Source organism: Pan paniscus, chromosome 2, assembly GCF_029289425.2.
Source record: "Pan paniscus chromosome 2, NHGRI_mPanPan1-v2.0_pri, whole genome shotgun sequence".
NCBI lineage: Eukaryota > Metazoa > Chordata > Mammalia > Primates > Hominidae > Pan > Pan paniscus.
Window position 1 is genome coordinate 165,326,895 of NC_085926.1, and position 288,358 is coordinate 165,615,252.

The 288,358-nt window shown below is 36.4% G+C and overlaps 3 protein-coding genes across 11 annotated transcripts in view; all 3 read right to left on the reverse strand.

Moving 5' to 3' along the window:
• Positions 1–4,793: 4,793 nt before the first annotated feature.
• SERPINI2 (serpin family I member 2) lies at positions 4,794–40,800 on the reverse strand. Its single transcript, XM_008970942.4, has 10 exons — positions 40,686–40,800; positions 40,420–40,510; positions 38,273–38,529; positions 33,761–33,991; positions 32,185–32,379; positions 31,912–32,104; positions 20,016–20,113; positions 16,394–16,480; positions 13,483–13,572; positions 4,794–9,270 (listed from the first exon to the last, which is right to left on the reverse strand). Exons 2-10 carry the CDS (start codon positions 40,437–40,439, stop codon positions 9,194–9,196), a joined length of 1,248 nt encoding a protein of 415 aa, XP_008969190.2. The 5' UTR covers positions 40,440–40,510; positions 40,686–40,800; the 3' UTR covers positions 4,794–9,193.
• A 4,567-nt stretch (positions 40,801–45,367) lies between these two features.
• WDR49 (WD repeat domain 49) lies at positions 45,368–227,430 on the reverse strand. The gene is made up of 19 exons (XM_034957691.3): positions 227,300–227,430; positions 226,727–226,964; positions 194,191–194,631; positions 188,275–188,451; positions 187,242–187,416; positions 171,113–171,280; positions 168,936–169,084; positions 142,743–142,976; positions 126,871–127,035; positions 121,452–121,600; positions 103,643–103,773; positions 99,528–99,626; positions 97,767–97,931; positions 95,702–95,889; positions 94,458–94,655; positions 88,949–89,118; positions 71,958–72,067; positions 66,769–66,915; positions 45,368–45,686 (listed from the first exon to the last, which is right to left on the reverse strand). The coding sequence occupies exons 2-19, from the start codon at positions 226,889–226,891 to the stop codon at positions 45,568–45,570; spliced, it is 3,150 nt and encodes a 1,049-aa protein (XP_034813582.1). The 5' UTR covers positions 226,892–226,964; positions 227,300–227,430; the 3' UTR covers positions 45,368–45,567.
• Positions 227,431–257,042: 29,612 nt separating this feature from the next.
• PDCD10 (programmed cell death 10) overlaps positions 257,043–288,358 on the reverse strand; it is a 51,226-nt gene continuing 19,910 nt past the window's right edge. For 7 of the 9 annotated variants that reach the window (XM_034957695.2, XM_003817691.4, XM_055110655.2 and 4 more), the window contains 6 exons: positions 277,980–278,033; positions 270,150–270,267; positions 268,734–268,860; positions 260,742–260,820; positions 260,361–260,443; positions 257,043–257,526 (listed from right to left, as the gene is read on the reverse strand). In XM_034957695.2, coding sequence (XP_034813586.1) covers positions 257,445–257,526; positions 260,361–260,443; positions 260,742–260,820; positions 268,734–268,860; positions 270,150–270,267; positions 277,980–278,033 — 543 coding nt within the window. In that variant the 3' untranslated portion in view covers positions 257,043–257,444. The remainder of the gene's footprint in view (positions 257,527–260,360; positions 260,444–260,741; positions 260,821–268,733; positions 268,861–270,149; positions 270,268–277,979; positions 278,034–288,358) is intronic. The other 2 variants (XM_055110656.1, XM_055110657.2) reach the window with 1 other exon arrangement.

Sequence of the window (288,358 nt, forward strand, 5' to 3'; positions counted from 1 at the left end):
GCCTCCACTCCTTCACCCTATAATCCTTTTATCACCTCCCCTCCTCACACCCCGTCTGGCTTACACTTTCGTTCCCTGACTAGCCCTCCCCCACCTGCCCAGCAATTTACTCTTAAAAAGGTGGCTGGAGCTAAAGGCATAGTCAATACTCCTTTTTCTTTATCCCAAATCAGATAGCGTTTAGGCTCTTTTTCATCAAATATAAAAATCCAGCCCAGTTCATGGCTCGTTTGGCAGCAACCCTGAGACGCTTTACAGCCCTAGACTCTAAAAGGTCAAAAGGCCGTCTTATTCTCAATATACATCTTATTACCCAATCTGCTCCTGACATTAAATAAAACTCCAAAAATTAAATTCCGGCCCTCAAACCCCACAACAGGACTTAATTAACCTCGCCTTCAAGGTGTACAATAACAGAGTAGAGGCAGCCAAGTAGCAACATATTTCTGAGTTGCAATTCCTTGCCTCCACTGTGAGACAAACCCCAGCCACATCTCCAGCACACAAGAACTTCCAAACGCCTAAACCGCAGTGGCCAGGTGTTCCTCCAGAACCTCCTCCCCCAGGAGCTTGCTACAAGTGCCAGAAATCTGGCCACCAGGCCAAAGAATGCCCGCAGCCCAGGATTCCTCCTAAGCCGTGTCCCATCTGTGCAGGACCCCACTGGAAATCGGACTGTTCAACTCACCTGGCAGCCACTCCCAGAGCTCCTGGAACTCTGGCCCAAGGCTCTCTGCCTGACTCCTTCCCAGATCTTCTCGGCTTAGCGGCTGAAGACTGACGCCGCCCGATCACCTCAGAAGCCCCGTAGACCATCACGGACACCAAGCTTTAGGTAACTGTCACAGAGGAAGATAAGTCCATCCTCTTCTTAATCAATATGGAGGCTACTCACTCCACAATACCCTCTTTTCAAGGGCCTGTTTCCCTTACCTCCATAACTGTTGTGGGTATTGACAGCCAGGCTTCTAAACCTCTTAAACCTCCCCGACTCTGGTGTCAACTTAGACAATACTCTTTTAAGCACTCCTTTTTAATTATCCCCACCTGCCCAGTTCCCTTATTAGGCTGAGACACTTTAACTAAATTATCTGCTTCCCTGACTATTCCTGGAGTACAGCTACATCTCATTGCTGCCCTTCTTCCCAATCCAAAGCCTCCTTTGCGTCCTCCTCTTGTATCCCCCAACCTTAACCCACAAGTATAAGATACCTCTACTCCCTCCTAGGTGACCAATCATGCACCCCTTACCATCTCATTAAAACCTAATCCCCCTTACCCCGATTAATGCCAATATCCCATCCCACAGCATGCTTTGAAAGGATTAAAGCCTGTTATCACTTGCCTGCTACAGCATGGCCTTTTAAAGCCTATAAACTCTCCTTGCAATTCCCCCATTTTACCTGTCCTAAAACCAGACAAACCTTACAAGCTAGTTCAGAATCTATGCCTTATCAACCAAATTATTTTGCCTATCCATCCCATGGTGCCAAACCCATATACTCTCCTATCCTCAATACCTCCCTCCACAATCCATTATTCTGTTCTGGATCTCAAATATGCTTTCTTTACTATTCCTTTGCACCCTTCACCCCAGCCTCTCTTTGCTTTCACCTGGACTGACCCTGACACCCATCAAGCTCAGCAAATTACCTAGGCTGTAGTGCTGCAAAGCTTCACAGACAGCCCCCATTACTTTAGTCAAGCCCAAATTTCTTCCTCATCTGTTACCTATCTCGGCATAATTCTCAGAAAAACACATGTGCTCTCCCTGCTGATCATGTCTGGCTAAACTCCCAAACCCCAATCCCTTCTACAAAACAACAACTCCTTTCCTTCCTAGGCATGTGGATACTTTTGCCTTTGGATACCTGGTTTTGCCATCCTAACAAAACCATTATATAAACTCACAAAAGGAAACCTAGCTGACCCCATAGATCCTAAATCCTTTCCCCACTCCTCTTTCCATTCCTTGAAGACAGCTTTAGAGACTGCCCCCACCCTAGCTCTCCCTGACTCATCCCAACCCTTTTCACTACACACAGCCGAAGTGAAGGGCTGTGCAGTCGGAATTCTTACACAAGGACCAGGATTGCGTCCTGTAGCCTTTTTGTCCAAACAACTTGACCTTACTATTTTAGGCTGGCCATCATGTCTCTGTGCAGTGGCTGCTGCTGCCCTAATACTTTTAGAGGCCCTTAAAATCACAAACTATGCTCATCTCACTCTCTACAGCTCTCATAATTTCCAAAATCTATTTTATTCCTCACACCTGACACATATACTGTCTGCTTCCTGGCTCCTTCAGCTGTATTCACTCTTTGTTGAGTCTCCCACAATTACCATTGTTCCTGGCCTGGACTTCAATCCGACCTCCCACATTATTCCTGATACCACACCTGACCCTCATGACTGCATCTCTCTGATCCACCTGACGTTCAGCCCATTTCCCCACATTTCCTTCTTCCCTGTTTCTCAGCCTGATCACACTGGTTTACTGATGGCAGTTCCACCAGGCCTAATCGCCACACACCAGCAAAGGCAGGCTATGCTATAGTACAAGCCACTAGCCCGCCTCTTAGAACCTCTCATTTCCTTTCCATCATGGAAATCTATCCCCAAGGAAATAACTTCTCAGTGTTCCATCTGCTATTCTACTACTTCTGAGGGATTATTCAGGCCCCCTCCCTTCCCTACACATCAAGCTCAGGGATTTGCCCCCACCCAGGACTGGCAAATTAGCTTTACTCAACATGCCCCGAGTCAGGAAACTAAAATACCTCTTGGTCTAGGTAGACACTTTCACTGGATAGGTAGAGGCCTTTCCCACAGGGTCTAAGAAGGCCACCACGGTCATTTCTTCCCTTCTGTCAGACACAGTTACTCAGTTTGGCCTTCCTACCTCTATGCAGTCCGATAGTAGACCAGCCTTTATTAGTCAAATCAGCCAAGCAGTTTTTCAGGCTCTTGATATTCAGTGAAACCTTTATATCTCTTACAGTCCTCAGTCTTCAGGAAAGGTAGAATGGACTAATGGTCTTTTAAAAACACACCTCACCAAGCTCAGCCACCAACTTAAAAAGGACTGGACAATACTTTTACCTCTTTCTTTTCTCATAATTCATGCCTGTCCTTGGAATGCTACAGGGTACAGCCCATTTGAGCTCCTGTATGGACGCTCCTTTTTATTAAGCCCCAGTCTCATTCCAGACACCAGACCAACTTAGACTGTGCCCCAAAAAACTTGTCATCCCTACACTCTTCCATCTAGTCATACTCCTATTCACCGTTCTCGACTACTCATACATGCCCTGCTCTCGTTTACACTGCCGGTTTACACTGTTTCTCCAAGCCATCACAGCTGATATCTCCTGGTGCTATCCCCAAACCGCCACTCTTAACTCTTGAAATAAATAAATAATCTTTGCTGGCAGGACTATGCTGAACCTCCTTAGACACTCTCTAATCAGATGTCCTGGGCCTTCCCAATTCTTAGACCTTTAATACCAGTTTTTCTCCTTCTCTTATTCCATTTAGTTTTTCAATTCTTACAAAACCGTATCCAGGCTATCACCAATAATTCTAAATGACAAATGTTTCTTCTAACAGTCCCACAATGTCACCCCTTACCACAAAATCTTCCTTCAGCTTAATCTCTCCCACTCTAGGTTCCCACACCACCCCTAATCCCGCTCAAAGCAGCCCTGAGAAACATCGCCCATTATCTCTCCATACCATCCCCCAAAATTTTTGCCGCCCCAACCTTTTACCACTATTTCATTTTATTTTTCTTATTAATATAAGAAGACAGGAATGTCAGGCCTCTGAGGCCAAGCTAAGCCATCATATCCCCTGTGACCTGCACGTCCACATCCAGATGGCCGGTTCCTGCCTTAACTGATGACATTCCACCACAAAAGAAATGAAAATGGCCTGTTTCTGCCTTAACTGATAGCATTACCTTGTGAAATTCCTTCTCCTGGCTCATCCTGGCTCAAAAGCTCCCCTACTTAGCACCTTGTGACCCCTACTCCTGCCTGCCAGAGAACAACCCCCTCTTTTCCTTTACCTACCCAAATCCTATAAAACGGCCCCACCCCTATCTGCCTTCACTGACTCTCTTTTCGGACTCAGCCCACCTGCACCCAGGTGAAATAAACAGCTTTATTGCTCACACAAAGCCAGTTTAGTGGTCTCTTCACACAGACATGAGTGAAAGAATGTACTTTTGTTATTTTAAAATAACTGCTTATAGACAATAAAAACTCAAAAGACATTGTTTCAAAGATGTGTCTTTGAGGAGAAGCCCAAGGTTTGCCAAGATAGAACTTTGGAATAAAGACTTGAAATAGGATTAGTCCAACCAATCCTTCATTTTATAGGTGAGGGCATTGAAGCTCCAGAGAATTGATGTGACAAGCCAAAAATTATAATGTTGGACAGTGAAAAATATCTCATCTTTTAATTCCTTTACATCATCAGGGTGGTCACTTGAGGAATCAAAAGGAGAAAGAAACTAGATTATTGACATTTAGAATTTTAGGCTTCAGATTTAGAGATTATCATATGAGGAACCATGAAAATAAGGGGAGGAAGGAATCAAAAAATTAAGTGCTCTTGCAAGCAAACAAATTAAGTAGGTCCACACTTCTACCATATGCTTGTAATCAGACTCAGGCCAATCCATGGCTCAGGGGGTTGGTCCTTCATAGAGTATGCTTCAATGGTATAAGGCTACAAAATGAGGAAGTATCTTATTTCCAGAGGTCCAAGGCACAGACTTTTAATGAAACCTGCCTAAAGTTTTCTCTGTACGTTTGAAGGTTTCCATGTCATCATTACCCAATTCAGGAGATTTTATAAGCCTCTCCAAAGAAAGAAATTATTCCTTTTCTCAGGTCTTTGGCTTTTCAGTTGTACTGCGTGATGTGGCAGACTCTGAGATGAAGCAGGGATCCCTCCTACGGGCCTGCCACCCCCAAGGCATGGAAATAAAGGAAAATTTTGAGTTCCTTCCAGGGAAATTCCAGGCACCAACCTAGCCCTGAGAAGTAAATGGGCAACCTGATAAGCAAGAATGCTGTAATAGCTGAAAACAATAGCCAAGGAAGCTAGAGCCACAGAGTTTGCTTCTCTATAGAAATTAAAGGTAAAGTCTTCACATATGTCCCTGAGTTGTTTTTCAGAGACCTGGACCCCTCACCACATGGAAAAGCCATCTGCTGGCACATAGATCTCAGATAGGGTGGAATAGAGGACTAAATTCTGTCATTCTTTGTTCTAAATTTCTTCCTGAGGGCCCTGAAGGAAATTATGCTCACAGGCCAGAGCTCAACTCTCCTTTCAGCTGACCCACACTTTTAGACAAAGCCAAACCAATCACAAATCAGAAAATATTTGAATCCACCTGTGATCTGTGGGCCATGCCACCCTCCCCACTCATCTGATTTGAGATGTCCCACCTTTTTAGGCCAAACCAATGTATAGCCTCCATGTATTGATTTATAGCTTTGCCTGTAACCTCTGCCTCCCTGCCTTTAAAAACTTTTATGGTTAAGCCACTGGGTATTTCAGATCTTAAGCATGAGCTGCCTGATTCTCCTTGCTTGCCACCCTGTGATAAATGCCTCACTTTTTCTTCTTGCAAATCCCAATGTCATTGTTTGGCCTTGCTGTGCCAGGCAGGCAGACCCAAGTTCAGTCTGGTAACAACTCCTCTAGAATATGCCATGAATTATAGCTATGTGAAGTCAATAAAACCCAAAGTTTCCAAAAGAAATACTACTATTTTAATAATTATTTTGCCTCCATGAGGAATACAAATATTTCCTATATATGATGTACTGGACTTTTACAAGGGGTATTGACAGTAATTTTATCCTGTATTGATTATGGACTGTTGTGAATCCTACAGATTTCATATAGTTTAGCAAAGAAAATTATTTCATACTTATTTTCCTTCATAAATAGTGTATGTTTTGTAAATGTATTCCGTATACTTGTAACCTTTATGATGCAAACTTGTAATAACTACTGAGTTACTTACAACTGAAGGAAAAAATTAAATGTTTTAATTTTGGAAGTAGTTTGGAAAATGTATTTCCAGAACATGGTAGAAAATGGTGTTTTTATCTTGAATCCACACAATGAGCTTATGGAAGACACTCCCATTTTTAAGCCAAATGGAAGAAGAACATGAAATCAGAAAAATAAATTACCCAACTTCTGTATAATGCTTTCAGGATCCTCAGTCGGGAACTCGTGGCAGACTTTTAGCAAATCTTATTAAGGAAAACAAATACATTAGGAACACACTGTAAGAATATGTACTTAAAGTGAAACTTGGGTAGTGATCTTATTACATTATCTCAATTATTGAACCCCTCTTATTTTCTTCTTCTGCTTTATTAATGTCATCAGTTATTACCATTTGAAATTACCTTGTTTTTGTACTTGTTCACTGGTTTACTGCTACCAGTAAAATGTCAGCTCCAGGAAGACAAGGACCTTGTCAGATTTGCTCACTAATATATCCCTTGTGCTTAGAAAACTACCTGGAACATAGTGGAAGCTCAATTAATATTTGTAGAATGAATGAATGAATCCCCAGAGCATGACATTTAATGCATGAAAGAGGATCAGAAGAATTCAGCCAACCCAAGAGAAACAGGAATCTGGACCACAACTGAATAAAACTACTATCCTCTTAACTCATTATTCTTTCCTTCCTGAAACAAAGACTTATATTTTTAAAACAGATAGGTTGTGAGGAATTTATGCCACAAATGCATATTACTAACATATAGATTAGTATTTACTGTGTTATATCTAAGTATGCTCAAATTGAAAGTAGAGTAATGAACATTGCTTTCAATTATGTTATGATTTTTAAGCAATCACAATTCATTCTAAAGTTGGCTTCATAATGTCTTGAGTATTGCTGTAGGTTTTGCTGTAGATGGATACCTAGATTTTGAAAATTAAAATAGAAGGTGAAGGGCAGCAGAATATGCCACCCCAAAAGATGCCACTTTAGCATAAGGGTTATTTTGAGCTAAAGGCAACTGAGAAGAAGTAGATACAGGAAAAGTTATTTGCCTTGCCTAAAACAATTTGCCTAAAAACAGAATACAAATTCACAAAGTTATCCCTCCTCCTCTCTCTACCAAGTAGGACAGAATTTGATCACTGAACATGACTTAAGACCCTTATCATCCTGGAAATATCACCACAGGAATCTACACAACAAATTTTACAAAATAGCCTTTATCTATCATATATTTGCCTTCCTACAATTTACTGCCCTTATAAATCCAAGGTCTTTTTCCTTTGTCATTTCTTCAACCATGTATTGTTCTTTGTCGAAGATGCTATGTAAGCCAGAGTTCTAAGCCACTTCTTTGAGATTTACTCATTTTTTCCTGGGTATCTTCTATGTGTACATGTGGTATACATGTTAACAAATGTCTGTTTTTCTCTTGTGAATCTTTTGTTTTTTGAGACGAGGACTCACTCTGTTGTCCAGACTACAGTACAGTAGCATAATCATAGTTAACTGCAGCCTCAACCTCCTGGACTCACGTGATCCTCATGCCTTATCCTCTCGAGTAGCTGGGACCACAGGCATGCGCCACCACACCTGTCTATTATTTTTAATTTTTTTGTAGACCGGATATCACTATGTTGCCCAGGCTGGTCTTGAACCCCTGGCCTCAAGCGATCCTCCCACCTAAGCCTCTCAAAGTGCTGAGATTACAGATCTGAGCCACCACACCTGGCTATCCTGTCTTTTATTACAAGGGATACTAGCTCAAAGCTATGAGAAGTAGAGAGAAAATTACTTTTTCCTTCCCTGCAAAGGGAATATAACTCAGTAATTAAGGTCACAGACTTCTAGCTTGAGTAGTTCTGAGTTCAAATCTACCCACCATATTTATCAGTTGTGTGTCTTTGACTAATTTTATAACATTTTTCAATGTCACTCTCCAGTAGTTCTGAGTTCAAATCTACCCACCATATTTATCAGTTATGCATCTTTGACTAATTTTATAACATTTTGGAATGTCAGTCTCGAGTAGTTCTGAGTTGAAATCTACCCACCATATTTATCAGTTATGTGTCTTTGACTAATTTTATAACATTTTTGAATCTCAGTTTCTTTATCAGGAAGTTAGGTAATGCTGTTTCATAAAAATTTTAGTACATTTAACATAAGGTAAAAAGTGCTTACTTCAGTGAGCCCAACACAAAATTAGGGCTCATTGAGGTGCAGCCATTATCATTAAGCTCTCTGCCAAAATTGCCAAGACAAACAAACAAAAAGGAATTTTACATCATTAGCTTGAAAATGGAAAAACTGTGAAACATGCTATATGAAGTAATATTGGAATGTAGTTTTAGCTTTTGATATTTAGATGTGATGTTTCAGAGTATTCAAGGGAAGGGATCTGCATTTAATCTTTATAGTGCACAATCTTGACTCTAACACTTCCTTGGCTCAGTATTGTAAAATTGTAGAAGTTCAGCTTCCTGAGTCACACTAATTATGCTGCCACTTTCACCTATAAAAAGAGGAATGCTTTACAGAAGTGCTCAGCATTTCTATGTTGTGTACATTTTAAAACCATAAATCAGTAGAAAAAAAACTGGTATGTTTCAAAAGGTACTGAAACAACATAAATATTAAACGTAACATGTCAAATAACAAGTTAAGATTAGTGAAATACCCAAAGCTCCTCTATTGCAAGGAATACTGGATCTCTGTGTCTTGAGTGACACCCCAGAGAGGCATGTACCATGGCCATGGTCTCTTTATCTTATTTCCCCATGGCTAGAAAATGGTACTATGCCTGAATCTAATAGTCTAGTATTTTAGGGAATAATAAATTTGCTATCTAAGACAAGAATTTGGTATTTAAGATATTATAGGCAGGATTGTTCTAACATATGAATGGTAATATTTTACGTATGCTCAAGGTTTTTGATGCATATAGATTTTCTAAAACATACAGAAGGAACAGAAACAAATGCATACCTAATTTTACTTATTCATCAAGACAGATATCTATTACTACAGGCACAGTTTAAAACAGAAAAGACATAAGATATAGAGCAAATATTGTCAAGATGATGATATTTTGCCAATCAGCTATTTTTGAGAAATCATCTTTTATTCTGAGGCTGTGCTTTTCATTCACAGTGAATCTAAATCTCTTCCTTTTATCTCCTGGGTGTCAGGATTTGTCACTCTTCCCATAAACAAAATTGATTCTAGGGAAAAAAAACAAAAAAATATACTTTAGGAATTTCAGGAGAAAACAACTGACAATAATTAGTTTTTCTTAATATTTAACATGTTATTTGGTCTTTTTTCTCTGTAAGATAAATAGGCAGTGTCTAATAGCAAAGCCTTCTCCTTTGTCTCAAATTCATAATTATATCATTATTAATCATTTTCTGGTAATTTATGAGGTAAATTAACACCCACTACAGCTTGTCATGGAAAAAGCATTAATCCTGTTTTTCATAGAGGGAAACAAAAATAAAGTGACAGAGAGGTGTTCTTCTAAATATAGAGACCCAGTCCGGAGAACATAGCATAAGAAAACGGTGATGAGCGTGGTAGAGTTTTAAATTTAAGGCATTAGCAATCATCATTTTATGCATGTAATGTAAGCCTTCAGGGTTAAAAGTGCAACTTCCCAGTTCTCCTTTTTCAGCTCTGAATCAAAGCTTACTTTACCTCCAATGACAATATTTTTATATCTCTAGTATTTTCAAATACTGACCAAAGTGATATAGTATACAGCATAAATGCAAATACCTGTTTTCAACCATTCTGTGTTTGCAAGTGAAAAGGAACTAAGAACTGAAGGACAAAACAGAAAGAATGATGTACCAAAATCTATTCACCTTTCTTTTAAACTGGGTTAAGAGAAGTGGCCTAAATCAATCAATGTCAAATGTTGCCTTAAGTTCCTTATGCTCGGATGTCATAAAGGTTAATTTCAAAGGTGACAAATTTTGCATAATTTTAAAGCTAATAAAATGATATTTAAATGTATTTGAAATAATAGTGGGACGGCCCTTTTTTATTAACTCTACTATTCAGTCCAAAGACACACTCTTTGAAGAACAAATAACATGGAAATAGACATAAACTCCAGCAGATTATATTTTATTTTTTTGTTTTGTTTTGTTTTGTTTTCTGAGACGGAGTCTCGCTCTGTCACCCAGGCTGGAGTGCAGTGGCGGGATGTCCGCTCATTGCAAGCTCCGCCTCCCGGGTTCACGCCATTCTCCTGCCTCAGCCTCCCGAGTAGCTGGGACTATAGGTGCCCGCCACCACGCCTGGCTAATTTTTTGTATTTTTAGTAGAGACAGGGTTTCACCGTATTAGCTGGGATGGTCTCGATCTCCTGACCTCGTGATCCGCCCGCCTCAGCCTCTCAAAGTGCTGGGATTACAGGCGTGAGCCACCACGCCTGGCCCAGATTTTACTTTTTATTATGAATAATTATAGTCAACAATGTTTTGTTTCAAAATATTAAAATAATTCTGGAAAAAAGAAACCAAATACCCCAATATTTCAGATAGATAAAGATACATAAATACATCTCCTAGAATAGATATTACATTTAGTCACAACAGGAATAAGCAGCAACTCCTATATCCTCATAATACTAATGCCATAATGCTATGGCATTAAAATGCTCATCAGAATAATTTGTCTGGAAAAATTTTAAAGTAGCTTCTATAAACACTAACTTATAATTGAGGACAATATCTTAAAATTTTAAATACCTAGAAGGGTAGAATGTTACATAAAACCCATTAGTCCCAGCCTTTTCAATCTGTCTCTTTCTCCAGGAAGAATCACATTTTGAATTGAATCTTCATGCCATCATCAATCTACTCACTACTAAATTGGGCAGATTAATAAAATCTCCCTTGACATAATAGTGAAGAATTTAGAGGCAGACTGAAGCAAAAATGATTATTTTTTATCTTCATCCTTCCTTCCTAAATAGGTACCCCCATATTTAATCAATATATTTATACAACATCTTCATCAGATGGAAGCAACTTTTACCTCCTAATATTACAATACAATAGCATTACCAAGCTAATGGCGAGAAAAAAAATTCTTAATGGATATTCTGCAATCTACTTCTCCCCTCAACACACAACCCAAAAGAGTTCTAAACACAATAACTTTCATTATGTCTGGAGTCCTGTCAATTTCAAAATCATAATTCACTATTTTTTCAGGAATGGTACCTTTCATGAGAATCTTTCACAATTTTCTTCTCAAAGCCTATAAAGTTGGCCTACATCCCCAACCTTAAAAAGGTGCTTTATTGTCCTAGAAGTTTAGCTTAGTAAGGGCTTTAGAGGAATATACTGCAATATAAAATTCATCTGATAGGAAAATCCAAATAATGGATAGATTTTGCACAAAAGGATTGTTTGGATCAAAGAAAATTTCCAGGCTATGTAAAAATTGATTGTACTAAACCTAAAATCATTCATCCTCATACTTCAGAAATCATCAACAGAATACACTTCATGTATACCATGAAGCCATTTAATAGTTCACTATGGTGATGCTAAATCACTATCTTCATTAATCTCAATGATTTCTTGAGTTCATTTGTGAGAGAAAAATTGATAAATCACTAAATACGTATTGTCTTAAGATAACGGCCCTTTCTACATTTTATATGGCAACAATGGACAGTCCCTGATAAATGAGTGGCCATTTATTTTAAACAATACTTTAAAGGAGTAACCCTAGTTTAGAAAGTCTCACTACAATAAAGAACATAAAACAGTTCAAACTGTCATTAAGACCTGCTAGTTAAGCATTATCTAAATAATGCAAATAAACAGATAAGTGGGTTATTTTGGGTTTTGAATTTTTGCTGCTGTTTTACTGATAGCTGTTACTTGGCCTTTGCATATAACAAGTCATCAACCTGGAAAATAGAGTAAAACATAATTATTCTAAATGCCATTATTTACTTGTGCATTGATGCCCAATGTAGCTTTTTTCTTTCTGTCTCCATACTACATAATTATATATTAATTGTAAAAAATTAGAATTATCTAAAGGTTAGACAGACACATAGATCAAATGACATACTTAGAATACATTTGAACACTGACACAGCCATTACTAGAATTGAAGTTGTGTTAATGCAATCTCATCAATTCTAAAACTGTTTCATTGTTTTTAAGATATGACTTTCAGAAGGGTCGCTCAGCATTAGTTTCATGGAGCCAAAAAAGAGTGAAGTATCCCTTACTGGGCCAATAATATCAGTATCGCTAGTTCATCTAATAGATTCAGATTCTGCAATTAACTATGTCTCTTCTCCCTGTAAATGACTTTAAACTTTTTCACTTGCCTTTCTTCTTTTGTTCACTGCCTCATTCATATTTATTAATTTATTCATAATGAACACTTAGTATGTGCCAGGCACAGTGTTACAGGCTTCAAAAATTCCTTTATTTAACTCTATGAGATGAGTACTACTATGATGTTCAAATAAGATATAGGGAAAATGTGGCTTAGAAAGGACAAGCAACTTGTTTCACAACTGTTAGTGAATTCAGCTGGAAATTGAGCCCAACCCAATTTCACACCCTCTGTCTATAGAGAAACTGATATTATGTGCAAGGCATTTTGCCAAATATTGGCCTGAATACAGAGATGAGTAAAATATAATTTCTACTATCCTGTGGTTTGTAACTCTCACATGAGCATTATGACTGCTGAAGGATCCTAAACATAAACTTGACAATTTTCCCACTGTATTCACATTTCTGGCTTCTCTTACTCACAAGAGAAAGTGCTGAAGCATCCATCCAGACAATCTGAATTTCCCTGTGTTGACACTGTGCCCAGTGCTAATCCAATCCACTACTTCTACACTCCCTTTACCTAACTGCATCATCTTTCACCAGTTGCCCAAGTTGAAGATTTGAAATTACCTTTGACTCCTTCCTATCCCTCAGAACCTACATTAGTCACTTACTGTTTTGGTATCCACCTCTGAATTCTTTCACAACTCCACACCTCTCAGTTTCCATCCCCAATGTGGCATCATACACAGACAGTTGACCTTTATTCCCACTCTGACACTTTCTAGCTACGTAACCTGAGACAAACCATACAATCTTTCTCTGAGCTTTTGTTCTTTACTAGTCAAATATCTAATCTTCTGGAGTGGTTTTAGCTTTAGTGATGGTTATATGAAATGGCTACCACATATAGTAGCCATGATGGCAGCTATTATTACCACTGCCCTATTTTAGGCCTCTGTCATCTCTTAAAATACAATACCTGGTATATAAAATGCACTTAACAAATATCCATTGAAAGAACAAATGACTTCAGATATGTACATTGCAATTAGAAACTGGAACTAGTTCTGCTTAACATAGTCAGTTCCCCCAAATAATTCTCAAAAAAGGTACCTGTTGGGTTATGCTTCATAATAAACAGAAATGGATGATTTGCTATAAATTGGCTTTGAGCCAGACTCATGATCACAGGGATGTGTATGCCTATAAAATAGAGACAACAGTTATTTAGATGCTTGCATTAAAAGATCAGTAAAGAAAGTATATTCATAATACATTTTGTAGATAGGAAAAGTCATTTTGTGTAAGGAGTTAACATGTGGAAAAATAACCATTTTCTAAATACAGAGGAATTTGCAATAAATTACTGAAGAATAAATATTAGGTCACTCACAGAATAATTCTAACTTTATATTTATGCTCAATGAAGAAGCAAGCCAGATAGCAGATTCAATTTAGTGAAAGCAGTTGAAAAAATTTATCTTTTAAACAGTAATTTTCTGTTCACTTTTTATTTGCATTATATGATTTATTTCTACAATGTTTGTAATTCCTAATTCCTATTTAGGTATGTTTGCACTTCGGGATTGTGGTAATCACATCTGAGCTCAAATTAAATTTTTTTTTAACTTACTCTTTCAAAATTATTCTGTGAACTCAGAGCTTTTAGGATTTGTGCAGTGAATGTGTGTGAGATTTTTATTATGAGATTTGAAGCAGAAATTTGCTGCCTTAAAAATTACTTTCTATGATTATTTTTATTATGTTGCTCCATTACAGTATTTGTCAATATTTAGAATGGGAAAATATAAAAAGTTAGATATTTTTCCTATCTAGATTAAATGTTTTATGCTTAATTCAGATACTGTATTTCCCAATAATTGAATTATTTTGTACTGTTATTTTCAGACTCCAGGAAAAATAAAATCACTATGTATCATTAGAATTATAAAACAGTCAAATATAATCTTAGTATGATAACATGATTGGCACTCTCCTATCCAGAATATCAAGGGTATACCTAAATAACCAGTGAATATAGGCTCATGTCTGAATTATTACGATAAATCCAAAAGCAAGATCAGTTTTACTCCCATTCCCATTTACAGTGAATACTTGGACTTTTTTTGCTTTTGAGCAGTCCGTGAGTGGATTTCTGAAAGTCAAAATACCCAGGCTGACTATTCTGAGGAGTTTTACTTTGATTCATCTACCTTCTCTTAATGATTGTTACAGAATCCTAGAAAATTTTAGACTTAAAATGAGAGACAGTGGGCAATAACATAAAGAGCTCTGAACTTAAAGTCAGGGAACATGAGTTGCGTTCAAATTCTGCTGTCAATCAATAATATGGCCTCAGGTAAGCCACTTTACATTGCTGGGCCTGTTTCTTCACCAATATAATGAGATCAAACAATAATCTATAAGGAATCTCTCAGTACTGTTTGAAAGCAGCTGGAAAATTTGTCTACATGATCCAGCAATTTCATCCAAATATAACCTTTTGACTTCTTCAAAGATTAATATAGTTCATCCCCTACAATCCAAGTTCCTTGAGCACAGCAATGCAAAATCCTTCAGGAGATGACAAAATTGTAAGGGAGTCCAGTGTGTTTCATCCAGATGTCAAAATCCATTGGCCCAATGCAGCAATGCAAATTAATCAAAAAATTAATAAATGAATATCAATTTTTATATATTTATCAGTAAGACATTGAAATGATAAATAGCTTTTAAATATTGATTAAAATCCAAATAGTATGGGGAATTAAAATAGACTTACAAGGAATTCATTAAAGTTGCTTGTCCATTTATAACTATTTTAGGGCTTTTTTCTAATTATTTTTCAAGCATTATTTATATGCAGCACAGATGCTATTTAAAATGTCATTTGTTCAAGGAAATACGGCCTAGAAGAGTGGTTCTCTAACTAGAATGTACATACAAATTTCCTAGTGATCTTGCAAAATACAGACTCTGATTCAGTCGGTCTAGGGTTTGGATCTGAGATTTTGCATTTCTAACGAGTTCCCAAGTGGTGCTGTTGTTGGTCTATGCACTACATTTGTAATAAAAAAGGCAAGCTGCAAAGCACTATGGAGCACTGGTTCTTCCATGCACATTGATATCACTTAGGAAAACCTATGAAAATTTTGGAGTCTGGATTTCACTTCCAGAAATACTGATTTAATTATTTTGGGGTGTGGACTGGGCATAGGAGTTTTGTTTTGTTTTGTTTTGCTTTGTTTTGAGATGGAGTCTCGCTCTGTTGCCCAGGCTGGAGTGCAGTTGTGCGATCTAGGCTCACTACAAGCTCTGCCTCCTGGGTTCACGCCATTCTCCTGCCTCAGCCTCCCGAGTAGCTGGGACTACAGGCATCCGCCACCACGCCCGGCTAATTTTTTGTATTTTTAGTAGAGACGGGGTTTCACCGTGTTATCCAGGATGGTCTCAATCTCCTGACCTCGTGATCCACCCGCCTCGGCCTCCCAAAGTGCTGGGATTACAGGCGTGAGCCACCGCGCCCGGTTGACTGGGCATAGGAGTTTTTAAAGCTTCCCAGGTGATTTTTATGTGCAGGTTAAGTTTGAGAGCCACTGCCACAGAGATAATAACAAGAATCAAATTAGCAAAGTGGTGACTAACTTGGTGTAGTGAAAGAATGAAATAAAATACAATTATGTAAGGGTGAGCATTCCTAAAAAATAATGATTTTATATTTGAGCCCTAAAGTTTTATCCACAAGTCCTATCTGCTAATTCACAGGTAATCCAATTCGCAAGTAAGCAAATATCAGTAGATAGGTCTCAACTCCTAATCAAACCCCTTCCCTTCCTTTTTGTATCATGCTGTGACTGAAGAGAAATATGAACAGTGTATACAACCATTTCCTTTTTTTCCTCCTGAAGTGTATTAGACAGCAGAAGAGAAAAAGAAGAGTACAATACTTCAAAAGGGTCAGCACCATAATGTTCATCCTCTCCCCATGTTTCCTTCTAGCTTGGCCAGAAATCATTCACCCTACCAGTTGATGTTGCAGCTTCACTGCCATCTTCATTTATCTCAAAGAAAACTTTTTGCGTCACTTGGGAAACATACACTTCAGATGAATCTGGTTAAAAAAAATACACAAAAGTGTATTTAAGAGTTAAAATCAAAAGCCGTTACCTATTAGATCCCAATTAATTACATTTATTTATTTTATTTTATTTTATTTTTTTTTTTTTTGAGATGGAGTCTTGCTCTGTCACCCAGGCTGAAGTACACTGGCACGATCTCAGCTCACTGCAACCTCTGCCTCCCAGATTCAAACGATTCTACCATTCAGCCTCCCAAGTAGTTGGGATTATAGGCTCCTGCCACCACACCTGGCTAATTTTTGTATTTTTAGTAGAGATGGGGTTTCGGCATGTTGGCCAGGCTGGTCCCGAACTCCTGACCTCAGGTGATCCACCCGCCTTGGCCTCCCAAAGTTCTGGGATTACAGGTGTGAGCCACCATGCCCAGCATCATTAGATTTTCAAATGATCAAAGACAAGGAAACAAATAAATGAACTTTTTCCTATTTAGTCAATTTGCTACAGACAAAGGTGATTTATAGGTTGAGCTCTTCCAGAGATGACATATATACAGAGAGAGATCAAGTTTTTCTGTGATATAAAAGGTAAATGATGTAAGCCTCAAATCAGGTATCCAACTAAGTGAAATATTTGAAGGGACAGAGAGCTTTTCCTCCCTTAGCCATTGTCTATAGACAGAATGAAAGAGGCTTTCCAGATCTGAATTAATCCCACCCTGTATATTTAACCTCAAAGCCAAAGTGCCTTTTATATTCTGTATTTGGTTTTGATCTTAGTTTAAAATAAAATGTACTTGCCTTCAAATCTGGGGAAGCTATGAAATTCTAAGGAACTTCTGTGTCACCTGTTACAAAATCACTTCAGAGATACACTTTAAAACCTGTTAAAATTTTCAGCATAAGATCGTGCTTTACAACGTTTTGTTCTGGTGTGGATACGAGCTGAGATTGAATGCTCCTTTTTCTCCCCTTGGTGGAACTGATGTATATGTGAAGCATTTCTGGTAGAGTGACTTGCAAGTATAGTCTCCTCAAGAAGGAAGAAGTGAAACCCGGAGCCCAGAAGCCATGCCAAGCTGGCCTTGCAAGACAAGATAGATCTGACAATGTTCCTCAGAGGACAAAGGAAGCATGCTCTAGAAAACTGCCTGGCTCATAATTGGCTCGCAATAAATATTTGTAATATATAAGTCAATAATCAATAGGTCAATGCATCTGAGTATGTCTAGTGATAGAAACCTGTCAAGTGGAGAGAGATGGGCATCCACACTATTAGTGTGAATTAACTGAAATGCAAGAGAATGTTCTCTCAAGGTCCGGCAAATAAGCACCTTCTTCTCCCAGGATTGCCTGGAAGAAGACAAATAAACACAGAGGGAATGACCTAGTGGCCCACACCAAGAGGAAAGACCAAAAAGCAGGTTAGGAAGGAGTGAAGAATTTCACCCAGTTTAGCAATGGCACCAGCCCAAATGACTCCCTGGCTATTAGACTAATCCACTTAGTCTCCTTTGTTCCATCTCACTGCAGACAAAGCCCAGTCTTAGGAAAAGAACAGGCCCTGAAATATGATAGGTTAGAAGTAAGAATGTGGACTCTACAAACTCATTCATTATACCTTCATAATCATTATTTCTCTTAATTTTTAAATGAAAATTCTAAGTACATTGTTATTAAATTAAGAGAACAAGAAAACAATACATTTGCTAGATGTGCAAGTAATATTAATGTGATACTTTTCCCACTTGCTGTTTTATATTTAACTATGTGCCAAATGTTAAACTAGATGATTTACATACATTCTTTTATTTATTTCCCCAGTCACTATATTATCTCACTTAACAGATTAGAATGCTTACACTCAGAAAGGTTAAATATTTTACTACAGGTTACACAAGGAGTAGTAACTGAGTGAGAAGTCAAATATTTTTCTAACAGTTTCCAAAATAACTCTGTAAAAACATTTCATTCAAAACTTGTGAACTATATAAATATAAGGTAGTGTCCCTTTCACACAGATGTCCCATAAGACTAGTGTTGGGCTGCTTCATAGTAGCCTTTAGTGAATGTTTATTGTACAAATGATAAGTAGAGATAGCAGAGAATTTACTGTGCTCCTAGCTACCAGCAGGGGTATCAGCATTGGCTATGACTATTCTATTCTAGGCAATAAGACAGAACCAAAATGGTTAAAACAGCTCAAATAGGTAACTCAAGAGGGAAAGAACAGAAAATGCTGGACATTTATCCTTTCTGCACTGGGTTATTTTCTTGAATAAAGTCTTTTATGAAACATTTTGGAAGTATTTTCTTTAAAAATCTGCCTGTAACAGGAGATTTTTTAGAAGTCACAAATTGCTGGGAATTTGCAGAACAAGTGGCTGTTTGAAGTGTCTGAGGCATATTGAGTGATCTCCCTATGGCCAGAAAGAAGTTTAAGAAAAGGAAGTGCATGAAAAATAGTTTGGATTATTGAAGGTTGAAGAGGTGGTTGTGTCTCAGGGCACACTTACAGAGCATCCTGTTGCAGTATTTAATGTTGACCATCTCATACCTAGTGCTGACAAAATTGTCAGAGAAGTCAGATCTATCTGTCAGTGTGAGAATGAGTAGCTACACCATGTGTGAAGGTGATAATGAACATTTTGATATTTGTGACCTCATTCACCTCCTCCATCAGGAAAGTTTTTCATTCTGTTCATTTGCCCACATAATTGATGGGTGATGACTAAATTAACAACACGTTTCCAAAGCCCAGATAGCTATATAGAAATAAATACATAAAACATTTCTGCACTATTTCATGTTATGATTTACAACCCCATCAGACAGACAAGCTTAGGCCCATTTTTATAGAACAGAAGACTGAATTTAAAAGAGGGTAAGTAACTTGGGACAAATTGGCTCTCTTCATCCATTTTTTTAGCTAGTTATTTTTGAACTAGTGAGTACCACTGAGACTTGAAGAATTCAAAGACTATCTTGGCTTTGTTGTACAAGTGAACGTGTTAACCATGCAGGATTCCCCCGATGCGAGTTAGCATAAGAGCTCCATCTTCTCAGATATGTTGTCAGCCCAAAAGACTCTGTTGCTAAATCTGCAAGCTGTAGCGTTACAATTTCTTGATTGTGTTCATCATCCAGCAGCTTATGGATGACTATTTCATGTGTTCTCATATTAGTGAATTAACATTTGCAAATTGTTTTATAAGAGTTGTATTAGCTCTGCTTAGATGAGAGACTCAAAGTTGTAATTCCCATTATTCAGACGAGGAGATCCAAACAGGGCAGAAATAAAAACCCATATAATACTTTTACTTATGTAGTTTTATTAGAAGTATAGCCAGAGTGCTTATCTAACATTCTAAAATGCTTTTTGACTTTCATTAAGAAAAACTACTTAAACATAAAGTGCTTGTTTACAAACAGCTCAACATGACTATGACATTTACTCACTGTGCATATATTTATCAGAGCTGAATGCTCTTTCAGTTTTAAGCTCAGCTAGTTAATGTAGTCCTAACAAAACAAATTAACATCATAATATAAGAATTATTTATCATACTACCTGTTATTCCAGAAAGGTCGCAGCCACCACTAAATATCTCGGTTATGTTCAAAGAATACAAAACGTCTTTGAAGTCTACTTTTTGTTCTACTTTAAATCTGTTATTAAAAAAAAAGAAAAAGAAAAGTCTTGAAACACTGCACATTTTTGCTACCAATTTTTTAATGGATGACTTGGAGGATAATATATTGTAAAATCTTTTGTTTTTATTATCTCAATTACATTTTCTCACATTTCACACCATTTTCCCCAGCTCCAACAATCAGCTCTGGGTTGCCAATAACTTGCTTCCCAGATAAATGGTTGGAGGAAAGAGGGAACAGAAATTGCATTTTTTTTTTAAAGTAACAATTACCCAACAAAACTCGGTGAGAATTCTAAGTTCTATCTAAGGTCTCAATTGCTTGGCTTCTTTCTAACAAGTCTAAAATTTCCCTCTTATGTATTCAAGATTTTTACACCATCAAAGATGGTTCCTGGCAGATGCCCATGACATGATGAGCAGGGAACAGGAGTCCACAGTCCTTGGAGAAGATTGTTAGCTATTAAGGAAGAGAGAAGTATTTATAACCCATCATTCATCTCGCCCATTGTCACAGTCAATGAGATGTTCTTTAGTGTATGGACAGGCCTAATATCTTCTGAATAGGCCCTATAAAAGGATAAAGGAAGGGGAACCAGATTTCTTTCAAAGGAAATAAAAGACAAAAATTACAGGAGGTGGGGGGGGGGAAAAGGAGGTAGCCAGTGCTTCCAACACCGAGCCGTAAGTTAGGAGACTAGTGTCTGGCTCACCTGTCTGTGCCTTAATTTGCCTCACCTGTGAAAAGGGTACTTAACCAGATAATCCCAAAAGATTTTCTCAGCCACTGATCTTCCATGATTCCAAGTCAAAAGCAATCACTGAACCTCACTTTCCCATTTAAATAAAAGTGGGGGTGGGGGGAAGCTAGTACTTATTGACTTCATAGATGCTTAAAGCATTAATTTGCATTTTAAATACAGATCAGAAACTTGGTTTATGAAAGAAAAGACACATGTAATAATCTTAAACAGGGAGCTATATATATTTCCTACATCAGCAAAATTCCAGGCAATTCCCACTGAGGGGCTTTGTCTATGCCCTCTGGGCATTGACCCCTGTGCTCCCCAGTTAGAATGCATACGCTAGTGCTCAAGGATCCTTGTTCATTCAGCAGGTAGGCCCACATCTGGAGCTAGAAATTAGGTGGGGCAATCAGTCTAATTAGATCATTGTTTTAATTGGAAATACTGAATGAGCTTCTTAATTATAATTCTCCAAAGCAATAAACATGCTGTGGCAGAACTCTACTGGGACTAAATTATTTCTTGGTAAAATAATATGTTTTTTGGAAGATGGTAACTCATTCAGAACCCTATCTACCTGGGAATGGACACAACATGAACATTAAAATCAGCTGATAAAGAAAATAGCTCATTCTATGCCAACTGCTTTCACCTTCTTCCTTGTAACTTCCTACTAAGAAAGATAATATGCAGCATGATGGTTTGGGAGGTTGGCTTTTTTCCTGTTTTTATTACTACAGTCTTTAAACTGAATGGAGTATGGGCTTTTAAAGGGTGGAGAATATATGTTCTAATCTACCTATAAATGGGCTATAATAGTCCAATAATTTTAGGATAATGACAAAAATACTGCAAGACTTATTACAACTTCTAATAATGCCTAATTATCACTGGAGAGTCATTTAAGTAACAGTCCTGCTCATAATATAGTCCAATGAAACCTACAGCAATAGAAACACATTCAGCCATCTAATGAATGTATAATCTACAGCCAATTCCTAATTATCCATAATTATTGGAGCCATGAATAGCCAGGTGTGAAGAAGCACCGCCATGTGTTAGGTACTTAAGATAAATTACAGTTTTTAATCTTTACAAAAATCTAAGGAAGTCGGCATTATTATTTCTATTAACGTGTAAGAAAATAGAAGCCTGAGGAGGTTAATTTTCAGGGTCAAGGTTAAGGTAGGTTCCAGAGGTATGATTTAAACTCAGGTCTATTTGAAGTCAAAGCTAACGTGCTAACTGCCACTACTTTCTAATCAAAATGTAATTCAACACCACCATATTGGTCAATATATATAATGTCCCTCTTCCAAAGTTTATGAGTCTTCATATTTCTCCCAGTTGTGGTTCATTTTCCCTTTTCCTTAATCCTCCTCTAAAATTGTCAAAAGAACAGCAGGCAAAGGTAAAAGAATGAGCAGCAAAATGCTAGATAAACAATTAGCAACTAAATCATGAATGGAATTTTTAGCATATACAAATAATATCTATTTGTTTAAAAGAGAGTAATTCACTCCCAAATGTAACCATTGTGCTGAAACAGATCTCACACAGGGAAAAGCTGCAGAAAAATGAAAAACAATCCCAATTTTCGTTTTAAGAATGACCTACTTCTGGCCTCCAGGCCCTGTTGGGGAATGGTATTGGCCCTTCCTTTCCCCTTATCCCCAGAGTTCTTGTTTAATGAAAAAAAGTCTTGGATCAATTTCCCTCTGGGTTTGTGTTATCATCTGAAATCCCAGCTTTGGTACAGTGGGCTTGAATCATTCTTGGTGTATTAGGCTATTCTCACACTGCTATAAAGAAATACGAGTCTCAAAAAAAAAAAAAAAGAAAAAAGAAATACCTGAGACTGGGTAATTTATAAAGAAAAGAAGTTTAATTGGTTCACAGTTCCAAAGGCTGTACAGGGAGCATGATGCTGGCATTTGTTGGTTACTGGGGAGGTATCAGGAAACTTACAATCATGGCTGAAGGCAAAGAGGAATGGGCACATCTTACATGGCTGGAATAGGAGGAAGAGAAACAGGGGGCAGGGGCTACACGCTTTTGAACAACCAAATCTCGTGAGAACTCTACGATGAGCACAGCACTGAAGGCGGAAATTTGCCCCCATGATCCCATCACTTTCCACCAGGCCCCATCTCCAACACTGGGGATTGCAATTTGACATGAGATTTGGGTGGGGACATAAATCCAAACCATATCACTTGTACTGTTCAGAGCCGGAACCAACCAAACCAAATATTAGGGTTGCTCATGAGGAGAGAAATACAACACAATCTTTGACAATGGTGGCCCTAGATGGTTATGTGAGTACACAGTAAATTCTGGTCACTTTCCAATCAATTACCTGTGTGTGTGTGTGTGTGTGTGTGTGTGTGTGTGTGTGTGTGTGTAAAATAATTAAAATACTCTATTAATGTCACAGGCTGAATTTAAAATACTTTCACATATGAAACATCTGGATAATGTTTAATGTATGCCTAGTATTCCCATTTTTATCCATGTCCAATAGGTCAAAGTAAATGAACATTTTGTAATCACTACTGCAGCTGGTCACAACGTATCTATTCTCATATCCAGTCTCATTTTCCTTGCCTTCCTGCCACCCACACACAATTTACATTCACCCACTTATAGATCCAAGGCTGGCCAAGCCTAGAATTAATTTCTAGCCAGCAAAAAGATGATCATTTATGTCCTGTGTTAAGTGTTACATCTTTTGAAAAGTCTCCTTGGTACGGCTACTCCAGATCTCTCATCCTACTGCTCACCCTATCACTGACTGCTTGTTCTGTTCTGTGCTCCCTCTCTTGCTTACCCTACAGTCACCTGTTTTCAGACGTCTGGCTGACCTCTTCCAGTATTGGCTCAGCCATTAATTAGCTGTGTGACCACAGGCAAGGTATTTACCTGTCTCCATCTTGTCTGTAACCTTAACGTAAAACTAGACCTTCATCAAATTGATTGAGGAATTTAATGAGATATGATGGGGGGCCACCTATTACAATGTTGGCATTATAATATATGGCCACTGTTAGAATTAAATGAGTAATAATACAAATAATATTTAGCTATTATTGAGCACTAAAAATTGTATACACATTATCTCATGGAATCCTCACAACACTAAGAGGCATGTATTATCATTACTGCATTTAACAGTATAAGAAAAATCTTAGAAAAGTTATATAGTAAGAAAGTGCTTAAAGTTATATAGTAAGAAAGTGGCAGGCCTCTGGGTCTTCAATATTATTTTCAGTAATCTGGTTTCAACAATTGACAAAAGATACTGTGAGGTGCCACATCAGTCAATATTTTTAAAGAATGATATCTCTCACAAAGACTATGGCTATTATTAAGATAATACTATACTTTTGAATAGAACTGTAGTGCTTAACAAGTTTAAAGGCCGAGACTTCCAAAAATTCAGTGAGAACTATAAAGCCTCTCCCAAGGAAAATACATGCATAACCTTACATGCATAAACTTGCAAATAATTTCAGGGCTTCAAGGACCCTTGGAAGTATATCCTAGACCTCTCTAGAAGTCCATGGTGCCCAGGTAAGGACTACTACAAAAGAGCAAGAATTCACAGCCCTCTTATTTTCTAGTAAGTTGAGCCTGGAACCCCCAAACAACCTATTTCTTCTTAACCCATATCTAGTTAGTCACACATTTCAATAATTTCACCAGTTCCTTACTATTCCCAGTGAGGCTGCTCCCTTTAAACACTCTTTACTTAATGTCCAAGTTGTTGCAGTGGTTTTTTAACTGATCTTTTAGGCTTTAGTCTTTCCCTCTTTAACAAATCCAGGATATTACCACTACTCAGTTTAAAGCAACAAATGCTCATTGAATAGCTACTATTTTTTATATACATGCTTTTTGCTGCAGTCACAGAGAGGAAACATGCCTAGCTCTTCACCTCAAGTAGCTTATGGGTCAGAGGGGAAGATAAACAATTCATTTTAATATAACTGCTATGCAGAAATAAACACAAGGTACTAGAACTTTCCCAGTGGGGAGAAGGGAAGATGCTTGTATGATATTGCATGGAGAGATCAGAAAGGCTTTCTAAAACCCAAACTTAATTTTAAGGACAAATAGAAGTTTTATAGAAAAATAGGAACCGTTGGCAGGGGTGGGGGATAAATGAGGAAGAGGGAAAATTTTCAGACAAGTTATCCAGGGTGAACAATTCTGACTACTACATATATCTTTCTAAAACACTGACTTAATCATTTCATTGTCTTACTTGGACATATTCAACAATTCTTCATTGCATATAGGATTTATTCTTCAACTCTTTTAAAACCCAACTCAAGTCCTTCTTTCATGAAGCCTTTGTTTACAATTCATTTCCTGTGCACTCTCCCTTTTTGTGAACCTTCTAATGCTTACTGATTATACCATTCTTTTAGTACTTACTGTACATTGCTGTGTAGTCTTAGTGAATTTCTTTCTTTTTTTTTTTTTTTTTGAGACGGAATCTCACTCTGTTGCCCAGGCTGGAGTGCAGTGGCATGATCTGGGCTCTCTGCAAGCTCCGCCTCCCAGGTTCACGCCATTTTCCTGCCTCAGCCTCCCGAGTAGCTGGGACTACAGGTGCCTGCCACCACACCTGGCTAATTGTTTTTTTTGTTTGTTTGTTTTTAGTAGAGACGGGGTTTAACGGTGTGAGCCAGGATGGTCTCGATCTCCTGACCTCGTGATCTGCCCGCCTCGGCCTCCTAAAGTGCTGGGATTACAGACGTGAGCCACCGCGCCCGGCCGTCTTAGTGAATTTCTTGCACAAATCTTGTACTATTCCATTTTATCAATAGGTGGTAACCATCTTATCAATAAGGAACCTATTGCTTTACATCTGTCCCAGCCTCTTGCCCACAGTAGAATCCCAATCAATGTTTTTGAACAGGAAATACACTTTCTAATAAGTATCAAACTAATAAGGCTGTGACCCAATAGACACGAGAGCTAATCCTTCTCTGTCAATACTCATTGAATGGCAATCAATTTATCTTCTCAGTGCCTCAGTTTTCTTATCTGTGAAATGGGAGAATAACTAAGTCAGATGATACAATCACAACATTTGCTATTAAAATATAAATGCTAACACTTCACAAAGTTAAAAGTTACTTGTTTATTTACCTTATGTGTATTAAATTATCATTTTTGCCCATACACACAATTTTTATACTATATTTTCAGAATGATTCTTCTACAGAGAAGAATCTGGTGTATAGCAATTATGTTTTAGATTCTTCAACCAAAGGAAGTTTTATTACTAAAATATTTAAAGGATCTCATACTACATTTAGACAAAGTAATATGATTATTTTAGCTAACATTCAACTGCAGGATGATGTCCAAAATTATATATCTAGTATATTACAGATAATAAATAATGGGAAGCACTCGAGTATTTTGAGATGATATCTTATTGGCCTCAATTCTAAACTAGTTATACACAAAAGAGGGGAAGGAGAAGTATTTCTTAAGCAGTAACTATAATCTAAATAGTCACTCACATGCTCCTTTCTACTGTAGCTTAAATATAAACATTCTTATGGGTGTTTTTTTTTTTTGGCATATACTAACTTTGCTACCAAAGAGATATTTTGTTTTACAACAATATAGAATTTATTACAGTTGGAGTTATGGGTTGAATTGTGCATACCCCCTTTCCCAAATTCATGTGTTGAAGCCCTAACCCTCAGTATCTTTTAATGTCACCTTACTTGGAAATAGGAATGGGCCTTAATCCAATATGATTGGTGTCCTTATAAGATATGAGAACACCACACGAAGACAGATGGCTACATGACAACAGAAGAAATAATTGGAGTGCTTTATCTATAAGGAGAGGAAGACCAAGGACTTCCAGCCACTATCGGAAGGGAGGAAGAGGCAAGGAAGGATTCTCCTAACGGTCTCAGTGAGAGCATGTTGTGCTGACACCTTGATTTTGACATTTAGCCTCCAGACTGTGAGAGAATCAATTTCTGTTGTTCTAAGCCACCTACTCTGTTGTGTTGTGCTGTTATAGCAGCTCTAGGAAATTAATGAAGTTGATTAAGCTGTTCCAATTTTATCAAAATACTTAGTTATCAGTTTGAAAACCATTTCACATTTATTCAGATGTGAAAGAACCACAACATTCAGTAATAAAATATAAATCTGCCAGTCTACCCCAAACATTTATTGAGCCTACGTCGTTTCCTCTCTTCTCTACCAAATGCATATTTTAAACGGGTATTTTTCTGTTGTGAAGAAATTGTTCCTTTTGGCAGAAATGTATTTCAGAACTTTTAATCCATGATTTTGGTGCTCAGGAAACTTAATTCATAAACAGGTTCTGATAAGTTAAAATTGTTAATGAACTAAATATATAAGCAAATTGTTCCTTTAACAAATCAGAAGACATTAATTTACTAAAAAAAGAATGCATTTTACATGTAATGCTGTATTAGTGTGATTAAACAACAACAAATTTCTGTCCTCTGAATTTAGAAAAAAAAAATCTCACTTTTCCTTCTCTAGAGAGAAGTTTTGAAGTAAATGGCAAATGTCCTATTTTTCATGATGCTATATGTATGGAAAGGCGGGAAAGCTTCATCAGGGTCCTCAAAGAGAATAAATTAGAGTGACCGGAAAGTTGAATTCTGGTTTTTAAGATATTTAAAATTAAATAAAGAGAAATAATATAGAATTTCTTTCCTTGAAAATATTTGTGTAATTTAATTCAATAATACTCATTTAGCACATACTATATACCATGAAGCATGCTAGGAACAACAGAAACTAAAATGAGCAAGACCTAACCCGCTGTCCCAGAAATCACATTTTAATAGGACAGACAGGAATGTGAGCAAGAAATAAAAGTGCAATGTAATAAGTGCTATGATGTGAATTTTCCTGAAGTATTCTAGAAATATAGATAAGGAATGGTTCACTCTAACTAGGCATGTTTGAGTGCGATAACTTCAAGGGAAACCATGGAGGATTAATGGGAACTTATTGGTCAGACACCACAGAGAAGGGCCTGCCACACAGAAAAGAAAGGAGTGGAGTCTGAGAATTCAGAGAAGACAATGTTTCTAGTTTGGTATTGACTGGGCAGTGATCTTTTTAACAAAGAAAAAATAAAATAAAGCCGTCATTTATTTAGCACCTTCTAGTTGCCAGACTTTGTGCTATGAATAGAAGTATGTAATGAGATACTGTAACTGAAACTGCCAAGTTTTTAAATATCATTGGTGGCTGGAATTTGTATGGAAATGGGGAATACAACTGCCAATTATTGTTTTTGTTTCTATAAAAACAAAGATTCAAATTCAGCTTTTAAGGCAAATTGTTCTTTTGTTTAAGGAAAGCAATACAATGGGCTTTTTCATTTTGCAAGTAGAACCAGTGGGATGGAGATGGGGAAGTTTGAGATGACGAGGGCGTAAGCTATTTTATATGATATGAAAACATTGTTTTCACTGAAATCTCTTGGTATAGACGCTATTTTTTTTTTTTTTTTTTTTTTTTTTTTTTTTTTTTGGAGATAGGGTCTCGCTTTGCTGCCCAGGCTGGAGTGCAGTGGCAGGATCACAGCTCACTGAAGCCTCAAACGCATGGGCTCAAGTGATCCTCCTGCCTTATCCTCCATGGTAGCTGGGACTACAGGCACTCACCACCATGTTCAACTAATGTTTTTTTATTTTTTATTTTTTTTTTTATTTTCTAAAGACAGGGTCTTTCTTTGTTGCTCCTGCTGGTCTTGAACTCCTGGGCTCAAGAGATCCTCCTGCCTTGGCCTCCCAAAGTGCTGGGATTACAGGCATAAGCCACTACATCTGGCAACTATAGATTCTTGTCACAACTGGGAAGCTGGCCTTAGAGAGCATGGAAGAAAATCTGGGTCACCTTCTCTTTATACTGGGAAATGTTGGAGGACTCTGAATGCTGAATAGGAGGGAGGTGTAAAGATAACTCTTTTAGGTGAAGGTGGGTGCTAGCACCGTTGCAATGGTAGGCTAAGTATAACAACGGACAGAAGGAGACTATTTGGTACAAGAAATAGTCTACACTCAAGGAACTATCATAATTGGTACCTGGTTTTAAATTACTTGCTATGTTGTAAGTCCCTTTCACTATCACCAAGATTTCAGTAAAATTTGCTTAAACATTGAAGTTGTTCTTCTTGTATTAGTTTGCCAGGGCTGCCATAACAAAGTACTACAAACTGGGTATCTTAAATAACAAATAGATTGTCTCACAGTTGCAGAGGCTAGAGGTCTTAAATCAAGATGTCAGCAGTGTTGGATTCTTCAGAAGGCCGTGAGGGAAAAATTTGTTCTATGCCTCTCTTGTTGATTTGTAGATGGCCATTTTTTCCCTGTGTCTCTTCACATCATCTTCCCTCCATGCATATCTCTGTCTAAATTTTCCTTTTTAGAGGACAACAGTCATGTTGGATAAGAGCCTGGCCTAATGACCTAACTTTCATTACTCTGTAAAAATCTTGTCTCCAAATAAGGCAACATTCTGAGTTACTGGTTAGAACTTCACCATATGAATTTGGGTGGGGGGATGCAATTCAACCCATAACAGTTGTGCTTGGAAGAATTAAGAGAGAAGTCTGTGTCTACACTGTGGGGGTAGTATGGGAAGTGTGGAGTGCGGCCCTGGAGTGGAGATGCTGATAACAAGGCCAAACGTTCAAAGTTGTCTACACTGTGACAGCTTGGACAGATTTTTGGACTGTGAAACATTCCTCTAAGGATTCCTAAAAATGCTGTCAAAGGAAATTCTGGTGAAAGCCTGTATTTCTTCTTGTCAATTGAGGTTGGGGCTTATGCATTATTATTTAGACTGAAAAATCTAGCAATAAGTATCATTATCCACATTTTATATTGATAAAACCACAACTCAAAATGGTCAAGTGACTCTCCTGAGACCCCACTGGTGGTACATGTCACAGACAGTTTTCAAACTCAGTAATTTTTTTTTGTCTCCAAGAAAGTGATCATTTCAGAGCTAAGAGAAGTAAATTTGAAAATAAACAATTTAATTTCAAAAAATATTATTTCATTATTAGAAGGTAAACCATCTGTCATACACACCATTATACCCCAGTGTTTGGCATAGTAGGTGCTAAAAAAAATATTCTTTCAAAAAAAGAATAATATCAAGTAGAGATATTCAAATGGCTGGGAAATGAAAGAGAAGTTGGGGTTAGAGACTCAGATTTTAAAAACCAGAATAACAGGGATATTTCTGAGAGAGAGTAAGAGGAGGAAAATTCTGAAGATGAAACTCTGATAAACATTTTTGCTTGGGAACAGAAACAAAATAGAAGTAAGTCAAGGAGCAGGGAAAATTTCCAGAAAGAGAGAAAGAAATAAGTCAGTAGTGTCCTGGGGACTAAAGGAAGAAAGCTTTTCCAGAAAAAAAGGGATGGTTAATAACACTTTGATCAAGATCCCAGAGTTAGGATGAGAGAAGTAGAGGATACTTCTTTCTCCACGATATCAAAGAAGGTAAAGAAAGAGAAGATTAATAAAGATTTACATAAATTTTGAGGTGATTTCTATAAATAGAGAGGAGAAAGTTTACCTGATGATAGGTTTTCTTTAGGATATAGAAGACTGGCACACTTGTTGGAAGTAAGAGAAATCAACCTAGAGCAGTAAGTGAAGGAGAGAAGTAATGTCCTGGTATGGTGTAGGTAGGAGTAAAGAAGGTTCTCTAGAGTAAGGAAGGAGTGCTGAGCTCTAGTCTGGGTAAAGCCAGAGGTGACTCCTTTCCAGGTTTTTGCTCCAACAAAATCAACAGTTGAAGTAGTTGCAGTAGTTGAAGAACAGGAGTGGCTTTTTTTTTTTTTTTTTTTTTCTGATACTGGGTCTCACCCTGTTGCCAGGCTGGAGTGCAGTGGCGCAGTCTCAGCTCACTGCAAACCTCTACCTCCCAGGTTCAACTGATTCTCTTGCCTCAGCCTCCCAAGTAGCTGGGATTACAGGCACCTGCCACCATGCCCAGCTAATTCTGGTGTTTTTAGTAAAGACAGAATTTCACCACATTAGCCAGTCTGGACTCGAACTCCTGACCTCAGATGATCTGCCCGCCTCAGCCTCCCAAAGTGCTGGGATTACAGTCATGAGCCACCATGCCTGGCCAGGAGTGGCTTGTTGAGTGGACTCAGAATTGAGGATAGTTGAGAAGAGAATTAGGAAAGGGATAAAGGAGACAAAAACATTAAAAATGTTAATGAGACTATGACTGAAATAACTAATGACTAGATCCTGGCTGAGTGGAAAAGGAAGTAAAAACCAAGAGGTTTAAGAGACCAATGGCCAGAAACAGGGGAGCACAAAACAATTGGGGCTTGATGAGTTTGAAAGGAAATTTAGAAATAAAACGACAGTATATAATCTATTACACATAAATCTCTTTTTATAAGTTTGGGTAGAGTGTGAATTGAGTCATTTGGGCACACCTTTCTTTTTGAAGTTTCTCCTGTTCCTTAGGAGCATGATGTTAAAAATTTAGTTCATAATTATTGCTTCCTGAGATAACCCTTTGCAATTTCCATTTTGTACTAACTACCTAAAATTGACTATAGGATTCTGTTTGTAATTCAATGATTGTTAGAGCACTGTCCGTCAAAGTGATATAACATATCTTTCAATTGTGTAAAACATACCATTATAATTATTTTTTTCTTAATAAGAGATAAATATTAAAAATTCCAATCAGGAAAAAAGTGGAGAAAATTAGCATAATAAAAAGACAATAATTCCTTCTAATCCCAACACTCTAATTTTAAGACATATACTTATCTGTTACAGAGAAAACTAAGCACTTAAATTCAGTTCTTCTCATGGTAAAGCAATGCTAGCACAGGTAAGCCCTGCTTTAGTATCCAAAAGTAGAGTAAAATTTCCAAATACATTTGTATTTTCATTTGTGTCAATAGACTTTTCAAGTATTTGTTACCTTTCAGCTGACTGCTCAAATTCCTACGTGAGTGGAAACATAAGAACTCGTATAATAAAATAACATCACCAACCTAGGGAGGCTTATTTCTACTTCCTCTTCTTGCATCTCAGAGAGCCATTTTAGGATTTGTTGAGCAGTAATTAGTTTTTCCACTTCTTCTATATCCATACCTTCTGCAGGAAGTATGATAATTAAGCTAAATTCATCACCTTTATAAGACAATTCTAAAACTTGGTAGTTCACGGAAGATTCAGAAAAATAACCTGGAATAGACAAAATAAAATATCAAATATACTTGGCAATTCTCAAGACTATGATTAGGAACTGTGGTTTCTCACATTACCATATTTTGTTCTCAGAAGAGCCTTCATCATTGGAATTTTGACAGTTGAACCATTTTTCTTAGTAAAATTTATCAGCTGTGTGTCCTCTTTTCTGAATTTCTGTTTCCAATCTCCTTTGAAATAAATAGCATTCACCAGGACAAGCCGAGTCAGAGGGCCAAATTCTTCCCCTGAAAACATGTCTTTAATTTTTCCTAGGAAGTGGGTGGAGGAGGAGGTAAGAAGAAATGTGCAATAGTGATTCAGTGGAATTGCTTTGAATAGAATTAAAGCAAAAGTGTCTTTTGCAGATCAGTTTTGGATAGGGCATGTTATCATCTAAATATGGTAATTTTGAGAATAGACGGGATTGCTGTTAAATATTTCATGAAGAAACAGGTGCAAATGGAATTTCACTACGAAATTAGAAATATGAGACTGTTTTAGGCAAACTCAGATATACCTAGACTCTCCAATAAGATCATTTGTAACCATTGTATGTCAGACATAAAGAATAAAAATATTACTTCTTCCATATTTACTGGTATTATTCCATCTATTTCAAGGTCTTCTAAAATGTCAGTCATCATAAGTAAGTTAATGGTACACCCAAACTTGCCATTCTGACAGCTGTGTCCACTGACCATTGGAAAGGGAAAAGAATGGAGGATACTAGTATGATCCTTTTCCTCCAAATAACTGGTCTCCTATTTCTATGTCCAGTGAGTTTTTCCAAGTTATGAGAAATAGGCATGACTGGGTGCCATGGAGCTGTCTAGTGATGTCCTCATTTCCTACAGCTGTGAACATGGCTCACCACGCTTATCTCACACTTTCAACTTATGCTTCCCCATATAAGGCTTCCTATAAGGCATATGTCTTATAACATCACATTTTTCATAGCTGATTAAATAAAGAAACAAAGTACTATTAATTGAGGGCTTGGTATATGCTTGTCACTTCACATACATTATTATTAAAACTCCAAAGAATTCTGAAATGTTTTAATAATATCCTCATTTTAAATGGAGCATAGCTTATAACTTTCTAAGATTTCAACTCAGATTTGTATGAATTTGAATTTACTATATCCCTCTGTAGTCAACTATGAAATTTTTTGCTAGCTTGCATTTAAAGTGTAGACTACCATGTTGATGATAGAAATATTAACATTTATTATTAAATATTAACACATTCAACTAAAATATGTTAGTCATTTTCAGCATCTGTGGGAAAGAAGGCACTTGGGATTGACAGATTTAACTTCTACCTGGCCAAAGAGATTATTTCTGCTTTTATGCCTGAAAAATCTATGTTTTAACAAAAATTATTATTAAAATTATTTCATTAAAAATTCTATAAGCAGGTATCTCTCAAAAGAAAATAAAAGAATCAGTATTCTTTTCAAAGCAGCTTATAATTTCTTTCCAGTTTTACAATTTAATATTAATTTAAATAACTATGAAATGAAATAGGATATTTGATTCCTCTGATCCATACTGCAGTAGGAAAATATTCAGCCATTCTTTACTTTAGGATATTAAAAACCATGAATACAATGGCAAATAATAATTTTATGAAAATGGGAAACTTTACCATCTGTTTTTCTTTCTACCCAGGTACTTATCATCCCTGCACAAGCCTTTGCATCTTGAAAATCCACCAGTTTTATAGCACTCTGAAAAAATTCCTTGTTGCCATGGAGATACTGTTCTTTCACAGTGAATCCTTCTTGAAGGTAGAGGGCATTGGCAAGATTAAATGTAAATTCTTGTTTTTTCTCTGAGATGGCAGAGAAAAATGACTTCAGTACAAAAAATTCTTCCCCTAGAAAATAATTTTAATGTATATTGGCATATTGAACAACATAAAAACAACAGCTTTTCAGCTTTGCTATCTAAGTACTCTGATTCATATCACCGTTTTTTGCACCCTTAGGTATAACTAACAATCCCTTCAAAGTTAGTATAAATATTTTAAGGATGTATCTCCTGTAGAATATGCATTTTGTAGAGAAATCATCTTTTATATAGAAAAAAGAATGTCCATGCAAATTTGAAATTTGTCAAAAACAAGAATATGCATTTATAGAAGCTGAAGGAAAGTCCCTCTTGATAGTCACATTTAGCGCATTTTTAGTTATTGAAATTTATGTTTAGAATCTTATTCTTTGCATAACGTGAGCATGTGATACCCATGAAAAGGGAATGCTAATGAATGCTGATGGGGGCATGACAGTGATGAGCAATCCTTTTCAATATTACTTTTATTTCAGCTGAAGAAAAAATTGTTCTCTTATAAGCAACTGCACCTGTACAGGTTTTAAATTTTACAAGGCAACCTCTGTAATCATCTCTAGAGATGCGTAAGAATCAGAATTGCCTATTTCTACAAGTTCATGAATTTATATACTTTGGCTGTCGACATCAACAATAAAAATCTTTAACCATTTTAACTCTAACCACTAGCCAAAATAAGTCAGTCAGGGTCAACTAAAAGAATCACTTTCGGCCTATTATTTATTTTTGGACTGTTCTGACTGTAGTGTTGTCTGGAAGCTATATATGCGTATGAGAGAACTCTACCCTGATATTTGGTTCAATAGCTTCCTGTTCATTGCGAAAGTGTACCAACAGTTTTCATTTCCTTCTGGCTTAATCTTAGAACTCAATCATTAAGTCTTGTAACTCTATTTCAAATAGGTTCTTTCTGGGCCTTCATTATATTTTCAGTTAAATACTGCAAATGCCACTTTCATAACCTAAAATTGATATATTCAATTAATCTTTATTCAAGAAAACCGGGTATTACTAAGAGGGACTTACTACTAGATTTCTATTGGAAATAAGGAGGATGTGTGTGTGTGTGTGTACCTAAGCTTGTGTAAATACTTTTTTTTTTTAAATCAGAAAGCTAGCAGCCCATAGGGCATCTTTGTGCAAATAAAAATAGTTCCCTCTCTGGGGGCTGGGCAGCTCCATGGCCTCTCATCTTGTCCAGCTGGGTTACAGAGGCTACATTTCAGTCCCTACTTGCCTTTTTGGCCTGGTGTTCTCACAGCCTCACAGGAGGCTCTATGAAGTATACTGCATTATATTTCAAACTCCAGGATTCTCTGTTCACTGGTATATAGATACAGGTATAAACAATTACAGATATAAAAAAACTTACTTCCATATGATTAGATCTGAAGAATTTCAGTAATTCTTTATAACCCTGAAATTCCTTACATAAGGAAGGGAAGAAAGTTATGCCATTTTACTTATTTATATAATGATTTCAGATGTAACCATTTATTGCTGTCTGAAGCCTGAAACAAATATCTCAATAGCTGGGAGGCTACAGAAAAGGCTTTCTGAGTAAAGACATGAGAGCTTTTCCAAAAGAATTAATTAAGGTCAGAAATGAAGTGACAGAATCTGAAACTAATTTTCAGAAATCTGAAATACATGAACATCTTTAAAGGAATAAAAAAAGAGAGAAAGGGAGAAAAAGTAGTTCCAAATCATTTGTCAAAGCAAATAGATTTATGTCATGTACTTAAGGTCTAAGTCTATGTGACAAACAGCTGCCCTTTGATAACTTGTTGAACTCAGAAGTCAATGAAAAAAATGTCACTAAGTAGTACAAATTTGGAGAAGAATATAACATTATCTGCCCTATAAATTTTATTTGGTTTCTAGATTAATGACATTTTTAGCACAGATCAAAAATTATATATCTCCTAATAAGTAATGAGAACAAGTTTATTTCATTTTCTAAAATACAGCCATGGATAACCCACAGGTCATGGGTGAATGTGGCTCTTGATTTGATTGTACCAGACCTCCAGAAAATGTTCTAAAATTCAGTGCATGTTCTCTTCTGCTAGTAAAAGTCTAAAAGCCAATTTTGTGTGCATATGGGAGATCCAAAGATGAAAACAAACCTAGTCATAGAATTATAGATTATTTCAGCCAAAAGGTCCAAATAAATTACCTAACCTCAACTTTTCTTTTTACAGTGAGGAATCTGAGGCCCAGAGAGATTAAGAAGCTTCACAAGTGACATGACTTGTGCCAAATCACAAGGTCATTTAGTTGCAGAACTGGGACAGGAATTCATGCCCAGTTCTCTTTTCAAAACCCTGTGGAAAAAAGCAGCACATTGAATTTAGCCTTTGATTCGTCATCAGCATTATCAGAGGTAAAGCAAAAGGGAGTATTAACAGATGTTCAGCAAAATGGAGGAGGTAAATTCAGAGCAGATGTTTTGACAATGAAGTAAAGAAGGAGAACTGAGGACACTGAGAGCCTTACATAATATATGAGAATTAATATTCTTATTAATATATTAGTGAGAATATATTGCTCTTATATTCTTAATCCTCACTGAATTATTTTAGGAATTAGCACTGAACAAATTATTTAACCTTTCTTTGCCTCAGTTTTCTCAGGTTTATTACAAGGTTGTTTACTTAACAAAGTAATTATAAATATTAAATGAGAGAATATATATTAAGCACATGAAACAGTGGCTGATATCCTTTCTATATTTTTGATAGTGTGTTATTACTATTACTTTATCATGTTCACAATTCACACCTGTTAAAACTTCTGTGTTTCTCTATATCATGTATCCATTTAAAGTAATTTAAGTTTCCACAGACTCTAATTTATGTATCTTCACAAATATTGTATTACTTTTTCAAAGCTATAGCATGTGGTTTAAACGTTTCTGGGAGTGGTATATTGGGATTTGCTGAAATTAATCAAGACTAAATCTGGAATACATTGGCTTCAGTGTGCACTATTTGCAAAGAAAAATTCTTACAATTCACTTCACTATTACCAACGTCTTTTCTGTATAAAATTGTCTTTATTTAAAATGAAGCAAATAAAATCTTGTAAATAGTATTTTCAGGAAAGCAAATTTCTAAATACTGCTACTCTGTGATAAGAAAAATACACTGAAATTATAGTTGTAGCAACTAAATTCCCAAATCAAAAATCTGTATTTAGAACACAGTATCTCAGAGTAATCCAAAAGCTGAAAATTAAAACAACTATAGAAACTGAGAGCATGAGATAGCTAAGGAGATGAGCAACAACTTTTTTTTTTTTTTGGAGAAGGAGTCTGTTCTGTTGCCCTGGCTGGAGTGCAGTGGCACGATCTCAGCTCACTGCAACCTCGGCCTCTTGGGTTCAAGCACTTCTCCTGCCTTAGCCTCTAAAGTAACTGAGACTATAGGCACATGCCACCATGCCCTTCAAATTTTTGTATTTTTCCAGCCTGGTCTTGAACTCCTGACCTCAAGTGATCCACCCGCCTCAGCCTCCCAAAGGGCTGAGATTACAGGTGTGAGCCACCACACTAGCCAAGCAACAATTCTTTCAAATGGGATGCCAGCACAAAAGCACAGTATCCCAGTAAGAGGGATAGACACTATCTCAGACAGACCATGAGGAGACTCCAACAAAACAATCATCATTCACAAGCACAAAGGCCTCTGATTATTTAAATCCTTTTTTTTCCATTTTCCTTTTAAAACTAGTAACAAATAAGCTCTTAAAATGAACAAATTAATATTTTTTCTTGGTCTCGTTACAGATGAGGTGCATTTTTTTTAAGAGAAATGTTGGAAACAACCTACTGAAGAAAGGCTAAATAAGTAATGGTATTTCTATAAGAGGCAATAAGATACAGTAATTAAAAATCATATTTTGAATCAGTTCCATGACATGGGAAAATGATCACAACATAGTGATAGTGGAAGAATATGTATGTGTATAGATGTATATTTTATGAGTATGTACATACACAAACATGCACACCCAGTGTAATCTCAGGCAATTAAAACTGGCTAAAACAAACTAAAAGAAAATGTATAAATATTTACTTAATTTTACATTTTTATAGATGTCAATTTCTTAATAATTTTTGTAACCTTTTAAAGGAATTAATTATAAATGAATGAAAATTACATTTACAATTCTCCATTTTATTACAATTTTGTACTTTTCATTACATTTTCACTTATTAAAATTTCTTTATCCTGAACTTCTAATATTAAAAAATGAATGCGTCCATATCTTATCCAGTATAAGTAAGGAGATGTAAGAGTCTCACCAGCTGAGGTTTCCTGTTGTTTTAAAGTTTGTTTTATCTGCTGCTGTGCTTTTCCTTTGGCTCCCAGTTGTACCATCTCAAGAACCAAAGTTATTCCAAGGGGTGAAAATATAATGTTGTCCTTATGAGATAAGGAAACCTCTTGATAAAGATCCACTGCAAATTCGATATTTTTTTGAGCTGAGCATCTTGAGGCTTGACTTCCAAAAAACAGCAATAGAAGACTCCACAAGGAGATTGTGTCCATTTTGACTTCTCTGTATTGTTTAAATCAAAATATATTCATTTTCAAAAGAGTTTTCCACAGAGAGCTCAACAGAAAACTTTCTACCTGTTGTAGCTTTCTATCTTAATAGAACTTACTACCACAAGTGAACTCTATCCAATTAGATTTCTAAGTATCATCTATTCAGAAAAATAGTTCATGTGTTAATGGTATTTCTTACATATCTTCAAGAACCAGTAGAAAATATACTTGTAGTTTTGTAGCAAAAATCAAAAAAGACACTACAGTGTTGGAATGTTATCAATGGCAATGGTATCTCCAAATAGTTATACAATAGTTTTTTTCTATCTTTTCTCATGGTTAAGTGGGATAACTGTAACTCTGACATCAGGTAAACCTTCTGTGCTGTCTACTCTACAGTAATTTATAGATCAAGAGGAAGAAATGGAATAAAAACAGACTTACTCCAGTGTGGTTTTAGACCTATAATATTAGAAAATTAATGTATTCTAAAGCAACTGAGTAATCTGGCTAACTTTTTACAATTTTCCTCACGCTTTATTTTTTAGGACAAATTAACCCAAAGCCCTCTTCCTGCTTTTTCAAGAGAAGACAAATACAATGCAGAAAACCTGCAAAGTTTGAAACAAAATGGCAATCAAATATAAATGATACAATAAAGTACTATGCTCACTACCTGGGTGATGAGATCACTTATACCCCAAACCTTAGTGTCAGGCCATATACCCATGTAGCAAACCTGCACATGTACATTAATCTGTAATAAAACTTGAAATTATAAAAGAAAAAATATAAATAAAATGAAATATAATATCAAAGAATTGACAAAAATACTAACAAATGTAAGAGTAGCAGCAATTAAAAACCATAAACAATTCACAAGACTAATAATACCCTATTAAAGTGCTCTCCACTAAAATTGCAGGAAATTCAACCATTTGATTATATCTCAAGCAGAATTAGTTTTGTAATATTACCACATATTTGGTAGAATGTTGACTCCAAGGCCTCATAAATTTTAGTAACAATAATTTTACCTTATAAATAATACATGTTAGTAATCTTTAACAACTTATCCATCAGTAAGTTACTAGGAAGTAACCCTTAATTAGGGGTAAAGATGAAAGCCTTTAGAATAGTCTGTTGTCAGCCTTAAGTAGAGACTTACATTTCTAGAGTGTTTTGCAGATCATTAAGGGTACCATAAATGGTAGGAGTCCCTAAGAACAACTATATTTATATATAAAGATTACTAATAGTCAAATATTGTTCCAAATTAAACTATGGAGTCATTATTTATCCTTCAATGTATTTTGTTAAACTGTATTTGTTTAGATATATATTTGCAAAAGACAAAAGCCTCAAAAAACAATCCAAAGCAATTGTTAGAAAATGTGTTGGTAAACTTTAGATATAGACCTATATGCTATTAATATCAAGCAAATGTTTCATTAGGGATTAATTTAGCATATGAGCTTGTAAATGAGAGTGCAACAATAGTTAAAAACCAGTGAGTAAGAGAAGTTTTACATGCAAAATAAATGTCTATGTATCATTATCTTCTAATATATTCAATTTCTCAGAAGACTTCTGGCCAAAATATGTGTTTGTAGATATGTAGTCAAAATGTTATTAGTACCTTTATGTTATCAACTGGAAATACATTAGATATAGCTTTATGTATTTGGTTTATATTGGAATAATGAACAGTATTATTAAAAATGTAATTTTTTTCTTTGTGGTAGAATCTCAGTATTAGAGTTTCCTTCTCATTATTATTAATAATCTTAATAATTAAATTTGTATTATTTGAGCATCCACATCCATTTTTTCTAGAAAATTTCTAAGCACTTAATAAATTATAACCTCAGACAAATATTGGTTTTAAAAATTCACTTACCTCATCAGGTTTTGGATCATATCTTATCAGAAAGCACAAAGTAATGCTGAACTAAACAACCTGATGAATAGTCCTATAAGAACTGGATCTTCTGATTTGTAGTGAAATCATTCAAGGAGAATAAAAGCGATATGTTAATTAAATAAATTCAAATGATTTTTACACCAAAGTAAATTGAAATGCCATTCCATACTTTACTAAACACTCATAGGCAATGTTATTGCATACATACTTATTCAAAAGCTATTTATTTCTAAGGTACTTACCCCAAACTGACTTCTGATTATTCACTGGAATGTTACAACTAAAATACGCTTGCTGGAAAACTCTTGTACATAAACACCTGAGCGATCAAGGCCAACTCCATTTATCTTGAACACTGCTTGATTAATTCCTCTAGAACAAAAGCAGGTGTTCACTACATTTGTATTAAGAACTAACACAATCGGGTTAATGATCAACTGATGAAATGTGCAAGAATTGAGAAATAAAACAATTATAGAATTTTTTAAAATTATTAAGTTTATATTATTATTTTATCCATTATTTTGCTTCTTTTGAAAGTTGCACAGAATTTGAAAGGATGCGCTACTGGTTGTAAATTTGCTAGTAATTAGTTCTTTTTGTTTCTCACAGGACTCCTACATCAGATTACCAATGCACTTTGTCATAAATATTTCGGAATGCCTATGAGAAAAAGAATAAAGCTAAATCAAGTCCAGAATACAGAGACAAATTACTGCTGCATTTACAGAGTTCTCAACATTCATCAAATTATACAATAGTCAGAGGAGTTTCCTGTGGCTATAAGGTCCATTTGAATCCTTAAGAAAAAGAGTGGATATTGAAGAAATATGTTCTTTATTCTGAGCAAAAAGGCCAGCAAAAAAGATAATGGATTTGCCAAAATATATCACGACAATACTATTAGCCATAGGTAATTTGATGATAAAAATTGCTGTTACCTTTATGCGCTTTTAAAACTCTACATGATTTTCTTTGCAAAAAGGTCATTAATAAAAAATTGCATAATTTAATGGGTTTCATCTCATTTTTGTAGTTCAAATCAATCACCTCAATGGCAATCAGATATTAAGCACATTGTATTATTTATTTATACCCTTTGAGAAGAGAAAAAAAATTTAGTTCAGTTTTAATTAAATATCTGTTGATCCCCAAATTTAATACTATTTCTGATAAACTCATATAAAAGAAACAAAGTGAGTGTAGATAGCTTTAAATGGAATTCATTTTTAAAAACTTGTCAGAGGACCCTGTTAACATCTTTCCATGTCCTAACATGGCTATAACTTAAAAATAGGCCTGAGAATAGATCATTATAGGCCATAATCTACTAATTAACTAAAATTTTTTGATTTCCCATATAGGCATCTCCGAATGTTTTCTAGATCTGGAGTTTTATTCTAATATTACCTACTCTATCATAAGCACACTCTAATGTAGCTTTAACTTAACACAGAGACAATTTTCCAAAAAGAGTTGTGCAATACAAGAATACTATCATTCTACTTGCTTCACACTGCAATACATAAATATTAAGTCTGAATGTCAAGACTATCATTCAATCAATGCTTTTCTACCCATTTACTGACACCAGCAAACATATATCACCAGTACCCTTGGCTACCACATCATTATGTCTGTACACTGCTCAGATCACAATGTGATTTATCCAGAAATAGTCCATTACTTTTCCTACCAATGGCAGAGACCGTCACTCTGTCCTACTAAGACCATTTAATGAAATTGTTCTGTAAGGACCTTATATTAGAGCAGTTCAGGCAGAATGTTCATTTTCCTGTCTCTTGAGGAGTAAAAAGCAATAGCCATAAATTTATTCTCCCTGGTTTAACCTCTTTTAATACACAATGATGACAATACAATTGTCCATAAAATATTACCACAAATTTTTAAAATATTTTCCCAAACCGCTTTTTTCTACAATTCTATTTTGCTCCTAGAAAATCGGGGTGGGGGGAGAATTATTCATTAATGAGAGCCAAGGTGTCTTGGTAGAAGGTTGATCGCCATTACTGTCCGACTGTAAAGTATAAGCCTAGGAATATATATAAAAACCACAGCAAAGGGTTACAGTGATCATCTCATCATTTTTCTTATCCTTTTATAGTTTTTTCAAGTAAAAGTGCACTTAATTCCAAACTTTAAAAATGTATAAGCAAATGCCCTCATCAGTAAAGAACTTAAAAGTTAATTCTTCCATTTAAGCATGGACTCATTTCAGAAAAAAATTTTTTTTTTTGGTCAGGATTGTTCCTAAATTTTCAGTGATAATAGGAAAATGTTCTGACAAAAGAAAATGTTAAATTATATTTAGTGTAAATATAAGTAATACAAACAAGGTAGCCTATTGAAAATTATGACATATCGTATTTTAATGTGACCAATTCCTTTTACCATAGAAAAATGGATCATAAGTAATTGAATCTGAATGTTAATTTGAGAAACAGTTTATAATGCCTTCAGTTCTGTTAAGAGTTGACAGGTGAGATCCTGCTACCTGCCTAGAAAATTAGATGCTGTGAGTTACAAAAGAAGAGTAAGACACAGAAAAAAAGACATTGTCTTTTTTCTTCTTTTTGTGTTTTTTCTCCAAATTATTAGAAACAGTTACATTGAAAGTCTCATACCTTTAAAAGTTCTCTTCTCATTGAATATATTTATGAGACAGCTCTTCTTAATTCCTTTTACAGAAGAAGCCCTGATGTTAATTAAGTATGGAATTAGAGTTACAGCATAATACCATGCACATGTAGTAGGCTATAGAGAGAAGCTCTGTCTGTATGAACCAGACTATCGCAGGCTATCACATCAAACAAAGTTATCTTCAAGGGTAAAAAGTAAAGTATATCTAGCAAAAGAATTCCCAAATTAGGCTGGAAAAAATATGCCAGATTATGAATTTCCAACTTATGCCAGTGGGCTCATTTAGTATTGGCTTAATAAACCACTACATTTTATATAGCTTCACTTCAGAACGCTGAGGGTAGAAAAGGTGCATTCTATTTATATGTGAATACCTGGAACCTAAAATAATCTCTTATACATGCCTTCAATACTTACATGAGGGATGGATGGATCAGTGGGGAAAAGAGCCTTTGCAAATTATTTGGTACCCGCATTCTACTTTTATAACATCTTAACATTCCATTAAATTTCTGGGAATGTGGCTCAGATTTCACTCCATTGTACTATCACCAACCTATGATTCATAAATCATGTGCTCTGAGTTTGAAATGATGGATTACCCAATCAAACCTCCTACCCAGTGCAAAAAGTCTTTGCAATATCCCCGTGAGACAGTTACCCAGTGTCTGCTTGAACATCTCAAATAATCTTTTTGTTCAAAAGCAACTTTTTATATTTTAAAAAAATTTACCTTGAAATACTTTCAAATTTACATAAAAGTTGCAGATATAGTTCAAAGAACTGCTATCTCCACCTCCTCCTGTTTCCCCAATTGTTAGCATCTACCGCATGTGTGTGTTTCATCTATATATCTATCCTCCCAATAAACAAACAGATGTAAATATAGATATGTATATGTGTTACCTGTGTGTGCATATATATACATTTTATATATACATATAATTAGTATTTTCTGAATCATTTTATAGCAAGCTAAAAACATAATTTCTATCATACTTAAACATTCTATTATTATACTTTTCTAAAACAAGGACACTTCTTGTACATCATCACACCATCCAACAGACAAACACACACGCACACACACACAGAGACAAATATACTTTTCTCCTACAACCTTTCCTGCATGTAATTTTCATTCCATGAGGAGGAAAGGCGATATGAATAGAAGTCATAATGCCTAACTCAGAATACACTTAAATGTAGTTAGAATAGGCAGCTGTCTTCTGAAAATCTTTCCATCACCGCCTTTTCCACCAAACCAAAATATTTGCTCCACTGGTGCTGGAAAGTCTAGTGTTAGAATTCATTCCATTGGCTTTATACTAATAAGAAGCAAGTGAACAGAATGATGAATGGCAAATACCATGGTTTGGGAGTAAAACAGACCTGGGTTCCAAGCTCAACTCTGCCATTGATAATTGAGCACTCTCCTAATAGATTCGCATCTCATATTTTAGCTCTAAGCTAATATATTCATATGATTATTGTGTGGTTTAAACACAATGGACATTTGCAGTTGCTATACCAAGTGGTCCCCTACCTATTGCAAATTATTTTCCTTTACTACATGTGTTATTGAAAAATTCTTCTTAAACTTTAGCTGGTTTTGAAAGCACTCTTTAAAATATAAATATACAGTAAGTCATTATAGTTATGTAAATGAATTTACCAATTCTTTCTATAGGACACAATAAATAAAGCAGAATAATAATATTGCCTGGAAGATGATTATATTTGTAAATAAAAATGGGTCAACAAACAGAGGCAGTAAGTTAAAGAACCAGATATTTCCCACTTGACTTTCCACATAGAGTGGGTCCTTTATATAGCCCCAGGCCCTTTGATTTTTTTTCAAGACTATTACCTCTTCAATGTGCTATGGCATTTAATTTTAAAGTACAGTATAACAAACTATTGAAGTAGATCATATGCAGTAATTTTCCAATAAGTTTATAGAATGAATAAAACCAATAAGAATTAATAGGAAGTGGTGCTATTGACAAAGTCTAATCACCATTATGAGAATCATTTAAAAACTACTAGAAAGTGTAAAAAAGTGGAAACAGTTTTCTTATTCACATTTGTAGATATTTACTCTGTCAGTACTTTTCATATATTTCAATGCAGGTTTTACAATGAAAACTGATCAAAAATGTTTGTCTATAGGAACAACCAGAAGGGCAACTGGTTAGAACTTTGTTCTGGAATCATAAAGTTTTTATATAAAAATCCTTGAGAATAAATACCAAGATGTTGCTCCCACTTTAGTTCAATATTTATTTTATTAAGAATACAGAGAAATTGACAGATGATAGATAAAAGCAGTACTAAATTATCCCATGAAGAGAAAACTTCCTGAAGTTCAAATATAAAATAAAACAGAAGGCAGAATTCTTGATGCTTTTTCTGCATTTTATATCTGTACTTTATGTAACAGTGAAGGTTTATCTGTTGTAATTACTTCTTATTTTTCTTCACTTCACAACTTTTTTCTTGGCATAATTGCTTGGCTTTTCGTTCATGATCCAGAATTTCCTTGGGAAACAGGTTTTTCTCATCAAATACAGCTTTCAAAGCTACAAAATGATGAGGAAAATCACAAGTAAATTATATTTGTTAAGAGACCTATTTAAATGAAATAGTGGGGAGAAAATTCTCAAATTTTGCTTTTTCTAAAAATCTTTGTTTCTAAAACACAGAGTGTATTTGGAAAAATTTTCTCTAAGCTTCTGCTATTCTGTTTACTGCAATTTACATCTAAAAGTTAAATTTTGGTAGAGTTTGTTCTTTTAATGCATATATCTTAATAGAAATCCACCATTCTAAGGGTAGAGGATTATAGAAGTTCATGTTTTCCATTTTTGTTTTTTAATCTACTTAACAGCTATCAAGACATAAAGAGCCAAGAAAAAATTATTCTGTATTGAAATAAGACAATTAAAATAATCAAAACACAGTTTGACTGTCTGCATGAATAAACAAGCGCATCTATAATCACATCCATAGGGGTTTGCAGTTTTAGGAAAATAAAGAACCAAATTATTTCCATGAGTGGTTATATTGCACATCAGTGAGAAGTAGGAGGAAATTGTGCCATACATTCTAGAAAATAATTTTGGCATTTTGCATATTTTTATTATTTAAACAAATGCTTATTGAATGTCTATTATACACAATGTTCTGTGTTGAGGCATAAATGAGGCACAAATATGACTAAGTCACGACCTTTCTTCCAATTGGTGGAAACTAGAAGCAGTACCCAAATAACCAAAACATCATATACAATAAGATATCATTCCAAGAGAATATAAGCAATGCAAACTGTGTATAAACATGTAAAAGATATTATAACAATATATAAAGATTTTTTTAAAAGCTTTAAGAATTAGGTACTTATTTGAGGTAGGTCTTGAATTCCAGATAGGACTTTAATCGAGAATAAGAAACATGGAGGTGGGGAAGAATTGGCAAGGGTTGGATAGGAAGTGTCAACTGGAGGAAACAAGGTGAATAAAGAATGGAAAAATAGGCCGGGCATGGTGGCTCACACCTATAATCCCAGCACTTTGGGAGGCTGAGGCAGGTGAATTGCCTGAGGTCAGGAGTTCGAGACTAGCCTGGCCAATTTAGTGAAACCCCGTCTCTACCAAAAATACAAAAAAAATAAGCCAGGCATGGTGGCAGGCGCCTGTAATCCCAGCTACTCAGGAGGCCAGCTACTCGGGAGGCTGAGGTAGGAGAATTGCTTGAACCCGGGAGGCAGAGTTTGCAATGAGCCGAGATCAAGCCATCGCACTCCAGCCCAAGCAACAGAGAGAGACTGTGTCTAAAAAAAAAAAAAAAAAAAGGAAAAATAATAACTACTATTAGAATAACTCTGAATAATTCAGTACAATTTAAAAGAAGCATAAAATATGTGAAAGAAAGTAAAGTGGAATAAATTTGGAGCTGGACCTAGGAACACTTTAAACACCAACCAAAGCATATGAAATTAAAAAGTAAACATTGAATGACTTTACAGTATAGTGGCATCTTTATATATTTGAATTAAACACAAAACGAAACAAAAACTTTCCACTTCCAGTGTAAACTATACTGTAGAGAGGAAGTTATATAGACCCTGGCTACAAAAGTCAAGATCTTTCCTCTTCTTCTCATGGAAATTATATGAAAGCAACCAGGAAAATTACAGATAATAACTTTGCAAATAAATTCTACTTTAAGCAAAACTCAAAGAGAGATGTAATCTGCAGCTTACAAAATACAAAGAAGCAAAACAGCTGAGATAGGACAAAAGTTGCCCAAGAAAAAGTGAAAAGTATAGAGAGTATAAGAAGGCCAGCAGCAGCATCTTAGAATGTGCTGGGAAAAAAATAGTCACTGTGAGTTACAGGCTCACCATGAAGTACAAATGCTTTATCCCTTATATACATGGATGCTAAAAAGAGGTGAACATGGTTGGAAGCAGAAACTCTCTGGGACCTGGTTTGGATCGGTGAAATAGATGAGTCAGGGCTACCTGTATCACACACATGAGTCATTTTTTGCTAAAGCAGTCTGTCCCCATGGGTTGTAAAACTTGAAGGATACCCTGATCTCACATCCCAGCCTCTTACTCAAGGATTTACCACATATTTCAAGCAAAAAAAAAAAAAAAATTCCACCTCATTAAAGCTAATTAATTAAAAGAGGAATGTTTTAAAACGAACACAGCATGAACACAAACTTATATAAGCAAAAACTAAAACCAATCAAATTGAAGAAAGAGCAGCAAAACTAATCAATACATGAGCCACCACCAAAAAACATTGCCATTGCACAAACATTGTTACCAAGCATTTTGACAAAAATTAAATTTTAAAAATTAAAACAGCAGTTGCCTCTATGAAGGAAGATCACAGAGCAGAAGTGAAAAAACTAAGGGAGGAGATGAAGACACAAGAGGAAGTGATGAAATATGAGGTAGCAAAACTCAGAAAAAGAGGGAAAAAATCACAAGGGAGAACAGAGTTCCTGGAACATAGTAGGAAACCTAGAATATAGAAATGAGAAAAAATATATAATAAAATGAAAATTATAAACAGAATGAATTAGAAAAATAATAAATGTTGAAGACAGACAAAAAATAGATCAACAAACATATAATTAGAGTAGGTACTTGTATTAATTCGCTTTCACACTGCTGATAAAGACATACCCGAAACTGGGGGGAAAAAAAGCTTTAATTGGACTTACAGTTTCACATGGCCGGGGAGGTCTCAGAATCATGGCAGAAGGCAAAAAGTACTTCTTACATGGCAGCAGCAAGAGAGAAATGAGGAAGAAACAAACGTGGAAACCCTTGATAAACCCATCAGATCTCATGGAAGTTATTCACTATCACGAGAATAGCAGGAGAAAGACTGGCCCACATGATTCAATTACCTCCCCCTAGGTCCCTCCCACAGCACATGGGAATTCTGGGAGATACAATTCAAATTGAGATTTGAATGGGAATACAGCCAAACCATATCAGTACTTAAGAAAGAAAATCAAAGTATAACAAATATTTAAAGGCATCATTTAATAAAGGTCCTCAAATAAAAGTCAACCTGACATATGTTGAAAGGACACATTGTGTACTAGGAATAATTGACTTAGAATATTCAAAACCAAGTGATATCCCAGTAATGTTATTAGACTTTAGAGATAAAGAGGAAATCTTCTGGCAACCACACAAAATTATCAAGTCACCTAAAAAGGAGAAAAGTATCTTGCATTAGATATTTTATAGAAATGACCAACACCAGAAAAGAGTAGAGCATTGCCTACAAGATAATCAGGGAAAGAATATGTGAGCTAAGAATATTACATACATTCAAGTTGTCCTTCAAATCCAAAAACTATAAATGGTGTCAATATGCAAGAAATTTAGGGATTATTGTTCCCAAGAGTCCTCTTTGAGGAAATTTCAAAAAGCTAAACTGAGGCCAGGAGCGGTGACTTACGCCTGTAATCCCAACACTTTGGGAGGCCGAGGTGGGCGGATCACGAGGTCAGGAGATCCAGACCATCCTGGCTAACATGGTGAAACCCCGTCTCTACTAAAAAAAAAAAAAGGCTGAGGCAGGAGAATGGCGTGAACCCGGGAGGCAGAGCTTGCAGTGAGTTGAGATTGTGCCATTGCACTCCAGCCTGGGCAACAGAACGAGACTCCGTCTCAAAAAAAAAAAGCTAAACTGAGAAATGACCGAGAAAATTTTGAAAAAAATAACTTGCTGGTGATCACTGAATGTATTTAAGTGCAGAAGTAAAATGGAAACAATGTGGAGTTAAGGCTGACAAAAATAGAAGGTAAAGTCCATGTGCCTGACAATGTATAAATGATACAATTGACAAAAATTGTGAGGATAAAGGAGAAACCTTGTTTATGATAAATCAGAGACAAAGAATAACACTGAAAACTGACAAATCAACTAATAGCAGTATAAGCAAATTTAACAAAATAAAAGTAAGCATAAAGAAAATCATGTTATGGAATAAAATTGTGTGGTAGAAGGGGGGTAGGAGAAGGAGAAAACAAGTTCATTCTATCATTACTGAGCATAGATCTAAGAGTGTCTTAGAGAAATGAAGATCTAGAGCAATAAGATGAAAATGAATAAATCTGCAACTGGCATTAAGCAGAGATAAAATGAAAGACAGTATTTTCCATTTGCCTAATACCAGCAGTATGAGATAATGTGGATATCTGTACATCAGCAGCTGATCCTGTCCCATATGACTGCAGATTAGCACTTTAGAATCACAAGCAATTCAGAATGCCTTTGAGCCCTTCTGAAATATATTGTAAAAGCCAGAATGTTACTTCTGAAATTCTGTTTTATTGAGATTTGTCTCTCAACTAGACGACAAATTTTCATTGTAATTGACTGGGTTTCAAGGCCATTAACCCAATAGCTAACTGATAAGTCTGTAAGATATTAAGAGAGACGAACTCACTTGGATGACTCATTTTTAATTTTTTTTCTTTTTAGTTAACAAACAGATTATAAAAAGTACATATGCAGGGGTGGATCCCTGTTTCTTGGACCTGAAAGTTACAATTTTGGTAGCTCTCTTTAGAAAAACAGAATATAAAATTACAAATATAAATTTATTTATAAAAGTGGCTATTTAAGATAAAATAAATTTCAACAAATTACTAGTAATTTTTAGAGTTAGGTCCTTTTCTCCTGAGATCTCTTTTTAAAAAGATACCTGAAATGCTTACCTGGAAATGATTGTTGCTTGTAACCTTGCTTCTGCTCTTCATCTAGAACACTCTCAAACTCCTAGCAATTTCTAATACTCAAAGGGTCTTTATAGATGAGGCCCAGAAAACCTAACCTTCATTAGCTTCATTTGTAAATCTATATGTGGCAAAAATGATGTCATTAACTTAACATCTTTTAAATGCGTAATGGTAATCAATTCTTCTCACTATTCATAGTAACATCTGCTAAGTTAATGGCATAATGATTTTTTATGATGATGTGTTGAGTATGTAGTAGATCATAATACATGTAAGAAATAATCATTTATTGAACTTGCTTACAATTATTTTTAAAATGTCCTTAACCTTGCTGTGATGACTTTCTTGATGTATTAAGTTGCCTAGGGTAAAGTCCACAGTTATGAAGTCAAATATTAATATAAGTGTTGCTTTGAAGGGATTTTGCAAATGTAGTTCAAGTCCCTAATCAATGAACTTTAGATAAGGGAGATTATCCCGGATTATCTGGTGAGCCAGACTTAATCAGATAAAAGGCCTTAACACTGGGGCCTGTTGTGGGGTGAGGGGAGGGGGGAGGGATAGCATTAGGAGATATACCTAATGTAAATGACGAGTTAATGGGTGCAGCACACCAACATGGCACATGTATTCATATGTAACAAACCTGCACGTTGTACACATGTACCGTGGAACTTAAAGTATAATTATATATATATATATATATATATATATATGTGAAGAAATTCTACCAATGAAAGTTTCTGCCTGTGCCGAGCCTGCCATGATCTTTTCTTCTTGAGTTAGTGCTACATATTTTGAACTCGCTCACTCAGCCCAACAAACCCATAAGTCAACTTCTTGTAATAAATCTCAATATGAAGTCCTGCTGATTTTACTTCCCTGGTTCCCCTCTGACTGATACACTTTCCATGAAGTACACTATCACAGGATGATGGCAAAAAAAAAAAAAAGTGATGTGTTCTTTTTATAACAAACAGGCTGATTTGTCAAATTTCCTGTGGTTTGTGGCTGGAGATGGTGGAATACCACTGGTAAAAAAAAAAAAAAAAATTATGAACCAGAAATACCATTTGACTCAGCAATCCCATTACTGGGGTACATAAAGGACTATAAATCATTCTACTATAAAGACATATGCACACGTATGTTTATTGCAGCACTGTTCACAATAGCAAAGACTTGGAACCAACCCAAATGCCCATCAATGATAGACTGGTAAAGAAAATGTGGCACATTTACACCATGGAATACTATGCAGCCATAAAAAAGAATGAGTTCATGTCCTTTGCAGGGACATGGATGAAGCTGGAGGCCATCATTCTCAGCAAACTAACACAGGAACAGAAAACCAAACACCACATGTTCTCACTCATAAGTCGGAGTTGAACAATGAGAACACATGGACACAGGATGGAGAACATCACACACTGGGGTCTATCGGGTGGTGGGGGGGAAGGGGAGGGATAGCATTAGGACAAATACCTAATGCATGTGGGGCTTAAAACATAGATGATAGGTTGACAGGTGCAGCAAACCACCATGGCACATGGATACCTATGTAAAAAACCTTCACGTTCTACACATGTATCCTAGAACTCAAAGTAAATAAAAATAAAAATAAATAAATAAAAATAAAAGTTGAAAAAAAAGAAAATTTATGTCTACTTGAATACACAACTTAGACATATAATTCAGCATCTGGATGGCAAGGAAGCACAACAAGATTTAGGACAAAGCTGAAACCTAATGCAAGGAACCCAAGGAATCCAATAAAATGATCCAAGAGCTGAAATATTAAATAGCTATTTTAAGAACCCAACTGAACTTCTAGAACTTAAAAATGTACTACAAGGATTTTATGATACAATTAGAAGTTTTAACAGCTGAATAGACCAAGCTGAGGAAAAACCTCAGCACTCAAAGACTGGTTCTTCAAATCAACTCAGTCAGACAAAAATAGAATTTTTATAAAAGGAACAAAACCTCTGAAAACTATGAGATTATATAAAGAGACCAAATCTAGGACTCACTGATAATCCTGAGAGGAGAGAAAATAAGCAACTTGGAAAATATATTTGAGGATATAGTCCACAAATATTTCCCCAATGTTGCTAGAGTGGTTGACACACAAATCCAAGAAATACAAAGAACCCTGGAAAGATACTATAAAAGAGGGCCATCCCCAAGGCACATAGTTAGCAGATTCACCAAGGTCAATGCAAAAGAAAAAAAAAGGCAGTTAGAAAGAATGGTCAAGTCACATACAGAGAGACCACATCAGGCTAGCAGTAGACTTCTCAGAAGCATCCTTACAAGCCAAAAGAGATTGGAGACCTATTTTCAACATACTTAAAGAAGAAAAATTCCATCCAATAATTTCATATCCCTCCACACCAAGATTCATAAGTGAAAGAGAAATAAAATCTTTCTCAGACAAGCAAATGTTGAGGGAATTTATTTCAATGTGATCAGCCATAATTACAAGAGTCTCTTAAAGGCATCCTAAATATAGAACCAAAAGAGCAACACCTACTACCACAAAAACACACTTAAGTGCATAGCCCACAGTTCACTATAAAGCAACTATACAATCAAGTCTACATAACAACCAGCTAAGAACATAATGACAGGATCAAAATCTCACATACAAGTACTAACCCTGAATGTAAATGGGCTAAACACCTCACTTAAAAGACATAAGGCGGCATGCTGGTTACAAAAACAAGATCCAACCATCTGCTGTCTTCAAGAGACCCATCTCACATGTAACAATGCCTACAGCCTCACAGTAAAGAAATAGACAAAGTTGTCCCATTGAAACAGAAAACAAAAAAGAGCAGGGGTCCCTATTCTTAAGTCAGATAAAACAGATTTTAAACAAATAAAAATTAAGAAGGGCATATGCGTATAATCCAACAAGAAGATTTAACTATCCTAAATAGACACATACCAATCATTGGAGCATCGAGATTCATAAAACAAGTTCTTGGCCTATGAGAAAAATTTAGACAACCACACAATAATACTGACAGACTTCAATACCCCACTGACAACATTAAACAGATCTTCAAGGCAGAAAACTAACAAATAAACTCTAGGCTTAAACTCTACACTTGATCAATTGGACCTAATTGACAACTACAGAACACCCCATGGAACAACCAACAGAATATATATTCTTCTCATCTCCACACAGAACATATTCTAAGATCAACCACATGCTTTCTCACAAAACAATAAATGTCATTCATTTCAGAATTAGGAAAAACTATTCTAAAATTCACATTGGACCAAAAATAAAGAGCCCAAATAGCTGAAGGAATCCTAAGCAAAAAGAACAAAGCTAGAGGCATCACATTACCTGACTTCAAACTATACTATAAGGCCACAGTAACCAAAACAGCATGGTACTGACACAAAAACAAACACATACACCAATGGAAAAGAATAAAAATCTCAAAAATAAAGCTGTGTACCTACAACCATCTGATCTTCAATAAGGCCTACAAAAACAACCAATGGAAAAAGGACTCTGTGTTCAATAAATCATGCTGAGATAACTGGCTAACCATATGCAGACAATTGAAACTGGACCCTTATCTTTCAACATATACAAAAATTAACTAAGGATGAATTAAAGATTTAAATATAAGACCCCAAACTAGAAAAATTCTGGAAGAAAATCTAGGATATACCCTTCCTGACATCAGCCTTGGCAAAGAATTTTTGGCTAAGCCCCCAAAAGCAACGGTAACAAGAACAAAAGTTGATAAATGGAACCTAATTAAATAAAAAAGCTTCATCACAGCAAAACAAACCATCAACAGAGTAAACAGACAACGTACAGAATGGGAGAAAATATTCACAAACTATTCATCTGACAAAGATTTGACATCCAGCATCTATTAAAAGAAAAACTTAAATCAACAAGCATAAAACAACACTATCAAAAAATGGGCAAAGAACATGAATGGACACGTCCCAAAAGAAGACATACAAGTGGCCAAGAAACATACGAAACTTACTCATCATCACTAATCATCAGAGAAAAGCAAATCAAAACCACAATAAAATACCTTCTCTCACCAGTCAAAATGGCTATTATTAAGTCAAAAAACAACAGATTCTTGCAAGGCTGTGCAGAAAAGGGAAGGCTTATACACCATTGGTAGGAATGTAAATTAGTTCAGCCACTGTGGAAAGCTGTTTGGAGATTTCTCAAATAACTTAAAACAGAGCTACCACTTGACCCAGAAATCTCACTACTGGAAATACACCAAAAGGAAAATGCATTCATGTGTTATCACCATGCTATTCACAATAGCAAAGACATGTAATCAACTTAGGTACTCATCAATGATGGATTGGATAAAGAAAATGTGATACACACAAACACACACACACACACACACACACACACACCATGGAATACTATGCAACCATAAAAAATATGAAATCATGTCTTTTGCAGCAATACTGATGAAGCTGTAGGATACAATCCTAAGCAAATTAATGCAGGAACAGAAAGCCAAATACCACATGTTCTCACTTACAATTAAGGGTTAAACACTGAGCACACATGGATGTAAATATGATAAAAATAGTCACTATGGACTACTAGAACAGGGATGGAGTGAGGGGCATGGTTTGCAAAACTACCTATTGGGTACTACGCTCATTACCTGGGTGCAATATACCCATTTACCAAACCTGCACATGTGTTCCCTGTATCTAAAATAAAAGCTGAAATTTTTAAAAAGTAAAAAATAAATAAATAAATACACAGCTTATCTTAAAGCACCCTCAAGTTCCCATATGATCACAAGCTTAGGAACCTCAAGCCTCCAACTTCTTGCCTCCCTGGCCACATAACTTATTTAGAATCCTGGACAGTAGTTTGCTCAGATTAGTGAGAAACAGCCAGTGTCTAGATGAATCAGGTCACATTCCTCTTTAAATCCTCTGAAGGCTTCCCTTTATACTTAAACCAATTTTTTTGCCCAGGCAACATGGTCCCACATGACATGACCCCTGAGCCCCCTCTAATCTTATCTGATATCAGTCTCCTCACTCCATTCTAGCAATGGTGACCTCTTTTCTGTCCCTGGAACATGTCAATTTTGTTCTCAGTGGTTTTATAGAACAAAACCAAAATGGTTTTACAGAATGTCCCTGTGCTTGGGACATTCTGCCCCAACATCTTTGTAGAACTTTCTACCTTAGGATTTAGCTTAAATGTCAGAGAGACCTTCACTGATGTTCTTCCTAATGTCACCTTATTACATAATCTTGTTTTATTTTCTTCTTAGCTCTTATCAATATCATTCTCCAAACTTATAATCTTTAACTATTTATTTACTTACTGTTACCTATCTCTCTTCCTAGACAATAAATTCAGCAGCAGTAGACTTTGTTTGCCTTTGTATACCATATATCCCTAGCACCCAGCATTGTATCTGGCTCATGGGAAAGGGACTCAAAATGTATATTTGTTGAATATATGAGCACATGAATGAAGGAACTTTCAGGCATGCAAAGGGGTTGGCTCACTCCTCACCCTTTGGAATCCCTGCATTCCAGAGACCTGGGGACCCTATAATATTCATAAAAGGGTGATTCTCCATGTCACATATATACATATACATTCATTTAACCACAACCAAGTTCTTAAAAATTAACATCTAGTGTTATCAGTAACCACTTACATTCACTATTCCCTATCTGGGAAAATATGACATTTATACACTCATCACTTCACTTTATAGTTGGCTGCCTGACAAGGTTTATTATAATGATAGCCGAAAGCTGTTTTCACAGTGATGAAAAGGAAAGATGTGGTGGTCAGGAAAGTATCCAAAACATTTTTTCTATAATAAAATGATTCAAGGATCTTAACATAGAAGAATTGGTTTATATATTGTCTTCTGGTCTTTCCCTTGCCTGCTAATTGGCAACTAACTATATCAGCTGAACAACAGTGGCAAAACTCACAAAGATACCCTGGCAACAAAGGACTTGGAAGCTATGTAATGTAGTATGCAATGACTACCTGTCTATGAGTGTACAGCATTCTGAAAACTCCTTTCTAATTCACATTCTTCCTCTATTCTGTGTCCTATTTTGTGTCTTCTAGACAAATCCTTATTTATCAAACTTTTATGTGCATAAGAATCACCTGGAGGTCTCATTAAAATACAAATTCTCATGCAACAGATCTGGGGTGGGTCCTGAGATGCTGCATTTCTAAGGAGCTCCCCGGTGATGCTCATGCTGCTATCCCCTGCCCACATCTTGATGTCAAGGTTCTGATTTCTAAATCTAAGCTCTAGGTGAATATTGTCAAATGTCCTTTTATTTCAGCCACCATCCAGTAACAAACAGGCAACAAAGCAACGGGTTAGTGAGAAAGAGTGGTGATGATTAATCAAAATACTTTAATAGTTTTCACATGACTCTCAAATAATGGTTGCTTGGGACCTGTTGAACCTTTTAAATATGTTGTTCACATATTAATGACTTCTGTTTTATAGACCCAAAATTTTGGTGTGTGTGTGTTGTATTTGTGAATTTTGAGATAATTTAGTGTTATATAAATAAAAATGTAGAGCAATAGGAAGGATTTCTACTTTTTAAAATGCCCCTGAGTTTTCTGTTCATTCTGGATGTTTAGTATCCAAAAGGTCCTGAGGTGAGCCATGTGTAGCAATCTCTCATTTATCATATAGTCAATGCATGTATCTACAAATGCTTTCTTCCTGCATTTTAATTATTTGTTCAAGTAAGAACTTTTATATGATATCAAAGATTATTTTTCTTTACCGGTGCTAGATTTAAAATTATATTCTAAAACAAAGATTTTAATAAAAGCTTATGTGTATATTTTTGACCTGTAGCTTAAGGGCTAATGTGAAACATAGTGTGTTTCAATAAAACACTATGTATTGTCTCCAGCACACCCTTCTGGGTTGTTAGATTCTAGTTGAGTTCACTGTTTTTGAACTATTTTTGCCCCTCTTTTCAATTGCAAGCCACTGACGGATATGCAAACTTTGTTTTATCTGCTAGAGATTTAACTTCCTCTTCTCCTTGGAAACACCACTTTTGGGATCTACTTGCAAATTGGACTGGTCTGCTACCTTGCACAAATTGTCAACTCTCCAAACTTTTCAATCTTATGTGTTTTTTTTTCAACATTTAACTACAACTTTCCAAACTAACATTTTCAGTTTTTCTCCCTCCCACCTAAGGACATGACCAAGAATTAAAACCTGACATCCCAAATCCCTATACAGACTTTTGGTTGCCTTGCAGCTGTCCCTTTCTCCCAGAATCGTCGGGACTTCAAAACAGCTGACCTTTGCCACCACCTGGCAATATAAATTCAAGTGGTTTTGTAGGAGCAACATCAACAAGAACCCCTGAGAGACTATTTCTGAGACTCTGCTTTGCCCCATCCGGGAGCTTTAGAATCACTTTTAGGTTGTTCAGCAATGAGTGATATTCATTTTTCTTAAACACAAGGGGGATGAGACTGGCGATGCTGAACTTTACCCCAGTCCAGTGCTCCTGGAAAGTGAAGACATTTAAGAAATCTCTCTACCTTTTCATGTTCTAGAAACAGCTAACCACAAAGGACTCCTCTCCTCTCATATATTCCAAGACCCTCTCTTTCCTTCCTCATGAGTCCTATAAGAATCACAGATGACTTCCTCATCTACCTACCTCTACAAAAGCTCAGACCTCTTTTCTTTTCTTTGAGACGTTCCTGTTTAATGAACTTTCTCCGTATTGCAGTAGACTGAATAAAACCATCTCTTTAATTGTTTCATACATTTTGTCTTTCACAGAGCAACAGCTACAACAAAACAAGTCACCTGAGGTATCATTAATAGAGCATTTTCTCCACACTGTTTCAAGTTTTAAAGATTTTACAGATACAATGTGAATGGGTTCTGGGGAATTTATTGGCAAAACCTGACTCAGAGGCAGTTCTAAGTAGCTTCCAGGATTTTGAATAAGGCATATCAAAGAGGGGTTTCAAGCTGTTTAAGAACCAACTGGGAACAACTTGAAAGCTAAAGGGAAAGTGTGAAGAAAGATGTTTCAAGTTGAAAGGGAAAGAAACAGAATACAAAAGGACATAAAAAACCCAGCAGGTATGGCTAAAACGTCACCTGGGGATTTTAAAGTGTTTGAAAACTGTCCCAAGTTCCAAAGTGAGAGTTTAGGACATTGAAAGTGAGACTAGCAAAATGCCTCTCATTGTACAACTGCCAAAAACCTATGCACGAGGTAATTATGGAGATTGCAGCAAGGTGGAAAAAATGCAGTCTTTACGTAAGGTAGACTCTGCAATGATTGTGTGCAGGAGAAATATATTGGTAATTGAAGTTTTTTTTTTTTGAAGTGTTATCTTATAATAACAGTTTTTAAATTCATCAGTATCCTTCTGAAAAGGAGAGGAACAATTTTAAATGAAAATAATAAAAATAGGTAATACAGTAAAATGACTGGTTTTAGAAATAAGAGCAAGAATAAGCTACTAGGGAATTTGATTTGAATACTATTTGAACAGGGGAGGCTGAATTTTGAAATATTAATAGCATAAACACCTGAGTCAGTTTTTCAGCATTCCCATCTAGGCTCTACCTTTACTATCTATGTGAACTTAGGTCAATTATTTAAATTCTTTATGCCACAAATTCTTTATATAGAAAATGTGGGGAATAGTAAGTCCCACACTGTAGAACTATTTAGTGGAATAATAATACAGGACATTACCAATAAATAAAATGTATCGAAGTCTTACTGGGTATCACGCACTGTGCTAAGGGCTTCACAAGGGTTATATCATTTAATGTTCACAGAAACATTATGATGATAACTAAGATGAAGCCTATTTTCAGTTGAGGAAACTAAGGCACAGAATGTTTACTCGAATTGCTTAAGTTTACAAAGCTAGCAAGTAGTAGAACCTTGTTTTGAAACCAGTCTTATGCTTAAAATTTCATCTTTATACCTTTATCGTTTCCATGGCTTATTCTCTTTGTAAATTGTAATTCCCACCCCTACCCCAAAAGACATCCATTATCACCTCATAACTTATCGGGTATAAAACTGTAATTTTGAAGGTCCCAACATGACGTAGAAGGACCAGGAGTGGAGAACAAGCATGGAGAGGCAGATAAGATGAGACTATGTCCGTTATCAATGTATTGCCCAAGCTTTTTGATGCCTGCTCTGTGATGACAGAATCAAGCCTACAATATGTCTCCTTTGCTAGCTGTCATGATGTTGAGCTCTGTCACTAAAGGGTAATGGAGAGACACTGGAGGAGAAATGGATTTCTTTTCCAAGTTCCAGGTTCTCTGTGCTCCTCTCCCAAGAATCCTGCCCTGCAGTTTCTCCAGCACTAGGCTCTTATAGCATGACTTCTCCAGTACCAAGCTCTCACAGTGATTTTTCCAACACCAGACTCCTGCAATGCAGGTAAGTCTTCTCCAGAACCCAGAGCTAGCAGTTTCCCCTGTCAGCAGTATGCCATCTATCTGATACCACTCCATGAACGGTTTTCCATAATATCCTTGGCAAGCAAGAGGCCAACTGTGTGACTCTTCCCTGTGAACAGCCTTCCCTGTACCCTCTTAATGGTTCTGCAGTGAGTTCTGAGAAACAGCACCTCCCTGTGGATAGTTTCTCCTGGAACCCTGGTGGTGGTTTCTGGTAACTTCCACGTACAGCATCTCCGTGGGTTTGCCATTCAGTGAGGCATGGAAAACACTGCTCAGCCCTGGGATGGGTGGGACTCTTCCTTGGTCAATATATCTCAGGCATGAGAAGTAGTGGCTGCTCTTTCATTTTCCTATTCCTATATTCCTTAGAGTTCTGTTTACTTCTTACTAGTCAATTTTCTATAATACGCATGTATCAAATATAAAATTAGAACAAAAATATTGAACCTAATTTTTAAACATGTCTATCAACTATAGTTTCTTTTCAGTTATCACTTATTCTTTTTCCTTTCTATGATGGCTAGTTTCTCAGAAAGGTGTCAGCTTTCTTTAGTAGGTGTCCCATAGGCACCTCCATCTCAACATATCTTAGAAACTAATGTCATTTTCTAACTCTATCCCATCTTCGTCTGTATTTCCTCTCTCAATGATAGTCTTTTTACCTCAACATAGATATCCAAACTAGAAGACTGATCGGCATACATGTGTTCATCTCTTATTGGGCACATAATCCTTTAAATTCAAACTCCTTAATATCTCTCAAATTAGTTATTTCCTTTCTAGGTTTTCCTTATCGTCAAAATCATAATAGACATCATCTAGTGAATGGTTAGTGTGCTAGCTATTGTGCTATAATTAACCCACATAACTCCAAGAGGCAGGCATCATTATCCCAATTTTACAGATGAAAAATAAACTGAGACTGAATAGGGTGAATAATTTATTCAGATATAAACAAATAGTAGCGAAGTGATGATTCAAAAGCAGACAGCTGACTGCACACAGCAAGTTCCCATTACTATAATATTGCTGCCTTCAGTCTAGCCCCATTATAAGGCATCTACCGCAGTTTTCAGAACGCTTTCTAAAATGCAAATCTGGTCATGACACTTTCTTGTTTTAAACATTTCAACAGGAATTTTCTTTCTGGATAGGATTTAATAGGTAGTTTCAGGTTATCATTCTCACTGCACCAGATAGGAAAAAAAAAACAGATAAATTACAAATGATATGTTTAAAGCCATCAGAAGGCCGTGGAAGCAGTGATGACCAAAATAACTAAATTCCAGAGATGGTAGGGCCCTTCCTAGATGAGCTAAAATTGCCAAGAATTTTCTTCTTTCTGGGGATTTATTATGTTTTGGCATTGCTAAGAAACAGACCTGCATTCGACTGAGAGACTCTCTCATGGGAAAGTAAATTTGGAAGTGTTTTGATGGCTATGTGGGTTGGTGTGATGTATTGGAATCTAGAGAAATGTCACAGCTTTGGCCAGTCTTTCCCATAGGACATTCTCTGAGCCCTGGGGTGGTGTGGGAGACTGTGGATTGGACTGAAAATGCAGAGTAATGTTTTCTGCAGTTTTGCAGTACGTGGGAGACAATACCCCACTAAAAGGAGAAGCCTAAAGCAGACATTTGAAATCAGAAGTGCACTAAGCCTAACTAAATCTGTACCTCAGCATTGACCCGGCTCAAGTACTAATTAGATTAAGGTCATCAGTGTCTCATTCTGTCTGCCGAATTAAGGAAAAGAGTGAACCATTGCTGACAGAAAAGAATATTACTTTCAGTGTCTATAGATCTTTTAAATTTTCTGTCATATAATAAAAAATTACAGGACTTGCAGAGAAGCAGGAAAAATGAGACTAAAAACCAAGAGGAAAAAAATATATATTAGAAGCAGACCCAGGGATTATCCAGATTTTGGAGTTAGTCAACCAAGACTTTAAAAATTACCATTATAAACATGTTTCAAAAACAGAGGGAAAAGATGAACAAAATGGATGAGAAAAATTTAACTGAGAACTAGAATCTGTATAAAAGAGATTCAAGCGGCATTCTAAAACTGAAAGTATATAAATATGTGTGTATATATATAATTTCAGATATACATACATATATAATCTGAAACTGGGAACTGATTAGATGGGCTTAAAAGCAGACTGGTCAATATAAAATATACAAACTGAAGCCAACCTGAAGAAATAAAATGTTTTTCCATTTTATTTATTCCATTATTTAATTCCACTTATTAAAAGAGCATCAAAAACATTTGTGATATAATTAAACAGTCTAACATATGTGTAATTGCTATTCCATAACAGAAGAGAGCAGGAATGAGAATAAAACATAATTTGAAAAAAGATAATGGCTGAGAAGTATTCAAAATTGAAAAAAGATGCATTTGATAAATTTCTATGAACCCAAAGTAGCATAAATACACACACAAAAAAAACAGTACTTAGACTCATCACAGTAAAACATCTGAAAACCAAGGCTAAAGAGAAGTATTTTAAAAGCAGCCAGAATAAGATGCAACAGTAACATTAAGAGCGGGATTTTAAACAGGAACTATGGATGCAGAGAAATAGGTTAACTTTAAAAATTTGAAAAGAAAAACAACAACAACAACAAAACAACCCTGACATCTAGAGCTTTAAATCCAATGAAAAATCCTTTCAGAGTCAAAATGAAATAAATGCATTTTTCAGACATGTAAAAGCTGGGAAAATTATTCACAAGCAGGCCCATATTTTAAGAAATTCTGTAGAAAATTCTTCAGACTGAAGGAAAATGGTCTCAGATGAAAGTCTAGTGCCATAAGAAGGGATAAAGAGCACAAGGAAGAGCATTGTAACTTCTAGAACAATCACTTTAAGAATAATACAAATAAATATAAACATTGAAGAGGTAATATAGGATGTAAAATGATATAATTCAGAATGATTGATTAAAATATTTCAATAGCTCCCTATTTCTGATTAAATAAATGCCGAGTCCTTAGCATAGTTTACTAGATGCTCCATGGTCTGGCCCCCACCTACCTGTCTAGCCTCATTTTCTTCATGCTCCTTCTAGAACCCAGCCAGTGGGAACTACATGTAGCTCCCTTAGCACACCATATTATTCATACCACCTTAGAGCTGCTTATACCACTCCTCTACCAGAGTATCATCCCCCGCTATTTTTTTTTTTTTAAGCTGGCTCATAGCAACTTAACTTTTAACATCTAGCTCGGGTATACTCTGTTTTCCCTGAAAAGTCATCTCTGAATTTTCATGTGTTCCCATAGGATGCAGTACTTATCTCTACCATAGCCCTCGTTGTAGAATATAATTATTTGTCTACTTATCTATTTCCCCATTTCAATGTCAAGATCTCTGAAGGCTGGGTATCTACATATTATCTCTGCGTCTTTAGCATCCAGCACAAATGCTACTATATGTAATATCTATCCTAGGAAAAGCTAAATACAAAAATGAACAAACATTATTTCAGTATCTGCTTGTCAAAGACTCTATGATATCACAGAGTGTATATACAATCTGCTTCAGTCCTCCAGAACTTTATTTGTAAATGGTGCATCAATACCCCAAACTTAACACATTCCAAACACATTTGACTTTACCTCTACTAACGCGTGTAAAACTCAGTTAATGTCTCAATATCTGAAGTCATTCATTGTAGCCAACTTGGGTTCATTTTGACTTCTGCTCCTTCCTCAACTTTGATATGTCCTTCCTCACTATTTCTTTGTTTTCTCCCTCACCTTTGACCTCCTACTCATCCTTTAAGTCCCAGCTCAAATGTGACTGAATTCTTTCCCATGCTCCAGCCAGAATGAATCGAACTTTTTTCCTGGCATTTTCATGGAACCTCATTGGTGGTGTCATATGTCATCAATAATTTGCATCATTTTCTCTCGCAAGTAGTCATCAATAATTTGCATCTTTTTCTCTCACAAGTTGGTGAAGCTTTTAAAAGAAAATTATTTTCACTTGCAGAAAGGGCAAGTAAGAGGAAATATTTTCAAAACAGGGAAGTAAAGGAAGAAAAACTGAAGAAAGAAAATAAAAAACCAAAAGAAAGAAAACATCTTTTAAAAACTTTGGGGAAGTTACAGGAAATTTTAATAAGAAATCCAGGGGAAAAAATTCTCTTTGAGAATTTATTAGAGTCTTTTAGGTATTTTGGTTATTTCTGCCCAGCCATTAACCCCACCTCTTCGCCCACACATCTTCCCTGCCCATATGAAGAATTCATCTGTGGCTTCCTTCTGCCACAGATTATATAAAAGATTCTTCATAGAAGCAGGAACTCTCACCACTGAAGAGAGGTGTTTGCTGCTCTCATTATTTACCTGTCTCTTTTGCTTCTTTCCTCTCCAGCTTTTGCGTATTCTCTGTCTCCTCTTCATCTTGCCTCAATTCTGAATCCATTTTCTGTCTTGGTTTCCTCCCGTATGCATACCCTGTATCTGGACTATCTTTACAACTTTGTCCTATGTCTGGATCTTTTTTTACTGGTCATTCCTGTTTCATGCCTGTTTGTGGCTCACAAAGACAAGATAAGTACTTCCCATATTCATTCTTTTTTTTTTTTTTTTTTCAACAGGCTAGTGCAGTGGCACAATTTCGGCCTCCACCTTCTGAGTTCAAGAGATTCCCCTGCCTCAGCCTCCTGTGTAGCTGGGAAAACAGGCGCACGCTACCATGCCTGGCTAATTTTTTGTATTTTAGTAGAGACAGAGTTTCACCATGTTGGCCAGGATGGCCTCGATCTCCTGACCTCTTGATCCACCTGCTTCGGTCTCCCAGTGTGCTGGGATTACGGGCATGAGCCACCGCGCCCAGCCCCCATTTCATTCTTAAAGGTGAATCATCCTGGTGAAAAGTGATGGGATGACAGACTGAAATCCTTATCAGACACACTAAGAGTTATTTAGAGCTGTAGAGAAGTTTAAACCTTCCCTCTGGAGGTTGGGCAATTGAGCTTATTGAAGTAAACTGAAAATACGAAGATTAACAGGGAACAATATACAAATTTATTAATGTACACATATGCATGAAAACCCCACAAAATATGAGACTCAAAGAAGGGCCTGAGGGTTGGAGCTCAAATACCCTATTCACAGAGAAGAGGGAAATGGCAAATGGCAGGGTGGAGTGGGGAGGGTGAGAGGGGTAGCCAATTTTAGAGGAAGAGTAAATACTTTCTAGAGGAAATGAATGAGTCCAAGGAACAGAAAATAGCCTGGGACAAAGTTTCTCTGTGCCCTGGGGGAGGTGATGACAAGTTTTAAAAGGTGAGGGGTAGAACTGCACTGTGAACAAAGGTTGTCTTATTATGCAGGTAGTCTCTTAGGTTAAAAAAGAGTTATTTTAGAGCACCCTCCAGAGAAATAGGCAATAGCCTGTTTAGGTATGGTAATGACTTTTAATTTCTCCTCTGATAAATAACATTTCCTGGTTGTTTGATGAGATTCCTAGAGAGGGGGTTCAATACAGTTGCATTTCTTTAGGAAGAACCCTCCTCAGTCAGATAAGGGAATTTCAGAGAGAGTCCTCCCTGAACTTTGAAAGGAAAAGTGGGGTAGACAGCAGGAGAAGGTAAGAGAGAGACTGGTTCCAAGGCCTTTCAATCCACTTTGTTCAAAGCACTCAACATGCCAAAGTGGCATATTTTGGAGTATCATTTTCTGAGCCCCCAAAAAAGCCCTAAAGTTATGGCTTCGTTTTTAAGACAAATGAGTAGAAACCATAGATCGCCCTCACAAGAGCAAGCAAAGAGAAATTCTAAGAAAATGTTTTTTTTTAAAAAAAAAAACAAAACCTGATAATAATTAGACTGTAAACTATGGTAATGAAGTATGACAGCTGTACCTTGCCTATAAGTAGAATTTCAGCAACAACAAAAATGTTGACCAGCTGTTATCCCTTTCCATAAGAGACAAAGCAAAGAGGAGACTCTTAAACTTCCCTAACTGTGGACATAAGGAAACATCTTTCTACTGCAAACATTATTATTTCTCAAGGATGATGTTGAACCCCAGCTCAGAGGATTTTAGAAGTTTTGAAACCACAGATCTCAGACAGCTTCATTTAATTCTGATTTTTTCTGATTGTTACAAGTTGAAAACTTTAGCTTTTTATTAATTATTTTAAGTGAGCTTCCCTGCAGTGTCCATGTGCTTTCTGAGTGCTTCACTGAGAATCAGGTTGTGTTACCTGTTCTTTCACAGGACCTCTCTTTGCTGGAAGAATTTTTCTACAGAATTATTCCTCAAACTTTTAAGAACTCTGAAGACTATAATAGTCTGAAAAATAAAGAATTATTTTGTACATCTTGTTTCTATACCTTTAGAGATCATTCACTTATAGTTTCTAACTTAAGCTTTCTTGTCTTCTCATCACACCAGCCTACCACTGCAGCTGGAAGACTTTAAGACAATACATTTTAAGTCATCTCTATTTAGAGTGTTTCACATGAAAATAAAACAAGATTGCCAGACACTGTGTTCTAAAGTGGTCTTATGAAGGCTTCCTCCAGCATAAGTTTTGAAAATTAAGGTTATTTGGGGAGAGAGATTCTCATCCATGGAAGATTCATAGATACATGTTCATGGCATTCTAACTTCAGAAAAGGAACAAAATAAAAATATTCATTTCATATATCCCAGCCTGTTGGCTCTCCTATCTGAGAGCACACATCAGCAGCTGAACTATAAATCTTAACAGTCAAACCACACTTTGTTTCACTGCAAACTACAAGGCAAACACTTGTTATTTTCATGCTTTTCTACTCTATTTTTAAATGACTAAGTTTCCTGAAGAGGGATAATAGAGGTGTATGATGGCTGAGAACTTACTTTTAAAAAGTGACGGGGCCTCTGGAATTTGGGGACGCTCTTCCTCTGGTTCTCTCCTAAAGTATTTCTCAGGGTCTAGAAGGACAGCAGGTTTATTCACTTCAGGCAGCTCTTCCAGGGCTCCAATGTTTAATGACCTAAATGTACCTTCACAACAGCAGGTTTTAGAGGAAGACAGGGAGAAAAAGGGTACAATATCATTAACTCCTTGGAAAGAGCTAGCACATTTCCAAGTTAACTTTTATAAATTTAACCTTCCTGTTACTCAGTTGGTACAGCTGCAGTGATCTGCAAACCCTGTAAACACAGCTGTTCAAAATAAATCCATAGTGCTTTTTATTCAAAGGAACCAAAAGGAACTCAAGGCTTCCCATTCATTTTTTTTTATTTTGTATTTTTCTGCTATTTTCCCTTGAAAATGAATATTCTGCAGTTTTGGAAAAGCTCCAGTTTTTCTTTTATCTACAAGAAAATTGTATCTTTTGTGAAATGGAATCTATTTTTTTCAGTGTTTAGTTTAACAACACATCTAAAATTTTGAATTGGCAGGTACTTTTTAAATAATGTCATCAAGTAAACCAGAGCTGCGTTATTGTATTTATTATGCACACAATGAGATGATAGGAATCTATTTTAATCATGCTCTTAAAGGCAAAGTCTTGAACAAAGTGAAAGATATTTCTCTTTGCTTCATGTAATAATTGGATAATAGAATGGTAATCTATTTGGGATAAAATTTTATGTTTCTTTGTTAGTTCTGTGAAGGTAGGAACTGGGTTTTTGTCACGATGGTGACTCAGTACCTAAGAAAAGGACACTAATCCGTATTCAGCACCTGCTATGGAACAAGTCATGTTCTATGTCATTGGATTTCAAACTATAACAGGCATCAGAATCATCTGGAGGGCTTACTAAAACATAGACTGCTATGTGACCCCCTTGGCTTCTGACTAATGGAGGAAAGCAGGGATGAGGGTCTCATAATTTACATTTCTAATAAGTTCTAGTTGATGCTTACGATGCTAGGCCAGGGACCACTCTTTGAAAACTAATGTGCTATGTCAAATTAGAGAAGAAATCTTCACAACATGTAAGGTATCGTTGTGCCATTAAGACAGATGAGGAAACTGAGCCTTAGGATGCTTTAGTAATTTGTGTCTCAGTTCATATAACTGTTAAATAGCAGATCATGGACTTAAGTTGAAATATGTTTAATCCCAAAGGTTATGCTCCAAGGTATAACAATAACAACATTACTAATAAGATTGTATTGGTTGCTATAATATGCCAGGCAGTAGTCAAAGTGCTTTACATATCTATCTCGTGTAATCCTAACAAAAGCTCCGTGGAGTAGATTAGTTGATAAATGGGCATTGAATGTTAACAAATAATTATGCACCATTTTTACAGCAAAATTTCATCAGAAATTTAAAAATCAACATATCTGCTCTATGAAAGTGTGACATTCCCTTGGACATAAGTTGAAAAGATATTTGTAGTAAGTAACATATTTTCATTATAAAATAAAGCTTCAGGAAGGATTCTTATCTGTTTCTAAGCAATATACCTTAGTATAATAATGACTCCTTTGTTTTAGGTTACTGGTCTTATAATTGTTTTCTGGTCCGTCAACAACTAGACTAATGCATTGTTCTGTGTGGCTTCAGGATTTCTGACGAGCAAAAATAGTTTTTATTCATCTTCATTTCTTAAATACTTAAGGGAAAGAATAAAAATTCTGGTGCCATCTCTTTTTTTAGAACTGTATCAGGTACTTCACACATATTTTCTGACTAATATAGTAAGGATATTTGTCCCCTCTGAATCTCATGTGGAATTGTAATCCCCAGCATTGGAGATGGGGCCTGGTAGAAGATGACTGGATTATGGGCATATATTTTTCATGAATTGTTTGGTGCCATTCCCTTGGTGCTGTTTTTGCAATAGTGAGTGGGTTCTCTCAAGATCTGATGGTTTAAATGTGTGTGGCACCACCCCCAGCTTGCTCCTACTCTCACCATGTGATGTTGCCTGCTTCCCCTTCACCTTCCACCATCACTGTAAGGTTTCTGAGGCCCTCACCAGAAGGTGGGCAAATGTTGGTGCCATACCTGAACAGCCTGCAGAACCGTGATCCAATTAAACCCCTTTTCTTTATAAATTACCTAGTATCAGACATTTCTTTACTGCAATGTAAAAATGGCCTGACACAGAAAATTGGTAACAAGAGTGGGGCATTGCTATAAAGATACCTGAAAATGTGCAAGTGGCTTTGGAACGGACTAATGGGCAGACACTGGAAGAGTTAGGAGGACTCAGAAGACAGGAAGATGAGGGGAATTTTGGAAATTCTTAGAGACTGGTTAAATGGTAGCAGCCAAAGTCCTGATAGTGATGTGGACAGTGAAGTACAGGTTGACAAAGTCTCAGATGGAAATGAGGAACTTACTGGGAACTGGAGCAAAGGTCACCCATATTATGCCTTACCAAAGACCTTAGCTGCATTGTGTTCATGCTCTAGGCATCTGTGGAAGTTTGAACTTAACAGTGATAATTTAGGGTATCTAGCAGAAGAAATTTCTACACAGCAGAGCACTCAAGATGTTCCCTGGCTGCTTCTAATAGCCTAGCTTAGATATGGGAGCAAGAAATAAAGTTGGAAATTATATTTAAAGAAAAAGCAGAGTATAAATGTTTAGGAAATTTGCAGCCCAGCCATGTGGCAAACAAACAAATTTTAAAAAAAGCATTATCAAGAGAGAAATTCAAGCAGGCTGTGGAGCAACCACTTGCTAAAGAGATCTGTATAACTAAAAGAGAGCCAAGAGCTAATACCCAAGACAACAGGAAAAAGGCCTTGAAGGCCTTCTAGACAGCCCCTCCCATCACAGGCCCACAGGCATAGAAGGACTACACCACTGTTCTCCATATCCCTGCAGCTCCAGCTCCAGCTGTGGCTCAAAGGGCCCCAGATACAACTCAGGCAGCCACTCCAGAGTGTGTAAGCCATAGCTTTGGTGGCTTCCATGTGGTGTTAAGCCTGCAGGTACACAGAGTGCAAGAGTGAAGGAGGCTTGACAATCTCACCTCGATTTCAGAGGATGCAAGAGAAATCCTGGGTGCCCAGCAAGAAACCTGCAGCAGGGCATACCCCTCACAGAGAATATCTGCTAACACAGTGCTAGTGTTACTGGGGGGTCCTTGCTCCCAGAGCTCCCAAGATGGTGGCGGGCTGCTTCCAAAATGGTGGCGGGCTGCTTCCAAAATGGCGGCGGGCCACTTCCAAGATGGTGGTAAGCCTCGTGTTGTCTGATCTGGGGTTCTTGGCCTCATGTATTCCAAGGAATGGAATCCTGGGCCATGTGGTGAGTGTTATTGCTCTATTAGAAGCCGTGGATCATGGAAGAGAACCATGGAACCCAGTGACTAGTGTTCAGCTCAATTAGGACGAACCAGGGCACTTAGCCGTGCAGGAACAATGGCAAGCCTTTAGTCCGATCGGGAGCGCCAATGAGTGCCTTGCTGGATCAGGAGCACAGCAGACACCCTGCCAGATCCAGAGGGATAGAAGTCAGCGGTGGGTCTGTGAAGGTGGCCAGCAGCAGTGGTGGAGGGCGACTGAAAGCTCAGCCCGAGCCATAACAAACATGGACCAGAAGAGTGCAGTTGCAAGATTTAATAGAGTGAAAGCAGAGCTCCCATACAAAGGGAGGGGACCCAAAGGGGGTTGCCGTTGCCGGCTCGAATGCCTGGGTTTATATCCCGATGCTTGTCCCTCCCGCTGTGCTCTCAGGCAATAGATGATTGGCTATTTCTTTACCTCCTGTTTTTGCCTAATTAGCATTTTAGTGAGCTCTCTGATTGGTCAGGTGTGAGCTAAGTTGCAAGCCCCATGTTTAAAGGTGGAAGCGGCCACCTTCCCAGCTAGGCTTAGGGATTGTTAGTCGGCCTAGGAAATCCAGCTAGTCCTGTCTCTCACTAGTAGAGGGGAAATGTGGGGTTGGAGGTCTCATGCAGAGTCCCCACTGGGGCACTGCCTAGTGGAGCTCTGTAAAGAGGGCCACTGTTCTCCATACTTGAGAATGGTAGATTCACTGGCAGCTTGCATCCTGTGCCTGAAGAAGCTACAGGCACTCAACTCTAACCCCTGAGAACAACCACAAGGGCTGTACCCTGCAGAGACACAGGGGCAAATCTGTGCAAGACCTTGGCAGCCCACCCCTGGTGCCACTGTGCCCTGGATGTGGGCATGGAATCAAAGGAGATTATTTTGGAGCTTTAAGACGTAATGACTGCCTTGCTGAATTTCAGACTTGCCTGGAGCCTAGAGCCCCTTTCTTTTGGCCAGTTTCTCCTTTTAGAATGAAAATGTTTATCCAATGCCTATGCCCCCATTTTATCTTGAAAGTAAATGACTTTTTTATTTTACAGGCTTATAGGTGTAAGCAGCTTACCTTGTTTCAGATGAGAACTTTGAACTTTGTACTTTTAAGTTAACGCTGGAATGAGTTAAGACTTTGGAGGACTATTGGGAGGAATGGTTTTATTTTTCAATGGGAGAAGGACATGAGATTTGGAGGTGCCAGGGTTGGAATGATATAGCCTGGATATTTGTCCCTGCCCAAATCTCATGTTGAAATGTAATCCCCAGTGTTGGAGTTGGGGCCTGGTGAGAGGTGTTCAGGTCATGAGGGTGGATCCCTCACGGCTTGGTGCTCTCCTCATGGTAGTAAGTCCACAGAGATCTGGCTGTTGAAAGTGTGTAGCACCTCCCCCACTCCCTCTTGCTCCCGCTGTCACCCTGTGATGCGCTTGCTATTGCTTCACCTTCCACCAAGCAGATACCAACATTATGGTTCCTGTACGGCCTGCAGAACTGTGAGGCAATTGAACCTTTTTCTTTTTAAATAAATTATACAGTTTCTGGCTTTTTTTTATAGCAATGCAAGAGTGGTCCAATACACTGACTGAGACCTTACACTTTTTCCGCTAGTATTCTGTGGAGCCTTGCACAGGTGACTTAACGTCCTGTACCTCACTTTTCTCCTTTGTTAAATGGGGTTCACAGGACATTACATTCATGTTTATTAAGGAATAGGAACATTCCTGACACACAGAGTAGACATTTGTATTCACACTAATCTGTTAAATAATATTATAAAAATACATTAACAACAGTGACTACTTACTGAATGATTTTTTTATAACTTCACCATAATAAGGTTTTTGTGTTTCTTTCATGCAGGTACTCCTTTCCTTATATTTTATATCTAAATTTATATCTTCTGATGGTCCGACACTGGAAGAAAATATTTCATGATGAAATACATTATTAACCACAGGGATGGAGAAACTCTTTCTGGCTATGTGTATCTTTGACCAAAAAAAACAAAAACAAAAACAAAAAATCTACTCCTGTGAACCGAAGTAGTGATATTTGTTTATAATAATCAAGCCCTATCTTTTAACAAAATGCCTGCTATCCAGGTGATAATAGAAAAGAGTGAGAGCCGGAGTGTCCAAGAGTCTAATTAAGCAAAGCCCTGTCCCCATAGCAACAAGGTTAGAGAAAAAATTATTTAGAAGAAAATTTTACAGAAACACGTACATTATCCTTGCCTTATTAATAAATTATATAATGAGAAGTAAGCATCAATCCTTTGTGTCAAAGCTTATTTATTCAGTGTTAGGCGTGTATCTTTAGTTATGGTTATGGCATCCAAAATGCAAAGAAGTTCAGTATTTCTGAGGCTTTCTCATATGAATCTATAAGAAAATTTTAGCGTAACTTGAATTCACAGAAAGGATTTTTATCAATAAAACGTGGGAAATAAAATCATTACATAGCTGTATATAATCTTGTGAGAAAATAGAAAATGATCTCAAATCTATTTAAAATTCACTGTCATAGACTTCAACCTTAACAGCTACAAGTTATGTTTCCAAAAATTGTTATTAGTCTCTTCAGAGCACCAAGCCAGAAAACACATCCATCGTCTCAAAATCGTGGAGAGTCCTGGGGATCTTGACTCACCCTCTTCCTTCTGCCTCCCTTCCCTGCATCCCTCAGCCCTTTATAGTTAACCATTCTTCCACTCCCTAACTTTTATTCTTTTATCTTCTATGGATTTTGTAGCTATAAGACTCTGAGTTGTTTCCCATACTTTCGGCCTCAATTTTCCCCTCAATGTAATGGGACTCTTGCTGTGGATTTAAAGGAGATAAGATGGATGGAAGTTCAGAAATGTGCCTAATAAATAATAGCATTCAAGTAATGTTCATTTCCAGCTTTCTTTTTCCTCCACTCTATTTTTACTGTATCTCCCAATTTTAAAAGATTTTAAAATATCAATACAAGTAAAAAGTCTATGTATCTCTCTTAAACTTAATATCAAATGCTATTTGCATGGCTTTAAGTAGTAATGTATTAATTGCTTTCTCATATATAAACTTTTCCTTTTAGAGGTTTTAGATTTGCAGAAAAGTTAGTAGAGCTCCAGTATATCCCTCAGCCAATTTTCCCTATTATAACATCTTACACTACCATTTGTCACAATAAAGAAATCAATATTGGTACAGTACTATTAACTGAATTCCATATTTTATTAGAGTTTTACTAGTTTTTTCTTAATGTGATTTTTCTGTAACGTCAACATTATATTTTGTTGTCTAACTCCTTAGCCTCTGGCCTGTGACGATTTTTCTTGTTTATTATGATCTTGATAGTTTTAAGAAATACTTGTCGGATTTTTTTGGTAGAATATCCCTCAGTTTGGGTTTGTCTGATATTCTTCTCATGGTGAGACTGGGGTTATGAGTTGTTGAGAGGAAAGCAACAGAGGTGAACTGCTGCTCTTATCGCATCAAACCAAGGGTGCATGCTATCAAACTGACTTCCATGGTTGATGTTAACCTCAATTACCTGGCCACAGTTGTATGTGCCAAGTTTTTAGTAATGTTTACAATAGCTACTGTACAGTTACTTTTTCCCTTTTTCCATATGTTACTCTTTGGAAGCAAGTTTTCAAGCACAATGCACATTTAAGAGGGGATGGGGGGGTAGTTAATCATGATTTCCTTGAATCAGGAGAGGATTAACATAAATTACTTGGAATTACAGATTTTTTTTTCTTTTAGGAGAGCTTTGTCATTGGATAGGTGGGCAGTTTTTCCCCAATTGCCCTGGAATGACATCCCTCGCCATAAGTCATCTCATGTGAGTAAGAATTAGTATTTAGCCACTATTTAGGCTTTCAAGACAAGAAATAATGATATCCTTAGAGAGGTATTTTAAGATAGTAAGGGGATCTACAAAAATAAGAAGTTGGTGTTGGATACTGAAAGCATGGAGTGTGGTACAGTTAGGCCTTGCAGTTATTGGATTAAGAATACACCTTTTTCTAGAAAAGAATTATTCATGTAAACATGTGCAAAAGATTGAGGGGGCAGGGGCCATGGTAAAGAGGTTTCCCTTTAGAGTAGTTAACAATATATCTTGATTTTTTTTTCCAAAACACTCTAAACTCTTCCCTGTTTTCAGACCATATGCTTTCTGACTATCTCATCCTGTGGAATCTAAATCAAGTAGCTTTTATATAAAGCAAAACATTTTGCCCATTTCCACTAAAGAGTTTTATCCACAGAGGGAGAAAAGTAGTCAGATGGTAGGAGAGAATCTCTTGGAAATCACAACAAATTAAGTCAACAATCTATTGCTTCCTTTTCACAGACAGACATCTGACATTTGCAGGAGTGGTTACTCTGAAAATGCACAGGGAACTGGAAAAAGGCAAATATTCTCAAGAGGAGAAGTGATGGATGAAGATAAAGAAGCAGAATAATGTAATACCAGGCTTAAATAGAGTTTTAAAACATTTTGCAAAAATGCCTTAGTAGGTGATGCAGGAAGGCGATCTACTATGGGATCCACCAGCTTTGGCATCAATCCTATGAGGAGGAAAGGCTCTAACTAATCTCACTTCTCTTGGCTCTGGCTGTGGAAGGGAGGTATAATGACTGTGACAATCACTCAAGTACCCTCCTAGGCATAAAAAAGGAAGTGAAAAATGCTTAGAGTAGTGGCTTATACATAGCAGGTACTTGATAAAATATTTGATGGCTTGACTCAGAAACCAATAATTTGTCAATATTTTCACATGATGCTTGTTGGACAGGCAACACAGAACAGTGATAAAGTACTAACTCTGGAGCCTGAATGCCTGCATTTGTATCCCTAGTTCACCTCTTGGTTGGTTGACCTTGTGCAAATCAGTTAACTTCTCCGCCTCTGTTTTTCAAGTTGTGAAATGGGGATGACAATAGTAGCTATCTTCTAGGATTACAGTGAGAATTAAATGAGGTAAACACATAAAGACCTTAGAACAGGCCCTGAAATATAATCAGGGCTCAGTTGGTATTGGCTACTATCACTTTAAGCAAAAGCAAGACAATATTTTTCACTCAAAGCAGGGAGTTCTAACACCCCCCTACAGCAAGCTCCAATATTCTTCAGAACTATCAGAACGATCAGACAAAAAGTAAAAAGATGTGGCACTCCCCCAAATAATAATTTGCTGTTCTAGTATTTTTAAAGTTCAAATTCCAAAAATTGAATAGAGTATCATATGCTTTCATTTGTCATACATGGACATAGGATAGTTATTGCCAGATTGTTGGTGAAAGTAGACTGCCAATTCGTCAAGTATTTACATCACATAAAGCCTAATTTAAAATGGGATTTTAATATTTTGTGTATTTTTTCTTATAGCTATTTATCTATTTTCTAATTTAATTTCTCACATGAAATCTACTGACAGAATAATTAGGTAATCAATAGCATTTAAATAATATTAAATATCAGTTCCCTCCTAACAATAACATGGAATTTAAAACATCATAATTATTTTCCATGTTTAAGAAACATTAATTTGAGGTGTGCCTTCTGCCTTGTATAAACTTACTGGGAAACTAGTAGAATTTTTGTTTCATTTCTCATCTGAGTCTTTATACTTGTTTCTAATAATGAATCCCTTCCAGATAAGCAATTTTTTAAATGGTAACCAAAGGAAAATGTGTCAGATAATAAAAAATGGAGTAGATTATGCTCTTTGTTGCTCTAGAATAAGAATGAAGATCAATAAGTGAGAGTTCTACAGATGGATTTTACTTAACATTAGAGACATTAAGAATAGTTCAATAATAGAGAAGGGTATCTGTGAGATGTGAGTGTGTCATATAGGAACTATTCAAAAAGGCTGGGATGTGTTTCTCTTACAGATGCCATAGGAGTTAGTCTAGTAGACTTTGAATATCCCTTTAAAATTTATTATTGAATTATCAAAGGTTAATAAACCTGAAAAATGTTTACTTTCACAAATAATCAAAAACTTTAGTTTAAAGCAATAAGATATCATAGCGACAGTTTTAAGACAGCAATAACAACCATTTTTGGTTCGAAGGCAGGAAAGCAACCATTTGTATTGCTGCTGGAGGTAGAGCTGATATGTCCAGACAGCAAGATGACCTTTAGCAAGATGACCCAAAGGCCTTTATGCCTTTTGACTCAGCAATTCCACTCAAAGAATTTATTCTAATTATGAATTCAATAAGATATTCTAATATGTGCACATGAAGGTATTTAAAGGACTGTTTTCCCAGTTAAAATTTGTAAACAATCTACATATTTGAAATAAAGAAAATGGTTAAAAAGCTACAAGTCATTATAAATGTTGTTGTCCATGGATACTCATATTAACTAATATGAAAATGTGCTTACTGCATATTTTTGATTGATAAAACAGGTTATAAACTGTGTCTACTAAGTCCCCATTTTTATAAAATGTACATTTTTTCATTGTTGTAAGTATGCCTAAAACAAGGTCTTAAAAGTGAAATGCCTAATGTTAACAATGGCTTTACCACAGATATTTTCACCTTTTGCTTATTTGTACTTCCAAATTTTCCCGTAATAAAAATGTAGTATTTTTGGCCAGGCACAGTGGCTCACGCCTATAATCCCAGCACTTTGGGAGGCCGAGGCGGGCAGATCACGAGGTCAGGAGTTCAAGACCAGCCTGGCCAACATGATGAAACCCCATCTCTACTAAAAATACAAAAATGAGCTGGGCATGGTGGCATATGCCTGTAATCCCTGTATTAATTTTATAATAAGGAAATATTCTGAAACTGTATTTTCTGAATTATTCATTTTATCTATAATTTTCCTAGGTTAGATAATTTTACATGAGTCCAAAAAACGAATATTCCTATAAACTAGGAAAAATATATGTCCACTGTAGTTTTTTTTACTATTTTATCCCTTCACTTATTTATTTTTTTAGAAGTTTTTTAAAGCTAGTATGAGTTTTGCAGACTCTAGGAAAAGGATAAATCTATTTCTCCATATCAACTGTTAACTTAGAATTAGGCCTTTCTATTAATCTCTTAAATTCTATATTCATCTCCCCAGGACTTAAATTGAAGATAATTCTTTACCATCTACCTACTTCTCACAAATAGTATTATAAAATACTTTCAGCCCTGTGAAAAGCCAGGTATGTTTGTATAAGCCAGAAGATAATATACACCCCAATTTTTTAACCTGGAGAGACTCTTAGGTGTTAAAATGAGAAAATAGCTTTAAGACACTTAATTTTTTCTTCATGTTTCTTGTTTCTTCTATTTTCTTTAGACTTTTTCTATTTTCCTTCATCTTTCTTCCTGTGCACCACCCCCCGTCTAAACATACCCCCACCTGCATATATACATCAAGTGTACTTTTTCTCCTGTAGTCTAAATTCTTTCACATTTTTATTTTTCTTTCATATTTTTTCATATGGATGAGAGCTAGCATGATTCTTTCCTTGAATTTACCAATCTGACTAGGTAAAGGGGCACATTCTTCAGAACAATATTTCTTTAAAATAAAATGATTTATAATATTTTCCGTGCTAGATGGAAAGCACAAAGGACATTCTACAGCTGACAATTTTATTGTGTTTGTATAATTTCTGCAAAGGATTCCTGATCATATTCCTGGGAGAACTGAAGGATGTACATGATAATCAATTCTGAGGATATGTTTTTAACCCTTTTTTTATTAGTTTAATTCCTAAATGACATTTTTCTATACTATCTCATTATTACAAAGTCTTAAAATTATATCAATCTAGTCTCATCTGAATTAGATTAAGACAGAAATTTTAAAGATCACAAGTACTTTTTGATGCGTTATTTTTTCATTTTACAAAATGCTGTACAGTAGAAATAACTTTGCCTCTCACCCCCAGAAGTCTACCGACGCCTATATAATCTTATAATCAACATGAGAAGATCAGTTTGCTGTACTCCTATTTAATCTGGTAGACAACAAAGCTCCAGTTTTAAGAGAAGTCTGTGAACTATAAAACCTATATATTGGTGAGTGACTGAGCTACCTCCCAGGGAAACCATGTTTTTTTCCACGGATCTGTGAAACCCATGGATCAGATCACCTCGTGAGCCCACACCACCAGGGCCTTGGGTTCCAAGCACAGAACTGTGCAGATTCTTGGTGAACGCTTGGGTTGCAGCCAGTGGCAGCATGCTGGAGACTGCCTAAGACAACCAAGTACCCAGAGGGAGGGGCAGTCACCATCACTGTGGCTCCAATCAGCCGTTTTCCCCTGTCAGTGTTGGGGAGACTGGGCAGTTTGGCCTGGGAGGAATTCCCCACAATGCAGCACAGTGGCTGTGGCAGATTGTGGCCAACTGCTTCTTTAGGTGGGACCCGGATCCATCCCTCCTCTTTGGGTGGGGCCTCCCTGTGGTAACTTCAGTGACTCCAGCCAGGGGTTTATAGGCAGAACTCTGATCTCTCTGGAATGGAGCCCCTGGGGGAAACAGTGGCCGTGGTCTCTGGTTCAGTAGACTTAGCCTTTCCTTCTGCTGGCTCTGAGGAATCAAGGCAGTCCAGACGAGTGGAATTCCCGCCAGCGCAGCACACCCATTCCACCAAGGGACAGATAGAGTGCTTCGTTAAGAGGGTCCCTGATTCTGTGCCTCCTGAGTAGGTGAGACCTCCAAACAGGGGTCACCAGAAACCTCATACAGGAGAGCTCCCACTGGCATCAGGTCAGTGCACCTCCAGGATGGATCTCCCAGGGGAAGGAGCAGGCAGCCATCTTTGCTATTCTGCAGCCTCCACTGGTGATACCTCCAGGTGCATGAGGACCCAGGTAAATAGAGCCTAGAGTGGACCCCCAGCAAACTGCAGAAGAGGAGCTCTACAGAAGAGGGGCCTTACTGTTAAAAGAAAAACAAACAGAAAGCAACAACATCAACAAAAAGTACCCCACAAAATCTCATCCAAAGGTCAGGAGCCTCAAAGATTGAAGGTAGATAAACCCACAAAGATGAGAAAAAAATCCACACAAAAACACTGAAAATTCAAAAAGCTGGGGTGCCTCTTCTATTCCAAATGATTGTAACACCTCTCCAGAAATGGCACAGAACTGGGCTGAGGCAGAGATGGATGAATTGACAGAAGTAGGCTTCAGAAGGTGGGTAATAAACTTCACTGAGGTAAAAGAGTATGTTCTAACACAATGCAAAGAAGCTAAGAACCACGATAAAACATTACAGGAGCTGTTAGCCAGAATAACTAGTTTAGAAAGTAACAAAGATGACCTGAAAGAGCTGAAAAACACAAGAGAACTTCACAATGCAATCACAAGTGTCAATAGCTGAATAGTCCACACGGAGGACAGAATCTCAGAGCTTGATGACTATCTTGCTGAAATAAGACAGGCAGACAAGATTAGAGAAAGAAGAATGAAAAAGAACAAATGAAGCCTCCGAGAACTATGAGATTATATAACCAAACCTATGACTGATTGGGGTACCTACAAGAGATGGAGAGAATGGAAACAAGTTGGAAAACATACTTCAGGATATCATCCAGGAGAACTTTCTCAACCTAGCAAGACAGGCCAACATTCAAATTCAAGAAATCCAGAGAACCCCAGTAAGATACTACATGAAAAGATCAACCCCAAGACACATAATTCTCAGACTTTCCAAGGTTAACATGAAGGAAAAAAATTAAAGGGCAGCCAGAGAGAAAGGCCAAGTCAATTACAAAGGGAAGCCCATCAGACTGACAGCGGGCCTCTCAGCAGAAACTCTACAAACCAGAAGAGATTGGGGGGAGGGGGCCAATATTCAACATTCTTAAAGAAAAGAATTTCCAATCCAGAATTCCATATCAAGCCAAACTAAGCTTAATAAGCAAAGGAGAAATAAGATTGTTTTCAGACAAGAAAATGCTGCGGGAATTCATCACCACTAAGCCTGCCTTGCAAGAGCTCCTGAAGGAAGCACTGAATATGAAAAGGAAAAACCGTTATCAGTCAATACAAAAACACCCTGAAGTACACAGACCAATGACACCATGAAGAAACTACATTAACAAGTCTGCAAAATAACCAGCCAGCATAATGGAGACAAAATCAAATTCACACATAACAATATCAACCTTAAATATAAATGGGCTAAATGCCCCAATTAAAAGACACAGAATGGCAAATGGCATAAAGAGTAAAGACCCATTGGTGTGCTGTCTTCAAAAGATGTGTCTCACATGCCAGACACACATAGGCTCAAAATAAAGGAATGGAGGAAATTTTACCAAGCAAATGGAAAGCAGAAAAAATGCAGGGGTTGCAATCCTAGTTTCTGACAAAACAGACTTTAAACTAACAAAGATCAAAAAAGACAAAAAAAGGCATTACATAATGGTAAAGTGTTCAATTCAACAAGAAGAGCTAACTATGCTAAATATATATGCACCCAATACAGGAGAACCCAGATTCATAAAACAAGTTCTTAGAGACCTGCAAAGAGACTTAGACTCCCACACAATCATAGTGGGAAACTTTAACACCCAACTGTCAATATTAGACAGATATCGAGACAGAAAGTGTAAAAGATATTCAGGGCTTGAACTCAGCTCTATATCAAGTGGACCTGATAGAGATTTACAGAAATCTCCACCCAAAAACAACAGAATATACTTTCTTCTTGGTGCCACATGGCACTTCCTCTAAAATTGATCACATAATTGGAAGTAAAACACTCCTCAGCAAATGCAAAAGAACTGAAATCATAACAGCCTCTCAGACCACAGCACAATTTAATTAGAACTCAATATTAAGAAACTCACTAAACACCACACAACTACATAGAAGTTGAACATCCTGCTCTTGAATGACTCCTGGGTAAGTAATGAAATTAAGACAGAAATTAAGAAGTTCCTTGAAACTAATGAGAAGAAAGAGGCCATGTACCAAAATCCCTGGGACACAGCTAATGCAGTGTTAAGAGAAAAATTTACAGCACTAAATGCCCACATCAAAAAGCTAGAAAGATCTCAAATCAACATCCTGACATCACAACTAATGAACTAGAGAACCAAGAGCAAACAGACCCCTAAGCTAGCAGAAGACAAGAAATAACCAAGGTCAGAGCAGAACTGAAGGAGATGCAGAGACACACACACACACACACACACACACACACACACACACACCCTTCAAAATATCAACAAATCCCTAAACTGGCTTTTTGAAAAAAATTAAGAAAATAGATAGATTGCTAGCTGAATTAATAAAGAAGAAAAGACAGAAGAATCAAATAGACACAATAATAAAAGATAAAGGGGATATCACCACTGGCCCCACAGAAATACAACCATCAAAGAATACTATAAACACCTCTGTGCAAATAAACTAAGAAATCTAGAAGAAATGGATAAATTCCTGGACACAAACACCCTCCCAAGACTGAACCAGGAAGAAGTTGAATCCCTGAAGAGGCCAGTAATGAGTTTTGAAATTGAGGTAGTAATAAATAGCCTACAAACCAAAAAAGCCAAGGACCAGAGTGATTCACAGCTGAATTCTACCAGAGATACAAAAAGGAGCTGGTACCATTTCTTCTGAAACTATTCCAAAAAATTGAAAAGGAGTGACTCTTCCCTCACTCATTTTATGAGCTCAGTATCATCCTGATACCAAAACCTGGTCAAGACAAAACAAAACAACGAAAAAAGAACTTCAGCCAATATCCCTGATGAACATCGATGCAAAAATCCTCAATAAAATACTTGCAAACCAAATTCTGCAGCACATCAAAAAGCGTATCCACCACAATCAAGTTGGCTTCATCCCCAGGATTCAAGGCTGACTCAACGTAGGTAAATCAATAAATGTAATTCATCACATAAACAAAACTAAGAACAAAAACCACATGATTACTTCAATAGGTACAGAAAATGCCTGCTATACAATTCAATATTTCTTCATGTTAAAAACTCTGAATAAAATATATATTGAAGGAACGTATCTCAAAATAATAAGAGTCACTTATGCCAAACTCATAGCCAATATCATACTGAATGGGCAAAAGCTGGAGGCATTCCCCTTGAAAACCGGCACAAGACAAAGATGCCCTTTCTCACCGCTCCTATTCAGGGTAGTATTGGAAGTTCTGGCCAGGGCAATCAGGCAAGAGAAAGAAATAAAGCGTATTCAAATAGGAAGAAAGGAAGTCAAACTCTCTCTGTTTGCAGGTGACATGATACTATATCTAGAAAACCATATTGACTCAGCCCAAAAGCTTCTTAAGCTGATAACTTCAGCGAAGACTCAGGATACAAAAACAATGTGCAAAAATCACAAGCACTCCTATACAAAAATAACAGATAAGCAGAGGGCCAAATCATAGATGAATTCCCATTAACAATCGCTACAGAGAATAAAATATCTAGGAATACAGCTATCAAGGAAAGTGAAGAACCCTCTTCAAGGAGAACTACAAACCATTGCTCAAGGAAATCAGAGAGGACACAAACAAATGGAAAAACATTTCATGATCATGAACAGAAAGAATCAATATCATGAAAATCGCCATACTGCCCAAAGTAATTTATAGATTCAATGCTATTCCCATCAAACTACTCTTGAAATTTTTTTTATTATACTTTAAGTTTTAGGGTACATGTGCACAACGTGCAGGTTAGTTACATACGTATACAAGTGCCATGTTGTTGTGCTGCACCCAGTAACTCATCATTTAACATTAGGTATATCTCCAAATGCTATCCCTCCACCCTCCCCCGACCCCACAACAGGCCCCAGTGTGTGATGTTCCCCTTCCTGTGTCCATGTGTTCTCATTGTTCAATTCCCACCTATGAGTGAGAACATGTGGTGGTTGGTTTTTTTGTCCTTGCAATAGTTTGCTGAGAATGATGGTTTCCAGCTTCATCCATGTCCCTACAAAGGACATGAACTCATCATTTCTTATGGCTGCATAGTATTCCATGGTGTATATATGCCACATTTTCTTAATCAAGTCTATCATTGTTGGACATTTGGGTTGGTTCCAAGTCGTCATTATTGTGAATAGTGCCACAATAAACATACGTGTGCATGTGTCTTTATAGCAGCATGATATATGATCCTTTGGGTACACACCCAGTAATGGGATGGCTGGGTCAAATGGTATTTCTAGTTCTAGATCCCTGAGGAATCGCCACACTGACTTCCACAATGGTTGAAGGAGCCAAAATTGACAAATGGGATCTAATTAAACTAACGAGCTTCTGCACAGCAAAAGAAACTACCATCAGAGTGAACAGGCAACCTACAGAATGGGAGAAAATTTTTGCAATCTACTAATCTGACAAAGGGCTAATATCCAGAATCTACAATGAACTCAAACAAATTTACAAGAAAAAAACAAACAACCCCATCCAAAAGTGGGCAAAGGATATGAACAGACACTTCTCAAAAGAAGACATTTATGCAGCCAAGAAACACATGAAAAAATGCTCATCATCACTGGCCATCAGAGAAATGCAAATCAAAACCATAATGAGATACCATCTCAAACCAGTTAGAATGGTGAGCATTAAAAAGTCAGGAAACAACAGGTGCTGGAGAGGATGTGGGTAAATAGGAACACTTTTACACTGTTGGTGGGACTGTAAACTAGTACTCTTGACATTCTTGACAGAATTAGAAAAAAACTATTTTAAAATTCATATGGAACCAAAAAAGAGCCTGTATAGCCAAAACAATGCTAACCAAAAAGAACAAAGCTGGAGGCATCAGGCTACCCAACTTCAAACTGTACTACACGGCTACAGTAACCAAAACAGCATAGTACTGGTACAAAAACAGACACAGAGACCCATGGAACAGAATAGAGAACTAAGAAATAAGACCACACATCTACAACCATCTAATCTTCAACAAAGCTGATGAAAACAAGCAATGAAGAAAGGATTCCCTATTTAATAAATGGTGCTAGGAGAACTGGCTAGCCATATGCAGGAAATTGAAACCCGTCTCCTTCCTTACATCTTATACAAAAATTAACTCAAAATGGATTAAAGACTTAATTGTAAAACCCAAAGCTGTAAAAACCCTAGAAGAAAATCTAGGCAATGTGATTCAGGATATAGGTACAGGCAAAGATTTCAAGATGAAAACATCAAAAGTAATTACAATGAAACTAAAAATTGACAAATGAGATATTTTTTTTTCTGTTTTTAACCTTTACTTTTCTTTTCTTTTTTTTATTATTATTATACTTTAAGTTTTAGGGTACATGTGCACAATGTGCAGGTTAGTTACATATGTATACATGTGCCATGCTTGTGTGCTGCATCCATTAACTCGTCATCTAGCATTAGTTATATCTCCTAATGCTATCCCTCCCCCCTCCCCCAACCCCACAACAGTCCCCAGAGTGTGATGTTCCCCTTCCTGTGTCCATGTGTTCTCATTGTTCAATTCCCACCTATGAGTGAGAACATGCAGTGTTTGGTTTTTGTCCTTGCAATAGTTTGCTGAGAATGATGATTTCCAGTTTCATCCATGTCCCTGCAAAGGACATGAACTCATCATTTTTTATGGCTGCATAGTATTCCATGGTGTATATGTGCCACATTTTCTTAATCCAGTCTATCATTGTTGGACATTTGGGTTGGTTCCAAGTCTTTGCTATTGTGAATAGTGCCACAATAAACATACGTGTGCATGTGTCTTTATAGCAGCATGATTTATAGTCCTTTGGGTATATACCCAGTAATGGGATGGCTGGGTCAAATGGTATTTCTAGTTCTAGATCCCTGAGGAATCGCCACACTGACTTCCACAATGGTTGAACTAGTTTACAGTCCCACCAACAGTGTAAAAGTGTTCCTATTTCTCCACATCCTCTCCAGCTCCTGTTGTTTCCTGACTTTTTAATGATTGCCATTCTAACTGGTGTGAGATGGTATCTAATTGTGATTTTGATTTGCATTTCTCTGATGGCCAGTGATGATGAGCATTTTTTCATGTGTCTTTTGGTTGCATAAATGACTTCTTTTGAGAAGTGTCTGTTCATATCCTTTGCCCACTTTTTGATGGGGTTGTTTGTTTTTTTCTTGTAAATTTGTTTGAGTTCACTGTAGATTCTGAATATTAGCCCTTTGTCAGATGAGTAGGTTGCAAAAATTTTCTCCCATTTTGTAGGTTGCCTGTTCACTCTGATGGTAGTTTCTTTTGCTGTGCAGAAGCTCTTTAGTTTAATTAGATCCCATTTGTCAACTTTGGCTTTTGTTGCCAAATGAGATATTAAACTAAAAAGCTTCTGCACAGCAAAAGAAACTGTCATCAGAGTGAACAGACAACTTACAGAATGGGTGAAAATATTTGCAACTTATCCATCAGACAAAGAGCTAGTATTCAGAGTCCACAGGGAACTTAAACAAATTTACAAGAAAAAAAACCCATTAAAAAGTGGGCAAAGACATAAACTGACACTTCTCAAAAGAAGACATTTATGCAACCAACAAACAAATGAAAAAAGGCTCAACATCACTGATCATTAGAGAAATGCAAATCAAAACCACAGTGAGATACCATCTCATGCCAGTCACAATAGCAATTACTAAAAAGTCAAGAAATAACAGATGCTGGTGAGGCTGCAGAGAGATACAAATGCTTTTGCACTGTTGATGGGAATGTAAATTAGTTCACTCATGGTCTAAGATGGTGTGGTGATTCCTCAAAGACCTAGAACCAGAAATACTATTTAAACTACCATTTGACCCAGCAATCTCATTACTGGGTATATACCCAAAGGAATATAAATCATTCTGTTATAAAGATACAAGCACACATATGTTCATTACAGCACTATTCACAATAGCCAATAAATGGAATCAACCCAAATGCCCATCAATGATAGACTGGATAAAGAAAATGATGTTACATATACACCATGGAATACTATACAGCCACAAAAGGAATGAGATAATGTCCTCTGCAGGGACATGGATGGAGCTGGAAGCCATTATCCTCAGCAAACTAACTCAGGAACAGAAAACAAAACATCACATGTTCTCACTCAAAAGTGGGAGCTGAACAATGAGAACACATGGACACAAGGTGGGGAACAACACACACTGGAACCTGTCCAGGGGTGGGGGATGGGGGAGGGGGAGCATCATGAAAAATTGCTACTGCATGCTGGGTTTAATACTTAGGTAATAGGTCAATAGGTGCAGCAAACCTCCATGGCATACATTTACCTATGTAACAAAGCTGTACATCCTACACATGTACCCCAGAAATTAAAATAAATTTTTAAAAACCCTATATATCAGCACTGATTTTCATAATACAAAGTTTCCAGGAACAATAGAAAATAAAATTAACTGAAAATGAAGTCAGGAAAGAAGAGTTCAAACTGCCAATGTTTGAATCTAGGAAAAGATTGGTATAAAAAAGTGTTTAGGATGGGAGTGATGGCTCACGTCTGTAATCCCAGCACTTTGGGAGGGTGAAGTGGAAGGATCACTTCAACCTAGGAGTTCCAGACCTGCCTGAGCAACATGACGAAACCTCATCTATAAAGAAAAAAATGTGTGTGTGTGTGCAAACTGGGTGTGGTGGCATGCCTGTAGTCCGAGCTACTTGGGAGGCTGAGGTGGGAGGATTGATTGAGCCAGGGAAGTTGATGCTGCAGTGAGCTGTGGTCGCACCACTGCATTTCAGCTGGACAACAAAGCAAGACAGCCTCAAAAAAAATGTTTAAAGGATAACTGAGTTTGTCATAAGGAATGGGAAATTAGTATCTTGGCTGAAATACTCTTAAACAGGAATCTGTAATACTTGCTTTCACTCTGCTATGCATGTGATGGAAAGAAAAAATATGATCTGTCTGTGTTACCCTAAGGTAACTTTATTTCTTCATCTGTAAGATTGAGTAGGGTAGGTGGGTGGGGACATTTTATCCTATGTAAAGTCTTTCCATTCCCAGCATTCTATGATTGTACAGGATTGCTCATGCTAGATTTCTAAACTGAAAATATCCTTCTGCCTAAATGTAAAATGCCACTTGACATTTCTGCAAGCCATAATTCAAGGAAATGGAAGAACAAATACCAAAGTAATTTAGCATAACAGAATGCTAAAGGGGAATTTTTTTCTTCTATCTATGTGTCAGCGGAGGTTCAAAAAGTTTGAAAGCAAAGTAATTTATTGAGATGTTTAATACAAAAGTATTTCTACATGCCAAAATGAGGTGGTTAGACTCTGTGTGAAGAGTCATTTTGCCAAGAAGGTAGCTCCAAAACTGATCTTGTGACACTTAAGCCAACCATCACTTTAAGATATAAACAAAGGATGCAGAAACTACAAGGGATGATTGCATCAGAGAGAGTCTTATGTGTGAATTGAGACCCACTCCATTGGAGGGGAGGAAAGCTTTTCTCTTTTTCATTTCTAGCCTCTATTCACATAGCCCAAATAGCTTAAGGTAGTCCTCTAGGGTAACGATGAGAGGGACACAGCAGACCTGTGTCTCACTAACACCTGAAGAAGTCTACAGGCAAAAAGCTGTACCTGGAGTTGCAGGGAGCAGTGGGGAAACAGTGGAAAAGTTGGTATTGCAAAATGTTTGAGTTTCCTACAGGCCAAGCAGAAGTTAAACCAGGAGTTGTGCAAGAGGGGAGGCTTGGCAATGTGCAGGACTGTAACAGAAAACACTGTGATGTGTATTACAAGGGTCATGAGCTGGAGGAGGTGAGCCATAAGAAACTAGTCAAAGAGTTCATGAGTTTGGAAATGTGCAATGCAGAGATCCCTCAGTGGGGTCATCAAAGAACCCTCAACTATACCCCCAGAAAAAAGAGAATGCTTTGCACATCTGTCAAGCCTCAAGAACAGCAATGCTACCTTTTTCCTTCTTCCCATCCTCAGTGAAAGGAAAACTGTGACTACTGAGTTAAAGGGAAGAAGAAAAGACAGTTCTCTCTGGTGTTTCACCTGTTTAACATAGAATGTTACAGAAGCAATGAATTAAAGCATGATGGGAGTTTTATAGAATGACTATTTTCTTGTCAGCTCTGAGTAAACCCCATTTCTTTTCTCACATTGAACAAATAATAAACCAAAAGCGCCAAAATATTTTTATTATTCTCCAAGTAATAAGCTCAGATATCTATCTCTACAAGAATAAAATAGCCATTTAGCATGAAAGTTAAGTTATGAGAGCATGGTTTAGCAAAAGTATAGAAAACAAAAGAACTAAACTCCTTAACATGAGAGCATAAATGAAATATAAATATGGAATCTAGCAGAGCGATGTGAAGAGAAGAACATCTGAGCAACATAGAGGGACGAGAAGCCTTAAGGAAGTGAAGTCTAACTTCAAAGTTAAGCTCTTTGAACTTTTGTCACATAAACCGCTGTGCACTTTATCAAAACCAGGAGTAAAATCTGATACACATTCTAAGACAGATAGATAGATAGATAGATAGATAGATAGATAGATAGATAGATAGATAGATAGTTTTTGAAGAAAGGGGCAAATTTTCACAATTAGATTGATGATGGAGTAGCAGTAAAAGACTAGATGGCACTTAATACATATCAAGAATCAATGTAGTCAAGAAATAAGAACCAAATATGGCCCCGATAATATAAGTCACTCATTCATACACACCTACCAATCCCCCAAATTTTGGAGAAATCTTGAGGTAGTCATTGAACATTCCACAGAGGACAGAAGGAAATTTGGACCAATCTTATCTATGTCTTATCTAGACTTCAGTTGACATCTGGCTAATGTTCAAAATTACTTACTTGTACGTTGAGTCATCTTTGTTTTTCTTATTAAGTAGAGAATGTTCTGTTGGGTCTAAACAAGATTCCTCCTTAGAAAATAAGGAAATTTCCTTTTGAATCTCACTTTCCACTAAATTAGTATCTCTTTTAGGAAGGAAAAGGCAGTTTTCAATATGCCAGTGCTTTGCCTGAAAAAAACGAAAACATCTGTTTTATTTTTATGAAATTTATTTTCTTCAAACATTTACATGTGTTTACCATGTGCTGGATTACTAATTAAAGTCCTGGGGTGGGACACACAAGAAGATGAAAAAGACATGACTCCGGTCCACAAGAAGCTTACAGTTTTACAGGGGAAATGAAAGACTTTCATGTAACTTTAATAAAGGTAGAAAATGAGATATGTCATAAGAAACAAAAATTCTCTGAAGAGATAATAATGAACTACAAAAATTTTTTTACCATTCCCATTTTAAAATTCTGAATAGCCAGATGTATATTTACTAAAAACGAAACAAAACTTTTGTTAAAGAATTGCCACACTTATTTATTCCCTCAACTACTTTATTTGCGTGTTACCTCCTTAAATGTTTTCAAAAGCCAATTCAGTTATTAAATATTGTTTTCTAAAAATTATGTGTGTTATATAATAGTTTTCACAGATTTGGCTACACTTCTTAAAATGCATTCATCTAGCAAAAGTTCCCCATTAACAATCTATTTTATGTTTTAAATACAGAGCCAATTTTCTCATCTTATATCAATACACTTCATGCACACAGAATGTTCCAGAGAATGCAGCCTGTGAGATATGAGGGGAACCGTAGGCATCCTGCAGATATTTGGCTGGTGTGCAAATTGATCAGACTTGTCATAAGTGTTTGCAGAATAAAATGCCTACAGGGCCAGTCAAATAATATCAATGAATGAATTGAACCTAATACAAGAAAATAAATGGGTAATAAATAGTAAATAAAACTCACCCTCAGTTTTTAAGGCAATAAAAAAATTCAGAGACTACACTGAATTAAAGAGAACCCATTTTACATAAAAGCCATAGTTACTCTTAAGGAATGACATACATTCTTTTTTTTTTTTTTCACTTTAAGTTCTGGGATACATGTGCTGAACATTCAGGCTTGTTACATAGGTATACATGTGCCATGGTGGTTTGCTGCACCTATCAACCCATCATCTAAGTTTTAAGCTCCACATGCATTAGGTATTTATCTTAATGCTCTACCTCCCCTTTCCCCCACCCCCCGACAGGCCCCGGTGAGGGATGTTCCTCTCCCTGTGTCCATGTGTTCTAATTGTTCAACTCTCACTTATGAGTGAGAACATGTGGTGTTTGGTTTTCTGTTCCTGTGTTAGTTTGCTGAGGATGATGGTTTCCAGCTTCATCCATGTCCTTGCAAAGACAAGAACTCATCCTGTTTTATGGCTGCATAGTATTCCATCGTTTATATGTGCCACATTTTCTTTTTCTGGTCTATCATTGATGGGTATTTGGGTTGGTTCCAAGTCTTTGCTATTGTAAATAGTGCTGCAAAAAACATACATGTGCATGTGTATTTAATAGTAGAATGATTTATAATCCGCTGAGTATATATTCAGTAATGGGATTCCTGAATCAAATGGTATTTCTGGTTCTAGATCCTTGAGGAGTTGCCACACTGTCTTCCACAATGGTTGAACTAATTTGCACTCCCACCAACAGTGTAAAAGCATTCCTATTTCTCCACATCCTCACCAGCATCTGCTGTTTCCAGACTTTTTAATGATTGCCATTCTAACTGATGTGGGATGGTATCTCATTATGGTTTTGATATGCATTTCTCTAATGACCAGTGATGATGAGCTTTTTTTCAGTGTTTCTTGGCCACATAAATACCTTCTTTTGAGAAGTGTCTGTTCATATCCTTCACTCACGTTTCGATGGGGTTGTTTGGTTTCTTTCTTGTACATTTGTTTAAGTTCCTCATAGATTCTGGATATTAGACCTTTGTCAGATTGATTGATTGATTGATTGCAAAAATTTTCTCCCATTCTGTAGGTTGCCTGTTCACCCTGATGATATTTTCTTTTGCTGTGCAGAAGCTTTTTAGTTTAATTAGATTGCATTTGTCAACTTCAGCTTTTGCTGCAATTGCTTTTGGTATTTTAGTCATGATGTCTTTGCCCATGCCTATGTCCTGTATGGTTTTTACCTAGGTTTTCTTCTAGGGTTTTTATAGTTTTAGGTTTTACATTTAAGTCTTTAATCCATTTTGAGTTAATTTTTGTATAAGGTGTAAGAAAGGGGTCCAGTTTCTGTATTCTGCTTATGGCTAGCCAGTTTTCCCAGCACCATTTATTAAATAGGGAATAATTTCCCCATTGTTTGTTTATGTAAGGTTTGTCGAAGATCAGATGCTTGTAGGTGTGTGGTATTATTTATGAGGCCTCTGTTCTATTCCATTGGTCTCTTTATCTGTTTTGGTACCAGTACCATGCTGTTTTGGTTACTGTAGCCTTGCAGTATAGTTTGATGTCAGGTAGCATGATGTCTCCAGCTTTGTTCTTTTTGCTTAGGATTGTCTTGGCAACATGGGCTCTTTTTCGGTTCCATATAAAATTTAAAGTAGTTTTTTCTAGTTCTGTGAAGAAAGCCAATGATAGCTTGATGGGAATAGCATTGAATCTATAAATTACTTTGGGCAGTATGGCCATTTTCATGATATTGATTCTTCCTGTTCATGAGCATGGAGTGTTTTTCCATTTGTTTATGTCCTCCCTGATTTCCTTGAGCAACGATTTGTAGTTCTCCTTGAAGAGGTCCTTCATGTCCCTTGTAAGTTGTATTCCTAGGTATTTGATTTTCTTTGTAGCAATTGTGAATGGGAATTCGCTCATGATTGGGCTCTCTGCTTGTCTATTATTGGTGTACAGGAATGCTTGTGATTTTTGCACATTAATTTTGTATCCTGAGACTTTGCTGAAGTTCTTTATCAACTTAAGGCGTTTTTGGGCTGAGACGATGGGGTTTTCTAAATATACAATCATGTTGTATGCAAACAGAGACAATTTGACTTCCTCTCTGCCTATTTGAATACCCTTTATTTCTTTCTCTTGCCTGATTGCTCTTTTTTTAAGAGAAATGAGAAACTTGGATCTTTACACGAAATCTACTATTGTTTAAATGTGGGCAACTAAATCAAATTTTAATTATTCACTGGATGAAGAGACACAATCAAAGTCACTGGACATCAAATCAATCAGATGAGGAGAGTTGCCAGTACATAAATTCTGCCTAGCACAACAGTAGTTAGTGCACAAAGTGGGGCACTGAAGAATTTCAAGCATCATTTGAATTTCTTCTTATCCCACAATCACCTGTCAGCTTCGTGGGATAAACATGCATTTATGAATAAATCCTATTCACTCCTATTTCTCCAACTCTAGAAATAGACATACCATACAACTTACTTTTAAAAATCTAACCTGAAAACCAGCCTAAGGTCAATAGCTATGTTATAAAAGTGATTCTAATTTTTGTTTTTTTTTAAACAAACAAACAAACAAACAAAAGTCCCTTCTCTCCTCTCTCTTTCCTTTCCCTCTTTTCCATTCCCTTTCCCCTCCTTTCTGTTTCTTCTTCCCCACACTCTTTGCTCTACATCTTGGGACTAATGGCACTTATATTCAAGACAGCTTGATAAAAGTCAATCCTTTAAAAAATTAAAATTAAAAAAAAGAAGTAGTGCAAGCAGAAGGAACTAGAAAACCGTTTTCCCCAGCTTTGCTAGCCTTCAATTTGTAAAACTGACCCAGCTCTGATGACTCTTCTCCTGTCTTGAACAGAAGGGAAAAAATAAAATTATTCTCATGAGGGCTTTTTGCATCTGAAGTCCTTCAAAAAAGCAAGACTTCACAGAAACAACAAATAGTATCAATAATACAAAAATAAGCAGTTTTACAAGCACACATTTCTGAATTAAAATAAAATTTAGCTACAGATTATGTTTGGTGGGTGAACTTTATATGGCACCTACACCTAGAATGGTGTTATTTCTTGGTTCGACCCCGGATGTCTAAGGAACTTCTTAGGTCACCCACTTGCTGACGTTTCGTTTCTTTACCTGTTGTTCAAACCTCCACCTCATCTTGCCACAGCCTCTGTCAGCAATGCATTGGCTTCTTCAGTGGCCTGAAGCAGGCTTCCACCCTCTTTCCTGTCCAGACTGCCAGCCATGTCCCACCCTGTCTCACTGATCACATGCCTATATGAGTTCCCACTTAGCCGCTTTTTTTCCTGACTGAGAAAAGTCTAGTGCTTGTCTTATTTACAAAATACAAGAGATTGCTACAGCTCCTGAGTGTTACATTGAGACTGTCGTCTAGCCAATGTGGGTCCACCTCCCAGATGATTTTCTGATTTACCAACACCCTCTGCATCCTAAAGGGGTGCTTAGAATTCTTTCCACACAGGTTGGCCTCATCAAACTGACTTTACAAATACAGCAACAACAAACCTTGTCTTCCAACACTAAAAGAATTGCCTACTCTCCTGGCATAAGATTGGCACCTGAGGCTCCTAAATAGAACCAAATCAGCTGGCCAAACAGATATTGAGGCTTCACCTTAAACTTATACCAGGTTTGAATAGTACTGGTTGAAACCAATGAAACATATTTTGTCCACAAAAGCACAAATGGAACAGGAAAAGTTCCCAAGAAAGCAGAACGAAAAAATAACAGAAAATATGAGACTAAATATTTCCTTTCTTTCATGACTCCCACTTCCATTTCATTTCATAGGCAGGAGCAAGTCAGATCTTGAGAAAGGGGTTAAAAATGTGAGCTCTGAAGTGACCCAACTTGAGTTAAAAACAAAACTCTACCACGATTAGCTTCTGTGAGCTCAGGTGATTTATTCAAACTCTCTGTGCCTCTGTTTCCTTATCTGTAAAATGGGAATTGTGAGAGCTGCTCCCTCCTGAGTTGAGCAATTGTGAAGATTAAATGAGTTAATTCTTGAAAAACATCTTAGAACAGTACCCCACGTACACAAGAAAAACTCAGCAAATGTTAACTATTATTATTTGGCAGCAGTAAACCAGATAATGAATAGGATGATTGGTTTTTTTTTCTAAAATTTTCTGCATTTGATTATTACGTTCTTAGTTAACAGTCATAATCACCTGTCTTTTTAGTTACATGATCATTTTATCCACGTTGAACTTTTACTAAATTTTGAAATTGAAGGAATTTATTCTAGAGGAGAATTTTTTCTCAGAAATCCTAGAATATTTTGAGCTGCACAGAGCCCCCATCTTTCCATGTCTCTGGTGTCTTCCACTTGATGGAACTGTCTTGGTTAATGGAAAACAGGGCAAGAGTCGCCTGGAGCTACTGCTTCGGAAATGTTGTCAGTGCTTTCATGACTAATGAACATTAAACAGCTGATGAGATTCAAATAGAAATCAGCCCAAGTTAATACTAAATGTCAAATAAATACTAGAATAATAAAGAAGCAATATTTCTACCTGACCAAAGATCCAAACAGGAGCATTGCAGACACCAGTCACACAAATACTGCAGTCTGCAGAGGAGGAGATAATCAGTAACTGACCACCTGGCTCACACATCTCTAAGGAACTTATTCGGTCCTCATGAGGTTGGAATGATCTTATCAGAGTTGGGGCCTTGGTGATTTTGTTCTTACTGGAGTTAAGACAGTACTCCTGAATGAAAAGAAATACCAGAACTCTAAAAAATTCAAATATGAAATGATTACAATGACACAACACTTTTAAAAAAAGGCCGATTTTCAAACTTGGGAACAATAACCTATGATCCAAATGCAAAAGAAAAGTTCATGATAAAAGAGGCTAGAAAATGAAATTACATTAAAAAAAGGTTTCTAACTTATCTGATGACTTGGGAAATAAAAAAAAGGAACTAGTGGGGAAGGAGGAAGGAAAAAAAATATAAATAGTAAAGCCAATTATTTGATAGAGATGAACTTTACCACATACAGGTGGTCACATATACAACTTTTAAATATTATTAGAAAATTGAGCAGGTAATCAGTGATAAAAAAGAAAAAATCCCAAACTAACTCAGGGTAACAATAATGTTAAATGAAGGAATAGTCCTCTAGTATTTAAACTACATTTACAATCTCATTGCAGATAAGGTGTAGCCTCACCCCAGGCAACCTAGTGAGACCCTGTCTCTACAAAAAGTAAAATAAAATAAAATAAAATAAAATAAAATAAAATAAAATAAAATAATTAGCTGGGCATAGTGGAACACGCCTGTAGTCCTAGCTACTCAGGAGGCTGAGGTGGGAGGATGGCTGGAACCAGGAGTTTGAAGTTGCAGAGAGCTATAATCATGCCACTGCACTCCAGTCTAGGTGACAGAGGGAGATCCTGTCTCAAAATAAATAAATAAATAAGCAAATAAATAAATAAATACATTAAAAATAAGGTGTACCCTAATTATTTACATGCAAATAATGCTGCAGTGCCTTACTAACAATATTGCATTTCTAAATTGGATGACTTACTTAACAGAAGGTTGTCAATACTGAGAAAAACATGATTTTGCTCATTAATTATTTAAAAGAAGTCTCTGCATGAAACTTGTAAATGTTTTATTTAAAACACTTAGACTACACATTTTTTCCTTTGTTTAGGAGACAGACAAGGCTTGATTCATAGTTACCTGCAACAAAGGGTCACCAAAAATCTTAAAGGTAATGTGATAATGTTTTTCAATTTACCTCTATATTCCAGATTTTCAACCATCCATCAAGATCTCCTGTGGTAAGGTATCGATTCATCTTATCAGTAGACATAATAATCGATCCAACTCCACTATGAGCCAAAAATTCAGCCAGAAGTTGCTTCTTATATGTATCCCAAAATCTGACATAACCAGATCCTCCACATGATACCAGGTTAGCTCCTCCTAACATGTAAGGGAAAAATCTAACTAGAAAACTGAACAACAAATGCCAGAAATAACTTCTTCAGTGGCTTTCCCTGTGGAAACCATGTGATGTTGAAGAGGTGAGTAGCTCTGAGATCAATTCCCAGCACCACTTTAATTTTCTCAAATATAAAATGGAGGTAACACTATGATAACCTCACTGGTTTGTGTTGAGTATTAAATGAGATAGGATATTGAAGTGTTCCATTACGTTTAGTTCCCTTTTCTTCATTCATTATTCTGATGTTTTGGGGGTATTTAAAAGTTAGATAGAATTGTTTCTTCAGATAAAACATGAAATATTAATTCCAACATTATGATAATATTCTCATTATATAAAATTAATCTTCCCTAATAACCCACTGGACATATACAATGAAGTAAAAGTCCATATGCACAGATTTGGATGGAATATGTAGTGATAACAGAATAGCTATTGACTTCTCCATTTGGTAGCATGCTTAGAATTCTATTTATGAGCTTTCTTTAAATGTTTTCATCAATAATTCATTGTAAACCCTTATAAAACCCCTTTTTGGTGAATGAGCCTAGAACTAACCTTTTCATTTTCCATTTTTATAGGTTTTGTTGAAGCACTTTACCTAAGTTATTCTTTTGTGGCAAGGTTCCTATTATTTGATAAATCTGTAGATGACTTCCAGTTTGCTTCACAAATGTACTGCCAATAAACAATCATATCTATTTAAGGTAGAAATAATAACATGTAGCTGCCTCAGTGAGAACAATCTGGGAATACTGATAACATTAAAATTAGTATTGAGGAAATGAGAGTAATTTCAGGATAATAATTCATATTGTGAGTATAAGCAAGTTCTAGAAAATGGAAAGTTTTAGAATCTAATTGTTTCAAAGTTTATTCCAAACATCCCAGAATGTTTTTAAACTATACCTTTATTGATTCTTAATGATTAAAAATTTTATATGAAAATTATACAGATTTTCATCTGTAAATTAAATATGGGAAACAATAAACATAATTCAGATATGTTCATTTCCTTTTCAAATACATAATACATATATGTCTAGTTCCTAATGTTAAGAAAAATATACCCTGAAGATACGATTGTTATTTTAGATGAAAGGTAAAAAAATATACATTATTCTCCAAGGCAGATTTTCATTTTGGAAAGATGCGGGCTGCATCAACAGCATGCTAATATTGCCACTGACAACAAGGAAAAAATTAAGCAAATGGTTATTTCACTTACATAATATCATATAATTACAGTAAATCATAAAATAGCATCAATGTTAGTATACATCTCTGGAGAAGATATAACCAAAACTTAAAAAAAAAAAAAAAAAAAGATGAGAACAGAGAAGAGAGCAGGCAGCTCTTGTCCTGGGATTAGCAATTCTTTCAAATTCTGTTACTGTTCTTAACATCCATGCTCCTCATTATTCTCTTCCAGCCTATTTTGATTAGGTGCTTATATAGTCAGTCTCAGACTCAACTTTTCTGCTATATGTGGACTTAAGCTTTGACTTCGGCATACATCTTGCTGTGCCCCTACCATATTAAAACCTCTTTATGACAGGTCTGGGACAACAATTCTGATTGTTGCCCATATCCAATAATTTGTCAGAATTTTTCCCATCTTGATCTTGACATATACAACACTGGATAAATTAGTAGTGGGATGTAGTCTGGCTCCTGCTCTTGAATCCATCCTCCTCAATTCCAACTTCCTTTGCCATGGTCTGCGACCTCACTTGACACACTACTGACTGGTTAGCTACATGCAGTCAAATTCTACAAGATCTAGTAGAAATAGATTGGATTTTCTTTATTGCTCCCTTTCCAACTATATGTAAAATGTAAATATATATTTTACCTGTCACTGCAGTGTTTTTTCTTGCTTTAAGGAAGCAAAGTCTCATAACAGCATTTTTGCCCTCAGTGTCAATCTCAAAGTTGCAGACTCCCGTGGTAGAATGGTCTGCCACGGGGTGGGAGGGTTGGCTTCTCCCAGCACTGAGAAGTTTTTGAGGTTTTGTATCTGTGAGGGAGACAAAGCCAAGTATATTAATGAAGAAAAATATCTGCTTTTCAAACTAATGCCTATGAAATAGCAGGCCCACATCTATCACTATATCCAGTGACTCCAAGTCTCACAATAGACTTCCAGTCAACATCTATCAAGCCTTCTGCTATTTCTCAACCCCAACTTGAAGAATTGTTTGACATTATTTTTGTTTTTCATGTTCCATACACCCTTGCTCTGTTTTCACTTGATATGAATTAAGTAAGAACTTAATATTGGCATCAGTGCTAACATCTTAGGGATCCTAATATGCCCAGGACAAACGTAATTCCAATACTGTGGCATTTTCAACTTATTAATCATTAAAATTAATCTTGGAAATATAATGAACATGAGTTCTAAAGACTATTTATGTTTAATTAAATGAGCCTTTTTAACAATACTATTTGTTAGTGAGTTACTCTGGAGAAAACATTTCTAAGCATACTTCAATTATCTAATGACATCATCTCCAGGCCACACTAGTAAACACTGGGGATATCCGTCTCAGAATCTATGAACAGTCTGCCCATAGTTATGAAAAATCTATACAGACGTATTTTCAAAATTCCAAAATAAGAAATCTATTGCAATGCCTTTCATGTCTTTTAGAAATTTGATATTTATTCACTTTTCTCGTTAATTATCTCTCTGTGTATTGTAAAGCCCAGTGTAGAGGAAGAGGCAGAATTCCAACCTCCTCATGGCAAGTTCAGATGAATCTTAAAATGATTAGCTCTTAGTACATAAAGCAGGTCAGAGCTTTGTGTTTGCAACCAAGTATCCCCTAAATCTCTTCAGTTTGTTTTCCTACTCTTAAGAAAATAGCTTCTCAGCTTTTCACCCAAAAAGAAAACTGCATCTGATGACCAGTCCATTCCTAAAGTTCAATTCAGCCTCTATGAGTTCATTCAGTTGAGACAACAGAACCTCACTGGGCCATGAAGAATGACATTTTCATTACCAAAATAAATTAGTCTAAAGAAAAACCTTTAGTATCTAAGGAAACTGAAATAAAATGTGAAAGGCAATTGTCAAGACATTTTACTTAAGTATAAAATATTCATGTGCTCTGCTAAACTCCCATAAAATACAATATACTCCCATCTAATGTTCCTCATGGGCTTCTAAAGCAAGGAATAATTTAAGATTTCCAGGTGGCATAATATTTATTACAAGCTCTAGATTGAGTCTGAACAGCCTATCGAGTGAACATGAATTTCCATTTTTTTACCAAAGGGTACCTAACGTTCACTCTTAGGTAATTTGGCAAGGTTTATTGAAAAAAAATAAACTAAATAAAAATGAGAGTCTTGCTCCCTGCTGTCGGTAGTTCAGAAATACTGATGTAGCATAAAGAGAAGAAATGGCATGCCATGGAGAATGTGCTAAGCCAAGTAAATCTCGAGGTTCTCTTTAGCTACTTTGGCAAGACAATGATATCCTGAATCCTTCATGCTTATAGCCAATCATCTATAATTTAGGATCGAGTCACATCAGGCACATGCATGAACATCCAGGCCTACTGTGATTTGACTAGCCATGTTATTTTCGTTTCAAACTCACACTTACCTAATTTTGACTTTAGCAACCTCTGGTAATCAGGGTGAAGAACATGGTGAGCATTCTCTGTGCTATTGTTCCATAGAACAATTTCTCCATCATAACTCCCTACACAAGACAGGATGGAGAATATAAATTGCCAGGAGATTAAGATAGAAAATATGAGCAACAGCAATCAGAAGAGGTTATTAGCAACATATCTTACACAGAATATGGCACATAGTGGGCACTCTATATTTTTAGAAACATGAATAATAATAATTGGTATTTGTTTAACTCTAGAGCTTACAATCCCCACAGTATAATCTGAGCATGGGTGTGTAGAAATTACTGCTGTTTCCTTTTATTTTATGGTAATAAAGCATTCAGAACAGATGCTTTGCAAATAAAAAACTGGAGCTTGAGTCTTGGTTCTCCCACTTACTGTGTGACCTTGGGCATGTTATTTAACTCTGCTTGATGCTGCAATTTTCTCATCTATAAAAAAGAGTTAATAATTTTATTTATCTCATAGGGTTATTGTAGAGAATGAAAGTATTTACAATAGCACTGAGCATATTGTAAGTACTGGAAAAAATGTTAATTACCATCCTACTTTTTATTATTGGGTAAAAGCAAGTAAATCAAGTCCTCCTATGTTTCTGTTTCCTACGTCCCTTCTTGTGTGTGTATGTGTGTGGGTGGGTGTGTGTGTCTTCTCTTCATACTTTCCTTCCTATATTGAATATTGAATATTGTCTTTATTGAATATTGTCTTCTCCAATCCTGAAGTTTTTCCTACAGAAAGTCCTTCAGTACTGCTCTTCACAGAGAACAGAGAAAAGCCCAAATAGCCCAAAAGCCCAAAGTGAGGTGAAGTCTGCGCAACCATGTCCTGTGGAGGAACAAAGCAGCAATGCCCAGACCATTGTTCTCAGTGGCTCAGTGAGGACAGCTACCCACTGAGCAGAGTGTCTATGGTAAGGAGAGCAGAAGAGTCTGGGTGGGATGTACAAATGGTGACTTTTTTGGGATTAGGGGAGAGGAGAGAGAAATGCACACTAAACTCTGTATTGTCCTAGAAAGAGCAATCTCTTTGGGAGGCCGAGGTGGGCAGATCAGGAGGTCAGGAGTTCGAGACCAGCCTGGCCAACATGGTGAAACCCCGTCTCTACTAAAGATACAAAAAAAAAACTTAGCTGGGTGTGGTGGCATGTGCCTGTAATCCCAGCTACTAGGGAGGCTGAGGCAGCAGAATCACTTGAACCCTGGAGGCAGAGGTTGCAGTGAGCCGAGATTACACCATTGCACTCCAGCCTGGGCGACAGAGCGAGACTCCACTCCATCCAAAAAAAAAGAAAAAGAAAGCACAATCTGTGAAGCTCACAAATTGAACCAGGGGGATGGAGTTCAGCTGTCCATAGAAATATCCATCTTCTCCTATGCTTTACTAGCAGTGACTGACCAAATATTTCCACATAGGATTGATGGGAGGAGAATGAGTGAAGAGATTGTCTACCCACCAATACAACGGTATTTACTAATACTTTCACAATAACAACCACATCGTTTTACACTTCAGTGCCCATCACATTTCAGGATGTGATCCTCCCTGCAGGGGTGGCCTTCCAGTGGCTATAAAGCTAATTTACCTACAGAGTTGGCCTTACTAGAAAGTAATTTCATTAGTCCTGAAAACAGGGGAACTTTAAATATAGATAGATCAGTAAACTTCATATTGTAACACTTCATAGATACCCTGGATCTTTTCCTGTAAGTTTTCATTCCTCTTAATTGATGACATTTTTGGTTCTATAAAAAAAATTCAGCTGTCAAAATATGGACTTGAAAATTTCATGGTGCAATCTGTCTCTATAAATTGCATTCTTTGGCCAGAAATGATACAACAATTTTTCATTCTCTTTAATATGCCACATCAAAGCATGCCTATGAATCATTTTAAGAGCTTGGATTTGTAGACATTTTGTGAGGACAGACTTTTATCAATATTATCTGGGCTAAATTATGCCAAAGAGTTAATATGTTCACATTATGAAACATCTAAGTGCCACCAACGTGTGATTCGTACCTGACAGCCCTAAAGCTGCTCCTGGAAAATGGACAATACAAATAAAAGCTAATATTTATGGATGAGCTTATTGTGTGCTGAGCACTGTGTTAAATGCTTGCACAGATAATCTGAACTATAAACCAAAATATAGATATATTATTATCAGCCAGACAAAATTATGATTTAGAGTTTAAATAACTTGCTCATTATCAAGTTGTGGCAATTGGTAGAGCCGTGAGGGGAAATCAGACAGCCAGGCACAGGAGCTGATGATCAGAACTACCAATATATTTCCCTAGAAATAAGGATAAAGAAGAGCAAGTGCTGCTTCTTCAAAAATCTATTCATGCTCAAAGGAAACAATCAACAAAGCAAAGAGACAACCTACAAAATGGGAGAAGATAGTTGCAAACTTTACATCTGATAGTATAAGGGGTTAATATCCAAAATATATAACAAAATCAAACAACTCTGCAACAAAGAAAACCTGATTTAAAAATGGACAAAAGACCTGAATAAACATTTCTCAAAAGAAGACATAAAAATGGCCAACAGACATACAAAAAAAGTCCAACAACTCTGCAACAAAGAAAACCTGATTTAAAAAATGGACAAAAGACCTGAATAAACATTTCTCAAAAGAAGACACACAAATGGCCAACAGACAAATGAAAAAATTTTCAACATCACTGATTATCAGGGAAATACAAATCAAAACAACCTAAGTGAGTGAGACATCACTTCACTCCAGTCAGAATGGCTCCTATCGAAAAATCAAAAGATAAAAGTAATGGCGAAGATATGGGGCAGAGGAAACACTTACATATGGCTGGTGGGAATGTAAATTAGTATAGCCTTTATGGAAAATGATATGGAGGAATTGAAAATAGAACTACCATATGATCCAGAAATTCCACTACTGGGTAAGGAAATGAAATCAGCATGTGGAAGAGATATCTGCACCGCACCCTTATGTTTTTTGCAGCATTATTCACAAAAGCCAAGATATAAAATCAACTTAAATGTCCATCAATGAATAAATGAATAAAGAAAATGTGGTATATATACACACTGGAATAGTATTCAGCCATAAAAAGAATAAAAGCTTGTCATTTGCAGCAACATGAATGAACCTGTTGGACATTATGTTAGGTGAAATAAGCCAGGCATATAAAGACAAATATCACATCATATCACTCAGTTGTGGAATCTAAAAAGTTATTCTCATAAAAGCAGAGTAGAACAGTGGATACCAGAGGATGGGGAGGGAAGACAGGAGGGGTGAGAGATTAGTCAATGGGTAAAAAGCTAGTTATATGGGAGGAATGAGTTTTGGTGTTCTATTGCATAGTAGGATGACTAGAGTTAACAATAATGTATTGTATACTTCAAAATAGCTAGAAAAAAGATTTTTTAATGTTCTCATCACTAAGATATGATATATGTGTAAGGCTATTAATATGCTAATTACCATGATTTGATCATTGCACAATTTATACATGTATTGAAACATCATGTTGTGCTTCATAAATATGTACAATTATTAATATTATGTGTCAATCATAAGTTTAAAAAGAAATATATGGCCGGACACAGTGGCTCATGCCTGTAATCCCAGCACTTTGGGAGGCTGATGCAGGTGAATTGCTTGAGCTCAGGAGTTTGAGATCAGCCTGGACAACATGGCAAAAACCCATCTCTACTAAAAATACAAAAAATTGGCCAGGCATGGTGGGGCATGCCTGTGGTCCCAGCTACTCAGGAGGCTGAGGTGGGAGGATCACTTGAACCTGGCAGGTGGAGGTTACAATCAGCTGAGATCTGGCCACTGCACTCTAGCCTGGGCAACAAGTGAGACCCCATCTCAAAATACATACATATATATATATATATATATATACACACACACACACGTATATATACACACACACATATATACACACACACACACATATACATATATATATATATATATAAAACAACTGAGAAAAAGCTTTTCTAAAGGTGAGTGAGCCAAAACAAACCAAAACAAACCAAACTTCACCAATGATTGTCAAGTGAAAGTTCAATTTACCCGTAACAAGAGTTTGTGGAGGTAAAAACTCAGCACACAAGATGTCATCATGGTGCTGTATGCCTCCTTTCCATTCTTCAGGCTGGATGAAAAACTGATTGAAGTTTTGGGGTCGAAACACAGTAATAGACCTAGCAAAAAGGATATAGAATTTAGCTGTGGATCTAAAATTGAGGTAGATATTGAGTAGCCACTATCCACTTGAATGATGTGATCCGAGACTTTTAAAAGACTATGCTGCCTAAAATTTATCCCCACTTGACATCCATAATACTGAGTTTCCCACACTAAACATTTTTATTACCTCATTAAATTATCTGGTAAATTATAAATTTTTGACAATAGAAGGTTAATTATCCTTTCATAATCGTTAACAACAAACCATGTAACAATTTATCAGATTAATTATCCATCACCACGACCCTAAAGCAAAGTTTCCCCACATGGGTATTATGAAATCACCGAGTCTTATAGCAATAACAATTAAAAGAGGTGCAGGCCTATGAACAAATAATGTTTTGTACTTCAAACAAAGTCTATAAGGTTTTTTTTTCATCAAATTTTCTCAGGATATTTAGCACTCCTTGTGGCATTTTCAAGACTTACCTGATCACAGAATCCATTCTCTTGGAGTCTACAGCATCTTGAAGAACTACAATTTGTGGAACATTCTTGGAAAATGCCACCCCAAAGAAGTAGGACATAGGACAGATACATTTTGAACAGAAAGAAGAGTATTAGAGAGGTCAGTATCTTCTGGCACTGCTGATAAATTTGAGGACAGGACAGGATGGGCAAAGAATGAAATGCCTGTGCCTGGTGGGGAAGGGAGGAGTATAAAGATTCCATTGTTGGGGCATTAATACCACCCTGTTTTCACTTGATGATCCGAGCTCTGGCCATCAGCCTATACTAAGCCTCTTGTTCCTTCTAGAGCCATCTAGATCTCAAGTGAGCATTTGCAACCAAAGTTATGGGGTCTTTCACCATCATTCTCTCTTCACCTTCCTGAAATCTTTTATTCCCACCACTCTAAAGGTCTCTTAGTTGTCCTACCAGTGTTACTCCTCAGCCTCAGAGTTTCCAGTATGTCCTGCTTCTCTTCCTGCCTCCTGATCTTTCTTTCCCCACTCTTTATTTTCTATTCCCTTCTTTCTCTCACCCTTTTTAACATGTGGTATATATACACAATGGAACATTCCTTATCTTCATTCCTCCCTTTCTCTCTATCCACTCAAACTGGCTTAGAGATTTCATATATCACCATGAGTTCCAATGTCACTGCTATACAAATGGCTCTTAAATTCTCTTCATTCATAATCTTTGCTAGAAATAGTTTCCATTTGCCAGTTGACAGTTCCGTATAATGCTTCCATCTGCAAAAGATCTCAACATGTCAAAAATCCAAATTTGACATCTTCCCTCCATACCAGCCCTCTGTCTCCAATTCCCAAATATGGTTAATAGACCAACATTCCAGCCTCTTTGGGTGTCTTTCTCTTCCCTAGTCAAATCAAATACTTAGATTATATCTCTGCAATATGTTACATATTCGTTTCTTACTATTTTACTTCAAACAGTCAATGACAGCTTCCTAGTTCTGTGCTAACTACCTCATGGTTGAATTATTGTAACAGCGTACTGACAAATTTTACTGCTTCTAGTCTACCAATCTCTGGCACATTCTTCATCTGGCTACTAGATTAATTATTCTACTCTGGGGCATTTTCATTTATTCTATAAGAATTTCTTATTTGCCCTGTGGAAGTCACTTTGTTTATAGTGATGCAGGGTACAGAGCTGTCGGCATAAAATGACTAAAATTCAAGGTAAAATGTGGTAAGTGCTAAGGCATTACTGATCAACTGCCATGAAAGGCCAGCATAGAAATCAAAGAAGGCTGAGTTGAACACTGATATTTGAACTGGACCATAAAATATGGGTAGGATTTGCAAGATGAAAACACTCTGGATGGAGAAAACAACATGATAAAAGATAAGGCTAATGCCCCATTAGAAAGCCTTTGCTAGTTTTTTCGTTTTGTATATGATAAAATTCAAATGTGGAGCTCTGTTATTTAAGACCCAATAATACATAGATCTAATCTATGTTTTCAGAATTATTTCCCTCTATTCTTCTATCCTTGCTTTTCAGTTATATGTGAATATCCAATTAAGTATTTGAGAGAGGCACTGGAAGCCATTGAGTAAATATGGTACACCTTCTTAAGTGTTAATTTTGCTCAAAAAGTTTGAGGAAGAATAATTTTCTATTAAAATAAAGATAGATGAATTAATGCAAGAGAACGCAAAGTTTGCCTGAATTTCAAAAAAAGAATTCAAAGTTTTAAATTTATTTTTTGCTTGCAGTAGCTGTTTTGAATTGTTAGGAGCTAAGTTTCTGAAGTACACCTTCTTGTCCAACCCAAACAATATTCTTAGTCTTCTCTAGGTACCTCTTATATTTCTGTCGGTTTTGTTTTCATTCATGGTATACTTTTTCATGCCTCTATGAATTTCTTTTTACACACAGACCCACATCTACCTATTCACACACCAACTCTCTAAGGCCCATCTTATTCAGGTAGAATTCCTTAATAACTAGGATTAAAAGAAATAGTTCCTCTTCTGACCTCTTAACATCATTCACATTTAACTTGTAACATTTAGTGTTATACAGTTTCAGCTCCTTGGCTAAATTATAAATTCTGAAACCATGCATCTTGTCTTAATCTGTAATCTTACAGTAGCAAGCATAGTGACCTATACATATTGAGTGTTCAATAAATATCTGTCACATAAATGAAGAAAAAAATTATCTGCTTAAATGTCACCTCCTCAGGCAAGCCTTCCCTGACCACCCTATCTGAAGACTCTCTGAGTCTCTCATCTCTCACTCTATTTCATTTTTTATAACACTTACTACTGTATGACACTGTGATCTATATTTACTTGTTTATGTTCTATCTCTCCTATTATAAAGTAAGTTCTAGAAGAGCAAAGACTTTGTTTTTTTCCTTCTACAGCAGCAGTGTCTAGAATAATACCTACCACATGATAGGCATTTAACAAATATTTCCCGAATCAATGTGTGAATTATTCTATGTTTTAAATAATCAGATCCTTTGAATGGAGCAACAGGTTGCTGCAAATTCCATGAGACAGGTGAAAAACTGGTGCTTTCTCAAAAGCACCACCTCCTGGCTGGAGGCCAACAAACTCAGGACATTACAGCAACTCATGACAGAACAACCCTGCTCCAAGGAAGGAGAAAACAACAGCTAATCCCACTGCCTGTAACATCCTGGCTAACCAGTGGTCCTGAGTCTGTCCATGTGACAACTTCACTGTTAGCATAATGAGCATTCAAGAAAGCCAGCACACTAAATATATCTACAAGGACTCTCACAGAAGCTACTTCACTCTCCTGACACCTCCACCAGAGCAGGTGCTGGTACCTATGGCTGAAACACCTAAAGATGAATCACATCAGAGGACTCTTTGCAGACACTCCCCAGCACCAGCCCAAAGGCTGGTAGTCCCACTGGGTGACTAGACCCAGAAGAGCAGTAACAATCACTCCAGTCTGGCTCGTAGGAAGCCCCATCCCTAGGGGAAGGGGAAGGGACAGTGCACCACAGCAAGGGACCACCCCACCCCATGGGACAAAAGAGTCTGAACAGCAGCCCTTGAATTCCAGATTTTTTCACTGAAATAGTCTACCTGAATGAGAAGGAATCAGAAAAGTAATTCTGGTAATATGACAAATCAAGATTCTGTAACACCCCCAAAAGACCACACTGGCTCCCCAGCAATGAATCCAAACCAAGAAGAAACCTCTGAATTGTCAAATAAACAATTCAGAAGGCAGATTATTAAGCTACTCCAGGATATACCAGAGAAAACTGAAAAGCAATGAAAAGAAATTTTTAAAAATACAGGATATGGATGAAAAAATGGTCCAGATAAATAGATATCATAAAGAAAAAAACAATCACAACTTCTGAAAATGAAAGACACACTTAAAGATATACAAAATGCACTGGAAAGTTTCAACAATAGAATCAAACAAGTAGAAGAAAGAACTTCAGAGCTCAAAGACAAGGATTTCAAATCAACCCAATCAGAAAAAGAAAAAATAATTTCTAAAAAAAATGAATAAAGACTCCAAGAAATTTGAGATTATATTAAATGGCCAAACCTAAGAATAATTAGTGTTCCTGAGGAAGAAGATAAATCTAAAAGTTTAGAAAATTCCTTAGAAGGAATAATTGAGGAAAACTTCCATGACTTTTCTAGAGAGCTAGACATCCAAATACAAGAAGCTCAAAGAACACCTGGGAAATTCATCACAAAAAGATCATCGCCCAGGCACATAATCATCAGGTTATCTAAAGTCAAACAAAGGAAAGAATCTTGAGGGCTAAGAAGCAAAAGCATCAGCTAATCTATAAAGGAAAACCTCTCAGATTAACAGTACATTTCTCAGCAGAAACCCTACAAGCCAGAAGGGACTGGGGTCCTATCTTTAGCCTCCTCAAACAAAGTAATTGCCAGCCAAGAATTTTGTATCCAGCAAAACTAAGCTTCATAAATGAAGGAGAAAGTCTTTTTCAGACAAAAAAATGCTGAGAGTTAACAACTAACAAGCCAGCACTACAATAAAGGCTAGAAGGAGTTCTAAATCTTGAAACAAAACCTCAAAATTCACCAAAGCAGAACCTCCTTAAAGCACAAATCTCACAGAGCCTATGAAACAATAACACAGTGGAAAAACAACAACAACAACAATGTATTCAGGCAAAAACTAGCACAATAAATAAAACAGTACCTCACGTCTCAATACTAACATTGAATGTAAAAGGCCTAAATGCTCTGCTTAAAGGATACAGAATGCCAGAATGGATAAAAATCCACCAGTCAAGTATCTGCTATCTGCAAGAGACTCACCTAACATATAAGGACTCATAAACTTAAGGTAAAGGGGTGGAAAAAGATATTCCATGCAAACAGACATGAAAAGCAAGCAGGAGTAGCTATTCTTATATCAGACAAAACAGACTCTGAGGCAACAACAGTTAAAAAAGACAAACAAGAGCTTGCAGTGAGCCAAGATCACACCACTGCACTCCAGCCTGGGCAACAGAGTGTGACCCCATGTCAAAAAAAAAAAGACAAACAAGAACATTATATGATGATTTAAAAAATCAGTCCAACAGGAAAATATCACAATCCTAAATACATATGCGCCCAACATGAGAGCTCCCAAATTTATGAAACAATTATTAGTAGACATAAGAAATGAGATAGATGGCAACACAGTAACTGGGGGACTTCAGTACTGCACTGACACGAGTAAACAGGTTGTCAAGACAGAAAGTCAACAAAGAAACAATCGAATTAAACTATACCCTAGAACAAATGGACTTAACAGATATTTACAGAACATCCTACCCAATAACTGCTGAATATACATCCTTTTCATCAGCACATGGAACATTCTCCAAGATACAACATAAAATAGGTGACAAAACAAGTTTCAATAAATTTTAGAAAATTGAAGTTATATCAAGTACCCTCTCAAACTACAGTGGAATAAAATTGGAAATTAGCTCCAAAAGGAACCCTCAAAACTATACAAATACATGAAAATTAAGTAATCTGCTCCTCAATGATCTTTGGGTCAACAATGAAATCAAGATGGAACTTTAAAAATTCTTTGAACTGAACAATAATAGCGACACAACTTTTCAAAACCTCTGGGATACAGCAAAACTGGTGCTAGGGTAGAAAGTTCATAGCATTAAATACCTATATCAAAAAGTCTGAAAGAGCACAAATAGACAATATAAAGTCATACATCAAGGAACTAGAGAAACAAGAAAAAAACAAACCCAAACCCAGCAGAAGAAAAAATATAACAAGGATCACAGCAAAAATAAATGAAATGGAAACAACAACAAAAAAATGCAAAAGATAAATGCAACATAAAGCTGGTTCTTTGAAAAGATAAACAAAATTGGTAGACCATTAGTGCAATTAACCAAGAATAGAAGAGAGAAGATCCATATAAGCTCAATTAGAAATGAAATGGGAGATATTACAACTGATACCACAGAAATATGAAAGATCATTCAAGGCAACTATGAACACCTTTATGCATACAAACTGGACAATCTAGAGGATTTGGATGCATTTCTGGAAATACACAATGCCCCTTGATTAAATCGGGAAGAAATAGAAACTCTGAACAGACCAATAACAAGTAGTGAGATTAAGTAATAAAAAAAAATTGCCAACAAAAAAAGTCCAGGACTGGATGGATTCATAGCTGAATTCTATCAGACATTCAAAGACTAATTGGTACCAATCTTACTGAAACTATTCCAAAAGATAGAGAAAGAGGATATCTTCCCTAAATCATTCTATGGAGCCAGTATCACCCTGATACCAAAAACAGGAAAGGACATAATAAAAAAAGAAAACTGCAGACCAATGACCCTGTCGAACATAGATGAGAAAATCCTGAACAAAATACTAGCCAACTAAATCCAACAGCATTTCAAAAAGATAATCCAACATGATCAAGTGGGTTTCATACCAGGGATGCAGAGATGGTTTAACACACACAAGTTAATAAATGTAATACATCACATAAACAGAATTAAAAATAAATATCATATGATTATCTCAATAGATGCAGAAAAGACATTTGACAAAATCCAGCATCACTTTATGATTAAAACCCTCAGCAAAATCAGCATAGAATGAACATACTTCAAAGTAATAAAAGCCATCTATGACAAACCCACAGCCAACATTATGTTGAATGGGGAAAAGTTGAAAGCATTAACCCTGAGAATTGAAACAAGACAAAAATGCCCACTTTCACCACGTCTATTCAACATAGTACTGGAAGTCCTACCAGAGCAATCAGACAAGAGAAAGAAATAAAAGGCATCCAAATCAGTAAAGAGGAAGTCAAACTGTTGCTGTTTCCCAATGATATGATTGTATACCTAGAAAACCCTAATGACTTCTCTAGAAAACCCCAATGACTCCTTCAAATGCTCCTAGATCAGATAAATGAATTCAGTAAAGCTTCAGAATACAAAATCAATATATAGAAATTGGTAAAACTGCTATACACCAACAACAACCAAGCTGAGAACCAAATCAAGAACTCAACCTCTTTTAAGACAGCTGCAAAAAAAAAAAAGTAAATAAAGTACTTAGGAATATACCTGACCAAGGAGGTGAAAGATCTCTACAAGGAAAACTATAAAACACTGCTGAAAGAAGTCATACCTGACACAAACAAATGGAAACACATCCCATGCTCACAGATGAATAGAATCAATATTGCAAAAATGATCTTACTTTCAAAAGCAACCACAAATTCAAGCAATTCCCATGAAAATACCATCATCATTCTTCACAGAATTAGAAAAAACAAACCTAAAATTCATATTGAACCTAAAAAGAGCCCACACAGCCAAAGTAAGAGTAAGCAAAAAGAACAAATCTGGAAGCATCACATTACTTTATTTCAACCTATACTACAAGGCTATAGTTACCAAAACAGGATGGTACATAGAGCAGTGGGACATAGACATAAAAAGGCAAATAGACCAGAGGGACAAAATAGAGAACCCAGAAATAAAACCAAATACTTAAAGCCAACTAATCTTTGACAAAGCAAACAAAAGCATAAAGTGGGTAAAGGACATCCTATTCAACAAATGGTGCTAGGATAATTGGCAAGCCACATGTAGAATGAAGCTGGATCCTTGCCTCTTAACTTACACAAAAATCAATGCAAGATGGATCAAATACTTAAATCTAAGACCTGAAACCATAAAAATTCTAGAAGAACATGGGAAAAACTCTTGTAGACATTGACTTAGGCAAAGAGTTCATGACCAAGAACCCAAAATCAAATGCAACAAAACAAAAATAAATAAATAGATGGGACCTAATTAAACTAAACAGCTTCTGCACAGCAAAAGACATTATCAGCAGAGTAAACAGATAATCCACAGAGTGGGAGAAAATCTTCGCAAACCATGCATTCAACAAAGAATTAATTTCCAGAATCTACAAGAACTCAAACAAATCAGCAAGAAAAAAAAATTACAAATAATCCCACCAAATATAGTCAAAGGACATAAATAGAAAATTTTTAAAAGAACATATACAAATGGCCAACAAACATATGAAAAAATGCTCAACATCACTCATTATCAGGGAAATGCAAATCAAGACAGCAATGAGATACCACCTTACTCCTGCAAGAATGGTCATAATCAAAAAGCAAAATATAATACATGTTGGCATGGACGTGGTGAAAAGGCAGCCCTTTTAAACTGCTGGTGGTAATGTAAACTAGAACAATACTATGGAAAACAGTATGGAAACTTCTTAAAGAACTAAAACTAGATATACCATTTGATCCAGCAATCCCACTATGGGATATCTCCCCAGACAAAAAGAAGTCATTATATGAAAAAGACATATGCACACGCATGTTTATAGCAGCACAATTCATAACTGCAAAAATATGGAACCAGCCCAAATGCCCATCAATCAATAAGTGGATAAAGAAAATGTACCATATATATTATATATTATATATTTTATATATATATGCCACTTTATCCATATATATATATATATGCACCCTGGAATACCACTGAAATAATGACATTCATAGCAACCAGGATGGAGTTAGAGACCATTATTCTAAGTGAAGTAACTCAGGAATGGAAAAATCAAACATTGTATGTCCTCACTTATAAGTGGAAGCTAAGCTATGAGGATACAAAGGCATGATAATGCTATAATGGACTTTGGGTACTTGCGGGGAAGGGTGGAAGGGGAGTGAGGGATAAAAGACTGCACAATGGGAACAGTGAACACTGCTTGTGTGATGGGTACACCAAAATCTCAGAAATCACCACTAAATAACTTTTCCTTGCAACCAAACACCACCTGTACCCCCAAAACTATTGAAATAAAAAATAAAAAGCAAATAAATAAATAATTGTAATATTAATAGTTATATTATTTTAATAATATTAAAAAGGCTTCACAAGATAAGGTAACACAAATAAGGTAATTTGAAGTTCCGAAATTGCAGTTTAATCTCATAGTAACTTTATGTGTATGTATTTTTGATTTTCTCTTTTCCTACTGGTAAGTTTGGTTGAAAGATTACCCTTTGAGGAGGGAGACAGTGAGGTGGCAGTGGGAGAGAGAAGGTCAATCTTACATATTTTGCATTATCTCTCAGCCAAAATTCAACATCTAATGTCTTTTTGCCAAGATACTCATATTAAATTGACATACTAGGTATAGTCAGAGAATTAACACCAAAAGCACAAAATCTTTCTTATTACATGACATAAAAAATAGTCTTTCTGATATTTGACCTTGTGTGTCAAAATGTTGAAAAACTAGTTAGCTACCACTTTCCCCTCAAAACCTAACCTGAAACTTTCATTTGAAATGACAGTTGTCCTTAAAATAATTTGAGAATCTACACTGCAGCTCTTACTTTCTCTATTTCAAAGATAACTGTTTTTAAGTTTATACTTTTGCCACGTAAAATTAAAGTTCAGAATGAGCCAATTTTAAGGCCATTTTAGGAGTCTGAGAGACTTGTTTTCCTGGCATTGAAGGAGTTTACTAGTTCCATTACACACTCCACATTTGCCACCCTGAGAGTATCACAACTACTGCTACTGAATGATTGTGTCATCTTGTGAAAATGAATCACGTCTCTAATTTAGAATTTAGATATGACAACCAATTATGTGAGAACAAAATTAGTTTACCTGTCAAGTGCAAAAAAAAAAAAAAAGAAAGAAAAATATTTAAAACCACCTTTTTTCTAGGATGAATGAGCTAGGCAAATAACTTTTTAACCCAAACTTATCATGTAAAAATTGTCATGGAGAGAACACAAGAATTCAATTAACTACTTGTTCCCTCAGAAGTTAATTGTTGTTAGTCCTATTGTCATGTCTTGTTAATGCCTGTTCTTCAATTTATTGCTTTTTAGGCTTAAAAAGGGTATCTCAAAGGCAGAGAATTAGTTTGATATAATTCAGCTTATTTTTAGTCTTTTTCCTATTTTCCCAAAATTTGTAGAGTCAAATTTTGAATACTAGAATAAATATAAATTATATGTAAGAATTATTTGTGAATTTCAAAAATACCTGCCCCCTCTTTCCCTCCAATATGGCTATTCTAAAATAAATTGCAACATTGGAATATTCCATTCTGATTCTTATCCTAATAATGGAAACCAATTGAGTCATATAGAGTTATAGTTTCTTAGTAAGGCAATTATTAAGAATGTAATATCTTGTGATATATGTTTTATTTTTGAGTAACTTCAAATCTTTAGTCTCATTTCACTTAAAAATACTTTTAAAAATCAAATTATATCAATAGCTATTTATTGAGTTCCTACTTTCTACAGTGCTCTATGAAGGATGCTAGTATAAATAAAATTGTCAGAATCATTTAAAATTATATGAAAGATTCTGTTTTTTTATGAATAGAAAAAAAATCTTTTATGTGATAAATGGCAGCTACATACAACCCACATCTAACGTCATGTTTAATATTGAAAGATAGAATACTTCTCATTAAGATCATGACCAAGAAAAAGATGTTCACTCTCACCAGCCCTATTTAATATTGTGCAAAAATCTTTACAATTTCAAAGAAGCAAGGAAAGGAAACAACAGATACTGAAATTGAAAAGGAAGAAATGAAACTGTCCCTATTCTAGGAGACAAGATTTTCTTTTCTTTTTTTTTTTTTACATTTAAAATATTTATTTGCTTACCAAAAAACCCAAGATATAAAAGGCTAATTATAAAAAATGACACCAGTGAACAGTTTTTACCCAAGCTAACCAAAAACAGAATAATATTAACAGTGCAAAGAAATGAAAAGAAACTTCAGTTTACATTTTGAATTAAGATGTCAACGAAATAAAACAGCAAATTCATCAGCCTTGCTGTTCATTTACATGGCTTTAACATTTGAAGAAAATACAAAAAGCCTTTTCAACTTTGATAATCACTTTTGACTCTTTGGAGTTGACTGAGAAAGGAAACTACATCAAAACTTCCATATGTTAATACAGATTAAATGCATAATTTGAAAATGTGATAATTTTTTAGAGAACACACAAGCCAAGTTGTTACCATTCCATCTGAGTACTTTGATAAAACAACTTACAGACTTACTTGTAGGGTCCATTTTCATTTCCAAGCATGGCATAAAATATTTTAAATGGGACAGTTCTTTTGGTACATTTTACACAAAATTTCTTTCATAGATTTTTAGGCCTAAAATTAAAGAATTATACAGGATGACACTAAGGGGGCAATTTACTGAAATAACTGACATTCTCCACCGACAGCTCAAGACTGGATTCAGATTCCTCGGCACTTGTACAGTTTGATTTCTGTGAGCAATTAGATAATGGCACATAGATTATCATAGTCATGTTAGTTAAAAACATCTCTGCCCACATTTATGGTTTGACTTAAAATGAAGAAATATGAAGATATTTTCTTTCGTCACAAGGGGTAATCACTATATGAGTGGATTGCTGCAACTCTCCTGCAATGGGCAGAGATATTTCATCAATACCACCATCTCAACAGTTTGTCGCTAACTCTTAAGTAGTCTATTTTATTATAATGTATGAATATCAATCATATCTACACACTATAAAAATGTTAATTGAGCTCAGGTATGATACCAGCATCTTATCTTTACAGGCTCACAGGGAAAAGATGTAACTAAAGTTGCAATGATAATTATTTTATTTTATTTTAATTATTATTATACTTTAAGTTCCATGGTACATGTGCACAACGTGCAGGTTTGTTACATATGTATACATGTGCCATGTTGGTGTGCTGCACCCATTAACTCATCATTTACATTAGGTATATCTCCTAATGCTATCCCTCCCCTCTCCCTCCACCCCACAACAGGCCCCAGTGTGTGATGTTCCCCACCCTGTGTCCAAGTGTTCTCATTGTTCAATTCCCACCTATGAGTGAGAACATGCAGTGTTTGGTTTTCCGTCCTTGCAATAGTTTGCTCAGAATGATGGTTTCTAGCTTCATCCATGTCCCTACAAAGGACATGAACTCATCCTTTTTTATGGCTGCATAATATTGCATGGTGTATATGTGCCACATTTTCTTAATCCAGTCTATCATTGTTGGACATTTGGGTTGGTTCCAAGTCTTTGCTATTGTGAATAGTGCCACAATAAACATATGTGTGCATGTGTCTTTATAGCAGCATGATTTATAATCCACTGGGTATATGCCCAGTAATGGGATGGCTGGGTCAAATGGGATTTCTAGTTCTAGATCCTTGAGGAATCGCCACACTGTCTTCCACAATGGTTGAACTAGTTTACAGGCCCACCAACAGTGTAAAAGTGTTCCTATTTCTCCACATCCTCTCCGGCACCTGTTGTTTCCTGACTTTTTAACGATAGCCATTCTAACTGGTGTGAGATGGTATCTCATTGTGGTTTTGATTTGCATTTCTCCGATGGACAGCAATGATGAGCATTTTTTCATGTGTCTGTTGGCTGCATAAATGTCTTCTTTTGCGAAGTGTCTATTCATATCCTTCACCCACTTTTTCCTGGGGTTATTTGATTTTTTCTTGTAAATTTGTTTAAGTTCTTCGTAGATTCTGGATATTAGCCCTTTGTCAGATGGGTAGATTGTAAAAATTTTCTCCCATTCTGTAGGTTGCCTGTTCACTCTGATGGTAGTTTCTTTTGCTATGCAGAAGCTCTTTAGTTTAATTAGATCCCATTTGTCAATTTTGGCTTTTGTTGCCATTGCTTTTGGTGTTGTAGTCATGAAGTCCTTGCCCACGCCTATGTCCTGAATGGTATTGCCCAGGTTTTCTTCTAGGATGTTTACGGTTTTAGGTCTAACATTTAAGTCTTTAATCCATCTTGAATTAATTTTTGTATAAGGTGTAAGGAAGGGATCCAGTTCCAGCTTTCTACATATGGCTAGCCAGTTTTCCCAGCACCATTTATTAAATAGGAAATCCTTTCCCCATTTCATGTTTTTGTCAGGTTTGACAAAGATCAGATGGTTGTAGATGTGTGGTATTATTTCTGAGGGCTCTATTCTGTCCCATTGGTCAATATCTCTGTTTTGGTACCAGTACCATGCTGCTTTGGTTACTGTAGCCTTGTAGTATAGTTTGAAGTCAGGTAGTGTGATGCCTCCAGCTTTGTTCTTTTGGCTTAGGATTGTCTTGGCAATGCAGGCTCTTTTTTAGTTCCATATGAACTTTAAAGTAGTTTTTTCCAATTCTGTGAAGAAAGTCATTGGTAGCTTGCTGGCGAGGGCATTGAATCTGTAAATTACCTTGGGCAGTATGGCCATTTTCACAATATTGAATCTTCCTATCCATGAGCATGGAATGTTCTTCCATTTGTTTGTGTCCTCTTTTATTTTGTTGAGCAGTGGTTTGTAGTTCTCCTTGAAGAGGTCCTTCACATCCCTTGTAAGTTGGATTCCTAGGTATTTTATTCTCTTTGAAGCAATTGTGAATGGGAGTTCACTCGAAAGATTCTCTTTTTCTTATGTGTGCATGTCTAGACTTTTAAGGAGATAAAACCTTCATAAACAAATTTCTCACAAAAGAAAGCAATAAATATATACGGTGATGGATATGTTAATTAGTTTGATTTAATCATTTCAAGATGTATACAAATATCAAGACATCACCTTGTATACTGTAAATATATACAATTTTTATTTGTCAATTATTCCTGGATAAAGCTAGAGGGAAAAACACAGAGATTTCTCCTTTATAGAAAAGAGAAAATTAAAATCAGGGGAACTAGGAGGCCTTTTTTTTTTTTTTGAGAGAGAGAGAGAGAGAGAGCTTTAAATATATTACAAAATCATAGATTTTGGAGGCAGGATAAAATCTTAAATTCTTAATTTATTTAATTTTACTAGAACTATACATATTATATGCCTACTTTGAACAAATGCAAAGTTAACTGATTATCTAGTCATTTAATTTTAGCAACATAAATATGGCCACAGATTCAACCAGGTATTTGTGAATTGACTCTATGCCAATTCACAACTTAGTTTCTAAGTATATTTTGCTTAAAATAATGAGAAACACATTTCTATACTTCTAAATTTGGGACTTCTTTTTACTGACAGAAAAATTCTCTAGATATGAATGACTGTATTCCCAAATAGCTAACATGTGCTCTCTAGTTCATTTTGCTTAGACCCAAACATTCATATTTACCATATTCTGCCTTTTATGTATGGACCTGCCTGCCATCCATAAACAAGTGGATGCCTTTGAAACAGGAATCATGATTCTTTACATTCAGTCTACTGTAGTTTCTAACTCAGGGCTTTCAACCTAGGTGCAATTAAAAAATATATATGGGAAGGAAAGGGGAAAAAAAGAGAGTAAGCTATATATCTGAGTTGTTGTTAAGTTGCTACCACATGCTTTTTTGTGTGTTTCTTCATATGTACTGATTCATTAGCTTCAATTAAAATGACAAAATATTCAATTAATCATTTAATTTAAAATATATAATTGCTGTCTCATGGTGTGATGACTCCATTTGCAATTAGTCCTACCCAGGAGTGGTAGAAAGAGTATTGACTTTGGCACAGAATTCTAACTCAGCGGCCTACTAACTTTGTCACCTTGGCCGAGCTACCCAACCTCTTCAAACTTCGGTAGCCTCCCTTGTAAAATAAGGTTGCTAATACTTAGACTTCTGATTCATTGTAAAGAGAGAATATAATAGATTTTCATATCTATGCTGCTTGCCTCTCACTAAGAATGTGACTGTGAGTAATTAATCTCTCTAATCCTTAGTTTCCCTGTCTATTCAACTAACATTTATTAAGTCACTCAACAAATATCACCAAGTATCTAGTAAGCTCCAGGAATGCACACATACACAAATATCCCTATTAAAGAAAATGTAAGAAACTAGAGAGCAAAAAGACAAAATGGGGACATTTTGTCTCTATACTGAGGGTTAAGAGAAATGTCCTGGCAGAGAAGATATCTGAACGAGTCTTCAAATAGGAATAAATGTTAGCCAAATGAAAAAAGTTTGAGAGGGATTTCTAGATAAGAGGAGAGAATAAAGGCATAAGGGTGTGAAACAGTACGGCTTGTATATGAACACCCTAAGCAAGCTGCTATTTGATAGAGTTTAGAATATACAGAAAATGGGAGAAAATGAAACTAGAAAATAAAAGAATATGTCCAGGTCAGAGGGAGCTTAGACACTCTGAAAAGTTTTAAGCAAGCACATAACATAGACACTGAAAGGTTTTAAGCAAGGACATAACATAGAATTCATTGGAGAAAGAAATCCCTGTAGCTAAAGTGAGCAGAATCTATTTAAGAAGTGAGAGGTGGGCATTAGGAGGACAAAGGACAAGTTAGAAGGCTGTGGCATTCATCCAAGTGGAAATTATGCTCTGAATTATACTAATACTGTTGTACAATTTATAGGAGCAGGTTTAAGAAATGTTTAGGGCATAAAACAGATATGACTTAGTGACTTCTTGTTGTGTGTGAAGAGGGAGAACCAGAGTGGATGACTGGGTCTCTGGCAATTAATTGAAGTTCCAAACAAAAGAGAAAAAGCACGTTTTGGAAAGGAGATAAATAATTATTTCAGTTGAGAACATGTTGAATTTGAGATTGCAGTCAGACACGTACAGCAAGCAAATGGATAACTGAGCTTAGAGAGATAAGACCTGAAGACAGATATTTGAGTTATCTATAAAATATTGCCTACCTTCCGAGATGATGCTAAGGATTAAATTAGATAACATGTATAAAGTGGCTAATGCTACACAGCACTGTAAATAAAATAAATCAGATGGCATATTTAAGTACTTTACTCAAAAATGTAATTACCATTCCATCCTGCACATTATTATTGAACCAATCTCTGTATTTGGATAAAATCTGAAGTAAAAGTTACAACTTAACCTAATGGACTCTAAAACAAGGTATTGAAGAAAGCTTAGTAAGACGACTGTCAATCTTCCAGTTATTTCTTCCCTAATCACTAAACTATTAAGGAGTTGGCTTAATGGTCCATCCTCCTGTAACTATAACTGAACAGTTTCCTGCCCTCTTGCCTCTTTTGTTAAATGCCTCCTGGTAAAAAGAATCCTGTCTTAGATCCTGTAAAATCTATCTTAACATAAAGCCTCTGATTTAGAATATATAATTTTTAAATCCACCAATATAAAGTGAAATAATATAACAGAATGTATTAATTCAATTTTCAATTTCAACTAAGGTATCCAAGTCCTGACAACCTTGAGGATAACGGAAAACATGAAGGAAGATGGAAAAAGTGATAATTTTTCCTACTCTCATACCAGTTTTTCCAAAGCTTCTTCCCCAAATTATAGAAAGTACCACCCACCAACATAGATAGAATAATAGATGTTCCTTTAAGCCACTTTTAGGTGACTCTTCATCTAATCTTTCTAATTTTCCCTTGTAAGCAATCAAAAAAATCTTACAGTTGATGCTAATTCCTAACTATGGATATCTAAAAATAAATTAAGGAAATGGCATTGCCAAGTTTTGACTTGAATTGATTATTTTAAAAAATTCCTTTTTGTTATGTTTAAAACTTAAATTGGATCAGCTGGACACCACACATGGTAGAGAGCTAAACTTATTCATTGCCATTTTCTAAGTATAGAGATCATTAGATCATAGACTGTGGAGTGGTTGTGGGTTGATAATGGATCATGAATCCTTTCAGAGATGTGAAGTCTTGTCCTTCACAGATGAGGATGATTGAATTAGTTCTTAATATCAAGTAGAATAATCTGGCTATACTTACTTTCTTATTGTCAAATTACTCCTAAAAATAGGGCAGTGTGTGGCACTGTTTGCTGGTCTGCATTTGCACATTTGCATTAGAAAAAACTCTTCCCTGTGATTGATAAAAATCCCCAAATATATACTGCTGGTTTTCTAGGTATAAAGTCTGATTTAATCCGAGCTTCAAAGCATTAAGGTCATAATTCTATAGTGAATAACGTTGGATGACTACCTATTAGAGCAATATTTTGTAAACTGATGAATTAAAGGACAATATATTTTCAAAACATATCACACTTTAATTTTCCTACTGCTTCTACAGTGCCACAGAACTGTTTATGATCCTTAGTTCTGTCAGGAAAAAAAAAGGAAGGAAAAGTAATTTTCCTTCTAATGAAATGGAAGAAATGCTCCTCGAGAAGAGTAAGTGCCTTTCGAAAGACATTTTCTGCACTGATAGAAAGGAGGAGCTATCACAGGACTCAGTTGGCTATTTCCCTCTTGTGTTGCAATTGAAAATAAGTCATGAGAAAAGAAGTAATGAGTTTCCTTTACAGTTGAAGGAATGTAATTTACAAGTTAAGAATTGATTGACTATAAAATTTGGGAAACTTTTGGAACCTAGGAAGTGGTAATACATCCCCATCTGAAATGGTTAAAGAAAGAAAAATTTCCAAAGCCAGAAGAAAACCTAACAATTCTCAAAGCCACTCAAGCTATGCGGTCTTCTAATATTTTATTCACTAAGCATTCAGTCAATTCCAACTAGGGTATCACTCACCTAGGTCACCAGCAAGTTTTAATGACACAGAGTCAACCAAGATTTTTATGTTCTTTTTTCTTTTAGATTTTGATTAAAATAAAAACATTCTCCTTTTTACCTTCCTATAGTTTTCCATGAGGCATAATCATACCTCTCCCAGCCTGTAACCAGTATTTTCTTCTTAAGAATGAGGATTTGTGAAATATCCACAGCTCCATCTTGCCCAACATTTAGTGTATGGTGACAATATCCATTGAAGTCCCATATCTTTAAAAGAAAAATTAAAACCACTTTGAGACAGGAAGGTAAACTTTTTATATTCTGAACCAGGATTAATTCATTTAGGATATGTAATCATTAAAGAAAATCAACTCATCATTGAATTTTGCCACTATATTACTCTTGTAATATTGTGAAATATCTAGTTGGTCTTCATCCCCATTTCTCAGCACAATAACTTTTAAAATCCTCAGACTCTTTCTCTAATGATAAGACAGTATTTAGTATGCTAATGACATGCCTCCAGGCTGGGGAGCCCTAAATAGCTTCAGGGTGGAGGCTGTTCTCAAGAAACGCCAAGGCATAATTAGAAGGTGGAAATTTCAGCCCCACCCCGAAATCCCTAGGGAGCAGAGAGAAGTTTAAAGTTGAGTTCATCTCCAGTGGTCAGTGATGGAGTCAATCAACCCTGTGTAATGGAGCCTCCATAAAAACCCAAAAGTATGGGAGTTGAAGAGATTCTAGACAGCTGAACATACGTGGAGGTTGCTGGTGGGTGAAAAGCCCACAATGGAAGGGCTGTGTCCACATGCCTTGCATTATGCATCTCTTCCATCTGTCTGTTCATCTGTATCCTTTGTAATATAATTTATAATTAATGAATACATGTAAGTCAAGTGTTTCCCTGAGTTCCGTAAGCCACTCTAGCAAATTAATCAGATCCAAGGAGAGGGTCACAAGAATGCTGATTTACAGCCCGTCAGTCAGAAGCACAAGTTACAACATATGCTTGTGACTGGCATCTAAAGGAAGAAGCAGACTTGTGGGACTGAGCCCTCAACCTAGAGGATCTGACTCTATCTCCAAGTAGACAGTGTCAGAATAGAATTGAATTGGAGGACACCCAACTGGTGTCCTCTGTAAAATCTACCACAGAATTGGTGTGTGGGAAAAATCCCTACACACATTTTGGTGGCCAGAGGTGTGTATTGCGTTCATTGTGATGGTAGGAGAAACTGACTTTTTTTCCTATATAAAGTCACCCATCACTTAATAACAGGATACATTCTGAGAAATGCATCACTGGGTGATTTTATCATTGTGCCAGTATCATACAGTGTACTTATACAAACCTAAATGATACAGTCTACTACACACCTAGACTATATGGTATAGCCTATTGCTCCTAGGCTACAAAACTGTACAGCATGTTACTGTACTGAATACTGTCAACAATTGTAACACAATGGTAAGTATTTGTGTATCTAAACATAGAAAATGTACAGTAGAAATATGGCATTATAATCTTAAGGGACCACCATCGTATATGCAGTCCGTTGTTAACTGAAATGTTGCTAGACAGTTTATGACTCTACTTGTAACTCTATCAATCTATTCTAATAATAGTTCTTCAAATACTGTAAGTTAATATGTATACTAAATGGAGAGACAATAAAAAATCATGAAGAAAACCATTTTGGAATCTGTTGACATCCTGAAGTTTTCACTATGTCTAAATTTCTGCTTCCTTATCTGTGATACAGGAACTTTACTCCTCAGGGATGCTTGGAGGATTAAACAGCTGATAAAGAACCTGAAACAGTCATCATTTACTAGATTTCTCATCCTCTACCGATAAAACCTCCTGTTGATGGTGGGTGCCAGACCCAGTCCTCAAGAGGGCACAAGCAGTTCTGGTTTACCTACTCAGACAGTGGAGTGAAAACTTAAGCCCAATAGGCATACTTTACGAGAGAGCATCATTAGATTAGTAGCAGTTAAAACTAAGCCCTACTATGAAACCTTGTTGGCACATCATGCATAGAGGTCACATTGGTGCTATCGAAATTAAAATGCAGGCCAGGCACCGTGGCTCATGCCTGTAATTACAGCTTTTTGGGAGGCTGAGGCAGGCAGATCACTTCAGGTCAGGAGTTTGAGACCAGCCTGGTCAACATGGTGAAACCCTGTCTCCACTAAAATTACAAAAATTAGGCAGAGCCGGATTCAGTGGCTCATGACTGTAATCCCAACACTTTGGGAGGCTGAGGCAGGCGGATCACAAGGTCAGGAGTTTGACACCAGCCTGGCCAATATGGTGAAACCCCATCTCTACTAAAAATATAAAAATTAGCCAGGCATGGTGGCACGCACCTGTAGTCCCAGCTACTCGGGAGGCTGAAGCAGGAGAATAGCTTGAACCCAGAAGGTGGAGGTTGCAGTGAGCTGAGATCATGCCACTGCACTCTAGCCTGAGTGACAGAGTGAGACTCCATCTCAAACAAACAAACAAACAAAAAAATTAGCCGAGCATGGTGGTGCACACCTGTAACCACAGCTACTCGGAAGGCTAAGAGAGGAGAATCACTTGAACCTGAGAGGCAGCGGTTGCAGTGAGACAGGATCATCCCACTGCACTCCAGCCTGGGCAACAGAGCAAGACTCTGTCTCAAAACATTATTATTATTATTAAAAGGCATATACCCTTTAAAAATTTAGCTTCTAGAAAGTCACCTCACAGATGATTAAAAATTGGCTTAAAATTTGGCTTAAAAATTCAGCTTCTAGAAAATCATCCACAGATACATTCATATATGTAAAATGACATATTTTCAAGCATATTCTTGCAGCATTGTTAAAAAGCAAAAGATTTGAATCAATGCAATTGCTCATTAGTAAGTAAGAAATTGAACAATCAGAATAAGGACTATCTATGCAGTAGCATATAATGTAGCCATAAAGAAGAATGAGTCATCTCCATTTTCCTAGACTCTGCCAAAACTCAACTGCCTATGGAAGCTTGAGCAAGTTGCCTTAACTCCTTGGGCTTCAGTTTCCCCTACTAAAAATACAAAAAATTAGCTGGGCGTGGTGGCAGGCGCCTGTAGTCCCAGCTACTCGGGAGGCTGAGGCAGGAGAATGGTGTGAACCTGGGAGGCAGAGCTTGCAGTGAGCCGAGATCGTGCCACTGCACTGCAGCCTGGGCAACAGAGCGAGACTCCGTCTCAAAAAAAAAAAAAAAAATCAGGATAAGAGTACCAACCTTATAGATATACATATATGTGTGTGTGAAATGCTCAGAATAGTGCCTGGTTCATAGTAAGCATGGAATAAATGTTAGCTAACATTATTATTATTGTATCCATTTATATGAGTCAATATCCAAGACAGAAAAATGCAAATGCAGAACAGCATGTATAGTAGGCTGCCATCAAGAAACAAATGGCCAGGCACAGTGGCACGTGTTTGTAATCCCAGCTACTCAGGAGGAGGCTGAGGCAGTAGGATCATTTGAACCTAGGAGTTTGAAACCAACCCAGGAACACAGTGAGACCCTGTCTCTAAAAACAAACAAACAAGAATGACTGAACGAAAATAAACAAACAATGGTGTTTGTGGCTAGAAAGGTGCACAAGAAAACAGTAACAGTGGTAGCCTCAGAGAAGGAGCTGGAAACAGGGATGATATATTTTCACTATATATCCATTTCATATTTCAAAAATTTTATTTTATGCACACATTAATTATTCAAAACATTAATTAATTTAAAAATAGACCGTTCAAAGCCATAATGAATGAGTTAATAATTTTAAGTCTTTGATTATGTAGGTACTGAATTTGGATTCTAAATTTATAAATTAGATTGGAAAATGTCATTCATTCTTGTTTCTTCATAGAATATGGTCAGAGAAACTCAACCCTGATTTATGTATCCTACACAGAAGTTGCCAGACTTCAGAATTCTGTTGTGCTCTTGTGATAAATATAAATGCACCTTCAGAAGCAGTTATTATACTACTAAATTCACATTAACTTCTAAGATGTCAAAGCTTCAGTTGAGACTTGAGGTGCACAGATACTCTTCATCCATGTCGCTATGTTTTCCTCTAAACATGGCTCTTACCAAGTCCACCTTAAATAATTTCCACAAGTAGGTATTGCAAAGATCTGAATGTCCCCAGGTCCGACTAAGTCCCTTAGCTGGGAATATTTTAGCAGAATCTACAAGGTAAGCCTTACCCTAGATTCTATACCCAGTTACTTTCCAAGATAGAGGTAAATAGAACCTAATCCGTTCACTCCAATGTTGAGTGCAATCTCACACCCCAGGACTGGTAAGCGAGATACTGGCTTTTACTATTTGCCTGAACCACTGTCTAATACTCCAGGTCCAGTTATTTCCCTTTTATTTCACCTCAATTATTGGGATTATGGTTGTCCTGGTACCTTCACACATCTTATCAGCTCTCCCGTAAACTAGATTACTTTACTTAAACCCAAATCTCCAGTCCATACCTTATTCCATTAACCTTCTCATAGGCCAACTTCTACTGATTTCCAGAGATTCCCTTTTCAACCCACCATAGCACCTTCCTCACACTAATGACTGCCAGCCTGTAATCTCCCTGAATACCTAAACTTCTAGGATGTTCTACCTACATATCCAGGTAGCTTTCCATCACTCTCCCCTACAGCTTAACTGAGTGTATCATACACTACACCATGGAAGGTAGTCTAATACCCAGTTATAGCAGGTTTGAGAAACATTCAAAGTTTATTCAGGGAATTACCTTCTATTGCCTCAAAATGGCACAAGCCATTTCCAATCAAAGACTCATTACTCTTGGGGCTGAGGGGAGCAGAGAAGATTCACTGGTGGGTATGACTTCAGATATCAAGTATCTAGTTTTTCATGAAAAGTTGACCATTTTGAAAAGGAAATTAGCAACTTCCTCCCAGAAGAAATATATGATAATTATAGAATAAGAAACTTAGAAATATAAAATCATGTAAGTTTAGAATGGATAAGATTATGATTATTCTTTCTACTGTCTGAATTTCACATAACAAAAATTAAAATTACAAAATAGGTTTACTTTTAAATATTTATTTCTTGAAAAATTTGCATCTATGCCATTTTTTAAAGTTTAGTTAAGTGTTCCTGATTTCTCATTTAATCAACTTTTAAAAAGAAAACTAGAGACATTAGCCAAAGCACATGAAATTATCAAGGCATCGTATTCCCCAAAGTAGTCCCTATTCACTACACTGAAAAAGGGGCTTTCTGAAATGAGTAAGCCAAGTTATATTTTCATTCTAAATAATTTATTCAGAAAAATTATTTATTCATTTTTCCACAGAGGTTTATTTTCCTAGCAGCTTTATTAGATGGTTGGAGTTATTTCACTCTTACCATGTCTCATTTCTCTTCTTGCAATACCAAAAAGGCAAAAAATGAGAATATCTATAGCCATGTCTTCTGGCATAGTATTTTAGTCTCCTCATATCTGGATAGAAAAGCATCATTGTGTTCGCACCTTTACAGTCCCATCTGTGCTGCCAGTCAAAAGCCGAGTCTCATTTGCATCAAGGGCCATAGTGCTGATTTCTGCGTTGCCGTGGCAACCAGTAAACTGTTTGATTTTCTGCCCAGTGTCTATCATCCAGAAGGAAACAGTAGACCCTGTATCAGAGCTGATTACCTAAGAGAAAATAACATTTTAAAGAAATTAAATATAGTCTCAGAATCAACCATTTATATTTCAATAAACATATCCAGCCTGTGCATTTCTAGTCCAAAGATCCCCCAACAGAGACATTTTTGTAATGGACTTTCTTTCTATTAAGCTGATAACATTTCAATTTCGACTAGACCTGAGGTAATGAAGTCGTGATCCTCTTTATCAGAGAAGATAGGAATCTGCTTTCCTTACTCACCATTCAGCTTTAGTGTCTAGAGGCCATTCCGAAATCAAATTCTGAAAATAAACTTACGAATCTTTCCCATTTAGATGAGAAAGCTGATTTTACTAGTCATGGTGCTCTGACACTATTTACTATATGAAAAGAAACATTTTATAATATAGCAGCTTTCATTTAGCATTCAGAAAAGAAGCTCTACCAGCCATTATGGAAAATGTTAATTTCAACAAATTACTAGAGCTGTGCTTTTAATGCCATTAGTCCTTTGCTTTCTTTTTTCCCAAACTACTGTGTATATTTTTATAGCTAAACACAATTATTGATAGATTACTAAAAAAAAAAAAAGAGCACAGGTTAAATATAAATCTACATGCACACTTTGAAAGGAAGGCAACAAGACAAATGCTAGAAGGGAAAGGATTATACACAGCAGTTCAAAAATGAGAAATTTTATAGTGGCAAGTGGACTGCTAATTTCAGCTCAAGATATTTAAGAGATTCATAGGTTAAAACCACCTAGCTAATATGACTTTGGAAATCAAAATAATGAAAGAAACATAATAACTACATAAATGCATAGCTAGGAAGTTCTCTAAAGCAATATGTAGATTTTAAGGAAGCTTAAAGCATTTCTTTTTCTGTTTAGGTATTGCTTACCATTGTATAAATGTAAATGTATTAACAATATGTTAAATTTAAATGCTGCATTTTCATAATCAAATGGGTTGAAGTTTATCAAATGTATATTCAATACTGGCCATCATGCATACATTCATTCATTCATTCTACAGCCACATGCATAACATCCAGGCTCCATAATGGCAATGGAACTTCACTGGCAAAATCCTGCTCTCAAGGAATCTATTGTCTATGGTCTACACCTGTACATTAAAACCACCTGGGGAACTTTAAAAAGCATCACTGCATACCAGATCAGAAACTCTGATTCAATTGGCCAAGGAAATGGATCTTTAAAGAGCATCACAGGTGATTTAAATTTACAGCCTGACCTATGACCTGCTGGTCTAGATGAAGAAACAGACAAGAAACAGATAAATGCTAAAAAATGTTTCAAGTTTAGAGGAATCACCTTTGGGTACTGTGGAAGTACAGAGTGGAAAACCTGAAATCCACTTGCTGGAGTGGGGGATTAGGTTAGGGAGTGGAGGAGCAAGGGGCAAGTCAGGATTCACAAAGGAGGTGATAACTGGTCTGGAATTGAAGATGGAGACATGTATTTATTATGAGGTGTACCCCAAGCCCTTTCACTTGTTATCTCATTTGATCTTTATGAAAACTCTGTGAAATAATGTTACCAACATTATTTTACCAACGACAAAATTGAGTTTGTAATCAGCTAATAATGTCCCCAAACTTACAGGTTTGAATCCTTGACATAGACAGCCACATCATAAGGTCTTCCTCTATTCCTGCACAGTATTCCAGATAACTAACAGTTCACTTAGAAAAGTACTTGGAGAATATTCCAAGAATGAGAAACAATACAAAGTTTAATGAGCCTGAGTGCAGAGTATTTGAAGGGACAAATATGGTGGGATATCAAATGAGTAGGCAAGCTGAAGATGGAATTTTAGAAATCTCTGGTAAGCAGCTCCAAAGAATATTGAGTAATTATAAAGTCAGTTTTACTGGGAGAGGGCCCACAGCTTTCATCAATTATCATTGGGGGCCAATGATTAATCCAAAAGGCTAAAAACATTATTATTATTCTTAATAAGGAAAAGAGTAATACAGTGTTTTTTGTCAGTTGGCTTGTAAAGATACTTCTTGCAGCAATGTGGAGAACAAACTGGGGTTTTGGGAAGACCATTTGGAGGCTTCAGACTAGTCCAGGTAAGAGATTCTCAACTAACAAAATAGTTCTGGGGGTACAAAGGAGGGGAGCAATTGAAAGACAGGGCCATGATTTAGCAACATGTGTATCTCAACAAAGAACTGATAATGAGCATGGGATCCTTTTAGCCCTTTTTTTTCTGAAATTACAACTTCAATGAGACAATTTCTTAAATGAAGTAAACCTGTATTTATGCTACACATTTTCTCTCAGTGAAATCAAAATTACCTTAAATATTGAATTACCATTGTTAAACTACTGTGTAATTTCTAAGACCAAATGATCTGGATCTTTGAAATAATGTAACAACACATTAATTAGCATTCCATGTCATTAACTGTGTTTCTATTTGATTGTGTTTGTGCACTATACATGGTTGTTAGGAGCACTGGATCTGGAGTCAGGATGCCTAAGTTTGAATGTCAGCTGCCTCACTAACTATTGTTCTACCTCGGACATTAAGGGCAAGCACATTACTTACCTTTACGCTTCAACTTCCTCATCTGTAAACCAGAAATATTCAGAGTAACTATTTCAAACCATTGTTACGATGTTTAAACAAACTAATATTTTTAAAGCATTTACCACAGTGCATGGCATAGCCATAAATCACAAAAGTTAGGTAGTGTTACTATTCCATCTAAGCTTCATTTGCCTGACCTCTTACTTAGGCTTGTATCACTGTGCATATCCAAATCAATTTAAGAAAAATAGTATCTTGCTTTCCTCCAACTATGACAGTGAATGTAGACAATTAAATTTTAGAAACCTGATTTTAGGGCCGGGCGCGGCGGCTCACGCCTGTAATCGCAGCACTTTGGAAGGCCGAGGCGGGCAGATCACGAAGTCAGGAGATAGCGACCACGGTGAAACCCCGTCTCTACTAAAAATACAAAAAATTAGCCAGGCGTGGTAGCGGGAGCCTGTAGTCCCAGCTACTCAGGAGGCTGAGGCAGGAGAATGGCGTGAACCCGGGAGGCGGAGCTTGCAGTGAGCCGAGATCGCGCCACTGCACTCCAGCCTGGGCTACAGAGCGAGGTTCTGAATCAAAAAAAAAAAAAAAGAAAAAAAGAAAAAAAGAAAGAAATCTGATTTTAGATGCACATTGAAATTTTGAATTATACTTGTGAATTTCTCACAGAAGTGCTTAGGAAGTTGGATCACATTCATTACAGATAAAATCATGAAAGTGTAATTTTCCAAGCTTGTGTGAAAATTTTGATAGTAGTCTTTTAAGAAAAGGTTAAAGATTGTGCAGGATTTTATTATTTCTATTAAAAAACATTTTTGGATTGATTGATTTGTTTTTTATTATTTTAAATTGACGCATAATAACTACATAATTATGGGGTACCGTGTGATATTTCAATACACATACACGATGTATAATGATCAAACAGGGTAATTAGCATATCCATCACCTTAAACATGTATTATTTCTTTATGTTGAAACATTCAAAATCCACTCTTCTAGCTATCTGAAAATACACAAGAAGTTGTTGTTAACTATAGTCACCATATAGTGCTATAGAACACTAGAACTTATTCTTCTGATCTAGCTGTACTAAAAAGCATTTTCTGAGCAGCTATTATATGTTAGCCATTTCAGTACCAAAAGATGGTACTTTTTATTTCCCTAACAGAAATAAAAGAGCCATGTTCAAAGAAAAGACTTGATTACCTGTTCAGGGTGGGCATCACCCACATTACAAAGCATCTAATCATTCACCACTGTTATCTAACGTAGATACTCAATGAGGAATTAGTAATGTTCACTTTTTGCCATTTTATACTCTTTCCCCTGCCCACCTGACTGAGCCCCAACATACTATTCATCAGTTTTTGTCACCTTTCTCTGCTCATTTAACAATTTCTCATGAAATCTAAGTCAGTCATGACAACAGCATATAGCCAGTCTGATTTCATTTTATGGCAGTCGGCCTCACGGTGCAGTTTGCAGGAAAACAATGTGTTGAAACTGACTATGTCTCAAACATCCAACCAGTATTAACCAGAATCTACTCTCACTATAACACTATTGGAATACAAGAATAACAATATAGGGGAAAAGGCGTTCAAAGTTTAGTGAAAGAGGAGTGCATTTAACATTACTTGGCAGATGAAGAAAATGGATTCACTACACGACAATGGAACTATTTTTGGCAAGTTGTTTTCATCAGCAATAAAGCCCAGGAATAAGTCTTGGCGTCACATGTCTATGCCACCTTTTAATGATACCAAATCTCTTTAAGTTTGCAGTTTATTTCTGATTATCTCTTATCAGGCTAGACTTCAGCTGATGAGGACGGGGCCCTGACAGTCTGCAGAGTGAAAATGGTGCTAACAACCACACTCCAGGACACATGGGCCTCCTCAGTAGATCGTTGTTCTGATGGGAACAGTCTCTCTCTCATGTGCTTCAGTTAATAACTGTTTAGGAATATGTGTCTCCTTTTTGTTTCTCTCATCTGAAGCTGTCAGAGCTAATCAGACAATTCTAAAACATGTGAGGCTGTATTCATGTCACCTAATTGTCTTATTGCTATTCCAATAACAGTAGGCACTTTAGTTGTCTTTTATGTGCATTTCAAGTCCTGGGTCTAAGAAAAAAAAAACAGGAATCAAAAATTACAGCAGCAAATGCCACGAGCTAACAGAGTGTTGAGATACTTGATTCCATTGCTGTTTATAATTTTTTTTGTTAGTGTTGTTTATGGTCCTATAATATAAAATAGGTTACTTCCTTTATTTCCATTTTGTAGAAAATCTCTAGAAGTTACATTTCAGTGAATAGGGAGGTGAAGAGAATGATGATATCTCAGAGTACAAGTACAAATTATTCAAATATTTTAGGGCAGCCATTCTTTAGTTATAAACCTTGCTTAGTGGATTTTTTCTCTTCTTCAATTAATTGGTAATTTGCTCTTTCAAATTCATTATTTGAATGTACTGAATACCTGTAATATGCAAGGCCCTAGATCTAGACACTGGTGATCCAGCAGTGAATAAGTTCTGCTCTTGCATTTTGTCCAGGGAGAGAGGCAACAAGATCAGAAAAAAAAAAAAGCATATCTATCTATCTACACACACACACACACACACACACACATTTATATGTAAAATGCATGTGTATATATGTAATATAGTGTGTGTGTGTGTATATATATATATGATGTTTGGTGGTAACAAAGGTTATGGAGGAAAATATAGCTAAGAAGGAAGCAGAGGGCTTTTGTCATAGGTGCAAAATTGGGGAATCTGGGAAGGTCTCCCTGAGGAATCATTTGTAGAAAGACATAACTGAGATGAAGAAGTAAGCCAACCAGATACTTGGGTGAAAAGAGCTGCAAACAAAGGAAACAGCAGTGCAAAGGCCCTGAGGCACAGTGTCCTTGGCACATTCAAGGAATAGCAAGGAAGCCAGCAAGGCTTAAGCAGTGTGAGGGAAGGGAGGAGCCATTGCCTGTGGTCAGTGCACAGAGATTCAAAACAATCCAAAACTACCAAACTCCCATAAGAACTAGGGAACAAATTTCAAAAGTAGAAAAAAAAAACTTTCCTCTTTTTCACTAATATTAATTAGCATTTACCCTTGCTTTATTTCATGTATCTTTATGTATAAGATCATTTGTTCTTAACAAAAATTCTACAAGGGATGTATTATAATTAGTATTTTATAGATAAGAAAGCTGAAAACTTAGAGGAATTGAATCACCCACTCTGTGTAAAGTACTGAGAACTCTGCCTGACTCTGAAACTCCACCAATTCTCTTATTCTAAAAATCTACTTCTAAAAACAGTTGAGACTGTGATGATGAGAGAGGCTGAGGAAATGGTCCTCTCCTACGCTGGTTTAGTGTAGCTTTATGGAGAGCATTTGGCAATATTCGTCAAGATTACAGATGTAAATATTCTCTGCCCCAATAATTCTAACTATAGGAATTTATCCTATAGATATTTTCTCATCAGTGCAGAGTTCTAAGGACAAGGTGAAAAACTGCTACATTATTTGTAACAAAAACTGCTGGAACCAACCTAAATGCTCAAAGTTTGGAATATGCATGCAATGAAATACTATGCATCTGTGAAAATGGACAAGGTTACTCTTTAGGTAATGAGATAAAACTATCTTTAGGATGTATTGTTACATATAAAAGCAATGTACAAAGCAGTTCGTACATATAAAATGTTCTCATTTTTGTAAAAAAAGCCTATAAAATAATATATATTCTTAAATATTGAATTATTAAATATTACATATCTATTTCAAAGAATAAGTTTACCCTGCAACAACATGGGGGTTAGAGATGCCTACCTGCCACACAGTTAAAAATTCATGTATAATGTCGATCCCAAAAAAACTTAAGTACTCATATTCTACCGTTGACCGGAAGCCTTACTGATAACATAAACAGTTGATTAACACACATTTTGTATGTAAGAGTTACTACATACTGTATTCTTACAACAAAGTAAGCTAGAGAAAAGAAAATGTTATTAAGAAAATTATAAGAAAGAGAAAATATACTTACTATTTATTGAGTGGAAGTCAATTATCATAAGGGTCTTCATTCGTGTCGTCTTCACATTGAGAAGGCTGAGGAGGAGGAAGAGAAAGGGTTGGACTCACTGTCTCGGGGTGACAGAGACCAAAGAGGTGGAGGAGGTGGAAAGGGAGGCAGGAGGTCAGGAGAGGTGGGCACACTTGGTGTAACTTCACAGAAATATATTGTAATTTCTGTCGGACTTTTTGCTCTTTCTTTTCTCTAAAAATGTTTCCAAACAGTACCAATCCCTCTTCCAATATTTGCCTTAGTTTCAGTGCCCATATTGTAGAAAGGTCTATGCCATAAAATAAGTCAAAAGCAGTCTTGAATAATCAGAACGCTTCTGCCAGATTGTCTAATGTCCATTATTGTCCAACGTCCCTTTGTTTTCTGGCACTGCTTCTTCTATGTCTTCTTTCTCAGTCACCGGTTTGAAAGCACTCATCTTCATCAAGTCATCTTCTGTTCATTCCTCTGATTTAGTGTTTATCACATCTTGAATTTCCCCAAAATTCATATCTTGAAACCCTTCACCTCTTCCCCATTCCCACCTTTTTTGCCATGTTCACAGTCTCTTTCATGATTTCCTTGATTGGCTCTGTTGTAGATCCTGTGAAGTCATGTGCAACACGTGGACACAGTTTTCTTCAGCAGGAATTTATTGTTTCAGGTTTGAGGGCTCTCATGACTTTTTCTATAACAATGATGGCATCTTCAATGGTGTGAGCCTTCCAGGCTTTCATGACGTTCTCTCTACTCTGATTCTTTTCCATAGCATTGACGGTCCTTTTCATAAAGTACCAGTACCATGTGTAATGAGCCTTAAAGGCCCTCATGACCCCCCTTTCTAGAGGCTAATTTACAGATGTCGTGTTTGGGGGCAAGTAGATCACTTTGATGCCTTTAGTCTTGAAATCATAAGATTCTGTGGGGCCAGGGGCATTGTCTAATATCAAAAGAACTTTAAAAAGCAGTCTCTTACTGGTAAGGTGCTTCCTGACTTCAAGGACAAAGTATTGAAGGAACCAGTTCAGAAAAAACATTCTCATTGTCCAGGCCTTCATGTTGTACAGCCAAAAGAATAGCAGCTGATGTTTGTCTTTTCCATTTCAGGCTCAGAGGTTAGCAGCTTTATAGACAAGTGCTGTCCTGATCATAAACCTGGCTGCATTTGCACAAAATAACAGAGTTGGCCTATCCCTTCCTGCCTTAAATCCTGATGCTTGCTTCTCTTCTTTATTAATAAACATCCTTTGTGGCGTTTTTCTTTTCAGAACAAAGGCATTTTCATCTGCTTAAAAAATTTGTTCAGGCAGCAATCCTTTCTTCTCAATTATTTCCTTAATTGTGTCTGGGAACTCATTTGCAGCTTCTTGATTGGCAGAATCTGCTCCTCCTGTTATTTTGGTATTTTTTGTACCAAATTCTTTTCTAAAGTTATCAAACTATCCTTTGCTGGCATTAAATTCTCCAGCTTTAGATATTTCACCTTTCTTTTGCTTTAAATTATTGTATAATAACTGCTCATTCTCTTATCATATTAGTCTATAGGTATGCCTTTCTTATAGCAACCTGCACCCACATAAGACCTGTATTTTCAATACGAGGTAAAAAGGTATTTCACAAAAAAAGTATATGGTTTTTTCACCTGCTGGTGTAACTACGGCAGTGGTTTCATTAATTTCTTTTTCTTTTTTTATGGTGGTCCTAATGCTGGATTCATTTATATTGAAATGGCAAGCAACCACAGCTGCAGACCTCAACCTATGGTACATATCAAGCAAATCAACTTTTTCTTGCAATGCCATGAGTTTTCTCTGCTTCTTGGTAGTACTCACAGCATCCCTAGTGGCACTTCTTATGAGTTCCATGGTATTATTCAAAGTTTATGGTACTGCAATAAACAAGATAAGAAATATGCAAGCAGCTCAAGAGATCACATTTTACTGAGATGGGTAATTTAATGTAGAGAGCAACTGCTCATTTGGAGATAAGTATCACATGGCATTTTAAACAAATGCAACACTTGAGCTCACCACAACAGCAACAGGGGGTGGCTATGAAATCATTGCAGCAGTGCAGTATGTACTACAGTTAATTTTTTTTTTTTTTTTTTTTTTTTTTGAGACAAGAGTCTTGCTCTGTCACCCAGGTTGGAGTGCGGTGGTGCTATCTTAGCTCACTGTAACCTCTGGCTCCCAGGTTCAAGCAATTCTCTGCCTCAGCCTCCTGAGTAGCTGGGATTACAGGCACCCACCACCACGCCTGGCTAATTTTTTCGTATTTTTAGTAGAGACGGGGTTTCACCATGTTGGCCAGGCTGGTCTTGAACTCCTGACCTCGTGATCCGCCCTCCTTGGCCTCCCAAAGTGCTGGGATTACAGGCATGAGCCACTGCACCCAGCCTGTATTACAGTTAATTTTACACAGTTATGATTTAATACTATATCTTTTTGTTTACATTTCTCTTGACTGCAAGTCTGTGTTTGAATACGTAAGTTTTGATACATTTTAACTTTTTGTAATAGATTTGTGTATATTTTATTGTACTAACTAATAAAATAGGCTAGTACATACATATCTTTTATGCATTCATTCTATGTATAATATTTTCTTGATTTTTTTATATTTCTGGGCAATGTATCTGTATTTTTTTAAATTGTTGCAAATATCCAAAAAAAGTTCCAATATATTCATTTTTAAAAATCCATGTGGAGCTGGGCACAGTGCCTATGCCTGTAATCCCAGCTACTCAGGAAGCTGAGGCAGGACAGTCACCTGAGGCCAGGAGTTCAAGGCTGCAGCGAGCCATGATCATGCCACTACACTCCAGCCTGGACACAGCAAAAAAAAAAAAAAAAAAATCAGATACAAGTGCCCCCTCGCAGTTCAAACCAGTGATGTTGAAGGATCAACTGTCTATATAAAGAAAAATATATATTCACTTGTTTAAGAGTAGAATAGCCCTTAAACATTGTTTGTGGAAGTCGTAAAACTGGTTGTCTACAGGACAGGAAACTGAGTAGGCAGTGGCATGAAGATAAGAGAAAATATATGCCACATATCTTTTTGTTGTTTTGAATTTTTCAACATGTAAACATGTTATTTCTTCCAAACTAATCACATTAAATAAATGTGTATCTGTTCGTACATGTATGTGTGCATGTACATGTATGTTTTAGTATAACCTCTAAAACTAGGAACTTCTTATGTTTCCATCAAGTGACTACAGCACACAGCCTCAGAACTGACATATAACCAATTACAGCTTTAAGCTAGCAAAAAAAAAAAAAATCACAACTGTATTGACAGAATGGATGTCACTTGGTGCCCAGCAATGAGGCAGGAAAGGAGAAAATTTTCATTGTGTAAATCTGGTTCTGTTCAAAAAAGAAACTCATGGATTTTGCACTAAATGTAAGCCCTGAAAAGGTAGACTGTCTTGTACGATGGAGATAAATTTCCCTCAAGCCTGTCCTCTTTTCTCCAATTTTACAATTACCAAGGGAACCACCAACTGAATTGTTTGGATTCCCAAATACCCTCAATTTCCAAAAAATTTTGTGCAGAAAAGAGGACAAAAGATATGCTATCAAGAGAAAATTACACCTCATCCCTCATTTTTTAAATAATGGAAGGCTACATGTTTATTATAAATTTTGGATATGCATATGTATACATAGAGCTGTTTGGACTGCAATAATCTAAATTAAGATAAGGTAACTATAAATTGTAAATAAGGTTAAGGGTGGAAAAGTTTACTATAAAATTTTGAATATGATGGCATAGATAATAACTTTGTACAGATGCTATACATGTATACATAATGGAATTTTTTAACAGGAAAATTTTTTAGTGTTTACCTTTGGTATATTTTTATATTGTGTCACAGCAAAGAAACAAAAAGCTGCAATTAAATGATGATAAGGCCAGGTGCAGTGGCTCACGCCTGTAATCCCAGCACTTTGGGAAGCCAAGGCGGGTAGATCACGAGGTCAGGAGTTCGAGACCAGCCTGACCAACATGGTGAAACCCTGTCTCTACTAAAAACATGAAAAGTAGCCGGGCATGGTGGCACACACCTGTAATCCCAGCTACTCAGGAGGTTGAGGTAGGAACCCAGGAGGCGGAGGTTGCGGTGAGCCGAGATAGCACCACTTCACTCTAGCTTGGGAGACAGAGCGAGACTCCATCTCAAAAAAAAAAAAAAAAAAAAAAAGATGGTAAATATTTGCTTGTCAGTGAATGTTGAAGCAACCAAAGGTAAGGGCACCACTCTATGGCTGTGACCTGGACCAGCCCCCATTTTTAATAAATAATTTGGTAGTTTGTAGATAGATAGTGTAATAATCAAGCCTCAAGAAACAGCATCACTCCAGATAAAGTGAAGAGGGTCTAGTATTCAAATTTGCAAAGCCAGCATGCTTCTGGATTATGAAAAACCCCAAAGAGAATCTCAGGAGATCTCTCGGAATAAGCCAGGTGAGCACGGTCTGACCTATCTCTTCATGTAACCAAGTATGTGATTAATATATTAGAGGTTAGAAGCAGGATAAAAAAGTAAGATTCTAGGGGGCAATTTGTTTATCAAATTATCTGATATTGCATATCCTTTAGCCTAGAAATTTACTCCTAAGAATTTACCCTGAAGAGAGTCATATAGTCATAAATATAAGTGTATTTATCTACAAAAAAGTCATAATAGTGAAGTCTACATCAAGGGAAATGGATCAGTAAATTACGATACATATATAGAATGGGCTACTATGCTGCCTTTTAAAAATGATAAAGTAGTTCTACATTTAGCCTCAAGGAAATATATTCTAACATATTATTGAATAGAAAAGTATGTTACAGAGCCTTGTTTATGTAAAATAGTCTATGCAGAGAAAGATGTTTAGAATATGTTGATATCAGCAATAGTTTTGTATTTGAGCTTTACTGCATTGCTTTAATTTCTTACAATAATCATGTAACATTTTGCATGCAATTACCAAAAAAGTTATTTTGATAAGAAAAATTGTAAATACCATTTACTCTATTAAAATTTGATGACACCTAAATGTCTAGCTTGATTATAAATGTGTCCAAGGTTCCCAACAAACTGAAACATTATCTATTTTACAAAAATACATCAACCTACATCATTAGGATGAGAATCATAGTGATAACACAAGTATATTATCCATTCTAGTTTATATGTCTAGAAATACATGTTTTAAAGTTTCCTAAATTCATGAGTGTTTTTTTGTTTTGTTTTCTTGTAAAAAGCTTCATTTAAGAACTGAGTGCAAAGATGGTTCATTAGATCTGTCTCCAGGATATTGGATTGCTTTAATTCTTTCAAAATTGTACATTCCAGGGGACTCCTTCATCCAGTCCCAACTTGTTCTGCTGCTGGCTGGGAGGGCAAACTTTGCCAGGTGAAATAAAGTATATGATTTCCTTTAAAAGGCTTTGCATGGCTTAACACCACTTTCCCAGACTAGGATTCAAGGGTATCAAAAGACAGGAAGATAAATAAAAGTCACGGAAATGTCCCAAGCTGCTTTTATATAGGAATTATATTGGGTCCCCACTGGAGTCCAAATACAAGGAAATAATAAAGTGTAGGCAACATGTTGAAATAACAACAGAAGGGAAGGTTTTCATTAAATTCAAGCAAAGGGAAAATGTTCAAGAAAGACACCAAGCCAAATAACCAAAGATCAAGAGACCATGGGCTGAAAAAGCATTGCTTTCTGTTACACTTGGGATGGAAAATGGCAATAATTTATCATGCCTAGTAGTCGAGCATTCATTTTGTGCTCAGAACAGTGTTAGGAGCTGTGGGAAAATACAAAAATGGAACAAAAGGATCTTCCCCTCACACCAAAAACATAGGAAGAGAGAGAAATAAGTTTAGTTAAGTGTTTTACTGGGAAAACAACTAAAAAATGCGACCAATGCTCAGGAAGAGGAGAAGTAAGTGTGGGTTGAGATGGCTCTGGAGACTTCAGGGAGCTGAGGACCAAAGCTGAGTCTTGCCACTAAATGTTTACAAGACAAAACTGCAATGGCGAAGAAGAGAAGGAGGAGGATAAACAACTTTCCCACCTCAAGGGGCATTCCTGAGGAGAAGCAGAGGTAGGGAAAAACTGCAGTTCTGGGTACCCTCCCCTTTCTAATTCTTCCTAACATTTGTCATCACATGCCACATTGTTAAAATAAAGATTAAGGAATCTTAAGAAGTTAATAAGAAAAGGAGATGTCATAAAGCAGCAACATTCACCCTCTTTGGTATGGGGGACTTGAAAGACCCTTACAGGGCTGGCAGCATGGGAGACAAGAGGACACTTCCAAGATTTCAGTCCTAACAAGGCAATGCCAGGGAGGCACGTGCTATTTCCATTACTATTCCTACACCCCCACAGACACACACATTTTAAGAAGCTGGCAAACTAAAGCTCAGACAGGCTAAGCAGTCTGTCCAGTATTTGAATTCACATATTTCCAACCCAGCAGTTCTGAAAACTTTTGGTCTTGGGATTCCTTTGCATTCTTAAAAAGTATTGAAGAATCCAAATAGCTTTATGTGGAATACACACACACACACACACATAACACAAATAGATAGATCTGTATTTTTATACGTATTTACCATATTAGATATTTATAGGGAGACATTAAAACACAAGAATATAAGAGCACACATTCCCTTAGCCATAAGAACAATGCTGTTATCACACAACACACATCATGCAGCCTCTAGAAAACTCCACTGTACACTTTTGAGAGAGTGAAAGTTTAGAAAGCAAACAATAAATTAATATTATGATGAAAATAATTTTGACCTCCCAGATTCCCTGAGAGAATCTGAGTCTCCCAGAGGTCCAAGATCACACTGTGAAAAACATTGTTTTAATCTCAATTCTATGCTTTATGTTTCCAAGACCAGACAGTGATACATTCAACAAATGGCCGTCAATATGCTCCTAAGATCCCTTTACTGCTTTAACTCCCACGATGTCTGCGAAGTATTCCCAAACTTGCCGCACCAAAATAAACCCTCTCTCCAAAAATGCACCGTGAGTGCTCAAGCTTCTTTGCAGGTGCTCACGTTGTATCTTCTGTCTGGAACTACTTCCTCCTCCTTTTAGAGATGTTAGCTTTCAGGGCTCTGCTGAAATGTGACCAACACTGGCCTCAGGCAGAATTAATCACTCTCCATAAAAAGCACTTCGGTTTTTACCTCTACTTCATTTTACTATGTTCTACTGTTTCTTGTTAGTAATATGTCTCCCTTCCCTTCTTTCATTCCACAATCCTGTGATGAGCACCTGTCCAACAATCATCAGCACTATGGTTAGGACCCAGATTTTCCCTTAAAGAGTTGAATCTTCCTGAGCTACTGGGGGCAAGAAACTATAGTTTATTAATCTCTAATTCTTCATTCTTGGTACGACACTTGTTCAAAACTGTGTTATTTGCTTTGTCTAATTACTCTAAAATGATAAGTTATCACTGACTGATGGGAATGTGATATTTTCTTTGTACTTTTCTGCAATACATTTTTATAATTGTAACACATACAATGTTCATGTTTCTGTAACTCAGCAGCTAATAGGAAATGCTGATGTATGTGATACACAGCTCTATGTGCTTTACATACATAACAATGCTTATCATTATTTATGTTATTCACAGCAAGTAGAGGTGTAAATACTCAACTCAATTATATAATGATACATCCTACATCATATACCATATGTACGTTGTCCTTTGGTTGCCTATAAGTTGCATGCATGTGAGTTACCTTGGCTTTGTCTTTATGCCCCAAATAAATCCAGATCTTCTTTGTGTCTAATTTCCTGAATTTCTCAGGGAATATTGCTCATCTTATGGCCAGGCAACATAGGATTTTAACATCTACACACAAATTTAGCATTTTAACTTTGCAGATCTCAATCAGGAGAGTGTTCTCTTGGAAGCAAATACATCTCTCAGTGGCCACCAGGGAGTCAAATTAACTGGTTGCCTTCATAAAGATCAGTAAAACATTTAGCAGGAAATGTTTTCCCGCAGATGGAATTCAAAATGAGTTGTTTTCTAAATGATTTTATCTCCTAGAATAACCAGAAAACAGTGTTTTAAATAGTGACACGACACACTACTCATTACTAACAAAGGGCTTTCCACCCCTTGCACAAAATCTCCACTAGTCATTTCTATGTGAATGCAGAAGCTTCTGCAGAAGGGAAAAGAAAGAATGGATTGAGTTACTGTTTAATTGGCTGTAAGCTGGAGACTTGCTTCTGCTTGGCTCCTGCTGTGCTGTTACCATCAGGCCTGACGGGATCACTGCAGCAGGCTAACCTCTGATGTTGCTTGCTCCCTTCATGATACCCACAGGCTGCCCCACACTGAGCTCACTGGCTTCACTGCCTGGACCGCCCTGTCCTCCAAGAAGGGCTGTGGTCTGTGCAGTAACTCTGCTCCAGGGGAGCCCTGCTTCTTCATTGAGATGCAGGTAGTGGTCCCCTAAGCCAAGGCTGCGGAGCGTCATTAAACTGGTGGGGAGACAAACAACACTTGTGCTGCATACCAAGTGGCATCACGTTTAACTGAATCATTTTATTATGAATACATTCTGAGCTGCCACTGTGAACCACTGGTGTAAAATATGCTGGCAAAATGGATCTCTGCTAATTATGTTTCATGCATATTTCAGAACTTTCCACAGGGATACCGGAAGATGGTGTTCATAAAAGGGAATTTTACAAGCAGGTTCACTTGCATTTGGCTCAAGACTAGCAGATAACAAAGATAAGTTCAATTATATTACAGGTTGTTTTGTTTTAGCTGGAATGCTGTAATTCCTTATAACTCTATCACTGCTCCTGTGGTCACTGTCTGAAAATGAAATCATTCTCCAAGTCCACCTGAATGTATATTATTGCAGAAAAGCACATGGCTATTAAATCATTTCTTCCCATATTTGCCTTTACTATATTTGTCTTTCATTTTACCTTAAACTGAATTAAGTAAATGAGCCTCTGGACTTGGAGATATGTTAGGAGAGTGAAAGAAAAGAAAGCATCATTACCTGCTTCAAGATAGAATTGTAAAGAACACAAGTGACTGCTTTCTCATGGCTTTTCACCCTCTTGCTGGCTTCACTTTTCATTGCCAACAATGCTAGCTGGTTATTAAACGAGATGAAAAGTCGTCCATGGGCTTCATCAAAGTGGAAGAGACATCTGAAGTCCTGACTTTTGGGGAAAGAACAAGCTATCCTCTGGATGGACAGCTGGTGTTGAATATCCCAGAGTCTCAAAACCTGGATGAAAAGTGATAAAATCATTTCAATATGTCAAAGATAATTGTAATCTTTTAGCCAATTTTTTTTCTAGCTCTCCCTCAATACCAGGCAGACAGTTGTTTCCTCCACAGTGCTATAATTGGTTCTCAATTCTGCCATAGCACCTATTATTTTGTATTTCAGTCACCTGTTTAAATATCTCCTAAATTGTAAGCTCCTCTAGGAAAGGGGTTGGGTTCTATTTCAGTCCCTGGTGTAAGGCTTGGCATTTAGTAAGTGTTTGTTGTAGGCACAATAATAGTCCCCCAAAGATGTCCATGTCCTAATTCCCAGAACCTGTGAATATGTTATCTTAGGTGGCAAAAGAGATTCTGCAGATATGACTAAATTAGGGACTTTGAGATGGTGAGATTGTCCTGGATTATTTGGGTGAGTCCAATCATAAGGGTCTTTAAATATGAAAGAGGGAGGCAGAAAAATTATCAGAGTTGTGCAATATGAGGACTCTTCCTAGTCTTGCTGGCTTTGAAGAGGGCCATGATCCAAGGAAGCTTGAAAAGACAAAGGAATGGTTTCTCCCCCAGAGCCACCAGAAAGGATGAGACTCATGTCAAATTCCAACCTACAGAACACAAAATAAATTTGTGCTGTTTCAAGCTACTAAGTTTGTGCTCATGTATTACACTAGCAATAGAAAACTAATACAGTTCTCTCTCCGTCTGTCTATATATACATGTGTGTATACATATATATGTATATATGTGTGTGTAGATACATATATCTATATATGTGTGGATAGATATATATGTATACATATGTATGTATGTGTATATATGTATATATGTATTTTTGGTAAAATAAAAGAAGTGGCATTAAATGAGGTCAAGTTCATATAACCACAGATATTAAATTCTCATTCAAACACCTTCAAGACACATAAATGACATGCATTTACCAATGGATAGTAGAGGGCAAACACTAAATCCTTGCTCAAGAAATAGGTTGCTTTAGATTCAATAGACATTAAAAAATTGTTTTTCCTTTTCTTCTATTTTCTCATGGCTCCCTTCATTTCAAAGAGGGTGAGTCACACTAAGTGTCCCAGGAAGAAAACAGAAAGATTAGCTTCACAGGTGGGAGTGTTGGTGCTATCAGTAGTGGTACAGAATTAACAGGCTACTGAGGGAGTGAAAAACCTCTCCAAAAGGGGGTATCAGGCAAGTCATCAAGACCTTGTTTACTTTTAAAAAACATGTAGAATGTATCTGTTGTACAAAATCAAAAATCACCACAGGGCTTTTATCTTAACCCTATCTCTGTAACCTAGGGTCAGATTTCCTGGGTTCTAATCTCAGTTATGTTCCTTACTAACAGGGGGACCTCCAATAAGTTTTTTTTTAATCTGAGTTTTTAATGTAGTGTCTACCTCACCTAATGCTATGAGAATTAAATGAGAGCCTATGTCAAGCACTTAACATGATGACCAGCCTGTAATGCGTTCAATGAATGTTCCTTATTATTATGTCTATTTTATTTTTTCATTGTGTAAATATTAGAACCTAAAAGCAGAAAACATTATTTCAAATAAACTAGTCTATCCAACATGAAAATTATTTCTAAATTATCTATAAAAGATAGTTTCTGTTTAGATGAGTCTTTATTGCCCCATAAGGCAGGCAACCTTATAGTTTTTAACCTATTTTAAATCATACACTGCTTTGGGAAAAAAATCTATTGAAAATGATGGTTCTATCCCAACTCATCAAAAGCCCACAGCCATATATACGTACAATTTTACATATAATTTATTTGGGTACATAGACACACCTCACAAACATACTAACAGGTCCTAGGAATCTACAAGATAGGAATCCCTACAGTAATTATTAAATATGTTCAGCCAAAGAAATCTTCTTCTACCTTTTCATTCTATCCTACCTTCTTCTCACACCTGCATAAGCTTCCTCTTACCCCTTTTCTCCAGGTTAAATGATCCCAATTCTTTCAACCATTTCAATATCAGTTTTCAGATCTCACTACCACCTACCATGGTGGCCTCTTGATTCTCTCAATGTCTTTGTTTCCACTTTCTCTCTAGGGGAGGGTAGTCATCCAGCCCTTGTTTACTTTTAAAAACCATGGTAAGATGCGTCCATTGTATAAAGTCAAATAGCACCAGAGGGCTTTTATCTCAAGCCATATATTCTACCCCTAGTCCCAATCCTTAGAGATGGCCTTCTTTTACTCTTTTACTCTTTCTTGTTTATGATTTTTTTCCACAACACTAAATAATATAATTGTGCACACATGTGTGTGTATATATGTGTGTGGCGTATATATTTTTATACAACTATATCTAGTGACTCAGAAAGAAGAAGAAAAATTATTTATACTCCTTTTCTCCCTTTCTCCTCCCATTTCTCCCAAGTTAGCATGTTAATTTTTTTAGTCCTATTGTTATTATTTTAAATATGTTTATACATTAATTATTGACCCACTAATTTAACACTATCTGTACCTAAAAATCTTTAAAGATCTGCTTTAAGCAAGTCATCCAGAATGGAGCCAATATTTCCAGTGTGTTCTAATCATTACAGGTGCTATGATTTCTTTAAAGCAGTCTATTTTTGCGTTAGCTGATTAAGCCTCTCCATCATGCTTTTCACTTGCCTTGATGTCTTAATTGAGCAAAATTCTATATATTATTCCCAGGAACAAATAACCAAGCCAGATGTCTACTATCCTGTTTCCAAAAATATATTTTTTAATTAAGACTAAAATTTTCCCTATTTTTGATCTAGAGTTTCAAGTGACAATATCATTTTGAATCCTAATTTCCCATGCTGTTCTCGTGATAGTGTGTGAGTTTTTACAAGATCTGATGGTTTTGTAAGCATCTGGCATTTCCCCTGCTCGCAATTCTCTCTCCTACCATCATGTGAAGAAGGCCCTTGATTCCCCTTCACCTTCTGCCATAATTGTATATTCCTGAGGCCTCCTTAGCTATGTGGAACTGTGAGTCAGTTCCTCACCATGCCTTTATAAATTACCCAGTCTCAGGTAATTCTTTATAGCAGTGTGAAAATGGGCTAATACAGACATAGGTAGTGTTCAATAAATATATTTTGAATTAAAGATTGTGGCTCACTCTGTCTATACCCAGATCATTGATGAAAAGATCAAACAGGATATGCCCAAGAATACAACACTCCCACAAAAAAGTCTGCCTCACTTCTACATATTTATTTACCCAATTGCAGATCTCACATAATCCACAATGAAATTTTATGGGACTTTTTAAAATATCTTACAGAAATAATTATGCTTCTAGCATAGGGTAATGTCTCCATTTACTCTAACTACCAGCCCTTATAACAAGCTTGAACTAACCTAGTCAGTCTCTACTTGGTAAACCACATCACCAAACCCTCTGACCCTAAGAATGTATATTCATAGAGAAAATTGGGTTTTCTTGCCAAAGATTTTTATTAAAGAACTCATTCTGGTTTTTAATCATCACTAAAAAAATTTTTAAAAATTGTTTAAAACATTCTGGCAGCTCTCCAGGAAATGTTTATCTTAAAAAACATGAATTCTGTTATAAATATAAATAGAATTGATAAGCTTTTATTTCGAATGTTACAGTTATAAAATTAGACACATCTAGATCATTCTCAAATACTCATATTACTAATGATAATCACGTCTTCATCATTCAAAATCCTGTCTTGTTTAGTATGGACCCCTTCTAAGAAATAGAAACTAACTTTATGTCATAATAATAATATAGGGTATAGTTGAATACACGTTGACAATAACTCCACAGTATTGATGAACTATAATTTCTCCAGAATCATTTTTCATTGTTAAGTAATTTATATTGGATTTGATATTTCACTGACATTTAGTCACATAAATTATATGATAAATTAAAAACAGGTGAGCCATAACCTGTCTAGTCTACAACAGGTTACTTCTTGTTGTTAGCAATTAAAACTAGAAATTTTTTTCAGAATGTGCACATTTGTTAATTTTTTAAATTAATGTTTACTGTTCTTCTTCTTCTAGGCAACCCTAAACTCTCTCAACTAACGATCCCACTAAGTCCACCTTCCATCTTTAATTCTCTAATTTTGCTTTCTGCTGAGAATTAAGCAACAGCATTGAAGTACAGCCATGAAAGCATAAAATGGGTGATGGTATATGACCTCCCTTATGTTCTTAATTTTCCCTGCCAGTGGTTCTTAAACTTGACTTTAGAAACACCTATGATGCTCAAGAAATCTCCTATGCTTTGGCCCTTTCCCAGACCGATTAAATCAGAATCTCTGAGGATGGGGCTCAGACATTAGTTTTTTATTCCCAGGCATTTCCTTTGCATTATATCTAACTTCTCTGTTTTGTTTTAAGGTCAATGATAATCTCCTTGAAAAAGAAATCTTTCCCTCAGCTTAATTAGTAATATCGCATAGCTTAGCTTTAAACCAGGTAATTGTATTCTCCTTCTTTTTTATTCAGTCTATATCCTTTTAATCATAAAAGCCCTCACATTAATTCAGTTTTATTAATCAAGTCCTTTGACAAAAATGTCACTTAAATATCTAGTTATTATTTGAGAATCCTGCGTTCTCACCTTCTTTTATATTCAAGTTGACTTCTGGAATAGAATTAAACCACAGTTCAGAAAGGAATATGTTTAATTTCAATTTTCATTTCAGATATCCTAGAAGGGTTTTCTTTATTTTTAGTAGAAAAAACAGATTCACAAACTTTTAAGCTTAAAAATTACAATGGAATAATTTTTTTAATTTGTATTATCCACAAAGTTTTATTTAAATTGATCTGTATCTATTTGCATCATTATATCTGAGAACTTGTGATATCTGTCTAAACTCAGGCTTACTAAGTCAAGTCCATGAATGGGCATGTTTGGGGGCTCTGTATTTCATCTTCACTTGTAGATTAACAAGAATAAGCACCTAAGTTTATGATTTTATATTAAGGCAAATACATTTTGCCATAATTAATAATATCATATAGCTTTATCAAATAATGATAATGACATTTTCTTGCATAATCTTTATCTTCTTTTAACCGTTAACCTTATAGTAATGCAATATTACAAGTGAATACTGTATTACTTATACACAATAGACCTAGAAATCAATGGACTGAGACTCCAGACACCCAATCCTAGTTTTCATCCTAGGCAGTTCAGGTATGTGATTTTTATCTTTCCATTTGCTCATCTTTCTGCTGAAGGGGCCCCTACCAACTCTGGAATTCTGTCAAATTTGTCTACAATGTAGTCAAATTACTCAATCCATTATCTAAATACTCTAAAATAACAATATTTCAAACGAATTAAAAAAGGTACATTGTGAGGATTGAATCAAAGTAATGTAGGACATCACCATGTTTTCAGCCTAGCTTTGCTGAAGAATCCCCTACTCCCTGCCAGAGGTGGACAGAATCACTGTTATTCACACAGGCATCATAGAACTATAATAAATCAACAAGTAAATAATGAAATAAAGCTTTTCTTCTGTGCTACAAATATTACATTTATAAGTAGATAACTCACAGATATAGGTAGGGGTATAAATAGATGTGTGAATGGATAGAAAATCTATTTTCAGTGCACTTTTAAATCCAAATCAGTATTATTTACATACTAGCAACATGTTTAATTCAAAGTAGTCAGAAAATAAAACAATTTGTTATTTCCTCATAAAGGCATAAAAGTGAAGGAGAAGTAGAAAACAGACTCAGATGACTCCATTTAAAGGAGACCTCTTGGCTTTATCAAACATTTACTAACTCCTGTTATCCTATTAGAGATAGATATAAAATAACAATAAGAAAAAAGGGAGAGTGTGGGCATGCTTCTGTGTGTGTGTGTGTGTGTGTGTGTGTGTGCGTGTATTGCTAGGGGATTTTTGAGTACAGTAGTGCAGCAGCCCAGCTCACCAGGAGCAATCCACACAAATGGATAGCCTACTTGCAGATAATAGGATAACAGGAATGGAGGGCATTGCTTTTCCCGAACACACTTTTATGTACTAACAATCTATTTATTTAGAAGTTAAGCCTCTCAGTAATCCACAAAAGCATAATCAGTAAATGCTTAAAGACAATTTTGTTTGACATGATGTATGCTAGCAGAACTATTCTACTGAATACCTTGGCTAACATTTTTATCTTAAAGTCATATAACATTTCTTCCTTCAGAAAAGATTTTTGCTATTTTTTTTCCCAGGACTAAAATCAAACTTAAAATACTAGTTTGAAATTAAAATCTTCTCTTCTGCCGTTTATCTTTAAATTGCTACTATAACTATTATAATAGTTATACTATTTTTTTTTTAGTTCTCTTCAACAGAAATGAGAGAAGACACACAGCTCTAAGACTCGAATTTCCACTATGTGTCTGTTTATTCTTTCATTGACCTTAAAAGAGGCAAAACATTGTCTAACAACTCTGAATTGTTGGGCAGAAATCTCATTGATTTCCCAGTTCTAATTTGCAATAGGCTGGGCACAGTAGCTCACACCAGCACTTCGGGAGGCCGAGGCAGGCAGACCACTTGGGGTCAGGAGTTGACCTGCCTGGCCAACATGGTGAAATCACATCTCTACTAAAGTAAACTACAAAAAAGTAGTTGGACATGGTAGTGCAGGCCTGTAATTCCAGCTACATGGGAGGCTGAGGCAGGAGAATTGCTTGAGCCTGAGAAGCAGAGGTTGAAGTGAGTCAAGATCAGTGCACTCCAGCCTGGGCAATAGAGCAAGACTTTGTCTCAAAACACACACACACACACACACACACACACACAAACACACAGATAGAGAGAGAGAGAAAGAGAGAGAGAAACAAATTTGCAATAAATTTAACTAATGCCAACATTTCATTTAAGGTGCTTTCTTTTTTCAGGACAGAAGTTCATTTGGAGAATTTTTAAATCTCAGCTTGATTCTTTGCAATTATCATTATTCACATAACATTAAAATCTTAACAGAATTTTTGCCTTTAAAAATGTCTTTTAACTTTCAAAGATCACAGCTCCTCTTTTAATTTACAATGTAAATTAAAACTCTTTAAAATTTAAAATTCTTTTTTTACTCAATATTTATACTAACAACTTTAAAAAAAAAATCAAAAGCAGCTACAGCATGAGAATTCCGATTAAATTATCATTAAAAACTAGGTTTTTGTAAGGGGTCTTCCTGCTTCAAAGAAATATAGTTCTGAATAAAACATAATTTTTGGCTGGCTATGGTGGCCACATCTGTAATCTCAGCACTTTGGGAGGCCGAGGTGAGAAAATCATTTGATGCCAGGAGCTTGAGACCAGCCTGGGCAACATACAAAGACCCTGTCTCTATAAAAAAAAATCCAGAAAAATAAAGCATAATTTCTGTTGCCTTGCTGGGCCTTCAGGGAGTAAGAAGTATTTCCATGGGTCCAAAAAAACAAGGGAAAAAGAAACAAACTTAAAATGGGGACACTGAACAGTAGACATAAAGGAAAGAACTACAACCAGAAGCCTAAGCCTTGGCCCAATAGCAAGGTACAGCCATTGAGGTGAGACTGTTAAACTGGACAACTGAGATGCAGAATGCAGTAGCCTCAAGACAGTAGTTTTGCACATTTCATTATACCCTACAGAAACAAACACAAATCTTCTCTGGAAGAAAGCATCTTCAATTTAGTTCCTCAGAATAACTATATATTAGTAACAGTAAAAAATGAGGGAGTGAGAAAGATAATCAAGCATAAAAGGAAACAAATCACTATGAGGAAGAATCACCAGAATAGCAAATATCAAGTTTAGAACACAATGAACTCCAGATATTCTCATTACAAGCAAGAATGTAAAATAATTAGGTACAACATTAAAGAGCTAAAAGTCAGAATCCCCTAAATGAACAAGCAACAAGAGACTATCCAAAATTACAAGAGAGTTCAAGAAAACCTTTTAGAAAAAAAGTTAGTTGAAATTAAAACCCAGTGTATGAGTAATATAGAAAGTGGCCTCCTCTCCATTAGAAACAACCTCAAGAAAGTCAAGAATATGATAAGAATGCCTCCTAAAATATGGAGAAAAAAATCTGAACATAGAATGGGATGTAAATTAAAGCATGCAATTTTTATGGAAGATAGTGAAGAGTGAATAAACAGAGAAATACTGAGAGCTCTTTCTCAATATCTTAAAGATGTCAAACATTACCAAACTTAATGAAATTTCAATCCAAATACTGATAGGGCTTTTCATGGGAATGGGACATTTGTACTGATCCTAAAATTTACTTGGAAGGATAATATGTTGGAGGATAGTTCAAATGGAAAAAGAAAAACAATAAGTAGGAATTACCCTACCTGGCATCAAAGTACACAAAAAAGAGAATGGTTAAACCATCGTATATTAGCATAGGAAAAGACAAGTAAATTAATGGAAAGAATAAAGCATATACAAACAAATTCATGTATATTTAGTAATTCAGATGATGATAACAATGGCATTTCAAATCAGTAGGAGAGACAGATTATCCAAAAAATAACCTTAGGCAACCATTTGTAGAAAAAATCTACACAAAAATGAACCATAAAGTTAAATGCAAAAAATAATCAACAATAGAAAAAGTATTAGCAGAAAATAAAGAATATTTTTATAATAACTTACAAATAGGAGATGTGGAAAATATTTTGTGTCTAAGCTAGACACAAATTTAGAGCCATAAAGAAAATCATTCCTTAGACTCATTTTTTTCAGTCTTGACTATCTTTTTCTTGATCGTAATAGCTTAACATTTTTTATTATCTTTTCTTTGTTATATACATTGCAAATATTTTGCCTCTTTAGAGCACACATTTTTAAATTTTGTTTTTTTCATTCAAAAGTTTTAAATATTTATAATATTGAGTCTAAGAAATGCTTTCCTTAGATAAATGGCATGATCAGATATTGCACAAAAATCAAGAACTATAAATGGCCAATAAATATTTGTAAAAGAAATTCACCCTAGTTTTTGTTCATCAGGTTCACACACAAAAATGAACACATTTTCACTGCTGACAAGAATATGAGAAAACAGACACTTTCATATACCCCTCATGAGCATGCCTATTGGTACAACATTTCTTCACTGTAATAGGCAATATTTATGTAAAGCCTTTGAGATCTAATAGCATAACTTCTAGAAACTTATTACAAAAAAATTAACCTAAGAGGTCTTAAAAGTGTGCATGTGTGTGTTTGTGTGTGTGTGTGTGTGTGTCATGGCTAACAAAGGTAAACAACTTAGAAACAATATCTCCTTTAATCAACAGGTGATTAAGTAGTTAAATTATGGCCATCCATACTAAGAATTGCTGTATAGCCAAAAAATACAGATATATGTGTATCTATATGTCTATCTATAAAGATCTTCAAGAGATACTGTTTAGGAAAAAGCAAATTGTAGAAAAATATGTGTCATATGATACCATTTACATAAAAACTAATAATAAATACTACCCTGTATTTGTTCACACTCAAAGGATAATACATATAATAACATTAAATAAAGTTGTATTTTATTATAATGACATATTATTATAATACATTATTATGTATAACATAGTAAGTATATAGCAAAACAATATAAGAAGATACACATCTAGGGTTGATAATAGTTATTCCTTGGGAAAGAAATGGATTTGAAGGGGAAATGATCATAAGGAATATTTACTTTTTGTACTACATGCTTCCTCATCATTTGCAATTTTTATAGGAGGGCATTAATCCATTTACTGGTGTACTTTAAATGAAAATCCTTTGTTTCTGGATGGATAGACGGAAGTCGGGGTGGGGAACAGTGTGGAAAAAAGAAAAGAAGACAAATGGTAAGACAAAATTCTGATTGTATTGTTCTTACCAACCATAGGTCTACAATATAGAAGCCAGGTTCTGAGAAAAATCAGAACCTCAAACAAAGGATTAAGCCACAAACTGATTTGCTTCTGCTGACCAAATCAGGATTAGTGGCCTCGGGGAGAATAGTTAGGAGTAATGAAAAAGCTGAATTAGGCCCACAGGCTGAATGTCAGTCTCCAGCAGAGAGGTTTGACATAGGCTTCAAAAATCTTTTTTACTCCCCATGGTGGTTCCTCTCCAAATGACTGAGTTACTTGCCCTCAACAGGGCCTTACCACCAGTGACTGCCATCTCAAGAGAATCAGCTTAGGAGTTCAAAGCAAAATACAATTGAACTCTTTAATCACCACTGGAAAATAGCAATAGAGAAGATTTCCAAAAAAGAAATGAAGTTTCAGATCATTTTTGGAGAAAATTTTGTAGATTTAAATCGCTTTGTCTATAGATCTTCTAATTCAGCAATTCATTGACCAAAACATGTTTCAATCAAAAGCTCTTGAAAACATAATGTGTTTTCATTTTTTCTAACTTAACCCCAGTCCTATAAAATATCCAAAAGAGTTTGACAGCAATAAAGCAGAGGCTTACCCTGGTGGCAGAATGCATTGTTGTTTGTTGTAAAGACATAAAGACTGAGATCACGATGCATTTATTAAAGTGAAATAGATTTAGACTAACATGAAAGACAACATGACAAGCTTCATTATAATGTAATGCAAACAAAACAAAAATAGAAAGATAAATTGTTTTTGGAAGAGGCCAGGTAGTCTTAGCATTGATGATAGCTGTACATAATCACCTGTGACTCTAAAGATATTTTTTCACTTGCTTTTACGTTATAAAACCTCTCGGGGAAGTCTTAATGATAAAATATCTGATACTTGTTTCATATTTATATTTGATAAAGATTCTCTTATTTAACTACAATTTATTGGGGACCTGGTATATATATGGCATAATTCCAGAAAGACATTGCCCTAACCTTATGAATCCTATCATTTAGTTGATAGTTATACTGTTTCATATATTATATTTAACATGTATTTAATACATTAATATTTTCTAGGTCTTGGGAAACACAAAAATAAATTCAACAAATAATCTTTACCTTCAAGCGGTCAGAATCTAATGAAAAATACAATATACATATACAATGCTCCGGTATCCAAATCAGATTGTGTTAAATTCAATAATGGAAATGAAACAAAGTGCTAAAAGATCTCAAAAAGTAGGCCAGCTAAATCTAACTAGGGCATCATAAAAGGTTTCACTCAAGTTTCTTTGATACTTTAGACTCAAAGTAATATGTCTTCACTTCAAGCTGTCAACATATAACTACTGAATAAGCACTACCAGGTGCCAAGCACTGTGATAAATATCAAGAATACAAGCTGAAAAGACACTGACCTTTTTTTTTCACTTTTTCTTTTTTGAGACAGGGTCCCTCTCTGTCACCCAGGCTGGAGTGCAATGGCATGATCACGCCTCACTGCAGCCTCAGCCTACCAGGCTCAGATGATTGTCCTACCTCAGCCTTTTGGGTAGCTGGGACTACAGGTGTGCGCCACCATGCCCACTAATTTTTGTATTTTTTTGTAGAGATGGGTTTTTCCATGTTGCCTAGGCTGATCTTGAACTCCTGGGCTTAAGTGATCCACCCACCTCAGCTTCCCAAAGTGTTGGTATTACAAGCATGAGGCACCACACCAGCCCTCTTTTTCATTTTTTCTAATTAATTTTTTTATTTTGGTGGGTACAGAGTAGGTGTATATATTTATTGATTACATGAGATATTCTGATACAGATATGCATTGCATAATAATCACATCAGGGTAAATGGAGTAGCTATCACCTCAAGCATTTATCCTGTGTGTTACAAGCAATCCAATTATATTATGTTAGATATTGTAAATGTACAATTAAACTATTTTTTACTATAGTCACTCTGTTGTGCTAGCAAATACTAGGTCCTCTTCATTCTATTTTTTATACCCATTAACCATACCCACTTCCTCTCCAACCTCCCCCACCACTACCCTTCCCAGCTTCTAATAACCATTCTTCTTCTAACTCCATCAGTTCAATTGTTTTAATTTTTAGCTCCCACAAATAAGTAAGAACACGTAAAGTTTGTCTTTCTCTAACTGGCTTATTTCACTCAGCATAATGACCTCCAGTTCCAACCATGTTATTGCAAATGACAGGATCTTACGCTTTTTTATGACTGAGTAGTACTCTACTGTTTGTAAATACCACATTTTCTTAATCCATTTATCTTCTGATGGACACTTGGGTTGCTTCCTAATCTTGGCTATTGTTAACAGTGCTGCAATAAACATGGAAGTGCAGATACCTATATGATATACTGATTTCTTTTCTTTGGGGTATATACCTAGTAGTGGGAATGCTGGATCATACGGCAGCTCAATTTTTAGCTCTATTATAGTGGTTTTACCAATTTACGTTCCTACCAACAATGCATGAGAGTAGCCTTTTATCCACATCCTCACCAGCATTTGTTATTGCCTGTCTTTTGGATATAAGCCATTTTTAACTGGGGTAACATTGTAAATTTGATATCTCATTGTAATTTTGATTTGCATTTCTCTGATAATAAATAATATCGAGCACCTTTTCATATGCCTGTTTGCCATTTGTCTTTTTTTGAGAAATGTCTGTTCAGGTATTTAGCCCATTTTTAATCAGATTGTTAGTTTTTTTTTCCTAGAGTTGTTTGAGCTCCTTGTATATTCTGGTTATTAATCCCTTGTCAGATGGATAGTTTGTAAATATTTTCTCCCGTTCTGTGGGTTGTTTCTTCACTTTATTGATTGTATATTTTGCTGCGCAGAAGCATTTTAACTTAATGTGATCCCACTCGTCCATTTTTTCTTCAGTTGCCTGTGCTTGTGGGGTATTGCTCAAGAAATTTTTGCCTAGTCCAATATTCTGGACAGTTTCTCCAATGTTTTTATTTAGCAGATTCATAGTTTGAGGTATTAGATTTAAATCTATAATCAATTTGGATTTAATTTTTGTATATGACAAGATTTAGGTGTCTAATATTATCTTCTGCGTATAGATATTCAATTTACCCAGCACCATTTATTGAAGAAACTGTCTTTTCCTCAATATATGTTCTTGGCACCACTGTCTAAAATGAATTCACTGTAGATGTATGGATTTATTTCTGGATTCTCCATTCTATTCCACTGGTCTATGTGTTTGTTTTTATGCCAGTGTCATGACGTTTTGGGTACTGTAGCTCCATAGTATAATTTGAAGTCAGTTAGTGTGATTCCTTCACTTTTATTCTGTTTGCTTAGGATAGCCTTGGCTATTCTGGGTCTTCTGTGATTCCACATAAATTTTAGGATTGTTTTTCCTATTTCTGTGAAGAATGTCATTGGTATTTTGACAGGGATTGCATTAAATCTGTATATTGCTTTTGGTAATATGGACATTTTAACAATATTTTTCTTCCAGACCATGAACATGGAATATCTTTCCATTTTTGTAGCTTCTTCAATGTCTTGCATTAATGTTTTATACTTTTCATCGTACAAATCCTTCACTCTTTTGGTTAAGTTTATTCCTAGATATTTAATTTTATTTGTAGCTATTCTAAACGGGATTACTTTCTTGATTTTCAGATTGTTGTTGGCATATAGAAATGCAACTGATTATGTTGATTTTGTATCCTGCAACTTTACTGAATTTGCTTACCATTCTAATGTTCTTTGGTGGAGTGGTTTTTCCAAATACAAGATGTTATTATCTGCAAATAAGGATAATGTGCTTTCTTCATTTCCAATTTGGATGCCCTTTTTATATTTCTCTTGTCTGATTATTCTAGCTAGGACTTACAGTACTATATTGAATAACACAGTGGGCATTCTTCAGATCTTAGATGGGAGGCTTTCAACTTTCTCCCATTTCAATATGATATTAGCTGTTGGTCTTTTATATATGGCTTTTATTATGTTGAGTTATGTTTCTTCTATATCAAAACTTTTTGAGTTTTTTAAATCATGAAGAGATGTGGAATTTTATCAAATGCTTTTTCAGAATCAATTGAAACGATTATTTAGTTTTTGTCCTTCATTCCATTGACATCATGTATCAAATGGATTGATTTGCATATATGGAACTATTCTTGCAACCTTGGGATAAATCCCACTTGGTCATAATGAATGATTTTTTAAATGTGTTGTTGAATTTGAATTGATAGTATTTTGCTGAGGATTTTTGCATCAATGTTTATGAGGGCTATCTGCCTGTGGTTTTCTTTTCTGATGTGTCTGTGTCTGGTTTTGGTATCAGGGTAATAATGGTTTTGTAGAATGAGTTTGGAAGTATTCCTTCCTCCTTTACTTTGTGGAATAGTTTGAGTAGGATTGGTACCAGTTCTTCTTTTAATGTTTGGTAAAATTCAGCAGCAAAGCCCTTGGGTCCTGGGCTTTTTGTTGTTGAGAGGCTTTTAACTATGGCTTCAGTCTCATTACTTGTTTTTAGTCTGTTCAGGTTTTGAAAATGTTTATGGTTCAATCTTGGTAGTTTGTATATGTCTAGGAATTTATCCATTTCTTCCAGATTTGTCAAGTTATTAACATATAGTGGCTCATACTAGCCATTAATAATCATTTGAATTTCAGTGGTGTCAGTAATAATATATCCTTTTTCATCTGTACTTTTATATTTTATTTGGGTTTTCTCTCTTTTTTTTCTGGCTAGAAAGTTAGTCTGGCTAAGTTAGTCTGGCTAAAGTTTTGTCAATTTTGTTTATCTTTTCCAAAACCAACTTTTCATTTCATTGATCTTTGTATTCTTTCTTCATTTCAACTTCATTTATCTCTGCTCTGATCTTTATTTTTTCATCTACAGATCTGGGGTTTGGTTTGTTTTTTGAATTCTTTAAGAGGCACCATTAGGTTGTTTATTTGAAGTTTTTTCTCTTTTTTAATGACAGCTGTAAACTTCTCTTTTAGTACTCCTCTTACTGTATCCCATAGGTTTTGGTATGCCATGTTTCCATTGTCATTTGTTTCAAGTAATTTTTCAATTTCCTTCTTAGTTTCTTTATTGACATACTGGTCATTCAGGAGAATATTGTTTAATTTCCATGTATTTGTACAATTTCCAAAATTACTCTTGTTATTGATGTCTAGTTTTAGTACCTTGTGATTAGAGAAGATGCTTGATATTATTTAAATTTTTTGAATGTTTTAAGACTTGTTTCATGACCTAACATATGGTCTATCTCTGAGAATGATTCATGTAGTCAGAAAAAGATTTTGTATTCTTCAGCAGTTGGATGAAAAGTTCTGTAAATATCTATTAGGTCCATTTCTTCTATAGTGCAAAGTCTGATGTTTCTTTGTTGATTTTCTGTCTGGAAGATCTTCTCAATGCTGAAAAACAGGTGTTGATGTCTCCAGCTATTGTTGTATTGTGGTCTATCTCTCTATTTAAGTCTAATAAAATTTGCTTTATATATCTGGGTGCTCCCGTTTTGGGTACACATATATTTACAATTGTTATATTCTCTTGCTGAACTAATTCATTTATCATAATATAATGATTTCTTTGTCCCTTATAGGTTTGGCCTGAAATCTATTTTGTCTGATATGAATATAGGGACTCCTGTTCTTCCATTCTGGCATGGAATATCATTTTTCCTTCCTTTATTTTCAGTCAGTGTGTGTCTTTATAGGTTAAGTGTGTTTCTTGTAGGCAATAGATAATTGGGTCTTGTTATTTTTTTATCCAATCACTCTGCTATGTCCTTTGATTGGAAAGTTTAGTCCATTAACATTCAATGCTATTATTGACAAGTAAAGACTTACTTCTGCCATTTTGTTATTTGTTTTCTGGTTGTCTTCTGGTCTTCTCTTCCTTCTTTCTTTCCTTCCTGTCTTCCTTATAGTAAAGGTGATTGTCACTGGTCATATGATTTAGTTTCTTGCTTTGTATTTTTTGTGTATTCCTTGTATGTTTTTTAGTTTGAGGTTACCATGAGGCTTGAAAACACTATCTTATAATCTGTTATTTTAAACTGATAGCAACTTAACACTGTTTATATAAACAAACCAACAAGCAAAAAGAAAACTAATAAAGACCCTATATCTTAACTTCATCCTCCTTAACTTTTTAACTTTCTGTTGTTTCTATTTATATCTTATTGTACTGTCTATGTCTTGAAAAGTTATTGTAGTTATTTTTGATTAGTTCATCATTTAATCTTTCTACTTCAGATAACAATAGCTTACACAGCACAGTTACAGGGTTATATTCTGTGGTTTTTTTGTGTACTTACTATTACCACTGAATTTTGTACCGTTAGATGATTTCTTTTTCTTTTTTTTTTTTTTTTTTTTTTGAGATGGAGTCTCACTCTGTCGCCAAGCTGGAGTGCAATAGCACCATCTCAGCTCACTGAAACCTCCACCTCCTGGGTTCAAGAGATTCTCCTGCCTCAGCTTCCTGAGTAGCTGGGACTACAGGTGCACACCACCACGCCCAGCTAATTTTTGTATTTTTAGTAGAGACGGGGTTTCACCATGTTGGCCAGGACGGTCTCCATCTTTTGCCCTACGATCCTCCCACATCGGTCTCCCAAAGTGCTGGGATTACAGGCATGAACAACTGTTCCTGGCCAGATGATTTCTTATTGCTAATTAACATTCCTTTCTTTCAGATTGAAGAACTCCCTCTAGCACTTCTTGTAGGAAGGTCTGATATTGATGAAATCCTTCAGCTTTCATTTGTCTGGTAAGGTCTTTATTTCTCCATGTTTGAAGGATATTTTTGCAAGATATAGTTATTTTCCTTCAGAACTTTAAATATGTCATGCTATTCTCTCCTGGCCTGTAAGATTTCCCTGAAAATTTTGCTGCCAGACATATTGAAGCTCTATTTTATGTTATTTCTTTCTTTTCTCTTACTGCCCTTAGGATTCTTTCTTTATCCTTGACCTTTGGGAGTTTGATTATTAAATGCCTCGAGTTAGTGTTCTTTGGGTTAAATCAGCTTGGTGTTCTATAGCCTTCTTGTATTTGGACATTGATATATTTTGCTAGGTTTAGGAAGTTCTCTGTTATTATCCCTTTAAATAAACTTTCTACCTTGTTTCTCTCTCAACTTCCTCTTTAAGTCCAATAACTCTTAGATTTGTCTTGTTGAGACTGTTTTCTAGATCTTCAAGGTGTGCTTCATTCATTTTCATTTTTTTTCTTTTGCCTCCTCTGACTGAATTTCTAAATATCCTGTCTTCAAGCTCACTAATTCCTTCTTCTGCTTGATTGATTCTGCTATTAAAACACTGACACATTCTTCAGTTTGTCAATTCCATTTTTCAACTTTAGAATTTCTGCTTGATTTTTTTAACAATGTTAATGTCTTTGTTAAATTTATCTGATAGAATTCTGAATTCCTTCTCTGTGTTATCTTGAATATCTTTGAGTTTCCTCAACACAGCTATTTTGAATTCTCCATCTGAATGGTCACATATCTCTGTTTCTCCAGGATGTGTTATTGTGCCTTATTTAGTTCATTTAGTGAGGTCATGTTTTCCTGGATGGTGTTGATGTTAGTAGCTGTTCTTTGGTGTCTGGGCATTGAAGAGTTAGGTGTTTATTGTAGTCTTCACTGTCTTGGCTTATTTGTAGCTATCTGATATGGTTGGCTCTGTGTTCCCACCCAAATCTCATCTCAAACTGTAATCCCCATGTGCTGACGGAAGGACCTAGTTGTAGGTGACTGGATCATGGGGGAGGTTCCCCCATGCTGTTCTCATGATAGTGAGGGAATTGTCACAAGATCTGATGGTTTAAAAGTGTGTGGTGGTTCCCCTCTCTCGTTCTGCCTCTCCTGCTACCATGTAAGATGTGCCTTGCTTCCCCTTCACCTTCTTCCATGATTTTAGTTTCCTGAAGTCTCCCCAGCCATGAGCAACTGTGAGTCAATGAAACCTCTTTCCTTTATAAGTTAGCCAGTCTCAGGTACTTCCTTATAGCCATGTGAGAACAAACTAATACAGAAAATTGGCACTGGGAAAGTGGAGTGCTGCTATAAAGATACCTGGAAATGTGGAAGCAACATTGGAACTGGGTAATGGGCAAAAGTTGGAAAAGTTTGAAGGGCTCGTAAGAAGACAGGAAGATGTGGAAACATTTGGGACTTCTTAGAGACTTGTCAAATTGTTTTGACCAAAATGCTGATAGTGATATGGACAATGAAGTTCATGCTGAGGTGGTCTCAGATGGAGATGAGGACCTTACTGGGAACTGGAGCAAAGGTCAATCTTCCTATTCTTTACCAAAGACACTGGTGGCATTTTGCCCCTGCCCTAGATATCTGTAGAAATTTGAACTTGAGAGACATGATTTAGGGTATCTGGCAGAAGACATTTCAAAGCAGTAAAGCATTCAAGATGTGACCTGGTTTTTTCTGAAAGCATACAGTCATATTCATTCCAAAGAGATAGTCTGAAGTTGGAAATTATGTTTAAAGGGAAGCAGAACATAAAAGTTTGGAAAATTTGCAACCTAATCACGTGGTAGAAAAGCAAAACCTGGCCTTTGACAAAATTCAACAACCCTTCATGCTAAAAACTCTCAATCAATTAGGTATTGATGGGACGTATCTCAAAATAATAAGAGCTATCTATGACAAACCCACAGCCAATATCATACTGAATGGGCAAAAACTGGAAGCATTCTCTTTGAAAACTGGCACAAGACAGGGATGCCCTCTCTCACCACTCCTATTCAACATAGTGTTGGAAGCTCTGGCCAGGGCAATTAGGCAGGAGAAGGAAATAAAGAGTATTCAATTAGGAAAAGAGGAAGTCAAATTGTCCCTCTTTGCAGATGACATGATTGTATATCTAGAAAACCCCATTGTCTCAGCCCAAAATCTCCTTAAGCTGATAAGCAACTTCAGCAAAGTCTCAGGATACAAAATCAATGTACAAAAATCACAAGCATTCTTATACACCAACAACAGACAAACAGAGAGCCAAATCATGAGTGAACTCCCATTCACAATTGCTTCAAAGAGAATAAAATACCTGGGAATCCAACTTACAAGGGATGTGAAGGAACTCTTCAAGGAGAACTACAAACCACTTCTCAATGAAATAAAAGAGGATACAAACAAATGGAAGAGTATTCCATGCTCATGGGTAGGAAGAATCAATATCGTGAAAATGGCCATACTGCCCAAGGTAATTTACAGATTCAATGCCATCTCCATAAAGCTACCAATGACTTTCCTCACAGAATTGGAAAAAACTACTTTAAAGTTCATATGGAACCAAAAAAGAGCCCGCATCGCCAAGTCAATCCTAAGCCAAAACAACAAAGCTGGAGGCATAACACTACCTGACTTCAAACTATACTACAAGGCTACAGTAACCAAAACAGCATGGTACTGGTACCAAAACAGAGATATAGATCAATGGAACAGAACAAAGCCCTCAGAATTAACACCGCATATCTACAACTATCTGATCTTTGATAAACCTGAGAAAAACAAGCAATGGGGAAAGGATTCCCTATTTAATAAATGGTGCTGGGAAAACTGGCTAGCCATATGTAGAAAGCTGAAACTGGATCCCTTCCTTACACCTTATACAAAAATCAAGTCAAGATGGATTAAAGACTTAAACATTAGACCTAAAACCATAAAAACCCTAGAAGAAAACCTAGGCATTACCATTCAGGACATAGGCATGGGCAAGGACTTCATGTCTAAAACACCAAAAGCAATGGCAACAAAAGCCAAAATTGACAAATGGGATCTAATTAAACTAAAGAGCTTCTGCACAGCAAAAGAAACTACCATCGGAGTGAACAGGCAACCTACAAAATGGAAGAAAATTTTCCCAACCTACTCATCTGACAAAGGGCTAATATCCAGAATCTACAATGAACTCAAACAAATTTACAAGAAAAAAACAAACAACCCCATCAAAAAGTGGGCGAACGACATGAATAGACACTTCTCAAAGAAGACATTTATGCAGCCAAAAAACACATGAAGAAATGCTCACCATCACTGGCCATCAGAGAAATGCAAATCAAAACCACAGTGAGATACCATCTCACACCAGTTAGAATGGCAATCATTAAAAAGTCAGGAAACAACAGGTGCTGGAGAGGATGTGGAGAAATAGGAACACTTTTACACTGTTGGTGGGACTGTAAACCAGTTCAACCATTGTGGAGTCAGTGTGGCAATTCCTCAGGGATCTAGAACTAGAAATACCATTTGACCCAGCCATCCCATTACTGGGTATATACCCAAAGGACTATAAATCATGCTGCTATAAAGACACATGCACACGTATGTTTATTGTGGCACTATTCACAATAGCAAAGACTTGGAACCAACCCAAATGTCCAACTATGATAGACTGGATTAAGAAAATGTGGCATATATACACCATGGAATACTATGCAGCCATAAAAAATGATGAGTTCATGTCCTTTGTAGGGACATGGATGAAATTGCAAATCATCATTCTCAGTAAACTATCACAAGAACAAAAAACCAAACACCGCATATTCTCACTCATAGGTGGGAATTGAACAATGAGAACACACGGACACAGGAAGGGGAACATCACATTCTGGGGACTGTTGTGGGGTGGGGGGAGGGGTGAGGGATAGCACTGGGAGATATACCTAATGCTAGATGATGAGTTAGTGGGTGCAGCACACCAGCATGGCACATGTATACATATGTAACTAACCTGCACATTGTGCGCAGGTACCCTAAAACTTAAAGTATAATAATAAATAAATAAATAAAGATGTTTGCCATACTTTACAACTTTCATAAAATAAACTCAAAATGGAAAAAAAGAGAAAAAAAGAAAAGAAAATCCCATTTTTTAGGGAAAAATTCAAGCTGGCTGCAGAAATTTACATAAGTAACAAGGAGCCAAATGTTAATAGCCAAGACAATGGGGAAAATGTCTCCAGGGCATTTCGGAGATCTTCGTCACAGGCCCAAAGGCCTAAGTGGGAATAATGGTTTCATGGGCCTGGCCCAGGGTCCTGCTGCCTCTGTGCAGCCTCAGGGAATGGTACCCTGCATCCCAGCTGCTCCAGCTCCAGCCTTAGCTAAAAGGGGCCAAGGTACAGCTAGGGCTGTGACTTCAAAGGGTGCAAGCTCCAAGCATTGGCAGCTTCCACATGGTGTTGAGCCTGTGGGTGCTCAGAAGACAAGAGTTGAGCTTTAGGAGCCTCTGCCTAGATTTCAGAGGATGTACAAAAATGCCTGGATGTCCAGGCAGAAGTTGGCTGCAGGGAGCCCTCATGTAAAGCCTCCGCTAAGGCAGTTCAGAGGGGAAATGTGGGGTTGGAGCTCCCACAGATAGTCCCCCTGGGGCACTGACTAGTGGAACTGTGAGAAGAGGGCCACCATTCTCTAGACTCCAGAAGGGTGGATCCACCGACAGCTTGCATCGTGCACCTGAAAAAGCCACACACACTCAACACCAGCTTGTAAAAGCAGCCACAAGGATGGTACCCTGCAGAGCCACAGGAGCAAATCTCCCTGCTCAAGGCCAGGGAGCCCACCCCTTGCTTTAGCATGCCCTGTATGTGAGACATGGAGTAAAAGGAAATTTTGGAACTTTAAGGTTCAGTGAGTGTCTTGCTGGGTTTTGGACTTGCATGAGGCTTGTAGCCCCTTTGTTGTGGCCAATTTCTCCCTTTTGGAATGGTAACATTTACTCAATGCCTGTATCCCCATTGTATCTTGGAAATAACTAAATTGCTTTAGCATTTGCAGGCTCATAGGCAGAAGGGACTTGCATGGTCTCAGATAAGACTTTGGAATTAGGATTTTGGGTTAATATTGGAATGAGTTAAGACTTTGGGGGACCATGATGGGGGCATGATTGTGTTTTGAAATGTGAGAAGGTTGGGCTGGGGACAGTGGTTAATGCCTGTAATCCCAGCACTTTGGGAGGCTGAGGTGGGCAGATCACGAGGTCAGGAGATCAAGACTATCTTGGCTAACATGGTGAACCCTGTCTTTACTGAAAATACAAAGAATTAGCTGGGCATGGTGGCAGGTGCCTGTAGTCCCAGCTACTCTGGAGACTAAGGTAGGAGAATTGCTTGAACCTAGGAGGCAGAGGTTGCAGTGAGCCGAGATCACACCACTGCACTCCAGCCTGGGTGACAGAGCAAGATTCCATCTCAAAAAAAAAGAAAAGAAAAGAAAAAAGAAATGTGAGAAGGACATAAGATTTGGGAGGGGCCAGGGTGGAATGATGTGATTTGGCTCTGTGTCCCCACCCAAATCTCATCTCAAATTGTAATCCCCATGTGTGGAGGTAGGGAGGTGATTCGATCATTGGAGCAGTTTCCTCATGCTGTTCTCATGACAGTAAGTGAGTTCTCATGAGATCTTATTGTTTAAAAGTGTATGGTGGTTCCCCTACCCCACTCTCTTTCTCCTGCTGCCATGAAAGATGTGCCTTGCTTCCCCTTCACCTTCCACCATGATTGTAAGCTTCCTGAGGGCTCCCCAGCCATGTGGAAACATGAATCAATTAAACTTCTTTTCTTTATAAATTACCCAGTCTCATAGTTCTTTGTAGCAGTGTGAAAATGGACTAATACATTTTTTGAGAGGCTTTCCAGATATTTGAAAGGACTTGAGTGTTGTGATATAGCTGTATCTTCATTAGGGAGCACCCCAAACCCAGTAATGCTGTAGTTCTTGCAGACTCATAAAGGTCCCAGTTTGGAATCTTGGATAAAATCCAGAAGTGTCTAGATTACTAGACAGGCTCTTATTCTCTCACCTTACTTTCTACCAAACAAATAGAGTCTCTCTGTCTCTATTCTGAGCCACTTGGGGCTGACGGTGGAGTGACACAGGCACTTATGTGGCCATCACCACTGAGACTGTGCTGGGTCAGATATGAAGCCAGCACAGCACTGGGTCTTGCCAAAAGCCTGCTGTAACCACTACCTGGCTACTACCTATGTTTTCCCAAGGCTCTGGGGCTCTATGGTCAGCAGGTGGTTAAGCAGACAGCCTTGTGTCCTTCCCTTCAGGGCAGTTAGTTCCCTCAGGTCCCAGGCAGGTCCAGAGATGCTGTCCAGGAACCAGGGCTATAGTCAAAAACCTTAGAAATCTACTCGGTGTTCTACTTTACTATGACTGAACTGGCACTCAAACCACAAAATTCAGTTCTTCCCACTCTTCCCTCCCATTTTCATAGGCAGAGGAGCCTCACTTCTTGACCACCACCACCACTGTCCCATGGGGAGAACTGCTACACTACTGCCATTGTTCACTTAAGGATTAAGGCTCTTCGGTCAGCTTGTGGTGAAGTCGGCCAAGCCTGAGACTCACCCTTCAGGGCAGTGGGCTCCCCTATGGCTCAGAGCATGTCAAGAAATGCTGTCCAAGGGCCAACGCCTAGAATCATGGACCCGCTTGGTGCTCTATCTCACTATGGTTGATCTGGTACCTAAGGTGCTAGACAAAAATCACCTTTACTTAACTTCTGCTTTTCTCAAATAGAAATGTCTCACTGTAGCCACCACAGAGAGTAATATTCCATGTCTCACCTGAAGTCAATACATCTCAGTCTCACCCAAGTTCCATGGTGTACTATCTGGGTATCCCTGCTGGTTATTTAGAGCTCAAGGAAATCACCTTTACTTTACTTCTGCTTTTCTCAAATAGAAGTGTCTCACTGTAGCCACCACAGATAGTAATATTCCATGTCTCACCTGAAGTCAACACATCTCAGTCTCACCCAAGTTCCATGGTGTACTATCTGGCTATCCCTGCTGGTTATTTAGAGCTCAAGGACTCTTTAGTCAACAAGTGATGGGTCCTTCCAGGACTCGGTCCTTTCCTTAAGGTAGTGGGTTCCCTTCTGGCCCAGGATATGTCTAGAAATGTTATCTGGGAGCTAGGGCCTGGAAGGGGGGCACCTCACAATTCTGACCAGGGACCTATCTTATTGTGGCTGTGCTGGTATCCAAGATGCAAGACAAAAGTCCTCTTTACTCATTTCTTTCCTCTCCTCAAGTGGAAGGAAGGGGTCTCTTTTGAAGTTGTGAATTGTGCTGCCTGGGGTTGGGGGAGTCGTGGTACAAGCGCTCCTTTAGCTGCCCTGGCTGGTGTCTCAGTAAGTCATGTCCCCCCACCCTTCCCCCAAGTCTACTGGCTTTTAGCCCATCTCAGGCACTACGACTCACCTAGGAGTTGCAGTCCTTGTGGTCCATGCCACACAGACACTGTGGTGGGAAAAGGGAAGGGGTGGCATTGGTAATTGGAGACTGTATTTCCTACCCTCTTTGGTGATCCTTTCAGTTAAAACCAGGTACTGTGAGTGCTCACCTGATTTTTTTGGTTCTTATGACGGTGTTTTTGTGTATGTGTAGATAGTTGTTAAATTTGGTGTTCCTACTGGGGGAGACCATTGGTGGGGCCTTCTATCCGATGATCTTGCTCCATCCCTATTTTACATTTTCAATACTGATGCATCTTAAGAAAGCAAACTAACAATATCAGTACAGTATGATACCTGCTGTAATGAGAGACACACAAATGCAACAGGAGCACACAGAAAGAAACACCTACGTCTGCATAAGAGACTTCAAAAAGTCCAAAATGTGGAGGATAAATAGGCATCTGCCAATTAATAGAAGACAGGGAATTGAAGGCAGAAGGAAGAGCATGTTGCAAAGCCATGAAACTGCATGGTGAGAAAAGATAATAATTTGATATGATTGGAGCATTAAATGAATTTGAAGGAGAAAAGCGGGAAGTGTAGTGGGGCTAGTAGATGGGGGGAGCTTTGTATAAAAGTTTAAGAATTTTAGAGTTCATATTTAAATAGAGGGCAGAGATGAAAGACTGAAGAATTTTTCTGCAAGCTACTTGCAAATTAGCAGAATGGAGGGCAGAGTAGAGTCAGATCATTCTGAAAATAGAGAGATATATTAGAAAACCTTTGCAGTATTTTGAGGAAAAGAAGATAAGATTTTGAATTACAGCAGTAGCAACTGAGATGGAGAGGTGAAACTGATAAACATTTTGATGGTAAAATCAACAGAAATTGGCAGCTGATTGTTGAAGTTCAAGAAAAAGTTTACATGCTAGGTAATACAGTAAAATAAGTAAGTTTGGTAGAATTTATGGTGGTTAATTTTGGTAGAATTTTTGGTAGAATTTATGGGATGTGGCTAAGGAGTTGAAGATGAATTTCTATGTAATTTATATTTGCATATATTTTAGCATACAACAAAAATTTATATTCACTCAAAGAGTCTCAAAGACTATCATCAATACACTTTATATGCACCCTCCTCTTCATAACCAACTATCTTGAAATCTATCATGTTAACTGGATCTTTAAGTTGGGCATTAGTAAGATTGAAGCTTTACCAAGGAACAAAAGTCAAGACTCTTAGAGATGAAGAAATTTGCCTAAGTGGATATAAGTAATAAATAGTGTTGTCAGGATTCAACCTGGACTCTACAGCTCTAGTGCCATATTTTTTTTCCACCATATTTAAAATATCTCATCAATATCATAAAACAGAAATGAACTGATACATTTAATTAAAAGGTTCTTAATGTGCTTGATGTTCTTCAGATTAACTTCAATTTCTAATTAACTGAGTCTCTTCAATATCAAAGCAATAATATTTAATTGCCTATGCCTGGACTTTATCTTATCAAAGCAACATTTCATTTTCTGTTTTTTCTATTGAATTTGTGAGAACATTGGAAGCTGTCAAGGTGTGACATATTGAGAGCCCAATAAAGATTAAATCCCTGAGTACATGATTTGAAAAAATTTAATGAAATACTTTGCCCACTTGTCTAGGACTACTGTTAAGTAACCATCAACCAACACCTTTTCCAAATATAGACTTCCAAAAACATAAGTAGCTAGCCAGTATATTTTAAAAACTGACACGATCTCTCAGAGAAATTCAGATCCCAGAGTTGATTTGGGTAGGAACCGGGGAAGCAAAACTAAATTAATTAAAAGCACAATGTTACTTACTTTATCCTTGGAGAAGCTGAAAAGTTGTTTTCTTTCCACAAAGAATTGGACGGCTATTACACTGGCTGAGTGGCCCCAAAGGACACCCACTGGTTTAGAGACAACATAGGGATTCCAAAGGCAAACTTTATTGTTAATGCCAGCAGTTGCTAATCAGAATTAGAAAGAAAAAAAATGTTTTTAATAGCATGAATAGCCCACAGCATTTTCTTTGTGAAATGAGTTTACCATATAACTCTAGCCTGATGAATGTCAACTGTAGGTTGACTAATGCACCCTGTGTTGCCATTGTCTAACTAGACCAGGCTAATAGAGCATGAGTTCTGTCAATAGAAATAGTTGAAATGGAGGGATTAGGGAAGAAAAAATTTGTCAAGGGGAAAAGGCTATGTATGAGGTGAAAGAAAACATATAGTCCCATTTAAAAACCAACCAACAGCCTAACCAGGAGGGGACAGAATCCTTCTTCCTAACCCTGATATTTCCCCTCTCCAGCCAGCTTAGCCTACAAATGTAGGCAGTGTTAAAGTTATCCCAGGAGTAAGAAAGAAAGAAAACAATGTTGAAAGTTCACAAATTAATTAAAAACTATAAAAAGACAAATAATCAAATAATCAAGTACAGTCATGCATTTCATAACATTTCAGCCAACAACATACAGCATATACGAATATGGTCCCATGAGACTATAATATGGTATTTTTACTGTACCTTTTATATGTTTAGATACATAAATACCATTGTGTTACAGTTGCCTATAGTATTTAGTAAGTCTCATGCTATAGAAGTTTGTAGCCTAGGAGCAATAGGCTACATCATATAGCTTAGGTGTGTAGTAGGCTACACCATCTCTTTGTGTAAGTACACTCTATGATGCTCACACAATGGAAAATCACCTAATGATTCCTTTCTATCCCCATCATTAAGCAATGCACGACTGTATGTGCAAGCAAAAAAGCAGCACAAATATACTTTTGACCTGCTTTATTATGGAATAAGATATTTTTGAACATCAATCAGTTATATTTAGGGAGCTCTTCAAGAGCAGTAAATGTTGTATCTATTCAATACAACACAATACTCTTTGTTGCTTCCTAGCTTAGGGCCAGTTGTGGAGCTGAACTTAATCATCCTTATTTTTTCCAGCACTATAGGAGGTACAAAGTAATTATTATTATACAGAGATTGAAATGATTAACCAATCAATAAATTAAATAGTTTCTATTTGAGTCCTTGCCAAAATGAGTCACCATCTCCTCTATCCTTCTCTAATAAATCTACAGTACTCCTTGAAGATTTGATGTTGGCATATTCACAAATTCATATTCAAGGTATCTGTTACTGTGATTGTCAGGTATTATTTTGGGAATTTTATGGACACAGCTCCTTAGCTAATATTAATAATCTTCATATGAATGACAACTATTGAATGTGAGTTAATATGACCCATTCTGTAGACCATGTGTATGCTCTGTAACTACGCTATTAATTTTTCAATAATACATCTATACCTCATTTTTATAATGTTTGAACAAATATCATATATCAAATTATCAGCTTTCAGAATGTCTAAATTTTTAATTTAAATAGTTAATGCCTGAGAAAGGTTATATTTCCTCAGTTAAAATATACTTTTTTTACATCAAAAGAACTCTCCTCTAGTAAACAAACCTCGGATAATCTGAACATTTTCAAAAATCATTAGAGATTGTATTCTGAAAGGTAATTGAAAAACAGTCTACATTTTGCGGTTCTCTTGTGTATGGATGTGTGTGTGTGTGTGTGCATGCACTGGTAGTGGTAGCTGTAGTAGTAGAAACGAAAAAATGCATTTGTTTGGGTGGAGCATTTGGTGGTGTTAGGAAGATGGCAGAATGGCAGATGCTGCACAAACTGTCTTCCTTCTCTATATCATTTTACACCCTTCACCAATTGTAATTAAAAAAAAAACTCATTAAAGCATTGGGCACTTTCTCATATTTTTACCTCAATGTAGTTCATATACACTGCACATCATAATGCATCATTATCAGACATTCTCAGGCAGTAAAATGTGAGCTGCTCGAGATGGTCTCTATAGCAATACAGCAACAAGGTAGCAAAGGCTCCATGCATACAAATATACATCCCAGACTATTTATGAGGCCCTCATAGTTATCATGATTTATTTTACCTACCAATTAAATTGAGCCGAGAGTGATAATCAAAAGCATGAATGCCCTGGGCAATGTTGAAGGATGTCATATTAAGACGCTTTTTTGATTTCTCTCTCCAAGCCAGCACCACACTATTTGTATTGCTGGTTGTACTGGAAATGATAGCGTCTAAAGATGCATTGTAAGTAACTGATAAAAAATTAAAAAGAGAAAAACAATCTTTAGTTGATTCTTCACAAGATATTAGTAAAATGGAGCTGTTTTAATATGGAAAGTTAAAAATTAAACTCAAACTATGATGATACAAACTGATACTTAAAAAACACCTCACAAACCCCTTCTCCCACCTCCCACAAAAGAATTCCATTGAGAAGTTACAGGAAATTCTACATTCTGACTTTTCCCCCAATCTAGGGAAAGATAAGCAGAGATTTTGAAAGGTAATTAGGTCAGGAGAGTAGAACCTTCAAGAATGGTATGAATGCCCTTATAAAGGAGGTCCAAGGAAGCTTGTTTGCCGCTTCCACTATGTGAGGGCACAGGTGGAAGGCACCATCTAGGAAGCAGAAAGTAGGTCCCCACCAGACAGCAAATCTGATGGTGCCTTAATCTTTGACTCCCAGCCTCCAGAACTGTGAGAATAAATTTCTGCTTCACAAAAAGAGCATCCCTCATTAAGGAGTTAAAAACAGTATCTAGTTTTACTATTTTGGTATAATAACTTAATTTGCTTTGTGTGTGTGTGTGTGTGTGTGTGTGTGTATACATATACATATGGCGTATATATACACACATATATTTGTAATATGTGTATACATATATATATACACACACACACATACACAGGTATTTATACATTTCCAAACAATTATTAAAGGCAAGAAAGTTCTGAGAAGCAGGAAAATAGCTCAATGCATTCCTTTTCCTCGGATCTATTCAATTGGGCTGTTTCTAAAGGTAACTAGGATTTATTAATTCAAGAGCTCATATTGACATGTAAATAGCTTGATTTAGAAAATTTCATAGTTATCTCCCTAGGAAATAAATGGCATAACACAACCAATTTATAACTAAATTAATGATGTTGAGACTATTCAGTGTGTCATTTACAGATATCGTCTCTCAAAACATGGCATTCAATCCTCAAAGATTTATTGGGCATCTACTATGTGTTCTGTGCTATGATAAAGATAATAAGAAAAAAAACAGACACAGTCTGGACTTCAATTATATGGCCCCAAACTTGGGAGAAAAAACATGTTAATCAAACAATTAGAGACAATTTTAGCACATCATAAAGTGATAAATTGAATGTTACAAAATGTATAATAGAATTTCAAAGAAAAAAGAAATCAGTGTGACTTTCAGGGTTTAAGAGACATTTATCGAAGGTTGACAAAAAGCATTTCAATAGATGAGAGGTCATGACAAATCACCTGTGTGGGAAACAAAAGGTAAATTGAGAGCTGAGAAAGAGCTAATCTACTTCTATATCTCATAGGTAAAGAAATAAGGATTCATCCACACAGTTTCAGTGATTTGCCAAAGTCAGCAAGTAATTGTCAAACTCAGGTCTGAAGTTCTGAGATTAACTCTTAAGTTTGGTGTCATGACATGCAATATTATAAATCGAAGCTTGGGACACTAGTATTTGGCAGAGCCAGAGTACAAATTCAGAATACAGGGCCTGATCTCTTGACTATTGAAACTTGGCTTCTCAAGTTTTAACATTCACACAAATCGCTATGTGAAAATGCAGATTCTCATTCAATGTAAACCTGAGATTCTGCATTTCTCACATTCCTAGGTGTTGCTCCTGATGCTCTCTGAGAACCGCACAAAGTAGCAAAGCACTAGGATGCAAGTATTGCCACTAGTTTATACTCTAGAGAGTATGTTAATCCATAGTTCTTAAAATTTGGGAGGTCAAACACCACTTTGGGAATCTGATGAGAACTATAGACCCTCTCCATCAGAAAGGTATGCATGCACACAAAATTGTCTATAAAATATCACGATTTTGAGAACCTTCTCACTATACTCATAAAGTCCAACCATAATAGATCTGAGGAACTTAAGTGATAAACCTCCAGCCACAGGTAATTTTGGAGTGAGAAATTATTCTTCACCTGCTTCCTCAAGCGGTTCTTAAAATTTCTGTTGCTAATGATGTACATCCTTTGTGTTAGTCAATACTCATTTTAGGCTTCTTTTTTAAGCTTCTACTTCTTTAATGTAAGTGAGGGTAACTGTCCCTTGATACTGGCGTACTGCTAATAGCAGAACACAATTTCTAAGAGGAAAATAAGGAGAGAACAGGATACAAAGGAGATGTTCAGAAAGGGGACCAGAGTAGAGCTGGCTCACAGAGCTGGCTCACAGAATAATTCACTGGGAAGTGTGTCATGAAACACAAAAGTGCTGCCAAAGGCCAAAATGGTCTGTTTCTCCACTCTGCCTAGAATTTACCTGGATTGTGTTATAAGGGCAGAGAGGGCAGTGAGTGACCCCTTTCCTCCTCATTATAAGGGTCATGGCCAATACCCCTATAACCAAAGACAGGTTAACAAGAGAAAAGCACAAAAAATTCATCTGATCATAGATTTACATGACACAGGAACCTTCAGAATGAAGACCCAAAGATATACAAGACACTGTCCATTTTTACACTTGGGTTCTATGATGCAGGGACAGCCATGTAAAAATATGATTGGAAAAAAGGAATATGAGCTAATGAAAATAGACTGAGTGGAAAACCCAGCAAGTCTTGTCTGCTCAGATTCTTCTTGACTTCTCTATACGGCATTCCTTTCTCCTGGGTATGGGGTAGGACCACTCTAGAATGAGGGATGTCATTCCATTCCTTTATGGTCAGGAGGTTACACTAATAGTAGGGGAATGTTAGAATAATATTTTTAGACTTTACGGCTACCTTTGGGGAAAAGGAGTTCTAGCTTCTATGACCTGGCTCAGGAAAGAATAAGCAGGAGAGACAGATGGGGCAGGAGAAGGTCAGAGAGAGACTTTGCTCCTGAGGCTGCTTCCGAGGTTTTCATTTTGGGGTATCACTTTCTGAGCCCCAACAGTACCTTTCTTGCTTATCCCCCATATGGAATTTCTCTTTGACCTATGACTACTTTAAATAGTTTTTAGGATTATTTATTGAATCCTTCCTATGTACAAGCACCACTCTGGGTGCTCTCACCCTATAATAATCTTTAGTGGGTAAATTATTCCAAGTTTCCTAATGAGAAGATAGCAACCTGAAAGCCAACTTGCTCAAGGGCATGAAGCTAATTGGAGGTGGAGATGAGACTGAACCCAGTCCTGTTTGGCTGTCAACTCTCCTTTCCTGTGCTATTGCCTCCGTCTTTTTTACTAAGCCTCACTACAATGTGTATCACAGGTCCAGATCTGGGGTTCTTCCTATTACCAACTACCTTTCTGTCCCCATACCCTCAATCCCAAACCAAGCCCCTAATTTATCTTGAGTCTTCCCTTTCCTGATCACTTTACTTTTCTATTGCCTCTGATCCCCACAGGAACAGTATTTCTATGTCTTCCTTGCTTTCTCTCATCCTTTTCTCTCTTTTCTTCTCAATAAAAGGAAGGAAGAAAGGATAAAAGGGAGGGAGGGAGGAAAAAAGGGACGGAGGGAGGAAAAAGGAAAGAAGGGAGGACGGGAGGAAGTGAAAGAAAGGCAAGGATCTGGGAAGTAATTCATTCCTATAAAGGAGAATCCTTTAAGTTTTATTAGAGAGCAATTAATTTCAGGAACATAAAGTCCCATGATTACCTGCTGCGATAGTACTACTACTGTACTAGAAGTTCCAATAGTATAAAATCTGATGGCAATAATTCTCATTCAGGAAGCAGCCTCACTGAAAATATTCTCTTTGTTTACAAAAAAGGGTTATTATAACCTGACACTCAGTAAGGCAATATTATAAGATGTAAACTATACAACATAATACTATAATTATATCTTCAAGTGCATGGAAATCCCATAATATAATTACAATACAATCAAAATAAAATATTCCTACCCAGAAAATTACTTCGTCATGTGTTTCCCCATTATATCCAACTATCATCTTTAGTTTCCAGGTTATAAAGAAAGACATAGAAAGACGTGTATGCTGCTCTGGCATCCGAAGTATTGCTTTAAGATTTAAATCTGCAGGTTACAAAACGACATTTATGGGCCTGCAGTGCTACATATTGGAGGCTCAACAATTCACACTTAATGTCTAAACCAAGATATAACTTGTTTCTGATTAAACTGTAGAATGCCAGAGTTCCTGAGAATGCCTGGGTAAAAGGTGAGAGAAAAGCCATTTCCTTAAAATCAAATTATCTGATAAATAAAAATGTTTTTCTCATTTCTTGAATTGAGGTAAGGAAATGATAGGTTATGATGGAAAAGTTTTAAAACTATCAAGCTAAGGAATAGGATGAGCTGGTAAAATAAATGATTTCTTGTTAATATTCTCAGTAAGTTTTGGAATTGGTAGAGGAAAATACTTTTAAATTACTTTTATATAACATTATAGAGAAAAAAACAACTTGATTATATTTATCCATTAAGATGCTAACTTTCAACTCTTTCATTCTCTTGCCACACAGTCATAAAAAAAGACATTAAGGGACCCTGCCATCGATCTTTGTCCTCATGTGTGCTGTCAAAATGACCCTGTGTAACAGCAATTAGTTAATGTGGGAAAGTGATTTGAAAATGAAAAGTGATACCTAAAAACTAAGTAAGTAATGCTATTAAGTGCACTTAGAGTAAGATAAAATAAGGCACTCTATAACATTTGCCAACTGATAGACATCGTGGCAGGGTAGGAAAGAAGTCTCCACCAATTCTCCCCTCTACCCCTGCAAGGACACCAAGTTAGCAATCTACACAGAAAAAAACACTTTTATAAAAAACAAAAATTAGATGAGCCCTCATTGTACCTGGTTTTCACTTCACATCGCTGAAAGAGGCACTGAAGAGATAGAAAAAAAAAAAAAAAACAGTCCTGAATCACCAACGCCCACCCTTCCCCACCCCTAGCAGCAACTGCGTGGTGCTGAGAGCTTCTCTGGGAACTGGGGGAGAGCGAGCACAGCAATTATGTAGTATTGAACTCTGTGCTGTCCTGGCAAAGCAGAAAGGAAACCTGGACCAAACTCAACTGATGCCCGCCCACAGAGGGAACCTTAGCAGAGGGGAATCGCCCAGCCCAGAGGTCTGAACTTGAGCTCCAGTAAACCTCACCACTGAGGGCTACAGCACTGTTTGTCTCCAGATAAACTTGAAATGCCATAAAGCTCTAGGCCATAAAGACTGCAACTCATAGGTGAGTCCTTGTGTGGAACTAGGCCCAGAGACAATGGACTGAGGGGGCACACGACATACTGAGACACCAGCTGGTGCAGCCAAGGGAGGGCTGGCATCACCCTCCTCTAACCCCAGACTGCACAGCTCACGGCTCCAAAAGAGGTGCCTTCCTTTCACTTGAGGAGAGGAGAGGGAAGAGTGGGGAGGGCTTTGCCTTGCCTCTAGGATACCAGCTCAGCCACAGCAGGAGACAGCATTGGTCAGAGTTGTGAGGCCCCTGTCACAGGCCCTCAATCCTGGATGACACTTCTACACAACCTGGGCCGGAAGGGAACCCACTACCCTGAAGGAAAAGAGCCATTCCTGGCAGCATTCATCATCTGCTAACTGAAGAGCCCTTGTGCCCTGATGCAATATCCAGGTATTACATCGAGGGTCTTGGATGAGCCTCTGAGACTTGCTGGCTTCAGGTGAGACTCGGCACATTACCAGCTGTGGAGGCTATGGGGAAAAACTCTTCCTGCTTGAGAAAAGCAGAGGGAAAAGTAAAGGGGACTTTGTCTTGCACCTTAGGTACCAGCATGGCCACAGGGGTGTAGAGTACCCAAGCAGGCTCTTAGGGTCCCCAATTCCAAGACTTGACTCTTGGATGGAATTTCTGACCTGCCCTTGTCCAGAGAGGAGTCCACTGCCCTGAAGGGTAAGTCTCAGGTCAGGCAGCACTGACAACAAGCTGACTTAAGAAACAGTGGGCCATTAGGGAACATCAACAGTAGTCAGGAAGTACTCTTTTTGGCCTGGGGTAGCAGTGGCTACAGGGTGAGGCTTCTCTGCCTTTGGAAAAAGGAGTAAAGAGTGGGAAGAACTGCATCTTGTTGTTTGAGTGCCAGCTCAGCTGCAGTAAGAGAACACCAGGTAGACTTCTAAAGTTTTTGACTCTAGTCCCTGACTTGCAGATGGCATTTTGGGACCCACCCAGGGGCTGGGGGACCTTGCTGCCCTAAAGACAAAGACACAGGCCTGGCTGGATTTGCCACTGGCTGATTGCAGAGCCCCAGGGCCTTGAGTGAACATAGGCAGTAGCCAGGTAGTGATTAAAGCAGGTCTTGAATGAGACCCAGTGCTGTGCTGGCTTCAGGTCTCACCCAGCACAGTCATAGTAGTGGTGGCCACTGAGGTGCTTGTGTCACTCCACCCCCAGCTTTAGGTGGCTCAAAACAGACAGAGAGAATTTGCATGTTTGGGGCACAGTAAGGGAGAGAACAAGAGTCTCTGTCTGGTAATCCAGAGAATTTTCCCAGATCTGGTCTGAGATCTGAAATGCTAAGAATACTTTAATCAGAAAGAAAAGGACAATGGGCAATGAATAGTCACCTGAAGGTACAAAACTCACTGGTAATGATAAGTGCACAGAAAACCACAGAATATCATAACATTGTAACTGTGCTGTATAAACTACTCTTATCTGAAATAGAAAGACTAAATGACGAACCAATCAATACTAATAACTACGAATTTTCAAGACATAGTCAGTACAATAAGATATAAATAGAAACAACAAAAAGATAAAAAGCAGAGGGATGAAGTTAAAATGTAGAGTTTTTATTAGTTTGCTTTGTGTTTGTTTATGCAAATAGTGTTGTTCTCAGCTTAAAATAATGGGTTATAAGATAGTATTTGCAAGTCTGATGGTAACCTCAAACCAAAAAACATATGAATATACAAAAACTAAAAAGCAAGAAACTAAATCATATCACCAGAGACAATCACTTTCATTAGAGGAACATAAGAAGGAAAGAGAGAAGGAAGAGAAAACCAGATAACAAATCACAAAATGGCAGGAGTAAGTCTTTACTCACCATTAATAATATTGAATTTAAATGGATTAAACTCTTTAATCAAAGACATAGACTGGATGAATGGGCAAAAAAAACAAGATGCATTGATCTGTTATCTTCAAGAAACACACTTCACCTATAAAGGCACACATAGACTGAAACACAGAAGATAAAAGGGATGAAAAAGATATCCCATGCCAATGAAAACCAAAAAAGAGTAGGAGTCACTATACTTTTATCACACAAAATAGATTTTGAGATAAAAACTATAAAAAGATACAAAGAACATCACCATGTAATGATAAAGGGGTCAATTCAGCAAGCGGATATAAAAAACTTTAAATAAAAATGCAGCTACCATGGGAGCACTTTGATACATAAGGTAAATATTATTAGAACTGAAGAGAGAGATAGGCCTCGATACAATAATATCTGGAGACCTCAACACCTCACTTTCAGCACTGGACAGAACTTCTGGAAAGAAAATCAACAAACGTCGGACTTAATCTACACTATGGACCAAATGGATCCAATAGATATTTACACAATATTCCATCCAAAAGCTGCAGAATACACATTCTTTTCCTCAGCACATGAATCATTCTCAAGGATATACCATATGTTAGGTATCAAAAAATATCTTAAGACATTCAAAATATTGAAATAATATCGAGTGTTTTCTCTGACCACAATGAATAAAACTAGAAACTACTAACAAGGGTAATTCTGGAAACTATACAAATACATAGAAATTAAACAATAGTCTCTTGAATGACCAGTGAGTCAGTGAAGAAATTAAGATGGAAATTGAAAAATTACTGGAAACAAATGATAATAGAAAAACTACACACATATGGGATACAGTAAAAGCAGTACTAAGAGGGAAGTTTATAGCTGAAAGTGCCTTCATCAAAAAAAAAAAAAAAGGAACTACTTCAAATGAACAATCCAATGGTGCATCTTAAAGAACTAGAAAAGCAAGAATAAAACAAACCCAAAATTAGTAGAAGAAAAGAAATAATAAAGATCAGAGCTGAAATAAATAAAATTGAAAAAAATACAGAAGATTAATGAAACAAAAAGTTTATTTTTGGAAAAGTTAAAAGGACAAAGCTTTAGCCAGACTAAGAAAAAAAGAGAGTATATCCAAATAAATAAAATCAGAAATGAAAAAGGAGACATTACTACTGATACTGCAGAAATTCAGAAGATTGTTAATGGCTACTATGAGCTACTATATGCCAATAAGTTGGCAAATCAAGAAGAAATGAAAAAATTCCTAGATGCATACAACCCACCAAGACTGAATTGGGAGGAAATCTTGCTGTGTTAAGCAAAATCAGCCAGGCACAAAAAGACAAACATTGCATGTTCTCACTTATTTGTAGGATCTAAGTATCAAAACAATTGAACTCATGAACATAGAGAGTGGAATGATAGTTACCAAAGGCTGGGAATGGTAGTGGGGGCTTAGCAGGGAGGTGAGGATTGTTACAAAAAAATTTACTTAAAAAGAGTAAGACTATTGTTTAATAGCACAACAGGATGACTATAGTCAATAATAATGTAATTGTATATTTTAAAATAACTTATAGAGTGTAATTGGATTGTTTGTAACTCAAAGTGTAAATGCTTGAGGTGATGGATACCCCAGTCCCCAGGTTGTACTTATTTCACATTTTATACTGATATCAAAACATCTCATGTACCACATAAATATATACACCTACTCTGTATCCACACACACACAAAAAATTTAAATTAAAAAATAAAGTATAACTGTATCTATTCTATCTTTAAAATAAGAATTCAGCACTGCTAAGCATATTTAAAAATAATAATGCAATTAATTCAATTACTTTTCAAAATGCCAAGTAGGCACATGTCCATGATACAAATGAATCTTATTCTTCTACCATGCTACAGAACAAGCTGCAGGAAATAGAGCCCTTTCCTCAAACCAAGGCCACTGCTCACAGCGGATTTCAACTGCTTTAAACATAGTGACAGAACTGGCAGGAAAGGCAGCATGGTCTAGCTAACTCGACAGTGTCTGGAAGACTGATTTAGATGCAGGGAAGTCGAGCCACACACAAGCAAGATATTAAATCTGGCTTCTCTGCCAACTTAGTCCCTATCAATTATAAAGACTCCCTGAGGAGTCTGTATTCTAAATTTTCTGGCACTTGTTCCACTAATTAGTGCAGCAATTAGCGGCTGGTTGTGGTGGCTCACACCTGTAATCCCAGCAGTTTGGGAGGCTGAGGCAGGCGGATCACCTGAGTTCAGGAGTTCGAGACCAGCCTGGCTAACATGGCGAAACCCCGTCTCTACAAGAAGTACAAAAATTAGCAGGGCGTGGTGGCTCATGCCTGTAATCCCAGGTACTCGGGAGGCTGAGGCAGGAGAATCGCTTGAACCCAGGAGACAGAAGTTGCAGTGAGCCGAGATCATGCCACTGCAGCCTGGGTGACAGAGCAAGACTCTGTCTCAAAAAAAAAAAAAAAAGCAATTAGTGATTTTGTTAACAATTCAAACTGTTTTGTATCTTCTTCTAGCCCTGGTCAAAGGGCGGAAAACATTTTCAACGCAATAAAATATCAATGATTTTTGTTGCTGACAATTTCATGCTCATTCTTTCTTTCTTGTCCCCCCTCCTGCGTCCCGCGATGGAGTCTCGCTCTCTCGCCCAGGCTGGAGTGCTATGGGCAATGGCGCATTCTCGGCTCACTGCAACTCCCACCTCCCAGGTTCAAGCAATTCTCATGCCTCAGCCTCCCAAGTAGCTGGGATTACAAGCACCCACCACCACACCTGGCTAATTTTATTTTTAGTAGAGACATGGTTTCACCACGTTGGCCAGGCTGGTCTCGAACTCCTGACCTCAGGTGATCTGCCCACCTCGGCTTCCCAAAATGCTGTGATTACAGACATGAGCCACCTGACCTCATTCTTTCAATATCTGCATTCCCAGACTACAGTTTCCAAGGTTTCTAGTGATACTGTCTATATGAGGAGGAAATTATTAAAAAGGAAAATTCTCTGAAATTCAAGACGTTTATATCTTAGCACTATTACACAAAACCTCTATAATTACTTTACAAGCATTTCAGAATGTAATTATTTTTCCATTAAAATATGACACAGAACCACTCAGAGAAGATGAAAACATTTACTCCTTCAAAGTTTTAAATAAGAAATCTGAACCTTATCTTAAAGCACTATGTTAATACTCTTCTGTCTGAAACTGAGTTTTTCCTTTGACATTTCATTTTTACAGATATTTTATCCTTAGCTTCAATAAAAATTATTATCATATTTGCTCATGTGTTTCTTTCTTTCCTCAATTGTATATTCCCTCCTCACACTGAGACGAAAATCACCAAAAATATTTCATGAAGAGTTCTAAGAATATTGAATCATGTTACTGGGGTAAAGAGAATACCAAATTAAACAGTCATTGATTGCTTGCTCCTGATACAGCAAGTCTTGCAGACAAAGGAACAGAATCCAAAACAACTACAAATCCCATATATTACATTTGAATCCATCCTGCCTTTCCTCCTTCTGCCTTCCTCTTCATTTCAGTCTTCCTGTCTTTTCTCGTATTGAAATCACTGAGCTTCAAACAACAACAGAAAGTCATATTTAAGCTTCTAATCTCTATTGCTAAATCTAAGAAAAGGCATTCTTTCATTGGTTATGACTGAAGTATATTCACCTTTCAGAGGTACTTGAGGAGTATAGTGGTGATCACGGCTCACTGCAGCCTCAATCTCCTGGGCTCAGGTGATCCTCCCACCCTTAGCCTCCTGGGTAGCTAGGGCTACAGGCCCATGCCACCATACTCAGCTAATTCTTGTGTTTTTTATAGAGACAGGGTTTCACCATGTTGCTCAGGCTGGTCTCAAACTCCTAGGCTCAAACAATCTACCCACCTTGGCCTCCTAAAATGCTAGGATTACAGGCATGGACCACCACTCCCGGCTTTCCATTTAAAAAAAAAGAAAGAAAGAAAGAAAGAAAGAAATTCTACAACTATTAACCATAATTTCTTTTGATATTTCTCTTTTCTTTTGAAATATTTTTGAATAAAATTCACCCAATAATTTATCTAAGACTTTCCAAGTCAAATTGCAAAATGGCTTTTTTTTTGCTCTTCAATCAAAACATAAAATCCCATAGAAGAAACTAATAGGAATTATTAATTAGAGACACAAGTGAAATTCTTTAAAAAAGAAAAAAGGAAGAAGAAAATTAATGTAATGCTTTCGCAGGACTTCAGATAGTTCATTTTGGCATACACTAATATTAAAATACAGCTCAGTTTCTCAGCACCAATAGATAAGCAGCCAGTTCTTTTCTGCCCTTAACCAATCTCAACAAGACACTCACTCCAGCATCCTTTGATAAATAAATTATCCATTGTTCTCTACAATAATTATCACAGAGCTCCTAGTGCACAATACCATGTGCAGAAGGATACTTCGTTAAGTGTTACTGACTGCTGCTTAGTTTTGAGTGCTTCAAAGTGAACATGATAATAAACAAACCTTGAAGTGATTATTTAAAAATCTTCTTAGTCGGATGTTAGAAGTTAAGTTTCTTGGGATGGATCTAGATAACAGAATTCAACTGAAATATGCCAGTGCTTACTATGGTGCCTACTACATAGTAATTACCTAGCAAATGTTTTTTGGGTGAATATCACATAGAAGCTCCTATCCCTGCAGCTGGTAAAGGGTTGTTAAGGTGACTGAAAGATCTCAACAAAAGAAAGAGGCTAAATGATCAACAAATATTTATTGTGTATTCACTATTTAAAAAGCATTGTGCTGGATTTCTGCTTCCAGCCATGATGGCATAACAAGGACTGATTTTAATCTCCCACCATAAACAACTAGAAAACTGGACAAATATTAGCAACAATATTTCTGATTTTGACAATAGGCAAAGTAGAACTGTGAACCCTGAGAGAAGAGAAACAAATAAAGTGGGCCTACAATCACTCTGACTTTCTTGGAAGATATTTCCAAACTATCAGCACACAGAGCAGGAAACCACACAGAGCCTAGCAACCTCCAGAGCTGGAGAAACAAACATTAGCGTTAGAGGACCATGAGGCAGCTAGAAAATGTGGGACAGAATTCTGGAAAGGCAAATAATTAGAGTCCTATTTAAAAAAAGAGAGAGAGAGAGAGAAAGAAGAAAGAAAACTTTGAAAAAATAACAATAGAAAAATTTCCAAGTTTAATGAAAACTACAGATCCACAAATCCAAGAATTTAAATGAATTTTAACCGGTATAAAGACATACACACATATACACACACCCCAGGAAAAACTAAGGTACGTCATAATCAAATGGCTTAAAATCAGCGATAAAGAGAAAATCTTATAAAACATTGTATTATGTGTTATAGTGGATACTAAGGTGAATGAGGAATATAGTGCTTGCCCCAAGAAGGATGTTTTAATTTCCATTTATATGTAAATGTAATTTTCATGTGAGGCATTCAAATTTCCTTCTAGGCTCAGAAAGGTAAGAGGCAGGACCCAGATTCTAATGTGGGTACAGAAATTGGTAGGTTTGGTTCGCAGGGTGGGCAGCATTGCAAAGCAAGATTTTAAAGAAGAATCCAGGAGAAATGCCAAAATTGAGAACCTTGCAAATAATGCAATGAAGAGTCCATCTGAATTAGACAGAGGAAGAGGCAAAATAAAGAGTTTGATGTAAGGTGAAGTGGCAAAAAATAAAGGACGTTTCAGGAAAAACGTTGGCAAGAAAGACTCTTCTGTGGTAGGCCAGACACAGTGGCTCGCACCTATAATCCCAGGACTGTGGGAGGCCCAGATGAGTGAATTACTTGAGGTCAGGAGTTTGAGACCAGTCTGGTCAACATGGTGAAACCCTGTCTCTACTAAAAATACAAAAATTAGCCGGGCATGGTGGCACATGCCTGTAATCCCAGCTATTCGGGAGGCTGAGGCACAAGAATCGCTGAACCTGGGAGGTAGATGTTGCAGTGAGCCAAGATCGCACCACTGCACTCCAGCCTGGGCGACAGTCTGAGTGAGAGTCCATCTCAAACAAACAAAGAAACAAACCTTTAAAAACTTTTTTTTTAAAGAAAGACTTGTCTTTAGTTGCAGAATCTGGGGTATCTCAGAATGAACAATCCTCCTCCAGAGGAGAAGATGAGCTGGGAAGAGTCTATGCATTGGGCCAGGTGGGGATCTGTAATCTTCAAATAAAAAATTCCCCAGCTGGAAATGGAAAGTTTTATAAGACGTCCTAAGATGGCTTATCATTCCACATTTTTAGACCTCAAATCCTGAAGACGGTTGCTTCAGAGAGCTGGCTGTTTCTGTCCTTTCTTTATCATTTCCATTTTCTAATGATCAAAAACCTTCTAACTAGCCAGTCTGATTGCAGTTTCTTTCTCCTCCAACCCATGCTGAACAAACTACCAAGTAAACTTTTCCTAAATACTGTCTGCATTGGGTCTGTCCAAGTTTCCTCAAAAGCCTTTGATGTTTCACGGCCAATATCTTCCAATGTTATGTCCCCATTTGATCTATTTGTTTCTATTTCCCTAATATTCAGTGTCTGATCTATTCATGTCTACCTCTCCTTCTGTCATCATTGTGCCTGCTTGTCTACTTTTGCTCATGTTGCCCACGTTCTCTTTCTCTCTCCCTCATCCATCCTTCAAGTACCACCACTGATCCTTAAAGCTTTTTCTTATGGCTTTTCAGGCTTAAGAACTACTCTAGGAGTCAAAATCTTGTTTATAAGGTTTAGTAGTTAATTTTCAGTACCACTGAACAATGTTCTAATAAGGTGACTTGTGTTAGTTTCTATTTCTTTCAGATATTAAGTTTTCTGAGGGTTGAGTCTATAATTAATCTTTCTTCTATAGTCTCAAATGCCTAAGACAGTTTTAAGACACATAAAAGATCAATAAATAATTGTTGATTGATTGACACTCAAGTCCATAATTCAAATAAAGTGTTTAAAGTAAATGTGTGTGTGTGTGTGTATTCCTGTTGTTGTTCCAAAAATTATCTACTTGATTATAATGAATTTTTTATTCAAAGAACTGAGAAATATATAATACGAATAAGATAGCAAAGATTTTTAACTATATATGTACATCTATATATATCTAATTTGTATTACATATGTAGTTCCTTATATATACATAAAACTTCTCTGTAGCCAATTCCTATTTTGCAGTGATTTGAGGCCAGACTGTGAAACTGTGAAATCGGATTCCTTAGGTCATAAACGTGAATCTCCACTGCTAATACTAAACTAAATTCCCACGTTCTTTTGTCAGTAGAGGAGGGAATCAAAGATCAGAATGATATGATAGACACATGGTAAGTAGCAAATCAACATTGACCTAGAGAACAATCCTTGTCCTATAACTTAAGAGACAAATGCTCACTGATAGGTTACTTCATTGGTATGGTTGATTTTTTGGGGCCCTTAAATAAAATTGAGGCAGAGTCTGCAGTGAGAGCTTCCCCATTCTCTTCCTGAACATGAAGAATATATAGATATAATGCATCATCGGAAAAGACAATCACAATTTAAAAGCCTTACTTGTTATCTCTCCAACCCTTTCTAAGACAGCTTTCTATAGGCTTCTCTGTATTTACTCATATTATTTAAAGGTTATGGACTCAAATAATACATTAAATTTCAGAGAACCTACTGGGAGTAAATTTCAAGAACTATCACTTTATTATTATAATCTAGTCTTTGGCATATGTATCTAAAAAACAAATGAATATGAATACAAATAAAAGAATACAATGTTTTTCAGAAGAAGTTGAAATAGCTCCATTCTGTATATTTTTAATACTCTGATTCTTATTTTCACATTATGAAAACTTAACACATAATTTTGTGCCTGTCACACTTAGCAGATGACCAAAAACTGTCATCTTTTGTTTTTCCTACAATTAATATCATGCAGAATTTAAAAATGTATAGAAGGTACTAAAGCCATGGTATGATTTATATCAAAGAAAAAAATGAAGAGCATATAGTTCCTCACATAGGAAATTCTTACTGTGGGCATACATTAAAGAATTAGTTTCAACCTTCTGAAACCCAAAGAGGGTAAAATTACCATAAAAGCCAACAGTTGGGTCCATGTTGACTGTCTCTTCTTCAAACTGTATTAGGAATAGACCAATAACATTAATCTCATCTAATTTCATTAAAGTCAATGAGATTGTTAATTTTCATTCTTTTCAGTGGGCATTCTTTAGTGTAGCAATTTAGAAGTGAGAAAATTAGCATACTCAGTATCTAAACAAAGAAATATTAGTGCAGATATTGCACATCTGAATCTTGAAACATCAGATAAAATTAAGATATGAAACTAATTCATTGGTGACTAGGTTTTAAGAAAGTTCTGGTTTTCTGTAGATACTGATTTTATAACATAGTCTTATTACACAAAGAACTGCCACTCAAGTACTCTAGATTAGAGAAATTCAGTCATTACATCAAAAAAAAGAAAAGAAAATTAAGACAATTCAATTCTAAAGGCAGTCAAACTAATATGCTTCCCATGAGAACATAAGGAAAACAAAGGAATGGTTTTGAGGGAACTTGTTAAATTCTTTTATTAAACAGCCCTGAATGTAACTAGATGAGATTAGCTAGGATCAGAGTTGAGTTGAAGCTAAATGAATTCTATGACAATGTTTTCCTTTCTCTTAAGATTTCTTGAGCACATTGGTCACCTGAATTAATTGTACGAGGCATAAATTCAGAAGGAAAAAAAAAGAAAGAAAGAATCCCTGCCAGTATTCAAGGGATAGCAGAGTCCAGGCCACAACCTCCAGAGAACCAATTATTGGTTTCTAGACTTAAACGTTTTGTGTGAAGCATTTTCATCAAAGAATACAAATGTACAAGTCAGAGGTGACCATTTACTTTCATTACTGTTCAAATTCAATACCTTGCCTGACCCAATCTCCTTGATGAAGTTTATGCTCTAATATATGGCAACATTTGTGACATCCAGAGAGCAGCTCTGCCCAGTTAATGGTCATAGTGGCTTCTCCAACTTCACATGCACTAGCAGGCCGTTCAAACAGGGAAATCAAGGCTGCGGTGAAAGCAATTGCTTGAACCTTGACAGAGACATTGAAAGAACAACAATCGTGGACAGGATAATTGTTGCAAGAAGATTCTAGGTTATTTTAGTTTAATAAGGAATAGCTATTAACTTAATAAGAATTTCTTCAATATTATTTAAAGGATGCAGGGCGTTATGCTAAAAAACAGAACAATTATTAGTTTGGTTATACAATTACCAAAGGGCAGTCTTTTACTTGTTTTTAAGACGCATTTGTCATTAAAATAGTAAGAATGAAAAGCTTTCACAATTACAAAAGGAAATTGTTCCAATTAGCCTACTTCAGAGGTCACAGACATATTCTAGTTTCATTCAGTAAGTAATAATTTTTCATAGTTCGGGTGAAATTTGATAGGAAGACAGAAATAATTGTATCCAATATCTAGGTTTCAGAGCTGCCCTCTCTAATCCTTTTGTTATATGATACAGGCAATGAGCACTCGGTAGGAAATTGGTACTGAGAAACCCAATACTCTATGTAGGAAAATCAGAACAATAAATTTGAAAGCATTTCATGGGATAAATGTAATCATTTAATATTAAACATTTATTCATATTAGGATCTAATAAATTAAGCATCCTATGGTGAAAAAGGTTAGCAAGATCTTTTTTTCTACATGAGAAAAGTGAGCTATACACAGACCAAAAAAACAAACCCCCACACACAATTAAGATTTGTTTTTGTAAGCAAGAAGACAAATTGTGACCTAATCCATCTCTTCCATGTCCAATGTGCATGTAATCCATAATGTAATTAAATTTGGAGGTCACACTCATTGCATTTTAATTTCTACTTTAAACTACAGTTTGATGATTAAATCCATAGTATTCAATCTTATCTACCCTCACTTACCTTTCCAGTTATATCCCCAAAAGAAAGAATTGATTCATTGGCATCAAGAGGATCATACCAATAATCCAGGCAAATTGGTGTTCCTTTCAGGCCTTGGAGTTTGTATTGGCAAGCAAATTCTTCTTTGGACAGCAGATCATAGAAACAAATCTCTTTACTTGTAAAAGCCACTGCTATCTAAAGTAGCAGAGTAGAAAATCAGAAAGTAATTCTGATGGATTTAGCAAAATTAATATGCAAAGCAGACACACCACTCTAATTGCCAAATCAGACTTTGTTCTCTGAGGATCCTTAACAGTATTACAGAAGTAAAGAACAGTGGCACAAATGTACTTTATCCTAACTGTGGAATCTAGCCAAGAAGAAACTTTTCCCATTAGAGGCATTTGAACATGCTTTATTTCCTATCCCTATTCCACACAGTCACCAACATCCCCATCCATGGGAGACTAGACCACTAATCACATAGGAGAGACTAAGGCACAGAGATATAGCATGATACAATCATACCAGAAACTTTACAAACCATGTTTTATGATGCAAGTAGAGACTTTCATGGAAATCATTTGATACAGACTCTATAAGTAGCTTTATCTGAAGTCACAGAAAATCCTAAAGGCTATTTTACAAAGGGGAAAATATTTAACAACATAAAAATAAGTCAATAGAAAATGTCCCTGTAGAGATTCACACATTGGATTTACTAGAAAAAGACTTCAATTCAACTATTATATATATGTGCAAACAACTAAAGAAAACAAGATCTAAAGAAGCAAAGGAAAGTATGTGGCTGGGTGTGATGGCTCATGCCTGTAATCCCACCACTTTCAGAGGCCAACGCAGGAGGATTGCTTGAGGCAAGGAGTTCAAGAACAGCCTGGGCAACATAGTGAGACTCCCATCTTTAAAAAGAAAAAAAGAAAGAAAGAAACAAATGAGAATGATGTCTCATCAAATAGAGAATTTTAAGAAACATGCATAAATTATTAAAATCACCATTCTGCCAATCTTTGCCCTTTAATTGGAGTGGTTAGTCCATTGATATAATTACTGAAAAGGTAAGATTTACATCTGCCATTTTTCTAACAATACAGCCCCGTAATACAGAAGCAAAAACTAAAATTATTGAAGACAGAGTAGGCATTTCAATAATAACAGTTGGATATTTCAATACTCTACTTTCAATGATGGATAGAACAACTGAGCTGAAGATCGGTAAGAAAATGAAGACTTGACAAACACTATAAACCAACTAGATCTAATGTATGTCTAAAGAACACTCCAGTCCAACGTCAGCAGGATGCATTTCTTCTCAAGTGCACAGGCACATTCTCCAGGGTAGACCATATATTAGGTGATAAAGCAAATCTCAAAAAATTTAAAAGATTTGAAATTATATAAATTATATTCTCCAAACACAATGGAATGAAATTAGAAATTTCATTCAACAAAAGAAAAATTTGGGAAATTCACAGCTACATGGAAATAGAACAACACACTTCTAAGTAGCAAATGGGTCAAAGAAGAAATCACTAAAGACATGAGAAAATACATTCAGATGAATGAAAACAAAAACACAACATACAAAAAACTTATGGAACACAGTAAAAGCAATCTCTAGAGTAAAATTTATATTTGCAAACATCAATCTAAAAAAAAATTCTGAAATCATAACCTAACTTTCCATCTTAAGAAACCAGAAAAAGAAGAGCAACCTAAACCCAAAGCCAGCAGAAGGAAGAAAAAAATAAAAATTAGTACAGAAATAAAACAAATAGAGAATGAAAAAGCAATAGAGGAAAAACAATGAAATCAAATTAGTTCTTTGAAAAGATAAACAAAATTAGCAAAACTTTAGCTAGACTAGCCAAGAAAAAAAGAGATGATATAAATTATTAAAATCAGAAATAAAAGAGTGGACAGTACCATCAACGTTGCAGAAATAAAAAAGTATTAGTAAGATAATAAAATAATTATATGCCAAGAAATTAGTTAACATTTATGAAATGGATAAATTTCAGGAAACAAAAACTATGTAAACCAACTCAATAGACAGAAAATATCAACAGAACTATGACGAATGAAAGATTAAATTAATAGTCAAAAAAAGTGTCACAAAGAAAATCCTCAACTAGATGGCTTCACTGATAAATTCCACCAAACGTTTCAAGGAAAATCATACCAATACTTCTCAAACTCTTCCAAAAAATTACAGCAAAGGTAACACTTCCCAAATCATTTTATCAGGTCAGGATTACCCCAATACTGAAACCAGACAAAGACATCACAAGAAAAGAAAACTGCAGATCTATACATCTTACGAATATAAATGTAAAATGTATACTGAACTAAATACTAGCAAAGAGAATTTAGCAACATACAAAAAAGTTTACACATCATAGCAAAGTAATATTTATCCCAGGAATGCAAGGTTTGTTTAACATACAAAAATCAATCAATGTAATACTTCATATTAATGGAATAAAAGACAAAAGCTATATGGTAATCTTAGTAGATGCAAACAATGCATTTGACAAAATCCAACACATTTTCATGATAAAAACACTCAACAAACCAGGAATAGAAGAGAATTTCTTCAACCTCATAAACAGCATGTACAACAACAACAACAAAAATCCTACAGCTGACATCATACATATTGGTGAAAAAATAAATACATTCCCCATAAGATCAGAAACAAGACAAGGATGTTCACTCTCACCACTTCTATTTAATATGGTATGGAATTTCTAACGAGATAAATTAAGCAAGAAAATGAAATTTTAAAATATCAATATTAAAAAGGAGGAATTTAAACTAGCTCTCTATATCTATTTGAAGATAACGTGATATATATAGGAAATTTTAGAAATACTCAAAAACACTACAGAACTAACACATGACTTCAGAAAGATGCAGAATATATTATCGTTTTTGGAAACTCTATTGTATTTCTATACAATGAACAGTCTGAAAATGAAATTACCAAAGGCGGTGTTAAGAGAATGTAAAAACTAAGATGCAGTTTTTACAAAGTATCCATCTGATAAATCTATCTACCCAGAATACATATAAAAACTCTGGAAACTCAATAATAAGATAACAATCCTAATAAAAAATGGGAAAATATTTGGATAGACATTTTACAAAAGAAGATGTACAGGTAGCAAACCAGCACATGAAACTATGCTTAACATTATTAGCTACTAGGTAAATACGAATTAAAGCCACAATAAGATATAAATGCAGGCCTTTTAAAATGGCTAAAATTAAGAGAAAAAATAACTGATCGTACCAAATGTTTGTGAGGCTATATCCACAAAATGGAAGGCTGCAGAGCAATAAAAAAAAACTAGTAGTATACCTCAAAACATGGATAATTCTCAAAATAGTTATGCCATGGTAAAAAAAAAAAAAAAGAAAAGAAGAAAAGGAGTACACACAGTATGGTACCAATTATACAAAACTCTAGAAAATCCAAATTAATCTATAGTGACCAAAAGCAGATCAGTGCTTGCTTAACAAAAAAAGGGATTGGGGGAGTTACAAAACACTGCTAGGAAATTTTTGAGGGTGATTAATATGTTCATTGTCTTCTTCGTACTTTTGATTTTTCACAGGTCATGTATGTGTTAAAATCTATCAGCTTGGGACACTTTCATACGTGCAGTGTATTTTGTATAATTATATTTCAATAAACCTGTTTTAAAAAGAAAAAAAGCAACATTCTTTAAGATTCTATATTGAGTAATCACAAAAGAAAGGCTAAGATTTTAGTTCAGTGCTGAAAAGAAGAAACAGTGCAAAACAAATATTATATGAAAATAACAGAATACTGCACATAGATATAAAAAAATCATCTGGACTAGAACTATCTTTTAATTCATACAAGTTAAATATTAGCTCCAGATACTTAGCAAAAAGGAACTGGATCCAATGTCAGCAGCCACTGTGAAGGCAGCAAAGACTGAAGCATAGGCCTGAAGTTGGGCTGCCTCAGTTTACAAATCTTGGCAACCCTGATTACATCCTGGGTGACTGAGGGCAAATTATACAACTTCTCTTTGCTCAGTCTTTTATTTGTAAAGTGGGAATAATATCTACTCCATGGTGATTTTGAGAGGATGAATAGATTAGGGCATAGGAAGCTACTGAGGATGAGAATGATTTATGGTTCCAAACAATAGAGCATACATTTTCCCACTAAAAATAACTTGCCTTTTTGGAGAAATGCTGATTTTAGGTCTGGCATAGGAAATATACCAGATGATTCTGGAACATTTTGTCATACCACGAAACAAAGAAGCTTTCAAGCACTATCAGGAGTATAAAAAGACTCAGAAGCCGACTTGCATTGTTCCCACTCTCTAAAGAGGGTACAATTTTTGGTATGGGATAACAACTCAGTAGATTAAAACAAATAAAAAATTTTAAACCCATTATTTTTCAATTATACTGATAATAATAATAATAGTACTCATTGTTTATCTTTAGAGAATATTAGAAAACCAGCTCATTATTTTGAAAACTGGCAAACAAAAGTGAAAAATTAGGCATGTATTCTGCCCTTAATTTGTACCACATGATAACTGAACAATTAATGGGGTTATTTCTTTCTTATAGAGGTATTCTAGCTTAAAGGAAAAGGAAATTGTGAAATTAGAATATCATCTTCTGACCCCTAAAAAATTCATGGATCTAGGAATAATCAGCAACAACTGCTAACATCTCAAGAAGAGGAAGAACCAGGTATTTAACACCTACTGACTGAAGAAAACATAACCACCTATTCCAAACAAACTAACCACTCTGAAACGACGCAAGGCTTTACACTTAACCACCAATTCACTAGAAAAATCAGGGAATGGCTGGACATATTAAACAACACCATGTAGACACAATCTGTAAAATCCACAGTGTGGAAAATTCTAAAGGACAAACCTTGGTTTCTTTAACAAAAACATCAACAGCAACAGCCAAAATTTGCAAAAAAAAAAAAAAAAATTAGGAACAAAGAAAAGCATGTATATCAAAAGACATATATTAACCATTCACAATGTTTGGACCTTATTCAGATCTTCATTGAAACAAACTATTAATAAGACAATCAGGAAAATATGTACATGACTGGGTATTTCATGATATTAAGAAAATATTGCTATGGATATTAAGTGTGGTAGAGGTATTTTGGCTATGCTAAAATAGAGACATCTTTTAGAAATACAGAAATATTTACAGTTAAAATAATATGATGTTTTTGATCTTAAGGGGGAGGTATAGATGAAACAAGATTAGCTGTGAATTGAAAATGATTGAATACTAGGTACATCAGGTTTCTAATACTATTCTCTCTGCTTGTGCATGCATTTGAAAATTTTCATAGTAAAATCCACCATCTGCTTCATATAAAATATTAGCAATATGGATACTTCAAGCTCCAACCTTCCCCATCAAAATTATTTTACTTACAGTATGTTATCTTTCTGAGAGGTATTGGTATATGAAGATGTTTAGACTGAGTGGGCCCTATCTATTAGAATGAAGACACTGACTAGTACAGTGATCAAAATTAGATAAGCAGTTCCCCTTAATTGCATTGAATCTTGCCAGGCACTATAATAGCCTCTCAGCTCCACATATGCATCCACAATCCTGCTGTAAACTATACAGGAGTAAAGTCCTTATAAGCTAATAATGAAGCATGGCCTCATTGAAAACAGAGCCAGGAATCTGAGTCATCAGCCACAGTGTCATTACAAGGCACCCAAGAAAACAGCTGGCACTACCTGTTCTCCCTCCAGGTCAGGAGAAAGCCACCAAGAGTAATGCAGCTTTCTGTTACTGCTAGCCAGGAGCCCTGCCCCATAACTTTTTCCTCTTTTACAAGCAGTACATTTTTTTATAAAGAGTCTGTACCTTGTTTACATTTTCCAGAGAAATCAGACTTGTCACCCACAGGTGTTTGAGCTTAGTGGCATCTGAAGTGATGGGGAATGTTTCTTGCAGCTTTAAATGCTCTCCCCAGATTGCCAATAAACCTTCTTTACTAATTGTCAGATAATGACTTGAATTTTTTAAGAAAATTACTTTTTGAATGGTTTCCTTGTGTTTTACTGGGAGGAATTCAAGGTCCTTCCACTGGGGCACCACAGTTGCCTTTGCTCGTTCATCTTGCTCATAAAGCTCTAGCAGTATAAATGAAGTCAGCTTGTCCCAATTAATGAAGCCATCTTGGGCCACATCCACTTTGTCAAAGAGCTCCCCGTATTCTTCCTTCGTGCCCCAACCAACAATCTCTGTCATCTTCTGCGTGAAGTCTTCTCTGGACATACAAATGATTTTCCTTGGCTCTGGGGACTAGAAACAGGAATCCAAAAACAATAATGAGACAACAGTGAAATCATCATATGCATGAGAGAACTGTGCTACCCACAAAGGTGAATTTGATCAGCAATTCTGCCAACATGAAAAGAAAAATATTTTTTGCTTCATAACAGTAATATACTCAAGTGAACTTAAGCTGCGGAGCAAGTAACTGACAGGACTAGAAACTGACATTCTCAATCACAAAAAGTCAATCACAAAAGTCCTTATATCGGGAAGAGTAAGGCAGGAGAATATGTGATGATAGAAGCATGGAATGATGTGAGGCTGCGAGCCAAAGAATTCAGGTTACCTCTATTTAAGCTAGAAAAGGCAAGGAAAGGTTCTCCCCTAGAACCTGCAGAAGAAAGACAATCCTGACAACTTGATTTTATCCCTGTAAAACCCATTTGGGGCTTCTGAACTCCAGAACTGTATATTAATATATTTGTGTGTTTTAAGTCATGGTTTTTGGTAATTAGTTACAGCAGCAATAGGAAATTAATACAGGCATATCTCCTTTTGTTGCATTTTGCTTTATTGTACTTTGCCGATGTTGTGATTTTTACAAATTGAAGGTTTGTGGCAACCTTGCAAGTCTATCAGTGCCATTTTTTCAATAGCATCCCTACTTTGTATACCTGTGTCACATTTTGGTAATTCTTATAATATTTAAAACTTTATTATTATTATTATTATATCTGTTATGGTGATCTGTGATCAGTAATCTTTGATGTTACTACTGTAATTGTTTTGGGGCACCATGAACCACACCCATACAAGACAGAAAACTTTTTTTTTTTTTTTTTTTAAGATTTAGGGTACATGTGCACATTGTGCAGGTTAGTTACATATGTATACATGTGCCATGCTGGTGCGCTGCACCCACTAACTCGTCATCTAGCATTAGGTATATCTCCCAATGCTATCCTTCCCCTCTCCCCCAACCCCACCACAGTCCCCAGAGTGTGATATTCCCCTTCCTGTGTCCATGTGATCTCATTGTTCAATTCCCACCTATGAGTGAGAATATGCCGTGTTTGGTTTTTTGTTCTTGTGACAGTTTACTGAGAATGATGATTTCCAATTTCATCCATGTCCCTACAAAGGACACAAACTCATCATTTTTTATGGCTGCATAGTATTCCATGGTGTATATGTGCCACATTTTCTTAATCCAGTCTATCATAGTTGGACATTTGGGTTGGTTCCAAGTCTTTGCTATTGTGAATAATGCTGCAATAAATATACGTGTGCATGTGTCTTTATAGCAGCATGATTTATAGTCCTTTGGGTATATACCCAGTAATGGGATGGCTGGGTCAAATGGTATTTCTAGTTCTAGATCCCTGAGGAATCGCCACACTGACTTCCACAATGGTTGAACTAGTTTACAGTCCCACCAACAGTGTAAAAGTGTTCCTATTTCTCCACATCCTCTCCAGCACCTGTTGTTTCCTGACTTTTTAATGATTGCCATTCTAACTGGTGTGAGATGGTATCTCATTGTGGTTTTGATTTGCATTTCTCTGATGGCCAGTGATGATGAGCATTTTTTCATGTGTTTCTTGGCTGCATAAATGTCTTCTTTTGAGAAGTGTCTGTTCATGTCCTTCGCCCACTTTTTGATGGGGTTGTTTGTTTTTTTCTTGTAAATTTGTTTGAGTTCATTGTAGATTCTGGATATTAGCCCTTTGTCAGATGAGTAGGTTGCGAAAATTTTCTCCCATTTTGTAGGTTGCCTGTTCACTCTGATGGTAGTTTCTTTTGCTGTGCAGAAGCTCTTTAGTTTAATTAGATCCCATTTGTCAATTTTGGCTTTTGTTGCCATTGCTTTTGGTGTTTTGGACATGAAGTCCTTGCCCATGCCTATGTCCTGAATGGTAATGCCTAGGTTTTCTTCTAGTGTTTTTATGGTTTTAGGTCTAACGTTTAAATCTTTAATCTATCTTGAATTGATTTTTGTATAAGGTGTAAGGAAGGGATCCAGTTTCAGCTTTCTACATCTGGCTAGCCAGTTTTCCCAGCACCATTTATTAAATAGGGAATCCTTTCCCCATTGCTTGTTTTTCTCAGGTTTGTCAAAGATCAGATAGTTGTAGATATGCGGCGTTATTTCTGAGGGCTCTGTTCTGTTCCATTGATCTATATCTCTGTTTTGGTACCAGTACCATGCTGTTTTGGTTACTGTAGCCTTGTAGTATAGTTTGAAGTCAGGTAGTGTGATGCCTCCAGCTTTGTTCTTTTGGCTTAGGATTGACTTGGCGATGCGGGCTCTTTTTTGGTTCCATATGAACTTTAAAGTAGTTTTTTCCAATTCTGTGAGGAAAGTCATTGGTAGCTTTATGGGGATGGCATTGAATCTGTAAATTACCTTGGGCAGTATGGCCATTTTCACGATATTGATTCTTCCTACCCATGAGCATGGAATGTTCTTCCATTTGTTTGTATCCTCTTTTATTTCCTTGAGCAGTGGCTTGTAGTTCTCCTTGAAGAGGTCCTTCACATCCCTTGTAAGTTGGATTCCTAGGTATTTTATTCTCTTTGAAGCAATTGTGAATGGGAGTTCACTCACGATTTGGCTCTGTTTGTCTGTTGTTGGTGTATAAGAATGCTTGTGATTTTTGTACATTGATTTTGTATCCTGAGACTTTGCTGAAGTTGCTTATCAGCTTAAGGAGATTATGGGCTGAGACAATGGGGTTTTCTAGATATACAATCATGTCGTCTGCAAACAGGGACAATTTGACTTCCTCTTTTCCTAATTGAATACCCTTTATTTCCTTCTCCTGCCTAATTGCCCTGGCCAGAACTTCCAACACTATGTTGAATAGGAGTGGTGAGAGAGGGCATCCCTGTCTTGTGCCAGTTTTCAAAGGGAATGCTTCCAGTTTTTGCCCATTCAGTATGATATTGGCTGTGGGTTTGTCATAGATAGCTCTTATTATTTTGAAATACATCCCATCAATACCTAATTTATTGAGAGTTTTTAGCATGAAGGGTTGTTGAATTTTGTCAAAGGCCTTTTCTGCATCTATTGAGATAATCATGTGGTTTTTGTCTTTGGCTCTGTTTATATGCTGGATTACATTTATTGATTTGCGTATATTGAACCAGCCTTGCATCCCAGGGATGAAGCCCACTTGATCATGGTGGATAAGCTTTTTGATGTGCTGCTGGATTCGTTTTGCCAGTATTTTATTGAGGATTTTTGCATCAATGTTCATCAAGGATATTGGTCTAAAATTCTCTTTTTTGGTTGTGTCTCTGCCCGGCTTTGGTATCAGAATGATGCTGGCCTCATAAAATGAGTTAGGGAAGATTCCCTCTTTTTCTATTGATTGGAATAGTTTCAGAAGGAATGGTACCAGTTCCTCCTTGTACCTCTGGTAGAATTCAGCTGTGAATCCATCTGGTCCTGGACTCTTTTTGGTTGGCAAACTATCGATTATTGCCACAATTTCAGCTCCTGATATTGGTCTATTCAGAGATTCAACTTCTTCCTGGTTTAGTCTTGGGAGGGTGTATGTGTCCAGGAATTTATCCATTTCTTCTAGATTTTCTAGTTTATTTGCATAGAGATGTTTGTAGTATTCTCTGATGGTAGTTTGTATTTCTGTGGGATCGGTGGTGATATCCCCTTTATCATTTTTTATTGTGTCTATTTGATTCTTCTCTCTTTTTTTCTTTATTAGTCTTGCTAGTGGTCTATCAATTTTGTTGATCCTTTCAAAAAACCAGCTCCTGGATTCATTGATTTTTTGAAGGGTTTTTTGTGTCTCTATTTCCTTCAGTTCTGCTCTGATTTTAGTTATTTCTTGCCTTCTGCTAGCTTTTGAATGTGTTTGCTCTTGCTTTTCCAGTTCTTTTAATTGTGATGTTAGGGTGTCAATTTTGGATCTTTCCTGCTTTCTCTTGTGGGCATTTAGTGCTATAAATTTCTCTCTACACACTGCTTTGAATGCATCCCAGAGATTCTGGTATGTTGTGTCTTTGTTCTCATTGGTTTCAAAGAACATCTTTATTCCTGCCTTCATTTCGTTATGTATCCAGTAGTCATTCAGGAGCAGGTTGTTCAGTTTCCATGTAGTTGTGCGGCTTTGAGTGAGATTCTTAATCCTGAGTTCTAGTTTGATTGCACTGTGGCCTGAGAGATAGTTTGTTATAATTTCTGTTCTTTCACAGTTGCTGAGGAGAGCTTTACTTCCAACTATGTGGTCAATTTTGGAATAGGTGTGGTGTGGTGCTGAAAAAAATGTATATTCTGTTGATTTGGGGTGGAGAGTTCTGTAGATGTCTATTAGGTCCACTTGGTGCAGAGCTGAGTTCAATTCCTGGGTATCCTTGTTGACTTTCTGTCTCGTTGATCTGTCTAATGTTTACAGTGGGGTGTTAAAGGCTCCCATTATTAATGTGTGGGAGTCTAAGTCTCTTTGTAGGTCACTCAGGACTTGCTTTATGAATCTGGGTGCTCCCGTATTGGGTGCATATATATTTAGGATAGTTAGCTCTTCTTGTTGAATTGATCCCTTTACCATTATGTAATGGCCTTCTTTGTCTCTTTTGATCTTTGTTGGTTTAAAGTCTGTTTTATCAGAGACTAGGATTGCAACCCCTGCCTTTTTTTGTTTTCCATTGGCTTGGTAGATCTTCCTCCATCCTTTTATTTTGAGCCTATGTGTGTCTCTGCACATGAGATGGGTTTCCTGAATACAGCACACTGATGGGTCTTGACTCTTTATCCAATTTGCCAGTCTGTGTCTTTTAATTGGAGCATTTAGTCCATTTACATTTAAAGTTAATATTGTTATGTGTGAATTTGATCCTGTCATTATGATGTTAGCTGGTGATTTTGCTCGTTAGTTGATGCAGTTTCTTCCTAGTCTCGATGGTCTTTACATTTTGGCATGATTTTGCAGCGGCTGGTACCGGTTGTTCCTTTCCATGTTTAGCGCTTCCTTCAGGAGCTCTTTTGGGGCAGGCCTAGTGGTGACAAAATCTCTCAGCATTTGCTTGTCTGTGAAGTATTTTATTTCTCCTTCACTTATGAAGCTTAGTTTGGCTGGATATGAAATTCTGGGTTGAAAATTCTTTTCTTTAAGAATGTTGAATATTGGCCCCCACTCTCTTCTGGCTTGTACGGTTTCTGCCGAGAGATCCGCTGTTAGTCTGATGGGCTTCCCTTTGAGGGTAACCCGACCTTTCTCTCTGACTGCCCTTAACATTTTTTCCTTCATTTCAACTTTGGTGAATCTGACAATTATGTGTCTTGGAGTTGCTCTTCTTGAGGAGTATCTTTGTGGCATTCTCTGTATTTCCTGAATCTGAACGTTGGCCTGCCTTGCTAGATTGGGGAAGTTCTCCTGGATAATATCCTGCAGAGTGTTTTCCAACTTGGTTCCATTCTCCCCATCACTTTCAGGTACACCAATCAGATGTAGATTTGGTCTTTTCACATAGTCCCATATTTCTTGGAGGCTTTGCTCATTTCTTTTTATTCTTTTTTCTCTAACCTTCCCTTCTCGCTTCATTTCATTCATTTCATCTTCCATTGCTGATACCCTTTCTTCCAGTTGATCGCATCGGCTCCTGAGGCTTCTGCATTCTTCACGTAGTTCTCGAGCCTTGGTTTTCAGCTCCATCAGCTCCTTTAAGCACTTCTCTGTATTGGTTATTCTAGTTATACATTCTTCTAAATTTTTTTCAAAGTTTTCAACTTCTTTGCCTTTGGTTTGAATGTCCTCCCGTAGCTCAGAGTAATTTGATCGTCTGAAGCCTTCTTCTCTCAGCTCGTCAAAGTCATTCTCCATCCAGCTTTGTTCCGTTGCTGGTGAGGAACTGCGTTCCTTTGGAGGAGGAGAGGCGCTCTGCGTTTTAGAGTTTCCAGTTTTTCTGTTCTGTTTTTTCCCCATCTTTGTGGTTTTATCTACTTTTGGTCTTTGATGATGGTGATGTACAGATGGGTTTTCGGTGTGGATGTCCTTTCTGTTTGTTAGTTTTCCTTCTAACAGACAGGACCCTCAGCTGCAGGTCTGTTGGAATACCCTGCCGTGTGAGGTGACAGTGTGCCCCTGCTGGGGGGTGCCTCCCAGTTAGGCTGCTCGGGGGTCAGGGGTCAGGGACCCACTTGAGGAGGCAGTCTGCCCGTTCTCAGATCTCCAGCTGCGTGCTGGGAGAACCACTGCTCTCTTCAAAGCTGCCAGACAGGGACACTTAAGTCTGCAGAGGTTACTGCTGTCTTTTTGTTTGTCTGTGCCCTGCCCCCAGAGGTGGAGCCTACAGAGGCAGGCAGGCCTCCTTGAGCTGTGGTGGGCTCCACCCAGTTGGAGCTTCCCCGCTGCTTTGTTTACCCAAGCAAGCCTGGGCAATGGCGGGCACCCCTCCCCCAGCCTCGCTGCCGCCTTGCAGTTTGATCTCAGACTGTTGTGCTAGCAATCAGCGAGATTCCGTGGGCATAGGACCCTCCGAGCCAGGTGTGGGATATAGACTCGTGGTGCGCTGTTTTTTAAGCCGGTCTGAAAAGCGCAATATTCGGGTGGGAGTGACCCGATTTTCCAGGTGCGTCCGTCACCCTTTTCTTTGACTCGGAAAGGGAACTCCCTGACCCCTTGCGCTTCCCAGGTGAGGCAATGCCTCGCCCTGCTTCGGCTCGCGCACGGTGCGCGCACCCACTGGCCTGCGCCCACTGTCTGGCACTCCCTAGTGAGATGCACCCGGTACCTCAGATGGAAATGCAGAAATCACCCGTCTTCTGCGTCGCTCACGCTGGGAGCTGTAGACTGGAGCTGTTCCTATTTGGCCATCTTGGCTCCTCCCCCTCGACAGCAAACTTAATTCATGAGTGTTGTGTATGTTCTGATTGCTGCACCAATCAGTCATTCTGCTTTCCCTCTCCCTGTCTTTGGGCCTCCCTATTTTTAGAGACACAAAAATATTGAAATTAAGCCAACTAATAACCCTATAATGGCCTCCAAATGTTTAAGTAAAGTCAGAGTTTCACATCTCTCACTTTAAATCAAAAGCTAAAAATGATTAGGCTTAATGGGGAATGCATGTCAAAAGCTGAGAGAGGCTGAAAACTAGGCTTCTTGCACAAAACAGCCAAGTTATGAATGTAAAGGAAAAGTTCTTGAAGGAAAAGTGCTATTCCTTTGAACATGTTAATGATATGAAAGTTAGACAGCCTTACTGCTGCTGTGAAGAAAGTTTTAGTGGTCTGGATAGAAGATCAAACCAGGCACAACATTCCTTTAAGCCAAAACCTAATACAGAGCAAGGCCCTAACTTTCCTTAATTTTTTGAAGGCAGAGAGAGGTAAGGAACTTTCAGATGAAAAGCTGAAAGCTAGCAGAGATTGATTCATGAGGTTTGAAGAAAAGAAGTCATCTCCACAACATAAAAGTGCAACATGAAGCAGAAACTGCTGATGTGGAAGCTGTAGCAAGTTATCTATAATCTCTAGCTAAGATAACTGATGAAGGTGGCTACGCTAAACAATACGTTTTCAATATAAATGAAACAGCCCTATTTGGAAGAAGATGCCATTTAGGACTTTCGTAGCTGAGAGAAAAAGTCATGCCTGGCTTCAAAGCTTCAAATGGCAGACTGACTCTCTTGTTAGGGGCTGAGGTAACTGGTGAGTTTAAGCTGAAACCAATGCTCATTTATTATTCCCAAAAATCTCTGAGGCTTTTAGAATTATGCTAAATCTGGCTGGGCGCAGTGGCTCATGCCTATAATCCCAGAACTTTGGGAGACTGAAGGGGAGGATTGCTTGAGCCCAGAGTTTGAGAAAAGACTGAGCAACATAGTGAGACTCCATCTTTACAAAAAATTAAAGAAATGAGTTGGGCATCGTGAGCCTGTAGTCTTAGTTACTTGGGAAGCTGAGGTAGGGGTGTCACTTAAGCCTGGGAGATAGAGGCTGCAGTGAGCTATGATTGTGCCACTGCACTCCAGCCTGGGCAACAGAGCAAGATCCTGTTTCTGTGCTCTATAAGTGAAATAACAAAGCCTGAATTACAGCACATCTGTTTACAGCATGGTTTATTGAATATATATGGTTTACTGAATATACAGCGTGGTTTACTGAAGCCCACTGCTAAGACATACTGCTTTGAAAAAATATTCCTTTTAAAAGGGTACTGCTCCACCATGTCCCTGGTGGCTCAAGAGCTCCAACGGAGATGTACAAGGAGATTAATATTGTTTTTATGCCTGCTAACACAGTGTACATTCTGCAGCCCATAGATTAAGAATAACTTCCAACCTTCAATTCTGATTATTTAAAAAATATCTTTTATATGGTATAGCTGCCTTAGACAGTGATTCCTCTGGTGGATGTGAGCAAAGTAAATTAAAAACCTTTTGGAAAGGATTCATTAGAATGGCATCATTTTAGATGCCATTAAGAATATTCATAATTCATGGGAGGAAGTCAAAATGTCAAAATTAACAGGAGTTTGGGAAAAAGTTGATTCCAACCCTCATGGAAGACTTTGAGGGGTTCAAAACTTAGATGAAGAAAGTAACTGCGGATGTGGTAGAAATGACAAGAGAACTTGAATTAGAAGTGGAGCCTGAAGATGTGACTGAATTGCTGCAATCTCATGATCAAACTTAAATGGATGTGGGGTTGCTTCTTATAGATGAGCAAAGAAAGTTGTTTCTTGAGATGGAATCTATTCCTGTTGAAGATGCTATAAACATGGTTGAATGACAACAAAGATGTAGACTATTAAATAAACTTAGTTGATAAAGCAGTGGCAAGTTTTGAGAGTATTGACTTCAATTTTGAAAGAAATTCTATTGTGAGTAAAACACTGTGAAATAGATCTCATGCTACAGAGAAATCTTTCATGAAAGGAAGAATCCATCAATGTGGGAAACTTCACTGTTATCTTCTTTAACAAAATTGCCACAGCCGTCTCAATCGTCAGCAACCACCACCCTGATCAGTCAGAAGACATCAACATCAAAGCAAGACCCTTCACTAACAAAAACATTACCTCTTGCCAAAGGCTCAGATGATTGTTAATATTTTTTAGCAATAAAGTATTTTTTAATTAAGATATGTACAGTTTTTTAGATATGTGCTATTGGACATTTAATACCCTACAGTATAGCTTAAATATTTATCTTTTATTTGCTCTAGGAAACCAAGAAATGTGTGTGACTCACTTTATCCTGATACCCACTTTACTGCAGTGGTCTGGAACCAAATCCACAATATCTCCGAGGTATGCCTGTCAAGTGGTTGATGAAAATTGAGTGAATCCCTGAAGAGTGCTTAGTGAAGCCAGTAAAATTACCCCATGGTGAAACTTTAATCAAAGGGCAATAATTTAACTTCTATACATATGCCATTACAAAGAACAGTGAAGCCACATGCAATTGGTTCTTGCTGTTCGTGGTAGCTATATTCTGTAAACTCTCTGAGAACACTAAATTAGCAGATACTGAACCATTGCTTCTACGGGAAACACAGGGTTAAGTTTCTGCAAACCTCTGCACAACTGCTCACTGCATAATTTTGTTTTATGTGTGTTTCTGTTGAAAGACATCTTATTTAATATATTGTTAATTAATCACAATTAAATTCATAGCCAACAGCATCACAACTCGTGCCTGAATGAAGCTAACATGTGTATCTTCTCAGTAAGACATATCACAGCCTTCTTAGGCTTAGGAACGCTAGCCAGCACTCCACCACCACACTTGGGGGCCATTTTAAACAGTGAAATCCGCAACAATAAGCACAACATGTGAAAAACGTGGCACTAAAGAGATGTTAAAAACAATGAGATCACTTGGACACAGGGTGGGGAACATCACACACCGGGGCCTGTCAGGGGGTGGGGAGCTGGGGGAGGGATAGCGTTAGGAGAAATAACCTAATGTAAATGATGAGTTGATGGGTGCAGCAAACCAACATGGCACATGTATACCTACATATCAAACCTGCACGTTGTGCACATGTACCCTAGAACTTAAAGTGTAATGAATAAAAAAAGAAAAAAGAAATTGCCATATGGTAAAAAATAAATAAATAATTTAAAAAAGAGATGTCAAAAAGGATGCTTGTTTACAATATGAGAGCTGAAACAAGAAAGCAGAGTGTTGCCTTGTTTGATTCTGCTTGGAATGTACACATTGGGAGACTCAAATTTTTTGCCACTGTGCACATGTCTGAGAAGGACCATTGAAGTGCCACGAGTATTGATTTGGGGATGAATAAATTTTAGGAAGTAGGCAAATTTGTAAGTATAAAACTCACAAATAATGAAGATTAACTGTATTTCAAGCAAATATTTAGCTTCATGTTGATGGGCTGTTTAGTTCAGTGAGATTCATTATGAGAGAATAAACTTTTCCCACCACATCGAAGCGAGAGTCAGGCCTGGAAGAAGCACTAGAGTCAGCATATTGTGGAGCAGGTCAAACCAATGTAGGTTTAAGCCTGGTTCCACCAGAGATTGTGAGAACTACTGGCAAGGTACTTCACTGCTAAGCCATAATTTCACATCTGTAAAGTAGGTAAAGCAGTATAAGTTGCAAGAAAATTGTTATGAAGATTAGCTGAAATAACAGAGGTTAGTTTAATGGAGGTTAGTCCGGGCACTTAACTAATTAAAATAACTTTCTGAAAAATAATTGATATCGAGCCCTTTGAACCAGCCAGGAGTTAATTATTCTTATCTTTGTTCAGTTATTAAATGTTTAGATAGCTGGACATTTTTTAGTGATCCAGATTTTAAGGGTAGAGAAAGAAACCTGGTCCTAAAAGTGCTCCATCTGTGTCAAAACTGCAAACTATTTCTGAAAACTAAGGCAATGTTGATTTTTATTTTAAACTATTACATAATGGCATCAATCAATCTCTTAGATTGTCTCGTCAATAAAACAACATTTAAAAGCAGGATCTCTATATTTTCTTCCTATGAGCTGGTAGTTTATTTTTTATTTCTAAGAACAAGAAACTACTCAGACAAATATCAAAACAACTTCTTTTTTACATTTAAGAATGTAGTATTAGAAACAAATTGTAAATGACAAATTTTCTTTTCCAAAGTGATATAAGCAATGAACTACATACTTTTCTACACATTGATAATACCAATATCCACTGGGGAAAGAGACAAGAAATATGCCTAGGTTATGAAATTTGACCCAAAAAGTACAATTGTATGATATCCCTGGCAGTTCTGTTACCAATTGTTCACCCATTAGCTTGTTAAGTTTGAAAATGAAACTATGTTTTTGCCATACCTCCAGTTAAAATCTAGTAGTTTGTTTTTACTAAAAAATCCTAACTTTTTTCAAGAAGCATGATGTTTTGATTAATACGTTATTAATTCTATCATATGCCAACTTGAATAAATTAGTTAAATGTACAATTAAGGTAATTGATCTTTTATACAAGCTTAAAAGCACAAATGCATTAACTTTTACCACACAATTAATTCTTGCTTTATCAGTGACTCCCACCCTCTGGAACTAGAATTAATTCATTCATCTCATCCTACTATATATATCATACACTGGGTTTGGGAAATTGTGTGGTAGTGAAGAAGGTGGAGCTCTAAGTCTTAGCCCCAATTATGGCACCTCTAAATAGGAATAATAATAACAAATTCCTAGTGCTGTTATGAGGATCTATTCATAATTTAATGTACATATGGCACATGGGATAATTTAATGTGTGGATGGCACATTTATACTCAATAAATGTCAATGCCTTGCTAAAGGGTTTAAAGAATAGAAGAATTATAAATTGAGTCATCATGTCAGCAATGACAGTTTTCTGAGAATTTAGCCAAACTCGTGTGTGTGTGTGTGTGTGTGTGTGTAAGGTTTTGGAGGTGTTCATAATTATTAATATTAGTGATCTCTACCAGGGTGGCTAGTTGCTAACTAGATAGTTCTTAGAGATTTCTTAGGGACCCAGAGAATAGGTTTCAGGAGACTGTACCAGCAGAATGGTCTGAAATCCTCTGCTTCTATGACTATTACCATCATAGCAGCAGATGCTAGTTTTTGTCTTAAAAAGAAACAACTATTCAAACTGTTTCAGCTGCTCTTCCTCAAAGGCACAAATAGAAAGCTGTCTTAAGTGAGCCTGGTGAAAGTAAAGTTTACCTGTTCCCAGAACCATGGCTCTTTCACATATACAAGAGCGACATTTCATCCATGTGAGTAATCCCAGCTTCTGTCTTGTCTTTAGCCACTGGTAGTGCTGCTCTGTGAGCCAAATATCCCCATCCTGGACTTGGCAGAAAGTAATTCCACAGAAAGAAAGCAAAGATAACCTTTCAATCTAAAAAATGAACTTGCATATAGCATCATTTAGTTGCTACAAACTCTTAGTTTGCATTAGATTCAATACTGAATGGCGAAATAATTTACCATTGAGCTGTCTTTAGGGATATACACACATATGCATACATAGACACACATCTTTAAATTAGTGCTAATTTAGTTAATGTCTGGGTTTTATGCCTGGGTTTGACACATAACATTTGTATGCCCTTAAGCCAGTCATGACCTCTCTCAGGGTTTGCATGAAGTACCAATAAGATAATCTGTATGAAGGCCATCTTCTTTACATTAGGCAACTCTATTCAAGCATTAATTATTGTTGACACATGTACAACAGTATGAATTCACAAGCATACACTTAATATAGATAGGGAAATACTGGGAATTTTGGAAATTTTACTTCATTATAAAACGTAGAGCATAAAATAATTCTCATTTCCTTCAATGAAAAGTTTAATTACTACGGCTTTAATAAAACCTTTATTATTCCAGTAAACAATGTGTTCCCATTCAAATGTAGACTTTCAAATAAAAACTGCTTAGTAGTGTTTTAAAGATATGTCCTTTGATTCTTATTAATCTATATTATCTATATGGTCTTTTTGAGGTAATAATTAGTACTCATGCCTCTGTTAGAACTCCTCTTCTAATAAAGGTGAAAAGTATATGAGCCATTAGATAACATAATCTCATTCAGCTCTTCCTAGTACAATGTTTGTACATTTATTTTGCTACATCTATTTAACTGCTAAGAAAATAACCAGTTATTAAATTGTCTACAATTGTTGTTGCAAGAGCCAGAAAGCTAATATACTCAGAATGTCCAGCTGATTATATTACTAGGCACAACTTTAGACCTTTTGAAAATGTTCCTGTCTTCCTGAATTCTTTTCAAAGAATATTCTGAAAATCATTTCCTTTTGCCTAAAAAGCATGTTTTGCAGTTACAGTCAGTTCTAGTGAGCTGCCTGTCTATTTAGAAAAAGCATAAACTCTAAAATTTCCTTTAGCTCTGAGCTTTGTAAGATTTGGATTTAACCATAACTTATATGAAAACTGAGCTCTAACCCTAAGTGCAAAACTTTAAAAAAAAAACCTTGAAACTTGACAGGCATTTTTGTCATTAAGAAGAGATCGTGTGCCATTGGCAACATGTGAGTGTGTCAACATACTTTTACAAATATTTATTTGTTGCACAAAAGAATCCATGCTTATTATAGAAAATGAAGATAAGTTAAAAATTAAAATCATTTATAATGCCATCAGCCTTTCAGATTTATTTCTAGGCAGAAACAGAAATGACCAGTTATTATTTACAAAATAGTGTCATGATGTACATACGTATCTTTCTATGTTGCTTTTTCCACTTATATCATACCATAAAGCTATGCCTCTTATAATATATATTGGTCTTTATTACAATTTTTAATGGCTGCACAATATTTTATAGAGAAGACATACAATTATTTATAACCCCATTATTAAAAATTTCAATTATTCCCAAGGCTTTACAGTTTTATATAAACAACCCAGCAACATATATATATTCCTACATACACATCATTGCTAAGCTGTCCAATTATTTCCTAAGGGAAATTCTCTAGAAGCATAATTACTGAATCAAAGAATTTACATGTCCTGAAAGTTGTTTTTATATATTTTGCCAAATTCTCTTCTAAAAGGTTAAATAAATTTACATTCCCATCAACAAAGTAGGAGGTTGCCTGTACTGAAGACCCTAATAAAGGTGGGGTATTATTCTTCTTAAGACTTATCAATTAGTTGCTAAAGTATAGTTCTATTAATAATAAGCCTAAATATTACATACTTTCTGGAGGAAAAATATATTTCTAAAGCAGACATTTTATTTTTCAAAATCTGCCAACCCTTAGAAATGTTGTTTATATTTTTGTGCCCTCTTTCCAATAGCATATTTCATAATGAAATGAGGAAAGAAATACTTTCTTTTCTTGTACTCTGCAAATAAGAACTTGACCAAGACAAGATAAAAGTCCCAGTTTAACCCTACTGAGAGAGGACAATCCAACTTGGTCTGGGTATTTTCTCCTCTGTCAAAGGTTGGCAGTGGGTTAGCATTTCACTGACCCAAGGTTTACTACCCTTAAGTCATTGGTGAGTATTTGTTTCCAGATCCTGAAAATGAATGTCAAATGATGAGTTGTAAGCCACTGGGAGAAATAGGTCCATCCATCCTTCCACCCATTGATCTACTCATTAATAAATACATATTAAAGATGTATACCATATAAAGCAGCACCAGGTATTTGTTCAGTCAACAAATGTTTATTAAGTGTCTGTTCCATGCCAAACATTATTCTAAGCACTCACCACTAAATTAAAAAAATTTTTTTTAATTTCCATAGGTTTTTTGGAAAGAGGTGGTATTTGGTTACATGAGTACGTTTTTTAGTGGTGATTTGTGAGATTTTGGTGCACCCATCACCTGAGCAATATACACTGAACCCAATTTATAGTCTTTTATTCCTCAACCCCTTCCCACTACTTTTCCCTGAGTCCCCAAAGTTCATTGTATCATTCTTATGCCTTTGCATCCTCATAACTTAGCTTCCACTTATGAGTGAGAAATACGATGTTTGGTTTTCTATTCCTGAGTTACTTCACTTAGAATAATAGTCTCCAGTTACATTGAGGTTGCTGCAAATATCATTAATTCATTCCTTTTTATGGCTAAGTAGTATTCTATTGTATATATACGTATATATATGTTTATACATGTATATATATACATATATATGTTTATACATGTATATATATACGTATATATATGTATATACATGTATATATATACACCACAGTTTCTTTATCCACTTGTTGATTGATGGGCATTTGGGTGACTTCCACATTTTCACAATTTCAAATTGTGATGCTATAAACATGCGTGGGCAATATCTTTTTGGTATAATGACTTCTTTTCCTCTGGGTAGATATCCAGTAGTGGGATTGCTGGATCAAATGCTAGTTTTACTTTTAGTTCTTTAAAGAATCTCCACACTTTTTCATAGTGGTTGTACTAGTTTGCATTCCCACCAGCAATGTAGAAGTGTCCCCTTTTCACTACATCTATGCCAACATGTATTAGTTTTTGATTTTTTGATTATGGTCATTCTGCAGGAGTAAGGTGGTATCACATTGTGGTTTTGATTTGCATTCCCCTGATCATTAGTAATATTGAGCATTTTTTCATGTGATTGTTAGCCATTTGTATATCTTCTTTTGAGAATTTTCTATTCATGTCCTTAGCCCGCTTTTTGATGGGATTGTTTCTTTTTTTCTTGCTAATTTGTTTGAGTTCATTGTAGATTCTGGACATTAGCCCTTTGTCAGGTGTATAAAGTGTGAAGATTTTCTCCCACCCTGTGAGTTGTCTGTTTACTCTGCTGACTGTTCCTTTTGTTATGCAAAAGCTCTTTAGTTTAATTAAGTCCAGCTATTTATCTTTGCTTTTATTGCATTTGCTTTTAGGTTCTTGGTCATGAAATCCTTGCTTAAGCCAACCTCTAGAATGGTTTTTCCAATGTTATGTTCTAGAATTTTTATAGTTTCAGGTCTTAGATTTAAGTCTTTGATCCATCTTGAGTTGATTTTTGTATAAGGTGAGACATGAGAATCCAGTTTCATTCTCCTACATGTGGCTTGCCAATTATCCCAGCACCATTTGTTGAATAGGGTGTTCTTTCCCCACTTTATGTTTTTGTTTGCTTAATTGAAGATCAGTTGGCTGTAAGTATTTGTCTTTATTTCTGGGTTCTCTATTCTGTTCTGTTGGTCTATGTGCCTATTTTTATACAAGTACCATGCTGTTTTGGTGACTATGGCCTTAAAGTATAGTTTGAAATCAGGTAATGTGATGCCTCCAGATTTGTTCTTTTTGCTTAGTCTTGCTTTGGCTATGTGGGCTCTTTTTTGGTTCGATATTAATTTTAGGATTGTTTTTTCTAGTTTTGTGAAGAATAATGGTGGTATTTTGATAGGAATTGCTCTGAATTTGTAGATTGCTTTTGGCAATATGGTCATTTTCACAATATTACTTCTACCCATCCATGAGCATGGGATGTGTTTCCATTTGTTTGTGTCATCTATGATTTCTTTCAGCAGTGTTTTGTAGTTTTCCTTGTAGAAGTCTTTCACCTCACCTCCTTGGTTAGGTATGTTCCTAAGTATTTTATTCTTTCTTTTGCAGTTATTGTAAAAGGAGTTAAGTTCTTGATTTGATTCTCAGCTTGGTTGCTGTTGGTGTATAGAAGTGCTACTGATTAATTTTGTATCTGGAAATTTTGCTGAATTCTTTTATCAGTTCCAGGAGCTTTTTGGAGTAGCCTTTAGTGTTTTCTAAGTATAGAATCATATCATCAGCAAACAGCAACAGTTTGACTTCCTCTTTACCAATTACTTAGAACAAGACAACAAGATCAATGCTCTTTGAATATGTACACTTCAGTGTAGAGACTAGGTGTGCTGGTTACTAATAACACATGTTTTTAGGTTATTGAAAGTAATAAGAAAGTATAATAAGCATCACATTAACTTGTTTTTCCTAATTTTAAATGGAATATAGCCTTTAAGCATGCTGAAACATTCCATTAAAAGGTATCTTGTATGGACTAGATAACTTTCCATAATTTTGAAGTTGTCTGATTTTATTTCAGATCATTAGAATCCTGCAATGCTTTTTTCTCTACATGAAAAATTGCTCATAATTGAATCTCAAAATTTTATTTTCTTCATAACCTGCTAGTTTTATCAACCACTTCACCAAAATTGATATTTCTTTTGTCAGACATTCGGCATGATTTTTCTTTAATGTTCCATGACAGCTGAATGAGTATACACTATCAAAATGCAGCCTTTTCCCCTATAACTATAATTAAATTTAAAATTAACATGCTGGTTTCTCATGCTTCATTCTGTTGTAGTTGCCTCAATTTCCCTTGGTTACAAAGCATATTGGTTATGAATATGTATTAGGTTTTGCTGTCAAACTCTGTGAACGTCTCCTGGAGCAGAAGATTAGATATGTTATTGCAAAACAGATGCATCAGTTTATATCATCCCCTGCAATTTTTACCTACTAATGAACATTTATGAGAAAGTGAACAACAGAACAGGGGAAATTACTCTGCTAGTCAAGGTCCATAGCGCTCTTTTTTTCTTGCTTCAATAGATTTTAGTAGAATTTAATTTTCATTTATACTATATTATCAATTATTCAAGAGCTCATCAATTTGAATAAAGTTAAAGTTTTGTAACTAACAAAGACACAGACCTTGACTGAATTTAAGGTTTGGAACCAAACTCTCACAAGCCAAAAATTCAACATTTTGATTTCCTATCCAGCTGGTGAATTAGAAGGGAATTGAAGCTGAAGTGGGCAAAAAACCAATAAATCTTTCTCTTTTAAATAAAGATGATCATCACCCCTGAGAAATATAATTGTTCTTATTAATTTTCTCTAAGTCTGTGAAATTCTTCAATATCTGCTATACATCTAAAGTAATGCTTATCACTATCATCTTTTGTGCCTGGGCTAGAAACTTGGGGGAATAAGCCTGACCAGTGAAATGGTGCAGCCAACAGAGAACTGACCTTCATTGATTTTCATTTGGAAATCTCACTGTAGCAATACAAATATATACTTTTTTAAATTGCTGTTCCTTTGTTGGAGACCATGATTATGGCAAAGAAGTTTATGCATCCATAGGATCATAGATGAGTACCATGTTGGAGCTAGAAGAAAGTTTAGAGAATCTACACCAAACCCTTCATTTAAAAGGAAGAAACTGATGTTCAGGCTTATTAAGAAAAGACTTCTCTGAGGTCACATAGTTCACTATTAGCAGAAACAGACCTAGAACCAAGAATTTCCAATTCTTAACCACTTTTACCACAATTCAAATATATTGGCTTCAACAAAATCTGATTTTCTTTAGGATAACATGGTCATCAACAAACCAGAAAAATATGAGATTGGAATGTATACTCCCAAATAATCTCATACTGTTTTGATAAAAGCTATCTATTTAGAAGCCTAAAGCTTTATAATGATATACTTACTTTTCACATATAAACTTTGAATCAATAAGATAAACATAAAAAGTCAGAAAGACTCTAATCCAGGTTCTGAGGGGAATTTTCACCAAACTGTCAGCTCTTTCTTGCTGTCACATCCTTCTCAAACCAAAGATCCAACTTCAACCAATCTCTGGTAATTATCTTCATTATTTTGTTCTGCCATCCTTTCATCCTAGATATCTGGCAAAACACAGCATTAGAAAAGCATCCTCTCTGTGCCTATACCTAGGCTGCTGAACACTAATGGATAGGGCAGAATGATGTCACCACAACAAAATACATGATCTCCAACCTCAAATGTCCCTCTATACTACTAGGAATCCTTCCATGTTTTCTTGCTGAACTCTCACTCTGATTCTCTGCTTCTTTCAAACTCCTACTTTATTATTTCCCTTCCCTTCCTAATAAAGAAATTTGACTCCTAACTCACAAGGAAAAGGAAGGAAAGAAAGAGAATGAAAAGGGGGAGAAAGAAATGGAGGAATCAATTAGATAGAAATGTCCTCAATGTTTTTGCACCTGCATATATAATGACCTATATCTGCAGCCATCTCCTTCTCCCCTGTGACAGCAGAACTTCTGTGTTCTGGATACAACCTTCTCCCACCACCTTGAGAATCTCTTCTATTGTTATTCTCTCTTGTTCTCTATTGACTCCTTTTCATCAGCATTTAAACATGATCAAGTCATTCGAATTATTAACCATCTTCCCTCGACATTGCCATCTGTTTTTTGCTACTGTCTCATCCTTCTTTCACAGCCAACTTGAAACAATCATGTTCTCACATTGTCTCAATTTCTTCACCTCCAGCTTACTCAACCTGTTACAATCCAGCATTTCCACTGAAGCTGCTCTTAACAAGAAGACCAAAAATCCTGTGGCTAAACATTTCAATACATTTTTTTCTGGTTCTCATCTGATAAAAGTGAAAATGTACCAAGTTAATGTTTGGTGCCAAAATATCTTTGTTTGAGAAAATACCTTGAGATTACCGTTTAGTTGGAAAATGAAATCTGAGTTATGTGCAAGACCCCAATCAAGAAAGAACAGGGATCAAGCTGCTGTAAAAAAGAGGAAAATAATTTGGTATTTGTTTTTATTGATTTTTTTATTCGATTAGACAGAGGGAGAGAGAAGGAAATGGTGGTTGAAATGGGAGGTGGAAAGGATGGGAGACTCCAAGATGGCAGAGGGTTGCATGGTAATAAAGTGCCATCGAGAAAACCCCACAGGCAACATGGCTACAATTATTTTAATAATGGAAGTGTCTGTGTGTTTCTGACATATTTCTCACTCCAACCCATACACCTACTTCCCAAAAACCTTCAGTTGCATCTACTCGACTTGTAAATGCTTACTGAATGGAAAGTCCTGAATAACTACATAAGGAGCTGAGTCTCAGGCATGTGTTAATCTGATAGAGAACAGAGATGGCAGCTGCAATGGAGGGCAGGCAGAGGTGATTTTACATTTGCAGAAATTTGGAAAGGGCTTTGGATTTCCAATATTATGGCATAAGGGTTCGAGCCAATGATTCCATATCTCCAAGTCTGGAAGGCTCCCACCCATGAGTTATGTGTTTTTATTATGTGTCTCTGCAGAATTTGCCTCTGTTGACTCTTCCCTACTTCTAAGAACATTTGCTTTCCTTGGTTTACATTACACTGTGTTTCTCAGCAACACTTCTGATCACTCCTCAGTATCTCTTGTAAGTACCACTTTTTCTGTGGTACTTACAGAAAGATAAGATGAAGATAAGATAAGATGAGATATTGGTATATCTTAGCTTTTGGCCCTCTGACCTGTTCTCTTCTCACGTCATATACCCTAGCTGATTTATATGACCCAATTTCTTAGGCTTCAAACATGGTCTAATTGCTGAGAATGCCCAAAGAAATATCTTTATCTAGACCTCTCTTCTGAGCACTAAACCTTTATATCCTATTTCTCTTCTGGATATATTAACTTGGAAGTCCTATGTAGATAGTTCAAATCAACATGTCTAAATAACAATTCATTTTCCCTCAAAAATAATCTTTTTTCCTCTTTTCTTTAGATTTAAATATTTTCAGAATTAAACACTGGGGAAAAACACAGCCTACAGGTCCAAGAATATGACAGAGGTTGAATGAACCAAACTACATTTAACAAAAGAGTATAATACAGCTGTTAAACAATTGAAAATACTCTCTATCAACTTATATACAGATACATTGTTAATCAAATACAATTAAAATGCCACAGAGAATAAATGTATGCTATGTTTATGTGAGAGAGAAGAAAAGGTTAAAAAAATACACATAGACATACATGTATTTAAAAAACAAAACCACAGAAAAAAATTTTCAGAAGTTAATGAAAATTGTTATCAAGGCAGAATGAGAGGATGGGAAGAAAAGGATAGGGAAGAGAGTAAAATTTTTCTAAGTATGCATTTTTATACTGTTGACTTGAGAACTATAAAAATGTTTCATATAGTCAACAAAATAAAATCAAAACAAAGATTTTTTAAACTCTAAAATTTAATATGTATATATACTAACCTAACCATGTAACAAGCTTACACAACCACACAGTAAGAGAAATTAATTTTAATATCTATAAGCCCAGTTCTCTAACCCATGTACCTGTAATGCAATATAATGCAAAAAAACTGCAAATAAGTCTTGAATTTTACTTTCATTTTTAGAGTAGTGTTAATATAATAGTTCCAAAACTATTTCATATACATTACAGAATAAAGCATACAAATAAATATATTAATGCTGCTGGAACAAAGGTTCAAAATGTGAGAGCATGGAAATACAGATGATACAAATATGGAGTGACAGAGGGAGGGGAAGAACCCTGTGGTATTTGAATTGAATTGGAAGTATTAGTATAAGTTCATTAGTTTTAAAAATATGTATAGATCAATAAATGTAAATATTGATATAGATAGGTATAGATATATCCTAGCTATATCATATCAACTGAAAGGACCTGGAAGCAATGACACCCTTAATAGCAATGAACACACTACTACCCAGATCCTGTTATTCTCAATACCATTCTCCAATAAATGGAACTGGGGATCCCTGGAGAAATGGCTGGTTCCAGGTCTTGGGCACATCATCTTGTACCAGAAAGCAAAGCAGTAATAACAGATTGATGAAAATATGTTAAAAGGATACAAGGGTTGGCTTGAAGGGGTCTCACACTAGACAAGTTTGGGGCATTTTGAGTATCATAAAATAATGACCATAGTAGAAAACAGCACATTGAATAGAATAAACGAAGCCATAAATCTGTGGTCAGACTCAAGGCAGAGAGAGAGAATGAGAGGGTGAAAGAGAAGAGGGGCCGAAGACTCTCTCTTACAGAAAGAAAAATGCCATACTGAAAATGAGTAAGAATCAATAGCATTTAAAAATCACCATTTTTCAACCATCAGTAGAGTCATTGTTTCCAGCAAAGATAATCAATCAATAGTCAAACCAATGGATGAAATCTTGTTGAAGAATACTCACAATATAGTACAAAATTATCAGCCCACAAGTTCCTTTACAATGGGTAACTCTGGTGGATCCACTTCAATCAAGGGATCCAACGTATAGCATCACCAGTAATGGGACAAATTGACATAATGGGACTCTCAATGCCATACAAGAGGTGGAGATAACAACGCAGTATTCTTTCCAAAAATGGTGAAGATGAATCTAACAGTAAAGAATCAATCAGAAAATCCAGATAATGGGATGTTCTAAGTAACTGGCATGAATTCTTCAAAAATGTTTATGTCATGAAAGACAAGAAAAAGTGGGGGACTCCTCAAGATTAAAGGAAACTAAACAGATGAAAGAGATGTGTCAACTAAAGCAAATGTATAATTCTGTATTGGATCTGTGATTTTATATAAAAGACATTACTGGGACAAAAGGGGACATTTTAATATCAACCTTTTCATTAGGTAATGTATAAAGTTGAATTTCCTGTGTACAAAAATGGCATTATGGTTATCTAGAAGAATGCCTTTGTTCCTAGGGAAGTTTACTTAAAATATAGCCCTCCATAAAGGAAGGCCTATGTCTAAGCAGGTTTTAACTGCCACAGGGTAGACATTCAATAAATACCGGTTGTAAGAATGAGTAAATGATAAATATACTGTAAATATTCTCCTCTATATTGAGGAAGAGATATTCATCTATTTTACTGATAATAGCAAGTTTGGGGAGGGGATCATAATAGTGAATGATGTCCAAGATTATAGAATAATGATGTATAAAATAACTTTGGGAAATTATAAATAAGTTAAAATAGAGTTAAATTGTTCACTAGAGAAAAGAAATAAAAACTGGCTACCAGATCATGTTGGACAATGTTCTGGCTCTGCAAATCACTCAATAGAAAATGACAAATTCCCCCCAATCCCCACCTTTTTTTTTTTTTTTTTTTGGATTTCTGTTCATCACCTGTAAAATAAAGACAGTAGAGTGGTTCTCTATGTTCCCTCTCTTAATGCTAAAATTCAATGGAAGGAAGTTAATGCTCTGAGTATAAGGACATAGTATCTATAAAAGGCACTGCTTTTAAATTCAGCACTCTTAATTTCAGCATTACTAGACATACATTTAGAAATAGTACCACAGAGTCTTTAGGTTATGAAGATATGCCAGCATGTTAAGAACATTTATGTTTGCATTGAATTATGGTATAGATAAGGTGCCCACAAACCCCTTTGCTATAACTTGCCCCACTACAATCACAGTTCTCTTTTTCTATAACCTGTATACCACATAAATATGTACATTTTCTATTTTAGAATATGATTATGCACTATTCTGTGATTTTCTTGTTTTCACTGAACATCAAATCTTGGGCAATCTTACATAAGTCTTCCTTATTCTTTTTAATAACTGAGTAATAGGAGTATACCATAATTTACTTATCCATTCATCCAACTGATGAATATTTGGGTTATAAATACTCCAGTTTGTAAGTGATATTACAATCATATTTTTGCATGTATTTTTTTCTGTACTTCAGAATGTATTTAGGGTAGCTTGGAGGATTAGAATTGCTGATTAAAAAGTATACATGTGGTACATTTTATATTTGATATATAAAGGCAAATTGCCTTCCAGAAAAGCTTTGTCAATTTACAATCTTAGTAAGAGTGCCTATTCCCTTGGTTCTTCGCCATCAGTGAATGTTATTGATCTTTTTAATATTTGCCAATCTGATGATTGTAAAAAGAATGTCTTCTTTCTGATTAGAGTATCAAATCAAATTCTTAACAAGTTTCGGTGCCTTTTCACATGATTAGCAGCTATTTATGTAGCATTCTTTCTTGAATACATAAAATATGATAATATATGTAAATATATTCTACATTAAAAAAGCTACATGAGATATGTATATGTGTATATATGGATAAAAATGCATTTAAAATACACCAGGAAATATTAAGAGTAGTTACCCAGGGGAGTATAATGACTGAGAATGGACCATGCTAAGGGGGAAATTTCATGTTTAGCTTGGATTTTTTACCATGAGAATAATGTGTTACTTATATTTATTTAATTTTATTTATTTATTTAATTTTATTTATTTATTTTTTATTTTTAGTTTTGAGATTGAGTTTCGCTCAGTCACCCAGGCTGGAGTGCAGTGGTGCAATCTCGGCTCACTGCAACCTTCGCCTCCTGGGTTCAAGCAATTCTCCCCCCTCAGCCTCCCAAGTAGCTGGGATTACAGACACCTGCCATAATGCCTGGCTAGTTTTCGTATTTTTGTAGAGATGGGATTTTACCATGTTGGCCAAGCTGGTCTTGAACTCCTGACCTCAAGTAGTTGTGCCCACCTTGGCCTCCCAAAATTCTGGGATTACAGGCGTGAGTCACCATGCCCAGTCTTATTTATTTTAATAATACAAGGATTGCTAAATAGGAATCATAAAAATAAATGAAATTTTATATGGCTGGCTATACCCTCCTTTTTTGTTTGTTTGCTTCTTCTCCTTCTACTTCTGGAAAATAACTCAGCTGCTTTATTTCTTGTACCAATTCCAGTTGTTTCTCCACCGCCTTGAAGAATTTTGTAAGGTCCAGTCTTAAACAGTCTGTTCTCTCCTACAGATATCTCACCTCATGGCCTCTCTCCTCCAGAATCTATGTTGCAATTCTCTCACACTCAATTTTGTCTCTCATAGCCTGCCTGGGACTTCTATTTGACTTTAAACAAATAATGGCATTGCGTTAATCAGAGCATCTATGATGAAAGCAACCAAAGGAACATATAGGAAGCTATGAGAAGAGAAAACAGGGTCATTGTAGGGCGCTAATCCCGCCTGCATGGTAAGAAAAGGCTTCCCTAAGGCAGTGGTATTTATACACATGTGAGTAGGAGTTAGCCAGGAAATTGTTGGGGATGGGAGAGAAATATTCCAAACTGAGGCACCAGCATCTGGTAGGCCCTAAAACAGGAGTAAGTAAAATATGATCAGCATGACTGAAACTCTTTGGATAATGGCCCAGGTCAGATAATTTTGTGATGGACTCATTGGAACCATAAATCCAGACTAAACACCTGTGTGTGTGTTGGGAGTTGAGAGGAGGGGAGTTGCACCAGAAGGAAGAAGGAAGGATTCCCCTGAAAGGAATAGATCTTCCCATTCTATACAGTCCTAGGAAGGGAACATGGAAAAATAGGTCTTAGACTAGAGTGAAGAGAAATATTTTCTGCTATCTCTGGGGCCAAGGATCAGTTTGGCCTCTGGGTTCTAAGACATGGGCAGTCTGATGTGTTTATAGTGGGATTGAGGAGCTGAGAGCAGCTCCTTGCCACAAATATATGTCCAGAAGTGAGGTAGCAGAACAAGTTAGTAGGAAGTCATGAGAAAGGGTTCGAAGCAGCATTGTCCAGTGGAACTTTCTGCAATGCTGAAAATGTTCTATATTCTTTGCAGTCCAGTATAGTAGCTACTGCGTACTTGAAATGGCTGGTGCTTGTGAGGAACTGAACTTTATTTTATGAAATTCTTACTTTATTTAAATAACCAAATGTAGCACATATTGAAGAGTACGCGTCTGTAGCAAAACTAGTGTGATAATTTGGCCTTGGGTCTATTGAGAAGATTAGAGAAAGGTGTATGCATGCACACATGGGAAGTGAAGCAGTAGAGGAACATAATGTCTCTGGTAATGCCTCCCCAGAGATGTCGGTGCCTAGAGAATCAGGATTTCATAATAGTCACATCCATAGAACGTTGGTGAGACATGATGAAGGGAGAAAAGACCCCAAGGGGCTTTTTCTTGCACAAGTATGAGGCAGAGCCTTGGGAAACGGTCAGAAATCACTAAGGGACAGTTTAGAGGATTCCTATTTCTAGCAATAGAGTGAGGGTGTCTTGTGTCATCATTAATATGTTATACTTGGCAAAATGTGACAAATTGAAACCAAAATGCCACAAATAATGGTTCTTTCATTCTTTTATTCACTTTTCTTGTTTAACTCTCAGGAAAATTTCAAAAGTAGCAGTGCCCTTAGTTCACAAGTCTGGCTAAGCTGATGCACCACACATGAACAGCAGTAGACATCTTTGCTTTCTCTCTCCCTCCCTCCTCTGTAACAAGCTTTTCTTGGTTGTCTTCACTTCTCCAGTTTTGGCCAACGCTCAAGGTTAAACCACTTGTTTACTAAAAGCACTCTTCATCACACACTGATCCAGATTAATTTTTGTAAGTGCCTGTTGTAAAAGTACACAGAGAGTTTGAAAAGGCAGGAAGCTGTTAGAACTTGTCACAAAAATCAGCACAAAGGCAGCAGGATTTGGAAGGCAAATTTTTCATTTGTAGTGAGATACAACTTCACTTCCTTGAGTTTTGGTGATGACGCCATTTGCTAGCATTATTCATGAATTTTAACAAATCAGATAAAACCACCACAGAATTCCTCTGCCATTTCTAATTGTGCCAACTGCAGTAGTATTGGATTTGTCTTCATGCTGTCACCTTAATGTTTTCTGCTGCCATTAAAAACAGGTATTTTGATTGCACTAAGAGCAATGCATGAGAAATGGTATGACCTGCTGTCTTTGTTCAGCAGATGATGAATTGACTGAGGCTGCAGAATGCACTTTTTACTATATACAGGTTAGACTAAGCTTCACCTGTTTACCTTCTCACAAGTCTCCACTGAGATGCCTTTAGAAAGAAAAAAATATTTTTTAAAAAAGCAATTGGTTATTATCTTCTTTTCATTCTTCCACCCTTTCTCTACATTGATTTCATTGTAGCAGTTGTTGATTATTTGCTGATTACGCGTTAGTTCCAAGTTAGCAGAGCACAGGGCCTGTGCACTATTAACTTAACATGCATTTTGTTTAGGAAATCTTTATCCTGTTGGATTCATGTTCCTTAGAGCAACATGCCAAAGGAAGGTTATCTTGTGGCCAGTGGAAATCATGCCATATATGGACTCCAAAGTTGACAATCTGCCTCTGAGTTCTGGCTCTGCCCATGGGAGAATTCAATTGAATATTTTTAGTCCTTCATCTCCTTATTTGTAAATGGGAAGTAAAAATTTATGCCGTGCCTATGTTTCAGGCTGGTAAAGGATCAAATAACATGATGCCAACATAAGTGCTTTATAAAATCTTACTATACTTGAAAGGTATTAAATTTTTATTCATCATTTTTACCTACACTGATTTCCAGAAAGAATTTTAGTTCAGTTACAACAGAAGATACATAGGCAATAGGACCGACTATTAAAACAAAGATAAAAGAACAAGAATTATATAATAAAAATAGCAGATAATTGTTCCAGAAAACCTAAGTTAAGCATAGTTGTAAGAGTTGAACACTAAATTTAGCTTTGAACTTCCTGGCAGCTAAGACAGAACACAAAATACAATTAGACACAAAGGTCTCCATAATTTACAAACTGAAGCATGCTGGTTCATTAGGAGAGAAGGAAATTTTCCTCCCACAAAATTCTAAGAGGACCATGGGTGAGATCATTATCTGGGCACACAGCTGTCCCTACTTGCCATACGACTTGAAGTAACTTGAAGTTACCTGTAGCCATATGACTGAGTGCTGGCCAATGGGATGTGAGCTGGACCACAAAAAACATTCCCCAGTGCTCTCCACTGCTACCAGCTGATGTATGGCTTGTGTAGAAGGTGGAAGGTGGGGACAGCCTGAGACGTGAATCCCTGCTTGCAACTGCTTACCCATTAGAAATACCTGCTTTTTACTTTATGTGAACAGGAAATAATACCTCTGTCATGTTGCAGATATTATATATTTTACACAGTTTGCATACACTATAAAAATATTTTCTAATTCTCAGCATTGTTGGATAGCATAATATCCAACTTTATACCTTAACAGTTTTATCTAAGAAAAAATTTTAAATGAACTTTATGGACCATCTCATTTTATCAGAGATAAGAACATCTAAAGGTTCTGGGGAAAGGGAGTGAAACAAAAATGAGTAATTTTATTTATGTGTTTGGGATGGTGGTGCCTGGGTAGAAAGGCAAGAAGGAAGATATAAGAATAGTTTTGGAGTATGAGACACGTCTAGGAAGACCTGTTCATTTGGGTACCTTAGTAGTGAAGGTACAATGGGCAATGAGAAGGCCTAGAGAAGGATGGGTCCTCCATAAATTTGGAGGAAGCTTGACAGTTTAGAAAGAAGGACAAGTTAAAAAAATGTAAGAAAAGGCCCAATCTGACTTTCTATATTCCTGTAGAGCCTAGCTTGCCTGGCAGGACATCAACATCCTCAGCTTTGTCTTGAAGAAAACAAGCACAGTTCATAGACCCTGCTGTAGAATGCTTTCTAAAATCCCCAAGATACTGTTGAGGTGTTTTGGGAATTGTATAAAGATAATCAAGGATGAGAATATCAAAATTCTTTAAATGTAATTGTATTACCCGTTAAGCACAATTCTAGAACTTGCAGAATTGACTACTGAACTTCTCCGGTCTTTTGAGATTCAGTTTGAATCAGTGCATTGTGTTTAGATCTCATTCACCTCCAAGACAGATTTGTTTTAAGAATTCTCACCACACAGTCTCTGGGGCAGTCTTGCTAGGATTTTTACTGTGCCTTTCTTACACTAAAACTATTTGGCCCTTCCTACTTTAAGGATAAATACCTCACATTTTACATGTGGCTTAGGAGGTTTCACTTCTAGGTATAGTTAAAGCTAAAGATTTAGTAGGGCTTGGGCAAATGATAGCATGGAGCTGACAGGGTAAAGCCAGCCCCCAGCTCTCAGCTTACAATCAGGCCAGAACAGGTGTGCCAGGAGAAGATATAGACACAGTTGCTGATAAAGGCAGTTCAGGACCTAACCTGGAGAGCCCAGGAGCACAGGGCAAACTATGGTCTCAGACCAAACAGGCAGCAATTAATCTAGGATCAAGGTCTAATGTTAAACCATCATTGACATACAGAGATCAACAATGGAGAATGTAAAAAAAGAAACACTCAGACACCTACATAGCCAGACTCTCAGGAGAAGCTCAATAAATATCAAGCTCCATGGCTTTCCCAAAATTCCATTTTCCTTAGACCAAAATTTTTACTTCTCACCACTCCTATAAAATCAGCAAACCACAGCTACTCTTCCTCAAACAATAGTTGGCTTTTGGAGTTTCAAAGAAAATGTAAAATATGGTTGACATCAAAATAATATGAGCATCCAGAGACCATGTCATTTCTCTAAGTATTTTAAGTGCTACAGGGAAGTTTGAGTAACAATCATTTTACGATTCTATGAATAATGCAAGTTTCTCTCCCTTCAGGCTGATATATGGCTCTTTTGACACCATCACTTAAAGGAAAATGAAATCCACAAGTTACTTTTCTGTGCTTCTACCCAGGTAACTTATTTGTTCCAAAGAAAAGAATCAAGACATCAATTAGAATTTTTGCCTGCTAAGAAAATATGAAATGAGAGATAGAACAATTATGCTTTTGACTCTTCTATGTGAATTTATGTCTTTGCAGCTCTTACCACTTCCTTCCACAACTAATCGGAATGAAGACACATAGCAGCAAGTGTCACTTGAAGTTTAATTTCCTTTAAGAAAAGTATGAATTAGAATCAAGGCACTGTCAGAGGTCACATGGTTTAACTTCTACTTACTAAATGAGATAATTAGCTCAATTATCTAATGTTAATTGAGCACTTACTCTCTGTGGCATGCACTTTTTAAAGTGCTTTCCAGATAGTACCTCCTTTAATCTTCATGAAAGCTCTGTTATCCTCATGTTAGAAATAAAGGAAACTGAGGCCCAGAGAGATTAAGTATTTGCATAAAGTCACATTGTAAGTGTCAAAGCTGGGATTTAAGCTTGGGAAATCTGACTCCTAGATCTGAAACACTGCATGATTCTGATCCATTTATACCACTGCACAATGAACATTAGCACTAATTGCTTTATTCCTAAATGTTACTACTACGATTAGTATGGTATGTGATATTTTATTCGGAAATACACGTAAAACATTTACTGCATAATTCAAAGACCCAACTTCCTGTTTTTTCACTTAAGAATTGCCACTGCTATTTAAGGAGATGGACTTCACCTAATATCTGACAACTCTTCAGCCCCAAACAAGCAATCTGTGTAAGAAAAAAAAAATGAAAATATAAAGGAATCTGGTGCCAGAATCTTGACATTTCTAAGAGCATGTCCTTAGTAACTGGACCACAAATCACTGCCTTTTGAGTTCGAAGTTGCAGGAATGCTATTGAGGGCATTTTATCCTTTTACAGCAATCTATACCTGTGGCCTCTGGGCCTAAAACTCATGACAGATGGACTGGATACCATTAAAGTCATCTAGTGCATCATTCTTCTTTAGGTGTCTGTGCTGTGTTTGGAAATCATGTTGGCTCAAAGGTCTAACTTTTAGTACTGGCTGCACATGTGCCATGGGATTATTCCATTCTCTGGCTGTTGAGTCTGCTAAAATGGATGAACTTCATTTTTTTTTTTTTTGAAGGTACACCTGCAAAGCTCAATTTCTTTTTTAGAAAAACTGTCTATGTTCATACAAGCTCCGAATTACCTTCTCTACTCCTCTTTGGTCCATTAGTTCCTGCTTTTCCAACCGGTAATGTCAAAATAAGTGGTCTGGCCTTTGAAATGTTTAACATAAAATAGAAATAAATTAAAACTTGAGGTTGAATTTTCCAGTTTCACTTGGGTTCATTCAAGACTAATCTGCAGTTTGGAAAGAACACCCACCTCTAACCTTCTGAAGCAGTTTCACCAACACATCAACTTTATAATGTAGACTCTCCTAATAGGCCCTAGCATTCAAATTCTTTGTGTTCTTAGCACCGGAACAAAACTGCCACATTTCTGTTCACTATAGAGTCAAAGCTGTCATAATCTGCTGTTATGTTTTACTGAATGTCCTCAAGCTGTCAAAATGTTTGCTATGTCTATCAAAATATGCCAAATTTACTTGGGGCACTGGGCATGAGCAGCAGCAGTGAAATCTTTCAGACAAATGAGGTTGGGTGAATAGCAAATATATGAAGGTTGAAATGAGAAAAGTGTAGGACAGAGCATGTCTTGCTACTAAATATGATAAGTTCTATTATAAATAAATGATTGATACTATTGGGACATTAATTTATCAATACAGGTGGAACCCAACTTGTTATATTCTTTTATGGATATCCAAAGATAAAAATGTGTGCCTATTACAGGCTAATGTATTGTGAGCTTTTATTATATTTTATTAATTTCCAGGTGGTATTCCAAAATATTTTCTATTTCAAATTAGTATGGATACTCCAAGCACCCACGGACAATCTTAAGAAGGCCCTAGATCATACTTTAGTAAACATAATATAGTAGAAATGTTGGAGGCTCATGACTACCTAAATTCTACGTCATGGAAGAGCACTTCTTTCTACCCATATTTGAAACTAAAAACCACTTTGATGTATGCTGTTCATTATGCATAGCTGCAGAATTCAAAATTCATTGACTAAGAGAGAAGAAAATTATTCATTTACAGTTAAATTCCTATGGTTTATTTTTTATGCAGAGTTAAAATGAAAAATTCTAATTTTGTTTTTATTGGCATTGTTCCAGGATTTACAAAATGAGTGGGAGACTCGTCCCTCATAAGGGATCTTGGGACAACAAAGTGCCAGAATCAGCTTAGAAAAGGAGCTGTGCCACTTAGGGTGAGTGAGACAGGAGGAAATTTTTTGCAAACTGGGTATGCATATTTGCATTTGCTGAGTTCTATGTCTGTGTTAAATGCAAGAACAATTATTCCTGGAGGTCACCTTAGAGATCTGGCTTTCTTCACTCACAGCCGTAATTTTTTGTTTCCCCAAAATATGTTGATCTCTAAGAAAAAAAATTTTTCCAACAATAAATAGTTCTTTCTTGATAGTAATGAAATTCAGTGAAGCAATTTCAAACTAAAGAATATTATTTGGCCCAAAGAACTGAGGGGCAAAGCTACCAAGCACATTGTGTTAAATCCAGGCCTAACCAATTACTTTTAATTCTCTGCTATAACCATTAAGTGTATTTTTTTAATGCTTAAAGAAAAATATCTCTGTGTTTCATTCTAGGCTCCTTCATGAACAACTCAAACTATCTGGTCAATAAGCTTCACACTTACCTCAAAGGCCTTCTGTATTTTTACAAAGTCACCCACGCTGAGTTGGTTTTCAAGCAGGCCTGTGCCATAGTCTTCAAATGCAGTTACACCTTCTGTTCTCTCAGGACTCTTTGGCCCAAGCTGTGACCCTATGTTTAACTCAAGTGCAGCTTTCTGGCAACTCATAATGGCTTCAACTTTTCTCAGTTGCCTTCAACTATTTCTATAAGGATGGATCTTCTTTTTCCTTCAACAGGTGCTTTTGAAAAGAAACTCAACTTAGCAACAGAATTCCAAAATGAAAGTACAAACCTTTCAAGGCATACGATCAGGAGGCAAAATGTTCAAGCTGAGGTAGGAAATGAAAGCCCTCAACCCTCTCACTTATTTGATTCTAGAGTTTATTTTCAAAATTTACAGTTGAATGGTTTTAAAATGGTATTTTTACCCCTTCCTTATACTCTGTTTAACCTGGCTTGATTAAAAATGTGTAAAGCTTTCCCCACATTTATAGTAACTGACACAGAAAACAACTTCCAATCCTCATTTTAAATGCATTAGAAAAGCACCTTCCCAAAAATCTCTTTGACTAACCTTGCTTCCATTAACATGTTGTAGTTTTCAATTCCACTTTCTTGTCTGGAAGAGTTAGATGACAAAGCTGCAGAGTTTCCCTACCAATGAAGTACTTGACTCTGAATGCCACCTTCCCAGCAATGTGGAGTTGTTTGTTTCATCTGTTCTGATCCTTTTGTATGTTTCCTGGCAACCAACACAAAGCCAACTAAAACTTTCCCTTTCACTTCCCCCTCTCCAGCTGAAAGTTTAAATATATAATGTAAATGTTGAAATGGTTTTTTTTGAAATAAAAGGACAGTTCATTCCACTCATTTTTTATTAAATGACATCTTGTATTATTTAAAGACAACTTTTACCATTATATAGGATATATATTATGAAACTATATGATTAGTCAAAGAGAAAAGCATGAAATTCTGGAATTTTATGTTTTATACACAGAAAATGTTTTATTTTTATATAAAAGGAATCTGTTTCTTATATTCTTTTTGTCTTAGTTTCTATGTATATAAAATAGAGATGGTTCAAAAAAGCTTCCAACTTGTTGAAAATGTGATTTAAAAAACACAGCATAACATAATATGATAAATCTAATGATAAAATTGCTTGCAGTGTCATTACTGGTTCAGCTAATAATAATGAAAAGGAGGAGAAAAAGAAGAAAAATTAACATTTTTTGAGTATTAACCATGTGCCAGGCACTAAAACTTTATGTTCATTGTCTTGTTTAAGCTTCACAACAATCCTACAAGGCAGATGTGATCATTATCCCCATTTTATTGATAAAGAAGCAAAAAGCCGGGTAAGGTGGCTCACGCCTGTAATCTCTGCACTTTGGGAGGCTGAGGCAGGTGGATGGCTTCAGCTCAGGAGTTCGAGAGCAGCCTGGGCAACTGACTAGACATTGTATCTATTAAAAATACAAAAATAATCAGCCGAGCATGGTGGTGCACACCTGTGATCCCAGCTACTCAGGAGGCTGAGTTAGAAGGATCCCTTGAACCTGGGGGGCAGAGGTTGCAGTGAGCCAAGATTGTGCCACTGCACTCCAGCCTGGGCAACAGAATGAGACCGTGTCTCAAAAAAGAAAAAAAAAAAAAAAAGCAAAGAAAATGCCAAAGGTTACACAAATAGTAACATACGGAAGAGAACAGAATGGCTCCCAAACTTCAGATACTGCATGTATTAGTCTGTTTTAACACTGCTAATGAAGACATACCGGAGACTGGGTAATTTATAAAGGAAAGAGGTTTAATTGACTCATAATTTCACATGGCTGGGGAGGCCTCAAAATCATGACAGAAAGCTAATGAGGGCAAAGTCATGTCTTACATGGCAGTAGGCAAGACAGCATGTGCAGGGTAACTTCCATTTATAAAACCATCAGATCTCATGAGACTTATTCACTACCAGGAGAACAGTATGGGGAAACCGCCCCCTTGAGTCAATTATCTCCACCTGGCCACACCCTTGTCATGTGAGGATTATTACAATTCAAGGTGAGATTTGGGTGGGGACACTGCCCAACTGTATCACTGCACTTTAGATGGATGTGCCCGTTGCACTTTATTTTCACTTCCGTAAACTAAAAAGTTGGCATTACATCTTCTCTAGGGTCTCTTCCGGCTCTAACATTCTCTGAGCTGGTGTTCACTAGAGGCATGGTACAGAACAGAGAGAAGCGCATCCTGTAGGAGTTCCTGTACCCATTATAGAAAAAAATGAAGTTTCATTCATGCTTTCATTTTTTCATCCATCTCTCATTATTCTTTCAAAAAAACATTTATTAAGAGCCTAATAGGCAGGGCACGGTGGCTCATGCCTGTAATTCCATATTTTGGGAGGCCAAGACGGGCAGATCACTTGAGGTCAGGAGTTCAAGACCAGCCTGGCCAACATGGAGGAACCCCGTCTCTACTAAAAATATAAAAATTAGCTGGGCATGGTGGCAGGCACCTGTAATCCCAGCTACTTGGGAGGCTGAGGCAGGAGAATCGCTTGAACCTGGGAGGCGGAGGTTGCAGTGAGCCAAGATCGTGCCACTGCCCTCCAGCCTGAGTGACAGAGATAGACACTGTCTCTCTCTCTCTCCTCTCTCTCTCTCTCTCTATATATATATATATATATATATGCCTAATATATGTCAAGTCCTGAATTGTGACCTGGTGCCTGCCATAAGGGCTTTACTGTCTAGTCAGGGCAATTATCCATCTAGCTCATCTTTAATGCCAATTCCAACCTCTTGTGTTCAGTGTTCCAACACAGTGCTGTGTTCAGAGCATTCTGAAGCCATAGCTAGGCTCAAAGGGAAAGAGTGGCATTATAGATGTGTATATATGTATTGATATGTATCACACACACAGAATGGGGGTGTATTTACCAGATTTGCTTTTCTTAGATAAGCCCTTCTTGTAAGTTAGGAAAACATTTTTAAGCCCTAATACTACAAGTTCCCCTAAGTTATCTTACATGGGAACACGATTTGTCTTCTTACCACCCTAGTTAGTAAGTTAATAATACTTTAAATCAGCTGGATCAGCCCCATAAATGTTTGTAAAATGTTTTATAGTGATATTCTAGAGAGTTGGGCTTAGTTCAGTAGCAGACACTAATGAGGGAAGGGAGAGGAAATAGGAAAAACATTCTGTAAAGATGAACCACGAGAGGTAGGTATCCCACTGGCTGACAATGCAAAATTCTCTAATTATTCTAAGACAGACAAGCTGCCTGGCCTACTTAGCTTCCATAAAGTTGCAGCCCTAAATGTTTTCATTAGTCAAAACAGGAAAGTATAATGAGCAGCTAACAAATTACAGTAGAAGTTAATCAATTGACACAGTTTTCTTGCTATAAAATTATGACATTAGAAATAATTCTTGATCATAAAGGCTTAAATGGCTCTAAACTTCTCTGTAACTGTGTGGTTAATTTTCAGGTTAAATTCCTGCGGCACTGTAAAATCCATAACTAGTCTCTTGACTGGTGAAATTTTCCCTCTTGCTTGCCATGAATCAATTATGATATTGTGAAAATCAAGATGGTGACAGTTTAATCACCTTTAGAAGGCCAAAAAGCAGATTGACATTTGCCCCCTTCTCCTGTAGGGATCAGACAACACCTGCCAGCATAGTGGATCCCTAAGCACCAAGAGGGCAGAGTAAGCTGATACATCCATTGGCCTTTGACACTTTGGGACTGAATAATTCTCTCCACCGAATAGACACACCCATCTGTGTCTTTATCACAATTCACAGTCCACACCCAAATCCCTGCTCTCTCCTTCCCCCACAATTTATTGCCACTGACATAAATATAGACCTTCCTTTTATATTATTTAAGGACTACTTTTTACCATTATATTTTCTACAAAGTAGGATACATATTATGAAACAATATGATTAGCCAAAGAAAAGAGCATTAAATTCTGGAATTGTATGTTTTACACGGAGAAAATGTTTTATTCTTATAGGATAGGAATCCATTCCTTATATTCTTTTTGTCTTAGTTTCTATGTATATAAAATAGAAATGGTCCAAAAAAGCTTCCAACTTATTGAAAATGTGAGAAAAACACAGTATACCATAATATAATAAATCTAATGATAAAACTGGTTCAGCTAATAATAAAGACAAATGAGATACATCTCTATGCCCACCATTGCTCAGAGACACATGTCTGAGCATAATATGCCCTACAAGGCAGTTATGATCATTAGCCCCATTCTCCTTCCCCCCCACAATTTATCCCCACCAACATATAGATCTCCCTTTTCCTTTTCTTCTAACTCCTCTTTCTTTCTTTGCCCACCATTCACACTGAAGCCTGTTCTCACTCGTTAATCTTTGCCTAAATTCTCCCTCCACCTCCTCACTTCAACTGAAATCAGTTTTACCTTAGGAACCTCATTTCCGGCCCAGCCTTCTCAGGTCCTCACTGCTCCTTGTTCTTCTCAAGTCCTCACTGCTCCTTCTCAAGTCCTCACTGCTACAGGAAGAGAAAGAAAGGATGTTTTTCCCATCATCTTCTTGCCTCTTGACCTCATGCCTTCCAGCAAAGCCCCAGACACCCGCTGGCTCTGTGTAAAGGAATTTCCTCTCGAAGCCTGGGGAAAGCTCTGGCCCTGCCCTTGGCACCTTTTAAGCCCTCAACAGATATTAGTTTCTTTCCTTCTTTGTTCCTTATCCTCCCAGTTAGAATTAATTACTCCTTTCACGCTGCAACCACAGCATTTTTTTCAGACTTTAACCACAGCACTGTTTCTTCCTGCTTTGTAATGTAATTAGTTGTCTGTGTATCTCTCTCTCTCCCATTAGATTAACTCCTAAGAACAGGGATGATACCTCACTAATGCTGCGGCCTTACATTGCCCAACACGGCGTGTTGCATAAACTTCTCGACACTACAGCAATGTATGCTCATTTGTAAACAAGGTGGGTAAAGGAGACATTCACCTATAACCTTGAGTTATCAAGCAAGAGTCCTGGGAATAGGCGGCACTGAATCAGAAAGAGAAGCAGAATTCTGTGAAAAAAAGAAAATCATATGACTCAAAGGTCATTAAGAAAAAGAGAGAAAGAAAATTAGTGACAGAAATAAAATTTGAGACAGAATCTTCAAGCCACTTAAAATTATCAAGTGCTTTTTGAAAACATGCATTTTTTTCATACAATTTCTGTGTAATGTGCAAATATGTGTTGAGGCTTTACTCTGTCCCAGGTGCTGCTTCTAAACACTGGAAAAGCAAAGATAAATGAGATACATCTCTATGCCCACCATTGCTCAGAGACACATGTCACAGTAAATGTTGGCTTTCAATTAATCCTATCTTTTGAGAAAGTAGTTTCCATTGTTAAATTAACAACACTGTAATTTTAAAATTATTTTCTTTCTTTCTTTTTTTTTTTTTTTTTTTCTGAGACAGAGTTTTGCCTTGTCACCCAGGCTGGCGTGCAGTGCTCTGATCACAGCTCACTTCAGCGTCAACTTCACAGGCCCTTCCACCTCAGCCTCCCAAGTAGCTGGGACTACAGGAATGTGTCACCATGCCTGGCTAATTTTAAAACTTTTGTGTAGAAACGGGGTCTTCCTATGTTGCCCAGGCTAATCTCAAATTACTGAGCTTAAGCCATCCCCCTGCCTCAGCCTCCCAAAGTGCTGGGATTATAGGCATGAGCCACTGTACCCAGACAAAACTGTATTTTCATAACAGCATTTCTCAAACTTTTCAAGTATTTGAACACAGAATTATTGAAATAATGATATCCTAAAACAATTAAATATATAATTTTGCAGTAAATTACATATCATAAAGAAGCAAGCAGCGGTAGCCAAATTTAAAAATAGATGCGGAAATAGATTGTAAAACTGAGAAAATTATTGACTTAAATGTTCTAACTTACTTGAAAAAAGCCCACTAAGACTTAATCAGTAGACACTTAGGATCCACTGAATTTAATATGGAGATCAGTACTTAAAAGTATTCATGGCTGGGCACAGTGACTCACGCCTGTAATCCCAGCACTTTGGGAGGCCAAGGCAGGTGGATCACTTGAGGTCAGGAGTTCAAGACCAGCCTGGCCAACATGGTGAAACCCTGTCTCTACAAAAATACAAAAAATAGCCGGGCATTGTAGCACACACCCGTAATCCCAGCTACTCAGGAGGCTGAGGCAGGAGAATTGCTTGAACCCGGGAGGCTGAAGTTGCAGTGAGCCAAGATCGCATCATTGCACTCCAGCCTGGCAACAGAGTGAGACTGTCTCAAAAAAAAAAAAAGTATTCAGAAGGTCAATCTATTTATGCAAATTCTGATGAGTATTTCCAACAACGAATCACATTTGTCCCTCTTTGCTTTAGCATATCTTCTCTTTGAAATCCAGCATCCTTGTTTTCAGTCACACGTGGGTCTCTCAGTCATCAGTGGGGCCTTCATAAGGGAGCCAGTTACTCGGCAATTGCTCTGAACTAGCTTACTAAATTCCTTTCCATTGCCTCTCTGAGAAAACTGCCTGCTATTCTACCTGGGGCTTTAGAACAGTTTGTCAAACCACCTAGATATCGAACACTCGCATTCATGTTTAGAGCCACTAGAAAACAGTCAAAAAATCATTGCATGAAAGGAGTCACAGATAATCCAGTAAGCATTTACTGATTGTCTCCTTGAAGAAAGACAGAAAGCAGTTAGGTGGGAAATGAACAATTATTGAGCTCCTAGTATATGCCAAACATTGTGTTAAGCACTTTCACAAATGTTATTTTATTTAATTCTTGTGATATCTCTGCAAGATACCTAATGTTTTCTTTTTTTTGACAGATGAGGAAACTAAAACAAAAAATATCTCATCCAACTTCATACAACTTGCAAATTCTATAATGTAGCAATGCCAATAGAATGACGCTATGCACTTTAAGAACATTATATAGATTAGTTCTTTTAATTTTCCTGGAAATCCTATGATATGGGCACTATTATTGTCACCATTTTTAGCTGAAGAAACTGAGGCTTAGGCAGGGCAAATGACGTGTTAGGATCATCCAGCAAGAAGTAGAAAAGCTGGAGTTCAAATCCCAAGTTTCTCCATAGTATAAAGCCCTGTGCAGGGTAGACTGCTAAACACCACAATAAATTCTAACCCAGTTCAGGAGCTAAAACATGCAAAAAGTAAAGAAATAAGAAAGCCCATACTAGGAAATAAAGTCAAATGGGCTTAAAATTTGGAGTCAGAATACCAGGTTCAAGTCTTGTTTCTCTCATTTTCAGCCCTATCATCTTGGGCAGGTTGAGTCATTTCTCAAAATGAAGATAGCATAATTGTTTATCTCATAGAATCATTTTAAGGTTAAAAAGATAAAATACAGTGAAAACTCTATGTAAATTTTAAAACATTATGCACATGAATTAACATTAATATTATTACACAGTTGGAAGGAGGTAAATTTCCTGCAACCTTGGGAAAATAAGGTAGGAGTTCACAGAGAGACTGGAATATTAGAATTGTAAAACAGAATGAAGCAAAATTATCTATATCATGATGTTTCACACTAAAGCTGAGATTCTGTAATCATTTTCATTGTGTTTAGGAAGGTCTTATGTCTAAATCTATTCCAGAGAGCAATGCTATATCAATACTTCAATGTTAGTTATTAAATGCAATGATTGTGTGCGCGCACACATTTGTATGAGTTAGTAGATGTGTGGTTTTATCATTTTGAAAAAATGCTTTCTTCCTTATGATTAGTCAGAGTTAATGTCAACTATAGACATCTTCCCTAAGAGGGCCTGGTCTGTTCAGCACTGTCTGAATCTGTTTTTTTTAATAACAACAGAAATGATATTCAAAGCAGTGTAACTACTGTCTATCATAATGTGACCCTCTTAGACTGTCTGAGTGCCTGAATCCCCAGAATCAGACGTTTTGTTCCTAAAACATTAAACACTCTATTCTAGAAGGAAAGTGGATTTTAATTTAATTTGGTCTCACTGAATGGCTTAACCCCAAAGGAAGAGATATATATACATGTAAACACACGTGCACACACGGAGACAGAGACACAGAGAGAGACAGAGAGAAGGAGAGAGATAAAGAGAGAGAAGGGGAGACATGTCAGAGCATAAGACTAGAAGTTTCTCAGATAAGTTGCCTCATATGGGGAAACTGTGGGCAGTTACAGTACTTTGGGTAAGCACTGACCACTAACTGGGGTGGCAGAGGTATAAGGTAGCAATAAGAGTATCTCTGAAGGGAATAAAATACAATGAAACAGTAATTCTAAATTTAGAGTCAGGAGACCTGAATTTTGGTGCAGCCTCCACCATGTCCATGTGACTCTAAAATTTACCCTCATTGGGCATCAGTTTCCACAGTCCTAAGTGAAGATAATGATTCCTACATGGACAGTGCAAATAATTACTTTGAGGCTCAAATGAAATCATGTATAGAGAGACATTTTCTAGCCAGAAATGGCTATGTAAATATTTATTTTTTGGTTGGATCATTCATTCATTTTATATGTTTATGTGACTTAACATGTGTAGGGCACTACCCTGGTGATACCCAATAGCTATCAGTTATGGGTCTTAATATTAAGGAGCATAAAGTCTAGAAAATGACATAAACCATCCATATGAATCAGATAGGTAAAAAAGGGTGTAGATGAAATGGTACGCATGTTAAGGAAAAGACTGCTTAATTATATATGGTTGAGGAGGCATGGTAGATGGAGTAAAAATAGCTTTGGAATTGGTGACATCTGAATGGGTGTTATGGCTTGACCTGTGTGCCCCCAGAATTAATATGTTGAAGTCCCAACTGGGGCTACCCGAGTACCACAGAATGTGACCTTATTTGGAATAGGGTCATTGGAGATGTAATTAGTTAAGATTAGGTTATACTAGAGTAGTGTGGGCTCTAATCCAATATGACTGGTGTCCTTATAAAAATAGGAAATTGTCTATAAACACACACACATACACAAACACATAGGGAAAGCCATGTAAAGACTGGGGTTTGCTGTCACAAGACAAGGAACTATCAGAAGCTGTAAGTGAAGCCTGGAATAGGTCCTTTCCTAGTGCCTTCATAGGGAATATGGCCCTGCCAATGCCTTTATGTCAACTTCTTGTCTCTAGAAACAAGAAAATAAATTTCTGTTATTTAAGCCACTGAGTTAGTGGTATTTTGTTATGGCAGCCCATGGAAACTAATACATTTTTTTATATGGGAAGACAGGAAAGAAAGTTTATGGATAGAAATCTATGTTGTTGAAGTTTATTATTATTAAACTAAGATAGAAATAAATACAATCATTATATTGTAATAATATACCTACAATACTGAACACCTAGCACAGTGCTTGACACATAGTAGGCACCAAATAAATATTGAATGAATGTTTTAACCAACAAAAAGGAGATCACAGAAAGGGGAATGGATTGGCATCAAATATATATGTTTTAATCTGTTTCATACTCTTTTTTTTCTGGGCAAACCCTCTACTTAACCACAAAAAAATCAGAAACATCCATATTTCTATGAAAAATGCTACCACTTCACCTTTGTTTACTTTAGGAAATTCTGTCTAGGAAAACAAAGAAATAGGGAAAAAGGGCAATAGAAAGGAATTTTACACTTGTAAAAATCAAAGTTCTGAAACAAAACGCACTTTGAAAGATTGAAAGCTATAGTCCCAAGAAAGAATACTGGCACAATAAATATTTCTCACAGAACATAGTGTGCCTCCTGAGCATGGTGCCTCTGATTGAAAGCCGTGAAGACCAAGGGCCTCTATTTGTCTACAGCAGGAGCAGCAGTCATCAAATTAATATCGGAAGTGCACTCCTACATCAAGTTGTTGCAAGTGTACTCATAAAGAAGACATCTTACAAAATGCAGATGGAGCTGTTGCAATCATTGCCTAGGCCAAATGCTGTCAGAGAAAATGGATCTCAATTTACTCAACACATTTTGGTTTTGTAATTTTCAAGATTAACTCTTGCCATCGTCTGAAACAATATGAGGTTCTTAGGAGAGCTTTAAAAACACACTCTTGTACGTTCAGAGCAAATGGTACAAGTGATAATTGTTTTGTTCATGTCCACTACACGGGGGTGGGGTGGTGATTAGCTCAGGAAAAAGAGCTCATGTACCTATTGGGAAAATACAGTGGAGGAAATCATGGGGCTTACAACTTTACCAAGGGGGGCATTAATTTAGGGAAGTGAGTCAAGTTTTCAATTAGGAGGAAAATGATACAGATATACGACAATAAACAGCTTCATGACCTTGGGTAAGTTACTTAACTTCTCTGGTTTCAAAATCTTCACCTGTAAAATTGTAAGAATAAATTACATGGTCTTTAAAGTCTCTTCTAGTACTTAATTTAAGAAGGACAGGGAAGGAAAATATAAGAATCCTAAGAGCTCTACAGAAAAATAAAAGATGCTATATCCCAGGTAATATTATTGCATTTATACTGGAAGTACTCAGAACATGACTGTGGACATTTTAAATACTTTTTTGATAATTATAAATGAAATCGTCATATGGATAAATAAGTTGACCTGTCAGTCAAGCATCTGTGCAACCTGCCACACACTTAGTCCTGCACTACCTGCTTCCCTTATTGGATTACCAGTGAGGATTTTGGAACTTGGTTATGGCAAATGGATTCTATCAAAAGAAGGCAATTTACATTTATTTGTTTATCCACTCAGTTATTTATTTCCCCATTCATTCATTGAGCAGCCACAATGGCCAAGCATGGTGATAGGCACTGATGATGACAGAGACAGGCTGGCTTTCTCCCATAAAGTTTGTCATCTAGTAGGGTGAGATAAGCAAAAAGCAGAAGGTTACTACACATTTTTATTAAAACAGTGATAAGGGGGTCCAAGGAAGAACATGCACAGGCTCCTAAACCAGACGTGGAAGATCAGGTAAGAAAGACGTGATTAAATTCTGTCATATCTATGATGGCACCCAAATGATTAGATATTGGCCAGATAAAGAATAGGAAAAAGAGGGTTTAAGCAGAAGATACAGTGTGTGCTAAGGCCTGGAGGTGGCCAAGCCCTTGGTGGATTCCTGGGGATAAAAGTAGTTTAGTCTGGGTGGCTCTTACAGCATAGGGAGAAGGGGCACAAGTCTAACTGGAGAAGTAAGCCTAGATCATGGAGCCATAGGAAGGAGCTAGGTGTTCATGCTCAGGACACTGGGAAGCTATCGAAATTTTAAGCTGGGAATGTAACATAATGAGATGTTTATTGACAAAAAATCATTGAATTGCCCAGTGGTTTTCATCTAGGTAGTTTCATAAATGATCTAGGCTGTTTTTTTTTTTTAAATCCAATAACAGCCCCCTCCAGAAGAATTATTTGAAATCCCTGGAGGTGGAATCTAGGCACCAATATATTTTAAAGTTCCTTAAAAGATTTTATTGTGCAGCCCAGGTTCGAATTACTGGATTGAAAGAGGGGCAAAACCAGCTAGGAGGCAATACACGTAATCAAGTTGACAGGCAATGATGGCTTATTTACAGCCTAGAAAAATATCAGAAATACAAGAAAGAGTATCCAATGAGTATAGAGGAGAGAAGAATCAAGAATGGATAATAAGCACAATTCTGAAATATCTTTTTGCAAAGTTTTGAACTCAGAAAACATGTAAATATTTTAAACATTAAAAAATAAAAATAAGTCAACAAAAGTGGGGAACAAACTAAAATTGAACACAAATAGAAACAAATGAACCTAACCAAGTTCATGACATAACCACAAGGAGGGGAAAATCCAAAGGAACTTCAGAGTGTGTGCAAAGAAATTTTGACCTCTAATAGATTTCTAGATTGTGGTGGCATGGGAGTAGAAATTTTGTGCCTATTATTGAATTGTACCAATAAATAAACATTGTTTTATTTTAGGAATCAGGGTTTCCATTATAGCAGAAGAGAGATACAAATATGGAACGGAGAAAGGCAATGAAGAACTCTGTGCTATTGGATGGGAATGAGAAGTATCAGTATAAATTTACACACACACACACATTTATTTCCTAGCACTGACTGTTGAGACATCTCAGTTACAAAGTGACACCTACAGCCCAAGTCTTCATTTCTAAATACCATTCTACTTGTAGAAATGAATGATTCTTGGGTTAATATAAGAAATCTGGAATGTTTTCTTGCCTAGAAAATAATAAAATGCTTTTAAAATGATAAGAAAATTAGAGAAACCAAAAAAGTGCTCCCACTGACCAAATCAGGATCATTAAAAAATATATTTTTCAACTTTTTACAAAAATTTTTATGGGTACATAGTAGGTGCATATATTTATGGGGTACATGAGATGCTTTGATACAGGCATGCAATGTGAAATAAGCACATCATGGAGAATGGGGTATCCATCCCCACAAAAGCATTTATCCTTTGAGTTACAAACAACCCAATTACACTTTATTTTAAAATATACATTATCATTGACTATAGTCACCCTATTATGACATCAAAAAGTAGATCTTATTAATTCTATTTTTATTTGTTTGCTTTTACCCACTAACCATCCCTACCTCCTTCTAACCCCCCTCTACACTACCCAGCCTCTGGTAACCATCCTTCTACTCTCTATGTTCACTAGTTCAATCGATTTGATTTTCAGATCCCACAAATTAGTGAAAACATGCAATGTTTGTCTTTTTGTGCCTGGCTTATTTCACTTAACATAATAATCTCCAGTTCCACTCATGTTGTTGCAAATGACTGGATCTCATTCTTTTTATGGCTAGCTGAATAGTACTCTATTGTGTATAAATACCACATTTTGTTTATGCATTCGTCTGTTGATGGACACTAAGGTTGTTTCCATAGCTTAGTAAACTGTGCTGTAACAAAATCTTAGCTTAGTAAACAGTGCTACAACAAACATAGGAGTGCAGATATCTCTTCAATATACTAATTTCTTTTTTTTCTGGTGGGGGATGGGGATATCTATCCAGCACTGGGATTACTGGATCATATGGAAGCTCAATTTTAGTTTTTTGAGGAATGTCCAAACTGTTCTCTGTAGTGGTTGTGTCAATTTACGTTCCCACAAACAGTGTACAAGAGTTCCTTTTTCTCCACATTCTTGCCAGTCTTTGTTATTTCCTGTTGTTAGGGTAAAAGCCATTTGAATTGGAGTGAGACGATCATCTCATTATAGTCTTGATTTGCATTTCTCTGACAATCAGTGATGTTGAGCACTTTTTCATATGGCTGTTCACCATTTGTATGTCTTCTTTTGAGAAATGTCTATTCAAATCTCTTGCCCATGTTTTGATCAGATTACTAGAATTTTTTCCTATAGAGTTGTCTAAGCTCCTTATATATTCTAGTGATTATTCCGTTGTCAGAGGGGTAGCTTGGAAATATTTTCTCCCATTATGTGGGTTGTCTCTTCACTTAGTTTGTTGCATATTTTGCTTTGCAGAATCATTTTAACTTGATGTAGTCCCATTTGTCCATTTTTGCTTTGGTTGCCTGTGCTTATGGGGTATTGCTCAAGAAGTCTTTGCCCAGACCAATGTCCTGGAGATTTTCTCCAATGTTTCCTTGTAGCAGTTTTGTAGGGAGGGAGGGAGGGAAGGAGGGAGAGAAGGAGGGAGGGAAGGAAGGAAGGAAGGAAGGAAAGAAGGAGGGAAGGAAGGAAGGAAGGAAAGAAGGGAGGGAGGGAGGGAGAGAGGGGACAGGGAGGAAGGGAGGGAAGCAAGCGAAGAAGGAGGGGAAGAAGGAAGGGAGTAAAGAAATTTTGATAGAGTTAGAAATTCATTATTTTACAACAAACTTTAATAATAATTGATTCAGGAAATAATTATCAATAGATGAAAGTTTCTTAGGAAATAAAATATGTATACAATTTCAAAGCATCTTCTCCACAGATTACTTACAATTACAGAAAGGAAAGGGGTACTTTTCAATGGAGCAAGTTACGGAAGTTAACATCACCAATAATGGGACAAACAGACATCATGTGTATCGTGATAAGTTGCACTAAGAAGAACCTATCATAACTTCTGCAATATCCTTGCCAAAATTCATAACTGAATCTAATCATAAGCCAATAATCTGACAAACCCAAATTGATGGAATCCTATAAAACCACCAGCTGTTCTCTTAAAAAAAGTCAATGTTATGAAAAGACAAAGAAAAACTGAAACTGAAGATACATGGCAAGTAAATCCATGTCATAATCCTAGATTGGCTCCTGAATTGGGATGGGAGGGTGGGGAGGGAACAGTATTGGAAGGATAAACAAAATTGAAATATGACTGTATATTAGATAACAGTATTAAATCAATTAAATTTTCTGAATTTGATTATTGCCCTAAGTTATGTAAAAAATATATACTTGTTCTTAAGAGATATATGGTGAAGTATTTAGGATAAGGTCATGATGTCTGCAACATTTAAAATTAGTTCAACAATGACGATAATACATATTATATAACAATGATACATACATACATATAGACATATTATTGTACAATTCTTGCAATTCTTCTGTAGCTTTAAATTTTTTCAAGCTAAAACAAAAGTGCAAATTTCAGGATTTAGGCTTGAGCCGTTGTAGCACCAACAGATGGCTAGTTGAGTATGAGGACAACCTCACCCAGGGAAGTCCCTGGCTCTGGGCTATGCCCAGGCGTCCATGACTAGTGTTCATTCTCCAGTGCTGCCTGTCTGCATCTCATTCGTCTCAAGGTTCATAAATTTCGAGAGAACTTTATTTCTTATAAAGTGTTTCAGCCTGCAGGGAAGTATAGATGCCCTCCAGCAGAGGCGAAAAACAGTCACTTTGGAGGAAAGGTAAGACAGGAATTTATGCTACGCAAGTTAGCTAGGTATATATATTCAACAGGTTATAAGAGGAGATATGAATATTGACAAAGGGGGACACCTGCATGTGTATTAAGCAAACGTGCATGCATGCATCTTTGGCATAGAGACTTAACATTTAAACGTATTTAGGCCCAATATGTCAAAAGGTGAAGCTCAATATGTCAAAAGGTGAAGCAGCAGAGGCTAAGACACTCAGTGTGCAGCCTCTGTAAACTGGCCAGAACAAGTCCATGATCAGTAGTCTCTCATCAGCAGAAAGTTACTGAAATCAGTCTCTTGTCAAATCAAAGCTGTACTTATGGCTTGTGGAATAGGGGTGGGAGAGTTATCAGTCAACATCTGGCAGTCAGTGAGCTGCAAATGTTTTAATATTGCTTATCTCAAGGTATGGCCTTAGGGGACTTGTTTATAATTTGGTGCCATATTGTCACAGAGTCCATTCCATCAGTATTATCATCTCTATTATAACATCTATTACTTGCTAATAGAAACTCCTTTTCCTGCAGAAGAACGTGGTGCCCAGCACCAGTCATTACCAAGTAATTCCTGAGATTCCCTAATAAGCAGAAATGACCATGTGACACAATTCTTGCCAATGAAAGCATACATGGAAGACTGTTGGGGACCCTGGAAAGACTTTCACTTTATCTGGTAAGACAAGAGGATCCCTCTTCCCTTTATCCTGCCTCAAATGTGGACATGAATGAGTAACTGAGGAAAAGCCTATGAAAGCCTCCCAAAGTCCATATTTAAGACACTATCAATATCTGCAACTGCATTATTCTAAATTTCTTGCTTTGTTAAAAAAATTATTTAAACATTACTTAGTTTTGTTGCACACAACCTAACACATTCTTAACAAATACAGCAGTTAGGAACATCATAGTAATATTAGGCTTCTGAGAACCAGCTCAATGGGATGTCCAATCAAAAATTGGCTATGTGTGTCAAAGAGTGTTTTCTTAGGTGTTTTGTATTTGGGGAGGATGGCGGGAGGAGGGAGTAGAACGGAGGACAATATAAGATCAGAAGATCCGTTTTAACATTTCAGTTTAAACATTTTGGTACATTTAATAAGTAATGTTTTTTAGAATTGTCATCCAGGACATTTTCCTTCTCCCAATTTCTTCTTTTTATAAAGTGCAGATCAGCATTTTGTTCACTATTCACTGCAGCTATACCTGAAATCATTTGCCTATATTTGTTTTGTTGTTGTTGTTGTTTGTTTGTTTGTATTTTGAACACACAAGGAGGCAAAGGAACAGGTAAGTAAGGAATTATGGCACAGCCAAGTTTGATTCTGTTTGGAACTGGAAGGTCGTTCTGGAAACAAACCAGAACTGGGGATTGTATTATTTTATCTCAACAGCAGCCAAGTGAACTTTCATCTCAATGTAACTTAAGCAACTCTCCAGCTGTTTCTCTCTGTGTTTCTATACTCTGCTTTTTCTCTATCAACGGACAACTTACCATTTGATCAGTTCTCTCCACCTCATTCTTACTCATGTTTTCTGCTTTTCTGAATGTTGGCTCTTGTGTGCCTCCTTCTGCTTTAAGCCTCTTTGTATCCTTTCAGCTTCCTCTCTCACTGCCAGCCAGTACTTAGAATTACCTGGTTTAGAATCTGGAGCAAGGATGTGAAGTGACCCAGCTCATCATGGTTGAGAGAAGCTATCTCCAAGGCCAGAAGTCAGCAATTTTTTTTCATTTGGATAAAGATTCTGCTGGTGGTCCAGTTAATCATTGTAGCTGGGAAGGGTCACATAGTAATAGGCCAGATCTCTTTCTTTCTGCAATGACCATAGGTGAGGTGGCTTCCTTCAGAAGGGGACTTTAGAGAAAACTAAGGTAACTAACTCATTTAGCACTTGTATCATCAAAAAAAGAAAAAGCTGGCCGGGCGCAGTGGCTCATGCTTGTAATCCCAGCACTTTGGGAGCCTGAGGTGGGTGGATTGCTTGAGTTCAGGAGTTCAAGACCAGCCTGACCAACATAGTGAAACCCCATCTCCACTAAAAATAAAAAAAACTTAGCCAGGTGTGGTGGCCAGGGCCTGTAATCCCAGCTACTCAGAAAGCTGAGGCAGGAGAGTCACTTGAACCCGGGAGGTGGAGGTTGTAGTGAGCTGAGATTCCGCCACTGCACTTCAATCCAGCCTGGGCGACACAGTGAGACTCCGTCTCAAAAAAAAGAAAGAGCTAAGAAAGAGTGAGTATACTGGCATGCACAGAATAACTTCCTATCCACACTTGAAAAACCAGATATGTAGGATAATTGTAGAATAAAATTAGATAATAAATAGGTTTATGAATAGCTGGTTTAATTTAGAAAGATGACTCCTATTTTCCTGCTGTTGTATCAAATGACTGGGTTTATTTTCTCTAAGACCTTAGTAACACACGCTTGAAAAAGATTATCACTTTTGCTTGGAATATAAATGTTGAACTGTCAAAATCATAAAAACTCTATAAAACAATTTTTTGGAAAAACCTAATAGAAAATAGAAATGTATAAATATGATAAAGAGGTCAAACACAAATGCTAATCAAGAAAGTAGGTGAAATAGACCAGTATTCAGCAATTTCTCTCCCACAGTAATCTTAATTTCATTTGGAATTTAATCCACAAAATTTCTTCTTTTCCAAATCCCATTTAGAATAATATCTGTTGGTAATTTTCAGCTTTTTAGGCAATGTGCCCAGATGAAGAGACGTCTTCTCTGAAGTACTGTTTCCCCTCTTATTTAGCATCTTTACAAAACAATAACAAATCTCAATTATTTCATGCTGAGTTAACATTTCAGTACATTTATAAGGTAATGTAAATTTAGAGTAGTTGTCCAGGACATTTTCCTTCTCCTAACTTCTTTTGTAAGTCTTATAGTTGAAAGGTATGGTATAAAAATTCATTTTTGCATTATTGTGTGGTTTCTGGGCCCCACCCTCCCCACCCCATGCCCCGCCATGGGCTTCCTCTCCTTTCTTTAGTATTAATTTTAGCAAGAGAGGCCATCTATCTTAGGTTTCCCTTAAGATGTCTGAAGGTTCATTAGATTTTTTTGGCATTCTCTTCCCTGATTATTATTTTGTTTCTCTGCAAGAAAAAACTTTTTTTAACACTTTTAATCTCCTCTTTATCTTTCCTACAGATTTTCTATAAATAATACATATTTGATATTACTGAAGCAAAAGAAGTCTAAAGGGTCATTCTTTCAATATTTATAAAGTACCTACTAAGTGTTACGCACTGTGCTGGATGCTTGGCTAGATAATATGCTGTCCTTCTTCTGGTCTCTGTATTTTTGTGTGTGTATGTTTTAGGAAGATGACATTCTTCAACATTGTAAGGTCAGTAATCTGACAAATGTAATTTAGTAGTATTGGGGCTCGGAAAATGACACCCCAAAACATGCTGAGTGCTTTGAACAAAGGAGATTAAAATGCTCCAGAACGAAGCCTCAGAACCAATGTTTCTCTCTGACCTTCTGCTCCTTCCACAACTTCTCTTCTGAAGTGCAGGGAGGGCCTTTCTCTGAAGTTCCCTTATCTGACTGAGGGAAGGAAGTTCTTCCAAAAGGAACAGAATGGTCTCGAATCCTTTCCCTAGGAAACTCATTAAGCAACCAGGAAAGATTAATCACCACAGAGGAGATTTATTCATCACTGCAGGCAGACAGGCTATTACCTGTTCTTTTGGATGCAGCTCTAAAACAACTTTTATCTGAATAGTAAGACAGCCTTTGCTCATCATTTGGTTCCTCCCCTTTCCCTCCCCTAACTTGTTGCTACTTCCCCCCAGTGCTTCAGGCTCCCATTCCTTTATGCTATTTACGTTTCAGCTATCTGGCCCTTCTCAGAGTCTCACATTTTATTTGGCTCCTGTGCATATTAATAAATCTGTATGTCTTTTCTCCAATTAATCTGTTCATTATCAGTTTATTTCAACAGCCTCAACTGACTCTTCAGAAGGTTAAACTTTTGTAGGCTATTTTCCCCTTAAAATGAACTATATTTCATCTTCCCTCTTTAGGCCTACTTGTTGGTAAGCTATAGAACAAGCTTGTCCAACTTGTGGCCCATGGACCACATGCAGTCCAAGATGGCTTTGAATGGGGCCCAACACAAATTTGTAAACTTTCTTAAAATATCATGGGTTTTTTTGCAATATATATATACATTTTAAAGCTCATCAGTTACTGTTATGGCCCAAGAAAATTCTTCTTCCAATGAAGCCCAGGAAAGCCAAAAGATTGGACTCCCCTGCTATGAAGTTTGGCTTTCATGGAGGTAGTGGGGGAGGTGGTCCCAAAATAGACCACTGATTTGCCAAATTTAAAAATTAACGGTTTTCATATTCAGAACCAAAATTACTGTAAAGACTGACCTCACTGGTGATGTCACAATCACATTTCAAAAACAATAGAGTATTTCCTGTGATTTAAATTCTAAATCAAAATTATTTATAGGCCAGTTCTAGATTGTTTTGCTGTTCCCTTTCCCTCTACGGCAAGTCTTGCCAACAGGATGAGACTCCCTTGTCAACTATGAAGATTAATTTTACATGTCAATTTGATTAGGCCACAGAGTGCCAAGATACTTAGTCAAACATTATTCTGGGTGTTTCTGTGAAAGTGTTTTAAGATGAGATTAACACTTAAATCAGTGGCATGGATAGACGGGATTGCTTCCATCATGTCGGTGGGCCTCATTCAGTCAGTTCAAGGCTTGATTAGAACAAAAGGGCTGACCTTCACTTGACTAAGAGAAAATTCTTTTTGCCTGACAGCCTTCAAACTGAGATATTGCTTTTTTCTTGCCTTCAGACTTGAACTGAAACTTTGGCTCTTCCTGGGTCTTGAGCCTACTGGCCTTTGAACTGGAACAGCAACATTGGCTCTCCTGGTTCTCAGACCTTTGGACTCAGACTGCAACTAAACCATCAGCTTTCTTGCCAGCTTGCCAGCTTACCTTGAAGCAGATTTTGGAACTTATCAGCTTCTGTAATCACGAGCTAATTTCATATATATATATATCCTATTCACTCTCTGGAGAACCCTCATACACAGTTCTACTGCCTATTCTCTATCCCATCTTCTACTGGGAGAATGCAGAGAGGGAAGCAAGAACAAAATATAATGAGGATCGTCTCCTTAAAAGAAAGCAAATAGGGAGTGGGCTAATATTTTGGGAAGAAAGTCTCATATGTGCCCAAAAATTTTATGTGAGGAAATTAAAGCTCAGAAAGCTAAATTTATATAAGAGCAGACAGCTAATAAGAACCTGATTAGCTATCCCACCCACAGACACGTTTTAGGGAAATAAAATTTACAACATAATTTCCATTTATGTATAGCCCTCCTGAAAAGTAGAACATCCTGGAAAAGGAACTTTATATGTCTTTATATCTGAGTTGCTGTTTTCTTTATCTTCTGGGGTCTTTTCAGGAATATCTAATATATTAATATATGATCTTCATTTCTCACTGATTTCTGTTGTGTTATCCCTGCTATGCTGCAGTTCATTAATAAGCACTCACCATTTCTTTTGGCTGGCATCTCTCGTGCTCTCTTTCTCAATTCTTTGTGGAACTCATCTCCATTTGATTACGATACTTAGCTAACACTATCAACAATACAATTATTTCTGCTCTTTTCAAGAATACTATTCTTTTCAACCACCAGTGTCAGACTTTCCTTGCCCTGTTAGAATCCTGAATTCTATACTCCAAACAGGTACTGTCTTGAGTGGTGCTATGGACTGAATTACATTCCCTCAAAATTCATATGTTGAAACCCTAACTCCGTATGTGATGGTATTTGAAGATGGGACTTTTGGGAGATAATCAGGTTTAGATGAGATCTTAAGGGTGGGGCCTTCATAACAGGATTGCTAACCTTATAAGAGATACCAGAGAGCTTTCTGTCTTTCTCCTGTCCCTCTCTCTGCCATGTGTGGGCACAGTGAGAAAGCTGTCTGCACGCCAGAAAGTGAACCCTCACCAGAACTCGACCATACTGGCACCTTAATCTCAGACTTCCAGCTGTCAGAACTGTGAGAAAATAACTTTGTTAAGACACCCAGTCTATGGTATTTTTTTACGCTAGCTCGAGCAGACTGATATAAATGGGTTTAGCTATCATTAATCACTGACTTTTACTCAAAATGCACACTATGACATCATTTATCACAGTTGATTTAAATAGTGTCAGGTGACTAGAAATAGTTGTTGGACTTAATAGACATATTATTTCTTAATTTGAAACCCATGAATATCCCACTTTAGCCAACATGAGCATGCCATTGAGAACTTCCTCAGAAAGATAATTGTGTCCCAAGGTAACCTGCAAGTTAACAGCAAACACACCAGGAAAAGACAGTAATGGAGCTTATTTCCTACTCTTGTTGCTTATGAGAGAGAAGGGAAAAGGAAAAACTGAGAAGAGCCAGTAACTTTCTGCTGAATCTGTCCTCCCAAGAGACAGCACAGGATAGTTTATCTCTAAGGGTCAGTCTTCTAATCCATAGGTTTCAGGAATTATAAATTTCACAAACCAGCAAAATTACTTTAAAAACTGGAAAAGAACCTTATAGCTCTAGAGAACAATGGTAGCTAATTTTGAATTTTCCCCACATCCTACTAAATGAAATGATATACGAACAAAGAGAATAAATTAAACTTTAGATGACCTATGCATTCACTATTATTAGGAGACAGAAAACACTGCAGCCTTCAAGTCACCTCTAAGCAGAGAAGAAAAACTCCCAACAGAGAGCTCCTACTGCTCCCCTGATGCTGTAAGCCTGTAAGTGTGGAGAGTAGGCAAGGGAGTCTTAAGGGATTCTAAGTCTAAGACGACTTAGACAAAGCAAAGGAAAAATTCTGCCTAAAAAGGGAAAGTGCAATATTAAAGTCCAAAATTCTGAACACAGGTGAGTACTTGATAGTTTACAACACTACTTACATATTAAGAAGCAAGACTGGAAGTGGAAGCTTTAGTGAAGCACTGCTTCCAGAGGACAATGAGGCAGTAAAAGGGAAGAATAAAATAAGAAGGAAAGATTAAATCTCTGGTGATATAAAAAGAACAAGGCATGCTGACCTCCTTCTTTTCCCATTATCAACACAATTCATTTCAGCTGATGAAAATCTCCATTTATCTAAAAGAAATTAAACAAAAACAAAAATACAAGAAGCCAATGAAAACTGTACCAGCACATTCCAACTAAATATTCTCAAGCATATTTAAAAAACTGGACTGAATCAGAAGTACAAGTACTAAAAACAGAGAATAAAATGCACAAAAATAACAAGAAATAAAATGAGAGTTGATTAAATGCAAGAAAGAAATAGAAAAATATATATAACAAAAATACAAATTAAACTACAAGGTGCTCCAAGAAGAGATTTGGATAAAGTAATAGAGTCTTGAAGAAAAGCAGAAAAACAACCATGAACTATGATCACAAAAATGAGGTAGGCAAGGAGTAAAAATGGCCAGAGATAAAGTGACTGAAATGGATGAGACAGGCAAAGAGAGTCCAACACATATTTAATTGATGACCCAGAAAGACAAAAACAACAGAATAAAACTAATATTTTAAACTATAATTTAAGAAAACTTTCCAGAAATAAAAGACCTTGGGCCAAGTGCAGTGCTCATGCCTGTAATCTCAGCACCTGGGAGGCTGAGGTAGGCAGATCGCTTGAGCTCAGGAATTCAAGATCACCCTGGGCAACACGGCAAAACCCTGTCTCTACAACAAATACAAAAATTAGCCAGGCATGGGGGCATGCACCTGTAGTCCCAGCTACTTGGAGGACTGAGGCAGGAGGATTGCTTGAGTCCGGGAGGTCAAGGCTGCAGTGGGCCATGTTTGTGCCACTGCACTGCAGCCTGGGCAATAAAGACCCTGTCTCAGAAACAAACCAAAAAAAAAAAAAAAAAAAAAAAAAAGGAGGAGGGAGGAGGAGGAGTAAAAAGAAGAGAAAGAAGGAGGAGGAGGAGGACAAAGAGGAAGAGAAGAAGAAAGGAGAAGAACAAAAAAGAAGAAGACAGAAGACGAAAGAAAGAAGAAAGAAGAAGAAGTAGGCCACCTCTATTTACACACAGAAAATGTCCATCAAGTAGAGGGAAAACTGGTCTGGATTAATCCACAGTGATACATATCCTAACTATTAGACTCTGAAATTAAAGAAAAAATCTTAATGGCTTCTAGGCAAAAAGATGAAACAATTTTAAAACAAGAGAATTAGACTTGACAGCAGACTTACCAAAATAACATACGAAGCAGGCAACAGTAGAGCCATGTTTTCAAGAAACTTAAGGAAAGAAAACGTGAACCAAGGATATTATAAACAACCACAGTGTTCTTTCAGTATCAAGACTATAGGAAAATCATGTTGAACACAAAAGAACTCAAAGAATACTGTATAGATGTGCCTTTCCTGAGGAATCTGCTAAAAGATGAACTTCATCTAACCAATACATGACTAAGAAAACTCTGGCAAAAGGACTGACAGTGAGCACTGCATATATTTAATTGAAAAGTTTGGATTGAAATAACGATGGGAACACAGGTAAAATAATAATATACAACATTTGATGTTCTGATGAAGTAGAAAAATGCAATTTAAAAAGTAAAGAAAAGGGAGAGAAAAAGAGAAAAGTATGAATGAGAACACTGACTATCATTTAGGTAACAGGTGAGAGTTAAAGGATATGTTTTAAAGACAACATAACTGACAGTAAAAGTAAAAAAAAAAAAAAGCATTTAAAAGACTATAAAATATTAATACAAAGCAACCACTGGAACAAAAATGTAAATCTTCCTAACAAAATGTTGTAAAAAAGCAGAAACACACCAAATCTTGAAAGAGACACAGTAACTATGGCGTAGTACACATAAAAATTATTTAGAAAAATAACAGAATTAAGCCCAAACATGACAGACATTATCAATAAATGTGAATGGGTTTAACTCAAGGTCAAAAGACAAATTTCAAAAGTCATTAAATAAAACAAAGAAGGACACTTTTATAGTATTAAAATCCACATTTCACATTTAGGATGTAACAGGTATCTATACCACAATACGGCAACACCTACATAAAACAGAAACTACAACAGATGCAAAAAGAACAGAGACAAACATACTACTAAAAGGAGACTTTAACATAACAGTACAAGAAGACTGGTCAAGCAAACAAAAAAACAAAGTAAAGATATATAAGAACTAAATAACAATCAATAAGGTAGATGTTTGAATACATACTGAATACTATATCCTAATAATAGAGATAAACAATCTTAAATATACATACATTCACATGTATATTTAAAAGTTTTGAACATACATTAGGGCACAAAGAAAATATCAGCAGGAACTATAAGGCTAAATTATTACAAACAATACCAGTGATGGCAGTGCAATAAAAAAAGAAATTAAAAATGAAACCAAAAAGGCCCTTCTACTTGTAAATTAAAGATATTCTGTTAAACTTAGCTCTTGGACAAAACAGGAAATACAAAAAAAATTACATAATTTCTGAAAAATAATGGTAATAAATATATCTATGAGATACATTCTAAGCAGTAATCAGAAAAAAATCATAGCCTAAATACCTGTATAAATAAGAACTAAATTCTTAACTTGAAAGAACTAGAACAACAAAGTAAAATACAAAAAAGTCCAAAGAAGAAAACATTAGAACAGAAATTGAGATAGAAAATAGAAAAACAGTACATCAAATTAATGAGAAAAGTCCTGAAAAAAACCAAAACAATAAAACAAATGACTTGCTAGTTTAATTTTTTAAAAAAGGGAGAAAGTGCAGATAGAATAAAAAATAACAAGGGAGAAATAACTATTGATATAGGGAATTTTTTAAAAAGATTACTTCAGTGGAAATACATTTAAAAACTAAGAGGAAATGGATAATTTCTTTAAAATATACAGTTTAGCAAACTGACCCCTTTAAGCCAAAAAACTTAAAGAAATCAATTTAAATATAAGAAATAAAGTTATCAAGAAATTAATTCCCAAAAACCACCAAACTCAGACGGCTTCACAGGAGAGTTAATCAATTTGACTACCAAAAAATAAATAAAAACTTTGCATGGCAAAGTAACACCATAAACAAAGTCACAATCACAAAAAATAGAAAAATAGTCCTTGAAGATGTTTAACTTCATTCATAATATGCAAATTAAAGCAATAATGAGATATTACTTCCCACCTATCAGATTGGCAGAACTTCAAAAGCTTTACAGTATGTCACTGTTAGTGAAGTTGTGGGAAAACAGTCTCACGCATTGCTGGTAGAATCTGAAATGCCACAACCTTTATGGAAAGGCAATATCCAACAAACTACACATGCATATATACTTTGACTTAGTATTCAAGGATTGTAGTCTGAAGAAATACCTTAAACATAAATACATATGTAAGACAATTCATTGCAGCATTATTTGTATTTGGTAAAATATTAAAAACTACTTAAATGCCCATAGATAGCAGATTGATCAGAAAAAACTATGGCACCTACATGCCATGGAATACAACAAAAGAGAAAGTGAGACAGAGAGAGATCTCTGAATTTACATGCAGTGATTTATGGAAACAGTAAGTAAAAAATGGAATATGTATAAGAGCATGTGAAACAGCTAATAAGCACACACAAAAAAGTTAAACATCATTGTTATTAGGAAAATGCAAACTAAAACTACAATGAGACACTACTTCACATTTACAAGAATGTCTATAATTTTTAAAAGCCATTAACAAATAGGATGTGGAGAAACAGGAAACCCTAATACATTGTTGATGGGGATGTAAAATGATACAGCCATTTAGAAAACAGTTTGGCCATTTCTTAAATAAATATAAATTTACCACACAACCCAGCAACTCCACTCCTAGGTATCTACCCCAAAATGAAAAGCCACTTTCAGAGACTTGCACGTTTATGTTCATAGCAGCATTATGCATCACTGCAAAAAAGAAAAAGGAAGTAGTCCAAAGGTCCATCAACACATAAATGGATAAAATATGGTATATAATAAAATACTATTCAGCAATAAGAATAATGACAGAAATGCCTATATATGCTATGACACGGATGAACCTCAAAAACAACATGTTATGCAAAACAAGCCAGATTCAAAAGATATTAGATGATTCTGTTTATACGAAATGTCCAGATAAGAAAAATCTATAGGGACTGAAAGTAGATAGTGGTTCCCTGGAGCTGGAAGAGGAAACAAGGATTAACTGTAACTGAGCATATTTTATAGTAATGATGCAAATATTTAGTAAGACCATGGTCAAGTTATACAACTCTGTAAATTTATCAAATATCACTGAATAGCACAGACTTAAAATGAGTAAATTTTATGGCATTAAATTATACCTCAATAATGTTTAAAGGAACATATATGTGAATTTCATGGTATGCAAATTATGCATCAACAAAACTGTTTTAACAAAGAATGTGTATGTAAGGTGACCTGCCATCTCAGTTTGCCTGATTGTCCCAGTTTTAGCACTAAAAGTTCTGTGTCCCAAGAAACCTCTCAGTACCAGGCAAACTAAGATGGCTGGTCTCCCTTCAGGTAGGCTACCTTTTGTATAAGAAAGAATGGAAAGAAAACATACATTTATTGTTTTCCTCCATAAAGAAGAAGCCTCAAAAACCAAAACCAGTGAAGTTGGATACCTACAACAGATGGGAATGGGGCAGAACAGATATGAGAGATATGAGAGAAAGTTATATGTTTTGGTAAGGTTCTAACTTCCAGAAGCGTGTTATAGCTCCATAAATTTTTAAAATAAAATTAGATCAACAAGAATGGGAGGAGTTTGGGAGAAAGAGTTTAAGCCTGAAGGCAAATTGAGAAAATGAACTCAATTGTCTTTCAAATAACATAATCACAGTGAAGGAGAAAAAAATAATACAAATAATTTATAAATGCACAACGTAGCCATTATCCTTAATCTTGAGCAAGATATAGGTAGATAACTGCACATAAATCTTGTTTTTACAGTGATATAGGCAAAAGGAATTCTAAAATTATTTCAGATACGTTATAGAGTGAACAAATTGATTGATTTTGGGGGGAATTCAGGACTTTTGAGGAAGGAGTGACATAGAAATATGGAATAGCGAAGGTAAGAAAGAATCCTGTGATAATAGACTGAAATTGGAGGCACTGGTATAAACTCATTTCTGAAATCAAACATAACATGTATATAAACACATGTAAATGCTACCTGACATGCATATCTTGAGTGTTAATGTAGAGTCATGCCTTGATATCTATGGGGGATTGGTTCTAGGACCCCGGAGGATACCAAAACCTGAGGATGCTCAAATCTGAGGATGCTCATGGCCCTTAAACAAAATGGCATAGTATGTGAATATAACCTATACACATTCTCCCATATACTTTAAATCACCTCTAGATTACTTATACCTGATACAATGTAAATGATATGTAACAGCTGTTATACCATATTTTTAAAATTATCATTGTATTATCTTTTATTGTGAATATTTTCGATCCCCAGTTGGTTGAATCCAGGGATGTGGAATCCACATATGCACAACCCACGGATACAGAGGGCCAACTGTACATACTTGACTTTTCTAGTTCTGTCTGCTGAATAGCCTAGAAACAGACATCCAGTAGCAATGAGTATATCCAGCATCCAGATCTAGGTATCTAATATTCCCTAGGGTTCTATGGAGAAATTGCTGACTCTAAATCCTGGAATATCTTTTATATAACCTATGAAGTGCTTCAAACAAACGACAGAGGATATCACAAGGACATGGGAGCCAGCTCAATAGTTTCTACTGACCAAATCTAAGGCAACTTGAGCATCAAAGTAAGTATGGTAAAATTAATTAAAAAAAAAAACATTAAAAAGCATGAGTTTATAACAATAACATGTAAAAATGAGATGGATATAGATGGATGAATGAATGGATGGATCAGGGGAGAAAGGAGGGCTCCTGCTTACAATAAAATATTAATTGCCAACTGGTACATGTGGAAAGAATGCTGAAGTTGAAGACCGAATAATCAAGAATCATCAATGCATGCTAAATCCTGGATGAAAATGTTGTTAGCATGGACTTAAGAGAGTCTCCCACAGGTTGCTTATTAATTGCAATGTAAAACACAGTAACTATACATTGGAGAAACTGAACACTACCTTGATCAGGTGATCAAAATTAGCATCACCAATAAGACGGACATCGTGTGCCCCCAATATCATACCATGATGACACAGTACCATCAACAGAGTGTTCTCGCCAAGAATGCATACCTTAAATCCAATTCAATGCTATAAACGACCAAGGTGGCCATGGAAATGATCCACAGTAAAGGAGACTTAAGGAAGGACAAATGAAAAAGCAAACAATAAAATGAAGAGGGTAAAATCTGAATAATAGTTGAATCTTAAAGGACATACAGATGTTCTTTGCACTATTCTTACGCTTGCAAATTTTCTGTAAATTTGAAATTATTTCCATATAAAACGTTTAAATCAATTAAGACAGCTCAATAACGAGTTCTCAACCTGTTTTGCCTGATTAGGCTTTTAAAAGTCATTTTAAAAAAACTGACTCTACATTTTTTACAAGTGTGGAAAGACAGTATTTTAAACATCTAAAACAGCAATAATCTCCATGATCCTTTAAAATGAGTACAGTTAGATTTATGAAAAAAACAATCACATTGCTCTAATTTTTCTCATTTTCCTGTGGACCAGGGAGAGGTTTCTCAAATTGGTGTTTGGGAACTAATATCCCAAACAAGACGTATTTTCAGTAATAGAGGGAGTACAGTTCAGTGGAAAGAACATGGAATCTGGACAAATTTAAACTCGGGCCCTAGCAGTTACCAGCTGTGTACCCTAAGCTCTGTCAGTTTCCTCAATTGTAAGATAGCTGAATCATAGGACTGTTAAGAGAATTATGTAAATGTAACTAGTGCTTGACACAGAGAAGGTGCTCAACAAATTTGTTTTCCTCCTCTTCCTTTCCTCTGAAGCCACTTTTCTGTTCTCTGGAAATGAATCTAACTGGGGCCACTCTGGCCTTCTTTTAACACAAACTCAGCCCTGTTGGAAGGATCACATAAGAAACTAAAGTACTCTAAGAATAAGCCTCCTTTGTGGAGGAATACTTCATGAAAACAGAAGCCAGAGATAATGGATAGTAGAATAATATGGAAGGCTTATAAAAACAGGTGATTTGAGGCATGTCTGGTAACTTGAGTTCTTTTAAAGGAGGGTAAAGACAGCAGAAGGAGTGAAGATGTTAGATAATGTTAGAAATGATGTTTAAAAAGTCTGCTGCAAATAAAACAGTGTCTTTTTTCTTCATATATCCACAAGTCTATTCGGCAAATGATCACCCATCTACCTCCAAGAGTGAATGATAGTTTATGCCAAAAATAAATAAAGATCAGCATTCTATTTGTCTTACTGGCTACATATCTTTGAAGAAAAAAAAAATCAAGTCAGTAAAATGTTCATTAATTAAGAGATTTCATCCAATTTTCATCCAATTGCCTATTTTTTTTGCTCCTTTCAACATATTTTCATTTACATTTAACAGGATGTTTTACTTTTATGGTGCCAATGATAATTCTTTAAAAATCTGCTTTTTAAAATGGAGAAAAAATAAAATAACTGAGTTGCATAACAGCAAAAAAATATACTGCCAACAGAAACTTAGTTTAACGTCTAAAATCTTTATAAAAGATAAGCAAATTCTGATTTTTTCCCTTTATTTTATAATTGAAAAATGAAACCACTTAACATGAACACTTGATACATAATTTCCTTAAAACTTCTCTATGGTGAAATAAAACTGTACCTAGTTGAAGAGTGTATATAATATTAACACTCATGACACTTTCAATCCAACCGTTGATATAGCTTCAAATTACTATTAATTGTGGCTATTTTTTGGGAAAAAATTGTGCAAAGCTTATGAGGGCCCAGTATACGAAAGGCTTAATTTTTAAGAGTCAAATCTACATTTGTCACAAGAGTTCAAAAAGTGGCATTATAGTGCAAAAACACTAGAAAATGCTATATCTTACTCATAAGTCGTTTAAAACAGGTTGGAAATCATATAAAAATACTCAGTACCTTATAAGTAATTAACAAAAATATTTCCATTGACTACTCTGTGTCCAAAGTGATTAAGGACAAAAATAGAAATTCTTGCTTTATTATTTGATAAACTGCTGATAAGCTCCCATTAGAAGTTTTTTAGACATTACACCAAGTTGCCTTGGTCTTCTGTTCATATATATATATATATATATATACACACATATATATATGCATTTTTTCAAGTAAAGAAATGTTTAACAGATGTAAACTATTTATTGAATATTTGCCACCAAATATTGTTAAATACATTATCTTGCAGCATATCGCTTTCAAGTTAAAATGTCAGAAACAAACACCAATATTTACAATTCTTTTAAGGAATGTTATATAATGACACATTAAGGCGTAAATTCTTTTGGCTTATAATTCTTAAAAGAATGATAATAGCAAAAGTGATGCAAAATCTTCAGTGTGAGATTATGATTAAGCTACATTTTACAAAAATATGGTGTAAGATGGCAATAATCCCATTCAACATCCTGGATTAGATCCCTTCAGGAGGGACTGATAATTTATACAGTCAAACTTTAAAATTTACAGATAAAGGCAGTTCAATACTGCCACTGAGAAGTACATCTCTTAACATATACAACTTTCAGGCCACAGTTTTGAAGGTCTGAAGTATTAAGTTGGTTTGATGAATTAGTCGGTTGGCACTTACGAACACATTTATTGCCCTGTTTAAAAAGAAAAGAATAAGCATTAATTTCATCCAAAAAATTCACCCTTTTAAGATTTATACTATTAACAGTAGCAATGGAATCAATTTTAGAAAAAAAAAAAAAGACAAGTTAGTATTATTAAAACTTTTATTCCAATTTAGGATATAATAGTCTTGCATCATTTTAAACTATCTAGTAATTACTGCCCCCTGGTGGTTCTGACTAGTAATAAAATGTTGGAGGACTGCTAATGATAGCGCCTCAACAACTCAGTTCATTTATAGGTGGAACAAGTTAACTGGCCAAAAGGAGGATTCAGATGTGGTCTCCAGCTGTGGTTTCATAGAAGTTAACAAGTAAAATTCAGCAAAGTATCATAATCTCAAAATTTGTAATTAATGGGCATAATACTCAAGAAAAATCTAATTACTTCCAATCTGATTCATCCCAATCTCTTTATCTCCTTAAAAAAAGGTAGAAATTCTAAGCTACAAACTACTACAAACTACTTCTACTATAAACATACTTTTAAAACAAAATAATCATGCAGTTTCAAAATCTGGGAGCTGACAACATATAAAAATATATTCTTTAAAACTGGCTTTGAGCCCCACCACATTCTCCTAATGGCTCATCTTCATGCAGAGATGATGCCCTAGTCCCACTGTGTGGCCTCAACAGTTTCCTAGTATCATATCTAGCATGTACCCGCATCCTAGACATTTCTCAAAAGAGAAGGCCCAGGGACTGGACCTGGTGGCTTGCACCTGTAATCCCAGCACTTTGGGAGGCCAAGGTGGGAGGATCATGAGGTCTCTTGGAGTGTGAGACCAGCCTGGCCAACATGGTGAAACCTTGTCTCTACTAAAAATACAAAAATTAGCCGGGCATGGTGGCATGTGTCTATAATCCCAGCTCGGGAGGCTGAGGCAGGAGAATTGCTTGAACCCAGGAGCTGGAGGTCACAGTGAGCCCAGATCCAGCCTGGGCAACATAGCAAGACTCTGTCTCCAAAAAAAAAAAAAAAAAAAAAAAAAGAGAAGGGCCAGGAAGAAATAGCTGAATCAATGCAAATCCATCCCCCTACTGAAAGATGGCCTACAGATCAGGTTCTATCAATAATTTTCTGTTTTGAGGAAACAGGTATAAAACTCAAGCACATTATTGATACACAAAGAACTGGAATTTTAAAAAGCTGCTGAATGGAGAGAAAGTAGTAGCAATGACACTGAATCCATATGCAGAGTAAATAATTTCAATTAATTAATGAAAATTAGTCTCTAAATTAATGTCTACCTTTCATTGTGCTTATTCCATAATAGTAATTAAAATCAGAAATAATAATCCCATCATGTAAATTATTATTTTAATGTGTTTTTGGTTATTTGAGCTTAGCATAAATCAAATAAAAGTTTATTTTCAAAACACAAATGCCAGCTTATTAAACTAAGTCATCAAGGAGCATTTCCCTTAGACAAACCTGTGTACGGAACACCACCACAAAACAAGTAATAAAATTTAGCTCGATATCTCTAATTCATAATATAAACGTAAATACTTCAACCTGTTTGAACTGTTAAAAATGACTCTGAAAATTAACAGAATTCTATCTAATGTATTTTTATCATTTTTAAATATTACTACAATAATACTGTAATGATGTGACATGAATATAGATATCTTAAAACCTGAATAGCAGGATGGAATGATTGAGGTCTCTATTTACTTTTCTGACTTTAAGCACTGTTAAAAAATAATCTTGTTCAAAAAATTCTCACATTTGACTTGAAGTGCAAATAACTACCTATACGGCCAGACTTTCCATCAGTTTATACATTATACGTATGCATGTATGTATGTTAAAATATATAAAATCTCTTGGTTTTCTATAGTGCATCACAACCAATTATATATAAATTAAAAAATAATGTCCAATTTACATTTTAGTATATTTCCTATTTTACAGAATGATGCTGTGAAAGCCTCTTTCCAGGACAGTGGGTCAAAACCCTTACAGCACTTTAAAAACATCTGGGGCACTTTTACAAAATATCTAAACCCTGACTCCACTCCCAGCCAACTGAATCAGAATCTCTGCAGGTGGGGCCTAGGCAGCGGGAATTTTTTAAAAACTGTCCTCAAGTGACTCTAATACACAGAAAGGATTGACAACTATTGCTTTAACTTTAGTGCAGTAGTTCTCAATAGACCTGTAATGTATCACCTGAAAATTTCTAAGAAATGCAAATTCTTAGGCTCCATCCTAGACCTGCGAAATCAGAAATTCTAGAAGTGGGACCCTCGAGCAATTTGCAATTTGACTCTAACAAGTCCTCCAGATGACTCTGATGCCACTAAAGTTTGAGAACCACTGTTTCAGGAGTGTATAAAGTAGGCCAATGAACTAAAATTGCTTTTACATTTTTAAATGGTTAAAAAACAAAAGAAGAATATTATATGACAGGTAAAAATTATTTCAAGATACTGAAATTTGAATTTTGTATAAAGTTTTATTAAAACACAGTCACACCCCCTTGTTTGTACATTGTCTATGGCTTGTTTCTGTACTACAACAGCAGAGACGGGTGGATAACGGCAACAGGCCCACCAAATCTAACATATTTACTATCTGGCTCTTTTCAGAAAGCGTCTGATAACTCCTGTTCTAGAAAGGAGTTATGGCTAGATTAGCAACCATTCATTTTCTATTGTTAATGGTCTGCCTTCATTATCAGTTGCCTGGAGTACTAATAATAAAGTAAAAGGGCTTAATTTATGTGGTTTTCATATCATATAAAACCACATAATCTATTTAATTTTAAAAGTAAAGGATAAATTACAGTACTTACTTGCCATCTTTAAAATACGTTTTCAGAGTATCACTGAAACTTTTGGAGTACTTTACAAATTCTTTCTTTTGGTGTTCAAGTGCCTACAGTCACAAAATATAATAAGAAATAAAGTACTAAATAAGAGAAATAATCACAAAAGCCAAAGGCAAGGACAAGAGATTACACAGGATATGGGATGCACTTTATATGAATATTACTAATAAGCAATTGTGGAGTACTCACTTTTAAATAAAAAGACATATTTAAATTCAAGAATAAACTCAATGGTTAATGACACAAAACTATTTCCAACAGTCAATCTTATTTTTAAGTCAATAAAACAACTAGGCATAAACCAACATCTAGAGTGTCAACTAGCAAGGCTTCTACTAAACGTACCCTGCGGTTCTGGTATTGATATTTCTTGAAGACATTATTCACTGTATCAAGAAGTTCTTTTATTGCACTAGCTATATCCCTGTTGGGAAAAGAATAAAGAATATCAGCTACATTTGAAAGAAATTTGTGAGAGAAAAGAACATCAGCTACATTTGAAAGAAATTAAGTACACTCTTAATCTAATCACAGTACACTCTTAATTATGTTAAGCGCAATCACTTCAAGAACAGCCAGCCTTTTCGGCTAGCTGGTTGGAGTGGGGATTTTAGCCTGTACCCCTCTGTAATCCTGATTCTCTTGCACTGCTGACCAAAGGTTGCCAACCAAGACCAACTTTCTCAAATCAATCACATTTCATTAAGCATTCCTTACTCAAATTTATAAAAAGATAAACATTACCTATGCCTGTCTTTTCCCATTTTAAAATTTTTCTTTGCTCTGGCTAATGTAGCTAAATTCAAGCTACCATGTTCTCTACTTTTGTTATTTGAACAAGGAACAATTTTATAATATTCTGCATTACATATAACTCAATTCTGTATTTAACAATGCTGTATGCTAGATACCTATTAGTTTTCATGTTTAACATAAAATATTTCCTCCTCAGAAAATATTCCTCTCCCCTGAGGAAATATTCCTCCTCCCTTACTCTTTTACAGACACTTTTAGCTTCTATCTAGCAGCCAAATATACTCCTCTTTCAAACACTTACTGTCAGTCACTATTCCCTTTGGAAAATATAATATTTAAATTACTAGAGGAGACAACATCACAATATTCTTCCACTTTAACCTTCCCAGCAATCATCCTTTGACTATATATGCATCATCACCTCCCTCCCCTTTCTAAAGAAAAAAAAGAAGAAATCAATAATTCTCATTTGAGTTGACTGTTCTTCCTATCCATGCACCATTTTTTCTGAACTTTTTTTTGCCTTTCTAACTAGCTGCTTTTGATTTCCACATTTTAACCTCATAGCAATTTTTTTCTGCCAAATTGAACTTGATGTAATTCCGCATTCTCAAATAGTCTCACATTCTCTGCGACAAACCTTCTTTTTCACAGCCATTCTCTTAGCTGTTAGTCACAACAAAAACTTCAAATGCAATGCAACTGTGAAGAAATGAATAAGATGGAAATCTGCACCATCCTAAACATAACATTTTATTACTAATACTAATTACAAATGCCAGATTTCAGTTATTTCCTATCTAAAACATTTCAACATTCCTATTTCAAGGGGAAAAAAACCTCAGTGTCCAGGTTTCTGTGTGCATGTGGGTGTTTCCCAGCATATTTTTCAGTAAATAAGCTTGTAGAAATTTTAAGAATTAAAAGCATAGAGAATTTTGATATTTTTTTAAAAAGTACTTTAGAGTACTCTGAAGTAGTAATTCCATTTTCATTGATTATTTCAATAATATTTTACTTATTACCTCTCTCAGGTCAAACAATGGTATTGAGCTGAAACACTGAAACATTACATATTCAAGTAGGACAGTAAGTCTTACATAAATGTTATCTAATTTTTTTGGCCTCTGGTTTAGTAACAGCAGTTTTTAATTAGATAACTATTCCTTTCATTTATGGCTTAAGTTGAATCTTTGTATATTGGTGTGATGGACATAAACCCACTATTGTTTAATAAAATGCTGTCATAGGACTATTCTGTGAGAAAAATTACAATTTCAACAAATAAAAAATGTCAAATCTCTAAATATGCAAGCTTCTCCAAATCCACAATGGAGTTATTTAAAATGGAATATAATGGAGCAAATTACATAGTGATCAGACAGAAGTTTATATAGTCTCACTTTGTAGTGTATTTCAATATTCTGCTAAAGAGGAATAAAATGTGTTTCCGGGGCTAGTCATCAAAATGAAAGTATGTTTCATATACAACAACAGTGGCTAGATTCTACAAGTCAAAAGAGTGGGTCTGAAACATGTTGCCTCATGCACCTAGGGAGACAAAAAGACAAGGGGAGAAGAAGGGAGGGTTTTGCTGGACAAAAAAAGAGAGACCTGCTGATAAATACTGGAAATCTCTATTTTAAAAGGGGGTGGGGGGAGGCGCACCTCCTCAGGTGACTGCTGAGTCAGGTTTGAAAACTTGGAGCTAAGGTTTAATGCCTTATTGGAACAGAGCTCTCTGTCAACCAAGGCCATTTATTCCTAAGCCTCTGTTTGGACACGAGGCAAAAGATTGTTAAATGCCTACCAAATTGTAGGAAAAATGTTCTCTAGAAACAATCTGCAGCAATGTATGTCAAATATTATGTTATCCATATGTACACAGAAAAGTATTTTCATTTATGGCACCAAGGTGTGCACATAGGGAAGCTAAATTATATTAGTAACTACCAGAGAGTTTGTTTCCTATGAGAGAAAATACCAGCACAAAAAAACCACTACAGACAATTAACCAGATAAAGAACTGAGAAAAAACTTGAGGGTAAAATAAATATCGCATAACTAATGAATGCGGCTTGGTGCAGATGAATTCTGTGATAAGAGGCAGATAGTATGAGTAGACGGAGAAGGAACTTAGCAATTTGCACCAACCTAATAGCGCAGCTTTGCGAAACATACACTGAAAGGCAAAGGCTTCAGATGAAACGTAAACATACATCTTATCAAAAAACTGCAATAGAAAAGTAGAGTTTCTAATCATGCCACCCAAATTTGCATGATACACGTTTATGCAAATGCACTAATGAAAGGGAATCCCTGTGCTTTATGTTGAGTTTGGTTTAGACTGGAAAACTCTGAAAAAATCTATTCTGAACCCTTCATGAAAACTCCTAACTTAAAACAAATAAACCTTGCTGAATTTTAGCCTAAGAATATGCAAATGCAGATTACAAACAGTAAATAAATGCCTGGCTTTTTTATTTTGGTCTGTTAAATCACGAGTCTCCACTAGTTTTCCATTAGTTGAGATGTATTGGACTTCAAAAAAAATACAAATTAATTTTATAACATATTTGCATAGCTCAAATGTACTCAGGCACACACATTCATTGATCAAAAGGCCTTTTGAAATATTTGCTGGATCATTTTTCCTTATCAACTCCATTGAGAAAAGGGAGGAAAATCCTCCTTTCACAATGTTATTATAGCATGTACTGTTGAATGTATGCTAGGTTCTGTGCTAGGCACTTCATGTACATCATTTCTTTCAATTCTCACAAGTCATTACCCTCATTTTCACAGGCACAAACTAAAATGACAGAAGTTAAGTAACTTATATCCAAGGTTACATAGCTAAATGTTGGAACAGAGATTCAAATCTAGGTCTGCTAATATATTCAAAATTGCCTGAATATTTATTAGCTGTCAGGATTCTTTTTTACTTGTACTTTGATACAATCTATAGCATCACCTATAGTACTTGGTGTAATATGTATATGACATATGCTTATTGAAAAATGTTGCTAAAATGAATAAAGGGGATAACTACCTTAGATATAAGAAAGTAAAATATTGGAGAAACGCCTGAAGAAATCATTTTCTATTTTAGTGCAATTTTATCCACTAATTTGTCAATTAATAATGGTAAGAACATACATGAAAATGTACCAATATATGACAGTGATACAAATAATTATACTTTAGCCTATCTATGCTATTCATATGTGGTTGAATTTTAGTCTCAGAAATAACATACATATCAACAAACTTGCCAGGGCAAATTATCCCTCCTCAAATGGTTAGGAAGTAAATTTTCATTGCCACCATTACTCTTAATTCAATTGTGCTAAATTAGTACACTCTAGAAAACAGAACTGAAGTATTATTACTCCCTCATAAAGAAAACAACACCCTAAAGAAAGCCTCTGTCAATGACTATGGACAAGACTCTTAAGCTCAATTTCCTTATGACTAAAATGTGCTGCTAATAATGTGGTTTTCAAACCGCAGCTCCCTAGAGTCACAGACGGTTTAGCAGAGATGTCTCAGGGACTCTGTAGGGGGAAAGAGGATGTCAAAGTGACAGGATGAGGGCTCTGGGCCTACATTTCTATCCCAGTTTCAGCCACAATACTGTTATCTCTCTCACGTACTGGCATTCTATGTTAAAATATCCTTTTTCACATTTCTTTCAAATGGCAGAAACTCTATTTTTCAATCTCCAGATTACATCAACATTGGAAGTCTGTGATTGGGAAATAGCAGTGAACACCTGGCATTAGATTGCCTGGGTTCAAATCCAGCTCTACCACTTAATAGGTAAGTTCTGTGGCCTTACCTAATTTTCTGTGCCTGCTTCAATTTCCTCACTTGTTACTGGGTTGTTGTGATAAGTAAATAAATGTAAAGTGATTAAAATAGTGCTTAGCATATAATAAGTCCTATATAAATGATCGCTATTAAGATGACATTGATTATATAAACCTACTTCGATGATCTGAAGCAAAAACTGCTGCAAATATTATTTTAAATGTCAAATCTTCATATAAATGTGTCATGGCTCATCAACAAGTACACGATTATCAAAGCAAATGAAAACTTACCGAATTATTTCAAAACTTTAGAAATAAATAGTCTAAACAACTAAGTTTGGGATCACTGACAATTTATCCTTTTACAGGCCAAACATGTTTACTTTAACTATACAGGGCGAGTATCCCTTAAACAAAATGCTTGAGACCAGAAGTCTTTAGACCTGGGGATGAGGCCCAAGTATAAACATGAAATTCATTTATGTTTCATAAAGTGCATTCATATATGCATATATTTTGTGCATACAACAAAGTTTTGATTGTGTTTTGACTACAACCCATCCATCACATGAGGTCAGATGTGGAATTTTCCACTTATGGTGTCATGTCACGGTGCTCAAAAAGTTTTGGATTTTGGAGCACTTAGAATTTGATATTCAAATTAGGGATGCTCAACTTGTACCAGATTAAAAATAAAACTCCATGAACAGTTGATTATCTTCCTCCTTCACATATTAAAAGTAGAAAAGGAAGCTGGGGCTTTCCTATAGGAAAGGTAAAATACAAAACCCTTAGGCTGGGCGTGTTGGCTCACACCTGTAATCCCAGCACTTCGGGAGGCCAAGGCAGGCGGATCACAAGGTCAAGAGATCGAGACCATCCTGGCTAACACAGTGAAAACCCATCTCTACTAAAAATACAAAAAATTAGCCAGGCATGGTGGCGGGCGCCTGTAGTCCCAGCTACGCTGGAGGCTGAGGAAGGAGAGTGGCATGAACCCGGGAGGCAGAGCTTGCAGTGAGCCGAGATGGCGCCACTGCACTCCAGCCTGGGCGACAGAGCAAGACTCCGTCTCAAAAACAAAAACAAAACAAACAAACAAAACAAACAAAAAAACCCTTAGTGTTTGTCCCTTGTGACACAGATTTTGGCTATTCAATTAAAAGCCTTTTTTATATTCCTGGCCCTTAATTATTGTCAAAGAGTAGGGTCATTCCTTGATAGCTGGGTTGCATACCTATCACGAACCATTATTTTCTATGGGACATATTCCTCTCTTTATGTGACTCAAAAGAGAGTATCCAAACTAGCTAGGTATCCAAACAAGCTAAAATAGCATTTCTCAATCTGAATGACAAAGAATACTATTTTCAAAAGATGAATGTTTTCTTTTTCTTTCATAATTGAGATTTCATCGGTTGTGTTGAGGATCAGTACACAGACATTTCAACTTGTACACAATTCTGAACATATGTACTGCAAAATCTAAAAAGCCATGTATCCTTATTATTCTTTAAAGTTATTCCAGTGACTTTCCAGCTTACAACTGAGGCAAAATTTCCTTAAAAGGCTATCAAGTACCAGTACCTTCAAATGTTGACAAGCTGTCACATACGTCCCACCCATTCACAATTTAATAGCATATACACTATATACTTTAATCTTTCACAGCACATTAACAAAGTTATTAGAAAAACAGGACTACCATGACCAAAGATGTTACAGAGTGCACACAATTCTGATAGGGAGAGCCAGGCTCAAGGAGTGGTTTGCCCAAGGAAACAATTCTACTAAAAAACAACATGAAGAGTAGAAGTAATTTAAGGCCAGGTGTGGTGGCTCACTCCTGTAATCCCAACACTTTGGGAGGCCAACGCAGGAGGATCACTTGAGCTCAGAGGTTAGAGACCAGCTTGGGCAATGTAGGGAGACGTGGTTATCTACTAAAATTAAAAAAAAAAAAAAAAAGAAAGAAATTAGCTTGGTGTGGTGGTGTACACCAGTAGTCCTAGCTACTCTGGAGGCTGAGGTGGAAGGACTGCTTGAGCCCAGGAGGTTGAGGGTGCAGTAAGTTAAGATCATGCCACTGCAGTCCAGCCTGGGTGACAGAGTGAAGTAATTAAAAATGTTCAAGACATTAAATACAGGACTGCGACTCCACTTTGCCATTTAGTATGCTTTATATTATGGGATATAAAAACTAACCACCCATCTATGGAATGTTAAGCTGACACCCATAACAGTCAAGGCTTCCCATAATTCAATATCCAACATTATTTTCCCATTGTACCAAAAAATAACCAGCAAATTAAATTATTTCACCTCTTTAAAAAAAAAGCATTTACACTTAAAAAATGGAATGCAGTGGAATTCCCTCCTTAAATGTTTCTAGAGCTATTAAAAAACATTAGAGCTACTAAAAAACATGCATTTACAACATAGTTGATAAAAATATTCTCCTGGATTATGTAAGAAGAGAGACGGGGAACCACTGATAAGACATGGTATGTGATATTAATCAGACTGGGCTTCTTTCTCTCCTGCTTCAGAGGCTGGACTCTCTTCAGTTTTAGTTTTTCTGTTTTCTGCAGGTAAATCTTTATTCTTAGCCACTTTGGCTTGTTTTCACTTTCCTACTCTTTTCTCTTTTGTTTGCACTTTTTTGCCTGAAGATTTATCTTTTCCTGCTACCTTTTGGGGCTTCAATTTCCACTACTGAAAGAGCAGGTTTAGCTGACAACCATATCAATCTCCTTTTGGGATCTTCCCTCACTGTCCCATCAGCTGAGCTGACTGTCCTCTTGGGCATCCTGGAAGTGGGGAAGGCGCATATCAGATGCATGTGGGCCATGGCATGCTGAGGGCCTTCACGAAGCTGGGCTGCCTGGCTGCTGCCACTCCTCCCACTGCCCAAACTCCAAAAGATGAATGTTACTATTTATTCCAAGTGAGTCTCCTTAGGTTCTTCAAAGTTACCACATATGTCACAGCCTCTTCCAGAAAAAGACCTGCGCTAAATCTTTTCTCCCCAGCAATATCTACCTATGGTTTCACCAAAACCATGCATTGATAGTGACACTGCAAGTATTCCCAGCTTTCTTTGTTTTTTATCCACTGAGGCTGAAGAAAATTATCAGACTTTCTAGTTTAAAGATACTTATGTAGGGATTATGTTTTCACTCAATCCCCTACCCTCTCACCCTTCACTGTACTCCAGAAGAGAGTGTCCCTGGTCTGAGAACTACTGCTCTAGGATGACCCTTCTTGCTGCTGCTCACCAGCCAGCCTTCTGGCCCCATGAGTATTCTTGGTCTTATTTAACCTATATCCCCCAAAGGCAAGGATTTAGAGGCTATTTGGTCAGTCTTAGAAAACACTACTCATGCCTAAGAGTACATTACTTACCTTAATGACTGCTGCTATTTCTGAAATAAAAACTATTTTGGTATATCTTACTACCAATCTCTAGGATATATCCAGTTTCTCTATTCATTTATCTGACATTTATATCTTCCCATCATTTATGTAGTTCAAACTACATTCCAGTTTACGCACATTTCATTGTTGTTTTAAAATTAAACATTCTAAAAAATGCTGTACTCTGAAACCAAACGCCATAAAGTTAATAAAATGTGGTATTTAAAAATTTGAGATTTTATTTGAAATAAGCATTTCAAGTTAGTCATACCAAAATTAAAAAATGTAGATGAGTAGTTCCTCGGAAGTACTTTTAAGCAAAGAAGAAACAAAACAAATAATTGCTTACTTGATTGTCTGCAGAAACCTCACTCTGTCATTGATCTCATCTGGGATCTTACTGAGAATTTGTTTAAGTGCTCGCGCCTTTTCGTTTAGGTCTTGGAATTCTGGCTCTGGTCGTTCAATCATATACTCTGATAAAATAAATACACAATAAAAAACATCCTGCGACTCTCTGCCAAATTCATCACATCTAAGAATTTCCAGTGTTGGTCAAAGGCAGGTGGGGGAGGTGAAAGGCCAGATAATTAGGAAAGACAAGGTTGCAAAGCAGAATTCATTAGTGTTTGACTTAGTCCAGTAACAACAGCAGGGCTCCCTTCAAGTAAAGTATCACAAAAAGAAAGAATAAATATTTTCAATTTGGGACAAAAGGAAATCCCATGAAATCTTAAAAAAAAAAAAACAAAAAAAAAAACCGAAAAAACAGATTTAAAAGGGAGGCTTAAGTTCAACCGTACTCTGACATTACATTTCCCAAGGAAACCTTAAATTAAATAATGAGTGTCATAACTAGTGCAAAGGTAGTATCTACTTGCCAACTGGAAAGATTAAAAATTTAAAACCCCTATATTTAATATACATTGCTTCATCATATTAAAACCCCAAATAATCTAATAAAATCTTCTACACATTTTTGAAATCTCACTTAAAAACAAAAACACCAGCACAAATCCAACACACAGGCTGGGATCACAGAACACCAATTTTGGAAAGGAGACTTCACTAGATTCATTGTAGACTTGGAAGCATTACAACTCTACCAATTCATCAATATATTATGGCCTAATGGGCTGCAAATGCTCAACTCTAAATAATGATAAGGGCTTTCTTAAAATCATGGAATCAGCTAAAATACCTGCTTTTTGTTCTTCCTTAATAATTCTGGGAAATTATATGTCCACATTTTTCTAAATTAGTGGGAAAACTGCTACTAAACTTAAAACCAATGTCTAAATAATTTCAAGTAAAAAAAATAAGAAAAGCAAAAAGGATGGTTATATTCTTCTCTTAAATCTGTGCTTGAAACACAGATGCTGTACTAAAGTTAAAAAAACAACAAAACAAAAAACTCATTACTTTCAAACTGTTGTTTGCTTAAAGTCAACACATTCCAAATAAGCTTATCTTTTAGTAAAACTGAAACTCACCAAACATAAAGGGGGGGGGGGGAAATTAAAGCATGCAGCATAAACAAAGTTCAAGTAATTAAATCTCACAAATATAAAAAGCAAGAAAAACCATTTTTCTATTTTATCTACATTAGCTTCCACTATCACTACCACCACCACCACCATCATCATCATAAGTGAAAGGGAGGGAGGGAAAACAGTAGGGAAGGAAGATCCTTTGGTCAAATAATAATGATTTAGAGGAAGTGCTATTTAACAATTGTATAACTTAAGGTTCTTCTGTCCGTTACCTTCTACATCATCAGCTGCCATACGAAGAAGGGACTCCGTGAAGTTAACTTCCACGCTTTTTTTCTCTAAAATTTTCATAATGATGTCTTGTGTGAGACCTGGATTTTCTTTTTCAGCCTACAATAAAGAGAAAACTAGTTTTGAAATACAGATAAGGAATCAACATTTTAAAGCCAAAGTTTAATTGTTTAGAATCTGTTGGGAGCGTCTTACACTGATAACTTTTAAGGGCAGAAATCTTTGTAAAGCAGGTGTCATGATAGCATTCACTAAGGCTTTGTTAGAGCTTGTGCACCCGACTCTTTACTATGACTAAGGTTCCATTTTCCATTTGAACAGAAAGAACTTAGTATTTTCTACTCTTCTTTATACTCTTTTGCAATTGAACTAATAACAAAGATAGAATTAAGGATTATATATGTTTTAGTAATCTATCAATTGCTATTCTCATTACTTTAAATATCTTGAGAATTTTTTAAGCTTTTTTTAATGTGCTAATACTGCAACTCAAGGATCAAGCAATAACTCATCTGACTAGTGTTTTGCATATTCTTTCCATTTATATTAAGAGAATGCCAGGAAAAACAAAAAAGGATTTATTTTGAAGGTTTTACTGAACCTATATAATAATACCTTAACTATTTTCCCACACAATGATTTTCATTTCCTATTTTATTTTTGTAGCAAGAATATTTCCTTCACTGGTTTCTAGAACATCATGAAACCTTTTACTACCTTTTGAGCTTGTTTCATTGAGTTTGCATTGGTTCTATGTTACTTAGACTCCCCAGGACACTAAAATTTTCTAGCCATTTCAAGACTGGGCATAGAGTTCTGAGTTTACCAAAGCCAGAGTTAATTTTCAGATTTCAGTTTTTCCCAGTAAATTCTGTAATCACACTTGATGTTTGTTTCCTGTAGGATGCCTGCCAATTTTAATCATTATGCTGATGATTTTCTTTCCTTTTTGCCCTAATATTAAACAGCAAAATAGAAACACAATTTACGATCTTAATCAGATGGCAATCTTTTTGTTTCCTTATGTGTCAAGCACACTTAACCTCTGCCTCTTCAATTCCATTGATTATCACTGCAGATACAGTTTTCTTCTCTTCCTATTGCTCTTTCCATTATAACGTCTTGTTTCTCATTAGATCTCAAGTATCAAAAACTGAAGGGTTGTGGGATGAAATGAGAAAAGAAAATACACGCATTTATCCCAATCATCGGATCATTTTAAATGCTGTCAGATACTGTTCAGGAAAATCATTTTGATAGATGATTAATAACAATAAACTGTGTCTGACAGAATCCTGTTTCTTTTACAGCCTATGTTGACTTTTCCTTCCATGGATATATATTTTTAAAAGAATCTACTTTTTAGCCAGGCCTGGTGGGGTGTGGCTGTGGTCCCAGCTACTTGGTAGGTTGAGATGGGAGGACTGCTTGAGCCCAGGAGTTCGTGGCTGCAGCGAGCTATGATCATGCCACTGCACTCCAGCCTATGATACAGAATAAGACCTCGTATTAAAAACAAAACAAAACAAAAAAAACTGTGTTTTTTAAAAAAGGAGTTTCCTTTATAAGATGTCCAAATATGGCTTAAGATGTGTTGTTATAGCATTAATGAGGTGAACTGCCACAAAATTACATATAATGTAGCATTCAGTAACAATACTTTATCTTATCTAGCAATAAATCTTCCTACATAATGAATTATCTTGGGGAGGGGGGAACATTCTCTATGTGCTTGCAGGGGATGGAAAAAGAAAAGCATATCTCTGATTAAGTTATAATAAAGTACTGAAAGGTTAAAATGCTGAAAGTCTGAGAATAAAGTTTTCAATACCAAGCTGGTCTGGGACCCCAAAATGCTAAAGCTAGAGCATTACAAAAGTCTCACAAAGGTCCCTAACTTTCTCAGTTTTCAGTGTCCTTAGTGCCAAAAGATGCACCTCACAGTGCTGTTTATTAAATACTTAGGTCTAAACAACTTAATAAGTATAGTGTCCTAACTACTTAGCCTTTAAAAAAATAATACACATAAATAGAAAAAAACAATTTTTACTCCGTTCTTAAATAACTATCGTCACTTATTACTGGGATGTGTGTGCCTACTGGGCACTTCATAATTTCTCAAACACTGGTCTTAGATTGGACCTTGCCCCTCTCATTTCCTCTTGAAGATATATTTTTTTCTGGTACTTCTGTTAGATCATAGCACTGGCCAAAAAGTCCAGCTTCTCAACGATCTAACACCAGTGAAAGCAGTGAAGGACAATCCAATATGCTGAATTGCAATCCATCTCAAGCTAGGAGTCCATGCAGTGTCAAACAGATGTTGAGTATCACTGTACACCTTCACAATTTTAAAATACTTCGTGGCACCCCTCTGAATTTGCTATGGGCCACCAGGTACCTCAGTACATAGTTTGGAAGGAGTAGTCTCAGTACCTCCTGGCTAAAAACCTGGTTAAGCTAATTCTTATTTCAAAAGCTTGAATTTACCAAATGGCTCTGACTGACAAAATGAATAAATATGGTCTTAAATCAGAGAGACAATCTACAACTCTAGGTTTTCCCTCAGAATACAACATGAACCCTGTAGGGTGTCTAATCTTTGTAAAGAATCCAGCTGTAAGAAAAAAATAAACCGAAGGGCAGCAACATACACTCTTGTGGATCAGTGATTCTCAATCTGGAAGACGGACAACCTATCGGAACCTCTCAGAGAGGATAAGGGGGAGAGGGAATGAAGTAGAATATAGCTGACCCTTGAAGAACTGGTTTTAACTGCTCAGGTCCATTTACATGCAGATACTTTTCAATAAATATACAGGAAAAATTTTTGGAGATCAGCAACAATTTGAAAAAACTTATAGACAAACTGAGTAGCCTATAAGTAGTGAAAAAAATAATAAAAACACATGTTATGAATGCATAAAATATAGTTATCCACTAGTCTATTTTAGTATTTACTATAAAATAGATACAATTAAAAAGTTAAAATTTATCAAAACTCACACGCCAACAGACTGTACATGGTGTTATTTGCAGTTAAAAGAAATATAAACAAATATACAGATGCAATATTAAATCATAACTGCACAAAATTAACTGTAGTACACATGTATATATAATAATTTTGAAGCCACCTCCTGTTGCTATTGCAGTCAGTTCAAGTATTAGTAAGCATATGATTAAAACGCCATGTGACTCTAATCATCTCCATGTGAACAGTTCATCTCTCCAGCAAACTGCACATCCCAGTACAAAGTAATACCTCCCAGCCCTCACATATTTTTTTCATCGTGTTTAGTGCAATACTTTAAACATGGAATAATACCATGGGACCCAACAAAGTGCCACTAGTGATGTTGGAAGTGTGCTCAAGAAGCAAAGTCATGACATTACAAGAAGGTGAATTGCATGATACTGAATTGCTTGAATACAGTCTAAGACTCACTGTAAGAAAAAAAAAGGAAATTCATGAAACGAAGCCATTGCTGCAGCTACATCAGCAGGTACAAAAACCTTGCATGTTTTGTGAAATACCTTTTTGTCTCCTGTTGAAAATGCAGCTTTTATGTTGGTGCAGGATGTCTATAAGAAAGGCATACCTATAGACCCTAATATGATTCAAGAAAAAGCAAAGTCATTCTATGACAACTTAAAGCAAAAGGAAAGTCTAAAGCTGAAGAATTTAATGCCAGCCAAGGATAGTTTGATAATTTTAGAAAGAGGTTTTGCTTAAAAAATGTCAAGATAACAGGAGACCCAGATTCTGATGACCAAGAGGCAACAAATAAGTCCCCACACACCATTAAGAAAATCTTTGAGGAAAAAAATATCTGCCTGAAAAGGTTTTTTAATACAGATCAAAGTGCCCTATTCTGAAGGAAAAAATAGCCACAAAGAATATTTATTAGTAAAGCAGAGAAGTGAGCACCAGAATTTAAGGCAGGAAGAGATAGGACAACTCTACTGTTCTGTGCAAATGAAGTCTAGTTTATGATCAGGACTGTCCTTATTTATAATGCTGCTAAACCCTCAAGCCTTGAAGGGAGAAGAAAAACACCAGCTTCCAGTCTTGTGGTTGTACAAGAAGACCTAGACAAAGAGAACCCTTGTTCTAGCCTGGTACCATCAATGCGTTGTTTCTGCAGTTAGAAAGCATCTTGGCAGGAAGGGATGGTCTTCTGAAGTTCTTCTGATTGTCTATATATATCTATGAGATACCTATATATCTCTATATAGCTAGATCTACAGATATCAGATATATATTGAGATATCAGATATATATATATAGATATCAGAGATATCTACATATACATACACACACATATATATGTATTGTATATTTAATTAGAGACAAGGTCTTCCTATGTTGCCTAGGCTGGTCTTGAACTTCTGGCCTCTGGCCTCACACTTCAGCCTCCCAAAGTGCTAGGATTACAAGGCACGGGCCTCCACACCTAGCCTTTCTTTTATTATTATTGTTGTTCAAAAAAATTCTTCTGATACTGGATAATGTCCCTTGCTTCCCAGAACCCCATGAGTTCAACACTGAAAGGCATCAAAGTGGCCTACTTGTCCCAAAACACCACACCTCTAAATCAGCCTCTACATCAGGGGATCAAGAACCTTTAAAGCTCATTATACATGGAACCATAAGGCCCCTATGGAAAGGGCTGTCAACAATCCTTGCTAGAAAGAATACCATGAAAGTCTGGAAGAATTACACCATTGATGCTACTGTTGTTATAGAAAAACCCATTGAGCCTAAAACAATAAATTTCTGCTGGAGAAAACTGTGTCCACACGTTGTGCATGACTCCACAGGATTTACAACAGAGCCACAGAAATCATGAAAGAGATTGTAGATATGGTTAAAAAAAAAAGGTAGAGGATGAAGGGTTTCAAGATATGGATATCAGAGAAATTTAAGAGCTAATAGACAATGAGGAAGAAGACAAAGGAGTGCCAGAAAACAAATGGACATTAGACAATCCAGCAGAAGAGTTCTCTTTATTCAAGGCTGCTTTATGACATGGACCCTTCTCTGATACAAGCACTGAAACTAAAGCAAATGTTGGAAGATTGGTACTGTACAGAAACATTTTTAGAAAAATGACAAAGCAAGTAAGTCAGAAATTAAACATATTTCTGTAAAGTTACACTAAGTGTGCCTGCCTCTCTTGCCTCCCCATTCACCTTCTCTACTTCTGACATCCCTGAGCTAGCAAGACCAACCCCTTCTCTTCTTCCTCCTCCTCAGCATATTCAATGTGAAAACGACAAGGATGCAGACCTTATGATGATCCACTTCAACTTAATGAATAATAAATATATTTTCTCTTACGATTTTCTTAATAACACTTTCTTTTCTGTGACTTTAAGAATACAGTATGTAATATATAGGATACACAAAGCATATGTTAATCAACTGTTTTTGCTACCAGTAAGATGTTCTGGTCAACAGTAGGCTTTTAGTAGTTAAGATTTTTGGAAGTCAAAACTTATACTCAAATCTTCAACTCTGCAGGGGGTCAGCATCTCTAACCTCCACACTGTTCAAAGGTTAACTGTATATACATTAAAATATTCAATAGTATTATCTTGGGAAAAACTATTTTAATCCTCTTTTCCCTCCAAATAACAAAAACCATGATGAAAATTATTGTTGTTGCGGACCAATAATTGGAATTATGAATATAAAAGATTTTATGACTGGTGAGGTTTCTTTCATCTTTTTCAAAAGTTGTAATTTAAAAAATACAAGCATCTTTACAGTTTTAACATGTCCTCCTTCAATTTCACTTGAAATGTAACAAACTAAATGTGATAATTAAAAATACATCAGTGTAAAATTAGTTACTTTGTTTTCTTCCAAAATAAGTAATCTATGCCATGGACAACAAACTTTATCCATGGATCAAACCACATCTATCACAGTCACATAATTGTACTTAAGTGTTAGATAATTAGCTTATATGTTAGGATGTTACAAGAAAAACCCTCAGGAAATTTATTATTTTATTTTATGAATGTCATTGAAGATACTATCTACTCCTTCGGACAGGGTCGTCTTCTCTCTGTTCCTGGCATTAGAAAAGCTGAAATATTGACTTTTCTCTTAGCAATACTACTGTACAGATTACTTTTCCTTCTTCTTATGGCCACAAAGATGCTTAAGATAGCATCATGCCTCCCTAATGACCAAATACGCCGTTCCAAAGCCAAACTGACACTCAAAGAAGAAAACAACAATAAAAAAAAAAGGAAATGATTATGGTGTTGCTTCATTAACCCAATGATTTGGCAGGATGCAATTTAATGAAGCTACTAAATATATATGTACTCACCTTGAATCACAGAATATTAAATCAAAAAAGCTCTATTCTAACATACGTAATGTAGATTATTATGGTAATATGAGATACCTAGTGACATAACTTGTGCTACCAGAAAAGAGTGTTATCAATAAGCTTGTGTGACATGGAAGAAATCAAGCAGAATGGGCTTATAGTTTCAACTCCAATTAAAATATAAATGTATTCCATATTTAAACATTAAAATACTGTACCTAAAACACAGGTTATTTAAGCTACTGATGGGAAGGAATACAAAAATAAAAATTAAAGTTTTGGGCACCATAATATATATTTGGGATGGAGGACCAGATAAAAGTTTTATATTAAAGAATGCATTCAACATGTACAGTGAGTCTCTAGAGTAGGGCTGTACAACAGAAATGTAATATCAGCAACAACTATGAGCTACCTATGTAATATTAAGCGGCCACATTTTAAAAAAAGTAAAAAGACACAGGTAAAATTATTTTAACAGTACATCCAAAATATTATTTCAACATGTAATCATTATAAAATATTTATTACTAAGCTAGTTTACTTTCTTTTTCTTATATGAAGTCTTCAAAATCTGTGTGTATTTTAACTTGGAACATATCTTGATCTGACCTAGTCTTATTTTTAAATGCTCAAAAGCACCATGTGGCTAGTGATAACCCACTGAACAGCTCAAGTCTAAAGACAAGGAAAACATTTATTTTGAGTAACTTAACTGTATATCCTCAAAGTATATTTAATTCACCATATTTGAAGGTATTACTTTCCCACTGAAAAACGTTTTTTAGACTCATGTTCTATAATTAAACAATAGAAAGAATACCTTTTCAAGTTACACTTTTACAAATACTTTTAAATTTTTACTTTATTTTGAGACAGGGTCTTTTTCTGTTACCCAGGCTGGATCACAGCAGCATGATCACGTCTCACTGTAACCTCAAACTCCTGGGCTCTAGCAATCCTCCTGCCTCAGCCTCCTGAGTAGCAAGAATGACAGGCACGCACCACCATGCCTGGCTAATATTTTTATTTTCTGTAGATACAGGATCTTGCTATACTGCCCAGGCTGGTCTTGAGCTCCAGGTCTCAAGTGATCCTCCCACCTCAGCCTCTCAAAGTGTTGGGATGACAGGTATGAGTCACCACGCCCAGCCATATAAGTTTTCAAAAGGTCAAATAATAGAAAAAAAAAAACCTCAAAAATATAATCTACAGCTAAGGAGAGAACACTCTGAAAAAGTTTCAAAAGCACAAAGTGATGAAAAGATGAATGCTAATGAAATAACATTTGTTCTAGTTTATCTTTTGGAAGTGTTTTAAGCTTTATGGAATATAGTAAAACAGGCATAAGATGGCTAAAAAGGCTTTCCCTAAAAGAAAATAAACTGGCAACCATCACACGTACTTACATTTACAAAGAACATACACTTTAATAATCATAGTAAATTATTTGCACCTCACCTTAATGAAAGCGGCTCTCAGTGTCTGAGCTGCAGACAGATTTACTCGTTCTAGCTGCAATAAAAATTTTAAATTATTATGAATATCAACTTTCTTGGAAAAAGCACATTTCTGAGATTCCATTCTGTAGCAATCACATGAACACATTAAACATTTAATCAACATTCTTGTTAACAATTGTACATCACCGTAATTCTTCAATTAGGCTATCAAAATTTTCAATGAAAAAATATATGTCCTTAATTTTTTATAAAAAAAATTAAAAGCAACCCATATGCTTTTAATTTTTATATCAAACATGTGAGGTTTATAATTTCAAAAGATTAACATCCTTACTACACACGTTAATTCAGTTTTCAGCGAACCAAAGGCACAGAATTTCATAATTTCATAAAAATAATTCCATTTGTAAAGAGTTAACTGCCAGGCTTAAAAAACCTAGCTTCTGTTAAGTTCTGATTTTTTCAGTCCTTAAGGATTGAGCTAGTTAACTCAATAACACTCAATTGTATATATTTTTTACTTGGGACAATATTAAATTGGAAACAATGTAATCTATATAGATTTTTACCAAGTATAATATTTCTACACAAACCTTATGAACATATATCATATTATGCAATAAAGTCTTCCCTTGAGGCAACAAAAGTGTAAGTTTTGCTTCAGAAATCTCCTGTATGGGATCTCTAACACGTTAAATCAATTTATTTTCTAAACAAGACAGCTACAAATGCCAAGAACCTTGCAACTCCCTACAAATGACTAACTTTAAGCACAAAGCAAAAGCAACAGAATCTGACAAGATAATTTATCTGCCAAAAAACAATGAACCATTTAGCTTAATATTTAACATGACTTCTAACAAATCTTGTAAAATCTAATATTGCCTCAGTAGATAAAAAAGAAGGCATAAACAGCCCAGTAAACAAATGTAGAAAGAAATAACTATATAAGTAGTTCATAATTAACAAAGATATGTTTCCAAAAAATGAAAAAAGTTTCCTACTTCCAAGTAATTAATATAATTATAGTGACTATTACTAAGATTAAAATAACAATATAGCTCATTAGATCTCAAGTTCTTGTTATTCAAGAGAGGCAGGGACAGACATAAAGAATGAATGTTTCTGTTTTGATAGGAACCCATTTCCTTACTTAGGTTTACACCACACTCTGACCTCTTTTAAAAAGGTCTGAGTCAGCTGTGTGCCTTCAAGTATCAGCGTTATTAGTTCATTCTGTATAGCCCTGAATGGTAAGTGAAAGGATCCAAACAAGTAAAAGTGCCCAGAAAGTTCATGAAGAGCTAACAAGATTATCTGAGATAGATAACAGCATCTCTAGATTTCTAGACTCATTTTAATTACGTGAACCTTACAAAAAGAATAAGTCACAGGAAGGTCAGACATATACTAAATCAAAAATCTGTGAGCTGAGAAGCACTTCACCAAAATTCTGCTGGGAGTCACTTGGAGATACACTGCAGTCATGCATCGCTTAATGATGGGGATGGATATGTTTTGAGAAAAATGTCATTAGGTGATTTCATCATTATGTGGACATCACAGAGTGTACTGACAGAAACCTACAGGGATAGCCTACCACACACCTAGGCTGTATGATACAGCCTACTGTGTCTAGGCTACAAACCTGATGTTTACTGAACTACTATAGGCAACTGTAACACTATGTATTTGTGTATGTAAACATAAAAGACGTAATGTGTTGCGCTACAATGAACAATGGCTTTAACGTCACTTGGTGAGAGGAATTTTTCTGCTCAATTATAATCTTATGGGCCAACCATCATATATGCCATCCATCTACCAATGACTGAAATGTTATGTGCCACATGACTGCATATACCCACAGGCCTTACAATAAAGTCAAAAGGCTTTCTTCCTCATATGGTATTGATATATTCATGGTGTCCAGGACAGTACCAGGCATATATCCATTGTTTGAACTGAATTTAATCTCTTATCCATAAATTTATCTAAACTGTTCTTAAATCTATTTATAATTTCAGCCTGTACTAGTTAGGTAGCAAAATATGTTATCTTCTTCTCCATTTTACAAAGGAAGAAACTCAGTTTGACTCTGAATCCTGTATACAAGCCACTAATGCTACCCTGACTCCCTGTACTCACTCTTCCAGACTGGAGTCCACCCTGTCACTGAATCTCTTCAACCTGGTTCTTTAAGGACCGACATATTCTTGAGTTCCTACCATGTACTTGAGTTCCTACATGTACAACGTGAAGGAGCTATATGAAAAGTGGAGTGACTGCCATCAGTTGAAGCAGAAAGAAGTCTTTATAAACATGGGATTTAAACTGATCTTTAAAAAGTGTGTTCCGGCCTCTTAAAATCATCCTCCTGGGGAGTTCTCCCACTTAGAAGTTTCTTCAGGGTTGGTAACACATGGAATGTAATGATTTCATGTAAATTTAGGAAAGAAAAGAATTTCCACTTTGTTTTCAGTCTCTTTAGAGTCCAGCACTTTCTGAGCTTTAGGGATAACGTCTTTGGCTAGGGTAACTTTAAAGAATAAACACAGTAAGGCTGGGCACAGTGGCTCACGTCTGTAATCCCAGCACTCTGGGAGACCGAAGCAGGCGGATCACAAGGTCAGGAGATCGAGACCATCCTGGTTAACAAGGTGAAACCCAGTCTCTACTAAAAATACAAAAAAAAATTAGCTGGGCGTGGTGGCGGGTGCCTGTAGTCCCAGCTACTCGGGAGGCTGAGGCAGAATGGTGTGAACCTGGGAGGCAGAGCTTGCAGTGAGCCGAGATCATGCCACTGCACTCCAGCCTGGGCGACAGAGCGAGACTCTCTATCTCAAAAACAAAACAAAACAAAAAAAAATAGATTAAACACAATAAACTTCTTAGTAGTAACTGACAGTGCATACACTGTATTTTGGGACCCCTGAAGGAGGAAATTGTGACTGCACCTTGCATTAATGGATACTGCGACAGTGAGAAGCATTGCTTGGGCCTCAGTTACACAGTATGTCCATGTAACCAGTAAAAGAGTAAGAGAAAATAAGAGAATCAGAGTGAGAGAAAAGGTATGTAACATACTTCATCTCTCCTAAAAGAGAAGGAAAAGTGCCTCCTGAAGCACATTTGGAGACAATGGATAGGCTGGGTAAGCCTAAAAGGAGGTCTTACCTCAACCCCCATTCTGCCTACTGTTTTGTGAACTCCTTCTGTAACTTATTGTTGATAGCCTTTAAGAACACTTACACTTACTATCAACCACAAACCAGGCAAATTTACTCTGGTCCACTTATAAAAATATTTTAAAAGCTTCCACATAATTCAGATTCCATGGAGAGGACATTTGTTGTTTTGCTCTCTCCAAAAGTATCAGTTTCTTCTACACTTTTCTAGCATCAAGTTTCCTAAAACCATAATTTAAACAAAAAAAAAGCCATTTAGCCCTTTGGTTACTCAAGTTTTAAAAGACTCCTGCTTTCACACTTTTGTGAAAGCTGTGTGTTTTGTTGTTGTTGTTGTTTGTTTTAAAGGTCAAAATAATTAGATTAACTGGTTTTGAATTGTGTACAAATCTACTTGCTTCCTAAAAATCAGGCAAGATTTGATTTTTCCATGTTCACGCCCCTCTCCCTACCCACAGTGAACAGATTGTTGATCTTATTTCTTAAAAAGAACTAAACTGGGCCAACTTACAAGAATAAAAACTTCAAATACATCTCCAGAAATTCAAATAAAAATTAGGTGAGCCGGTAAAAGTAAACAAGCTTGCTAGAAAGACAGAAGTAATGGAATCAAGAAGTCACTTATTAGTTTTTGAACTGTCACAGAGAAAGATTTGTCCATGTGAAGTTCAACGCATGCTTCTAAATCAGTTCTGTGGGCTGCCAAGCTGTCTGGCAAAAAAGGTAAGCAGAACCACCTATTATAAAAATATTCCATTAAAACACTGCCTACAAGTATACAAAACTGTGAAATATATGTGAAAGATTCCTTAACAACAATAACTAACACTTACTATATAACTAGTACTATTTTAAACACTTTACAATACATCAACTTACTTATTTCACAGAGTTGTTGAGATAATGAAGTACACCACTGTTTATCCCCATTTTATAAATAAGGAAACAGATAAGATTAAATAGCTTACTAAGAAGAAGAGCAATAATTTAAACCCAAAATGCTAATTATGATCACTTCCTGATGGTAGGATTGTAGATAAAATCCCTACCTGCATTGTGAAGAATGTTTACTATGCTCAAAGTTTGAGGTCTGGTTTATTTTATCTTAACAGGAAAAAAAAAAAAACTAAGAAGGGAGGCGAAGCAAGATGGCCGAATCAAAGCCTCCATTGATGGTCCCCTCCGCAGGAATACCAATTTTACCAACTACACACAAAAAAGCACTGCCAAAGAACCAAAAATCAAGTGAGCAATCATAGTACCTGGTTTTAATTTCATATTGCTGAAAGAGGCAATAAAGAGAGTGGGAAAGACCATCTTGAAACACTGATGCCACCCCTCCCCCATCCCGCAATAGCAGCTATGTGGCACGGACAAAGAATATGTGCACTTGGGTGGAGAGAGCACAGCAACTGGGAGACTTTGTATTAAACTTAGTGCTGATCAATCACAGTGGAGAGCAAAAGTGTGCTGGGTTCAGCTAGCAGCCACCCACAAAAGGTAGCATTTGGACGTGACACGGTCAGAGGAGAAGCGCCAATCCAAGAGGTTGGAAATTGAGTAAGCCTTGCCACCAAGGGCTAAAGTGCTCTAGAGTCTCAGATAAACTTGAAAGGCAGTCTAGGACACAAGGACTGCAATTCCTGGACATGTCTTAGTGTTGTGCTTAGAGCCAGTGGACTAGGACAGCATGCAACCAAAGACCCACCAGACAGGGTGACCAAGGGAATGGATGTGTCACTCCTCCCCCAATCCCAGGCAGCAGAGCTCACAGCAATAAGAGACTCCTTCCTTCTGCTTCAGGATAGGAAGGCAACAAGTAAAGGCAACAGGAGTGTGTCTTTTATCTTGTATACCAGCTCAGTCACAGTAGGATAAGCAACAGGCAGAGTACTGAGACCCCATTCCAGGACCTATCTCCTGGACGACATTTCTAGACACACCCTGGGCCAAAATGGAGCTCACTGCCCTGAAGGGAAGGATCCAATCCTGGCAGGATTCATCGCCTGCTGACTAAAGACCACTCGGGCCCTGAATAAACAACAGTGATACCCAGGTAGTACACTGTAGGCCTTGGTTGAGATTCAGACATGCTGGTTTCAGGTGAAACCCAGCAAATTCCCGGCTCACTGTGGTGGCTATGGTGAGAGACTCCTGCTTGAAAAAAGCAAAAGGAAATATAAAAGGGATTTTGTCTTACATCTTAGGTACCAGTTTGGATCTTGGGGTCCCCGAGTCCAGGCCTAGGCTTTTGGACAGCATTTCTAGACCTGTCCTGGCCCAGAGAGGAGCCCATTGTCCTGAAGAGTGAAGCTCAGGCTCGGCAGCAATCACCACAGGCTGACTGAAGAGCCCTTGGGTTTTAAGTGAACATCAACCATGGCCTAGCAGAACTCCCCATGTGCCAGTGACCACAGAGAGAGGCTCCTCTGCCTGTAGAAAGGAGAGAGAAGAATGGGAAGAACTTTGTCGTGTGCTTTCAGTGCCAGCTTAGCCACAGTAGGAAAGAACACTAGGTAGATTTCTAAGGTTTTTGACTCTTAATTCCTGGCCCCCAGAGCCCATCTCCAGACCATCTGGGGCCTGGGGAACTTATCATACTGAAGGGAAGGACATAAATCTGGCTAGCTTCACTACCTGCTGATTGTAGAGCCACAGGGCCTTGAGTGAACACAGGCTTTAGCCAGGTAGTGTTTACAGCAGGCCTTGGGTCACACCCAGTGCTGTGCCAGCTTTAGGTCTGACCCAGTGCAATTCCAGAGGTGGTGGCGACAGGGGTGTCACCCCTCCCCCCAGCTTCAGGAAGTTCAGCACAGAGAGACAGAAAGAAACTACATTTGTTTGGGAGAAAGTAAGGAAAGAGAACAAGACCCTCTGCCTGGAAATCCAGAGAATTCTTCCAGATCTTAGTCAACACCACCAAGGCGGTGGTATCTCTAGGAGACTGGAAGAACCACAGCATTATTGAGCTTGGGGCCCAAGTCCCTTCGAACACTTAGAAAGTCTTCCCAAGAAAGATGGGCAAAAACAAGCCCAGACTGCAACGACTACAATAAATACCTAACTCTTCAATGACCAGACACCAACAAACATCCAGAAGCATCAAGACCATCCAGAAAAACATGACCTCACCAAACAAACTAAAGAAGGCACCAGGGACCAATCCTGGAGAAACACAGATATGTGACTTCTCAGACAGACAATTCAAAATGACTGTGTTGAGGAAACACAATGAAATTCAAGATAACACAGAGAAAGAATTCAGAATCCTATCAGACAAATTTAACAAAGAGACTGAAATTATTTTGTAAAATCAAGCAGAAATTCTAGAACTGAAAAATGCAACTGGCATACTGAAGAATGCATCAACCTCTTAATAGCAGAATGCATCAAGTGAAAGAAATAATTAGTGAGCTTGAAGACAGGCTATTGAAAATGCACAGAGGAGACAAAAGTAAAAATAAGAATTAAACACTCCTACAAGATCTAGAAAATAGTCTCAAAATGGTGAACCTAAGAGTTACTGGCATTAAAGAGGAGGTAGAAAAAGAGATAAGGGTAGAAAGTTTATTCAAAGTGATAATACCAGAGAACTTCCCAAACCTAGAGAAAGAGATCAATATCTAAGTACAAGAAGGTTATAGAACACCAAGAAGATTTAATCCAAAGAAGACTGTGTCAAGGCATTTAATAATCAACCCCCCAAAGGTCAACGATAAAGGATCCTAAAAGCAGCAAGAGAAAAGAAACAAATAACATATGATGGAGCTCCAATTTGCCTAGCAGAAGACTTTTCAGTGGAAACCTTACAGGCCATGAGAGAGTAGTATGACATATTTAAAATGCTGAAGGAAGAAATTTTTATCCTAGAATATCCAACAAAAATATCCTTCAAACATGAAGGAGAAATAAAGACCTTCCCAAACAAATGAAAGCTGAAAGATTTCATCAACACTAGACTTGTCCTAGAAGAAATAACAAAGGGAGTTTGATCTGAAAGAAAAGGACATTCATGAGCAATAAAAAATCTTCTGAAAGTACAAAACTCACTGGTAATAGTAAGTACACAGAAACACACAGAATATTATAATACTGTAATTGTGGTGTGCAAGCTACTCTTAAGTAGAAAGACTAATGATGAATCAATCAAAAATAATAACTATAACAACTTTTCAAGACAAACCGTACAATAAGACATAAAGAGAAACAACAAAAGTTAAAAAATGAGAGGGATGAAGTATAGAGATTTTATTAGTTTTCTTTTTGCTTATTTCAAAAGCTAAAAAATGAGAGTAATTAAGTATAGAGATTTCATTAGTTTTCTTTTTGCTTATTTATGTAATCAGTGATAAACTGACATCAGTTTGAAATAATAGGTAATAAGATAGTGTTTGCAAGCCTTATGATAACCTCAAAACAAAAAACAATGTATACACCAAAAATAAAAAGCAAAAAATTAAAACATACCACCAGAGAAAACCACCTTCGCTAAAAGGAAGACAGAAAGGAAGGAAAAAAGGAAGAGAAGACCACAAAACAACCAGAAAACAAGTAACAAAATGGCAGAGGTAAGTCCTTACTTATCAATAATAGCATTGAATGTGAATGGACTAAACTAATCAAAAGAAAAAGAGTGGCAAATGGATTAAAAAACAAGAACAACCTGTTGCCTACGAGAAACACATTTCACCTATAAAGACATCTGAACTCAAAATAAAGAGATGAAAAAAGATATTCCATGCAAATGGAAACCAAAAAAAGAGTAGAAGCAGCTGTATTTGTATCAGACAAAAGAGATTTCAAGACAAAAATTATAAGGAGACAAGGTCATTATATAATGATAAAGGGGTCAATTCAGTAAGAGGATATAATTGTAAATATATATGCACCCAGTCCTGGTGTACCCAGAAATATAAGGCAAATATTATTAGAACTAAATAGAGAGACTGAGCAAAATACAATAATAGCTGGAGACTTCACCACCCAACTTTCAGTGTTGGACAGATCTTTCAGACAGAAAATCAACAAAGAAACATCAGACTAAATCTGCACTATAGAACAAATGAACCTAAACAGAATATTCCATAGAACAGCTGTAGAATACACATTCTTTTCCCCAGCACATGGATCATTCTCAAGGACAGATCATATGTTAGGTCACAATACAAGTCTTAAAACATTCGACTAGTATTAAACATCTTCTCTAAACACAATCAAATAAAACTAGAAACCAGTAACAAGAGAAATTTTTGAAACTATACAAACACGAGGAAATTAAACAATAGGCTTCTGAATTAACCGTGGATAAATCAAAAACTTAAGAAAGAAAATGAAAAATTTCTTGAAACAAGTAACAGAAACACAACATACCGAAACCTATGGGATACAGTGAAAACAGTACTAAGGAAGTTTATAGCTTTAAGTGCCTACATCAAAAGAGAACAAACAATTCAAATAACACACATCTTAAACAACCAGAAAAGAGCAAACCAAACCCAAAATTAGTAGAGGAAAAGAAATAACAAAGATCAGAGATAAAGGAAATTGAAACGAAGAAAATACAAAATATCAATGAAACAAAAACTTGGTTTTTTGAAAAGATAAGCAAAATTGACACAACTTTAAACCAACTAAGAAAAAAAGAAGGCCCAAATAAATAAAATCAGAGACAAAAAGGTAGACATTACAAACTGATACCACAGAAAGTCAAAGGATCATTAGTGGCTACTATGAGCCACAGTATGGCAATAAATTGAAAAATCTAGAGGAAATGGATAAATTCCCAGACATATACCACTTATCAAGACTGAACCAGGAAGAAATCCATAACCTGAACAGGCCAATAACCAGTAACAAAATCAAAGCTGTAACAAAAACATCACCCAGTAAAGAAAAGCCCAGGATTCAATGGCTTCACTGCTGAATTCTGCCAAACATTTGAAGAACCAATACCAACCCTACTCAAACTATTCCGAAAAATAGAGGAGGCGAGAATACTTCCAAACTCATTTTACAAAGCCAGTATTACCCTGATACCAAATCCAGGCAAAGACACAACAAAAAAGGAAAACTACAGGCCAATCTCCGATAAATAAATCCTCAATAAAACACTAACAAACCAAATTCAACAATACATTAGAAAGATCATTCATAATAACCAAGGAGATTTATCCCAGGACGCAAGGATGGTTCAATATATGCAAATCAATCAATGTGATACATCTTATCAATAGAATGAAGCTGAAATATGATCATTTCAGCTGATGCTGAAAAAGCATATGATACAATTCAACATCCTTCATGATAAAAACTCTCAAAAAAGCCTTTCCTCTACGATGTGGTAAACGACAAGGATGCCCACTGTCACCGTTATTTAACACAGTACTGGAAGTCCTAGCTAGAGCAAACTATACAAGAGAAAGAAATAAAAGGCATCCAAATTGGAAAGGGAAGAAGTCAAATTATCCTTGTTTGTAGATGATATGATCTTATATTTGGAGAAACCTAAAGACTCCACAAGGAAACTATTAGAACAGATAAATTAAGTAAAGTTGCAGAATATGAAATCAACATATAAAAATCAGCAGCATTTCTATATGCCAACAGTGAACAATCTGAAAAAAACATTTAAAAAAGTAATCCCATTTATAGTAGCCACAAATAAAATTTAATACCAAGGAATTAAGTTAACCAAGGAACTAAAAGACCTTTACAATGAAAACTATAAAACATTGATGAAGGCAATTGGACACAAAAAAGGGAAAGATATTCTATGTTAATGGATTGGAAGAATCAATATTGTTAAAATGCCCACAGTACTCAAAGCAATCTACAGATTCAATGTAATCCCTAGCAAAATACCAATGACATTCTTCACAGAAATAGAAAAAACAATCCTAAAATTTATATAGAACCACAGAAGACCCAGAATAGCCAAAAAGAATGAAACTGGAAGAGTCACACTGCCTGACTTCAAACTATTCTACAGAGCTATAGTAGCCAAAACACCATCTACTGGCAAAAAAAACCAGACCAATGGAACAGAATAGAGAACCCTGAAACAAATGCATATGCCCACAATGAACTCAATAACAACAAAGGTCCCAAGAACATATACTGGAGAAAAGAGTCTCTTTAATAAATGGTGCCCAGAAAACTGGATATTCCTATGTAGAAGAATGAAAGTGGA

What these genes read in the sequence shown, in the direction of transcription:
- SERPINI2 (XM_008970942.4), bottom strand. Translation starts at nt 40,439, where the DNA reads ATGATCCAAAACCTGATGAG. An exon ending in ATGATCCAAAACCTGATGAG is followed by an intron (nt 38,530 to 40,419) that starts GTAAGTGAATTT and finishes TAAACAATACAG; the next exon opens with AGAAGTCAAAATGGACACAA. An exon ending in TGAAGCTGCAACATCAACTG is followed by an intron (nt 13,573 to 16,393) that starts GTAGGGTGAATG and finishes TCTATTTTATAG; the next exon opens with GCATACACATCCCTGTGATC.
- WDR49 (XM_034957691.3), bottom strand. Translation starts at nt 226,891, where the DNA reads ATGAGTTGCCAGAAAGCTGCACTTGAGTTAAACATAGGGTCACAGCTT. An exon ending in TCAGCTTCTCCAAGGATAAA is followed by an intron (nt 142,977 to 168,935) that starts GTAAGTAACATT and finishes CTTTTCATCCAG; the next exon opens with GTTTTGAGACTCTGGGATAT. An exon ending in TCATGGAAAACTATAGGAAG is followed by an intron (nt 103,774 to 121,451) that starts GTAAAAAGGAGA and finishes CCTTTTTGCTAG; the next exon opens with GTCTATTACTGTGTTTCGAC.